Source organism: Lytechinus pictus, unplaced genomic scaffold, assembly GCF_037042905.1.
Source record: "Lytechinus pictus isolate F3 Inbred unplaced genomic scaffold, Lp3.0 scaffold_19, whole genome shotgun sequence".
NCBI lineage: Eukaryota > Metazoa > Echinodermata > Echinoidea > Temnopleuroida > Toxopneustidae > Lytechinus > Lytechinus pictus.
The window spans coordinates 5,750,605-6,003,211 of NW_026974140.1; the positions used below are offsets into that span (position 1 = coordinate 5,750,605).

Consider the following 252,607-nt stretch of genomic DNA (forward strand, 5'->3'; position numbering starts at 1 on the left):
TCCTTGCCCCTTGTCATAATTTACTTACCCAGTTGCCAATTTGAAATCTACATAGTATTAGTGATCTCAATTTTAAAACAGCTATAACTTTCATATTGCTTGTCCGATTTCTTTCAAACTTTCACCATTCTGTTTAATTTATTTTTCTCCTTCCCAACACAACATTTATGACAAAGACAGGATTCCCCTTTAAGTTTCCTGGAAATATTACATAGCTTATGATAGATTGACCTCTTGAGGTGAGGGGTCATGACATTGACTTTAAGATTGTCCCAAATCAAACTGTTATTAATACCCCTTTCATAAATCCAATTATGCGGATAATATCCGCATAATTTGTTCGTAAAATCATAGCGGGACCAGAGTTATCTGCATTATTTCGATGCTGCAATTATCCGCATAATAGCGGCATCGGGACCAGATTTTGACTTTATGAACGCATTTCCAAAGTAATGCGGATAATTGCCATGGTGCGGTCACAAGGTCACCCTTTTCCAACACAACCGCATCGGAGGGGGTGTGTGCAGTGCCATGACAATTATCCGCCTTTTTCAGGTCGGGCGCTCATAAAAAATCGGATGGGTTTATGAAAGGGGTATAAGAGGTCAAAATATATTGCCATCCAGACCCTGTTCACAGTGACGTCATGGACCTATCCACACCAGACTGATCTGACAAAGATAGCACCAATAATAATGTGAACGCAAAATGTATCTTTCATCATGGACCTATTACAAATTAAAATGTCATAACTTTCCTATTTTACATCCGATTTTGATGAAATTTTCAGTGTTATTCTTGTTGGATTTTTCTCTATTTGTTCAAATCAACTTTTTGTTGAGGTGGACTTGTCCTTTTAATGGTTATTGAACCAAATAGTTTTTAGACAAAAGGTTGATGGATGGAATGGCATTAGACTAAATGAAGGTAGACCATGTGATGAGTGGACGAGTTTGCGTTAGACGAATTGGCAATTTACCATAATAAGGATTGCACTATTTTGTGTAGTGAGAATGGGGTCGCTTTCTCTCTCTCTCTCTTTCTCTCCCTTTCTTTCACTGTGTAATTATTGTGTCATCTCTTTACTGCTATTCAAGTCACATTTCAACACAGGACGACTCATAGTACCAATAGTTGTGCTTTCCATTCCAAAGGGATGACTTACAATGACAATATGTTTGAAAAACTGATCTCTCCAGCTATGAGTCTTTTTTACCAGACAGTTTTTCAATGCTTATGATGCTTGGCAAAATATAACACACAGAGTTAAAGGTATTGTTTAACTTTGTGAGCAGCAGATTTTAAAAATCTCAAACCAAGATGAAACATGTGTATAAGTGCATGTATTAGAACTAATAAACCCTGAAAACAACCATTATTGAGAATGAAAAGCTAAAACTACAAGGCAAACCCCGATTTTATAGACGCCTAAATAGTACACATAAGTGTATGGGATGAAGTTAAGATGGTGTTTTCAGTCACTTTATATTTCAATTTTTGAAGCACTAAATAATTATTTTCGAACGCAATTTTTTCTGGGCTTCATTTTTGTAACATATCACAGACACAGGTGACAAGTGTGACCTTCTAGCTCAGATTTTTTTAAAGTCAAACCAATGTTAACCAATCACTTTAAGCAATTTTGTGCTTCACCAATATATTCTGATTTTTTCAACAGTCTGTAGTTACTGCATATATCTCTTTGTCGAATCAAATTAAACATGGAAATGCCATCAGCTGGAACTCCAAATAGTCAAAGTGACTAATTTTCTATGACTCTGAGGTGATTTTCATTTGATGAAATTGATGTCACCATTCTAGGCACTAATTTGAAAACCTGAGTCTTTTTTGACTCCCAGATGATGACATTCAAAGTCAAATTTGATTCCAGGGAGACAAAGATAGTATGATCTCTTAAATATTGAAGTAAGTATTCAGTTAAAGCATTAATTTAATGCGATATTTCCCCATTTGTTCTTGTCCTATATGTTGTTAGATTCATTAACATAATTATATTTTCAGTTGATTTATATATCTAAAAGATTCTAATCCTGTCTTTCATATTTCTTCATTTCTTCATTTTCTTTATTAATGGGGGTATCATTATCATTTGTGATCATGGCCAATTGCCAGGAAATCATCTTTAAATCTTAAATCTTGTTTGCTGTAAAAATACAAAAAAAGAAATAATAAAAAACATTAGTGAAGGTAACTTTGAGGAAAATCCATCAAAGATTAAAAAAGAAATTTTAATTTTTGATTTTGTGACATATACAAGCAACTGCCCTGTATGTTATGTAATATAACATATGCATATTTTTCAATGTTTGATGGTTGTTTTCTTTTTGGAGTGGATGTGAAATAATTTGGCTATTGATAAACTGAAGGTACAATTAAAATTCTTTTTAATTTTTGAAAAAATGACTTTTCATGGATTTTTTTGTTCTACACGATATGTGTGGAAGCTGCTCGCAATAATGATGTCACAAATGTTAAAAAAAATTGAATAGCTTTTATAATCATTAATAGATTTTCCTCAAGCCATCATTGATAATTTTGGTTATTTTTTTCCTGCTATTTTTACAATAAACTTTTTAAGCAGGGTAAAATTTCCCCTTTAAGTGATTTTTAGTAAAAAGTATGAACAGTACTCCGTGTTTTCAATGTACTCCCAATCCAAACACAAGAGGTAATTAGGGGTCTTCGTAAACACCTTCAAAAGTAAAATCCCTTTATCCTATTTTCTACTACTCACCCAGTATAGTCTCAGGTCTCCCAGCTCGTTTTCAGCCTCAAGGCCGGCAAATTGATACTTTCATTCAAACCAATTCAAACAATTATACCCAAATAATTGGGCCCATTTTGTGCTTTGGGGGTGGACCCCCTATATCTTGAGTGACTTTAATTGCCCCCTTAAAGGTATTATCAGATAATGTTTACAGTGCCAATCTGTTACTAGTATATATTTTCTACTCATATCCAATCTTATTAGAAACAAGAACATCGATCCGAAACTACATTAATACTTCTGAATTAGCTTACATGCCTCATTTATAAGGATATACATGTATATCTGATATTACAACTAATGATTCCTAGAGGATTAATATTTGTAACAAGTAGAATATGTGATGCTTATGACCTTTGTAAAGGCAATTGACCTCTTGTTTCTAGACAGTGCAATCCAAGTCAAATGATTTTGTATGCATGCAGTGTTCTGCAAATGAAAACATTAGTTTTACGTTTGCACATATGTGTGTAAAATCGCTCTCGGGTTTTGACAATTCGGCTAAAGTAAATAAAAAGGGTATGGCTAATAAACTTGTATCTGACCAGTCAAAATGCAACTGTTATCAGATATCACTACCACTTTAATGTGAGCTAGAATTTTCTGATTGGGGCAGTATAAGGATATTTTTAAAAAAAAGGAGAAAGGTAATGAAAATAAATACCAGTAAACAAATATTAAAGAGTAGTTAGGGAAATCCTACTGTGGTTTTTTATGTGTACAGCAATGACATCGAATACCCCTGCCCACCCCTTCAGATCAAATCTAAATACAAGACCAGTTAGACCTTTAATGACTCTTTAAACTACAATAACCTTTAATGAAAACAGGATTAAAACCCTTCCTGCACCCACTTGTTACCTGCTTTTATCCTCAAGTGACAAAAAGAATAACCGAAACCTGGGATGGAAGTAGAAATGGTCCAATGGGGAGAGTCTTAAGGCATGGGAACATCACCACATGATGGTATTAATTTCTACTTCTTCGCAGAGAGGGGTGAACAAAAAAGAACGATAAGGGGTGCTTGTTCACCTTTGGTAATTAGATGGGCCTATTAAAGGGGCAAGGGCTGGGGAAAGTGAATAGGGGTTCAAAAGATATTGATTAGCCATTTTGAGGCTTGTAGACCAGTTTCAAATCAATTAGTGGAGGGTCTTTTGGTAGATCCTCTTATATAGGATGGTGTTTACTTTTTAATCTTAAGGATCTGCTGATGATGAATGAGATTACATCCATGTAAGCAGCTGGAAAGGAGACATGTGTTCTAATTAAGATTTGATAGATTGGTGAACAGCTATAAACACAGATTATCTTCGAATGGTATGTACAATGTGAACCTGCATAGGACCTGGGGAGGGGGGGGGGGGAGTCAAATATATTGCTGTACGCACGCGTGACCCAAAAAACATGTTTAAAGGGGTGTTTTTTCAGTTTTGGACGTGGGCCGCACGTGCACTCGTTAAGGGTATCAAAAACACCTATTTTCCAAAAAGGGTAGTTTTGAAAGACTGGTCAATGGTCAGTCGCAGGGTCAAACGTGTTTAGGGCATGTTTTCCCCCCCCCCCAAGCTTTTTCCCCGGGTCATATTCTGGCGACAACTTGTTTAGGGGCCAAAATGTGTAAATAAAGCCCGCGAAAAACTTGTTTGTAGGGCGTTATTTTGCACACAGAGAAAAACTCATTTAGGGGGTGTTTGGAAATAATTTGGACACGCGTGTGTACAGCAATACATTTGACAGCCCCCCCCCCCTGGGGGCATAGGGCCATGCTAGAGAAATTTTGTGTTTACTTCTAGTTTTGTTCAATTTATTTTTCAATATTTTTCAGCGTTCGCCAATTGATATTATATACCAATAAATGATTTGCTAATGTTACTGTTCTTTCCACCATTTTGTTTTGTATAGCATTTTATGAATAACAAATGACTACTTAAGATTTTTCAACCAAAAGTTTCTAATGTAAAACCAGTATTCATAAAAGATAATTAGGACAATGATTTACACTATGAAAGTGAATCCAAAATAATGAGTTGGATGTTATACAAACTAGCACGGAAACACAATCTCTGTCCTATTTAGTATCCTAGCTTTCAATGAATAATATTGAAAAGTAAAACTGACAAGAAATGTACCGGAAAAAGATGTTTAGATGCACATCGCACCTTGCCTACTTTCATATGTGGTGTAAAGTTATGTCCGAGTAACACCACAGTTCGAATTTGTATGAATTTGTTCTTGAGAGGATTTATCATTTACAACTAGTGAGAAGTAAACATCAACCTTAATGTGTTTATTCCATTATACTGATGAGTATTGAATTGATCCCTATATGATAGACATTGTCTGGCAAATGTATTATCAGGCTAGCTTTTATGTGCAAGCCCTCGGGTTTTAAAAACATATTGAAGTGGTCTTGAAAGTGGCTTAGAAAACTTAGTTTGGCTAGACTTTTTTCATGAAAAGTGGGGCATATTTTATTGATTTATTATTTTAATGTTCATCCAATTTTATGGAAAATATATGAATTTGTAATCCCAAGAAAATCTCTCATACTAGTTTGATAATCATTTGGAAAAGGGAAAATGATTTACATTATTCAGAAGAGTAAACTGGAAGTCATTATCGACCAACACTTTATCTGTATCTCCACCCTTTAAGCCCACTTACGAATCCATCTGCTCTCAAAATGACCCACTCCTGCATCTTGTTATGAAGCCCCTTTCTTCAAATAACATTTTTGTTTTTGAGTATCCCCTCCGATTCTGCCCAGCCAGGGAAACACTGCCGCAGCCGCATCTTTCCCCAATTTGTTTCGTCACGGCTCCCCATCGAGTCTGAACTGGCGTAAATTCCATTCTCAAATTAGACTCAGCTGGTACCTGAGGGGCGCTTTTCAGGGTCATCATAAAGAACCCTCACCATGCAACGGAAAGTTGGTTAGAAATGGGCTGGAACGTGGTAATTTGAATTACCGGTCGCTTGTTCCATCCACGTACCAAAAACCATGTGCAGTAGTGTGATAAGGGAGATGGATTCTGAATTAATTCAATACCTTTAGAATCGGAATGGACAATAAATTATAATGACATGTATCTTTCAATATTGGGAACGAAATGGACCTCAGCTCATATAATCATGAACATGATATTTGATAATGATAACTGACAGGTTTAATTTGCCTGCTACAGTGCATACCAACAAAAAATGTGGTAGTGTACAATTATAATTTGCAGGAGATCTGACTACATAGGAACAAAGTTCTCTCCTCCCTAACACCATGCTCCACCCGTGACCCCCCCCAAAAAAAAAAAAAAATGAAAAGATTAATAAATTCATCTACCGAATAAATATATGAAAAAGTTATATAAAAGTTCATCAAAACAATGACACATTGTTGATAATGTTGATAATTGTTTTGATTGGATGAAGGATGTATATTCTTGGGCACAGCAAATTTGAGGTTCCAAAATGACCCCGAAATATCTCCAGCAGGTCCTCGATGCTTTAACTGCATGTGAGAAAAATGGTTTTGCATTATGTCATTGAGCTTATTTTCTGGGGTTGAATATGACTTGATAGGAATAGCCTTGTTATGCTGTTTTGAATGTCAGAAAGTGAAAGTCGATTGTGTCAGGGTGATCATTGTTGCCTTGGTAACTGAAACCAAAAGCAAATGAACTAGAGAAGGATAACAGCTCTTAAAAATAGTTGATGGGCAGAATAACAACTCAATTATGTCTTGTTCTTATAAACAGAACTGCTATGTTGTCACACATTTCTATATGAATAAGAATATCATGGTACTGTGGTGGTGGTCTCCATGGTATTGATGCTGTTCTTTATTCTGAAATTATAGAAAGTAGTTTGTATAAGCAGATGTATAATATGTGTATAATAATGATGAAAATATGATATAAGGAATATTAAGGTTGAATTATAGGATGAAAGTAAGATCTGAAGATTAGTGTGTAAAAAAAGTATGTAACTTAGTCCCAGAAGTGCACAACTCACAATGATTCTTGTGCCTCTCTGCCCCTTACCCCTAGATCTTTGAATGAAATAGAATATCAAAGATGATTTGTCAATCATGACTTTATGCAATAGTGTAATGAGTAAAAAGATAAGGGAGTTCAAGGTTTGGATACAGTGTGTGAAGTACCTGAAAATTAATGTTTGAGTGAAGAGAAATGTTCACATGAATAATTGATTCTTTTATAACATTAACAGGTAACTTGATTGATTGACCCTCTTCTTAAACAGTATAAATCAGTAAAATAGCAGAAAGGGGAGAGATCTAATAGACCATTTTTAAAACTTCAATACCAATGCAACTGGTTTGAAATGTATATTTTTCCTTTTTTGGGAGGGGGGTGGGGGCGGGGCGTGTAGCGCCTCACCATGATACCTATGACTATATATTTCTTGCTTTTCTTGCTTGGTACCCGGCCAATAATAGTTCCAAATAATTTGTTATCTGTGCCAAGTCAGCTTCAATCACAGGGTTTATTTTGATCATGAATAACATATGATCAAAATGTGATGGTGGGGTTTATCCGGTTTACCATGTTTTAATTTTTTTATTGTTTAGTTTTACATCCTTTCAATCATAAAATTTCATATTATCGCTTGAATTAGCATTTTATGATGTGTTGTAATTTCAATAGGACTTATTTGATATATAGGGTGATTGTCTTGAGGAACCATGGATGTTCTTATGACCACTTAGTTTCATGAAACTGTATCTTTGTATTACCACATGTATTTGTTTATTTCATCATTTTATCTTACATTATTTTGCATGCGCTATCATTGTTATATTTTTTATCACTCTGTTCTGTACTTTGTATTGTTTTGTTAATTGGAATTGAATAACACAATGAATTGAATTATTGAGCATAGATAATCTTCAACACATATTATGTCTTTAAAAAGTGAAATAATTCAGTGATGTTTGTGATGTTTTAAGTTGGTGCTAATTATATTTGAAAGTGTTTACACTGCCTTTTATGTATACTTTGACTGCATCTTTCTATTTCTCATCTGCCCCGTCTTCTTGTTACATGTTCATTATCTCTTGTTTTCTTGTTTTTTTCTCTTTTCTGAACTTTCTATATTCTATTTTTGCATATTTGTTGTTTTTCTATATATTTGTCATATTTATTATACCTTTCATCCTTTTGTTAATATTTTAAATTTGTTTTTTCTCTCCACTTGCCCTCTTTCTTTGTCTCTCCCCTCTCTCTCTGTTTCCTTCTATTCTCACTCTCAATTTTCCTGAATCTATTTTAGTCAGTTTGTTGTCTTTGCTCAGTGTAGTCTGACCTTGAACTTGCAAGCTTGGCTACCTCACCAAACCCGCATTCAAACATCAGACCGCACAAATTGATTTTGACTTAATTAGATTGGTAGGACTCTTTCCAGACTATGTCTTGTGCTAATTTCCCTAACATGAGGTAAGATAATAGAAATTAAAAAAAAAATGAAGTGTTATTATGAGTGAAAATACTGGAACTGGAAATTTGAAGAAAAATGTCCTGTCAGTTATGATAATGAAAATGTGCAATATGAATGATAATGATAAGTAGGAACCTTATAAAAGTGATTGGCCTGTATTTTTGCCATATCTGGTACATGATACAATGGTATTAGCATTTGCCCTATATTATGATATCTACCCCCCCCCCAGAAAAAAAGATAAAATTGTAGTTGTAACATTTTTTAATCAGAATTCTTTTTAAGGTGCCATATATAAGCTACCTTCATGATTTGAGATGAGATTACATCCCACCTCCATAATACATTGAGAGATTAGAGTACAATATTAGGATGTATATAGCTTGAAATCAACAAAAAAGTTCTAGAAATAAAAACATGCAGGGGTTACTCAGGGACAGCGGGAAGTGGGGGGCTGCCCCCCCCCCCTCTTTCCAAAACTGTGCACAAAAACTTAAAATGATCATCTGAATGAGATTTTTTGCATGGTTAGCTCCCTCCCCCGACTTTTGGCTCAACCCCCCCCCCCCCCCCCCGTTTCAAAACTATTCGATGGCCTCTGTTACCTATCAAGCTCTCCTGTGTTAAAAACTTTGGATAGGAGCTGCATTGAATATCTTTTTAATGTTCACCATTAAATCAATTTGGCATATGAACTGACATCGGTGTATGATCACACTTTAGATGTAAGTGATTAAAATATGTAGCTGGGTAGTGTCCTGATTAGCTAATGAGAGGTGATTCATGCTAGTATTAACCTGTATTATCAATTACCAGCCTTACCTGGGAAAGGGAATTATAAACTCGATCCCTCCGACCCTATAGCCTGGGATATTTTCTCTGTTGACGATTATTGCACAAAGCGAACATTGTATTTCAGCACAACACAATAACAAATGCTTTTGAAGAAATTAAGCAATTTTCAGTTTCCATTAGACTGGTCATGCTATTGTATTTCTTTGTACCTGAAGAGAAACTCAATTGCCCATAATAATCTGAAATGTTAAACAGCATCTTTTAGAATTGATACTCAATATTCAGCACTTTTGATACTCTCACAATTGATAATTGTCTGGGGAAATGATGGTTTTCTGCAACATTGAAACAGGTACTGGTACACAAGAAATGCAGTCAACATGAAGTACAATGTACAGTATAAATAATGCTTTGACACACTTGCCTTCTAATGAATTTAAGCACATACTCAGACTGCTTATATCATTACTTGTGTAGTAAAAGAAACTTTTTGATATTTCACGAATGTATTGGACACTTTTTTTTATTTATTGTAGTTATGTAGAGCTTGAATTCACTTATAATTACACATTTAGGAAGAACAAGGGAGGAAAGGTTGGGGTCTATTGAGAACAATAATCTCATCAAATTTTTCTATTGAATAAGCAATTCAAGCCCAAGCAATGAATTATGATCTTAATGACTTTTTTGTTGAATTCTATACTTAGTATTCATTTCATTTCTTAGTGTCATGATATACTGTATATGCTGTTTAAAAACACCTTTCATATACTGTTTCAATGTTTTATAAAATTTGCAATAGCAACACCCAGATATTGGAAATGAATAAATGTTTCACTATGAGGGGTAGCGCTCAGTTATTTCATTTGTCAGTGATACTTTTCACCAAGTTTCATGTCCTATGCTTTCTGCATACCCTGTATACAAAATGAAAAGTGAGTCACTCGATCGCGTAAAAGTGAGTAAATTTGTCCGTATAGTGCCACATTTTGAGCCAAATTTGTCATTATAGAGCTATATTGACTCACTTTTACACGAGTGACTCACTTTTTATGTTGTGTGTATAAACCAGTGTTTGACACATGCTCCTAATCAAGGGAATTAGTCAATTAAACAGAGTCAGCTCTGTAATTCCAAGTCAAAGTGACTAATTTTTCTGTGTTCTGTCAATTGACTCACAATTTAGTGATTTTCAGCTGATGTCACACTATATTCCGAGTCAAATTATTTTTAGAATCCAAGTCACCATCTTGCAGCATTTGGAGTCATACCGGTATTAACCCTACAGAAATAGAGTTTAGAGATGGTTAAAACGTTCTTTGTGATGTAAATACACTTAACTGTCTATTGTTATTGTATTATGGATCCAATAAAGCCTCTGAGTCACATTCATACTTATGCTGGTATTATTATTGTTTTAGGTTGTCATTGAAGTATTATATTACTGTACTTGTACACACTATGCAGTTATATTAAACAGATAAACCTTCAGGCAGTAATACATGCTATTATAGAGCATGAGGTGTAGAGCATCATGATTGTGTACACATCAAACGATGGATGTGTTGCAAATTCAAAGGAAACCAAACGTTAAGAGAAAATCAATATTGAAGAAAAAAAACATGATGGATTTGTACATCTTAATGGCAGAAAATGTCTGTTTCAATAAATTTGCACAACGTTTGTAGATTAATGTCGGACGTAACAAAACCTAGGAACAATCAAAAAGTCTGTATGAAGTGGGTTTTTTTTTTTTGGGGGGGGGGTTGGGTAGGGGGGTCTATATAGTTATGGTTTGGGTTTCTTTTTGCTTACAAAATCATAGTATGCATACATATTTTACTAGTTTGTATCAATTTTCTGAGGGTATGGGTTGTTATTTTACCTGCTATCCTGACATACTAGAAAAAAACAATGCATGATCAGTTTTGAGGAAGATGAATATTATTACCCTTTCGGATGATGCTCTTGGTGTTCATTATTGCCTGTGTTTATCTACTAGGAGATGAATATTAAATGAGATGTGGTGTATTTTGGGTATCGCATCTGTCATTATGATGAATGCATGATGCAGGGCTGGTGTGAAAAGGCTAGCCGAGCTCCAGAAAGAGAGAGAGAGAAAGGGAGAGTTGGGGGGGGGGGGGGTGGCACATTATATGATGATGCAGGGTAGATATGAAAGCATGGAGGTAGAAACGCCATGATGAAAGCGAGTCAAGCCGGAGTAAAGAGGTAGAGAGAAAGGGGATAGGCATATCTTTGTATATTGAAGCAGGATCAAGCTCCAGAAATGGAGAAAGAGGGGGGGGGGGGGAGAAAAGGAGGGAAGAATGAAAAGAAAAGATATGAGAGACTGACTATAAGAGTAGTGAAGAGAGAAGGAAGAAATGAATAAATATTCACCCTTTTAGGATTGAATTTACATAAGAGTGAATTTTGAGTGAATATTCCACCCATTTTGGTGTTGTCTTTCCTACAGTGAGGGACCACTCATCACAAAGAATAAAAATACAAATTGTTGCTCGTTGTCTGAAGAGTAGGCCTATGTGTGTGTATACCCTAGGTGCTTGTCTGTTTTACATAAGAGTGAATTTTGAGTGAATATTCCACCCATTTTAGTGTTGTCTTTCCTACAGTGAGGGACCACTCATCTCACTGAGTAAAAATACAATTAAATTGCTACTCATTTTCTGAAGAGTAGGCCTATGCGTATGTGTAAACCCTAGGTGCTTGTCTGTTGAGAACATGAGATAGAAGAAATGAGGGTGGGGGTGTTCCGGGTGCAGATCCGTGGGGAGGGGGGGGGGGTGCTGGTGCACCCCATAAAATTTGAAAAGAATTCCTGAGAAGTTTGTCAAATTATCCAGACAAATTTGCTCCACATAAAATTTTGACTCTGGATCCATGTCTGGGGTTAAATAAGGTGTGCTTTATCATACAATGTAAAAAGTAAAAAAATAATATAAAAGATGAAAGTATGAAGGGTAGCAAAATTACAGGCCTCCTTATTTAGAGAGGTGGTTGATTTGGTTGTGTATAGGGTGTCAAGGTGGGGGGGATAAAATGGCCTTTATATTCTATAATGGGGGGGGGGGCTTTTTGCCTTCTTCCTCTGTGTTGTCCAATTAGGATGTTTTTTATTGAGACCAAGGCATTTTCGGGGGGGGGGGGGGCAAAAATTTTAGCCCGTGTATATATATATTTACCCATGATAAATTAAAGGACAAGTCCACCCCGACAAAAAGTTGATTTGAATAAAAAGAGAAAAATCCAACAATCATAACACTGAAAATTTCATCAAAATCGGATGTAAAATAAGAAAGTTATGACATTTTAAAGTTTCGCTTAATTTCACACAACAGTAATTATATGCACATCCTGGCCAGTATGCAAATGAGGGAACTGATGACATCACACACTCACTATTTCTTTTGTATTTTATTATCTGAAATATTCTGATTTTCTCCCCCATGTCATTTGAAATCGATCTTTATTCCTCCCTGAACTTGTGGAAATAACATTGTTTAACATTATGTACTTCAGTCAAGTTTGGGGTAATAATATGTCTGTAAAGCGCTTAGAGACGTCGTTCCGATGTATTAAGCGCTATATAAATGCGGAATATTATTATTATTATTATTACATTATTGTAAATTCTGTAAAAATTGAAATATTGTATAATTCAAACAATAAAAAACAAAAGAAATAGTGAGTGATGGACATCACATACTCTCACATTTGCATATCACTGAGTTGTGCATATAACTGTTTTGAGAAAAATATGTGAAACTTTAAAATGTCATAACTTTCTTATTTTACATGCGATTTTGATGAAGTTTTCAGTGTTATGCTTGTTAGATTTTTCTTTATTTGTTCAAATCAACATTTTTCTGGGGTGGACTTGACCTTTAAGGCACAGGCTTTGAAAAAAAACTTAAACAGGCCAGTTGGGAAATCCTAATTTTGCCTTGTTTTTCATTGCTCATTACACCCCCACCTAGTGAATGATTATAGGCCCGAGTCATTACATAACATTACATAATCCAATCAGAGTATAATAAGTTATATGTCAACACTCTGACTGATTTGTTTTCACAAATTATAGTCAAATTCTTATTCACGCGTTTGAAAAACAGATTTGGAGGCACCTGTGAAAGTCACCATTGTTTAGGAAATTAATGGGTCCATGGGAAAATTAACCACCAGTTGGAAAAGAGAAAAAATATGTTATGATATAATTGGCATTATGCGGTTACATGAACTAGGTCACAGTACATCCCTATATGTAAGTCCTACTTCCCTGTATAGCAAGATATGGCAGTGACATCAAACGAATCCCTAGGCAATTTACCCCTTGCATTAATTGCCCAGGGTATAGCATTATCGAGAAACATGCAATCAATTATTCCTGACTGATCTGTGCGTACATAAAGAGAAAACAGCATGTTAACCCATCTGGGAGAGAGAGAGAGCCACTTGAAATGATTCTAAACTAGCACTTACTTTGAAAAATCTAAAGGGAAGAAAACTGGAACTGAGCCAGAGTGGACTATTCTTCCTTGAAGAAATGAGAGGGAAAAATCCATCCACCCATGTAACAATGCAAAAAAAGAAAAGAAGCTCAATTGAATGTTTTACCGCTGCATGCAAATCAAAACAAAACCCTTTCTACAATTTCCCTTGCCATGCATACTCACCCACCATACACTGTACTGAAGCACTGGACTGTGAAGAATGGTGTGCACACACAAAGAAGCCAGGGGTAAATTGAAAATTAGTCTACAAGCCATACCCATGTGAAATTCCTCACCTTTTCAAAGAGGGCCTCAATCAATGTATAAAAAAAGCAAAACAAAAACAAACAGAAAAGAAGAGCCATCCTTCTCTAAAGTAGGGGGGGGGGATACAATTTCAGTAAATTGACAGAACCTATATCACAGACTTTTTTTTAAGGGGGGGGGGGGGCACAGGCAGTACTGGTATCTCTTGACTAGCCCTTCTACATTGAATACAAGTGGAATGCCTCTGGCCGTCTCACCTGCATCACGCGATTCAATATAGCAGCAGTGCTGATTTTGAAAACTACTATAACTCGCACAAGATGTTCAGTGATACTTGGTTACTCTTATTTCCACGTTTTATGAACTAGACCAATACACTCATAGAGATATGATGGCAATTCAACAAATACCCCCAACGTGGCCAAAGTTCTTTGACCTTACATGACCTTTGACCTTGATCATGTGACCTGAAACTCGCACAGGATGTTTAGTGATACTCGATTACTATTATGTCCAAGTTTTATGAACTAGACCAACACACTTTCAAATTTATGGCTGTAATTCAACAAATACCCCAATTTGGCCAAAGTTCATTGACCCTAAATGACCTTTGACCTTGATCATGTGACCTGAAACTTGCACAGGATGTTCAGTAATACTTGATTACTATTATGTCCAAGTTTCATGAATCAGATCCATAAACTTTCAAAGTTATGATGGTAATTCAACAGATACCCCCAATTCGGCCAAAGTTCATTGACCCTAAATGACCTTTGACCTTGGTCATGTGATGTGAAACTCAAGCAGGATGTTCAGTGATACTTGATTAACCTTATGTATAAGTTTCATGAACTAGGTCCATATATTTTCTAAGTTATGATGACATTTCAAAAACTTAACCTTAGGTTAAGATTTTGATGTTGATTCCCCCAACATGGTCTAAGTTCATTGACCCTAAATGACCTTTGACCTTGGTCATGTGACATGAAACTCAGGCAGGATGTTCAGTAATACTTGATTAACCTTATGGCCAAGTTTCATGAACTAGGTCCATATACTTTCTAAGTTATGCTGTCATTTCAAAAACTTAACCTCAGGTTAAGATTTGGTGTTGACGCCGCCGTCGCCGTCGCCGCCGCCGTCGCCGCCACCGCCGCCGCCGCCGCCGCCGTCGCCGTCGCCGTCGGAAAAGCGGCGCCTATAGTCTCACTCTGCTATGCAGGTGAGACAAAAACCATAATTATATTTTAAAGCAAAGTTACTCTGAAATTAAAATGTGTAAGTTTTCAGTGTGGTGCTGGTGGACAACCCAAATAAGCTTTATGGAGGAAAAAAAAAAGATCAGTGCAAAGTTGCAAACAAACCTTAACCAAAATATGGTTAGTTATGCCTGTATGACTGCACAACATGTAGCCTCCATGTCTCTGTTAAATTACTGGGTGGCATTGTCTATGTGTAGAAATGACTTCAATATTTATCCATCAGTGGTGATTTATCCTTCAGAGCTATTTTGAGAGATGTCATTAAATCATTACACAAGCACAGCATCACAAGAAAGTTCAGGTACATTTCAATAACTAATTCTGCCCCATCAATGAATAATTTGACATGGAAAATTCAATGCCATGATTTTCTGCATTTGTTTACAAATGATTCTTGTGATGCTGTATATTGTAGAAAATTGGGGTCTGTGCATGCAAGACTATACCACAGCTTAGAGGCTTCTTGAATAATTGGTATTGATGATAGACAACACAGATGCATTGCACTAATTGCATCATGGGTCTTGTTATTGCTCAGTTATTGTTATTCTCCTTTGAAAAATTTCGGTTTTTCAATTGATGTGCATTCATATTTCACAGCTTATACAATCTGTTATTTTTTAATGATTGTTCTCATATATGTACATGACGACAAGCATTGGATGTATCACCCCCTCCCAAATAAAATGTACATGTAAATAAACAGAAATAAGAGAGAAATACTGAACATGACAGGTTTTTATAACCATCTTAAAGGAAAACAAGAAATTGATGTTTTGAAATCTATCTTTCATGCTGGTGAAACGCGGCTAGGGTCTGCAAATTGTGCATTTTATGTTGAAATCAATATATTTTAATTTCAATTCAATTCAATGGGTTGATGATAAGCAGTCTCATCTTAATATTTTTAAAGTCAAAGCTTCATCTTAAACCCTCAAGGGAGTGAAAAATCGATGTTGCAAGAACAAAGCCAATATGGTCACATAGTATTTGAATAACCCTGAACTATTGTGAGAAAAATAAAAACGCTTTAGATATTCTTTGTGCGACCCTGCAGTAGGCATTGCATTTCATATTTGCATTTGACCTAGCCTCTCATCTGAAGAGCACTCATTGCTCATGAAACCATTTGGAGTTTTCTTTTTCCTCCTCTTTTATTTCCCTTTATCCATATCTCTCTCTCTCTCTGCCTTTTCAATAACAATGTGCAAACATGTACCTGAATATACAGTACATTTTAAGGAGCACACAAGTTTGGGTTCTTTGTTCAATCCAACTGCCACAATATTGCTGCCAATTTAATAGGGAGCATTTATTCAGGGAGCGAGCGTGTGGCATGTGCTCTGGCCCCATGCACAGGGAACAAAGAGAGAGCGCTGGGCTTTGTTTGCCTGCCGAGCTAGAGAGATCAGGGCGAAAAGCAAGAAAAAGAAAAGAAGAGAGGGAGAGAGAAGGGATTTGGCGCTCTTTGTTCCCACCACATGGCCTGGTCCTCAAACAGTATTATTGCCTTCTCACTCTTCTGAGATTTTCACCTCTTCCTTCAAATTCTTTCTTTCTTTTTCCTTTTCATCCTCCACTCATCTTTTCTCCACACTCACCAACCCCTGTTCACAAGAATAAAGAGAACTCTCCCTCTTTGTTCCGCAGTATTGGAAAAGCTCAAAATAAGGCCAGAACAGCTCAAGGAAAGAAAGCATAGAAATAATAATAACCTCATGGTATGGAACAAACGATGCACATGGACAAAGAGAAAGATTTGCCAAATTGGGGTAGGAAACAGTTCAATGTGGGCCTCTCTTGGTTGGCATTTTCTTGTTCAAAATTTGAGTGTGGTAGTGCAACTCTATGCCTTATGGTGATCTAATTGAAATACACAGCATGGAGCTATACACAGTGCTAAATACGCAGTAAAGTACTTGCTTTTCGATACATAACTAAGCAATGCAGTGCAGCATTACAAAGTATACAATCGCTTTCAATATTCAACTAAAACATGTAACTGTTTGAACTTTGAAATTGTAATGCCAAGTTATTTTTTACCTTTTTTAAGTGTTAATTCAATATGCAATTTTTCAAGTTTTCAGAAGGAGAATTGACACAATACTTAAAAAAATACATTCTTTCAGGTTTCATAATTCATATTAAAAAACAAAGTTGCACTTGTTGCCTCTTAAATGCTTATTTGTGGGATTTTAATTTATATTGCTTTTAATGAATTACTGCAGGAACAACGCCTTCTGAATCTTAAAATTAGTAGAATGAGAAAAAAAAAGGGTTTTTTTTACAGGGACTTTCATGAGTTTATACTACGAAGCCCCAAACCGGACATTTTTGACATCCAAAAAAAAAAAAAATTATCACGTACGTACGCAGTATTATTACGTACGTACGTAATATTATTACGTACGTACGCAGTATTATTACGTACGTACGTGATAATTATTACGTACGTACGTGATAATTATTACGTACGTACGCAGTATTATTACGTACGTACGCAGTATTATTACGTACGTACGTGATAATTATTACGTACGTACGCAGTATTATCACGTACGTACGCAGTATTATTACGTACGTACGTGATAATTATTACGTACGTACGCAGTATTATTACGTACGTACGCAGTATTATTACGTACGTACGTGATAATTATTACGTACGTACGCAGTATTATCACGTACGTACGCAGTATTATTACGTACGTACGTGATAATTATTAAGTACGTACGCAGTATTATCACGTACGTACGCAGTATTTATTACGTACGTACGTAATGTTATCTCCCAAAAGGTCATACATGAAATCTGATCACGCGCGCTAGCGCGAAGCCCGCAGGCTTTAAATTTTTATGTGGGCCTACAATAGGCCTTCTGCTTTGATTGTTCCCGCATAGAATTTCCCTTTAAATACCAGCCTCTTCAAATAGTTTTTCTTTTTTTAAACACCTATACATCTTCACTTAATTTACATCAATTAATACCATATCATATTCAAATTTAAGGACGTTCCACAGTTATGTTTGTGCGCATTATGATCTGCGCATAGTTTACACTCTGCGCGCTGACGTCACAATGGATGAACAGGTGATTAATTAGCTGCGGGTATGAGCTGATTTTTCTCATCTTCTGCACTTTAACTGCAGATCCGATGCGTTATTTCATGAAGCTAAAAAATTGAATTATTCCATGGACCATTCAAAAAAAAATTCTACAATTTCAAAATACTTTACTCTGCATTGCTGCCAAGAATCACGAATATTACCCGGAGTTTGAATAAATGGTAGAGTGGTTTTGATTTTTTCTTCACATAGAGACAAAGCATTCGGCGCATTTTTGGTGTTTTAAAAAGCACATTTGCTCTAATAAAAATGCTGATAGTTTAAAAACAAGCACATGAACCCCTAATTTTTAATGTTTGCACCTCTTAGGTATACCTTCCTCTACAACTCTGCAAATTTTTGTGAAAATGACATGGATTTTGAATAAAGTGCAGCATTTATTGTACGTTTGTAGTTTGTCACTGAAATTTTACATTTTTTAGATTGGGATTTTGTTATCGTTTACGCCTTTTTTAAGAACTGACAGTGCTGTTAAACTTAAAATTGCAAACAAATAGCACAATAAATAGATTCTCAATTCTAACGATACAATTATTAACTCTCTTGCGAAATTTGATGACTTTTTCATGTATTTTGACTGAGTAATAGAGGTTTAAACCCATTGTAGTAATATTGGGCGGTCTAAAAATGCCAAATTCTTTTGAATGCGCAATTCTATAAGAACATCAATTTGGGTGAACTTTGAAGCTCTATAGCAAAAAATCAAGCACATGGACCTACGTTAATTTCTGCATATTTCGAATATTAAGGTTCTAAAGTATCTATGTGCAAAGTTTGGTGAAAATGACATGGATTTCACTTTAACTGTGGAACGTCCTTAAGCAGAGAACGAAGCAATTTCAAAAGGGTGGTAAAATAATAGGGGCTCATCCCAGTGTCGCGTGTGGGTACATTTTTGAAAAAAACTGTCTCGCCAAAACACTAACATAATAGGCCTTTAATTGTCCTTTCCCCAATGTGTTTCTAGCAGTTTCTGAAAGGAATGGTTTAATTGAAAACACAGCCTGATGACGAGAACAAATGAAATGGTTATCATATGAATATTGTGGGTTATATAGCAGGGACCTGGGAACTCGCGGGGGTGCTGGGGGTGCTGCGTGTATTATTTTCCATAGGCAGCACCCCCACGAAATCAGGTTCCCTTTGTATTTTTTATATATGTTATAATGTACATATTATCACATCCGACAATCGCAAATCATACAACGTCTTTCACATATTCCAATAACATCCCTCCTATAACATGTAACGCGACTCAATCAAGCTCCGGCACGCCGATACAGACGTAGTCGCGCGCGATACGTGATAACCATTATAGTTTACACACTACCATGACTACTCGATAGCAGGGAGGGACAAGGGTGTGGTTGCATGACTTGAAACTTAGAGGGTTTTATGTCGAATCAAGTGTGGGCGAGCCCGACCGCCCGTGTTTTGTATAAAGAATTACAATTCAGACAATAAAAATCAAATTTCAGTCTTTTTCGCCCTGCCCCATGGCCCTGGGAAGCGGGGGTGCTGGGGGTGAAGCACCCCAAAATGTGGGGGTGCTGCATGTGTTATTTTCCATAGGCAACACCTCCTGGAAATCTAGTGGTAAGTTGATGAATGACAGAAATGTAATGAAAATGAACGACGTTTTGTAGACCCCCACCCCCTTAAGAATTTTCCGACATAGTACTTAAAATAGTGTTTAAATTCACCCTTTTTCAAATCGGAATATCAAATATTTTCTGCTCGTGCTTCGCGCTCGCATTATTGATTTTTATAATAAAAACAAAGTATTTATATACAACGCCCAGATACTAAAGGGCTAACTCTAAACACGCGCACGCATGTTTATTCAGATACGCAGCTTGTTTTGGGGCTACTCCGGGCTGAAAATATTTATATCAAATACAATTTTATGAAAATCTGATAACAAATAGTTAAGTTATTTAATTCTAAAGTTTAGCAATAGTTTATGAAAATGGTGATATGCATGTCGTCATGAATATTAAATAGGTGGGTTGACATGTGCGGAAATCTCTTCCCAAAGGTAGAGGGACCAGGGCCTGCATGGAAAATTTGACAAGCATAAAAAAAAGAAAAAAAAGTTTTTCACCCAAAATGTAAGGTCATTTAGTCCAAAAGCTATTATTTCGATTGTGAAGTGATGTATTTTTCTCCATGAAAGACCAAAAATAGTAGGGGGGCATTTGATATTGTGTCCCCCTACTATTTTTGGTAGGGGGGACACGTCCCCCTGTCCCCTCTGGGATTTCCGCCCTTGCGGGTTGAAGATATCACATCCCCACTATCCTGTTTCTTGTGTTATTACATGGAATCAAAATTGTTTAATTTTTTCATACCAGTGTGAATGATATGTCTCCCTTATAATGAAATAAGTTGCAGCAAAGAATATCTAATAGACTAAATCAGTTGTCAATTCAACTGTTTTTTGGTTCTTGAAGGGAAAATATCAAATAAACCTAATTTTATATAATAAAATACAAAAGAACAATTGGGGATATGACATCATCAGTTTGCTCACTGAATATTAATGAAGACATGCTTAAAACTGTTTCACCGGAATAATGCTAATCTTTAAAATGCAATAACTTTGATATTCCTTGTCGGATTTTGATCAAATCTTTATTCTTATGTTCGCCTGATTTCTCTTTATCTGTTCAAACCATATTGCATTCAGTGTGGAGTTTCAGATCAGAATATCAAAAATTTTCTGCTCGCGCTTTGCGCTCACATTATTAATGTAAGAATATATCCAATTACCCATCATTTTCTTGATTTTCAAAACATGAATAGAATGTCCCAATTATCGGTCTGAAATCTCAATTTTGTTTCCGCTCGCGCTTCGCGCTCGCATCTTACCCTGTTCATGATTGCAAAAAGTGCTTAGAATGTCCAGTATTTAGATCGGAATGTCAATTTTTTCAGCTCGCGCTTCGCGCTCGCATTATTTGATTGGTGATATATGAATCGTCTTAATGAGTAACTGCAAACATTCCTTATAACACTTCCCTTTCGATCAGACCAGAGCGTATATAAAAAATATCTGCTCGCACTGATCACGTTCGCAGTTATTATTTGTTACATACGCATCTTGTTCAGGACCACAAACATTGCTCAAAATATTCAATTTTTCAGGACAAAATACGTGAATTTCCCCCCCAAAAAATAGCTCGCGTTTCGATCGCGCTCGACTTATCTCATTATATATCTATGTTCTTTTATAAGAAGAAAGCTAAGAAGTGACTGTCATATATATGTATATATATATATATATATGTGTGTGGGGGGGAGGATTGGTTGGTGTGTGTGTGGTGCCCTTAGAGGTGTGTGTGTGTGTGTAATTATGGAAAATTCAATTATTGTGTCCCCCCCCCACCTTTGAGGAGAGATTTCAGCACCCCCACTGAAAAAATCGTTCCCAGGTCCCTGTTATATAGGCCCTATAATCGATGAAAAGTCATGATCATCACCAGCATGACTATGGTCCAACCATGGTCCCAGCTAGCAAGCTGACGTTGGTTGGGCCGATGTCGGCCACATTCGGCGAATATCGGATTCCATAGACCAATGAAAATTAGAATACTACGTACGTACGTAATAATACTGCGTACGTACGTAATAATACTGCGTACGTACGTAATAATTATCACGTACGTACGTAATAATACTGCGTACGTACGTGATAATACTGCGTACGTACGTAATAATTATCACGTACGTACGTAATAATACTGCGTACGTACGTAATAATACTGCGTACGTACGTAATAATTATCACGTACGTACGTAATAATTATCACGTACGTACGCAATAATACTGCGTACGTACGTAATAATTATCACGTACGTACGTAATAATTATCACGTACGTACGCAATAATACTACGTACGTACGTGATACTTTTTTTTTTTGGTTGTCAAAAATGTCCGGTTTGGGGCTTCGTATTATACCCATACCCACAATTAAAAACAGACTGAAAAGTAAGGACACTGTATTTTTTTTTACTCCAAAATTGCTATTGACCGAGGTATGAACAATATTTTGATTCCGCATCTTATGAAACTGACGGAATTCAAACAAACATTGTTTAATTAATTCCGCTCTCCATTACTCACAAGAGCTGACGTCATAGCCTTCATCCAAGGTTTGTGGACTCAGTCCATCATTAATGGTCAAAGTCTCTCCTGCTATGCAAACATTACATTTTAATGTTTTGCTTGTAAAAATGCCAGTTGAAAGATAGTGTTGGAATTATCTCACCTTAAACAAAATAGCCACATCCTGAATTGATTAAGCGTATAATAAAGGAAACGGATTGATTTTGATTCGATAATGCCTGTCAGAAAATAGTCTTTTAGAGAGCAGGTCTTGAGTTTTGTATGGATCCAGCAAACATCCATGTATATTCCTTAAATTAAATGGAACAGTAAGAAGTCCTGTATTTATTGGACAGTTGATCAATGAAATGCACTGTATAACTAACAAAGGGATTTTTTTTAACTACATGTATTGCACTGGACTTTGGACTAATGACTTGATAGGTTGAGTACAAGCAAGCCGGATGGTCTATCATCGAGATCATTCAATTGGCAATGCTCACATTCTTGCGAGAAGGGGGGGGGGGGGGGCTGGCAAATCTGAGTTCAACATCAAAGTGGAAACAAAGACCTATAATCAGAATTAATGCATAAGTCATCCTTTCAAACTTTTTGGCAGTTGGCACATTTTATTATCAAACATGTACAAGAAACAATATTCCAAAGTGCAAAGGTACAGCTAGGGATTATGCCGTTAGCCAACTGAGAACTAGCTGCATTCGTGAATTTGATTTCACAGTTGCATTTGCCATTGGAACATTTACGACGCATGTATTGTACATATTTATCACAATATCTCAATCAGTCTCTTCTTCAGTCCTTCATCTCTTGAACATTAGCTATTCACTTTTTTCTGAATCTGATCATCTTCACTTTCACCAAAATTTTAGAAAAATGCTAGAAATTAAAATCATTGTCATATTGTGCACATGTACATGTTAACTCTCATTACTTCACTAGCACATACATTCAAAACACCTAGTCATTTCTGAGGGAATTTAGTAAAAACTGCCTCAAACTAGAGGCCAAGAAAAAAAGACACTTCCAAGGCCATGTTCAGGCTAATACATGTACAAGAGGGGCTTTTTGCATACATGTAGGCCTGACAACAATTGTATCATTTTATGGTTGACTGTATGTGGCAGTTCTCATATCTTTACATACACATGCAACTCTCGTACTAAACATCATTATTGGTATTGTAAATTTAGCAATTTTCAATTTGTTTTTTATAAAACTGATTCACAACATCAGACATCTACAAAACTTCTTTCTCTGTCACTAATATAACATTGTACAAGAGGTCTGGTGCAGAAAAAAATTTAATTTCACAATGGAAAATCCCAACTGGGATTCATGAATAAATTATTCCAATTTGAGATGATTTTATAGTTACTTTGAAATTCTTCAGCAGCAGACCTCAAGCCAACTTTCTCTCACTTAAGTTAAAAAACACTGTGGAACCAAATATACTGAAAATTGAAACATCATTTCTGAACAAATTTAAGCTTTTTATTGCTTCAACACAACTTTTAAATTCTTTCTCTGGAATTCTTTGCATGAACAGGTTAAAAAAGGTGATACAACACTGAAAAAACTTTTTTGAAGATATATCATTTCATAAAAAATGACATTTGTGCAAGAGTGATATTTTGTCGGATATGACCAAGAAATGTTTCATTTTTTCCCCCTGAAAAATTCACATGAACTTTTTTCAGGAGAGAAAAAAAACACCTCTTTTTGTCAGTGGGTTTGCTTGATATAAACTCGTAATGCACATGGTAACAGTCACGCTAAATGTTGCAAATTTTATGTAGTCTTTATAGTCATTCGTAAACAGTACTGGGTTAGTTTTCTTTCATAAATACTATATAATTTGATTACTAGTCATATTACTATAATTGAATAATTAGGCTAAATGATCATACTTTGAGTATCAAATGTTTACTATGAAAGTTTACTCTGTAATGATTATCACTTTGAAAAATACAATTAAAATATTCAGACAATATGCAAAACCTTGTTAAGAAAAACTGGCATTATTTGTTTGCATAGATTAACTAAACAGAAATGTTCAGCTCTACGAATTATTTAATTTTCCTCAATTATACGTAAGAAAAATGGAAAAGGATAATAAAAAAATACTGATTTCTGGTAGAAAGGAGGTACTAAAAACTAACGATTAAATTCTATTTCAAACAAAAATAGCACTTTAACTTGAGTGGTAGGCCTATATACGATATACGGGCAAGGACAATAGGGTCTAAATCTATGACATGAAACAGATTTGAAGTGATGTGTGCATAATACATGCATGGAAAGTACTGTATACTAGTATAGAGTAATGAAACAAACTTCTCGGATTATTTCACAATTTTGCACCTTTTTGAGATAATGGTATGAACGCATGAACAAAAACATACTCATGTCATCTGTCCAGATGTTTTGCTATTTCAAAGAAATTTCTCAGAAAAAAATATTTGTCTTTCATATTCTGTCCATTTCTTGTAACTACTACTGATTGCATTTTTCTGTATTTATAATAATATAACAAAAATAACATTTACAGTTATAATACACATAATAGACTTCACAGATTGGTCACAAATAATTATTTTCTTGTACAATAAATCTGTAGTTTTTGGACACATAACACATACACCACACAATTCGCACACAGACTTTTACAAGGTGACAAAAGAGTAGTTAATAAAACTTCAATATTAATCTTCTATTTTTTTCCTCTCCTTTTCACAAGACGAGAACTGGTACAAGTACAAAGTGAGTTTTTGTCCATGTATACGCGGCATAGGGCTATTAGCAAAAATAAAAATGTATAGAGGTTATTGATTGGTCATATAAGACACTGATGGGTTTGATATTACAGAGATGATGGTGTTGGTTAATCTCCATCTACTAACACAAAGGAGTTGGCTCATTAACAAATAAGACAGTGCATTACACATTCCTATAGTCATTACACTGTATTTCAATGTACAGGAAAGTCATTAAATCTTTACATTTGCAGCAATTTTTTCAGAGATCTCACCATAAGAGGAATCAACCCTAATTTGTCTTTTTTTAACTACAAAAATAGCAAAATTTCATCTCATAACTCTATATCTTAATATATAATTATATCATTTCTTTTTCATAATATCTGAAAACTTGGCAAAAAACTGGTCAACATTGAGACGAAAAAAAAATCATGCACTTTCTCCTCCAAACCAGTGGATGTGATTTTTTTCCTAACATAAAAAAAGCTCAAAGTACAAAAACCAGCACACAATCACTTCTCAGCAACATATCAATTATACATCAGACTTTTTGACAAAAAATAAAACTCTTTTACTTTTTATGTATTTTTCTATTTTTCATTTTGAAATACATGTTTTGGCTGAATGCAGGTTGGGTTTACATGGAAAATAAATTTGAGATATCTCTTTGTCATATTTTCAGTTAGACATCATACCATTGGAATATTTGGTCAAATATAGCAATGCTACATATACATGTATACATAACTGCTTTGAAATATATTAAAAATAAAAACACTAAAAATGAGGTGCAACATAAATTACAATATGACAGTATTTTTCACTTTTGTACAAATATAATAATAAAGAGTATGTATGATAAATGCTAGGCCTATTGGCACGGGCACCTAATAACGGGTTCCAGTCCCATTAATACAAATAGAATAAAAATAACCTCTATTGTCACAGCTATTTAAAATATCAACAGGGTAAAATATACTTGAAGTAATACTTAGATATATTTCATTATTTCCATGGTTCTCTCTTTCTCTTTTATAACTGAAAGTGTCATGGTTACTTGTCACATATGCGATAGAATGAAAACTCTTGTTTAATACTCTTCATTTGTATGAATAGGTATACTGTACAAGCCGAATGCTTTCTCTCTTTAAATAAAGCTCTTACAATGCACAACATCCAGCAGATAAATTCAAATTAAATAAGACCTTTATTCTGTAGACATATTGTATCAAATAGAATCTCTTTTTTATTGTATGATGAATAAAATACTTGATGTCCTTCATAATCTCTTCGACTACATATCACAATACACATGAAATAAAAAAACAAATATTTGCAATTTTTTATAAGAAACACTCTCTTTCACTCACAACTCAAATAGACAAAAATGTTGACCTCTAAAAATTAGAAATATAACAAAATTCATATGAAAAAATATCTCTTCATAAGGGGAGTACTTTATATAGATTTATGTTGAAAACTCAACAAGAATGTGTACATTTTGAGGGGGTTATAGCCAAAAGTGTCCAGGGGCGTATTCCTACGTGAACTGGATACGAATGGCTTGAGTGACGGGCTCATGGCACATAGGACAGGGAGAATTTTCCTTGTTGATCAACGAGTTGGCACATTCCATGCAGAAGAGATTGTGGCCACATGGCACAAGAGCAGCAACAATTTCATTGTCGCTACAGACCATACACTGCTTCTTACTCTGCGCTGACAGGGACCCAGATCCGATTGAATCCGTTGGGCTGCTGCACGTGCTACTTGATGATGTGACGGGGAAGGCTGAAGGCAGGGGCGTTGGAAGCACCGATAATCCACCGTTCAAGGGATCACTACGGATGCGTCTCGCTGGTGGATGCTCGTTGATTCCATTGACCGCCGGCTCGTTGCTCCCTGAGCTGATGCTGCTGCTGCGCCTGGAGATCTGAGGTATTCCAAAGGCAGCGTTGACCCCTGTCAAATCCTGCCACATCGAGAGCTGCTGCTGGGTTGGGATTCCAGTCGCTGGTAGAGGACCTTCATAAACATGAGGATCCACACCAAGCTCTGGCGTCGAACCGTTGAAAAGGTTGTATGCCGTCTTAGCTGTTGAGGTGAAGGAGTTGGCAAGAGGGTTGAACTCTGTGGTACCATTTGTTGTGGTTGTTGATGTCGACGTTGTTGTGATGTTGGTGGGGAAGAAGTAGTTGTCGCTGCTGCTTCTCTGGATCATGGGCTTAGCACCTCCGACCGGTTGAGCAAATGGACTCGGACCAGTCTTATACAGACTGATATCATCAACCATTCCCCTGTCGGTACCATTGTTGGCAAAATCATCCTCTGGACTTGTGGAATCGATCAAACCTCCAGTGCGCATTGCAATGTGGGCTTCGATCTCCTGCCTTGCTTGGTCAACGCTATCGGGCAGTCCAGTCACTTCAAACACGGGCTCATTATCTCTGCTTGGTGTGACGATGTATGTATTGGTTTGCTGCTGTATTCTCTTGATGGTGGCGCCCTTCGGCCCAACAACCAAACCAACCACTCTGTAGGGCACTCGTACTTGTATCGTTGTCTGGCCAGGGATGTTAGGAGGGGGTGGACCGGGAGGCACTCCAGAATGACCTTGGTTTCGCTTTGCTCTGATCTGGCTGAAGTGCTCTGCTGCCTGTAAGATCTCCCTCTTTGCGGCAGCAACATCCTCCTTCCTGCCTGTGACAACGAACACTGGCTCCTCGCCCCTAACTGGTGTCTTGATGTATGTGTTGGTTTTCGCTCTCAGAGCTTTGATCTTGCAACCTGCAGATGGGAATAAAATGCAAACAAAGAAAAAAATTTAAAGAATGACAAGAGAAACGTGGATCAATCAGACAAAAAGGGAACTAAACATGAAAAGTCTGACAAGAGAAACTATCACACACAAAGGGGGCTCCCCCATTAAAAAAAAAATCTTGATTTTTTTGTTCTCATTGAAGTGGAATCAAGAGTGGGTGAAAATTGTATTTACTTTTCATTCTGCAGTATTTGTCATCAATTCATGCATGCACTATTGCACACAAATCAGTGGAGCCGACCTATTGTACAAGTATAGTTGGGAGAGCAGGAAAACCCGTCATAATGGAAGGAAAAAATATCAGATGTAAATGGTGAAATGCATAGTAATTATTTTATGTTCTGTCATTGCAAGCCATCTCTCCACTCTACGTGGATCAGATGCACAATGTAAAATTGTGGAATGGAAATACATGTAAAATCTGGCAGAATTACTGTAGACGTGTAGTGATTGAAAGCAACATTCATCAACAAGAGTAGAATTGTGAATACCTAACATTGCCCATATCATGATACAATATAAATATATAACATATTGTTAGAATAGCTAACCAACGGAAAGCTTGCTGCCAACCCAAATAGGCCTTCTGTACCAAAATCTAACTTAAATTTCCTCCCAAAATGACAAACATTCTACAAGTTTAGTTTGTGGGGGGGGGGGGGGGGGGACTCGCAATATTTTAAGAAAATAGGATATAGCTTATAACTCATAAGCTTTCCCGCACTAACAAATTTTGATAAAGAAAACTGAAAATACATTGCCTTGCTTTCAATAATTTAGGCAATTCAACATACAACTGAATGAGCTCCATTTGGTTGCTTGGATCCAATAAACTGACACCATATACCGGTACTTGCTTTCCCAACATAATATTATCTTTATCCTAACTCATTAGTACACGACTGAGAATTACTGGTTTTCAAATTTCAAGCTTACATTGTTAAATCTATAACTGCACAATGAATCATTGTAAATAAATTGCATTTCAAATATTAGTGAATAGAAAGGAATGTCACAAGGCACTTTTCTTTCTTTGAATACGGTTTTGTGCCAACTGACCACAAGCAAATGCGTCTCCTTTTGAACACATTTCTAGATCTTTCTACATGCATATGCCTACAGTACCAATAGGGCGAGTCAATGGCAGCTTGCTAGAGACAGTTTAAATGTTTTACTATTTTAATGGTCACACTGACATTTTCCCACTTTCAAAGTAAATAATCCATGAGGGAATCGATGAGGTGCCAAAACTCCTAACAGGATATACATGTATGTATGATCAGAATAAAACGGGAATTAACATGTCCACCTGCTTGAAGGCAAGAACATCTTGTGAACAGTCGACCATCATGTACGATGCAATTGAAAAATATTTGGAATGGAATGGAAGTTTTTTAATTTTTATTTTATAAAAGACATCCTGTGATCAGAGGCACACACACTACCGATTTTTCAACTAAAAAAGAGTTGTTGAATATGCCCATTAGGCATTACTCTCCTTTCCAAGTAATATATTCCTCCAGCATGTTTCGAGATTATTTAAACAAATGATCACTAAATTATGGCATTTTTCTTTGAAAATTGATCAGTTAGAATTATAAATATCATTTTCAAAACAAAACTATGATTTAATGGGAAGTATATTTAGCAGTAATCCTAACCTCACAGGATGAATTTGAAGAGTTGCAAAGCAGAAGAGAAGAACTACAATTACAAGTATTTGATCATCCCAATCTCAAGTATAAACCACCCGTTTCTACAAATCTCAGTAAAAAGCACTTTGCTCTGTTCTGTTCACATTTCCTTATGAAATTTTCTACATCTCATTAGGCCTACAACTGAATTAGTTAACTACTAAATTATAATCTTCACACAAGTATTCTTAGGCATAACATACCAAATTTAGAAAAACATAAAAAAGTTTGAATGCTTATTCAATTATACTGGTCTGCAAAAGTTTGAATATTACTGTATTCAAAAGCCATTACATTTCAAATAGACCTGCCCAAAACAATTCTCAATATCAGAAAGGGATTTACTACTTTTTTACTTTATAAATATCAATTGCATTTTTTTTTAGTCTTAACGTGGTAGGCTAACATGAAAAAGTTCAAAATCAGGTAGGCCTAGACGCTAATCATTGTTTTTATGAAAAATTCAGACAAATAATTTTTTATAAACTCATAAACAAAACAAAAATTGCCGAACTTGGAATCAACAATTAGGTTTAGGCCCCTAATATAACGTTAAATGTTCAAATTTTCAGATTGCATTTTTGTAAATTCAGTGTATAATAGTGACATTACAAAAAATATCAAACTAGAAAAAATTTGTCAATTAGGGTCTATGCCTCACAGACTAGTAGTCTACCCAAATATCAAATATGATGTATGAATTTCAAATTCATGACAAGAGCACATGGAGTGTACATGCTACATAGGCCCCATTACATCCACACACATTCGATGACAAACTGCAGTGCAGCATGCAGTGCCAGTGCAGAAGCACGAGGCGGCCAAGCGCGCGAATGTAGCAAACAAAGGCCCGTGCACGTAAACCACGTTGTCCAATGCATTTAATACATGCACATTCCCGAGCCAACCAAATTTTCAAATCGGACGGATTCTAGAATGTGAACCAATTACATTACAGTACGAATACACATGTATTTCACTAAGACAAAAATTTAAGTGTCCTGGAGATCGTACCTTGTCGACCAACAATTTCTGCTACATGTTCCGAACTAGGTACAGGTACACATTCCGTCATATTACTGCTTTTCCTTCCCCTATCATCCATAGCTGACGGGCCATCATCTTCATTGCTGAGTCCGAGCATGGACAAATTAAAGGCTAACGACTGAAGGGCCCTTTGATGGTCCTCCAGCCCATCAGTATTATGATCCATTTCTGTAAAAAGTGTGCTTGGCATTCTAGAATAGTGCTATATCCAAATCACGAGGTAGAAATTATGAGAAACCATGGGAGTTGTACGGCGTATTTATCAGAAACTTAGGATCTCCACACGTATATGTCCGTAGTAATTGTCTCAGGCGCGGTCTTCAAATGACATGCACGTTGAAATTACATTGGGGGCTACGATATCGTACAGCGCCACTATTTGAGTGACGTACAAAAAACACGTTACTCTGCAGATAAGCCCCGCCTCTTCTCTCTAACGAAGCACCCGATTGGTCAATAACATCAGATAAGGGAGTGGTTCATTAGCATGCATCCACATTCCGATCTGATAACCAGCATGGAAGAACGAAACAAACAGCCTTCGCCAGTGAGTAAAGCGCGCCAATATTTTCTGGATTGTGCGCCATGTGCATTGGCTCTTTGTTCGTAGAATAGTAAAACCCACGCAGTTTATCTACGACTCATAGTCCACGTTTATGTTTTCCTCTTTGTTCATAACATTTGCCCAAACGTGTGATTCACGTTGAATCACTGCCAGAGTAATATTTCGATAGATGTGTCATTTCATAAGAATATTTCTGAAAGGTGTTTTCAAAATTCATTCCTTACTTGACACTAAGACCAGATCTAACTGTTAGTATTTTCAAACTCAAAGAATAATTTCAATTCAATTCATTTCAATTTCATTTTTTTCCACATGGAAATTCATTTTGCTCACATAATAAACATTTGAAATATAACATTACATATATCACAATTTACATAAGCCTAACCGTTATAAATGTCCACCTCTGTTTGGTTTCTTCACAATGTTTGTTTACCTATTGTTCTAGAACGACATCCATTCCGACAAAGATATTGGGTTTTTTTTTTATAGGTGCACATATCGGTTTCAACTTAGCCTTTAGGTTTATGGCTGCGTTCAACAACGTCAACCAAAGGCTAAATCAATAACATTTCTAATAATTTTGACGTGAGAAAACACATTCAAATCTGAGGATGATTGATGCAAAAAGGATGAGAAATGTTAATTCTCTCGAATTGATGCGTTTGCCTACTAGTACAGGGGCCACGGACCAGGGGGAAGGGGCTGGGGCTTCAGCCCCCATTTTTTTCTTCAAAACTCGTGTACAAAATTTTAAAATGACCATGATTTTTTGCATGGTTATAGCCCCCCCCCCCCTATCAAAACCGTTCCGCGGCCCCTGCACTCGTACTCGTGAGCTAAACTAGGATCTAGATTCTAGAACATTCTCGATCATAAACAGTTTCCATCTCTTTGAGTTGGTGGCTCCGGGATGGCTCTGTCTCCATTGCAGTACAAACCATGGAGGTCCATGATTGTACCAAAGGGTCTTTGCAAGAACCATCTTTCGTGTCGCCCATTTATTATGATGCACCATGTGAGACGCATATAAATAAATTACTAGCAAACATATTTAATTCGTTCGTTGAATTAAACAAACATGATATGATATCTCGTGAAATTGTACAAAAATTGATTTAAAAGCTAGAAAAAGATTTTTATTTGTTCTTGTGATAAATTTCAGAAATATCCCACAAACGGCGCACAAAAGAAAAGATGGGCGACACGAAATCCGTGTAATCGGTCCTGGCCTGGATATTTTTTTTTTTCTTGTTGGGGACCATTTATGGTATCTATCAATTTATATGTCAATATATCCTTCGATAAATTTATCTGCAAAAAAGACTGCAATTATATATAATTGAATAGTAAATAAAAAAAGAAAAACAATATGTGGTAGGGGGAAAAGATTTGTGCGTTGTAGGCTCTATATGTTGTCTGCACAAGGAGATATCACTCTAGAGTCTGCAGCATTCTTTGTCTGCATGAGTCATTCGAGCTCCTCGCTCACTGCTGTCTGTTGACATAAAATGAACGTTACTTTGACCCTGCTAGGTGTGCTAAAAATAGACACGCGCCGTTTTCATAATTTCGAGACCTGGAAACGGGGAATGTGCTCCAATAGCTCCATGCACATACAGAACACATGCATCGCAGGCCAGGGATTGCAGCCTGGTCAGGGATGTTGGCCATGTAACTAGCGTGGAACATGTAGACCCAATTGTACCCGTCTTATAAGTTTGGCACCACGATTTCAGCCTCGTATTTTCGTCTAATACAAAAAAACTGATATATTTCTGATAAATCCATACTCCAAGCAGATGTTTCTCTGGCTACTAGCACTGGCTCTTAGTTTTTTCAATCCGCAACATCTTCTCTTTCGAGTGATCAGTTTTTGCTCGGACTGAAACAAAGCTGGCAGCAGATAGCCACGTTCGAGGGCCGAGGCTTTCCTGCGCTGCTGCCGACAGGCACGTGCCAAAAACCATGAGACAAAGCTAAATTTGCGCGGGAAAAGTTTGTTTACAGCAAGCTTTGTGTAGCGCACGCGCCCTGACCTGACAAAAGTTTTTAATTTTGGCGCGACCGAAGGAAAGCGCGCGCCGATCATCTCACACCTGTCCATTCACCAATTTCCGGTCAGTTACATCCCTCAGAGGCTCAGATCCATTTATCTTGAATTACATAAAGAGGGATTCACAGCAATGAGCATATAAGAGGCTATTAGACCGGACAGTATACATTAACGTTGCATATATAAAGGGATAAATAATCATCATTATGTTAATGATAGGTTTTGGGAAAAAAAATATTTAAAAAAAAACACAATATTTCCGTTTATCCTTTCATCTCCTCTCTTTCATTTTCTGCTTTTCTGTTCTATTAATTTTTCTTCTTTTATAAATAGGTCTATATATTATATATATTTTTTTCTTTTTGCTTGATCGTGGACTGGGGTCGTGGAACTTGAAGGAAGCTTATTATGCCCAAAACACCGCATCTATTTTAATAAATAAATAAATAAATAGACAAAACACTCAGAGTGTTTAGAGCATTTTTGAATATTTAAACATTAATAAATGTATGATTAAAAAGGAATGCGCTGGTCAGCGCATGAAATTGTAGATAATTTACTACCTCTCCCTCCTGCTCTCTCTCCCTTCCTCTTTCACAAATTAATCGTCTGCAGACTCTGCGCTCTAGCTGTGCCCCCTCCCCCGGCTCAGGGGGGGGGGGGCAATTCCCTAGGCAGTAAAATTGGTCGGGTCGCTTCGTGGCGCGGCGCGCAGTCGGGGCTTCCCCATCTATCTAGGACATGAGGAAGCACGTGATTTGCGAACCTCACGATCACCAAACTATACCATGGTCCAAACTATACGTACATACTAACCGTACTATTACTAACTAACTTTTCGACACGCTGCCTGCTGATATGATGCAGTGCGACTGAAGAAATTTATAGATCTGATGTCATGAGCGATGCATCGAATTTCCAGCAAGGTCAAATCAAATTTCTAGTTACAGGTAAAATGTATTTTTGACATGTATGAGTCCTTTACAAGTAGGGAATTCGGTGAAAATGCCCCCAAATGCCACTTTCAGAATTTGTATCTCAATTCTCATGACCATGTATCTGCAAGCTCCGGCCCGCTTCGTGGGCCGGAGCTCCATGGGTTAGTGCAAATTGTTCGACTGTGCACCCATGTAAAACTAAAGTTAGTAGGTTGATCTAGGCATATGAAGCAATTAAATAGAGGAGGAAAAACCTTAACCTACACCATGAGAAACTTTGAAGTTTTATGAATAAAGTGATGTATAATTCAAGGGCATACCTTGCCTCACATATCAGCGCATTGCACTTAAAAAAAAGGATTACACAGTCCAATTCATGGACATGGTATTTTGTTTTAGTTATGTAGGCTAAATCTCCTTTTTTTGTAAAAAAATATGCACATTCTCCCTTTAAGCAGGAATATCTCTGTCAATATTTGACATCATGAGTTGATTTAGGCACCATTCTTTTTCTTATTTCACATTCTTTCTATTTGTTGGGATTCCTTCAAGATATAAAAAAAAAAGTCACTGTCTCCCCATCCCAGAGGGGGGGGGGGGGCACTTACATTGACGAGTGAACACCATGCGCAACCCCAAAAACACGTAAAAAGGATGTCTTTTTCAAGATAGGGCACGTTATATATGTAACATAATAAGGGTGTCAAAACACTAAAATAATGAAAAAAGGGTATCTATTTTCGCTAGGAAGCAACGTGTTTAGGGTCAAATTTGCGATGGTATAAAAAATTAGGACTAAATTGTTTTACAAAGGATGTACTTTTGCCCCAAGAGTCAACACTACGTGTATAGAGTACTATTTGCGCGAGATGTGGGAGGTGGGGCTGTACTAACTAAACCCAACTGTAGGTAAAGGTAAAACTGACGTCTGTGACATAACAATTAGAATGTTGCTGTACTTGTTTAGGGGTTCAATTCAGGGAATCCTTGCCAAGAGTATCGGTTTGTTTCCAATACTTGTTAAGGGTAGGGCTTCATCACACGCCAATACTTGTTAAGGGGTGCATTTTCAGAATATGGAAAATACGTGTTTAAGGTGCTTTTCGAGACCCTATGGTCGCGCATGGTATCCACTCGTCAATGGAAGTGCCCCCTCCCCCCTGGGCTTCCCACTCAAACGAGCCTTTAAAGTTCAATATTTTTTTGACAGAACAAAATCTGCATATTTTCCCCTGTAAATTGGAATATCTCTGTCAATATCAGACAATGAGTTGATTAAAGCACCGTTATTTTTCTTTCACAAGCTTTCCAATGGTATAAAATTTGTTGGGATTCCTTCAAGATTTAAAAAAGTCACCGAACTCTCTACCTTTTGTCAGTCAGCCATCGACGGGCAGGGCAAGGTGCCAAACCAGGTAAGCGCTTTATAAAGCTGTTGGTAAGATACGAATAACCTTAAAGGACAAGTCCACCCCAACAAAAACTTGATTCGAATAAAAAGAGAAAAATTTAACAAGCATAACACTGAAAATTTCATCAAAATCGGATGTAAAATAAGAAAGTTATGACATTTTAAAGTTTCGCTTCATTTCGCAAAAGGGTTATATGCTCATCCCAGTCGGTATGCAAATGAGGGAACTGATGACATCACTCACTCACTATTTCTTTTGTATTTTATTATATGAATTATAAAATATTTTGATTTTCTCGTCATTGTCATGTGAAATGAAGTTTCATTCCTCCCTAAATACGTGGAATTCCATTATTTTAACATTTTGTGGTTCAGGCAAGGAGGTCCTAATCGTCAAATTCATAAAAATTGAAATATTGTATAATTCAAACAATAAAAAACAAAAGAAATAGTGAGTGAGTGACATCATCGACTCTCTAATTTGGATGTAACTGGCTCGTTCATATAACCATTTTGTTAAAAATAAGCGAAACTTTGAAATGTCATAACTTTTTTATTTTACATCCGATTTTGATGAAATTTTCAGCATTGTGCTTGTCTGATTTTTCTCTATTGATTCAAATCAACATTTTGTTGGGGTGGACATGACCTTTAAGCACGACTGGTGAACCAATTTCTTGTGGTAAATGCCCGGGGGCCACTTACATTGACGAGTGGATGCCATGCGCGAACAAAAAAACCCGTAAAAAGGATATGCCTTTTCAAGGGGGCATGTGGATTATTGGAAAGACAATTCTACAGAATCACGTAATTTGAACTAGGTCGAATAAACGTATTTATTATATATTTGAATCATGATTGTATGCCGTCATTTGTCAGCCTATATACTTCCGTTATCATGCCATACTGCGCGCTGCCAGTGGTAGGTTTATTCTTCGCTTTCCCTTCACACTGTAACTGTGCAAGTGTATTGAAAATTGATGTTGTATATCCTTTGCGATTGATTTCACATTGACCCATATAATTCTTGGGTGGGTCAAACTGCGTACTCCGATGCTCATGTAAATTATTACATGTTACCTATGTGCCACACCAAAGTCAAAAATAGGGGGCTCTGAAACAAAATGTTGGTCTTAAAATGATGGTTGCCGAAATTACTCTAGTCAAGGATCAATGATGCTAAAAATGCTATGCTCTGGAACTGACAGGGTCTCCGGAACTAATACAGGCGGCAAGAGGCCCATGCATTTGACTGTGTAGCGGCGGTGTAAAGCACACTTCCATCATGCTAACATCAATTTTTTTTTATCAGGATAGCTAAGCGCTAGGATTGGAGCGCGGCACTGGAGGGTCTCCGGAACAGAAAAAATAGGAATTTTTATGGCTTTCTAAATTGGTGATACTCTTGAACAAAAAATTAGGTTCAAAATGGGGGTAGCGACTGCGGCACATATGTATCAGACATTTAAACTTAGTACCCCCCCTTTCCCCATAGGCCATCGGTGAGACAGTTGAAATCCATCTGTTTGGAGGAGTTTTTAAACTATTTTTACTTTTAAAAATATCTTCTACACAGCCATCCTGCATGTGGTGTTAGGGACTACTGTGCCATATGCCCAATGTATTTCCCCCCCCCCCCCCGACTCAGTCTGAATATGTTTGTCCCGGGGGCTAGGCCTTTGGTAGTCCAGATTAGACTTTGATGTATGCAAGCTAACTCCCACTCCCTAACCTAGGGCCAACCCACTCATGTCCCATCTTCTATAGTCCAGGTCCTACTCTAATCTGGTATAGAAATCAATAGACCCAAATAGTCCTTTCAAGTATGTGCTAAAACTTGACCCAAACTTTGAAGGATAATGTACACAATGAGCTATTCAATGATATTGTGTGAATGTTTTCAGAGCAAGAGAAAGGCCAAACACCTGTACATAATCCTATTTGAATAATCTTATTTTCCTTCTCATTCTTCTTTAAAAAGACAGTAACCAACTAAGCCCCCAAGCTCTTGAAAGAGCAGATAGCATGAAGACAAATATTTGGATGTAATGTAATTACAAGCAAGAACGCTGTGTATGAATGAAGATTGGTGAGGCCTTGTTTATCATTTAAGCAAATCAAACTTGTTTATGTTTACAACATGGGAACAATTTAACGATTGGTTATTGATTACTGTTCTCCCTACAGCAGTTGATTATAAGTGATAATAATTATGGTAGCTGGATTTATTGAAAGGTCAAGTCCGCCCTAGCAAAATGTTGATTTGAATAAATAGAGAAAAATCAAACTAGCATAACGCTGAAAATTTCATCAAAATCGGATGTAAAATAAGAAAGTTATGGCATTTTAAAGTTTTGCTTATTATTTCACAAATCAGTGATATGCACAACTCAGTGACATGCAAATGAGTCAGTCGATGATGTCTATCAATCACTATTTCTTTTGTTTTTTATTGTTTGAATTATACAACGTTTCATTTTTTACAGATTTGACCATAGGGACCGACTTGACTGAACCATATAGTATTAAACAATGCTTATTCCACATGTTCAGGGAGGAATTAGTCACTGTTTCACTTGACAATGAGGAGAAATTAGAATATTTCATATTTCATATAATAAAATACAAAAGAAATAGTGAGTGGATGACGTCATCAGTCTCCTCATTTGCATACTGACCAGGGTGTGCATATATTATAACTGTTTTGTGAAATTAAGCGAAACTTTAAAAAGTCATAACTTTCACATTTTACATCCGATTTTGATGAAATTTTCAGTGTTATGCTTGCTGGATATTTTTCTCTTTTTATTCAAATCAATTTTTTGTTGGGTGGACTTGTCCTTTAACACTTTTTGCTTGAGGGTGCAAAGTGCTGCTATCATTACCCTGGCTTTAGCTGTGCTGCCATATAGGCGCTGAAGCATTATTTCAAGGAATTTCTTCCTACCAGTACCCATTCACCTCACCTGGGTTGAGTGCAGCACAATGTGAGTAAATTTCTTGCTGAAGGAAAGCACGCCATGGCTGGGAATCGAACCTACGTCCCTCATATTGAAAGACGAGAGTCTTAACCACTAGACCACGACGCCCCCACAATGTTGCATTCCGATTTATCTTGCCACTTTTGTAAAGTAATATTGGGTTTTCATTAAGCCTGATTTAATATTTACCAGGAATAAGAAGACAATATTATTTTGATTCAACATTGCCAACACAGTTTGCATTTTTATATATTGAGTCCTGTATTTGTGAAAAATAGGCTAAAATTGAAAATACCCTCACTCTCTGTGACATGCTTCTTTTTACATCTCATTTCAATACATATTTTAGACACCGTTCTCACTACCTTCCTAAAACTAGTTTACTGGAAACTAGTTTAACGTGTAATGAGAATGGTCGAAGCGATCTTTTAAACCGGTTTAGAAAACCACCTGGCGATTTAGTTTTGAAGATTGCTTTGCCTAGTTAAACTGGTTTTTGCGTAAGCGAGAACACAACCGTTCTTCGGGAAGCGATCTTCGCACCATGGCCTGTGGAGAATGCCTATACGCTGTGGTTTCAAATTTCGCGTGAAACTGAGAACGTACCCATAGCAACAAGATCGCTTTCTGTGAAGTGGTTTCGATAAACCACTTTTGGGTGATCAAATAGGAACGCTAACAAAGCGATCTTTCAAACTGTTTTCCTGAATCGGTCTCCAGTAAACTAAATTTTAGGTTTGTAATAAGAATGGTGTCTTAGTGTTCTGCTTGTTCCATTTTCTCTAAATTGATTCTACTTAACCTTTTTTTTTTGGGGGGGGGGCAGTCAGTCCGCAGCCCGTCCGAAAGTGCTCTATTTTATTCAGCGGTATGCATAGCCGTCCGTGGTTATGCATACGTAATGAGCTGTGAAGACGAACTTTCCGATCGGTGTTTTTTGCTCTTAGAATCGTTTATTCCTCACATAATTGGTCTTATTTTATAGATAAAACTTTGAAATTTCTGATCAGCTAAATAAAATGCACATTTAATGTATTTTGAAGACCGATATTTAGCTTAGAAAAAATGATTTTTTTTCAAGAAATATATGTGAATAAACAGAGCGCATTTTTGCATCGAAATCACACTTGCGTCAAATTGATATTATAATCAATATAAAGCGTAGACATTCTTCTTTACGACTGAAAAAGAATTATGAAATTTCATGATGTAGCAAAGTCAGGAACCACAAAAAACCACGGCAACGTCCATCACGAAATGATTGGAATTGCAGTAGAATTGCCGACGCGTTCTGATTGGTCAACAGCGGCGCACAGACTTACAACATTTCATTAAGCTTAAAAAACCCGGAAGTTGTACGGAAGAGATCGATGGCGAATTGCGTAAGCGCTTTGTTTTGACGTGTGCAAGGACCCTGGTTCGAACCCGCCAGACTGTTTTTTTTTTTTTTTTTTTTTTTTTGGGGGGGGGGGGAGGGGGGGGGGGGGTTGATGGGGATATGTTTATGCTATTTCTTTAAATCATATTCCTTCATCGTTCCTACCCAGCTTTATTCTCTTTTTACTTTCATATGAAGTTCTATTTAGGCCTGTATTTATTAAATCATGGAGCTATTAATAGCTCTATGATTAATTCTTACTTCTTCTTAATCACTGCTTTTGATTTTCAAGTTCTTGATTACACTTATTTGGGCAGGGGTGGGAAGGGAAGTGAGTTAAAGGTCAAGTGCACATCAACAAAAAAGTATATGAATAAATTCAGAAATTTCCCTGTTTTAACACAAAACAGTTATATACACAAAACAATGGTATGCAAACAGAGTTGATTATGTCACTCACATCAAATTACTTTTTAAATTTTTGTTGCATTTTTATTATATAAAGTTTAGCAAATTTGATGTAAAAAATCTTTCTCGAATCACAATAGGTTACATTTATGGAAACTACGAATGTTAATGGAGGAATTAAAATCCCTCTCAAAATTTGTTAATGAAAATTAAAATAAAATATACATGTCATGTACATGTATCAAACAAAAAAATACACAAGAAATTAGAGTGCGTGTGACATAATCGGTTCTGTAATTTGCACATTGACCAAGATGAGCATATAATTGTTTTATAAAATTAGGCAAATTTCTCAATGTCAAAATAGTAATTTTTTGAATTTTGAATCATAGTTTTTATGAAATTCTCTGCAATACTTTATTTTTCTTTAAATTCAAATTAAATTTTTGGTGGGGTGGACTTCTCCTTTACTCTTTGCTTGGAATAGGGAATGCACATTAATATTTATCCACGAACAAAATTGTCTAAACATATGCAAATCAGTAATTGGACACATGCTCACTTTCCTTTCATCCAGGCCACTCCCTCACATCCACCAGGTTTACAGTCTTATAACAAAAATTATGAATTAATTATAATACCATCACACCATAGCTCTATGATCACACAACATTCATACAGTGCTTCACAACAAATAATTCACTTCTGTTCATATATGCAATAATTACTGTGGAAAACAAAAACAAGGCGTAACCACATTCAAATACCGTTTAAAAGGACAAATATATTATACCTTTCGAAAAAAAAAAATTGTGAACATACATGGCACTTAACCTTCAGCACATTAGATAACATATAACAGAGTTGCTTGAGAACAAAATATAATTATGGGGCATTGCAAGAAACTTATGTTCAATTGCAAATCAACTACATGTTTGTGTTTAATCAAAGGACTTACCCTTAATTTTGGAATGTGTGATTGAGTAGAAAGTTTCTTGCAATGCATTAAACATGTTCTTTGGTTTTGAAATGTGAATTTTTATTTTTGTCAAGCTGTATTCCTGTCCAAGTCAATATTCTTAGTCCTCCCCAAAACTGTGCTCTAATTTTTTTGTTTCCAATATCGATAAAGATCAATTTTCTGTTGTATCATTATTAGTCCAAAATTTGCAAACGAAAAAAGGGCTTTGTCCAAATCATGGTCTGACCATTATAGTACATGATGGAATCTCCCAGAATGAAGTAGCAAGCAGAGACCAGAGTCAGCAAGTATGCAGATCTGTGTGTAGAAGAGACAAAAAGAGAGAAATAGTCTAAATTATTCAAAGTATGAATTATGTTACATGTAAGTCAATTAAGAATAAGAGACTAACTAAGTACTGTCTGTGACAGCCACAATTTTTTTATTTGAACAAAATGGTTTATAAATACTGAGTACGGTAGTACCAGACTTTTTACTTTGACTTTAAACTGTTTATAGTCTCTAGAGTAGACTGAGCTAATCATCATTTAATTCTTAACCGCAGCCTGGGGTCTGGGGCAAAAATCATCATGGGGCTCAACTTCGACTAATTAAGAAAAAAGGTTAACAATATTCAACATAAATCAAGAAATATCTCAATCTATAAAAACTTGATGGAATTCGGAAACCTAATAATCATTTGAATAAAACTTTAGAAGGGATCTACTTATTAAGCTTCGTTTATATTAAGTCTTAATTAAAAAAAAAAACAAGTCCACCGTCCACAGTCACAAATATAATGCGAGCCATCTGCCATCATTACAGAAGTTTCAACGTATGGGACCAAAGGCGAAATTCTACCAACCCGCGACGAACGTAATTTTGGCATTATTTCGCGCCATCGTGGAGTGAACGAGAAGGTTACTTCCGGGTAAAACGTAAATTTCTTGATTTTTAGGGTATCATTTTCTCTAAAATAAAAATATAAGGTGAGTTTGCGTCAAGTTGGTTCTGACATATTTTGAACAGTGACTTTTCTTCTTTCTAAAAAACCCCGATCGAAACAATTTGGTTATGTAGCAAAGTCAGGAACCAAAAGTGAAATTCCGACTACAAAATCGCAGTTAAAATATTACTAAAATAAGCATCAATTAAAGAGGTAAAAATGGTAGGTTGAAAATGTCGAAATATGGAAAATTATATACCAAAATTTAGATGAAGGTTTTGAGAATAACTTACCACAATTCGTTTCGACGTAAACTGAAGTTAGCGACCAGTACAGAGCTATAACTTCAGCCCCTCCAATTCAGTGGGAAAATCAAGCCAAATTGATCGCACGTTTTCCTTCGGAGACCGCTAGAGGGCCGCTGAATAAATCTCCGTGAATATGCTCATTATCGCGCGAGCTGCGGTCTGACTGGGGGGGTGGAGTGGACTTGACCTTTATACTAAAATCATTAGATTGTTTTGTCTTTGACCATGCTTTAGTTTAATCAAATTTAAAATATAAAAGATTTTGCAGTATTCATTTGCAATAATGTGCACCGGAGCTGCGCTTAGATCACAGCAAATTTTATGGGAAAAGTGACCCTTTTGACTGCCTTGACATGGTTCTGATGAAAAAGCTGTAATCTTGTACATGTTTTAATTACTAAAGCAAACAATGGTAAATAAGCTAGATTGGCTTGTAATCCAAACAACAAACATTGATTGCTTTTAAGGTTGAACCAACTAACATGTGTTGACGATTTGTACTTGTTCTCTTGCTGACAATTGTATTTTTTGACTGGCATTTCATTGCTGGGCTATTAAAAACTAGTGTCTCAAAATGTGAGAAAAAAAAATCAGGACAGTTCAGAAAGAGTTTAGATTTTAGAGTTATGATATTGCGACCTTCTTTCTCCTAGAAAGAGTTCTCTAAAAATACAGGGACTTTTTCGGATAATGTGAGGTTACCAGAATTGCCATATTTCTAAAATATAACTTTTTCTTTTTTGAGCTGCCCATTAATTGCCTAAGATTATTTAATAAAAGTTCAAGCACACTGCTCGAAATTAAGCAACACCGATTTCTGAATAAATCACAAATTTTCATAAAGATAACAATTTCTTTGATTTCAGTAAAAAGATATTTTCCTTATACAGTAGACAGTACCCTGTAGGGAATATTTTTTTTGGGGGGGGGTTAACAACTGATTTCATCGATGATTAAGGGTAAACTGTTACAGCCTGATGGCATAAAGTTTGGTGCTATTTTGGTTGGAGCTAATAATTGCGATTGATTGCATTGCTTTTCTGTACGATCAATCATAAAATCCGTCTAATCAATTCAATCAGTTGATAAGCATTATATGATGGGGCCATGGTAATTGTTTTCTATATGAATTAAATCAACATCATGCAAAAGATCGAAATTAGATCTTATATTAAAATCAAACTTACAATGACATTTAATCATTGTAATTTATGAATAAAATGTTCACCTTAGGTCTAAAATTGTGAAACCTAACACAAACTTGTTTACAACGAAAGTGTCTTGATTGATAAGTTGATAAGATAAGCCATGAAGCAGCTTTCTACATAGACCCCTCATCATCCCTAAAAGATGAAAAAGAAATCCCAACACTTCACCTGAAATGGTTAATTTCCTGTGTTGAAGATGGTTTAGTTGGGAATACCCCTTTCTTGTTTTCCCTCCATTTTGGAAGCAGGGTAATTAGGCATTTTGGTACACAGCAGGGTCAAGATAGTGTGTGACCTTCAAAGGTGTTGATGACTTGAAGAGGGGAAACCAGCAGATCCAGGATTGACAGATGAGTAGGGGACACTTCCCCTACCCCCCCAAAAAAAAAACATGACAAGCAAAAGTAAGGTTATTTTTGTGTAAAAAACGATAAGCCACACACACAAAATAATAAGGGTTATCACCACTTAAATTTTTTTTCCTTAGGGCCCCCCCCCATCTTTGGTTGGATATATGAGGGTAGCAGGGTGACAGAAGCTTTAGATCATTTGTTTACTTAATAGTTTTTTTTTTAATTGGAAAGGCCTACAATGTTTCTGTAAATTATACATGTGTATCAATCTATTAGGAGATATATCAGTTATTTATTTAACTTCAACTGCATAACAAACTTGCTTGTACATACATTTAAATGTACCTTCTTTTCTTTGTTAATATAACAGGACTAGATGCAGACATCTGATCATGTGCATGGACATCAACCGCATAGCCAGCATGCCAACACTTACAGAGCGCGCAAAGCGCGCTCCCTAGGGGGGAGGGTCAGGGAGGGGGGTGTTTCCCCTTTAGATATCTCATTAAATTTCAGTCAAAAGAAGACTTCTCTTGCGTCTCTAATACCCTTATCACCACAAATTCAATTGACTTGCTAGGGCCGTCTGCACCATCCCGAGTTTTCAAATTAGCGCGCTATTTCTGATCCGGCAAATTATCCCGATCTGAAAAATCTCGAGATAGTTTGCAGTGGAGACGCAATTATCGCGCTAGTTCGTAGGATTAATCTCGAGATTGCAATCCCAAGTCAACTCGGGTTAATTTTCAAAATAGCGCGCTATTTTACGAATTATCCCGCTAATTCGTAGGTGCAGACGCACTCGAGATTGGACTTGGGGTAATTTATTCATGACGTCAGTCCATAATGCAATTCGCGTTCCACTTCCGCCTTGGTCAAAACATAAACACGTGCGAAAGTCAACTTTATACATGCGAATAGATATTATCGCGAATAGCATTCATCAATTGCCTCATCAGCAACGATGGTGTCCCACCAGTGAATGGATTTTGGGAGAGACAAGACCGAAGGGGGAGGCGCTCATCGACGATGGTCATATTAAATAACAACACTGACAGCAGTGTCGTCTTATTCCTTCGCAAAATGTGAGCAAATAGCATTTCTTTCCTCCTTCTCTCCCTCTCTCTCTCTCGCTGTGTCGTTGCCTCCTACTCCGCCATCATATTTAACGAAGAATACATCACTGCTTCACTCGCTGAGCTGAGAGGATTGTTGCATAACACCGGTCGAATTCGGCGAAAGTGCTAGTGAAAGAAGTACATTGCTTGCATATATCGCGGGAAGTTATTCAAAAGCGCGGGCCGTTGAAACTCCAAGATCCGAAAGTGCGCATGCTCGGAATATCGGGCTTGTTGCCTCGCTCGAGCAGGATTGCGATGGTGGAGACGGGGTTTCTTGAATCTCGAGATTAATCGCGAAGTAGGCCGATCGGGCTAAAATCTCGAGATTGAGCAAACTCGGGATGGTGCAGCACCGCCTGCTGTGATAAAAAACAAAACCAGTTTTCAAAAGAAAAGATGGGCGCCCACAAAATGGGAAAAAAGTTGTCTTCAAAATTCCTTCTACCACGCGAAGCGCAAAAGCTTAGACGTTTTATTTTAAAAAATGAGAACAGAAGTGATATAAAATGCCTACCTTTTTCACATCAAATTTGATTGTAAAAAGTTTAGACACTTATAAATTTCTTTAACTCGTAAAACAGCTTAGAAAGCTGGATATGGAGGAAATATTTCTTCCTGCGAATGGCAAGCTCTGAATTTTATACCTTTAACCTGCTCTAATGTTGATATTTCTTAGATAATATGAAGAAAAATTTAGCTCAAAATGTGAAAGGGATGACGAAAGCTAGAAGAGGGACTTTTCCTTTCCCATGCACGCGAAGCACGGAACCTTCTGTGACTTGTTTTAGAAGAAGAAAAATTGTGTAATTTTGCTCATAATATTAAACGCTTCCTTTTGTATGATTAAGAAACTTCAGTGATATTCAAAATTTTAAATCAATGGCGCAGAACCAAAACAGGACCGGAGATGAAGAATAAAGTTTCATCGTAGTACGTTTGCATACAGCAGGGCACAAATTTAATGCTTCCCCCTTTGAGCAGATATTTTGCCAACAAATTGCTTGCTGAAAAGTGGAAGAAATAGCATTTTGGGGACTCGGGGAGTGACGGTATAAAAGTTTACCCGTTATGAACAGAAGAGCCGAAATTTTGTGTCAGTGCAAGTTTTAAAAAGCACTTTTTATACTACCCATGTATACTTTATAATTTCTGGCAAGAATGCAATTCCCATGGCTGGGAGGGGGAAAAACGGAGTAGAAAAAAGTGTTGGAAACAAAAGGGAAAGGCAATTCTAAAATTTTGTATGAAGAGAGAAAAGTACATCTCATTTAGGTTTTTATTCTTTTGACATGTTTGACAAAAAAAACCCAGTAAAGCTATACCCTTCTTCCCTTTTCTCCCTTCGCTTTTCCTTTTTCTCCCTTTTCCCCTTCTTTTTTTTTCTTTTTGGGGGCGTTTGGGGGGGGGGGCAACTGCCCCCACCGCCCCCCTGGCTACGCGCCTGATGGACATATATTTTTAAGAGGTTTTGGTTCTACCCACCCCATGCATGTGCCCGGCCAGTCACCCTCTGTTCATTTCTCTGGTTATGCCCCCATTCACATGTTCAATCCAGCTTGAATGACCCAGAAAACTTAAGATGTAGGGCAAACATTTCTAGCACATTTCAAAGACTCTGGTTAAGCTTCTGAGAAAAGAATAGAAGGCCAAAAGAAAGAAAGAAAAAAAATCTTAATCATCCTTCCCCAGTAAGTTGTTTGCATCACCCATGTGTACTCTCTTAAAACTTGAACTTAATCCTCACCATAAACTTCCTTTCAAATTCAGGATCTAACACAGACTTGTAATCCCCAATTTTCTCCTAACACAATGAAGTGCTAATGGGCGCATTGTGGTCAGATCTTCTCTAACTATTATGGGAGGATACAAAGACCAAGTTCTTGGTTCTTTGCTTTGGGTCTTAAGAACTTCTTGTAAATTGGTTATTTTTACGACCAGTACTTTTGTATATTTCTATTCTTCATGGACATGGAAGAAAATTCAAAGGATAAGTCCATTCTGTTAAGCATTATAATAGGAACAGAATAATTACAATTACACCTATCCGAATACTGTTGTTGTTGGTTAGTTGCATGGCTATCAGTCCAGATTTGACATCACCAACTGTATTGTAAGCCAAGTAAGCTGAAAAAGAAAAAAGAATATTCTTGGACCTTTTGTACAAGAAGCTTAACACCTGCCAAGAACGTCAATCCTTCCCAGGATGCCATTCATGTTAAAACTTGTATGTATAGTACTCTGGCGGATCCAGGGGGGGGGGGGGGTACAGCCGGCCCGTGCCCCCCCCCCCCCCTTTTGAGAGGAACAATCTAAATTTGTAATGTAAAAGTGCAATTAAAACCGAAGCGTTGCCTCCCTTTCGAAAGTGAAGACCTTTATTTAATTTTTTTTTCTTGTCAAATTTTTCATGGACAAATCCATTTTAGGTTTGAACAAATGTAATTGGATGTCATATCATAAAGCTAGCAACACAACAAAGTGATAATAATAATAATAATAATACAGGTATATTTACCCAGGGAAGCCGCTTCAGTTCCGAAAACTGTTCTCCCAGCGGGCCCTGCTATTATTATTACCCCGGCTTTAGCTGGGCTGCCTAGGCGCTCAAAGCATTCAAGGAATTTCTTCCTACCGGGTACCCATTCATCTCACCTGGGTTGAGTGCAGCACAGTGTCGATAAATTTCTTGCTGAAGGAAATTACGCCATGGCTGGGATTCGAACCCACGACCCTCTGTTTCAAAGTCCGAAGACTAATCCACTGGGCCACAATTAACGCTCCACATAAGATAAGAATTAAACAAATAATTTTGAAAATTTACCTGGTATTTACATGTATGGTAAAAGAATTCCAAAACATTTTATCATTGCGATCCAACAGCCTTGATAAAACCGTTTCATGCTTACATGTACATCGCTTATACCATTGGTAAACTAAATTATTGTAATTTCTTCTTCCATTTTCCCCCTCTCTTGCACTATCTTTTCTGGCCACCACCCCCCCCCCCCCCCCATTCACTCCCAATGATCCATGTACAGAATAATACAATGTATTTTCAGTATTTCAGTGAAATTAAGATTTAAATCTATGATGGCAAATTAAATTTGATAAATATAAATGGCATGATATATTCCCTCAGTTGCCACTTCATCAATTGACAGAAACACTAATGTATTTTGTTTGCTTATAATTCAAATAAATTATTAACACAAAGTCACTGTGCATAGCAAACATGCAATTTATTGGTATGCATGAATAATGTTGTTATCATCATGAAAATGGAATGAAATGAAAATAAGGCTTGAGTACTCGACAAATTATGAATGAAAAATGACCTCGTTTGCCATGCCTTGTCTAGATAATTAGCAAAACAATATCCTTTCTTTGTGCATCCAATTTGAGTAGTCTCAATATATCAACATTCTGAAAGAAATTGAGCAAAACTTCTAAATCCATCTCTCATCAATCAAACAGATTAGTTCTACATATTTATGAATGTTGAACAACAAGGGAATTCTATCTACTGTAAAGAAGTGCTTTCATACCGATCTCATCACAGAAAATACCTGATAGTTTGTTACCGGGAATTCCAACCTGATCTGAAAATACCAGGATATAAATCTGAATGGATTTCAATCAAACTCAAATTGCAATGGACTTCCCATCTCTTGATTACATAATGTTATATTATTCACAGTTTGAGTTTCATTTGAATCTGTCGTAAGTCATATACCCCTTTCATAAACCCAATAAAACCTATCCTCCAATTAGCCGCCTAAGAGTAATGCGGATAATTCAATAAAAATTGCGTTCACAAACTCCGAAAACTATCCGCATTATTTTTACGAGCGCCCGTCCTGAAAAAGGCGGATAATCGTCATGACAACTGGACACTCCCCCTCCGATGCGGTTGTGTTGGAAAAGGGTGACCTTGTGACCGCACCATGGCAATTATCCGCATTATTTGGAAATACGTTCATAAACTCAAAATCTTGTCCCGATGCCGCTATTATGCGGATAATAGCAGCATCAGAATAATGCGGATAACTCTTGTCCTCCTCTGATTTTACGACCAATTATGCTGCTATTAGCCGCATAATTGGGTTTTATTGGGTTTATGAAAGGGGTAATAGAGCCGGGCATGAAAAGGGAGGGAAGAACAAGGAGTAGATTTGAAAGTAAAGGTGCATAGATGACATTTTTATAGATTTGGCTTTATCAATATACATGTGCAGCGATTGACTCTTGAATACAGGTGATATTCAGTATTTCGAGAAATTTTGCAGGAATTTCCCGAAGGTCACATGGATGTATGCATTATGAAAGCATGAGTAGAGACAAGGAAAATGCATCTTCTTTTTTAGTAGTTCAAGAGCTATATTGCCGGCTCTTAAATGCAGTATGTGTGAATGCGAAAATTAAATCATAAGTAATTTTGAGGTCTGAACAATTTATTGGTATTTTTATGATCACGTGGGTGTTAAAGCCCCTACTGATCACCACCAGTATGACTCAAAGTTGAATCAGAGTTCATCTGTATTGAGGAGAACTCAACCATGAAATTGAATAGTATTGAAATGGGGAAAATATATTTTCATATCTATAGAGTATGATAATTCCCATTCATGGAGGATGAATGGTTTGTTATTGAACAAGATGACAACATTTTTTTTCCCAAGTACTTCTGATGAAGATGAATTTTCTGCAAGGACTTCACACATGCTAAAAAAAGATTACCTTGGAATGCTCAGATAGACCTTGCTGTACACTGTCAAGTTTGCTTGTTGGTGGGGGGGGGGGGCACTCAGTATATAATGCATAGTGGGTATGTGCCGCAGAGGGGACCCCCATTTTTACACTCAAATTTCCGTTCCAAGGCATAGCATTTTTGTCTTATTGAGAAAAAGAACAAAGAAAGCCGCTCCAAAGCATAGCATTTTCTTCTTATTGAGAAAAAAGAAGAAAGAAATCCGCTCCAAAGCTTCGCATATTTTTCGTTACGCCGTTCCGGTCGCATTGATCTGCTACAATGAGCTGCAGTTTTGGTGAAAAGCGGCCGCAGAGCGCTGTCCGACCATCGCCTCTGCTCGAGCGCATCCGGCGGAGGCCGCGCTAGCTGCATCATGCACGCATGCCCGTTCCATAGGGATGCATACGCACTCACACGATCCGTTCCGAGGACCCTCCTTTTTACAATAAGCCCGCTCCAAGGCCCCCGTTTTTTGTCTCGCCCACGGCACACCCCTACCACTTTTCTGGTCGAGTGCCCCCCCCCCCCCCCCCCCCCCGGGTGGGAGCAAATTGAACACAAACAAACACTTTGTCAAGTATCACTTTACTGAATAGCAAAATAATACCACTGGCCTAAACTGTGCCTTACTTAAAATATAATAAACAGATAAGATTAGGATATGGAGGTCAAAGTTGCCAACATTATAAATTACTTAGCACCCCTGACTGGCCTAAATCTCATGATAATCATGCAATTTTTTTTTGAAATATCAAGAATTTTCAATGTTTTGAATGATGATTCTGATTTGAAAGTTAAGTGTTCCCATCATAGAGTTCATTCTCATCATCTAGTCAAATCCCAGCGATGGGATAATGATCATCATCTTTCAGTGAGAGTCTCATATGACAACACTGTGCATCCTGGCAGGGGGTCAGCCAGTGACCCTGGTTTGACCTGGTCAAGAGATGACCTGAGTCAACTCAGTTTGGCTCAGTCTTGTCCCATAGCTGTCATGTCCAAAGAAGATAAAGCATGGTCATTATATTTTCTTCAATGGTCAAGTTTGTTTACAACAAAGGCCTATGCCTTCGTAAACAATCAGTTCATTTTGATCTTGAAAGTTGACCCTATAGGAATATGGTTTTAGGACTATATATTCACAGCGATTAATTATTCTTTATGACTTGATTAGGTTTCAAACATCTGTTCAATTTGGCGCTTTGATAATAATTTTGTAGCATAATGAGTTATGCCTTTAAGATGTATTTCATAGTTAAATCGTAGAGGGCGATATTTTTATGTTGTGATATGCTTTGCGATTATTGGAGAAGTACGTCAGTTCACTGGGAGCTGCGATGGCGTGCGGTTGTAAGATGTAAGCTCCGAATAAATCAAGTTGAACTGTATACTGAATATCTCCCCAAGTTGCTTCATTTGCATGATTTAGGGTGAGTGAGCGGGTGATTTGGTGTATTTCAGAGGAGCGAGAGAGTGTATCACATTGCACAATAGACTTTTGTGAGCGAACCTGCCCAAAAAGAGATAAGCGAGGAGAAGCGTGGACCGGGTTCTGGAGACTGCACGACGGCAGAAAGCTACCCCGACAGGGCCCGGTTATGCCACAATTTCATATTTACTCTTCATCTCACTGAAGTTATCTTCATTAGTTTATTTCAAATTGATTTGGCACCTTACATCTGATTTATTACTAAATGCATATTGTTTTCAATTATAATAATTCAAGTTATTTCCGGCAGTCTGTAATTAAAGAACATAGATGTATGTGTATGATCTCATTTTTAGTTGTTTCCTGGTGTATATATCCAAGGACAAGAGGTGGTTATGCTATAGGAAACTGAAACCTGGGTGAAATCGATAACCTGGGAATAGATATTTATGCCAAGATGTGCCTGGAACCATTTGTCTGTCCGTCTGTCCATTTGACCAGCTCCCTGCTCTATTGTTTTTGCGTATGTCTTTATCTGTTTGTCTCTATCAGTATTAACATTGATCTCCCCCCTAAAAAAATAATTTTACAACTATAAGAGCCCTTCTCCTTGTAGCATTACTATAGATGGACAACATCCAACCAGTCTTTGCATTGGTCGGGGGGGGGGGAGGAGGGGGTATTTTTCAGGTAGGCCAATGCGAAAAGCAAAATGCTGGGGTTGAATTTGGGGCCTTATTGGACTGAATGGGATTGTGTACTGAAGCTTCTAAGTTTGGAACTTTTGCCTATTTTATTCTAGATCAGCTTTGTGTGCTGGTAAGCAGTTTTTTTTTTTTTTGGGGGGGGAGGGTTGGGGTGGGGTTACTGGTATAATTTACTAATTTACACAGGAGTGTGCTGCTGATATGAATTTGAAATCTATCTTGTTCATTGTTATTATTTTCCTATGTTGTGTTGCATACAGTAAGTGCTCTTTTCTTTTGTGAAAAAACAACTTACTTTTTGTGATGTCAGCTGGTTCCGAAAACTGAAGCCTTTTGCGCTTTTTAAAGGTCCTCCACTATTCTAATCTGTATGTTACTTTAATTGATGGAAATAAAGGAAAAGAAATATTGGGTACCCATTTTCATTCCAGGAGTTCACGCTGTACCTCCATCCCCATTTCCTATATTATCAGCCCTGTAGCCAGGGGTTTGATCCCTTCTCTTCTCCTTTCCCTCCCCTAATTTTCTTGCTTTTCAAAGTCTGAGGGGGTCGATCAAACCTGTGAACCCTCGGCAGGGGCGGCGATCCTGGGGGGGGGGGCACAGTGCCCCCCACTTTTGAAGCACTGAAAAAGTGCCCCTTTCATCGGAAGAGGATCCGTTTTAGGTGTTACCAAGTGCCCTTTCTCTTATATTTCCCCCCAAACAATCCGCTCTCATTGACGTGTTCTGTGCCCTTTTTCACCTGAAAGGACTTGTTTAATGTGTTATAGCAAGTGTTATATCTCATATCAGTGCCAAATTTTACCCCATAATTTCCCCTCACGAACGTGTTCTATGCCCTTTCACCTGAGAAGAACCAATTTTATGTCCGAGCAAGTGCTCCCTTGCCTTCTTGTAAGTGCCTTTTCTCAAATCAGTGGCCCTTTTTACTCAAGAAAAGTGCCCCTCACAAACACGTCATGTGCCCCTCTCACCTGAGAAGGATACGTTTTATGCCATGAGCAAGTACCCTTTTACCTTCTTAAAGATGCCCTTTCTCGTACCGGGGGCACTTTTCTTAGTGAGTGCCCCTTATTACCTAAGAAAAATGCCCTAAAGAATGTGTTCTGTGCCCCTTTCACCTGAGAAGGACCTGTTTTATGTGTTAAATGAGTGCCCCATTGCCATCTCTTACTGTAGGTGCCTGTTTTTCATATCAGATAAGTTGTCATGAAAAACCACTCTTTTCGTGCCCGATGAGCGCCCGGTTTCTTTATTTAGCGCTGTTCTGCTTCCTTCTGTAAGTGCATAATGAATGAAAAAAAATTTAAAAATAATCCTACGTGCCTAAGTTTCATGAGTCATGTGAGTGGGGTAGATAAGTTATTGTTTCTTTCTTTTAAGATCATGGCCATAAGCACTTTGCCCCCCCCCCCCCCACCTGAAAGTTTGAAAACTCAAATTTTTTTACTGCAGATTTTCACAAAGTTCACCAAAAGTATGCACAAAATCCATCAATTTCAGTTAACAAAATGCAAAATCTCCTCAATGATAAGCTTGGTCGCTTCGCCTCGCTTTCGATTTTCTTCAGAAAAGTTTATGCATGCAATTTCTGCATACGGCCATGTTAAAGATCGAAAGAAAATGTCCTTTTTTTCCCTGTGCCCCCCCCCCCCTCACTTTCAACTTCGCTCCGCTGCCCCTGACCCTCGGCTACTGGTTTGAATAAAAATGGGTCTTACATTGACCTCTGTATCTCTCCTAGTTCCCCGATAAATACTTGAGGAGTTAGACCTGTATTATTGTCTCCTTTTGGGGTCACTTTGGGCTGTAAATCAGAGGAGGATAAAGTTGACAAGATCACGACCAGAGAGGAAGCCATGATGACAGATCCAAACAAGATATCTAAACTTGATTTTGACAATCTGCATGGAATGATTTACATGTAGATCATTGCAGATAAGTTGTTCATTAGCATTTCCAAAAGCACATTTTGTAACATCTTTAGTTATTTTTTGGGGTGAAATAAATATAGTGGATATTTGAGAATATGATTATGTTATAGTATAATTGAATAAGTGTGACTTTTTAAAGTAACTTGCAGTCAAAACAAGCAAGTGGTCTGAATTTGAAGCCTTACCGATTTTTGTTGTGTGTAGGCCTGTACAAGTGTCATTCTGAATGATTCTCAGGTTGTTTATATTCAATTTAGCTTGCATTGCAATTACACAACTCTTTTTTAAATCTCATAGACCTGTTTGATTGTAACATTGATGCCTTTGTGTCCTATGCAGGCTGAATATACATGCACTTGAAAATGAGGGGAAGGGTATACAACTGGCAATCTTTCTAGGAAAAAAAATAGATGGGTCAATCTTCCAATTCTAGAAATTTGATACTGCTTTTCTGAACTAATGACTGTATTGTCTTGTTTACTCTGAATATTCTCCAGCTCATTATACTGGCTGATTGCATCAAATTGACCAAGAGCAAATGAGTTTAGTCTGGAATGAAATCAATCCTGTTTTTGACCTTCGTCTGTTAGTTCGTTCACGTCAGGGCTTTTACCTCCATAATGGTGTCTTTCATGATTGGTTGAAAGTGCAAGAGGGGAAATTCCAAGGGGATTTGGGTTCCACTTCTAGGATACAGTGGTTCCTTTGGTGACATATGAATGAGATGCATTGTTGTAAAATACTTTTCCTTCTTGGCTTTTTCAGTTTCCAGGGTCAAAGAGCAACAAGGGATCTATATTTTTCCAAGGGGTGGGGGAGGGGGAACTCTCCACTCTATCCCTAGGTGGTTTCAACCCGCCTCGATCACAAGAATCCCCGTTAAATTACGAGAACATTTACATGCTCAAAAATACCAGATAATTATTCTCGCATTCAGACCGCCCCGAAACACACTCTTTGGGGAAATTTCTCGAAGTTATGAGCATGCGCAGTACTGTCTGGTAGCAGACGAAGAAGCGCGCGCTTTTAACGGTATGATCGGGGGACGGCCAGGGCGGGAAATCCGCCTGCGGCCGGCGTAGCTCTAGCACGTACTAACTATACTCGATCATATGCGCAAATCATTTGTTCCCTTGATCATCTGCAATTGCACTAGATTTCTCTCCACATTGAAATTAAGGCCTTGGTGGCCTCCTCACTCCAGTGCGATGTCATCTGGTATGAAAATGTAGAATACCGGTAAATATCACCCTTAATTCGTAAAACTATTTTTTTTAAGAAGAAGAATCAACCGCCTAGTCAAAGTCGAACCCCGGGTCATGTCGCATGAAAAGTGTACGTATGTTTATCGCTGCATATGCACTGGCGCTGGCTTGCTGGTAGGCCTCGCATCAGCTAGCCTCGCATATCCATGCATATCGAACAGCGCGGGCTATGAACCAGAAATTCACTTATCGCGGTGATCGATGGGATACAAGTTCCCGTAGTTTGCTTTCAGATGGCCAAAATACCCACGACCTTGGAAAAATCCCCGCGAAAGTTCTCGTAATTTCGCCAAGTACCTACTATTTAGCGGGTATTTTCTTTCGGGGATATTACGCGTAGTTTGCTTTCACATTACCAAAATACCTGGTATTTTTTGATCGGGGTAAATTTCCCGATCAGAGAATACCTGGAACTGACGAATTTCAAGGCGGTCTGAAACCACCTATTCTATCTGTCAGTGTATACCAGCATTTTCAGAGTTTTGCCCCTTTTTTCACAGTGATAGTTTGTGTATAATCATCCTTAGTTTGTCAATGACAACAAAACTGTCCTCACAATGTTATGTGAGAACAGTTTCACAGTAATGGGCCCCGGGGGGGGGGGGGGGGGTGGGGGGGGGGGCCACTTACATTGATGAGTAGATACCATGCACACCAAAAAACACGTAAAAAGGGTGTCTTTTTCAAGATAGGGCACGTTACGTACGTCACGTGATATGGGTGTCAAAAACACAAAAATATTGAAAAAGGGTATCTATATCACTCAGAAAAATATACGTGTTTAGGATAAAATATGCGGGGATGATAAAACAAAATAAAAATGTTTCATAAAGGATGTCCTTTTTGTCCCAACACTACGTGTTTAGGGTCCGATTTGCACGAGGTGTGGAAGGTGGGGCCGTACTAAACCAAAATAATGGTGTGTAAAGGTAAAACCGACGACCGACGGACCCGTGACATAACAATAAAATATCGTTGTAGGCCTACTTGTTTAGGGGTTCATTTCAGGGAATACTTGCCAAGAGTATCGTTTTGTTTCCAATACTTGTTAAGGGGTGCATTTTCAGACTATGGAAAATACATCGCTGTACTTGTTTAGGGGCTCAATTCTGGGAATACTTGCCAATAGTATTTGTTTCCAATACTTGTTAAGGGTAGGGTTTCACACGCCAATACTTGTTAAGGGGTGCATATTCAGAATATGGAAAATACGTGTTTAGGGTGCTTTTCAAGACACCGTGGTCGCGCATGGTATCCACTCGTCAAAGTGGCTACTCCGGGGTAATGGGCCTACTGTAAATTTTAAATATAAGAAAAAAACATGGTTGTTTTTGTTCATTCTTAAGTCTGTTAATTCATTTGTAATACAAGGTTTAAATGCATCAGACCAGTTATCCTTGCATAAAATACTGGCACCATTTTGGATTTCAAAAACAATATAAAATTTGACTTTGGTCTGACATTACATGTTGACCTGGGTCTAAGCTGAGTGGTCCAAATTTTGAATTGTCAGACACAGCTCGTACATGACATGTCTAGCCCGATCTCTGTGGGGGAAATATCTGGTGTAGTATTCATACTTGACTTTAATTTCTTGTAGCATCACTATTGCAATGGTGAGAAACATCCCTTAGACAATTCTATCTTTATCATCTATAGGATGTATCTTGTCAAGGGGGTTATAGATGTGGCACCCCTTTCATATATTTTTGGCACTGCAACTTCTTGAAAAGCACTTATTACCATGGCAACCCATCACTCACTGACAAACAGTGGCGTACCTAGGATTTTCCACAGGGGGGGGGGGCAAAACCGTCCGCCAAAAAATTTGACAAGCAAAAAAAAAAAAACAGGTCTTCAATCACAAATGAAGGATTTCGTACCAGAAAAAATTTGACAAGCTCGTCAGGGGGGGGGGCAATAAAGGTCTTCAAGCTCGTCAGGGGAGGCATATAAGGTCTTTCAAGCTCGTCAGGGGGGGCAGGGATACGTCATTTGCATGGGTTGTGGCTCGTCAGGGGGGGCAGACTGCCCCCTCTGCCCCCCCTAGGTACGCTAGTGCTGACAAATGGCACCTGCTCAAATCTATCAGCAATAAGAGTGTAGGATACCTAATCTATGATGGCTTCCACAAGAAAAGTATGAATGAATATCTTTGTTTGAAATTTGATGGAGATCTAACTGTCCATGAACTCTAACCTAGTGCTGGAAAATGGAAGAATGTTCTTGAAAGTGACAAATGAGTTTTAGTTTGATTTATTTGGGTTTTTTTTTTACCTATGACCCCCCCCCCCTCCTTCATCTCTCTCTCTCTCTCTCTCTCTCTATGTACCTTCAGACTGACTCAAATAGCAAAATACCAATAGATTTACAAGAACTTGCAGTCAGGTCACAGGATAGCCGATGATTCTTTTCCACCATTTAATCAAGGCCCTTTCGGGGTAAAGTTCTAAAAGTTATGCGCAGTATGCTCTGAATAACAGATTATGCGCATGCTACAACTCCAGCGCCAAAAGTGTTCAGGATTCTTGTCATTTGCCTTCATACTGCAAGAAAAGGTCTATACCCGCAAACTTGGGAACACCATTGTGAAGCTTATCAGAATCATGAAAATTCCTACTAAATTGCAGGTATTTTCTTTCGGGGTAGATTGTCTTTGAATTTGCAAGAATGCTTGGGGCCCGTTTCATAGAACCTGTTGCAATAACAAATTTGGAATAACCATTAAAAGCTACTGAAATCTATCAATCTGATTGGCTGATAATAAATTTGTTACAGTGATTGTGTGTTTCATATTGTAACAAGTCTTTATGTAGCATGACCCAGGTGTTCTCTGATTGGAGTCAATCGGGGTAGATTAACCCTTAAAAAAATACCAGGGGGTGTTTCACAAAGATTTAAGTATGACTTAAGTCGCACTTAAATGCTGACGCGTACATGATATGCAACGTGCTTATCTTATTGATCAATGCGCAGTAGTGTCCGTCCTCATGACACGATCTGACCAGTGTGGTCAAGCCTTTTATACCGTATGCAACTCAGTATTTAAGTGCGACTCCAAGTCATTCTTAAATCTTTGTGAAACACCCCCAGGTATTATCAGTTTATGAGTAGGTCTAAAAGCACCTGTTTCTCTTATTTTTTGTAATAATTCTTTGTCAAAATGTGGATAATGTTCCTTTTCTTTTGGAATACAGGGTTCAAAGGTGACTTCTAATATGACACCACCCCAATGGGGAAGTTCCTGTCTCCTGGCTAGGAAAGGTGTGTTCATATGGACGTAAGTAGATGGGTTTTCACTTTAACTTTGCAAAAGAGTCATAGCATGGAACAACAATCAAAGGTTCAGTTGGGCAAAATTATTTATTGTGTCTCTGAAGATGTTAAATGTAAATCTCGCAAGGGCAGCTGTGGGACATCTATTGGAGAAAAAAAGATTGCAATCCTCTTCTTGATAAGAAAATTTATAAGTCAATGTAATTTTTAAAAATTTCTTTAGTTATTTGTAAAGGAGGGATGTTGATTGTTGAGTGATAGATCAGTTAAAAAATGAAATTCTATTTAGGGCCTAGTTGAACAGGTTTTGTATAAAGGAGAAAGAAGGAGGTAAAAACAGTTTGGAGAAATAGAGTGAGGGAGGAAAATTAAAGTGAGATAAGTATTTTTTAAAGAAATGTATGCAGAATTCCTGCTGACATCTATTTTGTAGGCCTATAGCCCTAAATGTCCTTGTGGTCTGGATATCATAAACTGATAAAATATGATATAGACTGTTATATATTGATAATGATGTCATACATGATGTCATACCATGACTCACAATTGTAGCTGCGCAGGCGCAATGCGGAATAAACTTGCTTTGGAATCATATACCAAGAGTATCAGACGTGTGCTTATTTATGTGCCTTAATTACTAATTACTGTAGATTAATTAGGAGTACATAACAACAAATCTGGCGACGAGGATTAACTTTTGTGTTTGTTCTTCACTTTGGGAAAGTTCGGGTACCTGAGGATGGCTACTTTTGGAACAATTGGTGAATTTCGGGAAGACGAAGGGAGTTGGTCCGAGTACATTGAGCGTATGGGACACTACTTCGACGCCAATAGCATCATTGATGAGGGGAGGAAAAGATCCATTTTACTTAGTGTTTGTGGAGCCTCAACCTACAAGTTAATGTCAAGTTTGGCGGCACCAAGGAAACCAGGTGAAGTTGAGTTCAAGGAACTTGTGAAATTAATGACTGATCATCGAGATCCAAAGCCATCGGTGATCGTCCAACGATTCAAGTTTAACAGCAGGTCGAGGAGACCAGATGAATCGTTGTCAACTTACATTGCTGAACTGCGACGATTGGCTAATGAATGTAAGTTTGGTACTATTTTAGAGGAGATGTTGAGAGATAGGATTGTGTGTGGAGTGGCGGATGATAGAATACAAAGGAGATTATTGGCTGAACCAACTCTAACTTTCGAAAAAGCTAAAGATATTGCATTAGCAATGGAATTAGCTGATAAAAATACAGCCGATCTCAGAGATCAGAACAAAGGCGAGATGGTGAACAAAATCGCTCATGGTGTTCGTCATCGTAAGTCGTCACAACGTCCTAATTCCAAGAAACATTCCTCATGCGGTCGCTGCGGAAAGGGACAGCATCAAGGAGAGGCTTGTCCAGCAAAAGACGGAGAGTGTTTCCACTGCGGGAAAAAGGGACATTTTGCCGTGGTATGCAGAGCCAAAGGAGAGAGGAAGGACCAGAGAAAAGTTTTCCAGCAGCAAGGGAAACGGACCGCCTCCAATAAATCTCGAACTCTGCAGATCGAAACAAGAGAGGATGATGAAAGCGAAAGCTACGGGTTGTATACACACTCGACGAAAGCTTCCAAACCTCCTCCGATTATGACTCAGCTAATAGTAAAAGGGAAACCTATAAACTTCCAAGTGGACACGGGCTCGGCAGTAACGCTCATCAATGAGAAAACGTGGCTCTCTCAGTGGAGTGACAAAGAGAGGCCTAAGCTGAGCGAACCGAAAACGCGGCTTCGTACATACACCGAACACTTAGTTGAAATTATCGGAGAATGTGAAGTCGCCGTATCCAAGGGCAACAAGGAGGAACGCTTGCCTTTGATAGTTGCGAGAGGCAGAGGGCCGAATCTCATGGGACGAGATTGGCTGCACGAAATAAAGTTGGACTGGAGGGAGATAAACTTGGTCAGGGTCAATGACGCAGTAGACAGAGTGTTTTCAGACTACGCGGGACTGTTCACACGAGAACTTGGAAAGTTGAAAGGTGTAGAAGTAGATCTGGATATTGACCCCAATGCATCACCAAAGTTTTTGAAGGCCCGTCCAGTTCCATTTTCTCTTCGAAGTCGTCTGGATCAAGAGCTGGATCGCCTTCAAGCAGATGACATAATTGAACCAGTTCAATATTCAAACTGGGCAGCTCCAGTGGTCCCAGTCGTCAAAGGAGATGGATCCATTCGCATTTGTGGGGATTATAAAACCACGATTAATACAGCAGCTCGATCGGATACCTATCCGATCCCGAGAGTAGAAGAGCTATTTGCCAGGCTTGCAAATGGAAAGAAATTCACAAAACTGGATCTGTCTCATGCCTATCAACAGCTAGTCCTGTCTGAGAAATCCAGGGAGTTCGTCACCATCAACACGCATAGAGGGTTATTTCGATACAAGAGACTGCCTTTTGGAGTTTCAACTGCGCCCTCTGTGTTTCAGCGGACGATGGAGTCATTGCTGGCCGGTATACCAGGTGTGGCTGTCTACCTAGATGATCTTCTCATCACAGGAGAGTCAACAGATGCCCACATGAAGAACCTAAGAGCAGTCCTGGATGTTCTTCTGAAAGCTGGACTAAGACTAAAGAAAGAAAAATGTGTGTTTCTCAAGGACGAGGTTGATTACCTCGGACACACAATCACTGCCAAAGGTCTTCGTCCCACGGGGGACAAGGTGCAAGCCATTACAAATGCACCGGAACCAAAAAGCGTAAAGGAACTCCGCTCGTTCCTGGGCTTGCTAAATTATTATGGTAAATTTCTACCCGACCTTGCATCAAATCTAGAACCTCTTCATCGGTTGTTGAGGAAAGACGCAAGATGGCAGTGGGGTAAAGAGCAAAAACAGGCTTTCGTAAGAGCCAAAAAATTTGCTTAATTCAACTCGAGTGCTAGCCCACTACAATCCGGCAGAGCAACTGATACTAGCTTGCGACGCTAGTCCGTACGGTATCGGAGCCGTACTCGCTCATAGATTTTCGGATGGGACCGAAAAACCCATCGGTTTCGCGTCGCGAACACTGAATGTTGCGGAACGCAGATATTCGCAATTAGATAAGGAAGGTTTAGCAATCGTATTTGGTGTAAAACGGTTTCACCAATATCTGTATGGCCGTAAATTCGAAATAATTACGGATCATAAACCGTTACTTGGTCTTTTTGGAGAGAGGAAAGCCATTCCACAGATGGCTTCTCCACGCGTCCAACGGTGGGCGATTACACTTGCGGCATACGAATATGAAATAAAGTATAAAGCGGGAGAGAGAAATTCAAATGCTGATGCACTCAGTAGATTGCCGCTAGAATCAACCATTTCGGATCCTCCGATCCCAGGGGATATCATACTTCTCATGGATACATTAGATAGGACACCGATAACGCCCTCGCGCGTCCGTTCTCTTACCGACAAAGATCCGATCTTGTCGCGGGTCCGTAACTTCATCTTACAAGGATGGCCTACAGCAGATGAAGTGCAAGATAAAGCATTCGGTCCGTATTTGAATAGAAAAGATGAATTGAGTGTCCATGAGGGAGTAATATTGTGGGGAGCTCGCGCGGTGCTTCCTCTGAAATGTCGAGAAGCAATGATGGAAGAATTGCATGATGCACATCCAGGGATAGTGCGTATGAAGGCAATGGCGAGAAGTTGCGTATGGTGGCCACAGATTGACAAAGATTTGGAGCGTAAAGTTAAATCTTGCGAAAAATGTCAATCACACCAGCGACAACCGTCGAAAGCTCCACCCCATCAGTGGGAATATCCAAGTAAACCATGGTCGCGAATTCATGTCGATTACGCAGGTCCAGTAGAAGGGAAAATGTTACTAGTAATAGTAGATGCGTATTCAAAGTGGATAGATGTTCACATTACGAATAAATCGACTAGCGAAGCGACAATCGACAAATTGAGGGAAGTCTTTTCGGCACAAGGTCTTCCTCAAACGCTGGTTTCGGATAATGGGCCCTGTTTCACGAGTGAGGAATTCGCTATGTTCATGAAAATGAACGCAATCAATCACATTCGAGGTGCACCATATCACCCAGCCACTAATGGTCTCGCGGAAAGAGCAGTGCAAACTGTGAAAGGAGCCCTCAGAAAAATGAGTGGACCCCTTCAGACGAGATTATCGAGGTTCTTGTTGAGTTACCGTACAACTCCACAAGCTACCACAAATCAGTCACCGGCAGAATTGCTCATGAACCGAAAGTTGCGTACTCGCATATCTTCTGTTCTGCCTGATGTGAACGCAACCGTTGAGAAGAAGCAATTCTCACAGACCGCTCACACTTCTCGCAAACTTCGCGAATTTAAGATAGGAGAAGAAGTCCTTGTGAGAAATTACGGGCGAGGTAACCAATGGCTACCCGGAAAAGTAGTCGAACGTAACGGTCAGGTATCCTATGTAGTAAATGTCAATGCCAATGGCTCGACACTGAGATGGAAACGTCATGTTGACCAACTGCGAAGTCGAATCTCGACTTCATCAACCTCGAACGACGACACCGTCCCGACACACGAAGATGACGTTATCATCCGTGATAACGAGAATGATGATCGCGATGTCGATGAAGATCAGATTGACATTCGCGCGGATCGTGAAGACAATCCTGAAGTCGAACACGATGACGGTATAAAGCATTATCCTAGACGAGAGCGGAGAAAACCAAACTATTTTGGATTTTCATAAATTTGGACGCAACTATAATTTTAATAAGATCTTGTCTTGGATTATTAACTCAAATATTTTTGGACCTTGTCAAAATTCCTGATTTAATTGTTTAGTTCAGTGAAACAGAAAGTATCATTGAATTTATTAGTTTTAATTATAACTTCAGTTACTGACTGACGTAAATTATCAAAACTTTCTCAAAGTTAAAATTTGAATCTGGGAACTGATATCAAATGAAATTGTTAAATTACAATACATAGTTTCATGACCAGTTGAATATTTACTGGTACAGTTATTGAGTTGCAAATTGAATTGGGATATTTAAAAGGTATGTTTAATCTAAAGGGGGAGAGATGTTATATATTGATAATGATGTCATACATGATGTCATACCATGACTCACAATTGTAGCTGCGCAGGCGCAATGCGGAATAAACTTGCTTTGGAATCATATACCAAGAGTATCAGACGTGTGCTTATTTATGTGCCTTAATTACTAATTACTGTAGATTAATTAGGAGTACATAACATAGACAACAAAATTATTGGTATTCCTTTGCCCTTTTTTACATGAGAAGCAATAAGTGTTTAATGAGGCTGTCTGCTACACTCCTACAGCATATGTATTTTTTACCTTTCTTCCCATTTTTATCTAGTCTGTCTCATTGAAGCATGGATAAACACAAACAGTTCCCTGGTCAGAGCATGCTTACTTTCAATAGACAAAGGAGATAAGGTGTCCTTATTTTGACCAGCCATTTATCCAATTGTTACCCCCACAGGACAAAGGAAATAAATTATAGACTGGGCTACAGAGTCCTTTGAAAGGGAGGCTGCGATTGGCCAGTTTGTTCCCAACAAGCCCCGCCTCCTGTCTGGGCTCTCTGAGTGTGTGTAACAATGGAAGTTTACAGCCAGAGATTTGTTTGTGTTTTTTTGTCTGCAGAGTGGGAGAACTATTGAAATAAAATGAGGAAAACAAAGACCAGAGAAGTTCTGATGAATGAGTTCTGTTTTCGTTGTGGCTGCACGTAAGCTTGAAAATCAATCTCAAAGTTCAGCTTAGTTGTGACAGATAAACTGATAATTCTGGCATGTTTATTTTGTATTGTCCTTTCTTCTTGTTTGGAAAGCTGTTAGTGTTTTCTTCTTTTGCCTTACATGTGACGGCAGGTGCAGTTAAACAAATCTCTTTCGTAAATCAAGTTACAGAAGTGATTTCTTTATCTTTTTTGCTCTTTGAGTTTATGTGTAGGTCTTCTGCTACACCTGGTCTTTTTAGCTAAAGGGGTGGTTAACAGGGAAATATCACATGAGAGTTCCAGGTGATTCTCACCCCTGAACTGCTCATAACAGCCCTGGAAAATAGAAAAGAAGCCCAGGAAAATCTCTCTTCAGAGAGCCAATTGGCGGTTTCAAACCGCCTCGATCACAAGAATCCCCGTTAAATTACGAGAACATTTTTAGGCTAAAAAATACCCATTAATTATTCCTGCATTCACACCGCCCCGAAACATATCCTTCGGGATAAATTCCTGAAGTTAGGAGCATGCGCAGTATGGTCTAATAAGCAGGCAAGGCGCGAGATTCAAAACCACTAGCCCAGCAGCCACCCACGGCGCCTGCGCCCAACGACACGCTTGGCTAAAAGTTCCCGTAAATTGCTTTCACATTGCCAAAATACCTGCGACCTTGGAAAAATCCCCGCGAAAGTTCTCGTAATTTCGCCAAGTACCCACTATTTAGCGAGTATTTTCTTTCGGGGAAATTACGCATAGTTTGCTTTCACATTACCAAAATACCTGGTATTTTCTGATCGGGGTAAATTTCCCGATCAGAGAATACCTGGAACTGACGAACTTCGAGGCGGTCTGAAACCACCTAATGTTACAGATTGACCATGGATCCTACTAGAACACAGAATGTTGGGAAAAATGGCGTGAAAATATAAAATGAATTTTTTTGCCTGGTTGTTAATATTCTCAAAATTTATGTTGTATTAAAATTAGAATATACATGTAGTTTTAACTCAAGGCTTTTTAAATCAGAGGCGGATAGTCTAGGAACTGATATTTCTATTTTACGCTAAAGGTATGCAGTGAATGTTAAAACAAAACTGAAAACAAAACTAAAAAAAATCTCATTAAAGTTGACATACTAATATCAATGTATACTAATCTGTAAACAAATGGAACTTTTTATTTTTATAGGCATCGACTGTGTTATTCATTCCATGCAATAATTTTGTCAAATATGAATGACAATATCAATGAAAATATACTATAGATGAAGTCTATGGCTTTTCATAATTTCAGAGAGATCAATTTGATCAGTCATAACACTTTGTAAGATGGGGCCCATATCAGTTAGTTGTCTGTATTTAAGGAAATGCTTCTCTGACCATTATCATTGTATATTGACCTTATATTGAGGTCATCTTTGTCTTAGGCTACCCTGGTCAGTTGGTTGCAGCTGGCATTATCTTGACCACAATAAATGTAATATTTAGGTCAGGATAGGCTTCTTCAAGCTGGGTTGACCCTGTTTATCACTGTTAGGGGTGTTCATGCTTGCCTTATCAAGGAAAATACCTGTAAATCACATGAACTGGTTTAAATACCCAATACTCAGTTTGAGCTTTCCCGGGGGGGGGGGGGGGGGGGGAGGGGGGCACTTCTATTGACGAGTGGATACCATGCGTGACCATGGGGTCTCGAAAAGCACCCTAAACACATATTTCCATATTCTGAAAGTGCACCCCTTACCAAGTATTGGCGTGTGAAACCCTACCCTTAACAAGTATTCCCAGAATTGAGCCCCTAAACAAGTACAGCGATGTATTTTCCATAGTCTGAAAATGTACCCCTTAACAAGTATTGGAAACAACAAAACGATACTATTGTCAAGTATTCCCTGAATTGAACCCCTAAACAAGTACAGCGATATTTCAATTGTTATGTTACGGACGTCGGTCGTCAGTTTTACCTTTACCTATATACGTCATTGGGTTAAGTACAGCCCCACCTACACCTCGCGCAAATCGTAATCTAAACACGTAGTGTTGACTCATGGGGCAAAAAGTACATCCTTTATAAAACATTTTAGTCTTAATTTTTTATACCCTCGCAAATTTGACCCTAAACACGTAGCTTTCCTAGCAAAAATAGATACCCTTTTTTCATTATTTTGACACCCTTATTACGTTACGTACGTAACGTGCCCTATCTTGAAAAAGACATCCTTTTAATTTTTTTTTTGGTCGCGCATGGTATCCACTCGTCAATGTAAGTGGCCCCCCCCCCCCCCCCCCCCCCGGTTGCTTTCGCACCTGCCTCAGCTAGATTTTCCTGTATTTCCAAAACTTATGCATTCCTATAGTTAGGTATTTGCTCCTTGACTCACCTCAAAAGCTCTTGTAATGAATTTTCACATCTCTAAAAATCAACGCGATCTTTCAGTTATACTGTCCTGAGACAATATAGAAATCACTATGAATATTGTTGCGATCTGTTTTGTATAGAAAAGTACCCACATGTACTAGTTTGCAAGTAGGCCTTTCCTTATTACAAGTCAATGCTTTTACAATGGAAATTAATCTTGCTGTTTTAGCAGACCTTTGTATACGCCTACTGTGTGTATACAGAAGATTGAAACAATTTTTTTTCTTCATTTGTAACTTTTAGAATATTATGCTAGTCAACCTCCAAAGACCCCTCTTTATAAAGATTTTTCTTGAATTCTATTAAACAAAATCACCCCTTTACACCAAAGAAACCCAAACTTTTTTTTCTTCTATTTCTCGAGGAACAAAGATAATATTACTGCACATCATGCCCTTTCAGCTTTTTGAAACAAAAAAAAAACTGTTACATTGTACTCTTTGTCCATTTTTATTTCGACCAAATCCCCCCCCTCTCTCTCTCTCTCTCTCTCTCTCCACTTATATCTGTTTGTACAATCTAGCTCTTTTCTAAATATCATCTTTCATAGATATGACCCTCTTTATCATTTCTTTGTTAGATTCTCTATTGTACAATACAGTTTTGTCACTTTCGTGTTTTCTATTCCTGGTATCACCTGCCCTTTTCTAGCCCCTTGCAATCCTTGAAATCATTTATTTTAAATTTGCTATTAAACATTCTGTTTATACAATAGATATTTTCTCTTCCCCACCTCTCTCTCTCTCTTTCTGTCCTCTTTCACCTGCTTCTCCTTTTATTTCTTTTACCCAGGTCCTTCTTTATCTTTTCTGTTGTATAGCCATTGTATAATATACTCTTTTATAGACCATTATAACTGGCCATTAGAACCTTTATCATTCAATCAACTGAGAAATTACGGTAATAAATGAAAGGCCAATTTGAGGATGTTTGGTTATAAATGAAGACATGAATTCTATCAGCACTCATCATGGCATAATGGCATAATTGTGCGATATACATGTAATGTGAAGATAAAGCTCTGAAATTTTTAGTGCTTTTTCTGAACATATAAGTTACAAAAAGTATATTATGTGAAAAACAAAACTCAATTTTTTAGATCATACAGCTAAAACAAGCCCAACACAATTGTGCGATATTTCGCAAAAGAAATCATAGGATGACTTGGCCTCACTGAGAGTCGTAATCTGGAGATTGAGCCCAAGAAATAAAGTTCTAATTGTGTCTTTATTAGGCTCATCTTATTTAGGTGCCTGTAAGCATTATATTTATATTTGTTCATATAATAACAAACTTGCAATAACAATACAGTATCAAGCTGTACGGAAATCATTCGATTTGATTGGCTAATAGTAAACTTGTTACAGAAATTGTTCAGTTGTTATTGTAGCAAGTGTTAATGAAACCGGGCCCAGAATTAGATCGTTCCCACAGGAATAGCAGCAAGCGTCTTTACATTCCTAATCCACGCAATTTAGTACAGACATGACAATAGGCGGTGCTGCACCATCCCGAGTTTGCCCAATCTCGAGATTTTAGACCGATCGGCCCTCTTCGCGATTAATCTCGAGATTCAAGAAACCCCGTCTCCACCATCGCAAGAAGAGCGATTCGTGCTTGAGCGAGGCATCGATGCATTATGGTCTGACGCCGTGAATAAATAATCCCGAGTGCGTCTGCAACCTACGAATTTTACGATAATTCGTAAAATAGCGCGCTATTTTGCAAATAATCCCAAGTTGATTGCAATCTCGAGATTAATCCTACGAACTAGCGCGATAATTGCGTCTCCATTGCAAATAATCTCTAGATTGTTCAGATCGGGATAATTTGCCGGATCAGAAATAGCGCGCTAATTTGAAAACTCGGGATGGTGCAGACGGCCCTAATGATCGGGGAAAGTGGGTGTGAAAGATGTTGTATAGAGGGATATCTGCTTGAAGATGCTGTATAGACTGTAGGTATTGTTCTCCCAAATATTCTTGAGATTGTTCTGATCGGGACAAACTCAAACTGATAGAGATGGACCTATTTAGACCTTTACCTCATTCTCGGACCTGGCAGACTTCATCTTAGTGGATTTGGACAGACCTGAATTGAGGTCAAGTGTTCGGGTTACCAGCAATCTCAACTGAAGGTGTCGAAGGGTTCACAATCCAATTGACTCTTCGCTGTATCACAATAATTGGATTTCAGGCGAAACAAGTCTGTGAAGAAAACCCAATCCCTTGAATTTCGTAGAAAAAAGTCCCTCTTGGATTTCCTAATTTGTGTAATGCCACATATTCGATTCAGTATGATTTTGTAATATAGCATGAAGCAACTACCTCTCTGTTTTCATTTAAATGATGAAAATAACTGTACTGGATACACCTACCATATACTCTATAGAATTGATTCAGTTTGGTCGAATAAGGCATAACTGGGTGCTAATGAAAATTTTGAGCCTCTTAAGTTTGATTTCCCCTATCTTGTTTTGGTAATTCAAGTTGTTGGTCAATATTCTAGTTGATTTATTACAGGTACGGAGGTACCACTGTGCATAATGTGGATGTGTCTACTGTCTATCCTTGTACTGTAAGGTCTGGGGCCAGTCTTACAAAGACTTGCGATTGATCCGATCAATCACACACAACTATGGAAAGCCAGCAACGTCAACATCTAAGATGCATGTTTGTTCAAAATACTTTCTAACTATGATGTATATTCATGCATTCAATTTTTTTTTATTCGCTGTGCTTCTCTTTGTTTACAAAAGACATTGTGCAAATTTCCTGTAGAAAAAATCATGACACTGATGGATTTCCATAGAGTTATGATTGATTGGATCAATCGTAACTCTGTGTAAGATGGGCCCCTGATTTTAATGAAGAATTTTGGTCGCTGCACTAATAAAAACTAACAGAAATAATGAACACAAGTTTTATTTGCCAGGTCTGCACGTTTCCGATGCGAACTATTTGAGGGTGACTTACATATTATGACAGGGTATCATGCAGCGTATGAAGAGCTGTTGAAGTATTTTCTTACTTTTTTGCTTCTCCTGTAAAACCTCTTTTAATTTTTTACTTTGACGATGACATAAAATTCATAAATTGCTGGAGATAAATGGTAGGGAGAGGGATCAATGGTGATAATATGATTTTTTTTTATTGCGACTTTTTGGTACATTTTTTTCGTAAAAAAAAAATGTTAGAACTCTCTTTGATCAAATAATCTAGAAAAAAAAAATCAGCATACCTCTATTCTAATAATAATAATAGATAGGATTTATAGTGCATCAAATTCACTCTGCAGAGTGCCCAAGGCACACAAAGAAGAAAGAGAGAGAGAGAGATTCTTACATGGAAAAAAGGAAAAAATATTTCAAGTCCAGTGTGTATTCCTATATGATTATGACCTCATACCCCCAAAATCTGTTTCTTTTTTAAAACAACTTAATTGAATTCTATTGATATTCTAAAAATAGGTATAATTGGATCCATTCAGTCATTATTTGAGGGGTCAGTCTGCCAACAAAAGTAGTAAACCTGGGGGTATTTCACTTATGTGACTTCCTTATTTATCATAATAAAACTATTTTCTTAACTCTACTTCCCAGTTGGAGAAAAATGTGCACTTTTCCAGGGTTGCATACACCATGGAGCTATTAACACAGCTCCATGCATAACAATGTACATGTAGTTGGCCAACATTTGTTGCAAGGATCACTTTTCACTCTGATTGCTATTCCCTAATTCGCTATACATGATAGGTTTAAGGCTCACTATTCATAAGGATCATTAAAATAAGCGTTACTATTCATAATAGGCCTACATGTAGAAGAAGAGGATAACTAGTCATCAATTTAGTCATAATACAGAAAAGAGAATGCTGATTAAAATTAAAATAAAAGTAAATCATATTTTTCCACCTTTTTGGTATATATAAAAAATATCTCCAGCATGGACCAAGTTGTAATTTTCAGAATTCAAATTTTGTTTGTAACATACTGACATGCTTTTACTAAATGTTTTTAAAAAGTTAATTAAATAACTTTTAACAAAGGAAATATCACAGGGATTGAATGAATCCAAGGACCTGTAGATGCCCTATTGCCCCTCAAATTGTTAAAGGCCTACATGTAAAAAATAGTCCGATAGAAAATTGGCCTTGCCCTAACCCTCCACCCCCTGCAATTTTAGGCCTGGTATCATTGAACATTCCAATATTTCTTCAGTTGATTGTTTTGGCAGTTTTTAATTTTACATTAAAGGATACTGTAGTACCCTTTCTCATTCAATTTTTTTTCTTTCTTTTCTTTTTTAAACAGGATTCAATTTTTCATATGATTTTATACTTAATGAATTTTTTGTGTGTTTATGGTTCCTTTTCGAAGACATACTCAGTGTTTTCAAACATTGATTTATAACGTTTAAATGAAGAAAAAAAAGCATGGACGCAACCGTTTTTTCGACTAATCTTGTATGAAAACGCTGATTCTGGCCTAAAATTGGAAGCATAAACATTCGAGACTCTCAGCCAGTACATCAAACCAAATTCTAGACATACTGATATCTTCTCAAAGTGTTTCTTGACATAGCAACAGTTGATTTTAATTGGCAGGCTTATTTTCACGAATATAGCTCTTTTTTTGAAATACATAATTTAATCATTTTCATTTTAAATTCCAAGGATTTAATATAAATCCAGATCAGCTGTGAATAGACCAGTGGAATAGATTTTGATTCAAAGCTTGTGGATTTGATTATGAAAGTAAAAGATTTTAATTGAAATATTTTGAGAGTTAGAAGTTAATCCTTCAGTTTAGAAATAAATCCAAAAGTAGGCCGGTCACTATTCATAGCCGAACTGGATTTATTTTAAATCCTTAGAATAAAGCGTGTATATAATATGTAATATGTCAAATGGCATCAAACTTTTGTCATCCTTGAGAGAGATTATTTTGATCTTTTATAGATTTCATACAGACATAGAACTACTTGACCAAGTATCTTTCTCTGACTGAACAACTTCCTTGGTGGCTTTCCTGCAGGAAAAGGGCTTCATAAGATTTTACCCACATTTCCGTCCTTAGTATTAACCCTCTACAAACCATTTGAACATGATATCATACCGTGTATTGTGGGGAGAGGGGTTAATATTGATTCCTGGTTATCTGACTTTTCATGGGGGTTGAGCTCTACACCCATTTTATTTGTACACTCTCAATAGGAATTGATGTATACTATACAAATGTATTTTGTTTTGCAAGTTATTCACACAAAATATAATATAGGGAGCCAGTTGGCTCGATTGGTTAAGCGTCTGCTGTTGATCCAAATATTGGGGGTTCAAGTCCATCCTGGGTGGATGACTGAAGCCTGTCGTGTGTTCTCGCATGCCGAGCATGTTTAGCCAGCACAGCACCACTGCATGGGATCAGTCCAGGGCCTGCTAAAAGTCCCCATTGTATGGGGTGATCACCCCCTCCCAAAGCTTTTAAATATGAGGCCTTTTCATTGGCTTAAAGTAAACTGCAACAGAATAAAATAAATACAATTTCAACACAATTAAAAATTGATGAATAGGAAACTGAAATTATTTATATATTTATTTATTTACATGTATTTTTGTATTTTTTTATTTATTTACTTACTTACTACTTACTTACTTTTACTTACGTACTTGCTTGCTTGCTTGTTTACTTACTAAACTTACTTATTTATCATAGTGGCTTACCTGCCCCACATTGCAATTCCTGATACATCACAAGTTGCCCATGTGCCTGTCATTGAGAACCCCTAATCTATAGAGGGTTAGCAGGTTAACTGCTCAATGTGAGTTTTTATAACATTATAGGTTACATTTTGGATTATAAACTAATATTATATTGGAGTCAAAACTTATTTTAACTTCCATCCATTAGTCATGAACAGGTTGAAAGATAATATCACAAAGATTGGTTAGGTTGCCAAAACATTTTTAAAAATCAACTTCCTTCCTTTCTCCCCTTGGCACTTCCACTACCTAATTATGATGTTATTCTCTCAACAACAAACTTTTATTTCAGCACATCAGATTTTGAGGTTTCCTTATTTTTTCGCCAGCTGAGAGCATGGATTTCCTTTGTAGCAAACCTTATGAGAAACTCTTGCACCCTGAGGAAAATATTTTTACTCTGTATTGTCTTTGAAAAGTTTGTGGTATTGAGCATCCGTAAACAAAATTTTGGTTGTGGTGAGGCCAGTGTTTTAATTATTTAGGGGCTGGGTATAGGGGCTGTTTGGTGTTGATCTGCTCTGAAAGTTATATACCAGAACGTTTGGTGAAAAAATGGTTGAGCTACAAATGAGTTAATACTCCAATTTCTTTTTTAAAATTTTGTATATATGATTTGTGGGAAAGGGTCATAAATTTATATCTTGCTGATTCCAAAGCTCCCAGTTTGTATACTACCCAGTAATGACCCCCCCCCCCCTACATACACATTGAAGCTGTTTTATATATCAGGGCCCGCAGAAAGAATTCAAATTGGGCGGCAGGGGGGGGGGCTGATAATAGTCATTTTCATGCACTGTACATGGTTACTGAAAGACCTAGAACAGTGGGGGAGGGGGCTTGAAGCACCACACCTCCCCCGTCCCCCCATTTTAGATCCTATACGCCATACCTTTAATCATGACTTCATTTAATAACACTTTTGTAAATGGTGTCATTGGTTTTCTCTACATGGCAGTTGATTTCAATGAGTGCTAATTATTCACCTGGTTTAAAGAGGAAGCTTTTGTCTTGTGTTTCTCGATCAAAGCTCAGAGGAAACAATATCTGCCTGATTTCATTTCTTCATCAGGACCTACTTGTGTGTGATTACAAACATCCGCTTTGAAAAGAATTTAAAGGGAAGCTTGGAACATTTCTATGTGTTTTCATTTTCAAGACATAGGATAATCAATCCTGTCAAAATTAATAGGGTAAGAAAATATCTACCCTTTTCTTGCCCATTCTATCAGCATTTTATACATAAAATTGATCAGTGATTCATTGTTTCAGAAATGATACCCTATTAGTTTTATTTATGATTTTTTTGGAGGGGGGTAAAGTATATTTCAAAACATCACATGAACTCAGTTTTGACATGACTTTTTTAATGTTTCAGTTAATGGAGTCTTTGAAATTACCCCCCCCCCCCAAAAAAAAAAAAAAAAAAAAATTATGACTTAGAAAAAAAAAGTTCTTTATATTCCGTGGCGTTATCCATTGATCAAAAATTAAAGAGGGGACACCCCCTAAAAAAGAGAAATTTGGTTTGCAAGGCAGGATATGTCTTGACAAATTTTTGCTATGCAAAGTGTCGTTTTCATCGAAAGGCCCATAAAATCTAATTATCATTAGTTCGTGAAGCCTTAAGTCGGCCCTAAACTCTTATTACACATCGATGAAATACATGTCAACCTCGTTATGCATAACGCTGTAATTATATAGATACATCCAATTAAGTCTATTATCATCACATGAGTCTATTCATGATTAATAGCCTTGAGTTTCAAAGTGAATGTCATTTTTGTTTACCTTCGCTACCAATAGAATGTGAGTCATGTAAAGTCACAGTTCATGTAGATGCAATTATGCTATATGATGCATTTGACTTCTGTATAGGCTTGCCCCCTTTTGGTGACTGTTTCTTCATGGTGATGACTCAATAACATTGTTGAGTCAAGGGGGTTCTCTGTCTGTTTTTAGTTGAATTGAGAGCTATACATGGGGGGGTATATGATATAAAACATTTGCATGCTTTGCAAAGTGCATTTTGGATGTAACAGTTTTGTTTGAATACCTTTATTTTCTTTAAGAATGAAAAAGAAATCTAAAACCCTGTGTGCAAAATTTTTTAATTCAAGGCATGTATCATCTTATTTTTTTTTTTTTTAAACATATTTTTTTAACTCAACTGCAAACAGGACTTGTGTCCTATTATGAGCAAACAATACATTTATAGTCAACCTGCCAACTGAGGAGAACATCACTGCTGTAGACACAGTAAAATAGATAGTAAATCCTAGTAAAATGTTGACTTGGTCTTTCCAAGATATATAAATTTGATATCAATAGACCAAGTTGCATTTGATCATGCTATAATTGAAATATTAAAAAAAGCACATTGTAATTAGTTACTTCAAATGAAATTAGAATTGACCATATCAGAGAACATTAAAACCTCATTGAACTTAAAATTCCTTAAAATTTTCTGACAGTGGCATACATGGATTTGAAGTAAATTCAGATGGGATTTAAATTTAATCTGAATGGACTGTTATATTAGGGACCAGTGATTTCTAGATATAATTTGAATCCTAAAGATTTATTTTCAATTCTCAGTAATTGGAGATGAAAAAAATGTCTTCCCAGACATGTACTTTATAAAACATGGAGGTAAAATGTCCATATGATGGTTTCAGCTTTTATTCAAGTTCAGTATACATGTCAGTCTCCTCTAATTCGACCTTGACCTTACATCATACAAGGTCAATATTTGGGTGCAATGCTAGCTGGGAAGCAAATGTATTATTGATTATAGTTCTTACTCAGTATGACAGAGTAAATGTTTTGTTATTTCATTATTGCTTTGTCAACTAGAGTAGATTGTTTGTTTATTTCGCCTCTGGAACAAAACCCTTGGGTGTCAAAGAATCAGATTCCTCAAAGCCAAAAATAGTTTTGCATGCAGGGGAAAAACGAAGCATCATGTAAAATTATGAATTGTGTTTCAAAGGTCTAATATAATCTTTTGTTTGGCTCCACCAACCCTCCCACTCTCTTCCTCTCACACTCTCCCTCTTATTTTCTCCTCTATATCATGATTTATCATCCCCTTTTTCTGTCAATTTTGCTAAAACATTTTCCTGAAATCGGTGAGTCAATCTGGAATTCTCAGTATAGCAGTATATAATTAATGTGAAATACTTTTAAATGTAGAAATATCCGAGCCATTATTGTTAATGATATCATTTTGTTTCGACTTGTAATTCTGTTAAAAACATCCAGTTTATCCTCTTATGTCATTAATAGCCATTTAGATTCCCTTATTAGATTGGCATGAGTATTTGAGTTATTCTTTATATGTCTGATGAGAACATATGATCTCAAAATCCCTGTTTGTGTCATTTAGTACAGTATCAGTAAAGTTACCAATGTAGGCCTACTTATTACATCTCAACTTTGATTCTTTTAAATATTTATTGTACATATGGTTTCCTTTACTGTCTTAAAAACTCCTATTGTATCTAAGTTTAAATGTTAGTTAATTCTGTCTTTGACATTGTAACAACACTCCTCCTGCAATATCTATAGTTTTGATTTTTGTCTTGGTTGTGGAACTCCTAGGTGATTATTTTGGGAGTGTAGCATCCTCAAGACAGTGAGTGTTTTCACCTCCAACCTACCAGCTAGATGAAAGCCGAGGACGGATGATGTTTTGTAAAGATGTAGCATGAATCAAGGATGAGTCATATAATATGTAGAGAGCTTGCTATGACTAATGAGATTCTCCTCTCTTTATACCAAGGTGATGATAGTCATCACTGGTAGCTTTCACACCGCCCTCATCACGATAGATTTAGATTAGATTTATTTATTTCCATTCAACAAAGTAAACAAAATATAATTGAAGTAATAGTACATATTCAAAACAATATAGACAGTTCAATGACATTTCATAACAAATAATTTAAGTAATACTACATAATTATTCAAAACAATATAGATAGTTCAATGATATTTCATAACAAATAATTGAAGTAATAGTACATATTCAAAACAATATAGACAGTTCAATGACGTTTCATAACAAATAGAAGATAAATTAACTGAACCAAGAAAAGGGAACCAAGACTTGCTAAGAAAAGCAATGCTTGTATAAATGGCAAGTCCCTAAACTTAGTTTCTATACTAATTAACAAAGCTATATACAATAATGGTGACGGAGACAAGCTAAAAACAAGTAATCTACAAGGCGATTTTATTGTAATACTTATTTCTCATCCATGTCTTGACAGATCTGGACAAGAAGGCGATTTCAATCATTTTTGCAAGCAATATTTCTTGCATTGTTTTTAACAGAAAAATTCAATGGAAGCTCTAGCAATTTTGCTCCCGTAATGCTCAAAAGAGCCGTGGAAAATCACCATTCTTTGCAATCTTAAAGCTTATCCAATTTTGCAAGTTACGCAGAAAAAAAATGGTTGTTAAGTAATGTTAGAAAATATTAAAAATAAGAAATAAAATGTTTGCAATTATCTCTGCTATTTGAAATGCAATGTTGTATGTACAAAGAACCTATGGGAAAAATATATTTTTGTGAATCTGGACAGCCATCCCACCTCCATTCCTATTTCCAGATTGATATTCTATCCTGATCAGATACTTTTGGCAGTATGAAGGTTAAGCTTAGGCCTACTTGTACATATAGGCCCGTATTCTGAAGTCGGGTTTAACTTAAACTCGGGTTTAAGTATGGATAGCAAATTGTTACATAAATCACTAATGGTAGAGGTATAATATTTCAGCTCATTTGGCTCTCAAATCATTCATGATTGTCTAGGAAGCATAAATAAATGATTGTCTTCACCATCGATGAATCAGGATAGAGCACAGTAAACATAAGAAACATACAACTTAATAAAAATTTTGACAACTTTGGCTTCCCATAATTTTAGCAGAGTTAGACCATGGTCTAAGTTAAACCTGACTTCAGAATATGGGCCATAGTCTTAATATCCAAACCTCAAAGAAAACCATTTAGAATTTACTTTTGCAAGAACATTTGTAGTTTTTGTCTTGCCTGCATAGCAGAGCGAGACTATAGGCGCCGCTTTTCCGACGGCGGCGGCGGCATCAACATCAAATCTTAACCTAAGGTTAAGTTTTTGAAATGACATCAAACTTAGAAAGTGTATGGACCTAGTTCATGAAACTTGGACATAAGGTTAATCAAGTATTACTTAACATCCTGCCTGAGTTTCAGGTCACATGACCAAGGTCAAAGGTCATTTAGGGTCAATGAACTTAGACCATGTTGGGAGAATTATTTTCAAAATCTTAACCAAAGGTTAAGTTTTTTAAATGACATCATAACTTAGATGGACCTAGTTCATGAAACTTGGGTATAAGGTCAATCAAGTATTAGTGAACATCCTTCTCGAGTTTCAGGTCACATGACCAAGGTCAAAGGTCATTTAGGGTCAATGAACTTAGACCATGTTGGGAGAATTATTTTCAAAATCTTAACTGAAGGTTAAGTTTTTAAAATGACATCATAACTTATAAAGTATATGGACCTAGTTCATGAAACTTGGGCATAAGGTTAATCAAGTATTAGTGAACATCCTGCTCGAGTTTCAGGTCACGTGACCAAGGTCAAAGGTCATTTAGGGTCAATGGACTTTGGTCAAGTTGGGGGTATTTGTTGAATTACTATCATAACTTTGTGAAAATTTATGGACCTAGTTCATGAAACTTGGACATAAGGTTAATCAAGTATTACTGAACATCCTGCCTGAGTTTCAGGTCACATGACCGAGGTTAAAGGTCATTTAGGGTCAATGAACTTAGACCACGTTGGGAGAATTATTTTCAAAATCTTAACCGAAGGTTATGTTTTTTAAATGACATCATAACTTAGAAAGTATGTGGACCTAGTTCATGAAACTTGGACATAAGGTTAATAAAGTATTAGTGAACATCCTGCCTGGGTTTCAGGTCATATTACCAAGGTCAAAGGTCATTTAAGGTCAATGAACTTTGGCCGTGTTGGGGGTATTTGTTGAATTACCATCCTAACTCTGAAAGTTTATGGATCTATTTCATAAAACTTGGGATATAAGAGTAATCAAGTATCACTGAACATCCCCTGTGAGATTCAGGTCACAAAATCAAGGTCAAAGGTCAGTTAAGGTCAATAAACTTAGGCCATGTTGGGGTAATTGTTGAATTGCCATCATAACTTTGAAAGTTTATGGATAGAGTGAATGAAATGTGGGCATGGGTGTAGTTGACAAGTCTTAAGTCACCGTTCAAATGTCATCTATGGTCATGAACGTGGTATTATGTCATTATATGAATGGTGTTTTTGTGAATGATTATTTTATAGTAGTTTTCAAAGTTAGCACTGCTGCTATATTAAATAGCGTAATGCAGGCGAGACTGCCAGAGGCGATCCACTTGTTTATTTATATGCACAGAATAATTTTTAGGGGCTTGAGCGTGATCTTATAAAATGAATAAACTAAGCTCTTGAAATCATATTTTAAACATTGCATTAGTTCCTCAAGCAAAGGCATGATGTAAAAACTCAATTATTAATATTTTTTTCTTAAATATAAGTATCTTTTTTTGATAAGGGAAGTGTGAAATCGCACAATGTGAGCGGATAGCATCACTGGTGTGGTGAGGCTTTGAGTGATAAGATGAATTTGTTTGAGGAATGCATGTTGTTGCTAGGCAATGAGGCAAGTTTAGGGGGGAGAGGGGATGATGATAAGAAAGAGAAGATGCTGATGCATAGGTGGTTAAAAGAAGATGACTGAGATGCACCAGAGCAATTACAGCCCCCACCCCGGGGGGAGGGGGGCCACTTCCATTGACGAGTGGATATCATGCTCGACCATGGGGTCTCGAAAAGCACCCTTAACACGTATTTTTTATATTCTGAAAATGCACCCCTTAACAAGTATTGGCGTCTGAAACCCTACCCTTATCAAGTATTGGAAACAAAACGATACTCTTAGCAAGTATTCCCTGAAAGGCGCCCCCTGAAATGAACCCCTAAACAAGTACAGCGATATTTTATTGTTATGTCACGGGTCAGTCGGTCGTCGGTTTTACCTTTACGCACCATTTGGCTTAGTAGGCCTACGGCTCCACCTTCCACACCTCGCGCAAATCGGACCCTAAACATGTAGTGTTGGGGCAAAAAGGACATCCTTTAAAACATTTTAATTTTGTTTTATCATCCCCGAAAATTTGACCCTAAACACGTACCTTTCATAGCGAAATAGATACCCTTTTTTTCATTATTTTTGTGTTTGTGACACCCTTATCACGTTACGTACATAACGTGCCCTATCTTGAAAAAGACATCCTTTTTACGTGTTTTTTTGGTCGCGCATGGTATCCACTCGTCAATGTAAGTGGCCCCCCTGGGGCCCCCAACCACCCCCCATAATGTAAAAAAAAGAAGAAGCTGCTATTGAAAAAGCATAGGGTTAGGATGGAAAAGGATACTTTAAAGGTCCTATGAAATACAGCAAAGATGCTGATTTATTCGTTAGCTTAGTGGTTACTAATAACGATTCCATCAAAATTTGACCTAAAAAACATCCCACATCAGGTTCAAAGGCAGTTTTATATTGAAAATTCAGCCCGATTTGGTTTCGTATATAACGTGACAATTATGACGTCAGGGGAAGAATCTGCTGAGTGTTGCTGACGTTTGGTGTGTGAAGTGCCTATTGTCGTTGCACATGTGGATTCACATGTGCAATAACTAGGGGTCCGGCTGCACAGCTGAGAAAGCTTTATTTCGATGAAGTTACGATGATTGACAGGTCGATCGGCCAACTTTTTCGAAAATTTTAGTGGGCGTTCCCGTTCAAGTTCATTTCCATGGAATAACTCAACAACGGTTCGTCGTACACAGAAACTGATGGCAAATTCGTATTTTTCAAGTAAAACTACCCAACAATAGATATATATCCAAAATAAGACAGTTTTTGTGTCATAGGACCTTTAAAGTGATTATTTTCCCTATTATGGCCCCTGGTAAATTTGAATGCTGTTATTTTGTTAGTAGTTTCTATCAAACCTATCCTCTCACAAAAATTCCTGTAGATTATTCCTGACAAGGTTGTGTGCATGTTATTTGCACTAAACTCTCCCAGCACCTATTAAAAAAAAGGTAGGTATAGGCTGATATTTTATGGCCCTGTCACATAGTTGTAATAATGATAATAACAAAGGTATTTTTACCCAGGGTAGCCACTTCAGTTCTGAACACTGTTCTCCCAGCATGCCCTGCTATTACTAGTATTATTACACTGGATAAGCTAGGCTACTAATTCAGGTGCACACAGCCTTTTGAGTAATAACTTCCTGCCGGCTGTGCAGCACACTGTTGATGAATTCCTTGCTGAAGGAAACTACGCCATGGCTGGCATTTGAACCCACGACCCTCTGTTTCAATGTCCAGAGACTAATCCACTGGGCCACAACGCTCCGTGCAAGCCTTGCTGGTATTACCATTTTTGCTACCCGCAGGTTTGCCCACGTTAGCATCTCGCATGCATCTCACACGAATTTGCCTGCAGAAGTGCACGCAATTAAGTCTGATTTGTACGCAGAAAAGTTTTGAACATGCTCAAAACTTTGTTGCGGGTGAATTGCGGGCAATGATTATTATACTTTCTAGAGTTGCAGAATATTGTAGCTGTGAAGCTTTAAAAAAAAGGAGCAACGGAGGCTATATATCCTCGGATGTATGAACAATCATTCTCCAACATTTAAAAATCTGTGATATATACATTATACTTTTTAGAGTTGCAGAAAAGATGTAGAAACATTAATTAAGGAGGGGGTTCAGAACACTAATTTCTTGCAGTCAGGATGCAGACCCTGTTTGTAAGTTATGAGCAACTTTACGAATGACTGCTGATCCTTTCTAAGGAATTAAATCAGCAATAATTAAATGGTTTGTATCATTTACCATTAGAAGGATTGCAAGTCGTTGGTAGGGTCGTTCGTAATTTATGATCGGTTTTATGAAACACCCACCAGGAAATTATTATCAGCTGATAGTAAACCTACCATAGACGTAGTCCAGACTAGAGACAGCTCATCAATCAGCTGTTCATTTCATTATGACATCAGTGTGTATGTGGAAGCCTACTTGACTAACGCTGGTACACTCACTACTGATAGCACACACACACAGCAATACATGTACCAGTAGTCAGTGTAGCTCTACACACAATTCTATGTTGGAGCCATGTGTGTGCAGGGGTTGTGTTTATTCCCAATATGCATGATGAATCACCTAGTGCGCTAGCGAGCTGTGTATACAATACAATTGTGCATAGTCAGTGTACTAGGCTAGTAAACTGTATTAGTCATTTGTAATAATGGAGGTGTTTCAAAGTGACTCTGAACTAACTGAGGCCTAAAATTCAATAGATTTTGCCTAATTCTCTCCTAAACATGATTGTTTGACTAATCGATATCATTGTTAATTTTTGGTTAACTTTGCAGACAAGTTGATGTTCACTTCAACAAGGTTACTTCAAATTATAAATATAAAGTTGAAGAAGAGACAGAGATAGTGGTGAGATCGAGCTAAATTGAGAGCTGTATGTATGACTGAACAACATGACTCATCTACTACGGTGAGTAAACTACCGTAGTTGCTTTTTACTCTATTACCCTTTTTACACACGCTTAAATTTCCTTAACCCCGTACTATAGGTGGGGCTAAATTGCCATTTAGCCCCACTTATAGTACGGGGTTAAATAAGCTTAGCCCACTTTCTTTTTACACAGCATTTTTGCAAAGTGGGCTAACCCCACCATTAGTACAGGATTATTTGGCCCTGCAAAAAAGCAGGGTTATCCCAGCAATTGCGGTGCTAAGAGCGATAGTACGGGGTTAAGATCGCTAGTGTGAAACGAAAGTGGGCTAAGCGCTCCCATTCATGCCCCGCAACAGAGCCGACCCTGTTGTCCAATCAGAGGTAAGCATAATCAATATTTATGAACAGCGAACACGGCGATGAGAATCAAGCAAATAACGTAATTAGGTCTATCGTATAGCCGGTAAACAATTCCGAGTGAAGTACTTGTACTACGAATGATCGACAAATGTATTTAAAGCGCGCGCGATTTTGGATATTACCCGAATGACCCCTCAGTGCGCTCGTGAATATTCATGAGCTACCACTAGTCCGGGGTTAGTGAGTTTCGTGTGTGAAAAGCAAGCATTCCTTATCCGGGGTTAGCAATAACAATTTGGCATGTGTGAAAAGGAAAAAAAAAAGTAATACGGGGTTTAGACCAAAAGCTTTCTTGCAAGTTGCCATCTTGAATGACGTCATTATCGTATTAACTTAATGTCTCGAATCGATATATCGCGATTATAACTATAGTACTAGTACTAGTATAACTAGTATCGTTTATCTTCGGTTTCGTTCGCATATGGAGCAGATCGTATAATATCGAAAGCAATATCGATATCACATTCGTGATTGTTGACGGCCTCTCCGTTCGTTTGTAAATATTTTATAGTTTGGCTGCCATTTTGACCATTTTTATCGTGTTCAACCCAATTAAACATCGGTAAAGTATAATTTTCATGCCTTTTTCATCTATATCGTTTAAAGTATTTAAATATTGGAATATCAAGTTTTAAAAGTTTGTTGTTTATACATCCTTAGATTGTAAATTCGATGTGTAAAATTACATCAAACTTTGGACTGTGAATTGACAAAAGGGAGGGAATAAGAACACATGCGAGCCCACACGTACACCCTACCGTCGGTAAATGGGGATTACAGTAAAATGTCAGAAATTGTTGAATAAATCCCCAGAAACGACTGTTATTCCTGTCTATACGGGGTTAAAGATAGTATGGGGTTAGCGATAGTCCGGGGCTAAGAAAATCCTGTGTAAAGGGTATATGTAACATACTGCATGAAGTGTTGTAATGGGAGTGTAGATTTAGTAGTTTTCCAGTGGCAGTTTATTGTAGTACATATGATTGCAATGACACATGTTATGAATATAATACTGATGTTGATTTGATGATAATTAAATATGACTCAGAATTAAGATAGATGATGTTAGGCCTATATGCTTAATTATATATGGTGATAATTGCAATGATCATGATTATGATGATAATGAATGATGAAATGATGATGATGCAGATGATGATGATGATGATGATGATGGTTGTGGTGGTAATGATGGTTATGATGGTGATGTTGGTGATGATGAGGATGATCATGGTGATGATGGTCTTGATGATGATGATAAGGATGTGATGGGTATTGGTTATACACTATATGAGAGCAGAGAGGGAGTGGTAGATATAAAGACAGTACAACATTATAGGCCTTAACCCCTCAAACAGGTTCTGCAACTATTTTAGAAATTGATATGATAAATATTTTTCTCTTGGGTACTAAGCAAAGAACCCATTGATATTTACTTGGAATTTAATTTAGGTTTATACACTACTTGTTGCTATACTGGCAAGCAACTGACAAGCTTACAAAGGATCATGTCAAAAATATTGTTTTAATAGTGTTAAAAATTATGTGTTGTAATTTTCTTGTTAATGTTTGAGAACTTGAGGTAATGTGATATATATCATTGATTTGTTCACTCTTTCTTTTCAGATATCTTTTGATATTTGGTGATCGGAAAAAGAAAGTTGAGCTCTCGGTGAGTGAGGAGCTAGAGAATGTGAAGGTAGAGACATTGAAACAAAAAGCCAGAGAACTATTCAATCTCCAGAATGTCATTCTTCAGATCTGGGACAAGGGGTTTGAAGACTGGGTTGACCTTGACGAGGGTGACCCAACACCCACCAACAGCAGGATCAAGGTGGAGGTCAACAAAGAAGCCAAAAGTGCGTCGTCCAATCAAGCAACCGTGATGGTTGCAAACTGTAAGGTAGGGCCACCAACAGTTCAAGTTCGGCCATCCTATCCAGCATTTGCATTGACGACTTTGGAAGTTCCTCAAGCAGTTACTTCACCCCCATCGTCTATCAAGTTGCAACAACTCTCACATCCTGTGTCCTCTCCGCAGTCCGTTGTGCTGCCTCAGAGGACGATGTCTGTTGGTCAAAGACAGTTTGGAACTGAACAACCTATAGAATCACAGACCACAGGAAGGACGTCATCTTTGACTCAGAGTGGGACTGTAGACGTGGGAAGAAGTAGCAATGACGGGAGGTAAGGATCTCATCTTAAATTTACAATTTGATTTGCATGCAAGTAGAGACTGGCAAGTGTGGTCGAGTAAAATGATAATGTTCAACTTCACTCTTGCAATGTGGATTGGCCACTGTAAGATTTGTGGATGATGTCGATGACCCCACCCAAAAACTCTACCTCTTATTTTGGAGTGTGTATATTGGTGTGCATTGCAGCTAAATAATTGCCTGGCAGGATTGCTTCAAGTGGGAAGAATAGTTTGTGTATGTCAGATATGTGGGTATTTCATCTGAGTGTTTTAAAATCTTGACAAGGCCTGCCTCTTGTACTCCACCTTACCCTTTTCCTCCTCAAATTCCAATGAGAGAGAAAGAAATTTAAATCTGTTAATTGTAAACTAATCACCAAATCCAGAAATAAAGTAGCGGAGAAATCCTTGTTACATTGTATTCATATTCAAAACATGGACGCACAGCCAACCTGGGACTCCGTTTATGGACCTATTTTCCTTTGCATAATTTTAGTAGTGTAGAAATCATCGATTTACAATTATACAGGGATACCAACAATGTCTTTTATAGTAGACTCAGTTGAATAGTAAAATTGCATATGATCTTTGTTGATCAGATTCCTACTGACCCAAAAGTCTTTGGTTATGTAGGAAAATACTTTTCGGAAAAAGTCCTTGATTTCCACCTTAATGTGTGTGTGTGTGTATGTGTGTATGTTTTGGGGAGTGAAAGTAAAAAGGGACATTGATTTAAGACTGAAGATTTCATCAAAACTTTGCTACTATCAGTATTTCAAATTCCTTCTTTCAGATACTTGGTTTTGTTGTGAAACAAATTTTCTGAGACTATGGGTGACATACCCCAAATTATTAATATTTTCTGGAAACTTTTATAGCCAAGTGCCACTAAGCCATTTTTATTGCATTATTTTATAACGTTCTGTATAACTTCGACCCAATTTTTTTTTTTGTGGCCAATAAAATTTGAAAAGTTTAATATTAATCCCAAATGAATACTTCTTTCTTGATGAATATTTTCAGCAATCACTAATGTTCCTTTTTATATTATTTCACTTCTCAATCTACAAGGACTGGGTTCTATCGTGGTGCTACTTGGAGCGTTGTCGAATGCAAGGCATTAATTGGTATTTGGTGCAGCAACGAGATACAGTCGGTGTTGAGTGACATAAATAACAAAAACCGTAACAAAGCCCTATACAAACGCATCGCTGTCAAACTCGCAGACTGCGGATTCCCCCCACGGCCCTGGGACCGCGTCCGGGACAAGATGAACCGTGTGAAAAACGAATACCGCAAGATCAGGAAGCAGCTTTCAAATGGAGTAGGAGAGGACCAGATTGCTTTTCCAATGTGGTATTCTGAAATACATGCATTATACGGACCCAAGCTATCTTATGAACTACCGGACCTAGTCGATGATAAAGGAGATGGAGATAGTTCAACGATGTTAGATGATCAAGATGATGATGATCGGGTCAGCGATGATGATAATTACAGTGCAGATTCAGTGTCCAGGGATGTCGACAAGCAAGGGAATGAAACCGAAATTGCTCTTCCCAAACACCATAGACAAGGTTTGTGTGAATATTTTTCCCTTGTGTTTATGTTATATACCGTACTCTTGTCCTAAGCTATTCATTTAAAAGAAATGCTGTAATTTTGGACTTTTCCAAACATCAGTAGTATTGTTATACAACTTGATTTTATCTGATTTATTGGTCTAACTTTACTCTATCAAATTGGTCTAGATCTAGGTCTACCGGGAAACATGTATATTAAACAGGTGTGTGTTAGAAACTATTAAATGCTGGATTAATGCAATAATAATTTATTTGAGAATATCAATTTAATATTAATCCTAGCTTTTTTTTACTTTATCATTCATTATTTGCTCACTTGACATTCATTATTATCTTGTATCTTCATCATTATGTTGTATGATTTTGTTTTTTGTTTTAAGTGATGCCTCGATGATAATGATAGGTGGTAATTTGTTGTAGATGATGTAACCGACATCTTTTGAATAAGAATCTTGCATTATTGTTATTTTTGTTAATTGCTCGTTCATATTTTACTTGATTTTGTACCTTTAGAAAACATTCCTTTAAACATGAATATTATGAATAATCATCCATTCTTGTACATTATTTTCATGGTAAACACAGAGCAAGGAGCTCAGCCAAAAGGAGACGACGATGACTGGATTCCCCAAGGTATGTTAAGCACCCCCTTCCCATTTTACAATTAAAAAAAATGAAAACAGGAAGAAAAACTATATAAAAAGTAATTGTATATTTTATTAAGAAATAAATTAAAATGAACCCAAGGAATAAAAAGTACATGTAATGCTGTACGGCTACATGTATAAATAGACATGGCTTTGACATTCAATCTTTGATATGGACAAAACGGACATGAACCACCCAACTTTGATCCATGATAGTAGTAGGAAAATAGGTCTGAATATAAATGTTTAGTTCGTAATTTGGAAATTAATAAAAACCTATAGAAACCTATGCATGTAGAGATTGTGTTTGTTTTTTCTAGAGCAGTGATAGAGAAAAGGCATGAGTCAAGACCAAAGTCAAGACCAGAATATGTCAGATATGGTCAAGCTCTGGTAAACTTGATCTTTGTAATACTGTTTTAAAAAATTGCACTTAAATACGGGTGGAAATAATTTTAATTGAAACATATGTACAAGTGTATATACACACTATAAGTGTATGTATCCTTCATCCTGGCTTCTGTATGAAGCTGTCATCACAAACCAATTTAAATACTTTTTGCCGATACCCATTATTTCCAAAATAAAAACCTGGAACTTCTCAAACCGCAGAGCTGGCATTAAAACACTGTGTACTGAGAAGCGCGCCCAACATGCACTCACTCTCAAAGATCGCATCCAAAAGAATGGCTGTGTCCTGAATAATGCTAAAACTAGTTTAACAAGGTAAAGCAGTCTTGAAAACTAAGAAAACTACATCGCAAGGTAGTTTTCCAAACTGGTTTAGAAGTCTACTTAAGATCGCTTCCAAAACTGCTTTGAGCTTCCCCACTTCATGTTAAACAGGTTTCCACTTAACTACTTTAAGGACATAGATGAGAATTGGGTATATGAAAGAGTGCACACAAAGTTTTTTTTTTAATCAATTTATGAGGACTGGCTGTTTTGAGAATTTTCTTTTCCATCATTCCTATCTGTTAAAGATCATACTTCAGAGAGGGGTGAAAAGCATGGGCATGGAAGCAACAGGAATAACAAGAGATCAAAAAGGGCGCGTGGGCTGACGGAGGAAGATGGAGCGGAAGAGAACTCAGCGGAAGGAGAGAATGAAGAGGAGAATGCTCCTGATAGGAGTGGATCACAGCGTTACAACTTGAGAGAAGTCCAAGTTAAGATTGAAGCTGAAGATTATGATGACTATTACGATGATGATTGAAAACTCATACATAGTAAAGAAAGGAAGAGAGAGAGAAGGAAGAAATGAATACTGATGGATATACAGGATTAAAGCATCTGTAAAGAGGAATCAATGTTGCGATTGAAGCTGACATTTCTGATGAATAGCATGATGATGATAGTTGGTAGTAAATTGAATGAAGAACTGATAAGATTAAATAGAAAGATGAGTGAAATATTGATGATGTAATAAATAGAGGCGCTGTTATGTTTAAGGGTATTTAATCTTTTACCTGAAATTTAGATCTTAATTTTGAATGTTTTAAGTACAAATGAACTGCCATCATGAAATCTGACCAATCTCCCTATTCAATGACTTCAAGTGATGAAATCACTTTGATTTTTGTCTCACCTGCATAGCAGAGTGAGATATAGGCGCCGCTTTTCTGACGGCCGCGGCGGCGTGAACACCAAATCTTAATAAAGGTTTTAGTTTTTGTCATGTGTACTTTATGTAGCAATTCCATGCTGAAAGGTATCAGCTTCCAATTATTGAAATACATAAAAATTAATTTATTTAATTACATGATTATTGATTTTTAATGAGAAACTCCTGATTTTAGCAATGAAATTGTTGATTTTTCAATTCCATTTTATTAAAAAAAATTGGCCGCCTGGTATTGATTTTTTTTTTTATGTATGCCTAATTTATTGTCTGATATACGTGTAACTTTTGTTAGGATACTTGCTGTCATCTGTGATTACCAATTTCATGTTAAAAGGTATCAGCTTCCAATTACTGAAATGTACATAAAGATTAGTTTATTGAATTACATGATTATTGATTTTTAATGTGTGCAGATTAAATATTGACAAAAATTATGAACATAAACAGGGTCAGGGGTCAACACAAGACAGTTATGTTGTACGATCCGAAGAAGACGGTAGTAAAATATATTAACCATATTTCTTTTGTTTAAACAAGTGATTTTGTAATTGGTACAAATCCCGGGGGGGGGGGGGCACTCGACCAAAAAAGTGGTAGGGGTGTGCCGTGGCGAGACAAAAAACGGGGGCCTTGGAGCGGGCTCATTGTAAAAAGGAGGGTCCTCGGAACTACAAATGTTTGTGAAAACGGGGGTCCTTGGAACGGGTCGCCTGCGTGCGAGTGCGTATGCATCCCTATGGAACGTACTTGCAGCTAGCCCGGCGGCACGACTGACGGGCGCGCTAGCGCAGAGGCGATGGTCGGACAGCGAGCTGCGGCCGCTTTTCACCAAAATTGCGACCGGAACGGCGTAACGGAAAATATGCGAAGCCCTGGAGCGGATTTTTTCTTTCTTTTTTCTCGAGAAGAAGAAAATGCTATGCTCTGGAGCGGCTTTTTTTTGTTCTTTTTCTCAATAAGACAAAAATGCTATGCCTCGGAACGGAAATTTGAGTGTAAAAATGGGGGTCCCCTCCGCAGCACATACCCACTATGCATTATATACTGAGTGCCCCCCCCCCCCCCCCCCCGGGGTACAAATTAATATTCAAGCACACTACAGATTTCACATTCAACATCCATTAGAGATTCATATAATGCATGTATATCTACATGTAGAGAATTATGCACAAACCTGCTCCTTTACTTCGTTGTTATATCATTGCCAATCTTAACCCTAAATCTCCCGGGGTATTTTTATTCTTGTCATTCCCTGGGGGGGGGGGGGGGCCATTATGGCCCCCCCTTAAGATCTCAGCCGCGGATTGCGCGATCACAACAAAAATTTGCATGATGGTAGAGAATGACGTAATCTACGCAGTTGCATTGGTAAATTTCACTGAATTCATACATTTTTATTTTATATGAATTAATTATGCTAATTTATTCATGAAATCATACTTTTTGCTCTGATTCACTAAATAATCTCCTAGAATGCTATTTTTTGGTGAAAATATTCTTTATAGCATTCCTAACAATTGTGAATGAAAAAAATTCTGGTACCAAGACGGATTTCTGATGTATTTTATTGTTTTTCTAATTACTTATGTATTTCTTTGTTTTTTTACTTTTTGTTTTTTATTGTTTTTTCAATGGAAATCATTCCAGACTTAATTCTGATCATTTACAAGGCAAAATTAATTAAGTTTAATCAGTAAAAGTAGAAATAATGATACATTTATGAATTTTGGCTAAATACACAATTTGCATTGGATTTGTACATGAAATTACGTTTATGAGCAATTTTGGGTCTGACATGCACTTACATAATGTTGGGTAATGTCGTAACCGCGTACCCGGGCATCGCAAATTTGGTCTCAAAATTTGTGCAAGACTTGAAAGTAAAAAGTCAGTGAGCGGCGAGGTCAAAAAATTTTGCGCAGCAGATATATCGCGAAAATTGTCGAGGGGGGGCCATTATGCCCCCCCCCCCCGGGAGAATTAGGGTTAAAGATGAATATATTGCAATTTGTCCTGGTAATGGATAATGACTTGGATTACTGCTTGTTTTTAAGCTAGTTCTTTGTCAAAATCTAAATTTATCTTGTTAGAACAGTCTGCTGAATGCTGATGGAAATGATATTGAAATTTTACACATACATTTAAGTCTTAGAAAGTATCGTCAGGGCTCTAATTAATCCAAGGTCACTCAAAGCCATGGCCTCCTATGTCCTTTCAAATATTTGTAGACTTAATGCCAAAATAGTCTAATCCAGTCTAACAACGATCTATTGGTATGGATGACAACCTAACTATGTTCCCAGGGAAAAAAATCCATTCAAGTTGTATCTATTATCAATCAAGTGGTTGTAATTGTATCTTATTTAAGTCTTCTTGCTTTTCTTAGAATATGATGAGAAATCTACATGAGAAATTTCTAACAGCAATGGAATTGTTGATTTTCAATTCCATTATATTTCAAAAATTGGCAGCTTGGTATCTTAACATATCCTTGATAATTTTCTTCTTCATTGTATTCAAATTTGATGCGTTGTCTCTGTTCAAATTATTTTTTTGATGTCTGTTATGTGTACAGTATATTTTCATGACAGTATTGCATACGAATTACGATGCATTATTTGTTTTCTTAATGCTCTCATTCGTGGTGAAAAATGTGTGCTGCATGGTGCATATCTGACTGAACGGAAAAAAAGAAGAAGAAATGATGGTGGCCTGGAATAAAATCTCCATATATCATTTTACTTTCAATGTACAAATTTGTTTTGTTTTTTTAATATTATTACATTCATTGTGTATTTTCAAAAGTGACATTTCTTTGGAAGACAATGCGTTGTGATTGATTTGTGAGTTGATTTGTATTATGAATTTCTTATAATGAACATAGTAATTTCGGAAGAACACAGCCCAACGAACATAGAGGGTAGCCTTGATATTGCTGCCCTCTACGTTTTTTGATGTAGCCCTAGGATCAAACTTTGTGCCAAAGGGCTCAAGTATATGAGTTCATAAACACATCAACTGACAAGAAGAATATGGATACTTCTTCAACATTAATCATTATTAAATATTATAAAGATATTTAGGAAATGTCTAAAAGAGATGATGGCAGGATTGACTAATGGAGAGATGGGATAGAAAAAGAGATGGAGAAAGAGGAGAGGAGGGTTTGAGGAATATTGAAGAGAAGAGGGGAAAAAAAGACGATGCGGTGGAGAACAAAATGAAATATGAGAGAAAAATATAAGTAAAAGAAAAACAATGCCAAGAATAGGAGTAAGAGGATAATGTCCTGAGACAGTGTATCTAGGACAATTAACAGTTTGCCATATTTCAAGCATCATTTGGAGAATTCATAAGGGATTTAATTCTCAATTCTTATATTGTTGATATATAACCCTATAAAATAAAGTAAAACCAGGCGTTTAAAGCAAAGGTAACTTGAGGTGTGTTCAGACCTCCAAAAACAATAATACTGGGTAGTTTTTCCTGCTTAAAAGCAAATTACTCACAATATCCCCAAAAGAAAATACTTGCTAATAAGAAGTTTTAAAATTACAGTTCTTTAGCATGGACTTTTTTAAGGTTGGATGGGTGTGAAGGAAAAAAAATGATTATCAGGGGAACATTTCACCAACCTTTCTTGTCTGATAAGTGAGATATAAAAACTGTCCACAATTTTGATTGGTCAGACTTTGGTCTTAAGCACTTTTACTATATATGTATTAAGTGTAAGATAAAACAGGACTTGTCGGATAAAATATCTGACAAGTCCTTTCATGAAACCCTTCCCTTCTGTGCCTTGAACAATTTCTTGTAGGCTTAGTCTATTGGTGATTGAGTTGGTCTGAAAGTTTAGAGGGTTTTTTTTCTCCTCAGTTTGTTTTTTAAAAGTTTCTTTGGTTTAGATCAACATTTTTATAATCCTATTTCATCTTCAATGACTTTATCATTTACTAGTATATGACCATTCAATAGTGGTTACTAAGCTCAGTTTATCTAATTTCCAGTAATCCTGTAATCTTCAAAAATGAACGAAGGAAAGCTAGTGTAATGGTATTAACTTGGATGAAGGAAAAAATCCTTATAAAATGTGAATGTTTTGTGTATATATTGAGTAATACCCAATATTCCAACACTTCTTATACATGGATCTAATGTAGGCCAATTGATAGGGGATCTAGGAATAAGATCTACTGCTGTTACGCCAAGGTTCTATGATAGCATAGAAACATAGTGAAGAATATTCGTAATTCATGTGTCAATTTATAGAGTTTGATTAAATCTTATTCCACTTTCGACAAGTTTGATTGGTCTTTGATGATCCAATTATGGTTGATGTTTTCTTTTCAGTAATATTGCCATGGGAGGCTGTCAACATTGTTCACCAGTCACTTCGCTTTCCCAAGATAGATCAGTCCTCGATCACATCCAGCAGTCCTTTTTTCCTTCAAGACTGCCTGAGGAAACTTCAACCCCGTCCCTAGAAGATACGGCCACCCAAACACCATCATTGCATCAGGAAGACCAGCCAGTTGAAGAAGCTCTGAATAAATCTGTACCAGGGCGATACCTGCAGGGTTTAGTAAGGACAGCTATCATTCCTTCACCTGACAATATGCCTCACCAAAACACTTCTGCAGAGCATGGCAACAGACTAGTTGCGGAGACAATACAGCAGTCTTCTCCTACACCATGTATGCATAACTTACCAACTCAAGAAATAACATTTCCTGCAACTCAAGATATTGTGACCAACCCACAAACAGCCATGTGCATGGCAGAAGATCAAGAGGATCATGTAGTCCAGAAGTCCCTGTCAGGCATAGGCATGTCACGTGAGACACCTGAAGACCAAGTTGTTCAGGAGTCATCTTCTATGCATTTGTCCAGAACTGCAAGGATCCGAGACGAAGTCTTGCAGTGCTCTCATAATCCACTTCATAAGACCACCCCAAGTTATGTTGAATACAAACCAAATTTGAATGTTTCCCAGGAGGCCCACTTTGCAAAGGATCCTGCAGGAAGTATTTCCTACTCTCAAGACCATGTCCGATCTCCTATTTTCCCTGAAGATGAGTTAACAAAAGCAGGACAACGAGGACAGGATGAGGAGCAGATGCCTGATGGTGATCAACCTCCATTACAGGATCATATTGATCTGTTTCTCACTGATTACAAACTGCCTTCGTTTCCTGCTGAGATCATCCAGAGACTTGACCGTGGTGTATGTCTGGAACCTAAGGAAAAGTCCATTATCCTGGATACAATCTTTGAGAGTGTCATTCCATTTACATAGTGAGTATTATGTTCCACATACTAAGAACCAAGTCGTGATCGGGTGAAAGTTCATCACGTGATTGAGTGTAGTATGGCCCGTCATTCACCAAGTGGTGTCACTGCCATTAAAATATGATTGACTTTTTCTTTTGATGAATCCATAATGATTCATTTATGGTTCTAGGCAGATTGATTCATTTAGGTTTCAGAGAACACCTTTTTTATGAATCAAACAGGTTCAGTTATTAAACTATGTTCAAACTTCGAGTATCAGAATGATTTTGCCTTTAATTTAACAGAAGATATGAATTTCAGTCAATCTCACACCAATGATGTAATTTGAAATTAGCCCCACCCCAATCACATACACAAAAAACAGACACATTTTTATCATCCATGAATGGATGGTAGCAGCCTTCATGTTACAAAAGAATTTATGTCTTTCAGTTTTTAGAAATGTTCAAAATCCTTTTCCTCCTTTACAGTTACCCATCCAGGTCAGAGTATACTTACTTGACAAAAAAGCTCTTGGAGCAGTATCCAAAGCTTCTACCTCAAGTTGGCGCCATCCAAGATTTTCATTATCAATGGGTAAGAAGTGTGGATATACATGTATAGTGGATATTTTATTTAATTATGGAACGACCATATATTTGTCAGAAAGTATATAAACACGATTTACATTATTGTTTTTTCCTTTCAAATCTATTCTACAGCCTCTTGCTTTGATTATATGGATGTTGCAATCATTATTACTAAATTTGATAATTTCAAGGGAAATCCAGGATATTGGTATTAATCACAGAAATCATAATCAAGTTTTCTGTACTCATGACAAATTGTGCTTCTTATCAAAGCAAACATTGTTTCCACATGTAAAATCTCTTTCTCCTTTACGTGTAGGAGGCATGGAGACAGAAATTGATGTACAAGTTCAAGAACAGGCGTAAACGCCAGGACAGAGATGCTCCCAGTGTACGGCACCATAAGCGCATGAAGGACGGGGAATTAGACCAGGACCTGACTGCTTACTCCAACACAGCTCATGAGGATATAAGTTGTCTTGATGGGGCTGATGATGAGGTCTCTGAAGCAATGGTTGATGAGGAACTTGCAGGAGTTTGCCAGAAAGACTCTTTAAAAACTTGCATGGACAAAGATATAAAGGCTAATCAATGTGACACACAAGATGTTGCTTCAGAATGTCCGAATCAACCGCTGAACCATCAGCCTGCGAGGATTCCAGACAGGAATGACCCTTCTTTAGACCCACCCCAACAATGTAAACCTGCCCAATCGCACAACGATCTTGTAATGGCCTGTGTCATGGACTCTGTGTCTTCTTGTGTAGACTTGGAGGATTCTGGGATTGCTGATAAAGGCATACCCTTGTCTCAGAAGGATGGCTCTCACCAGGAGCCCGCTTCACACCTCCAAATTAGATCTGTCATAGGTGCCTTCCAGGAGTCTAGTTCATCAATGTGTAATGAAGTTTCCAGGTTACCAAGAAGTAATTTGCAGATGTCTGAACACCACACTAAAGACAGTGTTCCTAGCCTTCAACCAACCATGCCATCTTCACAAAATAAACCAACCATGGAAGTTGAAATGCTGCCCGGTTGTTCATCATTGTATGGACAGATTATAAAGAGTTGTGGCAGTGCACTTCTCTCCTCCAGAGATTATTCCACTTCTGTCCATTCCCACAAGAATGTACCCTCCAGCACTGGACAAGAGCAGAGGTTGACGGAAGGTCCACGTGCCCAGAGCCCCACTTTCTACTTTCCCGAAAGACCATCACTCTTTGGTTACAAACTGCCAGAATTCACTTCTACTATCAATCGAAAAATCAAGAATTGCATACCTATAGAAAGCCATGATAGATCCATTATTTTGGATACGCTGTATGAAAGTGTCATTCCCTACACATTGTAAGTATTAAGCTAAACTAAAGAATAATTATATGTCAAAAGTTTTAAGTAGATAATCATCCATTTATAATAATGGGCTGTTAATTCCACTGTTGGCTGCAAACTTTCTTTAAGTAACTGAATTCTATGATATGAAATTGTTTGGTTTTCCCCCTTAAAAGAGACCTGAGAGAGCAACGAGATAAACAATTCATGTTACATATTATTAATTTGGAATTTATTCTGTTCTGTTGGAAGTTGTCAAGGTATATTGCCAGGCTATGTTGGAAAAAAAACCCTGTGCTTATGGACCAGTTAATGGAAGAATGATGAACAAGTATCATTAAATCACTCTCTAACTTTGTACTAACTTTGTACTAACATCTGTTACTTAGCTTGTGTAGAAAACAAAATTACCACCAAAAATGTAATTTTTGTTTCTCTCAGGAATGCAGACCTTCTAACTAATCTGAATGGAAAGTGAAGAATCTTAATTTATATCTTTCTAAACATGGAAATCTCTTTCAAATTATTTTTCTTTTTTTTTGTTTCGATGGTAGTTTTACAATACATTCCTATTGGAAATCTTGTCCCTTTGCCTTTTTTTGTTGCATATTTATCATTATTTTCCATAAGGAAGGTCAGTAGCTGTTGGATTTGTAATCAAGAAAGTCTTTTAATATCTCTTTTATTCAGTTATCCAACTGCTGCAGATTACATCTATTTGACAAGCATCTTTTTGAATCAGTATCCACAGCTTTTTAGCCAGGCCGGACCATCGCGTGCCGGAGAAGATCATTTTGTAAGAATTTATCTCTTTGTAATTGTTATAACCTTAAAATTCATTATTAAATTCAATTCAATTCAATTCATTTTATTCAATCATTTAAAAAATCAATGTACAAACCAAAATATATACAAAATCATATACATGAATGTACAGTATAGTTTAAATGATTAGGGTGCTCCTAAAAGCAAAAGCTTGATGAGTGGGACACCCAATACATATATATATATATATATAAGCGTACATAAAAGTGAAAAGGTAACAATAATAAACACAAAAAAGGGATGGTCCAGGCTGAAAATATTTATATCTTAATACATAGAGTAGAATTTACTGAACAAAATGCCGAAAATTTCATCAAAATCGGATAACAAATGATAAAGTTATTGAAGTTTAAAGTTTAGCAATATTTTGTGAAAACAGTTGTCATGAATATTCATTATTTAGGTTGGCTGATGATGTCACATCTCCACTTTCCGTTTTCTTATGTTATTACATAAAATCATAATTTTTCATTATTTCATACTTGTGTGAATAATATGTCTCCCTTCTAACGAAATAAGTAGCAGCAATAAATATCTAATGCACTAAATCAGTTGACAATCCAATTTTCTAGTTCTTGGAGGAAAAAATTTGAATAAACCTAATTTCATATAATAAAATACAAAAGAACAAGTGGGGATGTGAGATCATCAGCCCACCTAATGAATATTCATGACAACTGTTTTCACAAAATATTGCTTAACTTAAAAATTCAATAACAGTGAATTCTACTCTATTCATTAAGCTATAAATACTTTCAGCCTGGACCATCCCTTTAAGATCATAGTACAAACTTAAAGTCAGTGATACATCGTTATGACACTTTAGTGGTAGCCTGTCATGTGATGTTGCTGCATTTGTTTTTATTTCAGTAAAATAAAAGACAGATAAAAAAAATTCTGCATATGGATGTACTCTTCAATTTCTTTTGCTTTTACATTTCTGTCCATATAAAATATTGATTGATTATTCTTTCCATTGAATTGAAGTGTCAACAATTTTAAGTTGAAGGGCACCAAATATAATTGTTTCTTGTACTCCATAGGAGGCTTGGAGACAGAAACTGATGTACAAGTTCAAGAACAAGCGGAAACGCCAGGACCGGGATGCTGCAGCTGTACAAGAACGTACCCGTAAGAAAACTAGGAATCCTGAGAGTTTAGATGAAGGTAGCAGTGGACTTAACTCGGATGGCAGAGATCTGGTAACCAGTAATTTTTCTGACGATGCTGCTGATGATGATGATGTCCTGGAAGTGATGGATGATGATGAAGACATTGTGATCAAAGAAGAAGACACTACATACCATGTAATGGCTGCAGATACAACCAAGGATGATGACACACCAATGAATGAAGCAGTCCAAGAGTCGCTCTCTGTGCCTATGAACAGCACTAGGAATCCTGATAAAAACCTGCCCTGCTCACAGAATCAGCAGTCCAACCCACCAAACACTTTACTCTTACAAAACCATCCAGTCAAGGAAGTCACCCAAGAATCTATATCCATGCAGCGATCAGTCTATCCAAGACCTCCAGAAATGACCTTACCTTCCTCCCAAGAAGTTTCCCATATTCCAGGAGTCAAGGGGAGCGGCCTACCAACCAACTTGGGCAGGGGAGATAATCAAAAAGAAACTCACCAAAGACAGAGTTCTCCAACATTCAGACCAGAATCTTTGACACTCCATGATTATAAACTCCCAGAATTTCCTTTTCACATCATTCAAAAACTGAGTTGTGGTATGCAATTAGCTACCAAAGACATATCTACTCTGCTGAACATCCTCTACGACAGTATTGTGCCTTACACCTAGTAAGAAACGTCCATTCTTTTTTTGTGTGTTGTTACCTATTTAAAATCTGGGAATTCATAATACACAAGAGACTTTGCTGGTTCAAATATTGATGAGTACCATATGAGGAAGTACATCAATGTCTATTCAATTTTTCATTACATATAAAGTTTTTTTTTTTTAATCTTTACATCAGCCAGTGTGGATAGTTATTGAATGATTCAAGGTGGCACTACAAATGTATATGATTTATGACCACTATTTTTTCCTGTGAATCCATTGCGTTGAAACCATTGTTCTCATCTTCTTTAACCTCTACACATATTTTTCAGATTCTCAGAAAAATTGCCTTTTTCTTCTCTTTAGTTATCCATCTGCTTCAACTTACAACTATATTACAAAGATATTATTGGAACACTATCCACAACTTCTCTCCCAGACTGGCCCCATGAAAGATTGTCCGGACAGCTGGGTGAGTAGATATGACAATCTTAGCATCTGTATCTTTTCGAATTACAAGCATTATGTTTACTTATTCTTTGGTCACTACACCCTGGAGGGTGGTGGGAGGGGGACTCACATATAATGGCAATATGGGTATGTACTGCCCTTAAGACCCCCTTTTCACAGCTTGCCAGCAGTTCACAAGCATATCATTTTCATCCTTTGTCTCTGACCAGCCCATTCTACCCTGTTCCTGAGGTACGCAGTTTTAAATCTGTAATTTTATTGCTTGTTCTGTAGCCCTCCAAACTTTAAGATGTTCTTATTGTTTCTATTTCCAATACAACACCATACCCCTCATCAGTTCCCAAGCATCCCCCCCCTTTCATGTTAAATTCCAGTTCCCAAGCATCCCCATTTAAAACAGGTCTTTCCGTTCTTAAGTCCCTCATTTCATAAGCAACTTTCGTTCTTAACCCTAAGAAGACTGGGGGGGGGGGGGCTGATTCAGCCCAGTCTATTTAGGGTTAAGGGTATGGTTCTAGATTTTGGGGCCTTTCCAAATCTGAATGCAACCCCCCCCCCCCCCTCCGGGCACTACACACATCCTGTCTAATGATGAATACAGAATCTGGCTTTATGCTTTGTTAATGGTAAAAAGTCAAATCTCTTGGGCCCGCAGAAATCTGTTCGACTTGGAAGATGTTATCAAGACATCTTTTGCATATTCTGGTCTGCATTAATGCTTCAAGTCAGATGATTATGCGGCTTATGCAAAGTCTTAGTCTGTAGTTCATTGTCTAATCCAGACACAAGTAGTTCTCATCCCCATTATTATAGTCCAGTTTTTGCATGAGGTCCTCACATCCTTTTGTTCCAGTCTGTAGTTGATATAGACATGGCTAGATGGGCCATATTTTGCTAGGGTGACACAACATTTGCTCGTGCGACAACCGCTCCAGGCCTTGTTTCGTCTAAGATGTAGGATTATGGTTAGAGTTGCAATTGGGTTTTGTGTTAGGTTTAGAGTAAGGTTTAAGTTAGGGTGTGGTATTAAATCCAGAGTTGAAGTTAGTCATTTGATTAGTGTGTAGAATTTATAACAGAGCAATCGTCGCGAGAGCAAATGCCATGGAATTCTTTCAAGAACCAGGTTGGGCTGGTTGTTTCTTTGGCGTATAAGGAAGCTTGTGCATCTTTGACTGGAGATAAATAGAACATAGAAAACATAGAATAAATAGAACATAGAAAACTGGCAGTCTTCAAGGGTTTCATACAGTTACCGGTATGCAAATTTATATACATGAATTAAATACAATCTATCTTACAAATATAAGTTTGTCTGTGTGATAGGAGGATCTCTGCAGACTTATGTTGACTTTGCTTTTCAAGAAACAAGGTTTGCCATTCAAAATTTTCAGGAAGATTTGAGCTATAAACCTTAAGATTTAAAAACCTCTCCATCAGATGGATGATAATTAACGATTCATTTTTTTCCATAAAACAGGAGGCATGGAGACAGAAATTGATGCACAAGTTCAAGAACAGGCGCAAGCGCCAGGACAGAGATGCTCCCGCTGTACAACAACGATTCCATAAGAAGTATAGGAATATTGATGGACTTGATGAACTTCCAGGTGCAAGTGAACAAGACTTGAACGAAGGCAGAGATTCTGATTGGATTGAAAAGGATGATGATGAGGGTGATGTCTTTGAGGTGGATGATGATGATGAGGATGAGGAGGACATTGTAGTTAAAGAAGAAAACACCACTATGGCTGCAGACACGACCAACCTTGATAGTCCATCAGTCAAGAGAACAGTCCAAGAGTCTGTTTCTTTGCCTTCGTACATCCAGAGTTCAAGGAGCACTGGAAGAAACTTGCCTAGCTGCACTGAAGATGATCCAATTTACCAACCAAGCACTTCAATGTCACAAGGGAAACTAGTCAATGAAATCATCCTGGAGTCTTGCTTCCCACGACCATCAATACAAGTGTCTAGACACCCTCAGACTACCTTGCCTTCCTACCAAGAAGGTCTTCAGAGCACCGAGGAGACCTTCTCATCAAGCTCAATGCAAAGAGAGATGCAGATAGAAATAGAACAAAGGAAGCATGCTCCAACTGTACGACTAGAAAGCTTGAAACTCCATGATTATAGATTACCGGAGTTTCCTTTCAGCGTCCTTCATAAACTGGAGCGCGGCGTTCCATTAGCTACCAAAGACGTATCTATCCTCCTCAATACCATGTATGAGAGTATCATTCCATACACCTAGTAAGAAACCATTCTTTCACTCTTCTTTTGGTTGAGTCTTTAAAATCAAGGCCATTTAGAATTAATTTCATTGTTCACATTTTGGTTATGACTGCGATAAGGTACAATAAAGCCTTTCCAATTTGAATAGAATAGGTTTTCATCTCCAGTCTTTAAGTCAAACCATGCAGAACTAAAAGGAAAATAATGAAATAAGCAAGTATCCACACTTCATTATAATCACTGCTCTTCTTATACCCTGGTCACATTTGCTCTATGGCGGCCGTACGGCGAGTCGAAAACAGCCGTTTTAACATTTTATGTACGAGCTACATATAGGTGGTTTGTATAAAAATGAATAAAACGGCTGTTTTCGACTCGCCGTACGGCCGCCGTAGAGCAAATGTGACCAAGGTATTAAGTCTCTATTGATTTGATTTTAAGCAATTTGACGAAATTGTTAATCATCGTCTCAAACAATCAGATATCTACTCTCAACAAGAAAAATAAATTTTCAAACTTTCAGGATGTAACGATATACAGAGATGAATGTGTCTATGTAAAAGTGTGATATTTTTTCTTTTTATGAAAAAATACAATATTACACAGAAATGGTATTATGGAGAGTATATAATCTATTCAGTTGTGTTTTCAGATGAACTTTTCTTGTATCCCATCCCTAGTTACCCAACCAAATCAGACTACAACTACTTTACCAAGATGTTATTGGAACAGCATCCAGAACTTCTCCAAAATTGTGGCCCCATACAAGGCAATTGTCCAGATAACTGGGTAAGACCTATGTCAATTAATATTCTTATTTATCATAGACCTATTTGTTTAAAAAAAACAAGATTTAAGGCTCAATTCAGTACAGGTGAGTCTGCTAATCTCTTGACATCACAGAAATCTTAGACACAATTAATTACCGAGAAGTGATTAACACATGTTTTGTATGTTTTGGTCTGAAAAGTCACCAGGACTTATTTAGGACTGTCTTATACAGACTTAATTGTACTTCACATATGTGTGTGAATAGAGGCTGGGTAATACCAGTCACCTTTTTTTTTGCACACAATTTTTTTCCCATTACAAAATAAAGGCCATAGGGGTAGAAAGGGCTGTTATGGTTTGTACTCTTACCCAGAGATATCTTAAAGAAAAAAAACAACCTTTGTGAGAAATACATGTCTTCAAACTTTGGTGCAGTAATACAAAATGCAACTTGACTTACCCTTAGTGTTGGCGTTTTGAAGAGCATCTTATTTAAAGAAATCATTGTTTTCTCTTCTGTAGGAGGCATGGAGACAGAAATTGATGCACAAGTTCAAGAATAAGCGGAAGCGCCAGGACAGAGATGCTCCTGCTGTACAACAAAGAGCACATAGGAAATTTGATGAACTAGAAGAATTCCAAGGTTTCAGAGAAGACACCTTGAATGAAAGCAGAGAGTGGATTGGTGGTGATAATCTTGAACAGGATGATGAAGATGAGGTCTTTGATTTGATGGATGATGATGAGGATGTTGTAATTGAAGAGCAAGACACCACATACCATGTCATGGCTGCAGACACAACAGATCTTAGTTTTCCACCAGTCTCTAGAACAATTCCAGAAGCTAGTTCTTTGTCTGTGTACATCCAAGGCTCAGGGAACCCTGAGAGAAACCTACCTGTTTCGCAAGATGATCAGATTCACCGACCAAGTGCTTCATTTTCACAAACCAGACCCATCAAGGATGTAACCCAAGAGTCTAGCTTATCACAGGCACCATTGCAAGATACAAGACTCCCAGAGACAGCCTTGCCTTCCTTCCAAGGAGTTCCTCACTCGGCTACAATTGATGAGGACTTGCCACAAAGGAAGAGTCCTGCAACTTTAAGACAGGAAAGATTGTTTATGTACGATTATAAACTCCCAGAGTTCCCTTCTCACATCATTCAGAAACTCGAGTGTGGTATGCAATTAGCTACCAAGGACATTTCTACTCTGCTGAACATCGTCTATGACAGTATTGTGCCATACACCTTGTAAGAAACTTTGTCATTATTTTTTTAGTGGACAAGAGTGTTTCCAATTTTAAAGTTAAAGAGATGCCTCACCTTTGAAGCAAAGCAAGAATATAGTAATCTTCATGTGCCATTCCCCATGTGATCATCAACATTTATTTTTTTAATGGATTTTAAGAAGAATCATGTGTGCTCACATGATGATCTAAAGAAATTATGGAAATTTCAGAAGCTAAGGGTGCAATTTTTTTTTTTTTGTATATTCAAAGTAGAATAGAGTAAAAAAAATCACATAAACTTGTGAAAATTGTCTTATTCTTTTTTTTTGTAGTTACCCCACTACATCAGATTACACCTTCTTTACCAAGATATTATTGGATCGTCACCCAAAGCTTCTCACACAGGCTGGACCCAAGGGAGGCAATCATCCTGATAACTGGGTAAGAATAAGAAACAACTGTCTTACTAGAAAACACTATGATACACATTTAAAAAAAATAACATAAATAGCATTTCTTTATGTTCACAAGTGTTCTACATATCAAAACTATTATTTTTTTGGTTGTGACAAAAGAGAGAAAATGAAGGATACAATTACTTTAGTTTCTCCAAAACCATGATTAAAAAACAATTAAGAATTGCCCTCATTTACTCCTTATAATCATAGTTGGCTCTTACATGTAGGTTGAGTTATGTAGTAGTAATTAAGATCAAGAATGAAACATTTGAGAATAAATCATTTGTTGTAATGTGATCGGATGGTGTCTTCATAAGCATTTAACATCTGCTCTTATCATTCTGCAGGAGGTGTGGAGACAGAAACTGATGCACAAGTTCAAGAACAAGCGTAAGCGGCAGGACAGAGATGCTCTAGCTGTACAACAGCGAGCCCACAGGAAGTTTGGGACTTACGACGGACTTGAAGAACTGCCAGGTTCCAGTGGACTACACCTGAGTGGAGGTGACTGGATAACCAGCAGTTGTCCTGAGGAGGAGGATGAAGATGTTGGTGATGTCTCAGAGCGGATGGTTGAGGTCAAGGACATCGTTATCAAGGAAGAAGACACAGAGTACCATGTCATGGCTGCAGACACAACCAATGTTGGTGACACTTGAAAGCTGTGACCATTCAGTTAGACGAGGAGTGGGTCAACTGGTTCGAGTGGCTGTTGATGTCATCTAGATGACCCCTGAGGCCAATGGTGCTGCCCTTTTAACTTTGAGGATGATGAATGATAGTCACAGAACAATGTTCCATATCTGCTGCTACTAATAGCACTTGAGATCAAGGCATCATGATCATGGGGCCTGTTTCATTAAACTTGCAATAACATTTAAAAGCTACTGAAATCATTCAATATGGTTGGCTGACAGTGATTGTTAATTTCTGAAACAGGACCCAGAGTATGAATAAAACATTAAGTTGATCCGTCAGCAAGACGTCACAATCCTGGACCTATTTATCTTGAGGACAGCAATGGGTGACCTTTGACCACTCTTATTTTTAGCACTAAAGGTCTGCAAAGATACTCAATATTCGTATTTCCTTTGGTCACCTCATCATTAAGAAGACAAGTCAGGATGATGACCCTTGACCCCACTCAAATTAATAACACCAGAGATCTGCCAACTTCCATCCATTTTCCTAATGCACCAGGTTGAAGGTCATCACAATGACTCTTCTCTCATATGGGAAGGCTTAGCCTTATCTAGGCGGGGAGGGGGATGCTCTAAGACAACGTATGAATTTTGACAAAAGTGTCATGCTCATGCGTACCGATATTCAAGGCAATGGGCGGAAATCCCAGGGGGGACGTGTCCCCCCTACTCAAAATAGGAGGGGGGACACAATATCAAATGTCCCCCCTACTATTTGTGGTCTTTTATGATGGTAAGAAATACATCATCCAAAATCGAAATAAAACATGTATGTTAGGACGAGATGACCATACTTTTGGGATGATAACCTTTTCTTCTTTTTTTTGCTTGTCAAATTTATTTTCGTAGAAATGACCTTAAATTTTGGGTGATAACCTTTTTTTTGCTTGTCAAATTTTCCAGACCCTTGTCCCCCCCCCCCCTACCTTTTGGGAGAGATTTCCGCCCCTGTTCAAGGCTAATATTCTAGGAGCCCTCCCCCCCCCATTCCCCTGTATTATTTAAAAACCAAGATAGCCCAGCCTAGTCTGGGTTAAAGATATGGGGGTGGTGGTTGATTTTATGCTTACCACATATGTAGTTGTTTTTTAGATGAAAAAATGCGTTCATATATGTGGGCATAATTATACTTTTACATTTTGCATGAATGTTAGATAGACTTTCATATTTTTGCCATATTACCAGTAAGGGCAAAGTGAAGAATAGAATACCACTGTTTAATGATAATGATTTATTATCATTGTATCGTTCTTAATGTGACAGTTTTGAATCATTATTGTGCATCAAATCATAAGCTCAGAATTGAAGTAAAAAGAAACAAAAAATCATTTCAGAATTCATGTTTATTCCAAAAGATCAAGAGAAGTTATAATCCAAAAGTATATTGTTGATGTTGATTTTGAGTCTACTGCCTTCTTTAAAAGTTCTAGTTAATGTTTGTTTTTGTATTTTTTAATTCTTACTATTTTTTTTTTTTGGGGGGGGGGGGTGAGTCTTAACATTTGTTCAGGTTAAAACTATTCTGACTTCAAATATTTTTGTTCCTGTATCTGTATAATTTCCATTTTTTTGGTGAATTATATTATAATAGAATTCTATTTAAATTTAAAATATTACTCCTTTTTTCCATTCCTCAATAAACTTGAGGTTTATTTATCAAGGTTATCTAATGAAGATGTGAATATATCTTATTTGCTTTTCTTATATATATATATATATTATTTTCCAGAGTGTCTTTAATTAAAGGAGCAGGATTTTCTATGTTCACATTATTGCCCTGAATATAGAATATACGAAAAGGACAAAAAATATATTGGGGCCCTTTGGGGGAGGGGGGTAATTTGAATGTTTTTTATAACTGATGATCGAGTGATCCTATCTTTTAATTAATCACCCAAAAGCTATTGTGTGCCTGAATTTGAATTATTGTTTGGATAACACTGCCCCCCCCCCCTTGTCAGTGCAATCAATTAGACATGAAATATTTTTATATTTTAATATTCTCTTTATAGTTATAGGAGAAGACAAATTGTGTTTTCTTGAATAATGTTGTGTACATTGATACAAACATAGTGTTGATTATATTTACTAATTTGTTATTAAAATTGTTAAAGAATGATAAACAACAAAGAAATTACTGCAAACATGACTGTGTAAGTTATTTGAAGGGTTCTCAGGGATTATAAGAGGGAAAAAAGATGGAAGAAGGTGATAAAGGGGGTAGATGGTAAGAGAGACAGTAGAGGATGCATGGCCGTACGCAATTTTTTTCAGCGGGGGCCAAGATGCAAAATAATTTTCTAAGAAACGTGAGAGCGATGGAGCAAAAGGACCAAGCTTGTCATGGTTTTCCTAATGTGAACTTGAAGAATTTCGTGCACAATTTTGGTGAGTTTTGTTAAAGTTTTTCAGTAAAAAGTGTAAGTTTTCCAAATTTATGGGGGGTCAACCGCCCCCCCCCCCCCTTCGCTGCATACGTCCATGAAAGGATGGCAAGAAGGTGATAGAGGGGAAACAAGAATATGAAAGGGATTTGGATGTCGATAGAAGGGGGAAAGAGTAAGAGGGGAGGAATAAAGAAGTGGATGAAGATAGAGGGATGGGACAGAGAAACGGAGGGATGAATATGAAGAAGAAGAGAGAGAGATAGGGAGTTTAGGATAGAAGAAGGTTTGCGAGAATGAAGCAAAACAAAGCTCACTGAAATGTTCATTATAATGGTTGAAAGGGGGTTGAGCGGGGGGAAATGTTTCATAACGAAATGTTTAAAAAGAACTTGATGATAAATTTATTGAAAGATCACATGTGGTTAGTTCGATCATCAATACACTGAGCATCATCAAGAATGTGTTGCCTATAATAAGATAAACATCAATTTGATTATTCAAAGTATTTCGACCTCGAGCCTATGATGTTCTCGAGGGAGAGCCTTGTTTTGCGCTCAATGGTATATTGATGCGAGGAGGAATAAGGAGAGGACATTAGTCATGTTGATAGAGTGATGAACGACAGAATAGCATTGGAAGAGTTAAAAGAGAGACTGGTTGGCACTGGCTTACAGATGGGGGGGGGGCATGGACCCTCAAAAATTTACACGACCAAGAAAAAAAGGGAAATAACGGAAAGAGAAAAGGGTTGAATATGATATTGTTTATGTCAAGATCTTTCACAAAATTTTAAATTTGTAAAAAAAAAATGTTGATTTTTTTTCTCGCGTGCAAATTTGTATAAATTTTGCAAGATGCGCCATATCTGGCCTCCAAAATGTTTGGCTCATTACGCCACTACTGATAAGAACAATGAGGACGGAGTAGTTGTGGGGGCACATATAGGTAGAGAGTAGCAGGCAATGGTATATAGGGAGGGGGTGAGTGTGTGGATGAGATAGATAGCGCAATGTGCCCCCTCCCCCCCCCCCCCCCCCCAAAAAAAAAAGGAACAAAGAATTAATGAAATAGGCCTATCGCCAGTGACCTTGGCTTAAGTATGTCAAGTTGTCAACCAGTTACATCCAGTTCAGTATACAAAGCAATTAAAATTCAAAATCAATCTATAAATCTGATGAGAGTGACATTAAACTCTCAAAGAGAAAGAGAGAGCGCGCAAACCACTTCTATGACATCTTCAGACAGCTGATAATCTGAAGGATTCTTATGACGGGAGGGTGTACTTCGTTGAATTCCTTCCGGGTAATATTAATTCTTTTTCTGAAGATTGAAAGGTTACATGGAGCCATTTTCAGCAAGGATTTTCACCTTCTTTATTCCTTAATCAGTATTTTCCCCTTTGCCTTATCGTTATAACGTGTGCTCCCCTTTCTCGTAGAAGTTAAAACATGCACGGAAAAGGAGAGAAGAATATCAATACAAAAATCACTACGATTATATTACCTCCTTCCCCTCACCTTACCTCTCTCGTCTATACTCTCAATATTCGATTTTGCAATGTCAAACTAACGGCTTGTTGTTGTGTGTTGTTTCTTTTTTTTTCATTAATTACACTGAACCGAAATGATTTATCATATTTTTTTCTTAATCTTTATTAGTTCAATCTTATATTCATGAAATACACACGAAAAACCAACTCGGAATGTATCACTGACAGATACTGCCGCAAGCAAAATTGTCGATGTCTATTTCGCACCATTGCGTGTTTCGAATTAATTAGCACCTTCCCCCTTTCTACCTATTACAAGAAAACGTCCCCCCTTTCATCCAGCTTTGTCAAGTCGCCTATTTGAATCTGTTTTCTCCGTTCCAAATCTTCCGTTGAACCCCTCGAGTATTTTAAGAGAATTTACGAGTTTGCTATCTACTGCTGATGACACAAGAATGACTGGCGGCGGATGACTCACGCGCTAGAGAGATTCCGACGAAAGTCCTGCTGTTCTTGAATGCTAGTCTAAACATACAGACCCAAGTGTGTCACCAATGCTATATAATAATCGTTGCAAAATTATTTTCGCCCCTGCAGCTCTGACTTCTAAGTATAAAGCAGTAGTAGGTGTTAAACGTCGCATGTGTTTGACGAGATAGGCCAGTTTAAAAACATGCTTTCACATAATTGCAGGGACCTCCTTGGCAGGAGTCAAGTCGACAAGCAAGAGCTTTTGGAGAGGAGTAATTAAAGAAGAATATCGTTACTATTTTTTAATCAAAAATATGTTGTTTTTTTTCTGCAAAAAGCCGATTGACAATGAAATGTGATTATATATAACATCATAACAATTTGACTGGACCTTGAATTATAGCAATCGTCGCTTGGGATAATACTACATACCGCGAAGTTTCGAGTGATGATCATTGAAATAAAAGTACCTGAATAAAATACTTTGAAAATCGACGAGTGAGGTCCGATGGTGAATCATCATGATCACTGGTGACGATGCTATTGGTGATGATGGACGGTTGTGGTGTGGTGGTGATTGTGACAATGATTGTGGTCATGGTGATGATGGTGGTGAGGTTATCACTCATGTGGTGGTGGTAGTGGATGTGATTGTGGTGGTGTGATTATAATGGTGATGATGATAATGGTGATGATGATGATGATGTGATGATGATGATGATGATGGTGGTGGTGATGATGATGATGATGGTGATGATGATGATGATGATGATGGTGATGATGATGATGATGATGATGATGTGATGATGATGATGATGATGATTGTGATGATGATGATGATATGATGATGATGATGATGGTGGTGGTGGTGGTGGTGGTGGTGGTGATGATTGTGGTGATCATAGTGGTGATGGTGGTGGTGATAGTGATGATGATGATGGTGGTGGTGATGATGATGGTGCGATGATGGTGGTGTTGATGATGGTGGTGGTGATAATGATGAATTGATGGAAAAGTAGAGCGTTGATAAGCCATGTCAATAACGAACATGATGATGATGGTGGCGGTGGCGATGGTGATGATGATGGTGCGATGATGATGGTGGTGGTGGTGATGATGGTGATGGTGGTGGTGATGATGATGATGATGATGATGATGATGATGATGATGATGATGATGATGGGGTGATGGTGATGATGATGATTGTGGTGGTAGTGGTGATGATGGTGGTGGTGGTGATGATGGTGGTGGTGATGATGGTGGCGATGATGATGGTGGCGATGATGGTGGTGGTGTTGATGATGGTGGTGATGATGAAAAAGTAGAGCGTTGATAAGTCATGTCAATAACGAACATCATACCACTGACAAAGACTTAAAATATTAATAGCATCGTTTCGAATCCAACCACCTCATATCAAAATTGACTCATGTAGTAGCAGTGTCTGGAATCCGAGGCTGTCAGGTTCATCCATGAACCGACTGACTGTACATTCTATAAATAGAGCGAATTCCCTTGTCCTTATGACAAACACTCAACTCTCTTGCCACTAATTAAACCATAAGTGATGATTCACCTGAACAATCCACCAATCCACCGACTCGCAAATTTATGGCTCTTAGGATTCCCTTACAATAAAACGCAATGAATGATGATTTAAATGTTTAATTTCAATTTCCATGACAAAGAAAGGAGAACTGAATCATATATCATTCTTGGGTTTCCATTCTTTTCCGACAAAGATATAGGGCTTGGCGAAGCTTCGCCTTCAGGGAATGATACAAAGAAATTATACATCACATCCCATGCCATTAATACTAACCGTGGACCTAGTAGTAGGTCCATAAACAAAGCAATCGTATTAAGCAAATTGGATGTACGCGCAAATGGAAAAATCAATCTTGTCTGACACAAACGAATACACTCCCAGACAATTAAAACGAACAGACGATGGGGTTTGGAAATGCAAACAATCATATTTGCAAATTTCGCGGTATTTAATGGATTATGTAGAGGATCGTCTGATATTATTGATGATGTTACGCCTCTCGGCATCACAGACAATGATCTAATCCTGTGACTCATGTTCAAGTCTCCTTGAAAATTACGATAATCTGTGCGAATTGAGTGGGGCATATCCTTTGGAATACAGGTATAAACTTGACACGTTCATGTTTTCTTTCCCTTTTCTAAGATTATTCTTAAGTCAGAATGAAGTCATTGTTCATCTCCCTGCAACCAGGTGTACTAAACACGTGAGTCATACGAAGGAGAGGATCCTAATTGCTGATGTACCCCTGGTAATGTATGACTCCTGCATATTTCAAGCGTATTACAAACAAAATAATCTAGGACTCACTCCCTTCGGTTCGTCATCATCAATCGACTGTTTACATCGGAAGTTAGATGTACTTTTGACCTTCATAAATAAAGTCTCTGAATACAACCGGCGTGCATTAATGTTTGTTCGGTAGCATATTTTTATTTTGGGTATCCGAGTTGCATTATCGATAATTGAATATCTCAGTTCATACATGTATCAATAATGAAATGTATATGTTTGCACTTCTTGAAATTATATATTTTACAAGCGAATTATTGGAAGATGTGTGATTGGATTTTTACATTTGCAACTAAACTCTTCATAATTATGGCTCATTTTCAAGATGATATGACTTGCATCTAAGTGGGGGGGGGGGGGGGGGGTCCTCCAAAGATTTTGTTTAGTATAATTCAATATTATTATGTGACTGTTAACTACACTTTGTTTATCCTATTTCTTAATGAATATATTTCAAAATTGCAACTAAATTTTCACACTTTAATTAACTTTTAATCATGAATATCTTAAATCATTATTTTTTGTTTTTGTTTAGTATAGTTAGATTCAGTATAACCGTGACCAGGGGCCCGTAACACAAAGCTTAGCAATGATCGTATAAAATTTTTCTACGATTGATTGCATTTACTACAATGTACAATCAATCGTGAAAATCAAGTGTACGATTAATCGCTAACCTTTGTGTAACGGGACCCCGGTCTCTGTACTTCAGCTGAACCACCCCCCCCCCCCCCGTCCTCCATCTCATTATGTTTCAAGACTTTCTTTTCCTGTTAACCAATTTCTGTAACTATTCCCCAGGTTCTTGTGTTCTTTCGTTACTGTTTACCCACACCAGGTTGAATGAAACTAAATACCATTGAATAAACATTGCTATGGCATTTGTGTTCAAGCTTATTTTACGCATTTTCAGTTGGCTGTCTTCTTGACATGATTTTGAGCGGTACTTTTCACGGATAGTTTCCCACCTTTTTTTATAAATAAAAAAATAATTTGAAATGAACGTTTTCATTGAAGGTATTATGCTTCGTCAAACAACGTCAATCATGGTTAGGATTTGGTCAAGGGTATAAGTGAAGGTCGATGGAAGTTGTATCATGACGAAAAATTTGACAAATAAGGTTCGATGTGAGAGGAGTGGCACAGTCGAACTACTCTTCAATTTCATGGGCTGTAATAAATCCTAATAAAGAATATGCTACGAAACACACAAAATAGTACATGAATTGCTCAAGTACTCCCCTCTCCTATCCCACCGTCGATCCCCTACATCTCCCCCTCTCTCCTCCTTTGGCTGCCCCCCCCCCTTCTCTCTCTTTTCTCCAATCTCCCTCTCTCTCCTTCTCCCCTTCCGACCCCTCCTCCACTTTCCCCACTCTTCACTTCACCAAATATACAACACCCATCCCTCCCCTTAACCCATTTCTCCTCTTCGTTCCCTTGGATGGCTCGACGCCATGGAATCTAAACATTGTTTCGAGGCATCGAAACCTCGGTGATCGCTCCCAGACATCCTAAGAATTCCAAAAGGCAATGAATGGTCGGTCAGAGGAAGCTAGCACTTGTATCTCTCTCAGCATCCCAGCAAGGGGAGTAGGGGCGCCTGAAGGGATCCCGAAGGGGGTCCTGTGGCACCCCATACCATGCATGGGCTGCAGACAGACAGGAAGTCAAATGGAACATAAAGAAGGAAATGAAGTACTTGTAGAAAGAAAGGATGAAAGAGGGGGGGGGTGAATAAAAAATAGAACGAATGGGGGGGGGGGTAAGACCTTCAAATCAAAGAATTACTTACATATGTTACTTTATATGTTGCATGCTTTTATATGTGAATATATCCCTTTGTAAAGTAAATGCAATTCAGCCTTTATGCTGCTATTTTCACTTTATAGCAGTGGCGTAGCTAGGATTTTTTTTCCTGCGGGGGCACTGGGGGTCCTTGCTTTTTCAGGGGGGCACCATTTTTTCCGTTGTGTGTGTATGTGTCACAAGGGCGGATCCGACTTTCGCCAATAGGGGACGAGGCCCGAAATTATCTTCACCTATATTTCCCCCGATCAGTCACTTCTTAGTTTTATTCTTATAAAACAACATAAACATGAAATAATCTCATAAATCTTATAAAAAGTGCGAGCGCGAAGCGTGAGTGATTTTTTTGGGGTTACTTTCATGTATTTTGTCCTGAAAATTTAATAATCTGTGCAATGTTATGTGTGATCCTGAACAAGATTCGTATGTAACTAGATGGTTACTGCGAACGCCAAGCGCGAGCAGAAATTTTTTATTAACTGTTCTAGCATTATCGAAAACGGACCTGTTAAGGACTGCTTACAGTTACCCACGAAGACGGTATATATTTCAATAATGCAAGTGCGAAGCGCGAGCAATTTTTTTTTGACATTCCGACCTAAAAATTGTTATTCTAAGCACTTTTTGTATTAATAAATGGGATAGGTATGTAACTAAACAATTGATGCGAGCGCGAAGCGCGAGAGGAAGAAAATTGAGATTTTAGACCTAAAAGCGGGACACTCTATTCATATTTTGTAAATCATAAATAGGATATAGTTAATTGGGTATCATTAATAATGCGATCGTGAAGCGTGAGCAGACAATTATTGATATTCTGATGTGAAACTGGATAATCTAAGTTTTATATTAAATTTTAATATAAAGAACATGCAGGCTATCGTGCATGTTTTAGATTTAGACCTAGAATCTGGGCAGTCTGAATACATTTGTTTAATGGAACATTATGAAATACACGTAGACAATATAGGAACTTGGCAAATCAAACAATTTGACCACGCAGCGTGAGCTTAAAAATGCTGATATGTAGACTATAAAAGGTACATTTTACAGCTAGAGCACTTAAATTTGTTGATGAAAAAAAATTGATGAAAGCTCGATGTCCGAGCTAAAATATATTTTGTATATTGACTTCAAAACTTGCTCCATATCAGCCTATTGAGCAAGATAAGAATCTCATCGAACAGGCAATTCTGGCGCGAAGCGCAAGCAAAAGTTTTATATAGTAACATGAAAGATTTGTTTTTTTTTGCAAGTCTTCCCTTCACATTATTTCATTCACTCGTCTTCCTCCTCTTATTTTCCTTTTCTTTTTTTCTTCTGTCTTCTTCTTTTCCTTTTTTTTCTTCTTTCTGCTTTTTTTTTTTTGCTCTGCCAATTTTTTTCAGGGGGGCACCTGGGGGGGGGGCACACCAAATCTCAGGGGGGCACGTGCCCCCCCCCCCGTAGCTACGCCACTGCTATATAGCCATTAAATAAATGAACCATTCAATACAAAAAATAATATCTAAAAACTATATATATATATATATATATATATATATATATATATATATATATAACGGTAAATGTTTATGAAAAGGCAAAGTCAGTTAAATCTTGACATAGATAAAATTGTACTTTTTTAGGTTTCCGTGCTAATGATATACGGTTTGGTTGTAAGATGAGAATTGGGTTAACAGTAAAAATATATTTTCTAAACATAGGGTAAAGGGTTTAGGTTGAAGAAATGTCATGAATTAACATATATATAGTCCAACATCTGCCCCTTAATTATCCAACCCTTTTGCTACGCCACATGCATTAAAATGAAAAATAATATTTCTCAATGGGTGGCGGGAAAGGGAGAGGAAGGTTAATGGTCATTCCTAAAGGCCGACACTGTTTAGAATAAAGTCATAAAAGATATTTGTGTGTCGTCTGAACAGCTGCGACTCATCTCCCATCGTCTTGTATCATATCCATTGATGTCATCCCCTTGAACCGATAGAAGAGTCAGGCTTCTCATGAACCCCGTCATTTAATGGCCAAATCATGTCTCCCGCTAAATATTTGTTTGAATATTAAAAGTTTATACTATAGAGTTAAAAAAAATTAAACAGATGAAAAAAATCAGGATGTATTAAAATATTTGTTTAAAAATCTATTTTGGGGACTGACAATACCCTGATGTTTAGATGGGATGATTATGGTCTGTGTATAGTAAGTTGTCGGCTCATTTTCTCTTTCTTCTGCAACTACTCATTTTGCATTAATATAATTATAGACCCTATTGGTAAGCCACCGTAACCTATAATAAATGAGAAATATTATTAAGCCGACATGATCAATATATCCAACGTCTCCATTTCAATATACCAATGGATTGGTAGCAGGACTTCAATACATCACAATTCTAGCAAGACCTTCGAAACTTGGACTACAGGCAACCTTAATCGGGTCGGCAAGAAAGGAACCAATAATTTCTTATATGTTTATTATAATTTGAAAGAAGTGACCCCTATACTTAATCCATTCTCCCTGACCTCTCTCTGTTGACATTTCTCAGTTCAAACTTGACCTAGGATATTGACCCGAGTCCCATTGTGCCGTCAAAAATGTATGTCAACAAACAAAGATGTCAGGCAAATATTGCCTTCTCATTTATCAAACGGCCACCCTTAATTAAAAAAAAAAGGTTAAAGAGATGAACGGTGTATGGATTGGGTTTGCCGAAGTCCCAAAGAGAATTGGAATAAATTAGATTGGAAGCTTCCATCCTCCTCTTGTGATAAATCATTATGTTGTCGAATATAACCGTTTTGATTTGCACCCCTTTCCATTTTATTTTTATTTTTTTCGCTTCCACTTCCGTCATGCGATTACGAGAAATTTGAATTATAATTATGTACCCTATAATAGAGATTCAAATCATTCCAGTTCAATTCTCCATTTCATTTCCATTCAATGATACAAAGTACTAAATCAGACGCATAAGGAATTGACATTTTAAAGAAAAGCACCATGAGGTAAAGCATGTGGAAAGGCATGATATTGATAAGACTATTTCAAATATTCAAATAGCTATTTCAAAAAGTTGAGTACTAGAAGTAGCTATAAACTTCTCTATAATTTAGTCTTCTCTCGTTCAAAACATTAATCTAACCGATTGCAGTATTTATCTTCACCATTACGGATTCACATCAAACCTCCAATATGTCCCTTTGTTGACAAACGTCTATTACAGAAACGCTTGACCAGTAAAGAAATCATTCATCAAATATTGACATGGTCAACAAACGAACCGTCTTTGTTGCCGATATTCAGGGCTATTATCGGTTGTCACTCTATTTTAGCCAAAAAAAAATTCGCGTTTCAGGCCCAAATTAGTCGAATATTATCTTGTATCATGGACCTACAACAAATTCCATGCTTGAATGCACATTGTCATACAGAAATATCAAACAAGCTCATGCTAAGTACTCAAGATTTTTTTGTAAAATAACAGGCTACACCTCTGGGTAAATCCGCCTGTTCAAGGGTTTCTGGAAACATCTTTAGTTTTCTTGTATCCTTCATCAAAAAGTGAGTGAAAAATAGGATGGAAATGGGGAAAACGAAACGTATTCTTGAGTTTGTATTTGTTTTTTGGGGTTAAATTTCTGTCTCTGTCTCACTGCACATGGATTATAGGAGTATTATAGGCAAAGTTTGAAAATATTGCAGATATGCAATGCGTTTTGATTTAAGAATTTATTAATATCACCGTGGGTCCATGATATCAAACTATGACTAAAATAAAATAATAATATCTGGATTTTATATGTATTGTCAAATTAATGTCTCTTTATTATGTAGGCCTAACATTTTTAAAAGTCCTTACAAAAGTGTATATCAGAAGTGGAGCTATAGGAGTGATTTGTTTTAGGGTGTGGCGTATCTATTATTAAGAACCTCTAGCTTCCTTGTTTGCCCATCTTTAAAAAACCTCTTTTCTTTCTCGCCAATATTTGCGTGATTTCTAAACTTTATGATACAATAACAAACACGGTAGTGACCCCAGAAATGTTTGTCTAAGTCGTTTTAATGTTTGCTGATAGAAAATGAGTCAGTGTCAATTAAGAGAATGGCCCTCGAAGGTCGTATCCTTCAAGTGTATATGTTTTCTTTAAAGATAATAGATTGAGAAAGGCTGATGAAAATGAAAAAGAGGGAGAGAGAGAGAGAGAGAGAGTGAGAGAGAGTGGGGGTGGAGGGAGGGGGAGGGGGGGGGGGGAGAGAGGGAGAGAGAGAGAGGTCAAGTTGAATATGAATTGAATAGCACAGCGCTGAAAATTTTACCATAATCTGATGTAGAATCTAATATTTTGCAGTTAGTTATTTTTTTAATAAGTTTAGTTCATTGTCGGTATATGCAGTATACGATGGTTATATCAATGTCATGTCTAGGTCTACTTGCTTATTATACACCCCTTAAATATTGAGAAAAAAGGAGACCCTTAATGAACAAGATTGGAAACAAAAAAGAAAAGACCTAGACCTATTTTAACAGTCATTTCATGCAAATTTTTTTTGCACAACGTACGTTTCTGTCCTGTTTATACTGCATTCTGAAAAATTGAATATTTCGCTGCATCCTTTGATGATTTTTCAAGGGCTAGTCAATGGATATTTCTTTTGAGAGGATGACCCCTGTCTCCTATAAATTCTATTTTAAGAGCCTCATCAACATTTATGATCCCATGATGGTATATCAAGAGTGAAGAATGATCTATGGGTCAGACGGATGCAGCGAGGAATCTATGATTCCCCGATGATATCAATCGTTGGAGGTTGCTACAAACGTTTGTAGGACGATTGCGAAAAAGTCGAGATGGCAATATTAAAAAATAGATGGAAATAGAGCGCTATACAAATGGAATTTTTATCTTGAAAATAGGAAAGTTTTTGCCAGACTTGGTTTAGTACGATGGGAAATGTTTAACGTTTAAATCCAGCGAGTATTGATTACTAGTATAGGGCCGACTTATCAATTTATTTATTCATTTATTTTCTTTCTTGTGTGAACCTTTTTGTTCTATTTGATTTGCTTTTTTAAAATAAAAGTGTCTTTATGAAGACTCAATAACTCCTGCATGAAGTTGTACTTTAAATTTGAAGGAATAATGGGCCATATGACTTTAAACTGGATGGAAAAATGTATAGGCCTGTGCCGTGGGTAGGCAATGGAGCATGTAATTACTGTCCAGGGATCAGGGCCCCAGTTTCACAAAGAAACACGATCATGGAAATTATTGTTGTCCTTGATTTTGATTGGCTGCTGAGCACATAAGCATCAATGGTAGTTATAGTGGCAAAGTTGCTCCAAAAAAGTCTTAAGTTCTCTATGAAAATAGCCCAAGGAGCACAGGTATTAGTATTTTTGTATTGAATTCAGCCAGCCAAGTTCCAGTAAAGAATTGACCCCGATTGTTTAAAGGAAATTAAATTTATGTTTTAATGATCACTTGTGAATATTATCGTTTTGAGAGACTTCATTAAAATTGAACCCTGATAAAACCACAAGAAGCGTGTTTGCTATGAACGCTGACCCCTTCTCCAATTATCGTGTTCACGCTATTTTAAGGACGCACAGCACAGGCCGCAGGATCTCACTTTTCGTTAAAAAGCAAATTTGAGCAGCAAATATTGATCTGCGAGTCGGGTCAAACCACCCAGTCTGCCCTCAAACCGACGGTGTCCAAACAAAATAGTACCCAAGTCCACGGATCAAGAGATTTGCTAGTAAAAACCTCTAGCCATAATTTGACCTGACGAGGTCATGACCCGACGCTAACCTTTCACAACAAACCCCCCTCTCATTGTTGATGAGATCCAGGTCCTCTTATAACGTCCAGGGGCTATTTGGTCTAGCTGTCCAGGCCAATTAGTCCAGGCCTGAGAGCGTGAGTACCAGTGACCCTGATACTTCATGCAACCGTTCCCCTCTCTCTCTGATCCCTCAAGGAAGGAAGGGGGGTGGGGTGGAATCGGCCATGGGAAACACCATGCGCATGTACAGTATCTTTCATATTTTTGAAGAAATTAGGGGAAGGGAGATGGATATTGTTTTATCATGGATGTAGTGCACAGGCCAGCAACTAATATGATCGTTTTCATTTATACAATTGAAGAGGATATGAATTTGTATCAGCTTACCATCAAAATGCCAACACAAACCACCATCCACCTTCTCATATTCTTCACCATCTTTCCATCATCACCTTGATCATCAGTTATCCGTATCCTCATCAATCATCAACCATAATCATTCTCTGCAGCATCATCATAATCACCTACATGAAAAATATGACCATCACCAGCCCACCACCACCAAAACTACCACCACCACCAGACCACCATCATCACCAACACCATCACAACCACACAGCCATTACCCTCATTAACATTAACATAACCACCACTACCACCACCACAGTCAGCGACAGTGCAATACCATTATCTTCATCGTTATTATCACGAACTTTGCTTCCGATATACTTTTCCTTCTTTTAATCATGACACAACAATAAACCATATTGGAGAAGTTGCCTTTCTGCTCTAAATTTGTTTGATATTATTTCAAAATATATGCTTTATTTCATTTTCAAAGAAAATTTCACATACATTGATTATTGTATGCATTCCTTTGAAGCACAAATATACCACATGCTTGCAGTAAATCGCGAAACTAACTAAAAAATATTATGTTTTTAGAAGAAATTCAAAAGAAGTCAATACTAATTTTCCTGTATGGAAATGTCTACAGATAAATAAAAAAGAATTAATCTAGGAGGAAATTTTTTGAGATAAAACAAACATGATAACAATAAAAATCTACCATAGAAATTTACAGCAAATTACTCATGCAAGTACCTCATCTCGACATCATCAAGGCTACCCAATATTGTTGCCATGACGTATTTGTAATCAGAATTCATTGCTAGAATAAAAGACCGTTTTGGAACAGTCATAAAACACGAGCAATAACCACAAATGTAGTATACATACATAATACAATCATCATAAAATTTCTGTCTGTATATATTTTTTCATTGCAAATCACCTCAATACAAATGAAAATCTTGAATTAGAGACTAAACTTTCCTACACACAGGCACTTTAAAAAAATAAATGTATGTATTTTGTAATCAATTATTTTTTATATAAATTTCAAGCATATGTTCAGAAGTCTTCTTACTAATGTAAATCCTAAATTGCAAAGAACAATGGAAAATAAAAATTATGATCTGAAAATGCACAGTGCAAAAACTTTCTTAGAATATCAAGATAAGCAAATATAAATACCAAAGGAAATGTACATATACAAAGACAGAGAGAATAAAACTCAAATCTATATCCTGATCGAAATATTGTTTGGATTTTGAAAAAAAACAAAACATTTGACTATAAATAATTCCAGTCTCTTAACTGGAATGAGCAGTCAAAAACCGCCACTGGTTCATCAAATATGAAATGTTTTCAAAGTATGGTGGAATGGTAAACAGAACAATGAAATACAGGTTGCTAGAACTTGGTTGCTACAATATAATCAAAACTTATTTTCAGCAAAACTGGCTTGTGTTTACATATCACTTGAATGAATGCAAGAGTTCCATGACAAATGTTTCCTCAGCATATTAAAATTGTACCCTTTCAGTAGCTTGTAACTTGCAATTAAAAATAAGCTACAAGAAATAAGAGTCTTGGACACCAAGTTGGGTAATATTCCCACACAAATCCCTTATTTTTCAAAAATGAAATATTCAAAATTTCTGATTTATATGCACTTCATGTTGGAATATTCACGTTTCAAAAGATGAATTGCCTGATATTTTTGTGCCTATGTTTCAAAGGAATAATCTAGTCCACACAAATCCCACCCGGCAAAGTGACTCTTATTCCCTTCCACGTACTCTCCTCGCTCAGAGAATAGCTTTTGAAGGATCCAGGTTTTGGAACGGTCTTCCCCATGATGTAGAACATAGTACCTCTCTCAATATTTTCAAACTTAAAATGATACTGATGTTGATTAATTATTACAATTTTCCTGTGTAGATTATACATGTATAGTAACTTTACAAATATTGTTAGTATGCTCTGGCTGAGTAATAGTGGCAAATGCAATTTTCATTTTAATGTTCACTCTTTAAATACTGACAGTTGTAATATTTTGGCATTTCTTTATGTAATCAAATCATTTTATTGGCCTTTCCTACATTCAAGACTTCATATTTTGGGGGGATCCTGCAGACTGAACAAGCGTTGCCTTTTTCATGCAGATTCCCTCATATTTCACCATATTTTAATGTCTTTGATTTCAAATCGCTGTATTATTAAATTCAGATGAATGAGGCAATGTCTAATTCGTACACCATGTAGATTCTTCTGTTATATTGTTTTTGTATTATGTTCATAATTATGTGAAATATGTAAAATAAAGTCAAATATCAAATATTTCACGATAGTTATCAGCACTACTAGCAACGAGCCATCGTCTGACTGTTACTACGATATCTGTCAGAGACTAGTGTAAATTAGCCAATCAAAACCAAGGATTTTACTGAAATTATCAGCGCTGACAATTTAGTCAATGCTGACAACTTGTTCAGGATTGCTTCAATTGGGGATGACCTCTCCTACAGGAGTCATCTTCAATTCAAGACTGTCCTCCTAGGTTAGAGAGCCAACCAGATTTCAGACTTGAGCTGAGAAGAGAAAGATGCAGGAGAGGAACGTGACTTGTGAAGAATTGCTTCCATTGGAGATGACCTCTCCTACAGGAGTCATCTTCAATTCAAGACTGTCCTCCTAGGTTAGAGAGCCAACCAGATTTCAGACTTGAGCTGAGAAGAGAGAGATGCAGGAGAGGAACGTGACTTGTTAAGGATTGCTTCCATTGGAGATGACCTCTCCTACAGGAGTCATCTTCAATTCAAGACTGTCCTCCTAGGTTAGAGAGCCAACCAGATTTCAGACTTGAGCTGAGACGAGATGAGAGAGATGCAGGAGAGGAACGTGACTTGTGAAGAATTGCTTCCATTGGAGATGACCTCTCCATTGAGGGTTTCTAGGGAATGAGAAAAAGAACAAAAGAAGAAACTAATTTCCTGCTACATAACCTCTTGAGATTAAGTAGACAAAGATAGGTGAAAATTATATGCCAGATTTTAGAATCAGTAAAATGATTCCTCATTTATGTTGATGACATCAATATTTGTATCCACCCCCCCCCCCCCAAAAAAAAAAAAAAAAATTGAGGCCCAATACATGTGTATACGACCACATGAATCAATGAAATCAGAGTGAATTTGCCTGGTTCCACACTTATGAGTTATTACACTATATACATAGGTAGTCTTACCTTTAATAGGCCAGTGTGAACTGTTTCATGCCAAATTTAATGTGCAGAGGTTTCTTATTATGCACTCTCAGGTCATGAAAATGCTTAAATGCTAAAGTGTTTTTTTTCTTTTGAACAAAATACACACTTTAGGATTCCATTTAGATATGATCTTTTTATCACTATTCACCAGGAGACTAGACTGTTTAATAGAGAGTTTAGTTGAGGTTAAAAAAGTTTGAACTTTTTAAATAAAATAAACTCAAGAAATGCATTTCAATCCAACAATAAGAATATCATCAATTTTAACGTTGGTGCAGATACAAAGCATAAAAATGTCTGATGTTAAATGAAATCGATGCTCAAACTCAGGGCTCCATTGTTTTCATCATATTACTTATGCGGTATTCAATCTTCTTTCCAGGTAATGTTTTCACCATATCACTCGTGCAGTATCAATCTTCTTTCCAGGTAAGCTTGCCTGCCAACCTGAATACCAATATCGGCTTGGATTATAGTATTAGACCATCATAACTGATTACAAATGTAATCTTGTGTCACTGACCTGTGGTTGTTTTTGTCTGTTTACAGCAGAATGTAGCGTGATCTTGCTACACGGTGTAGTAGTGGTGCTGAGAGGCAGGAGGCTGAATCGGACCTGTTTGGTGGTCAGCGGTAGGACGTTATGCTGTTCCTGATAGCCGGCACTGGACGACCGATGACCAGAGAACATATGACGGTCAGGACTGGTCAAGAATCCCAAAAGAAGCTGTGGAGTTGGGGTCAATGAAAAATGAGATGAATAGTCCAAGTCTAATCCTGAAATATTCAGCTTTACAGTTCAATTCATGTGAACATTCATTTTCCTTCCACAGTATTTTATTTCATTCTGTCTTGCTTCCCTTAATGATAATTCAAGCAATTTGCATAACATCTCCTATACTTCATTTCCTTAACTTATTTTCATATTTTGAATTAAAAATATTTATAGACATTTATTTTGCCAAACTCACAAGAAAGAACAAATGGGATGGCACAAATATCAGTTCCAACTGACAATATTGAAAAAAAAAAAAAACCAGGATCATACTTGTTAATCTTCCTCTCTTTTATTTATTTATTTATTTATTATTATCATTTTTTTATCATTCATTCATTTTTTTGCACTTTGACGTAAAAAGGACTTACTGAACTTCTGTGGACATGTCTGTTGAGGTTTGAGGTCATATGAGGGGTGAATACATCCAGGTCAAAGGGGTCAATGAACCCTTCTAATAGGTCTATCAGTCTCTGAAGCTGGCCAGTAAATTGAGAATTCTCCTAAAACAAAACAATGCAAAAATTACAATGAATTGAATGACGTAAAGCCATATTCCAACCATGCTTGAGGGAAATTGAAGTGGTCAATTACAACTCTGATTTCCAATGCTGTTCCATAATAGTTGTGCTCTTTACAAATTTGACCAAATCTATCCTGGAATATTCAATCATATCACAGATGAAAATTGTCTTCAGTATATTCACTCGAAAATAAAGTGATCGTTTCTTTCCAAACAAAACTGAACATTTATCAACCTAATAGTAATTGAATGACATTCAACAGAAGGAAAATCTAAAAATATAACTTGAAATCAAGGGAGAATTTCATGAAGCAAATAGTTAGTGATTTTATCTGGCAAACGTTATAAGCTACTAAATCCCTGCATCTGATTGGTTCAGAGCAAGTTCAACAATTAGAATCACTGACAAGTTACTACATGAAACAATCCCCTCAAAGATATAAGTTCAGCAGGAACTCACTGAAAATATAAGCTTCCACTTCATGTTAATATCACATTCTTCCTTGTTTACAAATCCAGTCCGAAAAATACCCAAATTGTGGATATCTTGTAAATTACTTGTAGATTGCAATCAATAAATTTCAAAGCTTGTCAATTACACACCTGTGTGTGTAAATTTCATATTGGCATTTCCTGAGTAATGTACACCATGTCAATCCAAATCACTTGGAATTGAATTATCCTTTTTTTTTCTTCACAGAGTGCGCAACAGCTCATTCGTGAAAATATCTGAAATAATTTTGATTTTGTTAACCAATTTCTAGAATAGAATGAATGCATATAATGAATTGTAGGATGTAGAGGTTACTAGGGAGGATCGTGCATAATGGGGATATGCAACATTTAATTTTTGGTTGTTTTTGTTGTAAATCATAACTATGGGAGTGTCAGAGTGACTAAAGTATAAGCAGTACATGTATATGTCAAGACAGAAGTTACTTTTCTTGAGGGGGAAGGGTGGAATGGTTTATTTGATCGAAATGCTCAATATGACTTAAATTGACCATCAAAATTAAACAAAAATAAATACTGAAAATGAAATTTTCTTGTGAGCTTCAAATGTGAAGTTCTTGAACTTAAAAATAAAGAGGGAAATCTTAGATGCTGAATTTAAAAAAATGTGGTAAGCTAGAAGCCCCCCCCAAAAAAAAATTATTAATCAATTAATTAATTAAAAACAGAATAATAAAACAAAATAAAAAATACAATGCACATATTTAGATAATATATGTTTGTAATAAACAACAATCCAAAAATAAAGTAGAAATACCTTCTTATCCTCGCCTCTACCAGACATGACGCTACCGATAAACCTCACATCAAACAGGAGCTGAAGGGCCTGGGGTTGGGTCAGTTTGGAATGACCATCACCTTTGACCTTTGCCCTTTCATCAAGCATAGTCTGGTATGCATTGAGAAGTCCAGTGCTGGTTGTATTCACAAGCTGGGATATGATACTCCTGAGTAACAAAATACATAATCTGATAATTGTCACTGTCAATATTGTGTGTAATGTATATTTGCATTGGATGTGAGCATGACATTTTTTTTTTTTTATACAGGACACTGTATGAGGTTTGGCATACATAACAGTATTTATCTAAAAAATAATTTCACGGATGGTTGGGAACTGGCTATATAAACTATACAGAAAAAACACTTTCTGTCTCTTAAAAGGTTACATACATAGTTAACATACCACCTTCATCACATTTACACAGTACATTTATGTAATGTTTGATGCTTGTGTTATATTGTACTCCTCTTGATGCTACTGACTGGCATTTATTCTAAAATTTGTATTCGAATCCAAACTCATGGTTACAACAAAGTATCTCCATTCATACATGTAGGCAAAACAAACAAACAAACAAATGAACCATAACACAAAACAAAAGTACCGTCTTGAACATCTCCACTCTCATTTGAAAAATTAATGTTTGATTATGTTTGTGATTGTAAAACCAATAAAACTCATAAATAAATGATAATAATAATAAAATTTAAAAAAAAATCAATTTTTGATATTGATACTGCAAGTTATATGCAACTATTTTTTTTGGTATACATCCTTGCTCACCTGGATAGTGCATGACCTCCTATTCTGTTGATTTCTTCACACAATCCATACAGTAATGATTGCACATACCAAGAAGACTAGAGAGAAAGAATGAAAGAGAGAAAGATAGTAAACAAGGGGAAAAATTAAAACATTTCATTTGAAAAATATCTTAAAAGGGGAATCCAACCTGGGTCATAAAATGTGTGAAAGAGGAGAAAAATAGGTAAAAGAGAATTGTAAAAGCTTAAAAGAAACCAGACAAGCAATACAAATGTTATAGCTGTTTCAAAATTTAGATCCCTAAGACTATTTAAACTTCAAATTAGCAACTGGGTAAGTAAATTATGACAAGAGGTAGGGACAACATTCCCTTAGGCCATGTACTTAATGTATTAGGGATTTGTGGTTTTCTCTTGAGTACCTATTCTGCTGGAGCAATAATCATAATCAAACATAGGTGGCATATTATTTAATTTCCTCATAAAAGAACTTTTAATTTGGGTTGGATTCCCCTTTGAAAATTAAAACAAAATCATTGGTACGTCTACTCGGCATTTCAAATAAAGATATAGACTCACATGAATGAAATCATACTTATCAGAGAAATGACAAATGATGGCAGATATTTTAAATTAGCAAGACATAGAATTAGTGTGAAGAAGAGAGGAAGCTTACTTGAACTGGAAGACGGATTTTAGATGAAACTTTCTTTCCTTCTTCCGTCTCTTCCTCAATGTCAATGGAATCCCATGCCTAGAGATAGACACAAAGAAAGATAAGGAAAGCTGTCTAATTAAAACTAATCAAGATATTAAAAGCAGATATGAATCAGCAGCCATCTCGTGCCTTATCTACACAAATATGGCCAGGGGCCGTATTCTGAAAATTATCTTAAGAGAAATATTCTTGTATCTTTAGAGGTACAATAAAATCCGTATTCTGAAAACTCTTGTATCTTTTCTTGTAAATTTTCTTGTAACTTTCACTAAGCGCTTACGACTTCAGAAATACAATGATGCGTTAAGTTAAAAAACGGCGCATATATCTCTGTGTGCAAGATAACATATCGAGATAAAAGGTATTCTGAAAATTCTCTTATCTTTGCATTCTGTTTACTTCCTTGCAAAATACAAGAAAATTTACAAGAGGTAGGGGGCTATTGTAACTTAATGTTGAATGCGATATTTGTCCGTCTGCAATAATTATTTCTTGCTGCAGCCCGCAAGAACATCATGTTTTACAAAAGGAGACATTCCAAAGACGTTATAACGGATTGGTAGACTTTTCAGCAATTGAAAATTGGTATTCGAGATGATGAATTATTTTCAGAGAAAATATGACTCTGAGAAAAGCCACATGTATTTTAGCACATCAGCGTACAAGCATAAGCTTCGGTGGCGCAAAAGATATTCCGCCGCATGTCAACATTGCGCTTGATTATTTTTTAGAAGGGACGCTTCTATTGGTTGACCGAAACATATAAAAAGTTTATTGGTTGATGATAAAATATTAGGCGTGTCACAGATAAAACAGGGGACGTCCTTACAGAGATAAGACAATTTTCAGAATACCGATTTAAGAGAATTTTAGCCAGCTGTTATCTTTCTGAGTTACAAGAAAAGTTAAGACAATTTTCAGAATACCACCCCAGGTTGGGAACCCACAATGCAACATTCTTAGCAGTGCAGTCTTGAAATTCAGACCCATTGGAATGATAATACACTAATTCACTCCACTAACTCAATACATTTATACCACAATAATTACATTAGTTTTTGTTACCAAGTAGCAAGGAGGTAAACAACTACTTTTCCTCTCAAAACAATTAAGTTTCTCTATACAAGCAAAATTGCAGGCTAATTTATTCTTTGCATTATTGATAGTTATCTCAAAAGGTATATTTTAAGACTAGCTATTCATAACACACAATGAATGAGAGACCACACACAGTATGCAAACTGAAATGACTGAAAGATGCGACTTACAGTGGCATTCTTGAGCATAGCTGAAGGTGATGTGTCCCTTAGATTGACATTGAATTCCTCTAATAGCTCTGAACTTGTGAATTCACTCCAAATTCTTTGAAAAAAGAATAAACATGAAGAGAAATATTTCTTCAAAATATGTGGAAGATGTGCATTAAACATAAAACATTAATCTCAGGAAAGATATTGCATTTAATTCTTAATTTCGTTTTATTATTCACTGTAATAATCATGAGTTTGATTGCATGAAATGTTGGGAATTCATTTATCTGAATTCCAATAAAGATATTTGTAATTGTCATGAATATCAAATAGGATGATGGAATCATGCATTACAAAAGTGTGAATTAAAATTGTTTTTAGTCTAGATTTATCATAAAAAGAATCTACGAAAAATGTCCACCCCTTAAATTCTGTTTACCTGTACGATTCCTGGCATTGTTCTTGGAATTTTGATTTGAGTTTACTCCATTCATCCTCAGAGGCCTATTGACAAAAAAATGAAAAGTATTTTACAACATTGTTGTGTGGAGTGAGACATGGTGCAATTAATCATCACAAGTTCAGGATCCTAAATTCCTTCATATGTTGTTGTTTTCTTTGTCTGGATATGTGAAATAGACAGGACAATATGAGCTGATATCAAACTATCATCAAGCTGATCACAATAATTGTTAAAAAAAAAAGCAGATTTGTATCAATTTGAAATCAAGGAATATATCTTCAAGCAGCCTAAGGCTTCAGTTACTGAATTGCTTATTTGGTCCCTTCTAATGGTTTCCATTGTGAAGAAGAAGAATGTAGTGGTTTCATGGTACACCATGTATTCTTTCATGGGCATATGTACATGTCTCTGATTGGCTAGGAACCTTGCATACGGCAAGGCACCGTGCAAACAGCACCTTGACAGAGTATATATAGCCTGCTTTCACAACTTTTGCTCAGTCTCCTGAAGACGATAAGAGCACACTTGTCGAAATGTTGAATTTGGGTGGTCTTTTTCAGGACCAGCATATGCCCACTGGTGTACTGTAAAAACCACTACACTTTTATTTGGTCCCACTTGTCGAAAAATTTGTATTGCTAACTTCCAACATCACTGCCTATTGTGAATGATGGTGATGGAAAATGTTGCTTAGTTTGAATAATATCATTTAAGGCAGAAAGATTATTACATTTATACTGTTGCAGCATGTGAGATCTGAATGAAAGTAAAATCTTTATCAACCATTGGCATAAATGGGACGCTCTCCAGAAGCTAATAAAATTCTGAAATACTTCTTCTCACTTGGCAAACTTTATGGTATGGCACCAAAATATTTACACGACCTTGTCATGCCTTATACACCAGCTTGTAGCCTGAATTCATCACACGAGCTTCTTCTAAAGACCCCCAAAACTGGAGTGGCCAATGGTGAGCGAGCTTTCTCTGCCGCAGCACCTTCTCTTTAGAACAGTTTATCATTAGATTTAAGAATCATATCATCATTAGAGATTTTCAAATCTAAACTGAAGTTTTATCTTTTCTAGCAGCATCAATTCTTGGCACTAAGACACTCATCCAAACTATCTTATTCTTTCTTTTTTCGCTTGTGCCTCGGAATAGAATATTTCTAGATAGATGGTGCTATACAAATGACTAGTATTATAATATTATCATTATTAATCTGCTTCAGGGGTCATGGGTATGTCAGCTTCCCTGTCTTTCTCTTATTTAATCACTGGACACTAATCAAAGAATATGGACGGGCATGTTCCCACAATGTCACCCAAAAGGTATGCCAGTCTCAAGAAGAATGCATGCAAATATTGTTTCTGAGCAATGTCTATTGCTTCCACTTTATTTCACAATATATATTGTTACAAAGTTTGTGGTACTTACAGTGTTCTTGCTTTCTCGTTTCCCTGTGACCTTTGACCTCAGCCTGAAATAAGAAATAAACAATTTCAGTCACAGAACACTAATCAATACTTTTACTCTGGACATCAAAGATGCATGAATGCTTAATTTGAAGGAAGAAAAAGAATACAAACAACCATATAACTACATGATTGTAAAAGTATAACTGCCGATGCCTTACACTTGGATAGCGATATTTTAATAAGAAAAGAAAATACCAGGAGTCTACGCAGGATAAACCTGGCAACGTATAAACCTTAGATTGAGTACAATGGACAAATATTGGTTATGCTCAATCATTTATTTTTATGCAATGGTTATCCAAAGTTGTTACTTGGCATGTCCAATGTAATTTATGATAAAATTAAAATGCCTATTGGATATGGTACAGGTATTAGCATTTTCAGTTGCATATAGGTTTTGTGGTGACACAATTGCTCCTGTAACCATTTCTTCAGGCATTATTTCATCTAAGATGTAGGGCTACAATTATGGTTGCAAGAGGGTTTTATGCTAGGTTAAGGATAGAGTATGGTATTAAATCCTGGTTTGAAGTTTGTCATTCGATTAGAGCATGACATTTATAACAGAGTAATTGTCGCCGAAGCAAACGTCATGGAATCAGGTTTTGTACATTGTATAAACATTCGTTGGAAGTCATATCACCAACTTTATGACACTTAATAATCTAAAGGCCCCATACTGCTTCACCAGGGTATAGAGAGTCGATTCAAATAAGAAGCATGATGACCTCACCTCATTGCATCGACCTTACTGTCCTTCCTCTCTGTGATTAGGACAGCCTGCTGTAGGTGTGGTGATAGTTCAGTCAAAGCCGAACAAAGACGACCTAGAAACACAACTCTGTGTCAAACAAAATGATGAACAAGAATGAGAAGTGTTTTTTTTATCATACCTCAGAAAAACATGAATTCAAATGGTCAAAATAGAGAAAGAAGCAAGAAAATACATGTATTTTAACTTTACATTATAATAATAATAATAATATAGGTATATTTACCCAGGGTAGCCACTTCAGTTTCGAAAACTGTTCTACCAGTGGGCCCTGCTATTATTATTACCCCGGCTTTAGCTGAGCTGCCTAGGCGCTCAAGCATTCAAGGAATTTCTTCCTACCGGGTACCCATTCACCTCACCTGGGTTGAGTGCAGCACAATGTGGATGATTTTCTTGCTGAAGGAAATTACGCCATGGCTGGGATTCAAACCCACAACCCTGTTTCAAAGTCAGAAGACTAATCCACTGGGCCACAACGCTTCACATTGTAAGGCATATGACAAATTTCACAAAATCATCAACCTTTTTGTACCCCTGACCCGTTATTTCCATTTTTACTTCATTTCATGAACTGTGAAGATTTGAGAACATTAAAACTTTTCATTTGAACTAGAAAAAAGCGACAAATAATTTCATCAGGTGCCACATACAGGGGATGCAATGTACATATTTTATGGAATTTCTCAGCCTTCACAACAACCCACATGTATTTAAATCATTAGTGCTCTGAAATAATTTTTCACAACCCATACGATTCGCAAGGTGCACCATTATTGCAAAATGGTAGAATAACTTAGTAGACACATAGCAATCACACAAATGGGCAAATCTTATCTTGTAGTGTTTGAAATCAAGAGGTCTTGCAGGAATTTACACTTCATGAGTTATTGCTCATATCTATCTCGCCTCGCACAAGGGAGGCTGCCAATCCTGCCATATCATGATCTATTTGTTGCTACAATGGGCGCTTTGCTACCAAAAACGTACAATAAACGGCATACATCAAATACAGGTGCCCTACATTCACAGAAGACACTGATGAACTTGGACAAAGAAAACAAAGTAAAGCAACATACCAATTCTACTGCTATAATTTAACTTTTTTTTAACCTAATGCTTGAATGTCAATATTGTGAGAAATCTGAAATAAAATGAATACCAAATGCCTTTATACTCCAAGATAGAATTTATTAGCATAAATTGTGTTTAAGTCACTTGTTTTGTTGGGATGCTGGAAGGGGTAATACATTTCTAAAATCCATTTTATGGAACACATTCAAGTGTTCTGGAATTTTTGACTCAGACCTAATTTCCAGGGCACAAACCTTATACATTGTTCAATAACTTTTCTGCTCATAATTTCATTCCCTTATCTGATTTCTCCTTTTTGTAAGCATGCACTGGAAAGAGTCAAATAGTCTTGATTGACTACAGTTATTCAGTTTAACTTTATTTGATCCTGGCAGTTCAGTGGTTTCACAATGTATATTATGTTCATTATTGCCTTGTGTGACATAGAATCAATTTCTTTGATGCATTTTTTCACTGCTTAAATAAAATTCAAATTTTGACATATTACCTATTAATAATAACAGATGATTGGTCATGTAGCTTCTCTTCTTGGGCTGTTTTTAGCTTAAGTTTACAATCAGAAAGTTCTTCCTTTATATGGTCAGCCAATCTGAAAGAAATAACACAATAATAAAAATAAAAGAATGAGAGAAATATGAAATCTGTAAAAAACAACAGTCAGTTATTGTCAGTTCATACTACAAAATGTCTAAATTCTAAACGAGTCTGTGTATCATGACCCTGTCTACAGCTTTGGCAACCATATCCAAAACTCATTCGCATTCAATAAACAAATCTAACCAGGTACCACCTACCACTATACCTGGGTCAAGTATGGCAAATGTAAATCAATGCCTTGGAAAATAACAATGATGCAGTAATGAAATAGTAATAAAAAATGAGGAACATTTTTACCTGTACTGGAAAAATACATATTCAATTAATTATTTGAATGTTATTCCAGTGAATGACCCCCCCCCCCCCAAAAAAAAAAAAAAAACAGGAGAAACATTTTTATCTGTACTGGAAGTTAGAAGTAATATGCAAAAATAAATAAAATTTTGGGTGGAAAGAGAGGACAATTAATGGACCAAATCTTATCTAATCGTAAAGGATTTTTTTTTTTCCAACCAACATCACTTATCATACCATGACAACATCTGAATTTGTATGTACAATAATTTGGACTGGGCAAAGCTGAACCTGTGGATCAAGAAGCGAGTAAAAGTGAGCTTTGTGCGCAAATGGTTAAACCCCATTGCTGATTGTTTTTACTACAAAAGTGAGATAAAAGAGATGATTTTCAAAATGTTGACACAGGTTTATCTAAATATGATTTATTTGTACTTTTATTTCCGATCCAATTAATTTCTAAAATATGGAGTACCACAGAGATGTTTAAAGACAGCTTTCAGCTCTGAAAATTTCAGTGAAATCCTTTGTTTTGATTAGCTGAAAAGCACTGTTCTCTGTCTGTCACTATGGTAAGTTACCATTGGTAACTACCACAAAAATGCCAATTTCCATGAAATGTTGGCAAGTGCCTTGTAATATAAAGTTTAGAGATTGATAATTCTACAACTGATGGCATTGATTATTGTTTATGATCAATCGTTAGAATTTGGCCCATATCAGTTGCCAAGCTTTATATTACACGGCCCAGGAGTGTCACACCTAAAACACACGAGTATTATATGTCAACCAACTATTATTCTTAATACCACTGTTAAAAGCTACCGACATTCAACATGTCACACATAAATGAGATAACAGACTTTCCTCACCTGGTAACACACTTGGTACCGGCTATCTGAAGGAAGCTATGGAGGTTGACAGTGTCTGCAAACTTATCAAACGGCTCTTGACTTGGCTTTGAGGATACAGGCTTCTGTTTGTCACTTGGTTGTTTGTCTGTCAGTCTGTCTGTATAGGATGAAAGGTCCTCTAGTAGACTCTTGAGTCTCACATCGATGAAAGAGCAGATGCTGGGGAAAGAAAGATAAAAAAAAAATTGAACACCCACTCACTGCAGAATTTTCACCACAAAATATTAGTATTAAATTAAAATTGGTAAAAAAAAATTTTTTTTGAATGGAATAAAATTCACATGGATAACATGTAAAAATATTTCCTACCCCTCCCCCCCTAAAGAGAAAAACAACAAGTGGAGCGCCTCTGGCAGTTTTGCCTTCATTACGCGATTCAATACAGCAGCAGTGCTGAATTTGAAAACGACTATAGAATTGTTATTCACAAATAAACACCTTTCATATGACATAAAAAAATTATATTCATTGACCCTAAAATTACATTTGACCTTGATCATGTGACCGAAGTCTTGTGCAAGACGATCAGTGATACTTGATTGCCCTAATTAGGTCCATTAACTTTCAAAGTTATGATAGCAGTTCAACAAATACCCCCAACACGGCCAAAGTTAATTGACCTTGGTAATGTGACCTAAACTAACGTAGGATGTTCAATAATACTTGATTACTCCTATGTCGAAGTTTCATGAACTAGATTCATATACTTCCAAATTCATGACATTTCAAAAACTTAACCTTGGTTAAGATTTCATTTTGATTCCCCCATCATAATCTAAGTTCATTGACCCTAAAAATGACCTTTGACCTTGGTCATGTGACTTGAAACTCACACAGGATATTAGGTAATACTTGTTTACCCTTATGTTCAATATCATGAATTAGGTCGATATACTTTTTAAGTTATGATGACATTTCAAAACTTAACCTTAGGATAAGATTTCAATGTTGACACTGCCGCCGTCGGAAAAGCGGCGCCTATAGTCTAGCTCTGCTATGCATAATTTATCATTTGACTAAAAATGACTAAAAACCCTACCTCTGTGTCTTGGGAGTAAAAGCCCTTGCCTTCATATAAAGGCTACCAGCATCAAGCACATCCCTGCTGCCAGCCCCGCCCCTCCAGGCCATCGGGCTTGGTAGGTCTGAAGATATCTCCTTCCAAGTATGGGCAGCAACGTCCAGATCGGCTGGAGAACTCTCCATGTCATGGGAGGCCTGGATGACTAAATGATGGCTATTGGTCAGTGTCTGGTCAAGAGCATCTTGGAGAATGGCCTGAGAGGGAGAAAAGATTGGTATATCACAGGATTACATAATATGGGCATGTTTTACAGACACTAAGCTTGCCTGGCTGTACACTGAACAACCAACAGCAATAAGTTCTAAAAAAATTGCATTAACTGAACTTTTGTCAAACTAACTGATTTGATAATGAATTTTTCTTTAGCTAGCTTTACATAAATGCCAAATTTGCATTATACCAAAGCCAATTATCAAAATACTGGCTTTTTTATAGTGGGATGCCCGAAATATTCTACTTATTAGTGGAACATTCGTGGAATATTAGTGGATTTATTAACACATGGAATATTTCTGACATCCCTCTCTTAGAAAACATCCAATATAATATATTTTACCTGCATTCTTGTGAGAAACAGAGGTCTGACAAATTCTCCCCACAGACAAAGACTTCTTCCAAGGACTCTCTTGGTGATATTTCTTAGTGCTGGCACATTATCATCCTACATGAAAACAAGAAAATCAGACCACAATAGCACGGTGCTTTAAAAATGAAAGGGATTCTATGAAACTACAGGATTAATATCAGAATTACTGATATGGTCATAATAATGATCCTTAAATTAGCAGTATAAAGAACTTTGGTGAGAGCGCAATCGAACTGGAATGTTTAGAAAGCTGTGAAATATGTTTTTAAAGAAATATGAAAATCCATTGTGCTGACTAAGAAAGTAATAAAAGATGGCACTCATTTGTCACTCCGTCAAAAACATTAGATATTCATTTAAACCACTTTATACAATAAAACACATCACATAGATATGAGGTAGTACTTCTTGAGTAAAATGAAATAAGAGAGGCTGACAAGTATAGTGATTGTATTACTGACCGGCCTTGCAATACCGAATGTGCCCATTTACGCATCAGAAAATAATTTCATTATTCAATAATTCTCCAAACTTGACAACATCCCTCTACAGGGAATTTGAAAAGAAAGATGGTGAAAAAGGTCCAAAACACATCAGTGATTAGTGATTTGTGAATTTTCCATCTTTTCCTACAGAAAACACACGTTCCGTATCATACGACACCGTTTCCAAATGACTAAAATATTTCACATGCGAAGAGGGGGTGCAATTGGAAGCTGATATTGTAAAAAGAAGAAAACTTATCTCGACCAAATTCTTACATCTTTATTTGCTGAGGGTATTTGTGTATTCATGGTAGACGTTGAATGAATTTTAAGAAAATATTGCGTTTAATAGGATTGGATTCATGAAAACGTTTGGTAATACGATCCACTGATGTACCTCTTGTAGGAGATCCCAGACAGCATCCCTGATGCTAGTCAAGCCTCGGATAGAGGTCACGTAGTTCAATAGTTTGCTGATCCCATCATGAACATCACTGATACATGTCTCCACCCATTGAGAGACACATTCTTGAAGGTAGGTAGCAGCGATAGGATCCGTGGAGGAGCGCAGGGTCGGGTGAAAATCTGATGAAAAATGGTGAATAGATGAGGAACAGGAGAACAGGTGAATGTTAGACTTACACCAAGGCTGACAGACTTGTAAAAAAAACACGAAAATGCAGCATGATTGGCGCATCCATTCATTTTGGGTACAAGAAACAATTTGTCTTTTCTGCTACAGAAGTGAATATACAATAGAGCCGTGGTGTAGTGGTTCTGACTCTCGCCTTGTAAACAGAGGGTCGTGTGTTCGAATCCCACCGCGGTCTAGCGTCCTTTGGCAAGGCGTTATTCCACACTTTGCCACTCTCGACCCAGGTGCTAAATGGGTACCTGGTAGGATGCGAAAGATATTGTATGTTTGATTTTGCCAGCGCCATAATGAGGCTGCGATGAATGCAAGGAATGCTCCCCAGGGAGTGGAAATTGTGCACTTTTCGTGCGGGATTGAAATGAATCCAATGACCGGGGTAATAATATGCTGTAACGCGCTTTGGGCCATTCTGGGAAAAGCGCTTTATAAAAATTGGCTATTATTATTATAGGGGGGTTAAACATTTTCCATGAAATCTGCAGTATTCTTTCCATTTCATTTTGGTCCCTTTCAATTACATATATTAACATTATTTCTTTTGAGGATGGTGGGACGGTTTTACAAAATACTGCTTACCGAAAACAGACCTCGAACATGTGGAAAAAAAAGCTTTCGGCATGTTTCAAAGTTGCCTGTATGAAAGATTTCCATGAAAATTGTATGTAAAACTTCCAGTTTGGGGCAAGAGCATGTGATTATGTTCTCTCCTACAGTTACTTGTGTCTGCGTTAGCATTTGCAACAATATAACATCTTTTCAAATAGGGCAAGGTTGTTTCACAAAGACAAGATGAAGGACACTATTGCACGTTACTATAATTCTAATACTGAAATCCTTGAATTTGATAGGCTGATTGTCATTACCTGTGATGTTAGCTGGTAGATGCTTACTGAATGTTCCTACGGCTAACTCATCAGCAAGAACACTCTTACCATCTGGGTGATGAAAAACAACAGTACAATGGTAACATCAAAAAGCTACATATAAAAATCACATACAATTACAGCAAAAGTAAATAATAAGGTATTCACAAAGTAAACATAACATTTATAAATAGCACATATAAAAAAAACCTGGGATGGACAGCGAGGGAAGATTACAAAAAGGTGTCTGGCACAATGAAATAAGTAGATGAAGCCCTAGGAGACTGAGTCTACATATATGAGGGCTGGAGTCTATGAAAATCATGTGTTATAGCACAATCATTCAGACTCCAATTGGTTAAAGATATATACTTCACACATATATCATTAGAGTCTCTACCTTGCAGTCAAGCTTGAGTGGTCACAGTGCGCAATAATTTACACAAAAGCTTTAAATCAAAGTAAATTGTTATTGTATCATCATAGATCAAAATATGGTATACATATTTTAAGCAATCTAAATAATAATTAGTATATGCAACATTTATTCAGCACAAATGTTACTTAGCGCTGTATACTATCACCCAGCTTCAGCATAACTGCCAATAAGGCGCTTTTTAGCATTCTGAAAACTAGCCCCAAAATGTAAATGAGATGAAAATCGCAAACAAATGAAGCGCAAGTGAGCATGTGACATTCTCTTAGCATTGTATAGAAAGAGAATTGCTATCTCATTTGAGGGGGAATGTAGATTAGCATGTGATTACGCAATATGTTATTGTTGCTATGTTAGGTGGAAGGGAGATTTCGGGTTAGCTTTCATTCGATGTCATCACACCATACAGGGCAGTAGCATATTTTCTTTTCTTTTCTTTTTTTCGCATTATTTGTTTTTGAGGTGTCGGTGACCGCACTCTCCCAAGCGTAAAACAATTATTAAACAAATTGATTAAAAATATAACAATTAATTTTGTTTGCTTTTGTTTGTGTGAAGAAAGGAGACTGAAATGAGATTGTGTATTAATGACAGTCCTCCCTACTGAGAGAAGAATAACTGGGCAAATAAAAGTCTTTTGAATATTCTTTATTATAGTTCACATCCTTTTTGGAATTATTTTGTTTATAATATACATGTATTTTCATTTGTACATTTAATAATTCATGATGAGTTTTACGAATTACCTGATGTCGAAGTGGTTTCTGTTAGGACTCTCTGAAGTAAATTCCCTTCTTCATCTAGGCATAAATAAAGAATGAAATTTATTGTACATAAACATCCACTGATTGTATGAATTCCAAAGTCAACTCAAATAAAGACACTAATTATTCAATTCTGTATTCTCTATATATTTGAAATGCCAAATAAATAATAATAAATGCATAGTTAAAAATTATGATAATCCTTGAATATGGACTTTTCACCAATAGGCATTCTCTTTTTAAAATTTTTCAAAGTGACAGTGCATCTCCTATTTGCTGAATTATACCATTGCTCTCTTTCTATATATCCATTTAGATAATAATTCATCGCAAGAACCCAGAGGTGTAACTTCTAAAATTAATTTTAAGAAGATGAAGACCATCCACATCTCATGAAATTAATTTTAGCATACTTTGAATTGAATATAGCTGTTTGTGAAATGCCCCTCAGATGCTCCAATTCTCTTTTGAAGAAACTAGACTAAACATCCAGGTGACTTTCTAACCGGATCAGACCAAACACTTCCAACAGGTCCAATCAATGTGCACAAGAATATGACCCTTAAAATGGTATTTTATCTAACCAAGATATGCCAACCTTCTTCTAAAAAAGTTTTCTTAGAAGAAATGGTATAATTTGACAAAAAAGGGATTTTTTTTAAAATTAAATTTCTCTCACTGAAATGATCGGCGGCCTGTAGCTGTATAAAAAAGACAAGGTACGGAGCCAGAGCAATCTGTGCATCTGGTCAATATAAATGATCATACAGGCCAAGGCTAAGCATAAGCACTGTGGCTCTGCCTATGGAAAGCAGATCTATCGTGCATATGACATAAGTATGACATAAATACTCCATGCTTAGAAATTACAAAAATATATAACAAAGCACACAAACACATTTTACTGTATTCATAGCAAAACAAAAAGAAGGTTCGCAAACAACAAGTCTCACCTGATTTTGCGATCAATAACGTATGCAATATGATCTTTTGACCCCTAGATGACCTTTGACCTTATCCTCATGAATACACATGGTATTACCCAAGGGTCACTTGAACCCAGTGTGATCAAAATTGATAAAGAAATAAAGAAATGAGGGCAAGTTGAAACAAAACTTAAACAAATTATGGACATGACATGACCTCATATCATTTGATCTCTTGACCCCATCATCCTCATGGACATACACATGGTATTACCCAAGAATATGTACCAAGAATGAACTTAATTGATGCAGAAATAAAGAAGTGAGAGCAAGTTGAACAAAAACTTTAACAATTTTTAACAGACTAACAGGAAAAGTGATTACTAGAACTCTGAGACAAGAAAAAAAGATTGAATATGCCAAAAATAAGTGGAATATTCATAGTCACAAAAAGAAAAAAAAACAGGAACAAATATGCCTGAAATGGGAAGGTTGCATGGCCCTGGGAAGCAGGGGTGCTGTGTGTATTATTCTCCATAGGCAGCACCCCAAGGAATTCTGTTAGGTGAGGCAAATTGGAGAAATGTAAGGAAACGCCCTTCATTTTGTAGTGAAACCATTTTCTTTTTTTTTTGCTTGTTAAATTTCTTGGGAGCAAAACGCCCTTCATTTTGTAGTGAAACCATTTTCTTTTTTTTTTGCTTGTCAAATATACTTCAACAACCCCAGCCAAAAAATTATTCCCAAGGCCCTGGATGGTAGGCATCTGCTAACCCAGCTGAATACATCACTGCTTACCGTTATTTTCATCACCTTCTTGATGATAGAAGACAGCATGGATCTGCCTCAATGTGAGATTGATCAGATTGGTCACACCACACACTTGCTTTTTAACACTTGCATCTGTAATTTGGGAAACAAGAGCAGAGTGAATATAAAATATATTAGAAATTCATTTGCAACATAAAAAAAAAATTGCTTGAAGTCTTTGGGGATCCATAACTATACCCTAGAATATTGTAGCTATTGGGATTTCATTACCCATATAAGAATGAAAAAAATGTTCAGATTTCCTGTCAACGATAAAAGTAATTTGAATTCAATCAACTAGACAATGTCTGCATTGGAATAAGTGTTCATCACAATAAAACCAGACGGACATTATTGGACATGACTGCAAATCCGTCGGACTCAAGCTTTTTTTTCACACTAAAAATTACCTATCAATCTAAGAGGGTTTCAGATGAATTGCACCGCTGAATTGTAATGAATTATCTTCCACTCACACGGCTGAGGAGGCTTCGTGAATTCTGCAGTTTTACGTTTCACATCGATAAGTGGAGGTGTGGCTTCTTTTGGGTACCCCATCAATCACTCCAGCAAAGCGAATATTGGCCAAATGAGCAGAAAATAACATGTTTTTCTGTGGGAATGGTTGAAAGGTCCTGTAAGCTCCACCCCCAGAACTACATTTTGGAGGTCAAAGCATTCACACATTGCTGTTTTTCTCTAATAATCGTCACCTTGATACCATCATTTGAATTGCTCATTTCAAATTATGCTTTTTTGCATTAACAGGCTCAAACCTCGTCATTCGAATGGTGCAATATAGCGTGTGGAACCCCTCTAATAAACCCCAAAATAATTATTCCTACTTGAATACCAGCTTAACAACTAACTAGGAAGTTATCACTTATAAAGCTTCTTCAATGCTCTGCTGGGTTTGGGCAATATATGATTTAAGGCATGAGAAGGTTTAGACTATCTTTATCATCTCTAATTCCCATCCTATACAATTTAAAACTCTTACAAATTGAACACATTAGTCATATTTTCATGAGATACTTTCCTTTAAATGTACATAATAGTTTAATGCACAGAAGAAAAGTTTCACCATGAGGTAGCATGAAGGGAGTTTGTTGTGGAGTAATTAGAGACGTTTTATACTTATTAAAGTGATAAGGCTGTCTAGGATCAAACTGATATACTTACCATACTGTGAAGAACTGAATGCTTGGTGCACAGCATTCTGTATAAGAATGGAAAATAGCAAAGACATCACTTTTAGTTCTCTACCTACCTACTCAAGATAAATATAAATATTTTCTTACAAACTATATATTCCTTAGATATTCCATGTTTTTTTGTACAATCAGTATTACATAGTAAATAGGGCAGATAATGTGCTCCTAGACTAGCCTCTCATGAATATTTTCCTCACACATTAATCTGCTTGGTGGAACAGATGTGACATTCTTTTTTAATCACTCCCCTCAACAAACCCTAGATCCTATTAACAGGGCAATGCATACATGAACATACATGTATAGAGGACCGAATTAATGATGTCACAAAAACCCTTTTTTTGCATTTCAGCATATTTTGGTAGAGCATAATGAAAAACAACTACATGTACAGCCCAAATTTGGTGGGAAATCGTCCATAGGGGTCTAAGTTATGAACTCATGAATACATAATTGGCCATATTGAAGTCAAGTGTATCATTGGCCTGGTTCATAATCCCAATGGACGGATTCCCATCAAATTTAGGTTGTGGTGGAGGTGCTGTGGCTGAGGCGCTTAATTGACAATGCTCTTTTATCCTGCATTCAAATAAAATAAAATGCTACACATGTTCTTGGTAACACTTGTCTTTTTTTCTTTTTTAAAATTTGGGTAGTAGTTGTTTTTCATCATGATATGCAAAAATCAAAATTTTATGACCCGAATTTACAAAGGTGGTTTTGAAAACCCACGGTTGAGTCCGTGATTTATACAGATTTCCTGTATAAATTACGCTTAAAGGTAAATTCCAGTTTTGGGAACGATCTCAAAATGACTTTTTACAGAATTTAATATAATGATCACCAAAGTGTCTGTTTGTATGAATAAAAAATATGTGCCAAAGGATTCTGGAAGAAATTGTGTAATTGCTGAGAAATAAGCAAAATAAGCGCGGATTCGGTCACTTCCGTCGGGTCTTTATTCCAGCAATAATAATACACTGTCCCACATGTGCCTATCTGTGTTGGCGATCTTCAGTGTGATCGTTTTTTAGCTAGATATTATGATTTCACAAAGTTCAGTTTATGTAACTGTACCAGATCTAGATCCACGATGATATATCAATACTTTACCTTGGTTTTACAGACTTTCTCACGAAATCAGTGTTTTACTGCAACTACGTTCATTTAGCTTTAATTTAGCGGATGTATAGAAAATGTCCAATGCTGATGTCACAGTGTGCCAAATTGACGCCTGTTACCATGGTTAGATACGCTATTTTATTCATGAGTCCACTCTTCAAACAGTGGATTAAAAATGAATAAAAACAGTGGATTCATGAATTAAATAGCGTATCTAACCATAGTAAGAGGCGTCAATTTTGCGCACTGTGACAAAAGTGCGCATCAGCATTGGAATTTTTTATACATGCGCCCGATACGCGCTAAATTAAGCGTAATTTATACAGGAAATCTGCTTCAACTATGGATTCAACCGTGGGTTTTCAAAACCACCTTTTGTGAATTCGGGCCTATGATGTCACACTATGATACTATATTTAGCACACATTATGAAAAAACTATGCCCTAGCCACACTACACGAAACCAACTCTAACTAACCGATATGCCATTCAAAATAATATCATAGGTTTCATTGGTCTGGGATTAGTTTCAATGGTGTGACTGTAGTATAAACCTCTTTAGGATCTCGCAATAGTCTGCAGGCACAGACCTTTGGTTTTCATAATCTCATAGAGCGCAGGGTGCGACATAAGCGCTTGCCCGATTGCCCGGGGCAAGTAAAAGTTAGAGTCAGGCAAGTGTTTTGAAGCAAAGACAAAAACTGATTGCCAGAATGGGGCAAGCAAAATTCTCCTATGGAAATTATATTTTAGAAAGATTCCCCATATTTCACCATCAAAATATAGAAAAGAAAAAGAGACAAAAAAGCAATATCATTAATTTCTTCTTTCAAAAAAGTTTATAAGTCATGATTCGAATTGCAAAATGTGCGCCATTTTCTGCAATAAACACACAGCTCAGAGACGTACACACACACACAGAATCAATGGCAGTCTAGCATACCTAGCTAGCTAGCGCCTACCTGGTCCACACAACCAATGCTTGTAGTTAAGTTGTACGGAGTACGGTGCTGCACGAACGAAGTTTTCTCTGGAAGAAATCTCCCACAGAACTGACAAAATTCACATTTCTTACCAATGAAAATTCTTGTAATGTCCATATTTGCTAAAATTTGGGGTATCTCTATCATTTGTAAGCAGTAAAAGGAGAAATTTTCACCTCTGTTATGCTTAAAAAAGATTGGGTTTCGAATGATCATCTGTATTGCACACACTGTAATACATTGTTTGACAGTCCCACATATATGCATTTGTGTGTATGTTGATAAACGTGGTTTCTTTCGTAACTATTTTTTTTTAGCCAAGGAAATTTATAAATTTTCTTCTTTATTTATGACTGGATAGTTTGAGCTTTCTTTATTTTCTTTCTTTCTGCCTATCTTTCATTCTTTCCTTCTTTTGAATCTCTCTTTATTTCTTTAAATTTCCTTCTTTTGTTCATTTTTTCTGTTACTATAGCTGTCTTTCTTTTTTTCATTCTTTTCTTTCTATCTTTTTTCTTTCTTCCTTCCATCCAACCTTTGTTTACCTCTTTCTTTAATCCTTCCTTCTTTTCCCCTTCCTTTCATTCTTTCTTACTGTATTCCTTCCGTCCATCCATTCTTTACTTTTTCTTCCTGTCTTTTTTTCTTCCTTTCTTCATCTTTCTTTTCTTTCCTTCATTCCTTCCTCTCTTTTTGTCTTTCATTCTTTCTTTCTCCTTCCTTCCTTTCTTTCTTTCTGATTTTCTTTATTTCTGTCTTTCTTTTTTCCATCCATCCTTTCTTTTCTTCCTTATTTTTTCTTTCTGCCTTCCTTCATCTTTCCTTCCTTCATTTCTTTCTGTCTTTCATTCTATCTTTCTTTTCTTTCTTTCTTTTTTTCCTTCCTTCCATCTATCATTATACCTATTCTTTCTTCCTTTTCTTTCTCTCGTTTTCTTTCTTTCCCTTTTCCTTCCTTCCGTCAATCCTTTACCTTTTCTTTCTTTCTTTTTACCTTTATTCTTTCTTTTTCTTTTTTTATTCGTTCCTTTCTTTCCTTCCTTTCTCTTCCCCTCAGTTTTTTTTCTCTCTATTTTTTCTTTTTTTTCTTCCTTCTTTCTTCCTTTCTTTCTTTCCATCTTTCTCTTCCCCGCAGCCACTCTCTTTCTTTCTTTATTTTCTTTTTTTTCTTTCTTCCTTCCTTTATTTCTTTGTCCTTTCTGTCTTCTTATTGTTTTTTCTTTCATTCTCTCCCCCTCTCTTAATTTCTTTTTTTTTTTTCTGGTTATTTTCAGTGATTCCCCCTTTTTTTATTGTGTGTCCTAGTCCCCTCCAAAATATATGGAAAATATATGAGATTAGGAAATTAATTAAAGAGCATATTGACCATATATTTTGTCATGATGTTCAAGATAAAAATCATTAAAAAAAAGAAATTTAACTACAAGGTACATCAGTAGTCATGTTGAAAAATGTATTTTTAAAGCCGTCAATGGTATGGTATGTACCATAAGGCTATAACTTGTTTTGAAGGATTTTTTCGGGCAAGTGAAATCTATATTCGGGCAAGTATTTTCCAACTATTTGAAAATTTACTTGCCCGACTGGGCAAGTGCTTCAAAAAAGTTATGTAGCACCCTGGAGCGTAATGCAGAGTCTGAAGTAGTGAGACTAGATTCACTATGTGCTATGGCTGCCTCTCTTATTTGACATTGACAGTGAGTTTGGAATATAGTCTTCACTCAAGACATGGTGTGATTGGTTAAAGTGTTGAATTTGTGTCTGTGCTTGCAGACTAGTCTGGTATTATCTAATGAAACAAAGAAAGGAAATTGAAACAAATTGAATCAGCAATATAAAAAAAAAGGTTTCAAGATCATTATCATTCAGTGAAATGTTTAATCCTAAGTTTTCACTGTATACCACATTTCTTGTGTTTGCTCCTGAAAGGGACCACCAAAACACGCAGTACAAAAACTTTATTAGTGTTATCAATGATCTGATGTTTTATAAACTTATTTCAACCATTTCTGCTGTGCTTGACTAACCTTTCTTGCCAGTAAAAATTCTGTAAAGACTTGTCTTGGAGATGTATCCTCTAGAAGCATGATAGAACACAGGGCTTTGGTGATCACCTTTGACCCAGAGGAAAAAAACAAGAGAGTAAAACATTTCAATATTACAGGACAAGGTGACTTTAACATCATTCTTACATTAAGGAAAAAAACGGGTCAAAGGGCACTGAGTTTATCCAGTGCAGGAGGAAGAACAAGAAAGAAAGATTTGTTTTCATAATAAGACAAGCCCATTTTCTTCTGGGTACATTCCTAAACAAATGGGCAAAATGAGAAAGGGCACTGAGTTTTATCCAGTACCAATGTGAGAAACCTGACAAGAGGGAGTCCAATCAGTAATGATGACAAAAGACACTACAAGGGAAAGACTGGACAGTTAATAGAGCGTGCAATGAAATGCGTGGGAAAAGCGCCCTACAGCGTCAAGTAGACAGTCACATATCACCGTTTTGGGCTGTGTATAACACATATGAGGGAAATGTGGAGGGGTGAAGGAAGAGTCGATTTTGACATTATAAGATTTTTTTTTCATCAATTTTTTTCTTCTAAAATTAAAGATGAACATATCTTAGAGGTTTCTGGGAAAGAAAAGGTAGAATTATCTCCATACACTGCCCTTGTGCCACCTCTCAATTTCCCCATATGTTTCATACACAGCTGCTTGCGCTGTGCGAAGGTTTACTTACTCAACACTAGTGGGCCGCTTCCCAATGAACGAAATAGAGCGTTTCAAAAAATTGCCAAAATGTCCAGTCTTCCCCTTGAATTGTCTTTGTGATAACCTTCATGAGAAGGGGCCAATTTCATAAAATGTGATATCGAAAACATGATGTCATCAAATTCTTGCTATCAACAGTTACCAGAAATTCCTGGATGTAGCTCACGCTGTGTACTTGAGCAACAAAGAAACATCTGGTAGATTGAAGGTAAGAATAGCATACAGCAAGAGAGGTAATACAAGTAGCAAGTTTTTATGACGATTCCTCCTCGAAATGTAAGAAGAGAATGAGTACACAGTGTGAAAGTGAATGCGACTAGACTAGCACTAGCTATGGTACAACTAGACAAGAAGTTGTGACGTCAAACCTCACTGAAGGAGAACGACTAGTTCAGTGCAAAAGTGAATGTCAAATTCACTCTGGGAGCTACATGCGGGAACATTTGGTTATTGTTGAAAGCGAGTACTACACAAAGATTTAAAATGTTCACCTCTTACTTGGCAAAGTCACCCTGCATATACATGTATAAAAGAGAAATAGAATATGGTCTTTTTCATCACATTTGATGTTAGTCAAAAAGTGATAGGCAAATCAGTTATAAATTCATGAACTCTCTTGTAAAATTCTGCTTACCATATCTGATGCACTGGCATTCTTCAGCACATTCCTGCAACTCTGAAAATAAATATCAAAAAATTAAACTAACAAGTGGAACGCCTCTGGCAGTCTCGCCTGCATTACGCAATTTAATATAGCAGCAGTGCTAACTTTGAAAACTACTATAAAATAATCATTCACAAAAACATCATTCATATGACATAATACCACGTTCATTGACCATAAATGACATTTGAACGGAGACTTAAGACTGTCAACTACACCCATGTCCACATTTCATTCACTCTATCCATAAACTTTCAAAGTTATGATGGCACTTCAACAATTACCCCAACATGGCCAAAGTTCATTGACCTTTAATGACCTTTGACCATGGTCATGTGACCTGAAACTCGTACAGGATGTTCAGTGATACTTGATTACTCTTATGTCCAAGTTTTATGAACTAGATCCATAAACTTTCAGAGCTAGGATGGATTTTTTAACATATACCCCCAACACGGCCAAAGTTCATTGACCTTAAATGACCATTGACCATGGTCATGTGACCTGAAACTCGCACAGGATATTCAGTGGTACTTGATTAATCTAATGTCCAAGTTTCATGAACTAAATCCATACATTTTCAAAGTTATGATGGTAATTCAACAAATACCCCCAACTTGGCCAAAGTTCATTGACCCTAAATGACCTTTGACCTTGGTCATGTGACCTGAAACTCAGGCAGGATGTTCACTAATACTTGATTAACCTTATGTCCAAGTTTCATGGACTAGATCCATAGAGTTTCAAAGTTATGATAGTAATTCAACAAATACCCCCAACTTGACCAAAGTTCATTGACCCTAAATTACCTTTGACCTTGGTCACGTGACCTGAAACTCGAGCAGGATGTTCACTAATACTTGATTAACCTTATGTCCAAGTTTCATGAACTAGGTCCATATACTTTCTAAGTTATGATGTCATTTCAAAAACTTAACCTTCGGTTAAGATTTTGAAAATAATTTTCCCAACATGGTCTAAGTTCATTGACCCTAAATGACCTTTGACCTTGGTCATGTGACCTGAAACTCAGGCAGGATGTTCAGTAATACTTGATTAACCTTATGTCCAAGTTTCATGAACTAGGTCCATAGACTTTCTAAGTTATGATGTCATTTCAAAAACTTAACCTTAGGTTAAGATTTGATGTTGACGCCGCCGCCGCAGCCGCCGCCGTCGGAAAAGCGGCGCCTATAGTCTTGCTCTGCTATGCAGGCGAGACAAAAATCATAATTCAACCATCAAAATTATTATAATTCTGGGTGTTGTACAAAGGTGAATATTTATTGAGATATGACCTAATACATGACAATCCAGCAATATTTATATAATATTGACTGGCCTTGAGGGGAACGTTAAAATATGTTGCCTGCAACAGAATCATATTGGACTGAGTCTTTAGACGAGGGCAATATGGTTCTTTTAAGGGCAATATATTTGATGTTTCCAGAAAGAAGAGCAAGTCGATATTATTACTATTACCTACAGCTGTATAATGTGTAATTCTAGCAATTATTTGGAACAATTTCATATGCCTGTTTGCTTATCAATGTCAGGTTCTTCACTAACTTGGCAAAGTAATCCTAGGCAATTGTGACAAAATTGTTACAGCGCAGTCGCGCATCATGCATGGCGCACTCATACACTTAACACATAAAAATCTTGTGCTTGATCAACTGGGAATGTACTGGCCGCACAACGCATTATCTACAATGTGTTGGTTCACAAACTGATTCCAATCAGATTTCGCAAATACTGAAATTAGCGATCGAAATCGGCACCAACTGCACAAGCGCACTGGCAGAAATATGGCAAACGTTGTCCTCAATTTTTGTACAGTATTCCAAAGGGCAAAACCCAGAAGAGGGCTACATGGAAAATGTTTACCACTTTGGTCTCTGTTTGAAATAAGCTTGCAAATATGACTTTTATTAAATTGCTAAAATGCCTTGTATAGGTTATAATACGGAATATTCCCAGTATTTCTCATAATTGCCATGTAAAAGGAGGTAAACCACTCATTAAAAAATTACTGAAATATATGCTTCTTTTCTCATTCGTTTTGACAAACCAAAAAAGAAAGATTATATTCCTTAAGAGACAGATAATGAAAAAAATAAGCTTGAATAAATTACCTACATGTTATATTTATTTTGCCTCATGTTGTGTGTAAACTTAATGACAGATATATGTAATACTGACCTGTAATATACTTGGTTTGAAGTGGCATATTGCAGCCCACTGCCTTGATAGTACAGGGAACCATTTGAGAAGTTGAGTGGACTGGTGCGTTGTTGTATCTAGTTGTAGGCTGCTCACGATATGACATGCAAGCAGGTAGAGCTGAGTGGCGTGTAAATGGTCACCACTCTCTATGTCACTCCAAATCTGCAAGGACAAACATGTGTATTGTGAGAAGTTGAGAACGATTAGGTTTCAAATTCATATCTTGTATTGTGATAACACAATAAATTGAGAAATTCAAAATTTCTGAATAATGTGATAATGTAAGATCAGTGATTATCATTTGCATAGTAGATATTTCAGCATCTGATAATGAGTTGAGCTGTCTGGAGGTATACAATTCACAAATTTCAATTTCTGATAGTTCTTTCACTACAATGAAACTTTAATTTTATGTTAAAATATCAACAGTACAACTAGAAAATAAAAAATTCTATGGCCCTATAGGTATGTGTTATGCATTCACAGAGGCAAGTTACATATTACTAGCATAACAGGTAGATAATCTAATCACTGACATAAATACCATTGTGCTATCTACAAGGCATACACACGTACATGTACGGGTTTCCATCAAACTCAATTTGAGCTTGCATGATAATTTACCTTCTCTGGAATATCTAGAAGAAGCTTGGTCTGCGAGGCGATGGCATAAAAACCTGATGATTGAGACCTGAAAGAATTATATATTTAATACAAAGTAGGATGTTTATTATACCATATTATCTTGAAGGATATTATGTAATTCAGATTTTCTGCATAATATCATATTGTCAGCAACTATATATTTTGCTTTTGTCATGTTATATCATACAAGGCCTTCTAAAATTAAGTTCTTTAAGAAGCACAATTTATAAAGGCTTACCAAAATTGAATTGAGATTTAAATAACAGATTAGCATTTATTGAAAATCCATTATACTGCCTTGTTGTACATGATACCATGGACCTACAAAGAGATGGACGATTAACATGAGCCGTCCTTTGATGCACTGATTATGGGCATCTTAATGACAACACAACAGTTTTTTAACAATAGTGACTACCATGACTACCATGGAGTATCAGATCATTTACAAAGGAACAATTTCCTGGGGAGCATTTCATAAAAGGACTTGTCAGACGTTTTATCAGACAAATCCTGTTTTATCTGACAGTTACCATAGTAAAAATCAAGCAAAGTTGTCAGATCTGACAACTTGTCGGATGAAAATGTTGATGCAACACTCCTCTGGTCTTGAATTTTGTTGGCTGATGTCCCGTTTCAGAATATGCTTTCAATATCTAATGTGCTTCGGATTTGGAGTCATTTATTATCTTCTGCGCATACAATTTGCGCAATATCAATGTCTACGGTAATCATGAACTGCTCCAGGCCTAATTTACGGTGACCATCAATAGGAAGAGAATGTTATTCAGATGACAATGACAGTCGCCTGTTAATAGTGAATTCATATCTAATTGATAAATGTCAAAATCTCTCCGTAGATCCATGACACTCACCCTGAATTAACTGCTTTCTTTGGGGATAAACCAATGCCTTTAGTAAGGTGAGTCTTCTGTAGATTGACACAATGCTTCTGCATATCTTGAATAGACTGAACAATCTTCAAACAAAAACAAAAAGACAAACAAATTCAAACTGACTTCATAAAGATATCTCCTTTTTACTTAGATTTCCAGAAAATACATCCACAAATTTTTAAAACCCTGATCATATACATTTTTTTTTTACAGGAATGCATATAACTTTATGTACATGGAATGGGTTACAGTGAAAGGGCCACAACCATTTTTATTGATATTAGTTCAAGTCCTAAACTGCTTATATCTGTTTCATTACCCATGATGCAACATTGTTTTTCATGTTTAGTATGCCCAAATTTCACAACACTGTATATTGTTTTGTGAAAAGGTATACATATGAATACTGTCGTTAAAGCACATGTGCCAATGGCATACTACTTATTGTGTGTGATTGATCTTGGGGGACAGTCAAAACATCATTAAATCTATAATACTACTGCTTCATATTCATATAAGAAATATTTGTTCATGTACCAGCTAATAGCTAGAGCTCTTATAATGGGTGTTTTTAGTTTTCTTTCTATGATGCACTAAGCAGTGGCTATTCCAGGACCGATTAAGAATTCATATCTCTTTCTATACATGCTATTTTTTCTATCATAGCTATTTTACCTTTTCGGAGCAATTCTTCATTTCAGTGATTGTGTCAGCAGCTTCAATAAGGTCTCTATACCGCTCTCTGAAAGTAAATAAGGAAATCCATATTTTAATTTGCTTTTTTTTTACTTCAAAGCTTTCAATTCATATTATGTTTAAAAATAAAATAAAAAACTTAACTCCCAATAATGATGCACACATGAAACATGATCAGACCCACTGGAATATTATGATTAAAAAAAAATGAATGCTATATTTGTTGGAAATATAATTTCCGAAAAAATTACATCATAAATACTTTTCACTCCTCTTCACTTACATAACAATAATACACTTATGTTGCTTCAAGAAAGTCCTGCAAAGCCATACCCCCTGGAAATTTTCAGATAGATATATAAACCTGGATAAAGGGAGGCAAATATGTATCGATTGCTTATAGAAGAATAATAGTACGGCTAACAGATTTGCGTTGAACCCAGAACTACATAATTTCATATCAAAATTCATTGAGAAGACAGCAAATGATAAGATTAGATCAGTAACACAAAAATGACACCTTGCTTGAACTCTAAAAATAAATTTTTGAAAAAGAAAAACAACTTACCCAACCATCTGCCGCAGGTCCTCTTTCTTTGTTTCAATTTCATCTCTGAAAGAAAATATTGAATAAGCTCATGATGTGACTGGGAAACAATTACTGGACCAGATGTTACTTTTTATATGGAATGATATGGGGAAAATGCAGACATAAACTTTCTGTCAAATACGCTGGTCATTACAACCCTAGTCATGATCATATCACTACTTAATCAAAATCCTTTATTTCTAATTATCATCGTCATCACCTTGAATTCCTTGAATGCTTGAGCGCCTAGGCAGCCCAGCTAAAGCCGGGGTAATAATAGCAGGGCCCGCTGGGAGAACAGTTTTCGGAACTGAAGCGGCTACCCTGGGTAAATATACCGCTATTATTATTATTATTATTATTATTATCACCATCATCATCACTGTGATCCTATTCATCATCGTCATTATCACCATCATCATCCTCATCATCATCACCACCACCATCATCATCATAATCACCACCATCATCACCACCATCATCATCATCATCATCATCATCATCATCATCACCACCATCATCATCATCATCACCATCATCACCATCACCACCATCATCATCATCACCATTAGCAGATTATCACTTTCAATGTTCATATTGCCCAATAACCTCATAAATGTAGTCATACTAAAAAATGTCTGTTACATTACTCATTTTTCAGAATTTTCAAAATAATTCCAGAAAATCAGATAATTCATGTTTAGATCCCCTACAGCATAGATATTCCAAAGCTCTACCTTTTCCATATTTTATTGGTAATAGTATAATTTGCATTTATTCCGAGACATAATCAACAACTTACCTTGTTTCTTTCTCTAACTTTCTAATCTCTTCTATAGTATACTTTTCAAACAACTGGTTGGTGCTTAGGTCGACAATTGACATCTTGTTCCTGCATCAAAGAAATGACAATAATAATTCTGCTTTTAATTGTATACCTGTCTCAAGACCACAAACATGTACCATTAAAGGGGAAGTTCACCCTGAGGAAAAGTTCGTTGTAACAAAAAATATTGGTGAAGGTTTGAGGGAAATCCATCAAAGATTAAGGAAGTTATTAAGTTTTAATCTGTGACATCATATACAAGCAGCTTTAACCCTTGTTAAACCGGGGGGGGGGGGGGGGGGGGGGGAGGGGGTCAATTTGACCCCCCCCTCCTCAACGTTCGCCGCTGTGCAATTTTTTTTACCGCACCGCTCTCTGACTTTTTACTTTCAAGTCTTGCGCATCTTTTTATAGTGGAATATTTTCCCAAACTCTTGGAATATTTCTGGTATTTTATTCTGAGCCATTCAATATAATAATTAAATATTCATGTTGTTTGACCTGCGACCCTCGCATGCAATGTTTTTAAATAGGCCGTGAATAATACGAGTGAGGAATTAGATACTGGCTCAAAATCACCAATTTTGAGGATAACCGGCGGATGGAAGAGGAGTGCAATAAGGGTGTAGAGTAAGAAATTAAACTTTTATTCATTGTTGATGTCTTTTTTTGGATAATTTTTAGAATAAATACGCATATTTTCCCACCTTCGCCACTCGGAGTATCCGAACAAGTTCACCGACTTGAGGTTCGGGTAGGTGGAGTGTAGTGTAGCGGTAGTGAAGTGGAGCCTGCACGAACATCACTTGAGGCACTTGTTCACTGCAACCATCCTGCCTGTGGGGAATCTACAGGTAGGACTTTGGTATGCCAATGCTGTACTCAGCACACACTTTAAAAAATCATTAAAATGTCACTTTTGTGACCAAAATTACTAATTTCCATACAGTTGCAATTTATTTTTCATTAGTAACCAGGGAATAATTTTTTTATTTACCAGAGCGCTCAAAAACTTAAATTTTGGGCATATTTTTGTGTACGCCCTCTATTGGTGGAAAGTAATATGGTAAGAAAATTTACATTTTTTAATTCAGAAAAAATTATTTAAAGAATCAAATTTACTTAAGAGCCAAGTTATATGGTGAATAGCTGTGATGGAAACAGACAGTGTCCAAAGAAAAAGAGAAAATAAGCCAAACATTGCTACCCTTATTTTGCAACACATGGAGATGTAACTGAGAACAAGGTGCGATAGCTCAGTCGGTAGAGCGGGGGTTTCGGATTCCGGTGACCCGGGTTCGAATCCCAAGTGGTGCGCTAGTGCCCTTTGGTAAGGCATTTATCCTCATTACCAGGTCCCTCGGAGAGGACCTTAAGCCGTTGGTCCCCTGGTTGCTTGTTCACAGGCATTCGTGCTTATTTAGCAGTCAGGTAAAAAACCTCGATATAAGATACAAGATAAGATATAAGATATATCATAACCTTGTTCATTGAATGAGTGACTTGAGGTATTGTTGATGTAGTGTATGGTAGGGGGTCCTAAAGCTACGCACCACTCATCGCGCATACAGCTCTTATGGCAAATGCGCACTCTGTGTGTGGAACTGTGACTGCAGAGTGACGAACGATTCCTATTCAATTTTTTCTACAGAGGCTGCAGTAAATATCTAAATGCAGAGAAAATCAACAACTGTTTGGAATTTTAGAGTTATATTTGCTTAAATTTCATTTTATCCTATAATAATATGAATATATTTTAGAAATTGAGGCACAGGAAATACTATTTTTTTGCATGATAAATCGAGTGCGTAGCTTTAGGACCCCTTCTACATCGGGTGGCGAAATCAAGAGGTGTTCGGAAAACACGGCGGGATTTTCGTATTTGTGAGTTTTGCGATATTTTCTTCTTGGTTAATGATCTTTAGAATGTTTGCCACAAATTAGTGAAAGATATTTGTTGAAATATCAAAATTGGGATAGTTTTTATTGTTTGAAAACAAAGTGCGTAGCTTTAGGTCCCCCCATCATAGAAACTAACACAGTCAATGCCATGGGAATTGGGAGTTGAAAGAATTAGTCACCAGCACTGACGAAATAAACGGCAGTGAATGGACTCCGACTGGTGACTTAAACCAGAATAATGCTGACTTAATCTAGACTGATAGAGTCTACAATCCACGTCCGTCCGGGCGCTAGTGTAGTTTCGCACCTCCCCGTTTAATGGTTTTCAAACATGTACAATCTCACCCTAAATAATTCACAACCTAAAATACTTGCATCTGAGCCTCCAAAGTCCAGTAGAAGTTGAATATTTGCCGTTTTGACACTTTTTTTACAAAGTTTTTCACCTATTTCGGAATCACTCGGTCGCTTGATCAAGCTCAGCGCTGCACATAAGCAGTCGGTACGCGTACAGTACGTACCACCTAGTGAAGTGCAAGAAGAGCATAGAGATGCGTTATTAGTATATATCTCTATGAAGAAGAGCGAGTTTTTCTATGGTATCTTTAAAAAGATTTTTTCCCCTCTTTCAGCTTGCACCAAGTATTACGGTAGTGGTTGTGCAGAGTGGTTGATGTTTGTTGTGTAAATCTACGTGTATTCACATTTTTCACATTTCTTATTTCATTCAAACAAGCACACACACGCACACCCCACACACACCTTCACACAACAAACATCAACCACTCTGCACAACCACTACCGTAATACTTGGTGCAAGCTGAAAGAGGGGAAAAAAATCTTTTTGAAGATACCATAGAAAAACTCGCTCTTCTTGCACTTCTCTCGTACTGTACGCGTACCGACTGCTTATGTGCAGCGCTGAGCTTCAAGCGACCGAGTGATTCCGAAATAGGTGTAAAACTTTGTAAAAAAAAGTGTCAAAACGGCAAATATTCAACTTCTACCACTCATTCAATGAACAAGGTTATGATATAACCTTGTTCTCAGTTATATCTCCATGTGTGGCAAAATAAGGGTGGCAATGTTTGGCTTATTTTCTCTTTTTTCTTTGGGACAAATGCTTGATTTTTTTACACTGACAGTTTCCATTACACCTATTCGTCATACAACTTGGCCCTTAAGTAAATTTGATTCTTTAAATTATTTTTTTCTTAATTAAAAATAGAGATAAAAAAATGTCTTACCATATTACTTTCCACCAATAGAGGGCGTACACAAAAATATGCCCAAAATTCAAGTTTTTGAGCGCCCTAGTGAATAGAAAAATTATTCCCAAGTTACTAATGAAAAATAAATTGCAACTGTATGGAAATTAGTAATTTTGGTCACAAAAGTGATATTTTAATGATTTTTTTAAAGTGTGTGCTCTGTACAGCATTGGCATGCCATAGTCCTACCTGTAGATTTCCCACAGGCAGGATGGTTGCAGTGAACAAGTGACTTCTACCACTCTAGGCGACACCCCAATACTTACCCGTGTTAATAAACTGGGACTCCACTCACGCGCATTTGGGCCGCCCTAGCTTACAACTGAGCTTTGTTTTACGAAAAAATAAATATTCTTATAATTCAATATATGTTACTAAATAAATTTGTACTGTTAAATCGGTACTCACCGGTTCTTTTCTTGAATTTGCTGGCAATTTCCCACGCTTCTGGCTACAATTCTGCAACTAGCCCTGTCGCGGTAGACAGCTACATATGCAACTTTATTTATAAATGGAGCGCCCCTTACGAGAGTTGTTAATGCCGCGGAGAAATCGTTAGGCATTTTTGCCTGTGTTCAAGGCGTAGCTGTTCAATTTTTTTTTTATAGGTATGAGATCGAAATCACAGGCGAACTCGTATTTACACTCTTCCATGATGATTCGGAAAGAGAGGCGCATCATCCCCACCCACATGGTCCCAGGGGGACATGGTCCCAGGGGGACATGTCCCCCTCACCCAAAATAGTCGGGGGCACATTATGAAATGCCCCTCTACTATTTGTGGTCTTTTAATTCAAAATCGAAATAAAACATGTATTTTGGAAGAGACGATCTTACTTTTGGGGTGCCCTTTTTTTTTGGGGGGGGGGGCTTGTTTGCTTGTCAAATTTCTTTTGGTCAAGATGACCTTTTAATTGGGGTGATAAACCTTTTTTTTTTTTTTTTTTTGCTTGTCAAATTTTCCAGCCCCTAGTCCCCCTACCTTTGGGGAGAGATTTCCGCCCTTGCCTAACACTACTCTTGATATTGTTTGCGAATCTGCACGGGCGTCGGGGGCTGGGGGATGAGGAAAAGCGGTGAGACGAGAAAAAAATAAAAGGGAAAAGAGGACAGAAATAAAGTGAACGAAAGATAAATTAATGGAAAATAAAAGGGAGGAGAAAATAGTGAGAAAAGAGATTTTATGTGCCCGTGCAAAAAGAAATGAGCAGAGGTTGAGATGTTGTCCGTTTGGGCAAATGTTTGTCTGTTTGTTGGACTGGCGCCTGTTGCAAAAATTATTAAGCTGATTGAATCAGGAAATGTTCCAACTGCTTCATGAGGATTTAGCGGTTGTAGGTATAAATCCGTATAAATCGCGCTCTAACGCTCTAAAACTGTGTTCCGGGCTGTGTTCTTAAAAGTTGTCCTTCATATTCATTTTCGCAAAAGAATATCAAGTTTTCAATCAATTGTCTATATAGATATCCTGTTTATATGATTAAAAAAATACTTAGAAATTGGGTTAGGTTAGGGTTAAAAATTATCAGGGCACAAAATATATTTTTTTCAGCTCGAGCGTCGAGCTGGCATTATTTGATCTGTGAGATTATGTTTTTAATGACATTCATTCTATTCACAGCAATATATTATTAAACATTGCCGCACGCGCTGCGTGCCGCATGAATTATAGATAGGTCTATACTTATCAGGTGAATGCTTTACCGCTTCACACTGATCATGCTGATACTGTTTTGTAAATTATAAAAAAGGGGAATTTCACCTTGATAAAAAGATTAATTGTGATAATAAGAAAAATAATTTCAAAATATTAGTGAAGGTGTTATTATATTTTTTTAATTGGAGTTAATAGAATTTTGAATGCTTGATTTGTGACGCCATAAACAACAGAAGCGGATCTAGAGGGGGGGTTGGGGGGGTTGCAACCCCCCCCCCAAAAAAAAAAATCCGGGGACCATTTTTTTAAATCTTATCTTTTTTTTTTAACTTGTAATTTTATTTTATTCTATTTCTATGTATTTATTTCATTTATTATTATTATTATTATGGCAACGACCTCTATACCACTGTGGGAGGGGGGACACCCCCCTCCCACACCCTCCCCCTCGCTCGCTCCGCTCGCTTGGACTCGGTCGCTACGCTCCCTCGCATACCACCCCAACCCCCCCTTTATAAAAAGCTGGATCCGCCCCTGAACAAGCAGTTGCTCTATATTCTATGTAATATAAAATGCAAAAATTTCCCATTTTTAATGGTCCGTAATGACCCACTTTTTTCTTTTTGGAACGAGTAGGGGTATGAAGTTATCTATTGAAATACTGAATGTCATAAAAGTCATTATCATGTATTTCTTGACATTTCATTTACTTTTTTTACCATAATTATATCCTAAAGCTGCTCGCATAGGCCTACGCCGTCACAAATAATTTTTTTTTAAATCTCACCTTTAATTTTTTTTTTGGGTGGGGGATGGATTTTCCTCGAACGCATACCAATTTTTCAAATTATTTTTTTCTGCTATTTTCATAATAAACTTTAAATGAATTCACCTTTGCACTACTTAATTTTTTCAAAGACAAAATTACATCTAGTCATCATCATCATCACCAACTTCATTCTCATCTTCATCACCACTACCACCATCATCATCATCACCGCCACCATCACCACCACCATCATCTTCACCAAGATAATTTTCATCATCATAATCATTGCCATCATCGTCTTTCTTTTTTTCTTATTTTTTCCCCTTCCAGTTCTTTTTTTCCCTTCATATTTTCCTCCTTTTTCAGAGGGGCACACCACCACGCCCCCTCACTGGATATCCGCCTCTAAATGTGTTTGATGTTGTATATAAGTTGGCGGATGCCTCATGAATTGAAATAACAGAGAAAATAAGGAAATGGAAAAAAGTAAGAAGAAAAAGAAGGATGAGGAGAAGAAAAAAAGAAAGCCAAACAAACAAGAAAAAACAATATCAAAATTTCGTAATAAAGTCTTCTACGTCAGTTTAATAATTATGTTTTCAATGAAATGAGAACATAAAAGAATTGAAACAAGTAAAAAGGGCTACATCATAGTTAAAAGAAAGAGGGAAGCTCCGAGACAATAAAAAGGGTAAAAAAATAAGAAAAGACTTTGAAACACTCACAACACGAGCATAATAAAAAAATTGGGAATAAGCGAGGACAAGTAGCTGAGGGACCCCCCCCCTCTCTCTCTCTAGTTATTTATCTATCAAACTCGCATTTACAAGAACTTCTTACTAATCAAAATATTGCGAGCAAAAAGCACGAGCTGGCATTTTTTTTAATATTCAAAACTGATACAGAGACACCTTTTAAACAATTCATGAAACATAATAATCATTCATTAGCTTAATCGAATCATTCGATTGCGAAAGGATCTGAGAATTTAGTGTTTTTAGGAATTCATTAGAAGCATAAAATTGTATCTCAACATTAAAATAAGATGGGCGCAACGCATGAGCTAAAGCTTTATATACCAATACAAAATTTGGACATTTAAAATATTTTCGTAGTTATGAAAAAGATTGATATTTCATGAAAGCTCGAATCCCGAGGAGGAATATTTTTTATTAATTGACTTTTAAAAAGGCTGTTCTAAGCCCCATTTAATATTTGATTATAAGTCGAATAAAACAGGAAAAGCTGAAAAAATAAATTATTTTTTATTCCATCATTATTCTCTTTCTCTTTAACCCTGGTTCCTTTTTTTCTGGGGGGGGGAGGAGTATTTTGGTTTTAAAAAAGAGAGAAAAAAGATAATTGCTGGCTTGTGGACGGTAGTGGTAGGGACACCCCTCCCCCCCGTAGTTACGCGTTACGCCATTATTGGACGAAATGATCCTACATGTCCGAGGCGAAACTTGTGCAATCAATTAAACGTTATTTAAAAAAAAAATTAAAGCTTGCGCTGTTTAACTTCAATCTCTTTCACCCAAATTTACGATGAATGCGAGCGTTATGAAATATATAACTATCAACGTCTGGCGAAAAGAATAACCAACCGATCACCTGACGAGAACGCGTATCACGTGATCTGCATATCAGCTCCGATCGAGAGTCAGAAGTGAAGAGCAACTGCCAAGAAAATCAAGAAAAGGTCGTCAAAATGTAAGTTTCCCTTAATTTCTTTCATTTTTTGTTGTTGCTAACAATGCATTTACACACTAAAATTTAAATTTAAATAAAAGAAACGAATTATAGCTTCTACTTGTGATATAATAGAGAAATGTCCTGTTCTCAAAGATTTCTAACCCAAAATACTACTGATGTCGCCTATGAGGTCCATACATGTAATGTTTGGACCTCATTGGTACTAGGAGTGACTTCTACTGGACTTTGCCTTTGGAGGCTCAGATGCAAGTATTTTAGATTTAGGTTGTGAATTATTTAGGGTGAGATTGTACATGTTTGAAAACCATTAAACGGGGAGGTGCGAAACTACACTAGCGCCGTCCGTCCGTGACCACGATTGATCCACCATAATAGTAATAATAGCTGGATCATTTTGGCAAGAACACACATAAGACAGGAATAACCGTCGTTTCTGGGGATTTATTCAACAATTTCTGACATTTTACTGTAATCCCCATTTACCGACGGTAGGGTGTACGTGTGGGCTCGCATGTGTTCTCATTCCCTCCCTTTTGTCAATTCACAGTCCAAAGTTTGATGTAATTTTACACATCAAATTTACAATCTAAGGATGTATAAACAAACTTTTAAAATTTGATATTTAAATGTTTAAATACTTTAAACGATATAGATGAAAAAGGCATGAAAAATATACTTTACCGATGTTTAATTGGGTTGAACACGATAAAAATGGTCAAAATGGCAGCCAAACTATAAAATATTTACAAACGAACGTCAACAATCACGAATGTGATATCGATATTGCTTTCGATATTATACGATCTGCTCCATATGCGAACGAAACCGAAGATAAACGATACTAGTTATACTAGTACTAGTACTAGTTATAATCGCGATATATCGATTCGAGACATTAAGTTAATAACGATAATGACGTCATTCAAGATGGCAACTTGCAAGAAAAACCGTCAGGTCCGGTGAAAATGTCTTAGATGACAGATTTCTCAATCATCCAGAGGATTTTTTTCAATAACTCCGGCCCAAGGTATGCAATTACTTAAGTTATTTATATTTCCCTGATAATGGAAACCATGAAACTTTCAATTTTGCTTAAAAATCAGTTTTAAATCGCGATCTATAAAACGCTAGTTCACTATACGTTGGCTGTAGGTACGGGGCCCCATCCCCTTCAGTCTATGTATGGTGAGTGGAGCCAACGTAGTTCAGCGGAACAACCAAAATACAGAGACTGAAGCTTTTGGTCTAGAACACACATTGCACAACACAACAGTCAAGGCTAGCCTTCGGCCCCTACACAGAAATGAGCATGTGGGACAAGCCAATATGACTTTTTCTATTTTTTAAGCCCGCGCCCGCGCGTCAATTCATAAAACTAACATTACCTAAAGGATCAAGTAGGCCTACTACTAGACTTTTACCTACTAGTGTTATCGTCTTAATACAGATCTATTGGAATTGAACCTCTGCGAAAAGCCGGCATTCGAAAAAAATTGTCCTCTGTACTGTCTCTGACTGTGATGTGGCTTGCAGCTGTGTTCTGTTTGTGAATTGTGAGGGCGCATTATTATTTACCGTAATTATAGGGGGGGCCGGGGCGGGGGGGGGGGGGGGACCACTGAACTAGAGATACGTATCTCTAGTTCAGTGGGGGGGACACGCAATATCAAATGTCCCTCACTGTTTGTTGAAGGAACAAGAAAAGGAAAAAAAGGGGGGAGATAGAAAAAAAGAAGGGAAAAGAGAGGAGAAAAAGAAAAAAAAAAAAACAAGACGAGTGAATAAAAAAAATAGGTGACTGAGGAGAAGACATCTTTCATGTCACTACACGTATAGAGAAATTTTCGCTCATGCTTCGTGCTCGCATTGCCTTACAGGCTGAAATGGAGCTTAACTTTTTTTGAAGTTTTGAAGTCAATATACAAAACATATTTCAACATATTTTGACATCGAGCTTTCAATATTTTGTTTGATTCTTTAAAAAGTGTTTTCTAAAATGTCCGTTTTATGGTCTGGATATCAGCGAGCTAGCATTATTTTGTCAAGTACTTAATATTCTCTTCGTGTATTCCATAAAGTTCTCCAAATATCCCTTTTCAGGTCTGATTTCAGCACTTGCTGCGCGCTCGCATTTTAATTTGTGAGTTATGTATACCTATTTTAATTCTCACAAACTACTTAATCTCCCTTTAGGACAGTTTCGGCTTGCGATTTGCGATCGCATTATTTTTGTTAAAATATATTACCCAATGCATCCTATTCATAATGACAAAAGTACTTAAAATGTCTAGGTTTCTGGCCTTAATATAAAAAATGCGCTCTTATTAGGCTTATTAGATTAGTAAGTAAAATGATAACATTTTCATGAATTTCTAACAATCAAATTGTCCAGTTTCAGAATGGAATACGGGGGCCTATCGACAAGATATATATAGTTACATATATATATATATATATATATATATATATATTATAATATATATATATAGTGCGTATCAAAAAACCGGGACAGATTTGAAAAGTCTATAAAATTTTTGTTTAAAATTATGAACTCTCTATTTTGGTGCCAATGGGTGCTCTGAAGTCTTATCCTTCAAATGCCATTAAAATGATTCAGTTTCGTTCATGCTTGAACGAACACGGAATGTTTTTGTCTGGGGTTAAAAAGAGACTTGCGCCAAAATGGCATAAAATGATATATACTGATGATCAGACTTCTTGCTAATCAGCAGACTTTCTTCCCATTCATTCTATGGGGAGAGGTAATTTTGTTACGCTGCCTCTAAACTTTGGAATACGATCCCAGCTTCCACAAGCTTTATACTCAAAAGTCGTCTCAAAACTTATTTGTTTAATTAAGCAGTTATAATTTATGCAGTCTACATAACAGCTTCAATCCAATCTTCTTTTTTTGGTCTATTTTCCTAAACGCACAGAGAGTTCTACGGGTAGTGATATGCGCTATGTAAGCATGGTTGTATTATCATTCAGGAAAAAAAATTCTGGGCCCTTTTGCATAAAAGTTATTATTATTCTATAACTTTGTCATCCGATGGTTTCTTCAAAGGAATTCTTGAATTTGATTGGCTGCTGAGCAATAATGCCATGGTAGATAGTATTAAAGGGATGGTCCGGTCTGAAAGTATTTATAGCTTAATACATAGAGTAGAATTCACTGAGCAAACTGCCGAAAATTTCATCAAAATCGGATATCAAATAAAAAAGTTATTGAATTTTAAAATTTAGCAATATTTTGTGAAAACATGCACTCGTCATGAATATTCATTAGGTGGGCTGATGATGTCACATCCCCACTTGATATGAAATTAGGTTTATTCAACTTTTTTCCTCCAAGAACTAGAAAAAATTGGATTGACAACTGATTTAGTGCATTAGATTTTTATTGCTGCAACTTATTTCATTATAAGGGAGACATATTATTCACACAAGTATGAAATAATGAATAAATTATGATTTTATTTAATAACATAAGAAAACGGAAAGTGGAGATGTGACATCATCAGTCCACCTAATAAAAATTCATGATTACTGTTTTCACAAAATATTTCTGAACTTTAAGATTCAATAACTTTATTAATTGTTATCCGATTTTGATGACATTTTTGGCATTTTGCTTAGTGAATTCTACTTTATGTATTAAGATATAAATATTTTCAGCACGGACCATCCCATCTCAATGGGCTCAAGAAATATCATCGTCCAAATTTAGAAATTATGAAAATAGAAGAGATTGTTTTCCGACCCCCTGCAAAAAACTTGACGAACATTTTCCAGGATTTTCTCGATTCAAAATAATTCGCCCTTATGATGGTAGTCAAAGTATAAATAGCTGAATAAAAAAAGTATATGGACGTGTGTAATTTACTTCGTAATTTTCTATAGACTGATAGTTGTAATTAATTCAACATTGTTTTATCGCGCATGTAATTACGAGTATAAGTTCTCATAATATAAAGACAACCGTTTCCTGTTGCAGGACTGCATGGCCGTTCTTCTCTTGGTTTCGGTTGCAAGTGAGTTGCCAAGAGACTGTCAGATTAGTTTCGAGAGGAATTGTATATAAGTCATATCGTTAGCTATATTCTTTTTGTAATCGTGTCGTTGTACTTAGAACACTTGAAGCAAGGGTGTTATTTACTTCATACTTGAATACTGAACAGAAGTTTGGGTAGTACTTATTTATATTTGCACTGTGATCTAGCGATATATGAGGGATACCACGGGGAGATCATTGGTCTTTATATAACCTGAGAAACGACCTGCCACGGTCAGGACGGTCGAATTATTCGGGGGGAAAACTATATGTCGGACTATATGCCATGGATCTGGACGAGGCGCTCAAATCCTTGGGCGATTTCGGGCGATATCAGACCATCATTTACGTGCTCATATGCCTGGTCGGGCAACTCACACAGTCATGGCATATGCTAGCCATCACCTTCTTGGGGGCGGTTCCCGAGCATCGTTGTCGCATTCCTCCAGGGGATGATCCAGCGGGTGAAGATGTCGTCATGGACCCTTGGAATCATTACTATCCGGTCGAGCAGGGCAAGTCAGAAGGCGAAGGTCCAGTAAATTCCAGCTGTTTGAGATTTGTGAACTTCACCGCTGGCAATGCAACGGAGGGGTGCATCGATGGATGGGTTTATGATGAAGATCTCTATGGGAAAACGATTGCAACAGAGGTAAGATCATTCACGGATGATGAAATATTAACTCATTAAACGCATTAAAATTAAGAAGGGGAGAGGGAGGGGGGGGGGGTTAAAGTGTATGAGAGAGAAGGGGGAAGGGGTGTAGTTGGATATAGGAAGTGGCAAAGATATTAATGTAATATTTTGTCTTGGAAGTGCTTATTACCATTTGTATTAAGCATACACACCGTAGGGTAATTTCTATAATTTGCGGGTGATGCTCATATTTTTTGTTTCATACAGATCTATTGATTATTATTAATGGAAGTAAGTGAATAGTAGTTCTAAACAAATGAAACTAAAAATTAAACCTAACGTTAAGAATCAAACTAGAAAAACATAAATGTATAATGTCCTGGTTGGGTAAATAAATCTTTCTATTATGTTTGTCAAAGAGTCCTTAAAATAAAAATGAAATACAGGTCACATTTGATCGTTGTGAATCAATGATTGACCTCTCAGTCATGACCTCCATTTATGCATCTTGATCCGTTGTCATAGAAACAAGGTCACAAGTTTATGACTTTCAATGAAATTAGATCCAACCCACGCATATATATTTTCCCCTCTCTCTCTCTCTCTCCTATAGTGTTCTTTCACCCACGATCAACTCGACTTCTATTCTAACTGTTTTCCAGCCCCTCTCTCTTTCATTATCACTCTCCTCTCCGAGATCCCCCTCTCCATCTCTCCCCCTCTCTCTACCCCCTCTTTCTCTTTATTATATTCTCAATTGTTGTGACTACAATCAAAGGAGTGGGTGCGATGGTCTATCAGAGTGTGCTACCAAAATTATATATCAGTTTGTAAATGGCAAATCGTAATAGCTCTAAATTTCTCTTACATCTGTGGGTCTACTATGATATAGTAAAGATGATGGATTATAAACGTTATCTAACATCTTATATAATTCGGTTGATATTTTGGTCAATGTACGGCAAATCTCAAATTGTAATTTGATTACAGAGCAATTCCACTATAGATCCAATAGACGTCATTCTAATGTACATAAAATCAAAGGTCGATAAAGAGCAGTTACTCTTGAGTGCAAAGTCCCAAAGTGCATTCTTTTTAAATCAGTAGGCCTAATAGTGTGAATAGTAAACAATGTGTTTGCAGGTTTAAATATTCTATGGTATTCTAAAAATAGAAACATAATTGTGAAACAATAAGATTAGCTGTTTTCTGCAAGTTAAAGCCCCTCTCATATTTTCTGACCATTGAATATCGTTAAATGAAAACATTATGTTTTGAACTTTAGATGCAACATAACAGCTTTAAAAGTTCTCTGGATTTTCTTACACGCATTTTTCCGTATTTCCCTATCTCGACCTCTTACACGTTGTAAGGTTTTTTTCGGTTTTGATTCCATACAAACAGGAGCGGGGGTAATAACCAGGCGCGTATACAATATGCCTACATCGCCCCTAAAAATCTTTATAAAAAAAAAAAGCGGGGGGGGGGGAGAGAAATTGAAATATACGATTGAAGCATAATTACAAGAAAATTATATCATTGATATCATTAATATCATGATGAAATATAAATGCCCTTTTCACACTTTTCAAGCTCTTTCCCACGTCTTTGGAACGCTCTTTCATCTTCCTTTCGTTGTATCCCAAATATCACATTGTTCAGATCCAATTTAAAGACTTATCTTAAGAAGAAAGCACATTCAACATTAGCCCCATTTAGAGTGTCCTCAATATTTTTAATTTTTGGTTATATAATTTCTAACTCACTTTTGTTTGTATATTTCATATGTTCTACATTGTAAAGCGCTTTGATATGGATTTCATGAAAAGTGCTTTATAAGACTAGGTTATTATTATTTTTATCATCAATTTCTAGTATGTAAATCTCACTGCGCCTAATTCCTGCACACATACTCCATCATGCACGTCATGTTTAATAAAGAACTTCGTTAATGTTAAATTTGCCTATTCTCATTTGAAGTCCATAGTTGCTTTTTTTTTGAATAGAACAATCCAATATAATTATATGGGATATAAGTAACGTTTATCCGTCCCTCAGTAAAATATGTGTTTAAGTTGAAGAAATTTCATTTTCGTCGTATTGCAACAAGTTATATCCTAAAAGTCGGATCCATTTTCCCGCCTTGTCTAATCACGGTATTTCAATTGAAAGGAGAATCGAAGAAAAGAATGGAATTCTTATTGCAAATTTGATTGAAACAAATATTAGTTGTTCTTGTCGATTAGTCCCACCATCCCTATTATTATTTGTTGATTTTTAATGTTTTTTTAGTGGGATCTGGTTTGCAATGACAAAGACAAGGTGGATCTTTCTACTTCGATCTTCATGGGTGGGGTTATGGTCGGATCATTAATGTTTGGACAGCTTTCTGATCGTTTTGGAAGGAAGCCGATATGGTTTATTTCCATCTGGGCCCAACTCGCTTTCGGTGTCGCCGTCGCTTTCTCCCCAAACTACTGGACGTTTGTCGCCCTCCGATTCTTCGTCGGTGTTTTCGAACAGGTTTGGCACCGTTCATTTATTCTCAAATTAAATGGACTGAGGAAATTGGAGGATTGCTCTATGTAAAATACCTGTTCTTCTTTAATTGTGTAATGTTAAGTTAATGCCAATGGAGGCCGATTTTTCTTATATATATATACATACATACATACACACACACACACACACACACATACACACACACACACATATATATATATAAATAAATAAATAAATGTATATATATATATATATATATATATATGATATATGATATGATATATGATATGATATATGATATGATATATGATATATATGATTACGATGATAATAATGTTAATGATAATAATACTAATAGTATTAATAATAACAATGATAATGATTATTAATAATAATAATAATAAAATAATAAAATAATAATGATGATGAAAATGATGATAATAATAATATCAATGATGATAATAATGATAATAATAATAATAACAATAATAATAGAAATACCATCATTATCATCATTATAATTTCCGTTATTTCTCAGGGTATCGACCTAACATCTTACGTGATGGTAACTGAGATGTTTACACCGAGTAAGCGTGGACCAGCGGGTATTCTTCTAACTATATTTTGGGCATCAGGGATTATGTCACTACCAGGTTTGGCCTTCCTCCTCAAGGATTGGGTCTATCTTCAACTCACCATCTCCTTGCCCAACGTATTAACCATCTTCATCATAGTGTAAGTGCTTCAGTGATAGACATGGAAATAGACAACTGCTTATATTTCAGACCATGTAAATTAATTATATTCTGATCAGAAGAGTATTTCCATTCGATAATTACTTTGTTAGTGTGTAAGTGTGTATCCGGGATTGAATGATGCGATCAATTTAGACTCAAATGGTAGTGTAGCTTAGGTCAGCTTTAGTAACAAACCCTCACACAGAATATATGATAGCGGATCTACAGCCTCGATTATATTCTCTCAATTTTTTTTAATGTTTGTGGTATTTACATTTTGACTGCATTAACTCAGGAAACGCTCGTTTTAAGGCAATAAGAGCTATGACGATCCTTTCATTATAATTATTCATTGAATGATTACTACTTGATGATCTTCGAACTACTCTTGTTTTATGAATAGAATAATCCCAGAATCGACTAGATGGCTATTGTCCCGCGGGAAAGTTGAACAAGCCGAAGCAAACCTCCAGAGGATCGCCAGATTTAATGGCAAGGAGATGCCCTCACCCATCCTCTCCCAGTACCAGACCAACACCTGGACCAAAGACTCGAGCAACTACGATATCTGGACCTTGTCTAGACGGACTAAAGTCAATGCAAAGCTCAGACAGGTTTCCGTATCATCGGATCCTGATCTCTATGACCTCACCAATGGTGATACAAAGACACTTACTCTGGTGGAGGGGTACAGTATGAGTAGCATGGACGCGCTTCCAGATGGTGGCGTCCTATTTGGTGAGGAGAAGAGATTCACAGTCATTGATTTGGTCCGGACGCGAAACCTGAGGAAGCTGACTATCATCATGGTGTTTGTATGGTAAGCATGCGCAGTTACAAAGTGTTAGAGCTGCAAACTAAATGCACAGTCCAAAGAATTAGATGAGGTTGCTCAGAAGCAGCTTGTCCTGCGTATTTTTCATATTTCAGGTGATGTGATTTAGATACATAATAATATTTAGGACAAAGATTAAGGCAGGTCCCTCCAATCATTTAACTTTCCGTCGCCCCTATAGATGTCCATGCAGAATCTATTTGAATAGATCATCAAATCATCACTTTTAGTTTACAGCTCCAACATTTTTTAATAAACTGCCCTATATGAAAAACGTTTCATCACTTGCCCTAAAAATCTTTGTCTTTGTCAAAGACGTATTCTTTTCCACTTAATCTAAATTAGTTATCCCTGGCCATGTGCGTCGGTACTGCAAAATAAATGATGTTTGGAGATGTGTGACATCATATTTTTGTAGAGAATAACAGATTGATAATTTCCTGTTCTTCATATAAGATAAGTTGTCCCTAAAAACACATTTTTCGTGCCTGATGACCTCCCGGTTTCTTTATTTAGAGTTCTCCTTCCTTCTGCTGCTCTGCAAGTGCTTCCTATAATCGCATAATCCTTTTCAAAATGCGATTTGCCTCTTTCGGTTATTTTCTTTTAAAAATGAAATTCACCAACAATCGTATACATTCTCAGGTGAAAGGGACACAGAACACGTTCGTGAGGGGCACTTTTATTGGGTAAAAAGGGGCAGTGATAGGAGAAAAAGAACATGTAAGAAGGTTATGTGATACGTACCTATAAGTTTCATGAGCCATGTGAGTGGTGTAGATAAGTCACTTTTTTCTTTGTTTTAAGATAGTGCCCTTTTCGAAAGAAAAGGTGACCCTTTTCCCTGTGCCCCCACTTTCAATTTCGCTCCTCCGCCCCTGTATGATATCATAAATAAGATTTTTTTTTACTCTATTAACCCATTTTCTGGATATTCGACCTTCAAAAAGGATAAACAAATTAAGTTCATCCAGGCTTGAGTAAAGTTACGACGGTCAACATATACGTGATTTACTTAAAGTTGGAAATAAAATATAGCGGGTGAATTATGAGAAAAGATAAAAATACATTTTGTTTTAGTCAACGATTTAGTCAAAGCTTGAAATAGCAAATAACACGATCAGCTTTATTTTGAGTTCTCATAATGCCCTCAACGATATTGGAGTGTGGTGTCAATTATGTTGGGATTTTTCTTCAGGGAGTAAGACAGTTTCGTCCGTAAAGAAGCTTAGTTTAAATGCACATTATGTGACCTACGGAAAAAAAAATCACGATCAATATTGCTTTCATATTATATTATTCAGGTTTGTAAATAGTGTTATCTACTATGGACTGTCACTAAACACAGATAGTCTAGCAGGCGATCCATATCTTAATTTCTTCATTAGTGGAGCTGTCGAGGTTCCCGCCTATTTCGTTGCAGCTGGTCTTGTCAAATGGTACGTAGTTTGATAGGAATATCGGTTTAAACACATTTCTGACAGCTTTTGGATAAGATTTAAAATTAAGTATGAAAAATTCAACGGAGCTCGGCACTCATTTATATTCGACAATTTCGATCATATATTTTTTACCAGATATCAAACTCTAATATATACTCCTTTTACCACCTTGTTTTTAATGTTCTAATTGCTCAGACAACTAACTGTCCATGTTAACTGTACGGTACACTAAAACGTAACAAAACATTACAATTTTGCTATTGTAATGTCAATTTATTGAATGAGAAATAATTTATCATGTTTATTGAATTTGTTCATTAAAAATATCAGATTATTTTTTTTTAAATTTTCTCTTATTCCCTATCCACTTATAAGCTCCATCTACCATGTCGCTCGTTCTATTTATTGTCAATTCTTTCTATTCCATTTTGTTTTTATCTTGCATTATTTTATTCCTTTCTTGCTATAATTTTTCTGCTTTACTTTTTTAGATTAAATTCCCCGTCTCTTCGTTTATTTCTTGTATCATCTCTTTCATTCTTCATTCATCTCTCTTTTTATTTCCTTGTTCATTACTTATATTATTATTTTTGTATCTTTCCTGAATATTTTTTTTCTTCTTTCTTCCTTCCCCATTAACTTTCTTATCAGTTTTCTTTTTTCCTTTTCTTTCTTTTTGATATTGTTGTCTCTCTAATTCCAATCTGTTTTTCTCTCTTTCTTTCTTTCTTTCTTATTTTTAACCCTTATTTCATTTGTTAGTAAAATCATTTTGAAGTTGTTCGTCTAATCCTGAAGATTACAATGTTGTTATACCTTTCAGGATTGGCAGACGTGCTTCTTTGTGTGCTTGTCATATAATCGGTGGAATAGCCTGTATAACAACAGAGTTTATTCCTACTCAAACAGGTATTGACAGAAAAAAACTTTCCATTAATTTAATTTGCCTTATATCAAAGATGTAGAATATGCAGAAACTAAATGGCAACCAAATGTTATAAAGAAGTTTTTAAATAGCATATTAATGACCAAACAGTTTTGATTAAGGATTTGGCTTATTTCATGGTGAATTAATGTTGTAAAAACGAGACCTGTCTTTCAAGAAGAAAAAGTAACATATTTATTATGAAAAAAAAATGGATAATACAACCATGGACCTACTATAAGTAGGTCCATGATACAACTGATTGAATATTGTCGTCGAAATTATTGTCGATATTTATGCAATCATGATTGCATGAAAATTGATACTATGAGAAAAAAAGTTTGCCAGTCTGATAACTAAGGGCATAAGATGACATTTGGGTAAATCCTGAAGATTACATTGCAAAGAAGAAAGGGTGTCGTGGTTTCACGGTACACCATCTGACCAATATTTTGTGGGCGTATGTCGGTCCTGTAAAGCGTGTTATTTATACCTCAGTCACATTTACTCTAATACGGCGGCCGTATGGCGAGTCGAAAACATCCGTTTCATTCTAATTCAAACCAATTATGTAGCTATTACCAAAAAAAAAAAATGGCTGTTTTCGACTCGCCGTACGGTCGCCGTAGAGCACATGTTACTAAGCTATAAAGCAACAACAAAATATAAACAAAACAAACAAAAAGGGGGAAAAACAGAATTCCGGATCATTTTCCCCCCAAACGGGATATGACAACATCACGTTTTTATTTATAATTTTTATTGACATTTTTAGAATATCTAAGTTCAATCATTTGTTGTAAAGCCTTTTGTAAGACAAAAACATTGTGAATTTTATTACATTTTTATCATATTAATTCGCAGTTTGAGTTAATACAATAATTGCAAATCGTACTACATTATGTTTCATGAGAGGACGGAATAAAAGTGATATAAAAAATGTCACAAGGGCATCAGGGAAGCGTTTCATCATGTTCATGACATGAAAGGAGTTGTTGAACCTTTTATCCGACAAGTCCGGTTTTATTCGACAGTTGCCATAGGAACTGTGCCCCTCAGCCAATCAAGGAAAGTTGTCAGATCTGACAACTTGTCGGACAAAAATGTTGATGAAACGCTCCCCGGATGCCCATGTACAGAAAAAGTTGGAAATTAAATTATCATACGGAATATTTTCAGTCTGTTAGCATTTGAGTGCTTCTTGAACTGACCCGAGAAGTACAAATTAGAAATAAATCCTCTCTGATCTCGCTGCATCGTTTCATCACTCTGCTATTTAATTCTTTATTATGTTTTTCAGAGGGCGGTACAGATCTGTCGCCTGTTACTGTGACCGTAGCGATGGTTGGCAAATTTTGTATATCAGCCTCGTACGCCATTGTATTCCTTTATGCATCAGAGTTATTTCCTACAGTTATCAGGTAATGAAGGAGTGGAAAAGGGCACCTGCGATAAAAATGAATAAATTCCTAGATAATGAATTAATTCAAAGAAAATACCTAATGTTTTGCAGTGCTCCCTTGAAACCGTTGTATTCTTTGCCGCCAATTAAGAAGTTGCAATGAATAAGCTGATGATTTTACATCACCACTTCTTAATTCTCTTATCATGCTTACTAATTCCTTTTATCTAGACAGTATCCATCTTCACTCTTTTCTGTCAGAAGTTGAATTTACCTCTGATTTTTTTTGTATCTCATAGGAATCTTGGATTGGGTGTTTCGTCATTTTCATCTCGAGTTGGCGGCATCGTTGCTCCTTTATTGTTAGCGCTCGTAAGTCTCGTTGTGTTAAAGAATATAAAAAAAAGCATTGGATTTTTACAGGGTATTATCATCGGAGTAATGAGCCAAACATTTTTAGGGTTATAGGGGAAAAAATAAAATCGCGAACGAGAAATATTTTGACCATTTCAAAATGCAAAATCTAATGCATTTCCTGATACCATCATAGATTTTGGCATGACATTCGGAAAATATCACACCTTTTCCTTCTATTTTTATTTCTTTGTCCTCCCTTTTTGTATTTATCAAAATAAAGAAAAAAATGAGGGCATAATGACATGTAACAATTTTCTGTATGAATGAAACCCTCTTTGATTACGACTCACTCGCTTTCTTCATTATGAATATCCACCCTGTTAATAGTTCTGAAAGCAACCCTCTTTGTGTATTATGAATATTCCTTGTGATTAGTTACCTTTGATGTAAACAATAGTAGCGGCCATTGCAGGGCATTAGGGACGATTTTTTTAAAGGAGGTGCTGATGTAAATTTGACAAGCAAAAAAAGAAAGAAAGAAAAGGTTTTCATTACAAAATAAAGGTCATGTTGATTCTGATGAATTTGACAAGCGAAAAAAAAAGAAGAATGTAGGTCATTTTGGTTACATTTATCTTTATCTTTTTGATAAAACACACAACACCCCCAAGGAAAATCTTGGGGATGCTTCACCCCCACTTCCCAGGGCCATGGGCCCTTGTCAGATTCTGGTTATGATTGTATAATGCAACCGTTTCTGTTTTATGGGTATAGTGCGTCCCAGAAAAAACGAAACCGAGATTTAGCGATGATTGATCATAACTTAATCATAAATAAAATAGACAAATGACCTACTAATGTAAAGCTTAGAATCTCCTCTTTCATCTGGTATTACTTAGATTATTCCTCATTCACGCATGATTGAGCAAAAACAATTCGAATAAAGGATGCCAAAAACTCATTTGGCGGGGGGTATCTGAATTTCAAAAAGAAAATCACATGACTAAAAAGTACAATATCTTCTCTTTTCTTTGATACCTAAATCACAGAAAATTGTCAAGTAGTAAAAAAGTTATGATCCCTCGAAACAATGCTTGTATTTCCATAATTTCATTAAATAAACGTGTTTTCACCGGTTTCCCACAGAAGCTATCGCACGGTAACAAAAGACTTAATGCATGGCTGATCGTCAACAAAACGGAGTGTCGAGTGAGTTTGAACGCTAGCCTGTAAAACCTCTTAATTTTATGAAATTATTGAAATTGAAGCCTTATTTCAAATAACCAGAACTTTGTTATTTCTTGACCATTTTCTGTAATTGAGGTATCAGATTAAAGAGCAGATATTGAACTTTTTAAAAATGTGGTTTTCTTTTTAAAACCCAGATACGGCCCGCCAAGTGACTTTTTGGTATCCCCTTTTCAAATTCTTTTTACTCACTCATGCGTGAATGAGAAATAATCTAAGTAATTTCAGATAAAAGAGTAGATTCTAAGCTTTAAATTGGTAGGTCATTTGTCTATTGTATTTGCGATTAAGTTATGATAAATCATCGATAAATCTCGGTTTCGTTTTTTGTGGGACGCACTGTATAGGGAGCGTTTTGTTATAGGAACTTACATACGATAACTACCGAACCTTGTCAAGGGGAGGTGCAGGTAGTGAGGGGACGACAGATTTCTTTTACGCCCAATTTTATGTTCACATGGTAGGGTAGTTTATCACGACAATTTAGTTTCGCATAAGACAATTGCAATATGGGAGAATAAAAAACCATGATTTTTCTCGGAATGGTCTGAAGTGGATTTAACCACTTTTGCAAACAAACTCTTCATAGGTGTTCTTCCAATTATATCGATGTTGATCGTCACATTCTCTTGCCTTTCTTTCACCTGTTTCATCCTAGGGAGACTACCAGTATTGGTTACCAATGACTATCTTTGGTTCTCTCTCGATCCTGGCTGGGGTAAGCGTATTACCCCTCCCCGAGACACTGGGTCGTACCCAACCACAGACCATACAGGATGGTGAAGATCTACATCGCAAGGTGGGGACCAAGCATGCTACTGATAAGCTACCATTCGCAGGACACATCAATTTAGAAGATAATGACACAAAGTTATGATTTCTAACATAAGTTGAGACACCAACCAGGGAGATCTGCTTGGCCATAAACTCTAAATAAACAGATGCGAGTTATACACACAAAAAGTTTTCAACATGGACCTAAAAACCTCCAGAAAATCGCTCTATAAAGGGTTCTTTGTTTCAAAGAACTTTTAACATGTTTAATGATTCGAAGATGTACCAAAATGGTCCCAAAGAATCAGTTCGAACCGTATTTTGGTCATTTTTGTTATAATTATAAGGTTACGGAATCGTATAGGTAACATCCTTGATCGACTATAATCTCTAAAACCTTAAGCAGGTTTTGGAAGATACCTCGGTGTACTAATTCTCACCCATGAAGAGAACTTTAAGTTTAAATTGTTATTCGTGTTTATGGTGAGAAGGGTAAGAATACAAAGATACAGATCCTTGATAATCATCATTGAATATACTGATGATGACAATATTAACTTGACTGTTTTCTTTGAGTTTTACAATTATGAATAAACAATATATAAATGTAGATATATATAGCAGAAACCACCATTATTTTTTTATGCACCTTACTAAGAGTCAGTGCTGCGTCTTCTACATGTTATACAGAAGAATCCCGCAAGTGCATTTTGATCGCCATTCCTCAGGTCATGTAAAAAAACCTTTATGATGATGTTAATGATTTCAGTCAGTGGCGTAACAGGCGGGGGGCAGGGGGGGGCAAGCTGCCCCCTGGCGGATTTCACCGGGAAAATAAAAAAAAAACGGGGAAAAAGGAAAAGGGAGGGAGGGAGAAAGAAAGGGAAAAGGAAAGGAGGAAAAGGGGAAAGTGAAAAGAAAACGAAGATTTTTTTTTTATGGAAAAGGAATGAAAGAAGAATATTTGAGAAAGAACAAATCATACCGAAATAGGCCTATGTAATGCAATAGCATGATGGGAAATAAATTAAAAAGATGACAAAATGGCAAACATTAGCGGGAAATGAAGGTAGAATGAAATTAGTCAAAAGCTAAACTGGAAAACAAAGAAATAGGGACAAGAAAAAAATAATAACACGACCGGGCTGCCGAGGATTGAAAATAAAGAGCGGGAAGAAAGATGGACTGCATACAACATTGTGCTATAAGCTTGCTAAAAAATATGCAAATAAGCTACCGGGGCTTTGCCGCAGCTAGACCCCACACAATAGGGGCTCTTCATCTATAACCTTCAAATGGCTCTATATAAGCCCCCCTTTAGGGACCCTTCCTACATTAAGCTTTACGTTCATGGCGTACAGGCGGGGGGGGGGGGTCTTGGTTCCACACCCAAGAGAAAATAAAATAAATTATAGGTTTGCTCGCTGGCGACTTTTTACAAATTTTCCCACATTGCTATGTTTTGCCCCCTCAAAATATTTGGTTTAACTGGGTTGAATAAATGTGTTGTGTAAAAGCTATATTCTGTATATACCCGCGATTTGATTAAAAATAGCGGCAATCTGCGAGGTTTAAATGGCTTAATTTGATATCAAGAAGTTCCGGGGGCTCCGCCCCGGACCCCAACCGCATAGCACTGCCGTATATTAGTATGGAAGGATTGGGCCATGGTCCCCAAAAGTTCTACAACCAAGAAAAAGAAAGGAGGGAAGAAAAGCAAAGGAATGAAGTGTAGGATATGATTTTATTTACTGAATATAATATGTCAAAAATATCTCTAAGTTAGATTCTCATGAAAAGGTGATTCTTTTTTTTCTCGCTCGCTTCGCTCGCTCGAGACTTATATTAAGCAGCTTTTTAGCACATTCGCCATACTGCGCCCCTTGTTTGTTTTTTACTCTTCACGCTACTGCCGCAAAGAATCCTGTTCACAGTGTTATACAGACCACAAGAAAAAGGAATGAAAGAGTGAAACATATTATTCTCTGGATATCATGTCAAAATCTATCACAAAATTTGATTTTTGTATTAAAAATGTCAAAATTTTTGCTCACTTCGCTCGCTCGTAACTTTTTGTAAAAGATAAATTCTGCCTGATACGCAATGTCTGGCCCTTTCAATATCGTCGCCTCATTACACCATTACACCCGTTCATACCATGATATGACCGGGAAATTTTTGGATCTTGCCCCCCCTGGCCACCGACCCCTGTTACGCCGCTGATTTCAGTGTTGTGTCTTGTTCGATGATCATAACTGTCTTGATCATTCAAACATTTGATAAATGAAGTGGTATACTTTCATTTGAATCGCGATTTTGATATTTAATTTAATTTTATTCACTTAAACAGGAACTGATTGTTGTAGACAAATGTTGATGGAGGAAATGTTCACTTGAATTTTGTAAGAACACGTTCCAAAATTAGTAACGTCGATTGAAATCCAATGAATCGCATGTTATATAAATATGTCCTCAATCAAAATCCTGAATAAATAAACTAGAATGTCTATTGAAGCACAAATGTGGCATGCTGTATGATTAAAGAACTGTATATATGAAAATGACATCTGTTCATGAATAAACACGATTCATAAAAATGCTAATTAAATTAAATAAGGCTTTTGTTTTGTGTTTAATTTGATACGTAATCTTGTAGATGTTATACAATTATAGGTGTGTTTTATTTCACAAAGTATCAAACCTTGAAATTTTCCCAAAATACCGGTTGAAATGATTTGAAGGCCCTCAGGAACCGTTAAAAAATGAAATTCATACATTTCATATTACATAACATTTGGAACAGATGCTCGTAATGACATCACAAAATGAAAAACAAAAAAACCCTTAATTTTTTTCTGGTATTTTTACATCAAACTGTTCTTCAGGGTGAACTTCCCCTGCAAAGTCAGACCTAATATTACACATACACCGACCCCCGCTCGCTTGTATGGATCTCCATTCAGTGCATGCATAGGCCTACTGATATGCGAATAAGATCAAGTGAGCGGATCGAAATAAAAATATTATCGCTAATTTTACTAGTTATGTTTTAAAAAGTTTTATTTGTTATAGTCCTAGTATCACTTGTTATAAATCATAATGCAACGTGTTACATGACTATTCACAATTCCATAAATTCTGTCAAAATAAACCATGAAATATATTCACCAATTAAAGAAGCATAATTTTCATCACTTCTCATCATCACCAAAAGTAATAGATGGACAGTACTACGCGACCCAGTAGGCCTTGATATGAGTGGGGGTGCCCCGAAAAGGTGAATTTGCAGTTCATTAATTATAATGATATATCACCCCTTGCCCGGATCAGATTTACGCCAATTAATAAACCAAGGAGTTGCAAAGAGGAGACTGTAAGGAGCAAGGTGACGGATGCGATTACATTTTTTTTTGTTCTAAAAGAAAAAAAATAATGATTAGGCCTAATGTAGAAAAGGTTTAATAAATACACTTCTTCATATGTTATTGTATTTTTATATTTCTATGCTGAATGAAATAATATTAATGATGATAATGGTAATAATAATAATAATAATGATAATGATATTGATATTGATAATGATAATAATAACAATGGTAATGATTTTAACAAGAATCATAATAACAACAACAATAATAATAATGAATATGATAATAATAATACATTTATATTGCGCAATTCTGTATGGATATATTCAAATGTGCATTAAAATATGCTGCAGGTGCGACATTACTTTCTTCATTCTTCATTCATCTTATTCCCTTTCTTTCAATGATTTTCCCGGGTGATTTTCAGGGACCTATCCACGGAGGATTAGTCTATTGTTACTGGGGGTGCTGAGCATTGTCACAGCACCCCCAGTAACAGTAGATAAACCTCCGGGGGGGGGGGGGGCAGTCAAATATATTGCTGTACACACGCGTGACCAAGGAATTTCCAAACACCCCCTAAACATGCTAAACGAGTTTTTCTCTGTGTGCAAAATAACCCCATAAACAAGTTTTTCGCGGGGTTAATTATTTACACATTTTGGCCCCTAAACAAGTTGTCGCCAAAATATGACCTCGGGGAAAAAGCTTGGGAAAAAAAACATACCCTAAACACGTTTGGCTAGTCTTAAAAAAAAAGCTTTGGGGAAAAAAAACATACCCTTGATACGTTTGACCACGCGATTGACCATTGACCAGTCTTTCAAAACCACCCTTCCACGCGCGGACCGCGTCCAAAACTGAAAAAAACACCCTTAAAAGTTTTAAGGCCACCGCACACCTTACGACTGTTCGCGATCCGATTTTGGAACAAATCGCATTTTGCTCATTTTCTGAAAATGTGAATGGAACATATCATTTTATTTGAGGTTAAAATTGATTGAAAGAATACTACTAAATATCAACATTTTGAAAGATTGCACGCCTTTATTTCGGAGTATAGGCCAAATTAGCTTCAAATCGTAGCCAATCGTACGACTGCTATGACGTCATTGCGACTAGATATTAAATTCGCTTTTATTCTAAGAAGGATGATAGCATTATCACAGATTTGAACATACATGTAGGTATTCGTACAATGATTTAGAACATTACACAGTAAGATATTCTAAGTCTCAATGTTAGCATCAAATTCTACTACATTTTATTCTGAAATCGGGTTGCAGACCAATCGTAAGGTGTGTGGTCGCGATTTTTTGGTCACGCGTGTGTACAGCAATATATTTGACTGCCCCCCCCCGGGTAATTCTCCGTGGCCAGGTCCATGGTGATTTTCCCATTTTGTACACATTACTTGCCCCCCCCCCCCCATCTTTGATAGTAGACTTGTTAACTGCAGAAAAAGGGGTAAACGCTGCATTTTTTAGTACAAATGTGCCTCTTGGCATGTTTATTCCTTGAACCCATTGGACATTTTTTATCCAAAGAGACACTCTGTATCTATGGAAATTAGCCCTAATTAGCATAAATTATGTAAATTAGCCTTTGAAATTAGTAATTTACTAAAAACACTTGTAAAAATGTAAAGCTACTTCATACCAATGTCAAATTTGATGCAAAGCGTTTGTGGAAGTAGCAAAAGAAAACTAATGAAAAAAAAATGCAGTAACCATACATTTCTTTACCTTATTTGCAAAAATTTTACACATTTTCAATAAAAAGTGCCCCTTTTTCAAATGATTCTGGATAATCTGAATTGGATAAAAGTATCAATAAATGTGGTATGTAAATAATGAATGGTAGAAATGTGTCTTAGAGTCTGGGAAAGACATTGGGCAAATGAACTTTTTTTAAATATGCAAATAATCCCTAATTATCACAATTTATGCATAAAACTGCAAAATGCTCTAAACATTAGAAAAACCGCTTTAATAGTAAAACATGTCTTACTCGTGACAATCTAATGATGATGAAAGGAAAAGAAACTATATATGAGAAAACTATATTTTTGTAATTTTTTAATATTTGCGCTAAATTCATTTGTTTGTGATATTCAGTGCATAATGCAAATGACCACTTATTACCATAAATACATATTAATGAGTTTACCTATATACTAATTCCATGAGTAGTGTATAAAACTTCAATCAACAAAACTGAGGCATTAATTTAATCAGTACTAACGTTCTGGATGTAGGAAAAGAAAACATTTACCAACGAGCCGTTTATCAGTCCACATTGTCGTCTAATTTGCATAAATTATGTATAGATTATTCATCAATTATCATACATTATGCAAATTCGAACATAAAATGGCTAATTTTCGCAGTTTATACCTGATTCCCAATTAAAATTGTGGCACAATTAAAACTAAAGTTTAATATGACATGAAGAGACAAGTAAATACAGATAGAATAGTTTGTTTGGTGTAGAACTACACAACTTTTCATATCATGCTAATTACAATTGGTATAATTATATAGTTCCAGACAGTGTTATTTAATTGCTTGTATCAACTAAATTGATTCTCTTCTAACATATACATGGGGTTATATTTACAAAAATTGGTCCCACAGTTAAAGAAAATTTTAGAGTTTTAGAGTTCATAGTCTGAAACTTTTATATTTTCATAAACAACTGTAAACGCTGCGATGCCACAATCAGCAAAACAACTTTTATATTTATGAAACCTCCTCTGTTCTTGGTAAAATTAGACACAGACGGAAAAGGGTATTATGGTAGTTTTAGTATTGAATTAATTTTTGTTTTGGTTTCTTTGAATGCGTATTTTGAGCCATGTTTAGTCAAATGAATTACTTACATACGATGTTATTTAAGGAACTCTGCACTTCAAACATTTTCTTGTTTATGCTTTCATAGTTCCTACTTTGTATTATATGTAGCATTATATTCAATCAATTTATTTCTTGTTATGCATGGAGAAAAAAAAATTGCTATGGATTTTACATGCAATAACGTTCTGGTAACGAAAGCCTAACCCCATTGGGAGCCTCTCGAAGGTACTTCCCACCCCTTTCTCAATATCAAGAGTTATATAATTTTTATTCGAAATTATCGCTATCATTTCCACTGATCTTTTGAAAAAAGACAGAGGACACATTGTTCTAAAGGTTGCATTAAAAGACGTCCTGGTACATTGAAGCCTATACCCTTTACTATTTTACGTTGCTTGTCAAAGTAGCCCCATCACTTTCCTTAGACTATATTATTCTATTTAAAATATCCTATTGATAACGCCCCTTCTGTAAAAGGGGCGCTTTTGCTGAAAATTAAATCAGCTTCTATTTTCATTAATGTCCTAAGATAAAACAGAGGTTCCATAAAAGTAAACTTTGCTTTACTAGGTGTTAAAGACGCCTTTTTTTGCCACCGTTGGGGCTATAAACTTATGAAATATTTCAATATAGTCAAAATATGGAAAGGGATGGGGAAATAGCTCCCTTAGAAGTAGGCTTTAATTTGCCTGAATTTCTTATTTATATAGCCTGTGCACTAGAACAATGCCTCCTCCTGTGAATGATTTTACAGGGGTTGCTGATGTAAATTTGAAAAGCAAAAAGGTTCAATATAAAATGAAGGTCATTTTGGTAACTTTTTGTTTTCGTTTTGTCACATCTGCCGGAATTCCAGGGGGTGCTGTCACGCAGCACCCCCCCCCCCGAACATCTTGCGGGTGCTTCAGCCCACGCTTCCCAGTGCCAGGGCCTCCTCTATATAATGTAGATGCTGCTGTTAATAAGTGCCCTTTTCCAGATGAGGGCTTCATTTGGACGATATTTTCAATATAAATTGTCAAAACAAATAAAAGGTGGGGCAACTTCGACAGGTCCCGTCATGTACAGGGACTTATTTTCATGCGATATAAAATGATGCCTTCTCTGTTTTTTTTACCAAGAGGAGAATGTAAAGCGGCTTTACTGTGTAGTAGAAATGCATCTTTCTTCCGATGGGGCACTAAAAATATTCTATTTCAACATATAGAGTGGAACCAATAAAGAGGTTTGGGTAGTTTAGAGCGTACGTGTGGCTGTTCTTCAATGTACCACAGCTCCTCTACATGTCACTTGTAAAGTATTTTCTCCTCAATCTATTCCAAGATATCAATACAAACAAAATAAATCTTTTTGGAGTTCTAAAGACAATAAATTATATTTGAATACATAAAACCAAAAGGGGAAAGGGTACCCTATGCATGCTCCTGTTGGGTTATAGCCTCTACTGTGCTAGAGCTGCAGAACAATATCCCCTCTAAATAAAAGAGGTTCCCTAAATATAAAAGTTTTTTTTTTTTTTTTTTTTTTTTTTAAACCCTTCCACAGGGGTCCTTTATTGAAATCACTATAATACATATTTTTTGACAATACATGATTAAATAATTAACACAGTATATGACACACAAGTTGAATATGTACAATACAATATTCCATGAAATTGTCGTAACATTTGTATACAAAAAGCAAAATCAAAGTGCAAAGGAAAGAAAAAATCCATACAAAATATATATATATATATATATATATATATATATATGTGTGTGTATTTTAGAATGATATCTGATATACTTAATGTAATAAAGTAAAAGATGACCACCTTTTTATGAATTTCTTCTCTTTCAGATTTGTTTTATATATATACTTTTCCATACCATAATAAGATTTTATTTCAGACAAAATATGGTCAAAACTGGAAGACAGTGTTTGCATTTTGCTGCAAAAATTTCTTTTCTAACGATTATAAAAATATAATTAAGAGCACCATTGTTGTTTCCGTAAAAACCGAATAGTTTATTCTGGTTTGAAATTTTGATATTCAAATTGTTACGAGAAAACCAAATTTCGAGTTGAGACCATATTTCGTTTGTGTGGGCACAAGAACAAAAAATATGCGTAATAGTTTCTTCATAATTATAACAAAAGGTACATAAGTTATCTGTAACAAATTTAAATCGTAACAAAGCATCTTTCATATAAATAATTCTATTCACTATTTTGAACTGAAACCATCTCATGTTGACATCTGCAGTTGAATAAAATGGTATTTGATAGTAGAACCTCCATATCGTGTTGTCAAAGTCAAACGTCTGTTTCCATTTGATGAGACTTTTACAATCTTTCAACTTATACTTCAAAAAAATATTGTAAATGTGAGCACAACCTTTTTTTACTTTAATTATCAAAAATAATGCTTCTGGAATAATAGGTTCCATAGCTTTTGGTATTACATGTTTATTGAAACCATATCGAATGGCGCTGCACAGGCCATGATATTGAAGAAAATTGACGTGTACATTGTATTTGCGTTGAAAATCAAAATATGAGAGAAATTTTCCATCTGTTCCCAAAATATCATTAACAAAACGCACCCCATTAGCACACCAAGACCTGAAAAATATTACATTATTATTCATTTTAATTTTTGGATTATTCCAAAGGGCTTGACATGCAACGTCATCAACAATAAGGCGGGAAAGATCTGAAAAGGCCAACAATACCTGTGCCCAAAATGGGTTATTCATTGATATAGCAAGTGATTTATAATGCTCAGCCCCCATGAATAATTGAAAAGATGTATATGCTGCAGGCAAAAATGATTGAAACATGTGAAAAGTAAAATTTTCAGAACAAGAAAGGAACCTTCTTATCCATGAAATTTTTAATGATTTGGAATGGATAAAAATATCAGTCATCCTAACACCACCCTCACTATACGGTTGACACATTTGTTTCCTACTTATTTTATCAGGTTTGCCTTCCCATATAAAGTCGTAAAAACATCGGTGAATATCATTCATAATTTCTAATTTTGGTTCTGGAAAAGATAAAAACAAGTAATTCAATTTCGGTATAAATATAGATTTAACAATGGTTACCCTCCCTAAGGGAGTCAAAGATCTTTTTCGCCATACCGCCATCTGACGTTTTATTTCTTTAAACTTTTCTTGATAATTGTAATCGACCATTTTTGATAGTTCAACTGAAAAGTCTATACCTAGGTACCTAAAATATCCTTCCGAAATCCAGTTCAGTTTGTACTCGTGTAAAATCTCTTTTTTGAAAGTTCTATTCTTCCCAATCCATATCACCTGGGTTTTAGTTATGTTAATTTTGAGGTTGGATATTTTTTCAAATTCATCAAGTGTATCAAGAGCACATTTTATATGCAAATATAAAAGTTGCTTTATATACCAAAAACGCCATTTGCCTTGCCGGTGGCTTTAAAACACGATATTTTTATATGGTGTCGAAATACGGAGAGGGGTGGGGGTAAATTCGGAGGACTCCCGTGGGCGTAGGCTTAAATAAACCAAAAACTTTCTTCAGGAAACATGTTGACTGATGTCTCAAACATCTGTCTTTTCCAAGTCGATAATACATCTCAAACTGACTTTGTAAAGTAGCGGGAATGCAGATTTGCCACTTCAGGGTCTCCAAAAGATAGATATTTTAATAAAGTTAAAATATGGATTGAGGTGGGGTACATTCGTCATGATTCATGTGTTTATATTTTTGATGTGCCAGAGCTTCATTAAAGTAACCTGCAAAGTAATGTCTCCTCTAAATTTTCCAAGAGAAACAAATTAGAAACAAATAAAACAAATCGTGTAGATACCAAAATGCATTTTGCCCGTATATACCATATAATAATTACGTTGTGGCAGACACACCAACAAAAGCGATACAAGAAGCCGATGGAAGCTATTGTGTTGGGATTGTGTTATCTCGAATGACATACCATTGATCGCTTTATAGCGGATTCGTGAGTGTGACTGTGACATAGAGGTTTGTTTTGGTCTCGGTTTAGCGCAATATCACGTAATACACTTTGACATATTTTCCCTCTTTCTAAGCAAATTAAGACATTGTGTATATACTAGCGTACCTACGGGGGGGGGGGCACTCTGCCCCCCCCCCCTGACGAGTCAAAACCCAAACGTATCTTTGCCCCCCTGACTGGCTAGAAAAACCTTTTTTGCCCCCCCCCCCCCCTGACGAGCTTTAAGACCTTCAATGCCCCCCTGACGAACTTGAAGACCTTTTTTTTTTTTTTTTTTTTTTTTTTTGCTTGTCAATTTTTTCTGGTACGTAATCCTTTATTTGTGATCGAAGACCTTTTTTTTTTTTTTTTGCTTGTCAATTTTTTTTATGGTACGAAATCCTATATTTGTGATCGAAGACCTTTTTTTTTTTTTTTTTTTTTTTTTTTTGCTTGTCAATTTTTTTCTGGTACGAAATCCTTTATTTGTGATCGAAGACCTTTTTTTTTTTTTTTTTTGCTTGTCAATTTTTTTGGCGGACGGTTTTGCCCCCCCCCCTGTGGAAAATCCTAGGTACGCCACTGCCAGTACGACAATACACCAGACGGTGGACTGTACTGTTTCCAGAAGAAGAAGAAGAAGAAGACACTAATAAAGTCATGAAGCATATCAATGTTTTCGCTAATATATTTTTTCATGTAGAATGTTGACATTGTGCATTAATTGCTGTTATTCATAAAACATTTCAGGATTCATGAAACAAATTAATACTCTGTATTAAATTATAATTGGCATAATTCATGTAAATTAGGTAATAGTAAACAAGGATATCCCAATTCTTTTATGACAATTTTCTTCCCTTTCTTACCCTAAGTCTTTGTTTCCAATTTTGGAGCAGTTCTGGTTAAATATATACTCTTAAATACTTGTTTTCGCTGTATCGACATAATATGCAAATTTATGCAAATTACCTGCTTATTTGCATAGAGACAGCGTGTCTCTTTGGATGAATCTTTTTCTTTTGACTCAAGGAACATTTGTGCCAAGTGGGACATTTGTACTAAAAAATGCAGCGTTCAACCTCTTAACAAGTCTACTAAAACCTCGAATAGAATATGTAATAATTCAATAATTCACATCGGTCGACGGTAAAACCAATTTCACAACATATCTCACGAATTCTATTCTACCTAATCAAGAGGGTTAAGATAAGAGAAGAGAAGAAGGGGATAAGATGAAAAAGATAAATATGGGATAATGAAAGGAGAATGCAGCAGATGGGTATATGAGTGTTAAGGAGAAGAGGAGAAAAATAACAGGCAACAGAGTGTGAGAGAAGTAAACATGCAACAACTGGGCAGTGAATTGTCCTGGGGAATTATCATGATAAAAAAACGGATAAGAAAATTATTTGACCCCATTATCTTTCTCAACTTATGGAAATAGGAATTTCCTGGCTAAGAGTTTTAATTGTTCTGACAATAGATGAAATCTCTCTTAAGAGTTTGCAATTCTGGGACATCTGCAGAAAACCCAAGTTTGAATCCTTGTTTAGGATGCTTTTGCTCGGCCGATTTTCGCGCATGTTGTCCTCTCTTCAAGGGGGGGGGGGGGTGTTTAACCCACGGGTTGAAAGGGTTGCAAGGACATTCAGTGGTCCATAATGTACGAAAATCCAAGAAGGCTTCCAAAATTGGAGTCTTAAATGGCTGTTGTTACCACAAAACTGACATACTTTGTTTGCTCATGGATCTATATACCTCCATGATTTGTTTAATATCCGCCTGGGGTATAATGATGATGTTGTCTAACCCTTCAATTTGGTCAAGAATATAAGTTAAGATAAGGTACAAGGAAAATCAATGGATTTCTGAAAATCATAGATAGCTTCAACTAAAGGAGTCTAAAATGGCTGCTGCTATTTAAATGGACATAGTTAATTTACATTCCACGAGGCAGATATGATTTTGGTGTTCACACTATGGTTTCAAGTGTTAAAATAATACTTTTGAATTGGTTAAAATGTTATGAAGTTGCCCATTTTGCGTAAAAACTCAAGGAGATATACCTAACTTACCAATCAAAATGCGAGCGTGCAGCGCTAGCTGTTACGTTTTGACAATCAGACCTGAATATGGATATTTCGAGAACTTTTTGGAATACACAAAAATAATAGGTACCTGACAAATCAAAGTTTAATATTCAGACCATAAAACGGACATCTTTCAGAGCATGCACTTTAAAAAAAAAATTAGTTTTGTAAATAAAACAAAATAATGAAAGTTAGATTTCCGAGTTCAAATATGTTTTGCATATTGACTTCCAAACTTGATATTTTAAGCTTCATATTGAGCAAGATATGTAAATCACCTAACAGGCAGTTCATATTTGGTAAGATGTATTCTGAAATATGAAGAAGGCAAGAGTTGGTTAAGTAAAAAGGCCGGTGTAATAGCCGAATTGGCCCGGGCAGTCGATGATTTGTACCGGCGGAACTAATCGGCGGCTCCTTTACCCGCCGATTTGTTCCAGATTTTACTGGGTGGTGCGATCGATTTGTTCCTCCCAGGCGATTTGTTCCGATCTGCCGTTAGCAAAATGTGATATTCTAGTCGCCATTTTCAACCAATTGGCTCCTTCACATCAACTACACCACATAACAGACACAGTTGCCGAATTAAGAATCTTAACGGGAATTTACGAATTATTGTAACAAGTGATTAAATAATAGAGGACAGCTGTGTGGAACGAATTCACAGTGCTCCCTTTGTACGCCTGTCGCTATTGGGGGAAGCGATGTGGGTTTAAACTTTGATATATCCAACGTGGCTGACTTGTAGGCCTCCCTACACATGTAGGTCTTCATTGAGTCATGCAAGGAATAGGATGGGATTGGTGATGGGGGCAAAAACACTTCCCTGTACTCAGGGGCGGATCCAGGATTTTCTAAAAGGGGGGGGGGGCAAATTTTTTGGAGGAAAATATTGACAAGCAAAAAAAAAAGGTTTTCAACCACAAATTAAAGATATTTCGTACCCGAAATTTTTTTACAAGCAAAAGAAAAAGGTCTTCAATTTGAAAGGGGGGGGGGGGGCACACATCGGTTTTTCTTCTCAAAAGGGGGGGGGGGCACATGCCCCTTGTGCCCCCCCCCCCTGGATCCGCGCCTGTCTGTGCTCATCAAAATCCCAAAAATAGAAATAAGAATAAATGAATGAATAAATAAATAAATAAATAAATAAATAAATAAAGGAATTAATGAATAAATAAATAAATAAATATATAAATAAATAAATAAACAAAAAGGTCTTTTACCTCCTTGGGCTGATAATCCATGTACGGATATGTTTAAAGAAATTGCAACACACACACAAAAGCAAGAATAATGAAAAGTGTATCTAATATATACATGCAGCCCCCTAAAATAATGATGTAATAGTAGCCTAATAATAACAATATGAATAATAGTAATATTAATAGAAGCATGATAATGATAATAACGATAGTAATAACAATAATATATAAAATAATAATGATTATAATATGTAACAGGCGCCTATCCAGTATTTTGCAACCCGGGGGGCGACCTGATTTGGTGCCCCTATGTACTTTTTCGAAAAATGGCACCTCCTCCCCTAGGCCCTCCCTCCGGCCCGCCAGGCAAATATAGTGCCCATGTTTTTTTTACACTACCGTCACACCACGTTCAACTTTTGCAAGTACGTACGAGGCTGAATAGGTACCTAATTTCTAAAACATTTTCATGAAACAAATACTCTGTTTTAAATCATACGTTGCATAATTCATGTAAATTAGGTAATAGTAAACAAGGATATCCCAATTCTTTTATGACAATTTTCTTCCCTTTCTTACCCTAAGTCTTTGTTTCCAATTTTGGAGCAGTTCTGGTTAAATATATACTCTTAAATACTTGTTTTCGCTATATCGACATAATATGCAAATTTATGCAAATTACCTGCTTATTTGCATAGAGACAGCGTGTCTCTTTGGATGAATCTTTTTCTTTTGACTCAAGGAACATTTGTGCCAAGTGGGACATTTGTACTAAAAAATGCAGCGTTCAACCTCTTAACAAGTCTACTAAAACCTCGAAGAGAATATGTATTAATTCACATCGGTCGACGGTAAAACCAATTTCACAGCATATCTCACGAATTCTATTCTACCTAGTCAAGAGGGTTAAGATAAGAGAAGAGAAGAAGGGGATAAGATGAAAAAGATAAATATGGGATAATGAAAGGAGAATGCAGCAGATGGGTATATGAGTGTTAAGGAGAAGAGGAGAAAAATAACAGGCAACAGAGTGTGAGAGAAGTAAACATGCAACAACTGGGCAGTGAATTGTCCTGGGGAATTATCATGATAAAAAAACGGATAAGAAAATTATTTGACCCCATTATCTTTCTCAACTTATGGAAATAGGAATTTCCTGGCTAAGAGTTTTAATTATTCTGACAATAGATGAAATCTCTCTTAAGAGTTTGCAATTCTGGGACATCTGCAGAAAACCCAAGTTTAGAGTGTACAAGCGGCCTGCCCTTGAATCCTTGTTTAGGATGCTTTTGCTCGGCCGATTTTCGCGCATGTTGTCCTCTCTTCAAGGGGGGGGGGGGGGGGTGCGTGTTTAACCCATGGTTGAAAGGGTTGCAAGGACATTCAGTGGTCCAGTATGTACGAAAATCCAAAGGCTTCAAAAATTGGAGTCTTAAATGGCTGTTGTTACCACAAAACTGACATACTTTGTTTGCTCATGGATCTACCTCCATGATTTGTTTAATATCAGCCTGGGGTATAATGATGATGTTGTCTAACCCTTCAATTTGGTCAAGAAATACATTAGGATAAGGTACAAAGAAACTCAATGGATTTCTGAAAATCATAGATAGCTTCAACTAAAGGAGTCTAAAATGGCTGCTGCGATTTAAATGGACATAGTTCATTTACATTCCACGAGGCAGATATGATTTTGGTGTTTACACTATGGTTTCAAGTGTTAAAATAATACTTTTGAATTGGTTAAAATGTTATGAAGTTGCCCATTTTGCGTAAAAACTCAAGGATATATACCTAACTTACCAATCAAAATGCGAGCGTGCAGCGCTAGCTGTTACGTTTTGACAATCAGACCTGAATATGGATATTTTGAGAACTTTTTGGAATACACAAAAATAATAGGTACCTGACAAATCAAAGTTTAATATTCAGACCATAAAACGGACATCTTTCAGAGCATGCACTTTAAAAACATTAATTTTGTAAATAAAACAAAATAATGAAAGTTAGATTTCCGAGTTGAAATATGTTTTGCATATTGACTTCCAAGTTCCAAACTTGATATTTTAAGCTTCATATTGAGCAAGATATGTAAATCACCTAACAGGCAGTTCATATTTGGTAAGATGGATTCTGAAATATGAAGAAGGCAAGAGTTGGTTTAGTAAAAAGGCCGGTGTGATAGCCGAATTGGCCCGGGCAGTCGATGATTTGTACCGGCGGAACTAATCGGCGGCTCCTTTACCCGCCGATTTGTTCCATATTTTATTGGGTGGTGCGATCGATTTGTTCCGATCCGCCGTTAGCAAAATGTGATATTCTAGTCGCCATTTTCAACCAATTGGCTCCTTCACATCAATTACACCACATAACAGACACAGTTGCCGAATTGAGAATCTAAACGGGAATTTACGAATTATTGTAACAAGTGATTAAATGATAGAGGACAGCTGTGTGGAGCGAATTCACAGAGCTCCCTTTGTACGCCTGTCGTATGGGTTTAAAATTTGATATATCCAACGTGGCTGACTTGTAGGCCTATATACATGTAGGTCTTCATTGAGTCATGCAAGGAATAGGATGGGATTGGTGATGAGGGCAAAAACACTTCCCTGTACTCAGGGCGGATCCAGGATTTTCTAAAAGGGGGGGGGGGGCAAATTTTTTGGAGGAAAATATTGACAAGCAAAAAAAAAGGTTTTCAACCACAAATTAAAAATATATCGTACCCGAAAAATGTTTACAAGCAAAAAAAAAAAAGGGGGTGGGGGGCACACATCGGTTTTTCTTCTCAAAGGGGGGGGGGCACATGCCCCTTGTGCCCCCCCCCCCTGGATCCGCGCCTGCCTGTGCTCATCAAAATCACAAAAGTAGAAATAAGAATAAATGAATGAATAAATAAATAAATAAGTAAATAAAGGAATAAATGAATTAATGAATAAATAAATAAATAAATATATAAATGAATAAATAAACAAAAAGGTCTTTTACCTCCTTGGGCTGATAATACATGTACGGATATGTTTAAAGAAATTGCAACACACCAAAAAAAGCAAGAATAATGAAAAGTGTATCTAATATATACATGCAACCCCCTAAAATAATGATGTAATAGTAGCCTAATAATAACAATATGAATAACAGTAATATTAATAGAAGCATGATAATGATAATAACGATAGTAATAACAATAACAATTAAAATAATAATGATTATAATATTTAACAGGCGCCTATCCAGTATTTTGCAGCCCGGGGGGCGACCTGATTTGGTGCCCCTATGTACTTTTCGAAAAATGGCACCTCCTCCCCTAGGCCCTCCCTCCGGCCCGCCAGGCAAATATAGTGCCCATGTTTTTTTAACACTACCGTCACACCACGTTCAACTTTTGCAAGTACGTACGAGGCTGAATAGGTACCTAATTTCTAAAACATTTTCAAACAGAATTATAGAATTCATAAGTTCGATGATTGAAATTACATTAAACATTACACCAAGATATATATTTTGAAACATTCATCAAAGTAAATAATTATACCTCCTACCTTCGAAAATATTGACAAATGTGGAACCAAACGGCTGCCTTCCTTTCGTAAGCGTATCGGCCAAAATTCAAACCAGTTATTTGGATCTGAAAAAGCTGGCCTTCTTCGCATAGACTTGAGGTCGCAACAACTTATACTTCACCATGTTCATAAAATTTTCTATTCAAACGAATATCATTACATATCAAAAAATTTTACACGGTCTTCTAATATTCACGGGCATGAAACAAGAAATAGTCTGTTTAACTTTGTTGTACCTATGAGAAAAGGTCAAATTGGTAACACATTTTATTATAAAGGTATACATTTTTGGAATTCCCTCCCTAATCATGTTAAATCGGTTAAGACTTTTTCACAATTTAAAAGAGTATTGAAACAACACTTAAAAAATGTCCCCACTCTGTAATGTTAAATATTGTAGTCTTAATATAACTATTTAGATATGATTTTTTTTAACCAACTTGTTTTACATTGTTTCATCATCTTTTGTTGTTTGCGTGAAAGTTTGATGTCAAACTTATTTGTACTTTTTCATATCTTAGGTTTTACGATTCATGAATCTTGTATTAGTTACGATGCATTTACCGCTACCTAAAAATTGATTAATTCTCATATGTAACTTAGAAGTAATGATCGTTTACTCAACCTGTTTTACAATTATTTTAATCATATTTTGTTGACTGCGTGTTTTTCATGACGAACTTATTTGCTTTTGTCTTTTTATATATTAAGTTTTATAATTCATCGTGTTAATTTAGTGGTCTAGACTTAATTGATGTAGTTTGTAGATTTCTATAGGTGTTTTTTCATAGATGTACATTGTCTTCAATTACTGATGTAAGGACCCCATTGGAAATAAGCCATCTCGGCTTTCATGGGTTATCCTGTCAAGGTATACACTTCTGTTCATATTTTCTTGTACTTGTTCATAGTTACCTGACAAATAAAATCAATCAATCAATCAATCAGGGCAGGCCCGATCGACTGCTAGTAGCCGGTACGCGTACTGGCGGGAATAATCGGCTAGCCGTTTTGGACCGCCAGGCCTCGCGGTCCCTTTCGAATTTCGGCGCACACACCGGTTATTAACTTACTCTGCAATCATGGCGAGCAAAGTGTGGTCGAGTTTGGTAAGGAATTTATTTCTCTGATATTTGATCAAATTCTTACCTGATGTCATTATCGATATTTTGAAAATGTACATATTATCTCTCTGACGGTACATATTTAGTATTTGTGATCCATACTTGACAAATATCAATGATTTTTGTTAGTTTAAACGGGAATAAAAAGAAATTACAAAAATCTCAGTCCCATTCGCGCAAGTTTGTGTAGGCCGAGTAAGTTAGAGTCTACACTACACCTGGCTGGACTGGGCAGTGGAGTCTCCACTCACACGTATTGCGAGGTTAGTAGTATACTAACCTCGCACCCACTCACACAAGCATGCGAGGTTAGTTGTACTTACCTCGCACAACGCATGTCATTTCACACTCACACTAATACGAGGTTCGTATATAGGCCTATATACGAACCTCGTACACCGGACCGTGTTTGAACTTTGACCGTAGATTTCGAACTCAATCGAAGTAGTCGGCAAACATTGCTTCATTGCTGAAGTAATATTTGCCGAAACTCCTTCTCGCTACGCACCGGGGCTCTTTCCGGTAAGTAGCAATACATAACAAAATTATACATATGATATTTAACTCATTTCATTTAAAAAGAGCAAATTTCGCTCACCTCGGCCTAGCAAGTGACTTCGTTTGTCTCTTCTACGGAAATACAAGGAAGCCCGTTGGTGGCGCAAATAAATTTCACAACCTTGATTCAGCTCCTCTGTAATTTTATAACTGTGTCTAAATTCTTTGAATGCGCAATTCTTATGATTAATTTACTAATTATGGGCACCAATAAATAAAACACCTTCAAAAACATAATTCAGGATTACTATTGGCGATGATAACACTTTTGTTGCAATTAATTTAAAACGATGACTAATATAATTTTTTTTTTTTAAATACACATGCCTGGAACGAAACAAGCAGTATTGACGAACGTCATGGTATACCAAAGTCTATACAATGAAAAGATTGGACACTTCACGTACTTCGCGTCATGCCTTGCGTCGATTTGCGTGTAAAATAGTGTAGGTTCCTAATCTTTCCCTTGTCGTGTCTTTGATATGAATATAAATCGCGCGCCCTCTTTAGGCGAAAATTGATATCTACGCTGACCAAATTTTATCTCCGTGAAATCTTCACTAAAGATCAAGAAAATATACATATTTTAAGATGTTGTCACTGCTTTATTTCACAAGACACTTTAAAGGTCAAGTCCACCCCAGAAAAATGTTGATTTGAATATTTAGAGAAAAATCAAACAAGCATAATGCTGAAAATTTCATCAAAATTAGATGTAATCATGTAAAATAAGAAAGATATGGCATTTTAAAGTTTCGCTTATTTTTCACCAAACACAGGGGTGTGAGAGTTCAGATTTTTATCTGATTTCAGATTTTATTATTTTTTAAAGCTTAATACAGCTTATTTTTGGCCTTTGTACAAAAAGTAGAGCTCTTTCTATTTCAGACTTTTTCAACACTCTTCAGCTTTTTTCAGATCTTTTTATTTGTGACCACTCACACCCCTGTAAACAGTGATAGGCCTATGCACAACTCGGTGACATGCAAATGAGTCAGTCGATGATGTCCATCACTCACGATTTCTTTTGTTTTCTATTGTTTGAATTATACAATATTTCAATTTTTACAGGTTTGACAATATGGACCAACTTGACTGAAGCATATAGTATTGAACAATGCTAATTCCACATGTTCAGGGAGGAATTAATTGTTGTTTCACTTGACAATGAGGAGAAAATTAGAATATTTCATATAATAAAATACAAAGAAATAGTGAGTGGATGACATCAGTTTCCTCATTTGCATACTGATCAGGATGTGCATATAACTGTTTTGTGAAATCAAGCAAAACTTTTAAAATGTCATAACTTTCTTATTTTACATCCGATTTTGATGAAATTTTCAGTGTTGTGCTTGTTGGATATTTCTCTTTTTATTCTAATCAAATTTTTGCTGGGGTGGACTTGTCCTTTAATAAATATGTATAGCAAGAAGAGATGAAAACTTTTGGCAAATCGCAAGTTGCTTTGATATCATTCAATCAAATCAAATCATTTTTGCATGTAATTCAATAAAACTATTTTTTAATTTTTATTTAGAAAATTTTTTATAGATCTAGGGCATACTTTTCAATTTTTTAAATTTCATTTATATCTTTATTTTGCTTATTGCTATAATTTTGTGGTATTTTTTTTTTTTTGCTTTTTTTATTTTGTCATGTGTTTATTAATTATCTCTCCTTTTCATTATTATGCATTGTTTATCGGGGGGGGGGGGGGGGGGGTGAGTGAGTGAAGCGTGGCTGAGTGTATTTTTAGTTGTGTGTGTGTGTTTTATTTATCATTAGATTATAAGTATGTTTGTGTAATATAATTTAGAGATTTCTAGAACATGTAGAAGATTTTATTTTGAATCACTGTTCCCTTTGTGATTATAATTTATTAAAGAAATATGTACAGATTGATTCTAAGTTTACATTTTGAATAATGAATTTAATTTTTTTATGTGAATTCCGATTCAGTTATGTTTAATGATTTCATGTTATTCATTATTTACACGTTATATTATAATGAAGAAGAAATGAATATGATTTTGATACCCCCAAAATACTGAAAATTAACATTGCTTGCATTAAAAAAGAAATATCAAGATAATCGATATGCTCTTATGATTATCACTGTTTGTTGTTTAAATCACCACAGGGTATATAGTGCACCATTAAATTAAAAAAATGGTGGGAATAGGATCCAGTGCAGAGTCGATGCCTAAATGTTATGCTAACAGGTCTGTTTACGTTAGCCTAATTATTTTTCACGCTTGAAATGATTATTTCTCTATGAAGTATGTCGCAAAAAAATAATAAAAATCATGTGTCGCAATGATGACAAAATACCTCTCTACTGGCGTGAAATCAAGTGTAAAAAATCCCCTCATCAAAGTAAACATGTTTTTGTAAATTACAAAAAAAAAATGAAAGCTTTCAATCCTGACAGATTAAAAAATGTACTCATGTCTTTTCACGATGTCGAGTACAGATGTTGTTGCAAATTTTTTTTCAATTAGAATTATAGATATTCACCATTGTGTGTCTGTCTGTTCTCTTAGAAAATACTAAAAGGCATTTTCAGATGAGTTCTTTATATATCAACTTTAATTCATTGTGGAGGGGCGGTACTTAAGGCCACCGCACACCTTACGACCCGACTGGTCGGCGACTGGCTTGCGACTGAGTGAGGGGAGATGTGACGTCACGGCTCTTGTCAGCTTGCGCGTCGCAGACCGGTCAGAGACAAGTCGCAAGGAAAATCGGAAGGATTTGACATGTCGAATCCTTATGACTGGATCGCAAGCTCAATCCAACTTCCAGCCAATCAGACAGTAGAGTTGCACGACGCGTATATGATAAACAACGCGCATACGCAGTAGTAAGCGCACTTTCTCAGTTGCTATGCCAAAAAGCAAAAAGCGCATGCATGAGTCGCAGATCGGATCGCAAGGTGTGCGGTGTCGAGGCTTATGACTACCTTGCGATTCATTTCCCCTCACTCAGTCGCAAGCCAGTCGCCGACCAGTCGGGTCGTAAGGTGTGCGGTGGCCTTTAGACTTAATACCTGAAGATCTTGCCCGAGTTTCAAGTCACGTGATTAAGGTCAAAGATCACTTAGGGTCAACAAACTTTGGCCATGTTTGGGTTTTTTGAGGCATTGTCATCATAACTTTAAAAGTTTATGGATCTAGTTCATTAAACTTGGACATAAGAGCAACCATGTATCCTTGAATACCATGTGCCAGTTTCAGGTCACACGACTTAGGTTAAAGGTCACTTAGGGTCAACAAACTTTAGCCATGTTGGGGGTATTTGAGGAATTGTCATTATAACTTTGACATTTTATGGATCTAGTTTATGAAATTGGACATAAGAGCAATCAAGTACTAGTATCCTTGAACATCCTGTGCGAGTTTCAGGTCACATGACCAAGGTCAAAGGTCATTTAGGGTCAACAAACTTTAGCCATGTTGGGGTATTTGAGGAATTGTCATAACTTTGGAAGTGTATGGATCTAGGTCATGAAACTTGGACATATGAGCAGAAATGTATCTCTGAATACCCTGTGCACATTTCAGGAACATGGCCAAGATCAAAGGTCATTTAAAGGTTAATGACCTCTAGCCGTGTTGGGAGTATGTGTTGAATTGGCATCATTACTTAGAAAGTTTATGGATCTAGCTCATGAAACATCGACATAAGGGTAATCAAGTATGAATGATTGTTTTGCACATGTCTTCGGTCACATGATCATGGTCAAAGGTCATTTTGGGTCAATGGACATATTTTATCATATTAGTGTTTTTTCTGGGAATAATTATTCATTAGCTCTTTTCAAAGACAGCACTGCTGCTATATCGCATTGCGTAATGCAGACAAGACTGCCAGAGGCGTTCCACTTGTTTCTCTCTAGGAGCCTCCTGGCTAGCGCTAGGCATGCCCGGTGAGTAGCTTATGGGCAAGTCCAAGAAAAGATCACCCTAGAACACCCAGGTCATGGGAACATTACATACACTATGCACATGAAAATCACAGGGACAACGCAGGCAACACTTCATGGGATCGTGCAATATTCCAAACTGTTAAAACTTTTTAAATCAATTAAAATCATTAGGCCTATCTGAAAGATACACTACCTTGGAGTGTGAAATTAGAAATATTTTTTCTTGATGTTGACAAGGGACCTGTTGCAGTCGGGGTAAAAAAATTTTGTCTAAAGATGGCGTGTGATTTATATTCATATCAAAGACACTTCAAGGAAAAGACTAGGCACCAAATCTATTTTACACGCAAATCGATGTAAAGTGTTACACAAAGTCAGCAAAGTCTCTTCATTGTATAGCCTGTGGTGGACTGTTTGTTGACAAACGAACAAAGGCTTGTACTGCTGGTTTCGTTCAAGACCCGTAGAATTTTTCTATATTTTTTTATTTGTCGTTGCCCAAATGATTTCGAAAAAGTGTTATTCTCAGCAATAATAATCTAAAAGTAAATTTTAGAAGTTATTGCATTTATAGGTGCCCATATTTTATATAAAAAAATCATAGGAATTTCAAGTACAATGAATTTAGTGTCAAGTAAAAGCATAAAGCTTAATGTTTTCATTATTTCATTGGATTGCCTGCAAAATTAAATACAGAAATTCCAACAGTACCACAGTCTTTTCATGAATATCTAAAGCCAAACATTGATAATTCTTCTCTGTTTCTTAGACCAACTTCTGTCTCTGAAATCATTAATTTTGTTTCATCACTTAAGTCATCAAAGTCAAGTGATTCTTTTGATATTGCCCCTAGGGTTGTTAAGGAATGTGCATGTATTCATTATTTTGTTGAACCATTATGTTATTTTTGAATAAATCTTTGTCTCATGGAATAGTTTCATCGAAGTTAAAGGTAGCCAAGGTCGTTCCTGTTTTCAAAGAAAGATGACAAAAGGAATATTGTTAATTACAGACCTATAGCTCTTTTGCCAATACTTTCTAAGATCTTGGAGAAAATAATTTACAAGCCACTGCAATAAGAAAGTGGGGAGTGTATTTGAGCTATATTGAGGTATTTGAAGTACTAAAATGATGCATTTTAATAATTCTTGTGTTTTTTTTCAGAGATCTGGTCTGAGCAGGAGCCTCAACAAGAGATTTTATTCTCAAAATGTAAGTATTTTGATAAAATATCCACCAACCCATGTATTGTTTTGTCTCACCTGCATAGCAGAGTGAGACTACAGGCGCCGCTTTTCCGGCGGCGGCGGCGTCAACACCAAATCTTAACCGAAGGTTAAGTTTTTGAAATGACAGCATAACTTAGAAAGCATATGGACCTAGTTCATGAAACTTGGCCATAAGGTTAATCAGGTATTACTGAACATCTTGCCTGAGTTTCACATCACATGACCAAGGTCAAAGGTCATTTAGGGCCAATGAACTTAGACTATGTTGGGGGAATCAACATCAAAATCTTAACCTAAGGTTAAGTTTTTGAAATGTCATCATAACTTGGAAAATATATGTATATGGACCTAGTTCATGAAACTTGGACATCAGCTTAATCAAGTATTACTGAACATCCTGCTTGAGTTTCACGTCACATGACCAAGGTCAAAGGTCATTTAGGGTCAATGAACTTTGGCCAAATAATGAAGGGGGGATACAGTCTAATATATTAAAATATATTTCTTTGACAGTCAAGGACAAAATTTATATGCATGATACAATTTAAAAGCTATTAGTCTTTGACATGCATGTACTTGTACATTTCTCATATAAGCATTCAATCACACATTTTACTTTTGTGTGTTTATAGCAGGGTTGTGTGTTCTACTGACAGGAAAAATATGTTTGTTCATAAAGAATTTGTTTTAATGTCTATTTTTGTTTATCCAGGTGAGGAAAGTCACATTAATTCCAGGAGATGGGATAGGGCCTGAAATTTCTGCCTCGGTGCAACAGATTTTCAGAGCTGCTGATGTAAGTCTTTGGCTCATGTCATGAAATAATTACCCCTGATCTCAAAAGACTTTACTTCCATTTTATCCAGAGGTCCAATTGTTACAGAAACATACATGTAATTGTATGCACTGATGAATGTCTACACTTTTCAGATACAATTTACCTTGCCAATTAAATTATTGTTTGTGCTTGTGATATTACAGTTTGCTTTAATTTCTTTATGTAGAACTTCATTATGGAACCAAGTCTGCTGGACCGATGATTTTCTTTTTAATTTGATGAAGAAAAGTATTTGCAGTCTTATTTTTAAAAATCCAATGCTTACAAATATTTATTGAAAAACTAATCATTGTTTTTACCTTCAGAGTAGAGAGTCGTGTGTTTGAATCCCACCGAAGTCTAGCGTCCTTTGGCAAGGCGTCAATCCACACTTTGCCACTCTTGACCCAGGTGCTAAATGGGTACCTGGTAGGATGTGAAAGCCTATGTAGTATGCCTAGCAATTGAGTGTTGGAACTCTTGTTGGAATGATCCCCAGGGAGTGGAGAAGGTGCATACATTGTATGCGGGCATGCAAGGATCTGATGACCGGGGTAATAATATGCTGTAAAGTGCTTTGGGCCATTATGGGCAAAGCGCTATATAAAAAATAGCTATTATTATTATCTCCTGTAAAGATTACCGGATGTAGGTTTTCATTTTGCTCTCTCAGGAGTCATCCTCCAGTGTCCATGACCACACACCTTGCAGCTTTCAGGGACATTTTCAGAATCAATGTAAAATTTTCATTTTGCAAAGGAAGTTGAATCATATGGATTAATTTTGTCATAACTTGCTGTTATTGGTTGTGGTTAGTATCAAACTATTATTCTGTGGTGTAATTAAAGAAAAATAATCAGACGCTGCTTAGAGCTTGGTTTGGCATTCTGATCCAAATGCTCAACACCAATACTGTATTTTCAATTATCACCTGTTATAACACTCCTATCTAGGTGCCTGTTGAGTGGGAGGCTGTTGATGTAACCCCAGAAAAGGGTCCAGATGGGCGGACCCGTATCCCTCCTGCTGCAGTGCACTCCATGAATCAGAACAAAATTGGACTGAAAGGACCCCTAGCCACGCCCATCGGTAAAGGACACATGAGCCTCAATCTTGCCCTCCGAAAGTAAGTTGCATTGGAATCCAGGAATTATCTTCCAGATATGAACAAACAAGATGTTAACAAAGGTCAATGATATATTATTCATTGAGTTTCAGATGCACAACTTGCACAACTAAATCTGAAGGTGGCATCTGAAGTGATATGTGGCTGATTTGGTTATGAAATAACATCACATAATGATTAAAGTACTCATATTTTAACAAGGAATGATGAATTGTTTTCTTCTAAGTTTGAAATAAGAAAGAAAAAGCCATTCATAACCATATAGTTGATTGTATTTAATTAATTTCATTTATCCTTATTTTTGTGAAGGGAATTCAATCTCTATGCTAATGTCCGACCCTGCATGTCACTAGAAGGCTACAAGACTGCTTACGATGATGTAGATCTGGTCACAATCAGAGAAAACACGGAAGGAGAGTACAGTGGAATCGAACATACAGTAAGTAATCATTGTAGATCTATCATGATGGGGTTCCGGTACCTCAATAAGCTTGAATAATTTATGAATGTAGCTTTTATAATAACCAACATTTATTAAATGAAATTGAATTTCATTGAATTGAAATACATGTAGCTGAAAGATAAATCTCTCCTCCAAAATTTCATGCCATCCATAATATATTGATTAACAATCAAATATGAATCTTGTCTGTAGCCATGCAAGAATTCATTAAACTTAACATTTAGTCTAATCAACATTTAGCGCATTTATCATTTGTCTCTTTTTTCCCCTTCGAATTAGACTGAACCGTTTTCGTATATTAAATACCCTTTTGGTCTAATACCACTTGGATTCATGTACTGCAATTCGGTCCACCCCGGACCCTTTGAATTTCTACAGCACACAATGGGAGAGGTTCTTGACTTTTCGTTTGACAAACTGAAAAATGATTAGTATAATGAAGTGGAAATTATCCCGTCTGGGCATTATATAAAATGAGAATTACATGTATATTAAGGTAAGAGTGGTGTAGATCAAATGGATATCAGCCCAAATTGAAAGTAGACCAAATGGTTTTAGCCCCTATTATGGTGTCACACTATGTGAGATGTAGAACAAATAAATTTCTATTCAGGGGCCCGTGACAAAAAGCTTTATAGCAATGATTGTTGAACATTTTTCGACGATTGATTGCATTGACTACAATGTACAATCAATCGTCAAAATCAAGTGTACGATTAATCACTAACCTTAATGTTACGGGAACTGGTGATTGTATACCCAGAGAGAAAAGAGGATCTTGGTATCAACATGCAATGATACTGTTCTTCTGGCTTTCTTGTGTGTGTGTGTGTGTATTTGAGTTTTGTCAGACGTGTATCAATCAGATATGATTATTTACGTCTGGGACCGACCTTTAACGTCACCTTCCGAAAGACGTGACCAGGGCTTGAACCTCTGCATCAATTTGTAACTTCCCCACATAGCTTGGATTACAGGCGCACGCCACAACGCCAAGTTGTTTCATGTGGCTTAGAGAAGTCTTTATAAACGTTGGGGTATAGTAAATCGTACTTTCCAAATTTAATGTCTTCCAAGAATTTATTGAAGTCGTGTATTAAAGATAATATTTAAACAAAAAGTTGCACCGAGGCCGTCACTGCTTGCATGGTACTCAGAGTGTATTTCTAAATCTGTAAAAAAAAAGTTTGTTATATTTTCTATTTCTATGACTGCTACTGCTGCTGATGATTATGGCAGTGATGTTGATGATGGTGGTGGTGGTGGTGCTGCTGATGATGATGATGGTGATGATGGTGTTGGTGATGATGATTATGATGGTGGTGGTGGTGATGTTGATGATGATGATCTTTATGATGTTGCTTTTGCTGTTGCTACTACTGTAGTTGTTGCTACTGCTTCAACTACATGTTTTACTACTTCCTAATCTATTCTTTGTTATTACAGATTGTTGATGGTGTGGTACAGAGTATCAAATTGATCACAAAGGAGGCTTCTATGAGAGTAGCTGAATTTGCATTTGAGTATGCCAAGGCCAACAACAGACACACAGTCACAGCTGTTCACAAAGCTAACATTATGTAAGAGACAAATGTTTCATACTCATAGATTTGCTCAAGCATATGCATTTTCTGATAATTTTCATATTAAAATTAAAAAGAAAATACCAATTACCTAGAAAGGGTAAAGAGATATCTTAAAAGTAAGTCCAGTATTAATAGTGTTGTTTTGTTTTAAAGTAAGATGTCTTATAACAACTTGGAAACTTACATTATATTTACATACATGTAGACAAGAATGTCAATTGTGAGACATGGGGAAAAAGAAATTGACTCACTTCCCACAAAACAAATAGGATATACCGCACACAAAGATGAATTACAGTCCAGACTTTGAGGTATATATTATCCTCTTTCTAATATCGAGTCATTTTGAGAGCAACTCTTCATGATGGGCGCTTTTTACTATAATATTCTTCCTAAATGAAAAGATTGTTAAAGCTCACCAATTATTTGTCATCTTCAACAGAACACAAAATTGCATGTAATTGAATAAGTTTGTTGTACCATGTGTAAACAATCCTTTGTTGTTCCTTCCTGTGTACAGGAGAATGTCTGATGGCCTGTTCCTGAGCTGTTGTAGAGAGGTAGCAGAGAAACACAGGGGTGTCAGATTCAATGAGGTCTATCTAGATACAGTCTGTCTCAATGTAAGTAAGCCCTGTACTCACAAAGATATATCTGTATCTGGAGGGGTTGTGTTGGTATACTCAGGATTCCTGTTTGCCACCAAAGTTGACTTGCAAGGTCATTAGTAAAACATGCTCCACTTCTTAAGTCTGTTTTTTGAAGACTTCAGTGGAAATGGCACCCACCACTCCCTCCATTAGAAGGTTCCATTCAACTGCAGGCATGCCAACTACTCCTTTTCAAAAGGAGCTACTCTCTCCTTTTTTTGGAAATTTTTAATATATACTTAACACCAAGGAGCTTTTAGAACATAGTGAATCATCTGCCATAGGATCATGTGTATTGGAACTGTATTCAATATGCAGACCTTTTCACAAAACAATCAGAAATATTTTGGTTGAAATCTATATTAATCGAAAACTAGGGAACAGGGCATGGTGGTTCAGTGGTAGAGTGCCTACCACATGAACAGGAGGACAAGCTCATACCAAAGACTTGAAAAATGGAACCTTCTGCCTTCTTGACAAGGGCTTGACTTCTGAGAATGGAGATGGGTAATGACAATGTTATGCGGGCCTGCTTGAAAATCAGCTTATAGTTAAAGTAGCTGCCCTGGGTTACAAAAAAAGGGTTGTTATTGCTATGAAGGAATGATTGGAACTATATAAAAATATTTGATTTTTTGGCAAAAATGAATGACAGAAAGTTCTGTAGTAGTGGAAAATGTTTTATCATCTTGGTAGTTATGTATGTATTATAAGGCTAGACACAGAATATTGCACCCTGATTCATGAACCCTCTGTGAGTAGTTTGTGTCTCAAGCTGGTGTTTTTTTTTTTTAAATGGCTGTGGAATACTGCCTTTATAGTTCAGTGTTTTAATCATGGGTTGCTAAAGTGACAATAATTTCAAACAGGAAATGTTAAATTTTACTCAGCATTTTGGCATTGAAGCTATGAAAACTGTCTGGGAATGAATAACTTTTCTTGACTACTTGGCCATTAATTATTTTTGTTTTTATTGTTTTTGTAGATGGTACAAGATCCCTCCCAGTATGACGTGTTGGTCATGCCTAACTTATACGGTGACATCCTCAGGTATGTTTGCTTCAATGTCTTCTGCCTCATATGAACAGTAGATTTCCTTGCCCATGTCTTATGCACCCATGTAGATAAGGATGACACAAACACTATTTCTGTTGAGGTGAGGAAAGACATGGAGCTCACCTAGGAAGTTATAATTTGTCTTTTTGCCTGAAATTGAGAGTTGATTGTTTGCTTTATATTCCGCATCTAAATCCATTCAACTACATTGGGCAAAAGCAATATGGCAGGGGAAGAATTGGGGTAGAACAATTAAGATCTTCTTTAATAAAAGAATGTAATTGAGTCAATGCTTGTTTTGCCCTCATATGGAAATTACATGCATACATCTAGATCTTACTTAAGCAAGGTAATTGTGACATCACTATAGAATTTACTGTCACTGCATGTGATGCAATAAGTGGGTAAAATAGGAAGAAATCAAGGGGCATTGTACTTAATTTTTTGTTAATTTGTATGTAAACTGCATGCACGCATCTCTAGATAGTGCTTGAGCTAGTTGGACATGACGTCATTGCATGTGATGGAAAGAAATCATGGGGCAATGTTGATTGATGGGGAAACTACACTTTATCACACAATTAATTCTCTACAAATCTCATGCAAGATTCTTTGAAACATGAAATTAGAGATAAGAAAAAAAAACAGCATTCCTTTCATTCACATGATAAAGCTCTAAATGTACCAGAGAGATTGAATTTCATCTTTTTTTCTTTTTTTTTTGGTAGTGATCTTTGTGCTGGTCTTGTAGGGGGTCTTGGTGTAACACCTAGTGGTAACATTGGAGCAGGAGGTGTTGCAATCTTTGAATCAGTAAGTATTACTAGGTATTTATGATGCATTTCGTGATTCTTAATTTCTTGGTCAACCCCCAGGAAGTGTAAACTAAATGAAATAAGAACACAAAGTTCACTCGATTGCAAAATCACTCACTTTCACCACTCAACATTTTTGCTGATTTTTCGTCTGGTGAATGCTGATCATTCCCTGGATAAGGATTTTGGCTAATATATTGGGAATTTGTGTTCTCATTTTATGAATTGTAAATTATATTTTGGAAAACACAGTATGGTAATCAGAGATGCCTGGGTTACGCTGTTAGGGTAGGGTACTCTGTACGCTATTCAAGAATGAAATTTGTGATGTTATGGTTGTACGATTCTTTTGCATATATGTTGGTATATCGAGAGGTGGCAAATTTGACAGTTGACAATTTGGAAGAATTTCGGGGAATTTAAGTGATTATTATCATATTACTTTCATTGTTGTTGCGAAATATCTTTAGAGCAAATAACGCCTCCATTAATTCAGGAATTCAGAGTAGTATTTTGTAGAAAAAATAGGCTGGCAATGTTATTTGTCCTTTTTGTTTCCATAAAAGGTTCATGGTACAGCTCCTGACATAGCAGGTGAAGACAAGGCAAATCCTACAGCTCTCCTCCTTAGTGCTGTAATGATGCTAAGGCATATGGAACTAATGGGACATGCTGGTCGGATTGAGAAGGCATGTTTAGAGGTCATAGGGGAAAGAAAGGTGAGTACCTCAACAGCTTTTTATGCCCCCGCAGACGAAGTCCGGTGGGGGCATAAAACGTTGCCCTTGTCCGTCCGTCCGTCCGTCCCCCCACTTGGTTTCCTCCCAATAACTCGAAAAATATTTTAATGGATTAAAAAAAAATTTGGTGTGTAGGTAGATGACACCAACATACAGGCTAAAATCGAATTCGGAGTCCGCAGGTCAAAGGTCACAGCTTATTAAATACCTGAGTTGGTTTCCACATGATAACTTATGAAATGTTCAACGGATTTAAAACATTTTCGTGTCTGGGTAGATGACACCAAAATACAGTCAGCTCACATCAAATGACCTGACTGTCATATCTTCTGTCAGAGATTATTATGGAAAGGGTGAGTCTTTAGGTCAAAGGTCTAAATTTGTTCATTATATATATGCATATTTGTTTCTGCACGATATTAAGTTCAATCATATTGAATGAATTTCTGATCGCGTTAAGCGGGGGCATTAGTGTCCTTTGGACACGTCAAATTTCTAGTTTTTAAGGAGTCGGATTTTAAAGCCTGTCAAAAGCTTCTGTAAAAGTTCTATAATGTGAATTGCATTGGAGTGTCCATCATTTCAATCTTACAAATGTTTCGTGTCACTCCTTCATCCAATCAATCAATCTTTTTCATTGATTCATTTTGAAAATGTGAATTTTACTTTTAAGGTCAGGATAGTAGGCCCCCTTTCTCAATATATTTTTTTTCTTTCTCGTAAAAAGGTATTTTGGACACTTTCAAATTTAGTGATAGCGTGTCATAAAGACTTTGGCCCGTATTCTGAACTCTTGTTTGAATTAAACCCTGGTTTTAAGTTGTGGTGTAACTATGGATTTCCATTTGGGGCACAAATACCCAACAGTACAAATCCACTTTATTAACTAATTTGACATTCAAGTTGTTCATAATTGTCTGGGAATTCAATTCAATTCAATTCAATTCAATTTATTTACACTCTCAATAAAAACATGAAAAACATACATAAGGTACATAAGTAAAACATTGTGACAACATACAAAAAACATATTTATGAGAATGAGGGGCCAACAAAAAAGAGCAGATAGCCTTATTGAGCGTTGACCCAACAACTATAAGACAAAATCAATAAATATTACAAAAAAGATAACATAAATGAAAACATATATTAACACATACATTCAAAATATATAGCGTAGTTATACAAGCAAATTAAGAATACAAACTTAAAAGATGTAATTTGTAATGATAACTGAAGTAATTTTCTTCATTATGAAAGCAAAGGGAAACAAAATAGTAAACATCAGATATATACAATATTAACAGGATTTTGAAATTTTGGCTCCCCATAATTTTAGCACACAGTTAGACCGTGATCCATGTTTAACCTGACTTCAGAATACGGGCCTTAAAGTTAATGGTAACTACCATGGAAATCTTGATTTTTAAGTGGCTGTTTTGACATGTCTTTAGTCTGTAGAGTACAAATAATCACTTCTTAATTTGTAAATGTACATGTATGTCCAGCCTAAAAAATGCACATTCAAAATGATTTTCTGTGTATTTTGTTTCATTGCTGTAGCATCTTACTGGTGATTTAGGTGGGACGTCAACTTGCTCGGAGTTTACACAAGCCATATGTGAAAGAGTTCAGGAGTTAGAATAGAAACTAAGCCTGCTTTCAACTCATCAACAGTTCATCTCTGAATATTCATCACATGTTCTATCTATTCTCCAATGTATCTTCACTCAGTGTTTATGAATGTATGCAACTGACTACTCAAATAACTGTGACAATGTCTGTTTTATCTACATGTATACTAACTATACAGAATCAATTTGATGCAGAAACAATCAATTTAATTATCATTTGATCCAAAATATCATACAATTGTCATTTATTAGATTGATTTGAAATATCCTGTGAGCACCGTTGCATTGGCAGTACGAATGTCAACTCAACCTAGTTCTATTTTGAGTACTGAATATTAAATGCAATCAACAAGTTCTGGGTGTTTATTAAATGTGTATTTTAACAATTGTTCCTTCAAATGTTTGGAATGAGTTTTGGCTTAAGGTCAACATTACATTTTTCCAATTTTAATGAGATAAATATAGATTTATATTGATTTTCTTGTCTTGCATGAAACTATTTATTGAGTATTTATCATTTTCATCCCAATGGTACCTTGATATTATGACTTTATTTTTTCCCAGGCTGTGTTTAGGTATGTACAATGTAAAATCAAAATTTGCGTCAATATAATTGTACATATCATTATTTTTATTCAATTCATGCGTGCACCCCAACAAACATTATTTATTAATTTCTTAAAAAAAATTTTTTTTAATGGATTTGCTTGAAAGTAATGTCCTAATTGTTTGTTGATAATCCTTGAACATAGACATTATTTAAATTTGATTCATATTCAATGTATTTACCTTCAGAAAGTGTATTTCATTGTCTCTTCCTTTCTTAAATGACACACTTTTGTTTTCGTTTTACTTGTAGGTATTGGTTCCACTCTATGTACATAGATTCCTCCTATTAAATAATTCCACTGCTTTGATCAATACTCTTGTATGCAAGAAAGGTAGCATTCCCACCCCCTCTCATTACTAGCATGTTTCGCACAAATTTGCATTATCCTTTTTTTTACTTTGTACAATTTTGTATGGCAGACTTGCATTTTCTCCAACTATGTACAAATTACACAGTGTTAAAATAATGAATTAATGTTAAAAGAGCTGTACTGTGATTGGGGAGAGTGATATGGAGTACAAATATGTGTGTGAATCTATTTGAATTTTTTCTTTGTTTTTAAACCCCAACATATTTATTATTTGAATTGCATGAACTATATCTTTACAAATTACCTTTTATATGCATTGGGTCATTTATTGGGATGTAGTGTGATATGTGCAATTAGAGAAAGAAGGATTTTTTTAAAGTAAATTTGTAGCATTAATTTTCAATTGATGATTTTAGGTTGTGAATATCACTAATAGTTGCCTCAGTCTGCCAATTTTGGCTCCAGACTAAACCAACTATAGTAATACCACATACAGCTATATTTGTTGGTTTTGAGTTTATTGGGGTTGGTCTTGCTGTATGAAATAAAGGGATTGTTGAATTTATGGCATGTACAGTATATATGTGTGGTATATAATATGTTCATGAACAGTAATATAAAATGGACAATGTTTGACTTTGCTGAAGCAGAATTTTAAAGTGCTCAAGGAAGATGTGTTTGGTTTGCCTTCCTTGCATCTTTAATGTCATAGTTTATTTGAAAGACAAAGTCAGGGATTTATTGTATGTTGAAATTAAAATGTAGTATATTGTTGCTGCCAGAGTTGAAATATCAATTTGAGAATTGTTGCAAGTGGTCCTGTTTTGATGTTATCAAAGAAGCATGTGAACTGGAGGGAGGGAAGAGAGAAGGTGAGAGAAAGTGAGGGAGAGAGAGATAGTGAGAGAGGATGAATGGGAGTAATATGTTTAAGAGAAAAATAGAGAAGATAATGAGCATGAAAATATGCACAAAAAAAGAGGAAAGGGAATGAGGAGATATAGAGAGGGGAGGTAGGAAGGTGAGAGGGGGATCAAAGGGAGTGGTACACAAGAGACAAAATGACAGTGGTGAGAGACAGAAATGGAATTGAGATATAGAAGAGAGGAGAGATTGAGATATAGAAGAGAGGAGAGGAGAGATGTGGGAATGGAGGGGAGTGAGATACAGGAGGGAAACAGGCAGAGAAAGCGAGGGAAGATGATAAAGAGAAAAAATTGAATTGGGAGTGGGATATAAGTAGAAAGAGACTCAGAGCGAGATCGATATTAAGGATAGGGAGAGAGAGACGGAGATGGGGGTGAAAGAGACTGAAACAGACAGAGCGAGGGGGCTACAAAGATAGAAATCGGCATTACTTGGAATGAGACATAGGCTGGGAGGATAGTGAGAGACTCAAGAGCAATAGATAGAAAAAGGTATAGAAAGGGAGATGGAAGTAGAATAATTAAATGGAATGCGACAGGGTGAGGGGAGGGATCGATGTAGCAACATAATCATAGAAAGAATGAATAATATATTCTTTAAAACAATTTTAATGGGGATGAGAGAAACTGAAAAAGAGAGGGGATTGAATAATATGGGTAGTATTCGGTGACCCCCAAACCTCTATATTTTTATCTAAACACTTTCATTCTCTTCTCTTCATCTTTAATCAATTTCCTTCACTTTGTTTTTTCTTACTTTTTACAACATGACAAGTGATAGGGGCAGTCATGCCCTGTCCCCTTCCACTGTGGCGCCGCCTTTTCTTGTGTATTCTTTTCGACGATCATGATTGTGGACAAATTTTACTTTCTTTTTAAAATGTACACATCCCCGAATGTGTAGAAAGAATCGGACGTCCAAGGCAAACATCACACTCTGGAAATGGGCATGATGAGCTGCTTGAATTTGCTGCCATTTGCGACACCAGAATATCTTGATATTTCGATCCTGCAACGTTGACGCGCCGTTGTCTGGTATATCGTGCAGAATGAGACCTCATCGATCGCTGCCAACCACAAAGCTGAAGAACTGTTACAATGGTCTGGTAACGAGTTCAGCCTGCCACGAGATCCAGACTGACATCGGATAATCCAAAATTCAGTTTTGCTTAAAAATAACTTTATCTGAGGATCAATATGGTTTCACGTAAGTTTAAATACTCCTTTATATTTCCTAAATATTGCCTTTAAGTTGAGGGTACCAATTATTATCTTCACTGTTTCAAGTTCGTCATGGCGCCACTGATGTCTTGCGATGTGGTATTAAATTTTGCAAATCAACTTATTTCATTATATTATACCTTACATTAGAGATAAATGAGAGATTTCATTCATGTCATTCGGTGATTGATCATAACTGTTTTTTGACCAGTAATGATATAGATGAGAAAAATATGGTGCCGTTTCGTTGATTAAAATTGTGTTGCTCTTGTATCATTGCGCTATGAGATACGTGTTAAGATATTCACAATGACCTTATTTGATAAAACGCATCTTCACTCCCGTGTAATTTGTATGTTCGTTATATTCTATTTATTTGAAAGAATGTAAATGTTAATGGCTAAGTTCCTTATCCTTTTCAATATGGACAAAGCGATAGGTGTTTGACATTCACAAGCTATTTGGACACAAAGTGAACGATCATTGGCTTGCTTTGTTGTAAGAAACTAACCATGCATGTTTACATTCTTGATTCAATGAATCTTTTTGTCTGCTGTAGATAGGAAATTACTAGACGTTCCCAGATAAACGCTCTCAGTCGCCATGAGAGAGATTTCCATTTGGGAATCTCGATGAATATTCTGCAAATTTGTTGTATCGTGGACAGAAAATGCCAATTATAAGAAGAGTAGTAGGAGGAGAAGGAATTAAAGAGGAGGGGGGGAGGGTGATTAAAAGAAGGTGAAAGGGAAGACTAAGAAAAGATAGACTAAGAAGAATAAGAAAATTTAGAAGAGGAAAACAAGGGGATGAAAAAAGAGAAGAAGAATTCTAAAGAAGGATGATCACTATTGGGGATTTTGATTTAATTATTTCATCTTAAGCATTAATATCGTATAACATTGCATTGTTTTATTCCACTTCATACCAAGTGGAGTTTTTTTATAACAAAAGATCCAAAATATGATCTAGACCTTAGTTTCAGAACAATTGAAAAATTACATGATTCTCCACTCCTCCCCTTTATCACAAATTATCGAATCCACTCATTCACCATTTTGTGCCATTTCATTTGAACTCATTGTTTATCTACTTCAGACAATTTGAAGAGGATTGGGATGCGTGAAAGCAATTGAAAGCACGCAAGGTTTGAAGTACCATAAATCATAATTACTTTTAGGTGAATTTTTTTCAGGCATTTATTAAAACTGTTTAAAGACTTCAAGACTCCGTGACAATAAATATGGGTAAAAATGCACATAACAATTGCTTGAAGTATTATTTTGTAATTATCACTTCCTGCAAATGTAAAAAGATTCATTGGATTAATTAATAGCCGTTCGTGAAGTTATGATTTTGTGACGACTGCCATTTCTCCCACGTGGATTCTTTCATTATTCAAAGCCCCCAGCTTTATCAATTTATGCAATACTATCGGAATTTTTGAATGGTTGAATAATGCAATTAAATTAAAATTTTATAAAGCCGGGGATATTTTTTTCTTGGTTGTGACTCCTTGCCTATACATATATCATGCCAAGTCATTACGTGTATTAAACAAATATTATTATCTGCTATGTTTGGTAATCACAGGTGGTTATGTTCCCATTATAAGATCGCTTGGTACTGGTAGTAGTGGGTGCATAGAGGGGTTGTTTATTTAAAGCCATTTATAGAACCTTTGAATTTTCCTTATTTTGATAGATTTGACCAAGGGATGTAAGGGGAAAGAAACACACTTTATTTATAATGCATAAACCATTCAAATTCTCTAACAAGAATATTGACCCTTGTACTGCTACTGCATGTTTTTATTGACGTATTAATAGATTTCTAATTAACTGATAGGCATGGCCGTGGGAACCAGGGGTGCTGGGGTGATGAAGCACCCCCTAAATTGCCGTAAGGGTGGTGCGTGTATTATTCTCCATAGGCAGCACCCCCAGGAATTCTGCAAGATGTGTAAAAATGTAAAAATATGACTAAAAGTCCTTTATTTCGTAGTGAATTCCTTTTTTTTTATTTTGCTTTTCAAGCTTCTCGATCGGGACAAATTTGATCTCCATTTTTGTTTATGTTGTTGTTGCTTTTTTTTTTTTCAAATTTACTTCAGCACCCCCCACTCAAAAATCGTTCCAAGGGCCTTGCTGATTAAATTGATTTTCTTTTGAATTTGAAATAACTAAAGAAGGATTGTTTTTTTAGGCTCAGCACCTATTTTGGAAGATATCACGCACGGGTTATGTCAGAGTGTGTTGTCGACGAGGGCATTGCCGCGGGTGGGGTGGGGTTAATTGTCAGTCCTAAACGCTAAATGATTTGCGTTTTAGATTAAAAAAATTGGAGTCAGTCATAGTTTCATGACTAATCATAAACTCTTTCCCACAAGAGTTATGTACAAAATCAATTTCAGTAGGCCTATCAATTTAATCTGTTTCAGCTCAATCGCTTCACTCTCTCACAAATTCTTCATATATCCAGCAAGAACGCATCATAGTAAAATCTATGTTGATTTTAACAGTTGAAGGGTTGATCAATCAACCTAATTTTTGAAGATGAGGATGCATACCCTTTGTTCCCCTCTCCTCTCCTTTTAAAGAATCTGCTCTCCCGTTTTGTCAAGGCTTGAAAATTATCGGGGAATACTATAGTAGCGCAGGTGCGGTGCGGCACCAGGATGTTTTGTTTGCGGGGGGGGGGGGGCAAGATGTCTTATATGTGACGTCATATCTTATTTTTTTCTCACTTGAATCCTTTTTTTTTAATGCTTTCGAAATCATAAGGGCAGCCAACTTCACCAGGATGTGGCATCGCCCCTGTTGAGTGACCCTCATTCTGATCGATTTGAAATGTAATCAGCATGTACAGTATGTCATCCTTGTGGACGTTCCATTTCATTGTCAATAATATATAGTTTCTAAAATGCCATTCTAATTATTTTGATGTTGATTTATGGAAACACACATGAGTGGGGGCGCTTAAAAACAATACATTCATGATATTTCCAAACGTTGGTGGACAACTATTCATTTTATTTGGGATATATTGTCTCCTTAAAATCAAAGATCCTGTTCTATTATGAGAGTTCATGATTTCTACTGAAAACTTAATATTTACATTATCATGTTGCCATAGGCAACGTCAGTTTGACGTCATGCACAGTTTGCCGACCCTTTTCACCTTTGTTCAGATTATAAAAACAAAACAATTATAATTTAACAAAAGAGAATGAGGGTTATTATCATTGCAGGGTGACGAAACAATGAATAATTGGCGTCTGACGTTCTGGCCTACCTAGTAGTGGTGGTGGTATAGTGATGATGATGATGATGATGGTGGTGGTGGTATAGTGATGATGATGATGGTGGTGGTGGTATAGTGATGATGATGATTATGATGATGATCATGATGATGATTATGGTGGTGGTGGGGTGATGATGGTGGTGGTGATGATGATGATGATAATGATGTTGGTGGTGATTTTATATGATCGTGATTACGATCTTCACTTATTTACCATTTTGACCATACATTGATGATGTATGGTGTCATCATCATCATTATCATCAATATACCACCACCACCATCATCATCACCAGCATCATCAATGTATAATGATATCTTGTCTATATTCACATGTTTCTCCATCTCCTAATTAAAAAATGTAAACAAACCAAACGAACATTAATTTTGTTTGAATAAGGACTTTCGCTTGGCTCTATCGATAGAATGTAAAATGATTTCATGCAAGGGTTTATAATTTCTGTGTTGAAATCTTAGTCAATATCAAATAACAAAAAACATCAAAATGAAACACCTTTTTTGTGAAACTGAAAATATAATTATCTTTGCTTTTCTTTTATTCACAGTAACGTTGCTGTTTGCCATTTCTACCGCGATAGCAGTTGCCATTTCAGTCAGTCTTCTCATCTTTATTTGTTGCTGCATGCGAGCTCGGAGGACACAGCGACGACAGAAACGGCGAGAAAAACTAGAGCGTGCTCTAGCCGTCACACCCTTGAAATCGGACTTCTTCAAGAAAGGAGACGAAGATTACCCGAAGACAATCCAAGTGCCCCGACAGGATCCGGTCGATGATAACCCTTTCAGTGATGTACCGACCGATGATCAGGGGATTGAAGCGACTGACCAGACTAATTGTGATAACTACGGACGCTCCCAGTCATGGGCGCCGATGACCTCAACGAACTTGATTGCAGTAGATCCTCAAAGAAGACAGACTTTGGCCGTGCTTTCACTCTCCCCTTCTTCTTCTGATTCATCACTGGCTTCGTGCAGCTCAGAGAATGACCTGGAACAGCTCGGGCGTGATTCCGAGTGGACAGTTTACCAAGGAGGCAACGAAAAGCCGGTTGTAAACTTTTCTCTATATCACTCGACACAGGACTCTACTCTCTTCGTCTGCCTCAAGTCTGTTTCTGGATTGGCGAGGAAATACTACCCAGGATGCACTTCTTTTCTCAAGGTCAGCCTCCTGCCAAAGTACAGAGATGGATTTCGCACAGAGATGGTCCGTAAATCGCTGAATCCTCATTTCAATGAATCCTTCCAATTCTGTAAGTTGACTCCTGCAGATGTCCAAGGCAGCTTCCTAAAGATCAAACTGTATGTGAGGGAGAAGTGGAACCGGAAGGATCGCTTTAGTGGAGAGGTCTTTGCGGAGTGTCATCAACTTCTAACGAAGAGCGACAGCCTTCTAGAATTTCAGAGGACATTCAGTGTGAAGAGAACCAAGCTTCCGAAGAAAAATCTTAAAAGGGTAAGTTTAACATGACCCAAGGGGATGGTTGAAGCATATGGGTCGAAATAACAATGGTCTTGGAGAATGTGTTGGTGAGGAAGTTAGTACCCCCTCCAAACTCTTTAGCTCCGATGTCTCGTATTGAAATGTAATTGTCCATAAACGTGTTTATTTGTAATATTGAGAATGATCCAATATGTCTGGATTTTAATCAATATTAAATTTTGAAACACATTAACCGTTGCCTTTGTGGGGGGGGGGGGTGCAATACATATTATATAATTGGGAACAGATATGTACAGGGGCTGTGGTGGTTATAATATACATATTTTATTTGTCGATATAGTGATTTCCACTTCTTATCCAAGTTCGTAAATCAGTCAAGGAAAACGTAAACATATACTACTAACCATCAATATTATGTTCTGCCAAATATTATCACTTCGAAACTGATGTCCAGCTTCATTTTCCCAAGACTGATTCACTTCATACTATACCAGCCCTCACTTCCATGCATGAAACAGATGAGATCTACATCCACATCAGAAGCTACTTCCAATCGGCCATACCTTGGAGATCTTTTTGTAGCCTTACAATATCAACCTCTAGCAGATCGACTGAAGGTGATGGTGAGGAAGGCTGAGAATCTTTTGGTTGACAGCGTCCTTCCTGGTTCTGGAGGTGAGTTTAGGATTTGGGGCGGATGTGCAGGCGTGTAGCCAGGGGCAGTGGGATGGTGCCCCCAAACGCCCCTCTCAAAAAGGAGGGAGAGGAGAAGCGAAGGGAGAAAAGGTGCTTTTCATCAATTTTTTTCAACAGAACAAAATCATACACGAAATACCGTATCTATCAAATTTGATACATCAATTTTGTCTCTGTGAAAGGAACAACTTTTCATATTCCTTTTTTTTCGCAGGAGGGGAACTGTCATTCTTCTCCTTGCCTGCACATCTACCATCTTCTCCGTTTTTGCGCTGTTTATTTCGATGTCAATTATATTTCTGCATAACACTTAATAAGTTCAAGAAATAACGGGTCTCCCTTTTTCCTAAATTCGATAAATCGCAAAAGTATCTGCACTCTGCCCAAGAAAGGGGAATATTTTCTTAATTTTCGCACTCAGAATGACTCCTCATAACTCACTTTTTAAATCTTAAGAAAGTAAATTCAATATATCTGCATCCTGTTTAAAAAGAAATGAAACAACCGAATATATCTTCATTTTCAAATGAAATCAAATTTAAATTTCAGATATCTACGTCACTGTGCGCCTCTTGAAGCATGGTGAGATAGTAGATGAATACAGCACACAACGTCGTTCTGGAACCAGTCCTATCTGGAACCAACCATTCCTCTTCCATCCTATACAAGATGAGATCGAACAACATTCCATCCTCCTTGCTATTAACCGTGGTCGACGACTAGCAACCGACGTTATGGTTGGGAAGGTCGAAGTCGGCAGCCAGGTCGGAGAGACGGGCGTGGCGCATTGGACAGAGATGCTGCAACCACGGGGATTGGAGGTCGCTAAGTGGCATCGAATCAAGCCACCTTTCAGTTAAGAGTAATCAGGATTTCAAATCTAGTTTGGTAGTTGTAACAAATTGCCCTCTTGAAGGATAAATTATTCTGATTCGGTTCAGAGGAACATTGAGACCTGCAAGACAACGTTGTGATAGAATGACGCCATTCGTTACTTGCTTCAATTATTATGGAGTCTGATAGCAAAGAAAACCCTTTGTTGGTTATTGAAACGCATTATTTGGACATTGAATATGTTAATGCTGTTTTTTTGTACGACGATACAGTGGTACAAATATCTCATCAGTATTTGACGCCATGCGTGAGAGCTGGTGTACAAAACTGTAACAGTTTTCTATAATCTCGTAAATTACTTTAATTACATGATGTATTATGATATAATACGGTGTATACAGAAATACAGGTTCATTATAATGTGGATTGTAAAATAACATTAAAGCAAGTTATGAGTAACCATAACTGAGAAGTACTAGAATATCATAACATTATTTTCACCTCATTTTCTCTCATTCATAACTTTATAATGATCAATAGACTGTATTGCATATAAGAACGTCTACAGTGAGGTAAAGTATTTATACCGTATTGCACATGTTTAGCGGACCTCATGAAATTTACAATTATTCGCGTGATAACGGATTACACCCCCTCCCTCCCCGCATCAAAAAGATGGGAAGAAGAGCAAAAGGGGTGAAGACAACTAGTGAATGAATGGAAAGGAGGGCGACAAATATATATATTTCTAAGAAAGATCTACTTTGCTTGGACGGATATGGCCCTGTGAGACGGGGGTGTTGATTTTCCTTGTGAGTGCTACGTGTGTTATTTTCCTCAGGCAGCACCCCCTGGAAGTCTGGTAGTTGTGACAAAACCTTCATTTGGTAATAAGACCCCTTTTTTTTTGCTTGTCAAAGTTCTCTGGACCAAAATAACCTTCATTTAGTAGTGACACTTTTTTCTTCCTTGTCCAATTTCTCGGGACCAAATTAATCTTCTTTTTCGCTTGTCAAATCAGCACCCCCTGTAAAAAGAAAAAAAAATCGTTCTCAGGGCCATGTTGACGATTCTCTTTTCCTGTACCTCTACATCATAACCGACACCTCATAATGGCAAACAATATTCTCACAAGAATTTTATCATATTATATCAACTCGTTTCAACCAATATATGACAACAGGTCAGTTCTCCCTATCTCCAATGTCTTACCATTTATAGTGAGTTATTATCTTTTTCTTTACGCTTGAACCCCCCCCCCCCCACATTTCAGAAAAAGGGGCGTAAGTACCATTGTCTCAGAGGGAAGAGCCATGAATGATTTGATACTTATTCCAGAAATGCTTATTTTGTACTGTCAATTTTGCCTTTGCAGGTATATTCAATAGAGAACATCGTATAAATGATTCTACATCTACTGTAGATATCTCATTATTAATACACATATACATACACGGGCGCGTCGTGGTCTAGTGGTTCTGACTCTTGCCTTTCAAACAGAGGGTCGTGGGTTGGAATCCTAGCCGTGGCGTGTTTTTCTTCAGCAAAAAAAATTATCCACACTGTGCTGCACTCAACCCAGGTGAGGTAATCAAAAAGCTGTGTGCACCTGAATCGGTAGCCTAGCTTAGCTGGGTAATAATGATAGCAGGGCCCGCTGGGAGAACAGTTTCTGGAACTGAAGTGGCTACACTGGGTAGATATACCGTTATCATTATTATTATAATCATTCTTATTATCATTATTATTATTATTATTATCATTATTATTATTATTATTATTATTACACACACACGCACACACATATGCACTCATCAAGTAGTAGGCAAGATTTGCAAAATAATTATATCATAGTAGATGAGGTACCAGGACGAAGTATTATGTTTCGAAATAAATTATATATATGTATAGATCATAAATTATGTATATGTATAGATCATACTTTAAGGGATCATTTCTATAGTATGTATCGTTCTCTTACGACACACTAGTGTTCCCACTCTACGTGGAGCCTTGTAAGCCCAGTGGATTAATCTTCTGACTTTGAAGCAAAGGGTCGTGGGTTCGAATCCCAGCCATGGGGTAATGTCCTTCGGCAAGAAATGTATCCACATTTTGCTGCACTCAACCCAGGTGAGGTAAATGGGTACCTGGCAGGAATTTATTCCTTGAAATGCCACCGCGCCGTAAAAGGCTGCAGGGCTAAAACCAGGGTAATAATATCACATTGAGCGCATAGGGACGCATTTGGCAGTGATATGAGCTTGATGGTATTATTATTATTTGTATATCTAAGCTGGTTGTAATCACTTTTATATTGTTTAATGTAACCAAAAAGTATATTACCTTCAAGGACAAGTCAACTCCAGAAAAATGTTGATTTGAATGAATAGAGACAAAATCAAAGTAGCATAACGCTGAAAATTTCATCAAAATCGGATGTAAATTAAGAAAGTTATGACATTTTAAAGTTTCACTTATTTTTCACAAAACAGTGATATGCACAACTTACTATGTGACATGCAAATGAGACGGTCAATGATGTCCGTCACTCACTATTTCTTTTGTTTTTTATTGTTTGAATTATACAATATTTCATTTTTTACAGATTTGACAATAGGGACCAACTTGACTTTATCATATAGTTTTAAGCAATGCTAATTCCACATGTTCATGGAGGAATCACGCGTTGTTTCACTTGCCAATGAGGAGAAAATTATAATATTTCATATTTCATGTAATAGAATACAAAAGAAATAGTGAGTGGATGACGTCACCAGTCTCCTCATTTGCATACCGACCAGGATGTGCGTATAACTGTTTTGTGAAATTAAGCAAACCTTTAAAACGTCATAACTTTCATATTTTACATCCGATTTTGATGAAGTTTTCAGTGTTTTGCTTGTTGGATTTTCTCCCTTTTATTCAAATCAACTTTTTGTTGGGGTGGAGTTGTCCTTTAATGCCTTCGACAAACTCAGCATTTTTCTCGTTCGTAATATCTTAAAAGTGAATCTCGGAAAATTGTGTTTAATCAAATCTATGATAACTAGAATTTTAGATATTCTATCAATATTGGACGGCGATGTGGTATATCAGGGACAATACTAGATCACATACACATATGGGTAATACCCCCAAGTCTGCATCCATGCATAACCTGTTGTGAGTACTATCAGTCAAAAGTTAGAAATTTCAAATATGTTGTTTTGTAGTATGCATAGAATTAGAATCGTGTTGTAAAACGATCTGATTTACCTTTCATATATTCCCACAAAATAAATCTCTATAGTAGAGCGGATTAGCTCATTCCAAAAATCACAACAATTGTGCAAACTTTGACTAAAGCATAAAACTTTCACAAGTATTAGTATATGCCATAAGATTTATTTTAAAGATGGGAGGTAAATTTATAAATGCTATTTTCGGCCGTTGCCATGGCAACGGATTAATTTCTCCAAAATAACATGCCTTCCCATGTAAATGGTAAATAAACATGATATAGATGACCACAATGATAATTTTCAGGCTCCCAATTGAATACATATGAAATTTAGAAATATTCAAGATCATCAAGATAGTTCCAATTGGTCCGTTGCCATGGCAACGGCTTGTTTTTCCCCAGAAAAATAAACATTTGATTAAAAAAACGTTGTAGAATATGATATATCTTTAATTTCCCCTAATTTTACAGTGCTTAACAAAGATATTTTGGTTGCTAAATGTGTAAATTACATCTCAAGTCATTGCCATGGCAACCAAATAACATCTAATTTACAAAAATAACATGGTTGTCAAGACAATGGATAGGTGGAAAATACAATTGGAATTGACTTAATCTGTATGCTTAAGTTTTGATCCCCTCATTTGAACAAAAAATACAAAATTGTTCTGCAGGAGTTCTTTATAAAGATAAAATATTATGTTGCTTTGGAAATGCTTGAATTGAATTTAAAAAGGAACAATTTTACAAAGGGCCCGTTGCCATGACAACAGCTAATTTCCCTCTAGAAAGGTAAAAATATTAATAAAAATGTAGAATACATGTACGGTATGATCATCATTCCATTTTCCCTAATTTCAAGGTACTAATCGAGATATGTTTGTGACTAAATTTATAAATATAACATCTTAAGCCATTGCCATGGCAACCAAATAACATCTAATTTTTTTTTAAAGTGGATGATAAGGTTAAAAACAGGTGAAAGATACAATGAATATTAACTTAATGTGCATTCGTAAGGTCTGACCTACTCAATTAATTTAGGGGAAAATAATACAGTCAGTGTTCTGCATGAACTAATTAAAATAATAAACAATGATGTTGCCTTGAATTCAACGATAAATATCAATGTTCCAAATGGTCTGTTGCCATAGCAACGGATCATTTACCCAAGAACAGTAGCAGTTTTGATTTTTAAAAAGGACTGTATAATCTGATTTTTCTTTCATTTCCCTTAACTTTAGGGTAAGAATAGATATGTTTGCTGTTAACATGCAAATAACATATAAATCCATTGTCATGGCAACCAAGTAACATCTAATTTGAAAAAAAAATATAACATGGTTGACATGATAATGGACAGGTGGAAAATGCAATTTATAACAATTAACTCAAGGTTTGACCCAGTCATTTAATTTTGAACAAAGATTACAATGTTTCGCATTAGTTCATTAGAATGATGAAATTTGAGGTTGCCTTGGTAATGCTTGAAGTTAATGATAAATATCAATGTTGCAAATGGGCCGTTGCCATGGCAACGACTCTTTTTTCCCAAGAAAAGCACCAAATTTGATCGAAAAACAGTTTAAAATCTGCATTTTGTCATAAATTTCCCCTAATTTTAGGATGCAAAGCATAGATATGTTTGCTGTTGATGTACAAATAACTTCAGCCATTGCCATGACAACCAAATAACATCTAATTTCAGTGGCTTAATTTGGTTTCTATGTTTTAAGGGTGAAGTAGTACATTGGGACTAGTTACAAGGACAGCCATTGGTCTGACGTGTCCAAAACCCTAAGACGGCTTCCAAAATTTGGAGTTTGAAATGGCTGTTGATATATAAATGGACATATAGGTAATTTCCTATCAATCTGAGATATATGATTTTGGTGTCTAGACCATGGTTTCAATGGTCAAATAATACAATATCACAAGTTGAATGGACAGTCAGTTGTCCATTATATAAAAAAATCCAAGATGGCTTCCAAAAATGGAGGCTAAAATTGCTGTTGCTGCATTAAAAAAGTAGTTTGTTTGATATCCTGGAATATGTTTATGTCATGGTTAAATGGGTCAAATAATACATTAGGACAAGTAACAAGGACAGTCAGTGGTCAAGTTTGTCCAAAAATCCACGGTGGCTTCCAAAAATGGAATAGCTCCTATTACTAACAAATGGACATATTTCGTGTAATATATGTCAGTAAATACATCATGTACATTTGAACAAGTTACAAGGACAGTCAGTAATCCAGTATGTCTAAACATCCAAGATGGCTTCCTACAATTGGAGTCTAATCGCAGTCTGTTACTTAAAAATTGACATAGTTTATTTAAAATCCACCAAGGAAAAATTATTTTGGTTTTCACACTTTGGTTTCAAGGTTTTAAAAATATGTTTAGACTGGTTACAATGATATCCAGTTGTCCATTTTTTCCTAAAAATCCAAGAGGATTTTCAAAATGGCATCTAAAATGACTTATATCACTCAGAAATTATCTGAGTTCATACAACATCAACATGTGAGAAACATTTTTGGTGTCTACACTGTGGTATGAAGGGTCCACTATTACATTAGGACAAGTAACAAGGATGGTTAGTTATCAATTTTGTCCAAAATCCAAGGTAGATTCTAAAATTACATCAATGGGTGCTGTTGCCAACTCTTACCTGCTTGCATTTTGAATGCAGGCACCAATATTATTTCTCACAAGCGGATATTACATCAACTTTAAAGTAACAGTTGTCATTTTAGAACCCATTTATGGAAGCCATCTTGGATTTTCAGGCAAAATGGACAATTGTAACCAGTCCCAAAGTATAATTTGATCCTTGAAACCCTAGTGTAGACACCAAAATAATATCACCAGGTGTATTTTTGATGTACTATGTCCATTTTTTAGTAACATTATAACCCCCATTTTTCAAGCCATCTTTGAATTTTATGACACAATAATGACACCTGACTGTCCTTTCAACTTGACCAAATGTACAGTATTACTTGACCCTTTAAATACTAGTGTAGACACCAAAAATTATATCCCCATAGTATATTATTAATGAACTATATTATGTCCATATTGAAGTACCAACAGTCAATTTAGACCCCATTTTGGAGGCCATCTTGGATTTTTTAACATACCAGTCCACTGACTGTCCTCGTAACTTGTAACTCGTAACATTTTGCATCAAACATATCGATGTTTAGCACACAAAGATTAGGGGAAATGCAAGAAAAATCAGATTCTACAGTCCCTTTTTTAATCAAAACTGATACTAAATGATCTGTTGCTATGGCAACAGGCCATTTTGAATATTGATATTTATTGTTGAATTCAAGTATTACCAAGGCAACATCAATGTTTATCATTCTAATTTAGTTCATGCAGAACACTGACTGTATTATTTTCCCCTAAATTAATTGAGTAGGTCAGACCTTACGAATGCACATTAAGTTAATATTCATTGTATCTTTCACCTGTTTTTAACCTTATCATCCACTTTTTAAAAAAATTAGATGTTATTTGGTTGCCATGGCAATGGCTTAAGATGTTATATTTATAAAATTTAGTCACAAACATATCTCGATTAGTACCTTGAAATTAGGGAAAATGGAATGATGATCTTACTGTACATGTATTTTACATTTTTATCAATATTTTTACTTTTCTAGAGGGAAATAAGATGTTGCCATGGCAACGGGTCCTTTGCAAAATTGTTTATTTTTAAATTTAATTCAAGCTTTACCAAGGCAACATTAATTTTTATCTTTATAAAGAACTCCTGCAGAACACTTTCTGTATTTTTTGTTCAAATGAGGGGGTCAAATCTTAAGCATACAGATTAAGTCAATTCCACTTGTATTTTCCACCTGCCCATTGTCTTGTCAAACATGTTATTTTTGTAAATTAGATGTTATTTGGTTGCCATGGCAATGGTTTGAGATGTAATTTACACATTTAGCAACCAAAATATCTTCGATAAGCACTGTAAAGTTAGGGGAAATTAAAGATAAATCATATTCTACAACGTTTTTTTAATCAAAATTTTTACTTTTCTGGGGAAAAACAAGCCGTTGCTATGGCAACGGACCAATTGGAACTTTCTTGATGATCTTGAATATTTCTAAATTTCATATGTATTCAATTGGGAGCCTGAAAATTATCATTGTGGTCATCTATATCATGTTTATTTACCATTTACATGGGAATGCATGTTATTTTGGAGAAATTAATCCGTTGCCATGGCAACGGCCGAAAATGGCATTTATAAATTTACCTCCCATCTTTAAAATAAATCTTACGGCATATACTAACACTTGTGAAAGTTTCATGCTTTAGTCATAATTTGCACAATTGTTCGGCTAATCCGCTCTACTACTAAGAGTATTCAGTATTTGTTGCATTCTGTTTCAAAATTTGGAGGCCAATGAGGGAAGGGGGGTGAGCTAGATTTGGTTCTGACACGGTTGTCACCGCCGTATAGCAACATAAACTTGAATTTTAAAGTATGCAAGGTACCCATCTTTAGGATTCTACAGTCAAATAAATATGTACGGTGTATTTTGACATAATTTATTCTTGAAATATTTTAAGCTACAAAACACAATACTGAAAGTTTTCTCTCTCCTCCCCACTCCTTCCCCTTCTCTCACCTCATTCCTTCACCCTGCCCTCCCTCTCTCTTTCCCTATCTTTCTACCTCTCTCTCTCTCTCCTATCTACTACTACATGTATACCCCCCTCCCCCTTCCATACATATCTTACTGCTCTCTTTGATTTTTCATCATTTGCATATTCAGTTCCAAAACACACTAAAAACATAAACACATCAAATGAGATCATTAAAAGTACACGCATTTGTCTTGGAAAGAGAAAGGTTGATCATTGTGGCAAGAATTAATAAAAGAGCGAGTAACCAGATGTAACGCTATATGCAGCAAATGATGCCATAACATTGTTTGCTGGATTGTTATGTTGTATCACATCTGATTTCTTACACTTCTCTTGCTGCCACAATGTATATTTTATGACAAGATACAGTACTTAAATAATGTCACTTGAATTAACCAGAGGGAAGATCTATGGCAGTATCTACTGTACATATAAAAAAATTCTAAGAGTCGGCAATAAAAATCATGTAACTCTAACGATAATTGTGATACTATGACTTTCGTCATAATTTGACTCAATGTCAAATTTATTTTCATCATTTCATCAATCATATCAATAAATAGACAAAGTATAAAAAGCACACTTGAAAAACAAACTCCCTTAATATGTGACTTACAGAACCCCATGATTGCTGTTGAAATGCATCAACTTCCATCCAATTTTATCATTTCCTCTAGTAACTTGAATATGTAATATTATAGAAAACTTACCATTAATTCAATTTCTTGATATGTTAAAGCTCAATAGCATTGCATGGTTAATAATAATAACAATAAACTGGATTCATTTACTGCTTTTTGCCACATGGTACAAAATGCATCATAGAGAAGCCTGGAGGTTTGTCCATGAGGCTGAGCAAGACCTGTGATCAACAAAATGTCTAGAAATTAAAAAATATGCTCTCATTATTACACTCCTAGCAGATTCATCTCAAACCATTTCATTTGTTACAATACATTTATCAAGAAAACTGATAAAAATAGCCTTTTAGAAAACCATGGACTGAAATCCTTATTTAGACTGGATTTAGAATTGGCAGAACTTGTGAGGACAGTACTGAATATATTAATGGAATAATAATTGCATGCTGATAATCTGATAATGATGATCTTATGATTTTAGTTGGATTTAAAAGCTGCTTCTTTGACCAACAATAGTACAGTACTAAGGTTGTTGTAGTAAGAATCTGCTGCAAAAAAATGTATTTTAGTCAGTCTCTCACATATTATTTGTTATACAGTGCCTCATGGAATATCAACTTTTGTTGAATGAGCTAACCTGGTGAAATATAAATGAATGAATAAATAAATTAATAAATAAATTAATGGAATTCACCATTATTTTTTGACATCTATGTGTGCAAACTCAATGGCAAAGATGAATATCTCTTAATCATTTGTCTTTGTCAAAGCGTATACATGATACTAGTCATTTTGTCTGTTCACTATTCAACTTAAGAAGGAAACAGTATTTTATTGCTTTCATCTTCTTACGGACTCCATAAAAAATCACTCTTCCATAACATTTCAGAGGGCCTACCAAAACTCTAATACTTTCTCAATGCCGTGAATCATAATCAAAGAACTGCAGCCTCTCATAAATAGTATCACAAACCAAGCAGTTTGAGTCTATCTCTTAATTTCATTGATAAAAACGATTGGAGTAATCACATTTGAAATTGTCTATAAATAAAGAAACAACCTTCACACAGCAAGAACCTAGACCTGGTAACATAACACTAAACATAAAATTTGTTTTTGGCCAATCACATTCAATGATTTTAGAAGCTTATACCATGTTATTGCAGAGTTTTTTAATGAAACATGGCCCTCATTGTCGCTGAATCCACAATGTGGCACAAAGTCCCAAAATCATGTGAAAAGTCAATTTTAAGTTTCTTTCAGTTTTAGTATTCTCTAGCTATGGTCTATCATTTCACCGAAATTTAGAACCCAACTTTCTCTAATTAATGAGAAAATTAAAGTGAAAAAGCGACACTAGCCTCAAAATCCTTGTAAAAAAAATCCACTAAGTGGCACACAGGTGCGCCCCATTTCCACGCACAAAACAACACTTGTGTTTCAATCACTGCTATGTCAAGATTTGATGTTCATTTGATAAATTTTTATCATGGAATGCAGCAGTAGATACCTGGCTCTTGATTTGGGCATTCTTCATTCTGTTAAACTTCACAATCATATAGCAACGGGTAGTTGAATATGTAAAAATCTTTATTCGCTTTTATCTTGAAAAGTGATTTCGCGCATCAACGGTCGCGTGTGCCACTTCGTGGAATCAGCCATTTAGCATTTACTTTGATTATCATAATCATAATTCATCCTCCATAAATCTTTTTCTTTTTGTCTCTCTAATCATAGTCTTATTATGATGAGATGATATGACTTGAGTATGTTCTTCCAGGGGTGAGGGGTTCATACAATTGATCCTAAATGTGAGTGAGTGACTTTAATATGACAAGCCAGATGTGATTTCTTATGATTTTAACAAGATGCTCCAGGCTTAAAATATTTATAGCTATATAAATAGAGTAAAATTCACAGAGCAAAATGCTGAAAATTTCATCAAAATTGGACAACAAATAAAAAATTTATTGAATTTTTAAGATTTGTATTATTCCGGTGAAACTGTTCTAGGCATGTATGTCTTCATGAATATTCATTACGTGGGCTGATGATGTCACATCCCCACTTTCCTCTTTCTTATGTTACATGAAATCATAACTGCTTCATTTTTTCACAAATGTGTATGTGATGTGTCTCCATTATTATGAAATAAGTTGCAGCAAGAAATAACTAATGCACTTAATCAGTTGTCCATCCAATTGTTTTAGTTCTTGGTAGGAAAATTTTGAACAAACCTAATTTCATATAATAAAATACAAAAGAACAAGTAGGGATATGACATCATCAGCCCACCTAATGAATATTTCACCAGAATAATGTAAATCTTTGAAATTCAATAACTCTGTTATTTGTTATCTGATTTTGATGAAATTTTCAGCATTTTGCTCTGTGAATTCTACTCTAATTATTGAGATATAAATATCTCCAGCCCAGAGTATATCTTTAAATTCCATCAGCTTTAAGCTTCATCGAGTCAAAATGTGATCTATAAAGATTCTTATCATAGATGTACTTTTATGCCCTTACTAATACTCAACTGAAATTATGGGGAATACCATAACACTTTTCACAAATCAATGGGGAAAAGGGAATTTTGGGCATTTCATTTGGCACTTCATTGTCAGCTGCTCAAAATGTTAAAAGTAACTTTACAAACAGCCACTCTGCATTCATTTGCCATGGATCCATTTTCTAAACCCACCAATTTATGAGCTACTCATAATGGAAATTGTCATAATTTTTAGATACAGCAACCAATTTTGCAAAAAACAATGCAGCATGAATAACCTGGGCTTTGAAGAGTAGCTGTAATGAACTCTTCATTTCAAGGAATAAATTTCTTCCAGTTTTCCATTCATCCCACCCGAGTGGAGTGCAGCACAGTATGAATGAAATTCTTGAGATGGAAATGGAGTGAGATTTGCACACAATTTCCTCTGATGGAAAATGAATAATGAAAACGGCACCGCTTTGTATTTCAGTTATGAATAACAGAACAATGTCTAATATTCTTTATAATCACATCCTTTTCTAATTATTCATCAAGGGGTAGGATCATAGCATGGTGTGATCAAAGTCTTTTTTATTTTGTCCGTTATAACTCTTTCAGACACATATATCTTTATTGATACTCTTCATCTTTTCTATAACTCCTGTCATATATGAACAATAGAGCTTGATAGTCTATCAAGCTCTCAACAAATAATTATCCAAATTAAATGGATTCTGGCATGCCTGTTAAGTTTGTACATTCTCCAACTTATCGGACATATTGAAATATGTAAACTACGTCAACTTTAGTGTAGTAGGAACACCATGTATCTTACATCACGTATTCATTCTCCTGAAGACAAGAACACACTTGTCGAAACGTTGAGTTTGTGTTGTCCTTTCCAGGACCAACATTTTCCCAAGAAAGATACATGGTGTTCGATGAAACCTATATACTACACTACTTTTCTTCGCCATGGCAACCTTCAGAAGTTACAGCAACTTTCAAACCATTACAGACACCAATTTATAACCTGGGTGGAGAGGGGCATATGTAGATAAAGTCTGTATCCCAGTCTACTGATCATGCCAATATTGTCCAGTGGTCTGTTTGACTACACATGAAAAACCTTATAGATCACACTGGGCACATAGGGCAAGGAAAGTCAGCTTTTGATGACATAACCTATGTGAAAAACAAATGGACATATGCAAATGCATGACATCCCAGATCTGACATGGTAATCACAGTTTTCACATTCTTGATGAGAAAGAGCGTGACACATATGCAGTGCCTTGGAATGGCATTACTATTATGTCAACGTAAAGTCTTAACTCCCTTTCATCTTGCCAAAGGGTACTGTGGTGGAATTCAAACCCTAACTTTATGGCGCGTAATCAGGGCACTCATCGACTGACAACAGCACCTCTACTATCACAAATCCCTTTATACCAACTTCAATTAAAAACATGACAAACATTGCCACAAGCCTCCCTATAATCAATAATTGTGAAGGAGTTTGGCAAGATTTGTCCACGTTGTGACATACTTGTCAGTTTCAGCTCAGTCATCTTCATCATCATCGTCATCATCATTGACTTCCTTTTCTAATTCAGTCAAGTAGCATGGTATAAGTTGCTCCAAGTCATTCAGATGTTCCTTATACTCATCCTCCTCTAAGCCTTCCTCCAGATACCCATGGAATTTATGAATGTCCAGTTTACGTGCTTCAGTGAGTAGGCAACTGAGAAGATTTTTGACGGCAGGACTGGACTGTAGACTAGTCATCAATGGGATACTCTCAACACCTAGAAAACAATAAAATCAGATGTTTAGCCTTTGCTTCATTGTTTTTATGTTCATTCATGAATTAGTTTCATTCGTTCAATTGATTTATTCCTTTCTTCGATACTTCCCACTCACTCCTTCACGCACTCACTCAGTATTCATTCATTCTTTTCATTCGTTCATTTTATCCTTCATTCATGAATTTGTTTCATTCACTTTCTTTCTTTCTCCTCCCTCCCTATAGAAAACAAAGACTACTGTAGGTAGGAATATAGGCAGAAAGGAACATTAGAAAAGGTAAAACAAGGACTTGCCATAAGAATAAAGGAAAAATGATCATACCTTGTTCCTTCTTTCTCTCTTCATCAAAAAGAAATCCATCTCTATTCACCTCGGCATTGAAAAGGTGTGGAAATGGTGCTGTGGTTTTACATGGCTGTTGGACACATCGACCAGAACTAGCAGGAATTAAAAAAAACTATGTTAACATTTCAAAGTTTGGGAGCACATTATCACTTGAATTCAGATGTACATATAGGACATACAACAAAAAAATACAGGATTATAGCAAATAAAAACACAATTTACCAAATGCACAATGGTTGAATTTGTTTTGAGATTATCTTGACAATCTTCAACTGATCCACTATTACACACTGCTCTCAGTGAAATTGAAAAAAAAAATAGAAAGGCATGGAATGAGCACTCTTCTTAATTTTTATTTCATAGGAAGAAAAATTACTGGGAGCATACAGCTATGAACAGACGCAAATGATCGGTCAGACTTTGAAGCATAGCACTGAAAACACAGGACATGTAGTAAACCATGAAATAATAGAAAAAGAATATAAATGACATCTCTTTTCATTCCCAGGCAATCAAGTGAAGTTAACAAGTGATTTTCCTGTAAACCGGGTCATTTTTATACGTATACAATACATACACCCATACTCACACCCCGTTCATTTCACATACCTTAGTGTTCTTGGATAGTTTGATAATAAATAATTCCTGAGCATTTCTTCCTCATCGTAACACTGGTGATACAAGTTCAAGTCTGGCTGTGGTGGCCTTAATAAAAAAATAAGAAAATTAATCCTACTAATAATGGGCATTTACATAGCGCAATCTATCTAGAATTAATCTTTTCCGAGGGGCATTTTTGTTATTTCCCTGGCTTCAGCTCGAGCTGCCTTCAAGTGCTCAGAGCATTCAAGGAATTATTTCTGTCTGGTATTCATTCATCGTACCTGGGTTGAGTACAGCACAATGTGGTTCAATATCTTGCTGAAGGAAAACATGCCATGGTTGGGATTTGAACACATGTCTTCCTGATTGAAAGATGAGAGTCATAACCACTAGACCATGACTATTGTTGAAAATAATTATTGTTTATCAGGATTTCTTTAGAATTATAGAAAGTTTACTCCCATTATGTTAAAACAGCAATGGTCACTTGTAAAGTCATGCGTCGAAACTGCCCTAGGTCTTTGTTACAAAGCTCTAAAAAGTTTGAATTACCTCTTGACCCTGTCAAGTGGTGTCCCCCGGAGGACCACAGACTGGGAGAACGGGGCAATGATCTCTTGCCCAAAGTGAGGCATTAATGGTTGGCATGGCAACATCGATCCACCAAGTGTATCGGCAAGCGTTGATGAAGAATGGAAGGAAAGGGGGTAGTTGGTGTGAAGACTTCCAATCTGAAAATTGTGAAAGTGTGTAGTTTAATTGATAAATGAATTTGTTTTTTGCAAACTGTTACTTCAATTACAGTACAAAATGAGTTTTGTGATTTATTATCAACATTATACATACTTGCTTTTAGTATCATACAACAGATCACTTAATATGCCTAGAAAACTACACTCTGTGATGAAATAAGGATTTTCAGTTAAACACACAAGAATTGACTGAAGAAAATAATAAATTTATAGAATCAATGACACACACAAAAAAAAAATTGGAATACAATGACTTTTCAATTCTTTATAAACAAGGGATTATCAAATAAATAAAAAGAAATTATTAAAAAATACTTTGTTATATAAGTCTGAACGAGTTCAATGAATATATTCAATGAAGTCATTTAAAAGCATGTAAAAATTATTTTTAGTGTTACCTTTCGTCCTCTGGCCCCTAATGCATCCGTCATCATGGAGAGAGTTACCGAACTATCTACTGTTCTTAGAGGCAGGGTAGCTGTGTCCAAAATACTAGCAAGGATAGCTGATGTATGATAGGACATGGATGGCTATCAAGAGAGAGAGAGAGAGAAGAGGGTAAAATGAAGGAAGAATCTTGGATTGTAAAATGATTATAAATTATGGTATCACCTATTCATCTATGTGAAACTTTGCAATGATTGAGTGCCAAGGGATAACACTACATACTATCAACACAAATACAGGTAAATAACACCACAATATTCATATTAGTAGTAAAAGATCATAGAATTTCATGTTTCAAATAATTAAATGCTTTTTTCTATAATCTTTGTTTATATCAACATTGATTTCCAAACCATAATCAAAGAAATCGAAAGCTGGGTTAGCATGTCGCACCCCTTCAATTTCCCATTAAAAAATTGCCAATATCTCTCAAAATGAAGGTCATTTCTCATGAACAATATGTCACCGCAGAGGGTGCTTGGAAATCTCAAATTTATGTCATGATAAACTTGCTGTTCTGTACAGAGAAATCTCACTGTGCAGTTGATCCACTGCTCTGCCAACGCCCTTGTGAAATCACCATCAAGGGAAGAAATAAAAAATCCAGACAAATATATGAAGACATTCCATTCCTACTTTCATTGTATCATTTAAATTATATAAACTCAAAATTATCGTGAAAAAGCTAAAATTATAAGAAAACCAAATGTTTTATAGAATTTATAAGCATGAAGTGTCACTTGTTTCATTTGGACACCGGAATAGGAAAAAGTTAGCAGAAATGTATTTCAGTGGATGGATTCAGGTGTTACAGAATGAGTAGCTGCTACAGGGAAATAATGATTCCCATTTCATTATTTTTTTTTTACCAATCACAGTACTGAAATCTAAAATAGAAGAGCATACCTTGTAGATAAGATGAGGAAAAGAGAGTGGTGGCCCTACTTTCCTCCATAGAGTAGATGCAAGTGATAGAGGTACAAAGAATGAACTGTGAGTAACCAGTCTGCTGAATGACAAGACAGAATTCAGGATCCTATAGGAATCTAATAATGGATTCTGTGAAATGGGTCAAAAAGAAAAAGAGAGAATTAGATCAGTCAAATTCTGTGATTTCAATATATTTTATACACTGCAATTACTCTTCTTACAACTTTATTGACAACGGTAAATAATTACTAATGATTTCATCACCAAGTTACTGTTAAAAAATAATCATCATCATTGACTTGATATCCAATTAAATGGAAAGTAAATGAAAAAAAAATGTGCCAGGTACTGCATTCTGTATTTTATTAACTGTTACAGATTCTAGGATTGGAGCCTGAAAAGTGGCTTCTTTATTTCTTATCACACAGGCCAGATACTTAAATGGACCTTGTCTTACAAGAAAAAAAAACAATATTCAGCAAATATTTGTATTGTAACTCACCTCATCATCAAAGACAGCTGGGGCAACTCCAGCAGCAAAGATCCCTTTCCCATGATACTCATCACCTAACCCTTGTAAGATGCCACAACCAAGACCAGAGAAGCCATCACAAAAATCTAAGTAGACTTGAAATCCCTAAACAAAGAGGAAATATCACTATTGATTTTTTTTCCAATAGCTTCAAATGCAGAAAAGATAGAAACCAAAAACTATTTTTGAAGCTAAATTTTACTTCATTTGTTTTGATCACTTCTCCCTAATCTTCTCTAATCTACAGACCAAGTTAGCTTGTCCTTTCATAGACCCGAAGTAAAGCTTGTAATTGCACATTTAGTGTATAACATTCAATGAATGGAACAACATCGCCTATCCTCCACTGTATTTCATTAAAGAAGCAAAGGATACAGAATAATTTAAACAACATTTTAGGGCATAATTCTTTCATCTACAGTTAACTACAGAAAAAGACTGCACTATCGTAGCACAAAGAGAAATATTGTTTTATTCTTTATTCTAAGTTTATCATTCTGAGCACTCTGAGAAAGGATTCAAATTTGATATAAAAAGGCTTAATATTTTTGAAAAAAAGGGTGCTCAACAATTCTGAAATTTTCAGAGTTTCCATAAAAGGAAAGCTCTGGACAATGGGCTTTCTATGAGCCTGAATCTAGTCAAAGCAATTTTGGAAACGTTAACAGTGAGAAATGTTGAATAATCCTAAACCATGACAATATCTCCTGCGACATTTTTTCTTACTGAAAATCCATACATTAGGCCAAACAGAAACCCAAACTTCAATAATGTCTTAAAACTTAACCTTAATTGTTACTTCATTCTGAACCAAAAACTCTTAACACTATCTTAAACTTCCTATCAATTTTATTTTCAGAGAAATCAGAAGAGCTATTTTTGCAGGAGCAAATGTCTTGTTACCGAAAAATCTTACCTGAAGGTGATCACACTCTTCTACAAAAAAGTGGATCCTGTCCTCGATTTCATCTGAAACATCCTTTCTACTGAAGACATTCTGCCCTTGTGTAAACAAGTCAAATCCACCAACACTACTGCTTAACAGAAGAGAGAGGAAAAAGATCTAGTGTCAAAATCTACCTGTGATTATGAATGATTATTCTGTATGAAGAGGAACCATTATTTCATTTGTAATGTTTGGTTTCCATCATCAATTTCCATTTATAACTATCCACTACATCAAAATAAAAATTCAATTTGTCATTAAGAAATATGTAGTTTGAAAATCTGCTCGAAAAGTAAATGGTGCATGTATGAAATTAATAATTTCTGCTATCAGTAAAGAAATATCTAAGAAAATTGCACTTTGAATTTGAAAAGGTATTTATCAGAAATTACATGGCAGCCCAAGGCTGGATTGGGTGAAATTTACATTGTATAATGAAAAACAACAAATGAATCAACATACATAAAAGAATCATAACATATTCAAATCATGACCAAAGATTGATCTGCTTGTGATTCATGTGTATGAAGTGGTGCAAATTTTCATCTTTCGTATGTCAGAGAGTTGATTGAGGAATGAACTGATGCCAACAGGAGACAACACTTGTTAAGAATCAAGGCCATCACTGATTGTACCTGTCATGTGAATACTCTTTAATGATGGATACGCTTTTGGGATGAAGATGGCTACGTAGATAATCAGACCACACATGAACATCGTCATCAAGATGATAGTGCTTCAACGATGGAGGGTCATCATCCTTTGGGTCATCTGCATTGACCTCTGAGGTATCCATGTCAGGAGTTGAAAGGTTATCTTCATCATCTTCGACTCTTGGCTCTCCCTGAAGGTAATACTCCTGACAGGATTGAAATAAATTTATTCACCCTAAATTAGAGTGCTACTTCTTCACTATCTGCACTTATTCCAAACTGAGATGGGATGATCGCATTGTAAACACTAATTGTTAATATTTTTTCTAACACCTGGATTTCAGAGAGTAAAGTATAAAGCTACACTTCAGAAGGACAAGTACACAGCTTGCAGAATATTCACTTAGTTTTTATGCTTAGATTTATGTTCATATGAAATTTATACCAATATCTTATTGTCAAGAGAACAATTATTTCACTATGGTCAACAGTCATGGAATGGTCTTGCTTTCCTGCGTATCTATATTTCAGAAATTAGTCTTTTCTCTCATTCATAGCTTGAAGCCTTCTATTATAATAGTGAATACTTGTAGCGCGTGTCATGTACATGTGCGATTCTTGTCAGCGCATGAGGGCGCCTTCGCGTAATAAAAGAAGTGTCAAGGTAATTTTATGAATTATTGTCTCTATTTCTGTTCTTTTCTGTTTTATATTGTTGATGGAGTTGTTGTGATAGTCATACCAGGAAGGGTATTTTCTTAAGCTTCCCTCCCTGATATGACACGTGCCATACCTTTAAAACAACACTCTTGCAAAATTATAAGAAAGAAAAGGGGGGGGGGTATGTGTGATTGTGGGCATACATGAACAAAAATCAGGAAAGTGAGCAAATAAAAAAAATATTTATAAGATTTTCATATTGCTGATTCATAAGCTACACCCAATAAACTGGTGACTGTTTCTTGCGTGTAATAATAGTGATAGTTTGCATTTAGAACTTTAATCCACAAAAAATAAAAACATGAAGCTGACGTTAAACTGGTATCCAAGAACAGGTCACCAGTTGCATAACTTATGAACAGCTTTATGAAGTATTACACAAGAACCCTCTGACAATAAGAACCAAACATACTTACATCTTGAGCCTCAAGATCAGCCAGAAACTGATTTTTGTGTGCTGGACTACTCTTATGAAGAGTGATATCACCACCCCTATATACATCAGTGATAGAAAGGAGAAAGAAAGCATGAATTCTAATCATGTCATATTACCATGTCATTATCAATATTCATTAAACAATATAAACAAAATACAAAAAATAATGTCATCACCATGGCACAGGCTACAATAAATAATTGATAGCTTTGTCATCCATCATATTCTATCATTAAATCCTACAAATACACTGTACTGTAATGAGATTGTAAATTGACCCTTTCAGCTCTGCTGTTGGCCAATATTTAAATGTATATTTATATGTGTATATACCAATAAATAAATAAAATGTACTTCTTAGGTATCAAACTAATTATTAATTCTTTTGTAGTGCATTAGTTACTTTGAGGTCAATAAATATCACTTCAGTTTTATTTTTACATACCAATGCACATCCTCTTCAGCTTTTAAGTCATACAAGATTCCTTCAGCTCGCAGTGTGTTCAGACTGCCCTTCAGATCAAGACATACCAGTCTTGGAGTATATGTCTCTTCACCCTGTTTGTGAGGAAGTAGGAACAGAGCATTTAATGTATTCTTTGTACTGTGTCATGAAGAATACATACCCAAGACAGTCAGTATAGGCTGGTAAAGAGCCATTCTTTCATGACAATCTTTTTCTTGCAATCTTGTCAATGATACACAATACTCTTAATGATTCTACTAATTGACATTGAATAAAAACTTCTGCATTGTTGCTTTAAGAAATGTTCTCATGTACATGTTGATCTACCAATCTCACATATACTCTTATTATAGTTATACCTAGAAATATTAATCTGGGAATTTATATTCATTAGAATAGATTAACATAATCTAATACAGACCTGCAATGTTCGCCCCTCTCTGAAAAGAACATCGTTGTTTATTTCTTTTGGTATAATCTGTGCAGGGCACTTTTCATAAGAGAATGTTGATTCCTGAAACAAAAAATGAAATAAAACAAATTTAAAATATTTCTTTCCTCCCTTCATTTCTTCTCTGCACCGACTGACTGTAGCTCTGTGCTGTCCCTTTCCATTCTTTTGATTTTTCCCACCGTTTCCACTCAAGAGTCTTAGATCTACTTTTTCTTCTCTCGTTCCTCTCCCTTTCTTTTTTTTCTTCCCCTGTCAGTCTGGGCCTGGCCTCTCCCTTTTCCTTGTTTGGTTTCTTTTTTTCTCGACTTGACTCTTGTCCGAGTCTTGACTTGATTTTTACCATTTCTTTCGTCTTTCAATTTCCCTTGCCCTCAGCCTCATTTTCCCCTTTATATTCTACTCTCCCCTTTCCTTCATTTTCCCCTCCTTTTAATCCCCTCTCTCTCTCTTCCTTTTCTTCCGCACTCGGCCTGGGTCCGCACCGCGCCTGAGCTCCCCCGCTCCACGCCCGCCGCACCTCCCTCGGCCCTCTTCGCCTTATTCTGAGCAACACTCAAATTCAAGTACATGGGACTGGCATATACATTACGACTCTACGAGACTGCACTTTTCCAGAGTTTATTTCTTACCTGTATATTCCATAAATGTGTTCCAACAAAATTAGCATAGTGACCGCATTGAAGAGTAATTATCTCTCTAGTCCTTCCATCCATGATTTATTTGGCTATTTTTACCATGAAATCTTGATGGAAAAAAATAAAATGGAACTGACCTCAGGCACAAGCACTGAACTAGAAATACGTGGAAGTCGTTTTCACCCAAGCAAAACATCGCCGGCGAACTCGATAAGTCACGTGACCGCCGCCATTTTGCTAGGTCAATTGTTCGAGAACGCGCCGTAGAGGGCAATTGAAAGTATGTGCAAGATGCAATATGTTTTCTCTATAAATATAAAATTAATACTGATGTACTTAGTGTGGCAAAGTGTATTTTAATGTCAGTAAGCCAATCATGTACAAACATATTTCTATATGCACAATGTACTGGGACCTGGTAATTCATGTAGTTTAAATAAAGGGCTTAAATCAGGGTGACCAGATTTCAAAAAATGAAATACGGGACAATCGATAAAAAAAGATCATCAAAGAAGGCTACACAGTATTATACTTGTGAAAAAATATAAAGAATTGGAAGGGAGGGTGAACGAAAGAATGAAGGAGAGAAAGAAAAGAAATTAAATAAGAAAGAAGAAAGAAAAAAAACGAAGGGGAAAATGAAGGGGGAAAATGAAAGAAAGTAAGAATAATTTAAAAGACGATGAAAGAAAGAATAAAAGAGAAAAAAAGGTTTCCGTCATTCTTTGAATTCATCGAATATAGAAAGAAAGAAAAAGAAAGAAAGGGAAGATGTGTGACAAACAAAATAAAGGTGAGAAAGAAAAAGTAAGAAAAAGAAGGGAAACAAAGAATGAAGGAAAGAAAAATGTTTTCATTCTCTGAAAGAAAGAAACGAAGAAAGAAGAAAACAGGAAGGGGGAAGGAAGGAAGGGAGGGAGGGAAAGAAAGAATTAGAAGGAAAAATAGAATAAAGAATGAAAGAAAGAATGAAAGAGAGGGAGGAAAGATTTGAGGGAGGAGAGAATGAGAAAAAAATAATGGAAGGAGAGAAAAAACGAAAAGAAATTAAAGGTGAGGAAGGGAGAAGGAAGTAAATAAAAAGGGCAGATAAGAGAAAGAAGGAAAGAAAGAAAATTAACACACAGACTGGATCAGGAAAGAAAGGTAGGAAATATTAAAAGATAGATGGAACAAAAAAAGCAAGCAGGAAGGATAGAAGGATGAAGAATAAAAATGAAAGAGGAAAAAGTTCAAACTTCAAACAAAAGCAATCCAATCATCTAACAGAAATGATAATGATATATTTGGTGTTTTTTAGATATATATCTTTAAAATTTTGAAAAACTAAGTGGTTTAGAAATGAATAAAATTTCAAAGTGAAACATTGTCAACTTACAAATTAGAGGAAACAGCGCCGGCATCCTACACAACAAGACTCAAAACGAAAGCTTAAACAACTACATGTAGATCCAGTTATGAAAACTAAAAAAACTTGTTCCTCCTATTAAATCAGTAATCTGAGAATCTATAATATATGATCATAACAACTTCCCGCCAAAAAGAATCTGCTCCGATCCTACATGCATAGAGCCTGCCACACACAGGCAGGAAGCCAGCTCGTTTGCAATATAGGCCTATTGGGTTAGGATAAAAATCACCCGCAAAACTTTGCAAAAGTTTAGTTATCGATTTATTGTTGTCTCTGCTTCGTCATCTGTTATTTGATGAAAATTCGTCACTTTTAAATGTATCAACTACATTTTGTTCAATATTCTAAAAATACGGGACAGATAGGTGTCCCGGGAAGGGTTTGTCGGGACGCCGGGACAACGGGAGCAAAATACGGGACGATCCCGGGAAATACGGGACGTCTGGTCACAATATTTGACAAGAGGTAGTGGTCTTTTTGTGCAATTTTTGACATGTGGAATATTTCATATATACTGACCAGGATATGCATATAATTATCTGGTATGTGAAAGTAAGCGAAATTTAGTGCCACAACTTTTTAAATGGAATTACCATTGCTATGCTTTTCTGATCTGTGCTCTAATTAGTAAACTTGTTAGAGTTGAATTTGTTTATCCATCACCCCTTCCTTTATGTAAAGGTGTATTGATGTATAAGCACATGTCGTGCAACATCCATGCTCTTCCAAATTAAATTTCATAAGAATTCAAATTATATTGTGCTCATTTTTATATACACTGTACTTAGTAGATATTTCATGGCTCAGCACACGAAGGTCCAACTTTGAAGGCTCATTAAAAGTAACAACCTTCTTGTCCTCAAACTTCTATCCAATTTTTCACCCTGAATGTGTGATTGAACAGTATGAGAGGGAGGGAAGGGAATATTTACAAAAAATTTATATAGAGAAAGTTGAAATGAGAAAGGCAAAATGGTAAAGATGCAGCCGGAGAGAAAACAAGAAACAGACGATCAACGAGAAGAGATGGAAAGAAGAGGAAGATCAAAGAGAGAGAGAGAGAGAAAGAGAAAGGGGGAAATGACGAGGAATGAGAAAAAGGTGAGGAGAGAAAGGCGAGACGAGAGGGAGATAAGAGGGCTTGATATAAGGGAGATGGGGAAATAAAAGAGAGATATAAGGGGATATATAGAAAGGGAAGGTAAGAGAGAGAGAGATGAGAAAGAAGAGGAAAATCAGAGAGAAAGAAGCCAAAGAGAAAGGAAAAATAATAAAGAGGGAGATCGAGATGATATAAAGGGGAGAAATAAGAGAGAGAGGGGCATGAAAGTAGAAATGGAAGAAATAGAAGGGGATGGAGAAAAGGGAGGATAAGAGAGATGGACAGAAGAGGAAAATCAGAGAAAATGAGATGAGATGAATAGTTGAATGAGAAGGGAGGTTTTAAAAAAAAGCTAGAGAAAAGGGACATGATTTCTAATCGTTAAAAGATTTTTTTTTAAATGCAACCAGCTTGTAGGCCTTTATTGTTCAGACAAATTGTAGGCCTACTCAGAGAGCAAATTTGTTGTTGGGCCTTTCTTTGTCATATAGTGTGCGCGTGAAAAAGGTCGAGTTTTTATGATTTCATGTCTGAATGTTTATTCCCCTTTAATACAAAAATGTGACTTAATCAACATTTTCAGTTATGAAAGTATTCAATAACATATAGTTCATGATGTAACAAAGCAAACTAAAACTTTAAACAGCACAAGGAACACTTTCTTTGCGTTCCTTTCTCCCATCTGCCTTCACGCAGCATTTGTCGACTAGCCAGTATTGACCTAGCAAAATGGCGGCGCGCTCAGTCGAGCGTGAAGTCCGATGCTCTCCGTTGCCGCACTGCTTTGTGTACGTTGGGAATAGGGACACGTATTCCATGTATCTCTAGTTCAGTGGGCACAAGCTGTCTCTGATCTCCTGATATGGTAGCTCCAAATAGAAAATAGTACCGGTAGTTCATAGAGAGATATGATGTATATACTATCCCAGGTAAAAAAACCAGTTGAAACCAGTTGAAATTTTAACTGGTTTCAACTGGAGTCAACTGGTACCAGTTGAAACCAATTGGCACAACTGGTAAACTCCCACCATGCCAGTATATTCCAGTTGAAACCCATTGTCTCAACTGGACATGCTGAAAACATACAAGTTTATTCCAGTTGAAACCAATTAACTATACTGGTATAAATTAGTACACCAGTTAATACCAGTTAAAACCAATAGGCCTTTCTGGTTTATCTACCAATAGATTCCAGTTTAAAACCCATTAGCCAAACTGGACCATTTGATGCCAGTTGGAACCCATAGAAACCCAATGGGTGTATATACCAGTTAATGCCACCTTAAACCCATAAACCATACTGGTATATCATTAAACCAATTGATACCAGTTAGAACCAACATGCATTACTGGTATACCTACCAGTTGATTCCAGTTAAAACCCATAAACCAAACTGGATCAGAGTGTTCCAGTTGGAACCCATAGACCTCCCATAACCCCACTTGAAACCCATTAACCATACTGGAATATCAAACAAATGGATACCAGTTAGAACCAATATAGGCATTACTGGCATATCTACCAGCTGATTCCAGTTAAAAGCCATAAACCATACTGGAGCAGATTATACCAGTTGGAACCCATAGACCTCCCATAACCCACTTGAAACCCATTAACCATACTGGAATTTCAAACCAATTGATACCAGTTAAACCAGCATACATTACTGGTATACTACCAGTTGATTCCAGTTAAAACCCATAAACCAAACTGGAACATATTTTACCAGTTGGAACCCATAGACCTCCCATAACCCACTTGAAACCCATTAACCATGCATACTGGAATATCAAACCAATTGATACCAGTTAAAATTCAACATACATTACTGGTATACTACCAGTTGATTCCAGTTAAAACCCATAAATCAATTAAACTGGGACATATTTTACCAGTTGGAACCCATAGACCTCCCATAACCCACTTGAAACCCATTTACCATACTGGAATATCAAACCAATTGATACCAGTTAGAACCAATAGGCATTACCAGTATATATCTACCAGCTGATTTCAGTTAAAACCCATAAACCAAACTGGAACAGATTATACCAGTTGGAACCCATAGGCCACCCATAACCCACTTGAAACCCATTAACCATACTGGAATATCAAACCAAATGATACCAGTTAGAACCAATAGGACTTACCAGTTGATTCTAGTAAGAACCCGTATATACATATATAATATATACATATATATATATGTATATTAGAGGCATAGTGGTAATGCATTGTACTTATTTCCAACAGAGTTTATATATATATATATATATATATATATATATTATATAAGAACTATGTTTTCATACCTTTGTTGTTTTATTTGTCGCTTCTCTTAAACTGACTTTTGAAATATTTTTGTAATTGTTGATATCTGCAGTAATCATTCAAATTTCTTATCCGACAAGTCACTGGCTCAATATAGCTGTAACCCACTTTACATTAATATTTATATTTTTTGTACAGATCATATTACTTCAAAGTCCTCTTATCTTTGTTTTTAATTCCTTTTGAGATAATTCTTTATGATTATCATTCATGAATGTGTTTCCTATAACTATTATTATTGTTACCATCAACAAAGCGTTACTTTTCTTAAAAAAAAGCAAGTATTATTTCATACAATCCACTCTTTAATCTACATGTATTGTTATTCATTCAACATTGGTTAAATATATATTTATGTGAAAATGTTCATTATGTTAAAGGTATATACATTTAGCCTACTCCCAACCTTTGCCCGTTCCTGCTTTTGACATTACTTCCCCCCCCCCCCTGTATACTTTTCTTTTTGTATCCCCTTTCCAATATTATACATTAGTATACTTTGTTATTTTTTTGTTGCTTATTTGTTTACTGAAATTTTGCTCTGTACAAATTCATGTAATTCAGCCTTTTACCACAATAAATGCCATGCATTTATCCATCCTATACACAGCTCGATTGAGGATAAGAGGAAAAAAATATCTACATAATAACTAACTTAATTATTCTTTATGTTAATTTTAATATTTCCACCTTGAAAAGTTTCATTAAAGTATGTGGTTCGATATTACCATATAACTTAAATCGAAACATGTTATTCTCAGTGAAATTTTCTAGTTTACATTAAAAAAATTGTTATCCTAGATATTTGTTGCGAGAAAAAAAGTTCTTCCTATTTAATCCCTTTTTTCTAATTTAAGTTAAAGAGGACTATTTTACACTATTTTTACAAATCACATAAAAATTAATGTATTTTTCTTTTTTTAACTCACTGATATTTTAAAAATATTTTTGAAGGTGAATATAATAGCTATTTTTTTTCTATTTATAACGCGCATATTTATTGCTAGTTTACAACCTTGCCATGTTAAGCAAGGCTATCTTTATCTTTCAAATAAAAAGAAAATAAATAAAATAGAAATAAAGAACAAATATTAAGCTAATTCATTCTTAAACTTTCAAAGAAAAAAAAAAGCTCCAAAAGCAGAGGCAAAAATCGTCATTTCTTGACTGGTTGCCAACCAAAACCAAACAAGAAGAAATTTGTATGTTAAGAAGTTCGTATTTCTATTTTAAAACTTCTTTCTTGCTTTAGACCCCCCCCCCCCCCCCCTTCGTTATTCCTGACTCAGCAGATCTTCCTTCAATCACCGGGCGCGGGCGGGCCTGCGCATGCGCACTGAGTGCCACTGATTGCTATCGTCCGTATAATTATGCAAATTAACCAGCGCCGCCAAACGCAAACCGCCAATCTAATTTGAATTTGAAAGAGCCATCTTCGCCGCGCCGTTAATTTGCACCGCACTTTTATCGAGTGCTAGTGCGATAAAGAAGGGTAAAGAAGGCCGTTTTAATAATAATTCAACCACTGAAATCACACGGACCAGATTTGGACAATGACTTGAAAGCTAAGACATTCGCAGTAGGCTCTACAGGTAAGTTTCAATTTTCTATGATTTTCTTTTCGTAGTTTGTTAAATGGCGCGGCTCGCAGCTAGCTGCGGGGCTAGCTGTAACGTTAGAGTTCGTCAGGACATCCTGTTACTGCCCCTCAGCGCTGCCTGCCGGCCGCGACTAGCCGGGCGTGGATGTGTGGCTGCCATGCCGGTGCAAGTCTGCGCACATACATCATAATCATATTGACCTTACGATTTGTGTTAAGATTTAACATGAATTTCTTTTTATTTCACAAAATCTTTCAGTTGATATTGTTCCATATATTGTTATAAGTAAATGAGAGAGATATGTGATCGAATGTGAAACTGATTTTCTTGGTCTTGGAAAAAATCTGAGACTCAGCCAGTTATGATTTTCAATTTCAGATTTAACATTATGATAGTGGCCAGCGCCTCGTGTCTGCGCACCAATCACTTTACACACGATTTGAGGATTTTGATGAGATTTTGAAATGCCGAAAATCGAAATTCATTATTTTTTCCACCATTTTAAGAGTCTGATTTTTTCATGAATAGCTGTTTATCACTTTTTGACTGTGTATTTCAGGAGAGAGGGAGACCCAAAACCACCTGGAGTCATACTGAGCCTCGAGGAGGAGATGAAGTCAGTGAACATGACCTGGGGTACCGGTAGTTTCCAGAAGAAGGCCCAGCTCAGAACCGCCAGGACTCAGGAGTGGAGATCCGAATACTTCGTTGCTGCCCTCCATATGAGGAGGCTGTAAGTTAGGTAATTCAGATGTCAAGTTTTCTTTTGGGGTCTTTGTGTATCTTCTATTATGAGAATTATGGAAAAGAGATGGTGATTTAATGGTTTTAAAGATGTAAAATATGAAATTCTAGCACTTTTTTTAGGCCTAATAATGAGTTCGGACACCCTACTTATAATTTTTTTTTGAGGAGCGCGATATTTTTGTACATGACCCAAGCCTAGTTTCACCACAGATTAATTAATAGCTACACAGCTGTTGCATTTGCAATTTTAATAACAATCTACAACAATTGAGCATTTTATACAATTGAGTGTGTCTAGGAAAGCAAATTCGGAGGCATAAGGAGAGCCATTTATTGAGCTCCATGGAATTATAAACATGAAGGACTGATCTCTGCGACATCGATTTCAGAAGTATTCCCAAGACCAAGTGAACTTACTCATTTTTTTAATAAATATGATGATGTGCTGTTTATCATTATAGTTGAATCATTGATTCACAATCCCATGTATTTTTCTTAATGTGCAAATGGAATTTTACAACACTCTGTAGTAACCCTTGCCCGCCTTAGGTGTAGACATGTATTGCTATTCACTGTAATATAGACGTATTTTTATTCACTGTTCACTGTACTGATTATTTTTCTCTCCATTGTTTAAAAAAAAATTATTCAGATACATCGCATCTACCAGCAAAGAACGTGTGCCAGTACAGGGAAGGAATGTACCTGTCGCACGTGAACTCTTCAGAGGCAGTGAGGACAACAAGATCTGCAAGCAAGTGATCCTTTTTGTAAGAAAATTTCCAATTTGTACATTTCACAATTAATTTTTTTTAAAGCCTTTGTACACATTTAGAGTATCAAGGCTTACAAAATGTAAAAATTAAATGTTTGCCCAAAAATCATTATGGGAAAGGTGGATTTCCGAGGAAAAATCAAATCTATCTTTGTTTACACAGTTGTACGAGCAACCTTATAGGAGGCTTGTCTAGGCTCCGTGATGAAAATACAATGTAAAAATTGATTCACAATCCCATGTATTTTTCTTAAAGTGCAAATGGAATTTTACAACACTCTGTAGTAACCCTTGCCCGCCTTAGGTGTAGACATGTATTGCTATTCACTGTAATATATACGTATTTGTTATTCGCTGTTGTTCACTGTACTGATTATTTTTCTCTCCATTGTTTTTGAAAAAAATTCTTCAGATACATCGCATCTACCAGCAAAGAATGTGTGCCAGTAGAGGAAAGGAATGTACCTGTCGCACGTGAACTCTTCAGAGGCAGTGAGGACAAGATCTGCAAGCAAGTGATCCTTTTTGTAAGAAAATTTCCAATTTGTACATTTTACAATTAATTTTTTTTAAGCCTTTGTACACATTTAGAGTATCAAGGCTTACAAAATGTAAAAATTTAATGTTTGCCCAAAAATCATTATGGGAAAGGTGGATTTCCGAGGGAAATCTATCTTTGTTTACACAGTTGTACGAGCAACCTTATAGGATGTAAAATGATAAAATTATCTTCATGGAGTCCTCTAGGCTAGCCAGTGACATGGGCCCATGCCCATCAATTTTAATTCATGCTTTTGCATAACCAAATGGCGTGAATTTGGAACTGGAAGTATAATTTCAGATTGACCTCCGAAATGAAACGTGCACAATTAGTCTGAACTAAAATAACATTTCCTGAATTTTTTCTTAAATCTGGAGGCTGAAGTATTTTTTTATCTTTGAAATTAAATTGGTTCTCGTTGTTTTTTACCTCTGACTTACCAGTATGTGTGGGGGTACCGTAGATGTAGAATTAAAGGGATGGTCCAGGCTGGAAACATATCTCAATAAATAGAGTAAAATTCACAGAGCAAAATGCTGAAAACTTGATCAAAATTTGATAACTAATTAAGGTTTTGAATTTTAAAGATTTGCATTATTCCGGTGAAATAGTTCTAGGCATGTCTTTATGAATATTCATTAGGTTGGCTGATGATGTCATATCCCAATTGCCCTTTTGTATTTTATTATATGAGATTAGGTTTATTAAGATATTTTTAACCAAGAACTATTGACAATTGGATTGACAACTGATTAGGTGCATTAGTTATTGACGCAACTTATTTCATTACAATGGAGACGCATCATTTACACATGTATGAAAAAATCAAACATTTATGATTTCATCTAGTAACATAAAAAAAGGAAAGTGGAGATGTGACATCAGCCCACCTAATGAATATTCATGACGAAGTGCATACAACTGTTTTCACAAAATATTGATAAACTTTAAAATTCAATAACTTCTTGTTATCCTATTTTGATAAAATTTTCATCATTTTGCTCTGTGAATTTTACTCAAGTATTATTTAGATGTAAATATTTTCGGCCCGGACCATCCCTTTAATCCTCGGATAAAATTTAGTATTTCATTTTTTTTTTTTTTTTGCTTTGTCTTGCGTTTTTAAACATGTTCTGGGAACTGCTTTTTGAAAGTTGTCAGCATTAACAAGTTGTCTTTTTCCGACAGTTACCATAGTAACAGTCAGAGGCCAGTGCTTCTCAGCCAATCAAAAGCAATGATTTCAGTGAAATAGTCGGCACTGACAATCATGAAATACCCATCAGATGTTAGCAGATAATGTGCAACATAGACTCCTAGATACATATATGCAAACATACATAGTCTAAGTCTTTATTATTAAAATAAATGTATAGGTATAAGGTCGAGGCAATTTCATCTCTGCGATGTCAATTTCAGAAGTATTCCCAAGACCATGTGAACTTACTATACATGTTGTAATAAAAATGATGATGTGCTGTCTATCATTTATAATTGAATCATTGAAATATGGAACTTAGAGAAGTTTCACTATCCCATGTATTTTCTTTATGTGCAGATATAATTTTACACCACTGAAATTTTGTATTACGGTATTCACTGTACTTATTATTTTTCATTCCATTGGTTTTTTTTTCTAATCTTCAGATACATCGCATCTACCAGCAAAGATCAAGTGCCACTACAAGAAAGGAAGGTACCTGTTTCACGTTTCCTCTTCAGAGCCAGTGAGGGCCCCAAGATCTCAATAAATAATAATTAAAAAAAGACTCCTTTATCATTCCTTTAAAAATAGTACATATTATTTATTGAAGGTAAATGCTTAGATGCATTATATTCAAATTTTGTCTCCAAGCTAGCATGTAAAAATTGGATTGACTACATATTTACTGTGTAAGTTAATGATCTTTGTTGACACATAATACAAGAATTATACACAGCATGTTACAGTTTGTCACATAATTTTCTTTCATTAAATTCCTAGTTTAAATACCATATAGATGTTTTTTGTGACTTTTGTCATTCTCTGATGTTTTTTGGTACAGATTTCAAGAGACTGAGGGATTGATTTACCAGAGCAAGTTTACAGTCCAATCCTGTTATATTGTGCATGTGGAAATTAACAAGGTTTCAATACAATGCTACAAATTTACCTTGATTCATTTCATCAGTCCTATGTGCAAGGATAATTATTTCACTTGTCCATGCACATTGTTATAACAGGAGTGGACATTCAATGTAAAGATAATTGAAGATAATTTATAATTGAAATAACCGCCTGAGAGGGGGGGGGGGTGTTGGTACGAATATTCTAATGTGTGTGTGCGCAAGGAAAACGAAGGAGTGATTATATGAGAAGAGTAAAAGATCGGGAATGTACATATCCACATGATTCATTTTTGTTTATGCTATACATTGCAGGGTGTTTCTAACTGGTACCACTTGACAATTTATGTTTCCAACTGGTGCTTCCAACTTGTTCTAACTGGCACCAGTTGACAACTGGTGTTTCCAACTGGTTTTAACTGGCACCAGTTGACAACTCATGTTTCCAACTGGTCCTAACTGGCACCAGTTGACAATTGGTGTTTCCAACTGGTTTTAACTGGCACCAGTTGACACCTCATGTTTCCAACTGGTCCTAACTGGCACCAGTTGACAATTTGTGTTTCCAACTGGTTTTAACTGGCACCAGTTGACAACTCATGTTTCCAACTGGTCCTAACTGGCACCAGTTTACAATTGGTGTTTCCAACTGGTTTTAACTGGCACCAGTTGACAACTCATGTTTCCAACTGGTACCAGTTAGGACCAGTTGTCAACTGGTACCAGTTGCTAACTGGTACCAGTTAGGACCAGTTGCCAACTGGTATTTCCAACTGGTACCAGTTACAATTTGTCAACTGGATTCCAGTTGATTCCAGTATTGGAATCAACTGGAATCCAGTTGATTCCAGTATTCCAATTTCCATATTGAATCCAGTTCGCTAACTGGAATCAACTGGTACCAGTACCAGTTGGATGAACTGGTCCTTAACTGGTTTTTTGACCTGGGATAATAACGAGCTTGACTATCATTAAGATATCACGACTTTGGAGTTAGTTGAAAAGAGCCCCTCTTATGTTTGCTATTGTCTACAAAAATGTGACAATTTTATCAATAAGATGAGTACCTTTTCATGGCTTAAAAAAAAATCATGTGATGCCCCTCCCATATAGCTTTCTCCCAATTCCCTTGAAATTTTGATAACTATGAGCAGTTTCATACAGATAAAATGCCCCTTTTTAAAATTCATTCGTTTTTTGTTCAGTTATGTAGACGGGAACGATTTTTAACAGGAGGTGCTGATTTGAATTTGACAAAAAAATAAGTTTTCACTACAAAATGAAGAAGTTGAAAATTATACAGAATAAAATGGTTAGATTCATTAGCTGTTCTGGTCCCAGAACCCATGTTGGCTACACCGAACTCTCTGGAGCAGGTTTTCTTGAAGTCAACAAAAGATCAAAACAGCTTATTTTGCACCACGTGCATAAAATCTATCACAATAGATCGAATCATTACATTGGATCAAACTTTACTCTAGTTACCGAAATACATAACTATAATACAAGAAACAGCCATTTCAATTTTTGCTTACCAGAAAGGATAGGTAGTATTGGTAACTCATTTTATTACAATGCTATAAAACATTGGAATTCCCTTCCCAATGATATAAAGGAAATAGAAAACTTTTTGCATTTTAAGAGGAAATTGAAAGAATATCTTTCACTTGAGAGCAGGGGCGGAAATCTCTCCCAAAAGGTAGGGGGGACACAGGGGCGGATCCAGTCTTCGCCAATAGGGGGGGGGGAATTTGTTTCAGCCATATTTCCCCCGATCGGCAGCTCGAAGATGATTTGTGTTTGTTTCTTTGAAGTGGTAGTCCTCATTAGTCACTTCTTAGCTTTATATTCTTATAAATTCATATATAATATCATAATCCTTATTTATATGATGCGAGCGCGAAGCGCGAGCTAATTTATTGGAAATTTTATGTATTTTTCCCTAAAATTTGAACATTCTGGGCAATGTTTGTTATCCTGAAAAAAATATGTATGCAACTTAATAATTACTACAAACGCAAAGCGCGAGCAGAAATGAACTGATGGAAAAGATACCTGTTAAAGACTGCGTGCAGTTAGCATTTAACAATCAAATAATGCGAGCGCGAAGCGCAATTAGCTAAAAAAAATTTGACATTTTCACCTAAAGAATGGAAATTCTAAGCACTTTATGTAACTCAAGCAGAATATAGGTATATAAGTAGACAATTGATGCGAGCGCGAAGCGCGAGCGGAAAATTTCGAGATTTAGTCCTATAATATTTACTGAACGAGACACTCTATTCATGTTTTGTAAATCATGAGTATTAATCATGCGAGCGCATAGCGCGAGCAGAAAATTTTTATATACGTACCTGTTGAAAAGGTACCTGTTGAGGACTGCTTGCACTTAGCCATGAAGGCGTTACTTATTTCAACAATCAAAAAATGCGAGCGTGAAGCGCGAGCTGAAAAATTTTGAAAATTTCTAAAGAAAGTGGAAAATTTTAATCAATTTTTGTAATCGTGAACAGGATAGCTATATAATTCAACAATTGATGCGAGCGCGAAGTGCGAGCAGAAAAAAAAATCGAGATTTAGACCTAAAAATGGGCCACTCTGTTCATGTTTTGTAAACAGCCATAGGCTGATCGTGGGCTTTTTACCGTGTTTAAATAAAATAAATCAATCAAAATCAATGTTTTGTAAATCATGAAAAGGATGAGTAATAGGGGGTCTTCCTACATTAATAATGCGAGCACAAAGCGCGAGCAGAAAAAATTTGATATTGTGATCTGAAACTGGATAATGATTTAAATAGAGAACAAGTTGAGTATTTGAATAAACATGCGCGCGTGTGTTTCATATTTAGACCTAGAATCTAGGCATTATAAATACATCTTTAATCATGAAACTTTGATATTCCGATCTGAAAAAAGAGTCAATTACAGCTTTATATTTCAAGCACTTTGTAGGAAAATTGTAAGGTGGATATGGATTGCACTTTTAAAAAAAGAGCTAAAATTTTCATTATTATTACTTTGAGTTTTGACATAGGACCGGGACATCCTTACGACATGTCATGAAAGTGATGACTATCTTCCTATTCCTCTTGCTAAGCGCGAGATGAAACAAAAGGGACAATTTAATTATTAAATTAATATTATATTTATTAATGCCTAATGAGGGCGCGAAATCTGATGATATTATGGCATAAAAACTGGACATTTCACTTTTGTAATTATGAATAGGATGCATCAGTTAATATGTTTTTAACCATTAATGCGAGCACAAATCGCGAGCTAAAATTTTTGATAAACCGTCATGGAAAGGGGATTTTAAGTAGTTTTGTTGTATAATCAATATTGAAACATATACATAACTCGCCAATCAAAATGCCAGCGTGCAGCGCTAGCTGATACGTTTTGACAATCAGACCTGAAAAGGGATAATTTGACAACTTTATGGAATACACAAAAGTAATAGGTACCTGATAAATCAAAATTTGCGAGCGCGCAGCGCAAGCAGCAAATGTTGATAAAATTATTCAGACCATAAAACTGACATTTGTACAGAGCACTTTTTAAAAATCAATTTGTAAATCACACAAAATAATGAAAGTTCGATCTCCGAGGTGAAATATGTTTTGCATATTGACTTCTAAACTTGATATTTTAGCTCCATATTGAACAAGATATGTTAATCACCTAACAGGCAATGCGAGCGCGAAGCGCGAGGGAAAATTTTATTTTATGGCACGAAAGATTCTTTTTATTTTCCGAGTCTTTCCCTCATCTTATTTCATGCACTCGTCGTCCTCTTCCTTTTCTCCTCTCTTTTCCCTCCTGTTTTCCTTTTTCCTTCTTTCTTTCCCTTTTTTTTCTTTTTTTTTTGCTCTGCCAATAGGGGGGGGGCCCTCGGCCCCCCTGGATCCGCCTATGGGGACAAGGGGCGGGAAAATTTGACAAGCAAAAAAAAGGTTATCATCCCAAATACGGTCGTCTCATCCCAACTCGTCCCAAAATACATGTTTTATTTCGATTTAGAATGATGTATTTCTTACCATCATAAAAGACAAAAAATAGTAGGGGGGACATTTGATATTGTGTCCCCCCTACTATTTTGAGTAGGGGGGACACGTCCCCCCTGTCCCCCCTGGGATTTCCGCCCATGCTTGAGAGTCAAAAAGAAGATGCAAATGATATGTTGTACGGTTGATTTAGCCTGAATACTGACCTAGTTCTTTTCTCTTCTCTACTAGGTATTATTATGTATTTTACATAGTTTGATTGAAGCTTCGATATGTCCTTTCTTCTATTCTTTCTATTTCTTTTATTTCTTCCTATTCTCCTCTTCTTGTTGTTATTGTCGTCACGTTTATGATGTTGTTCTTCTCCTTATTTATTTCCCTTCGTTATCAGTTTCTTCCGTCTCCTTCTACTCCTCGTCCCCTCTCTTCTTCTGTTC

At 36.4% G+C, this 252,607-nt stretch overlaps 7 protein-coding genes, 2 long non-coding RNA genes and 1 pseudogene across 15 annotated transcripts; 7 read left to right on the forward strand and 3 right to left on the reverse strand.

Annotated features, from left to right (window-relative positions):
* Window positions 1-23,806: 23,806 nt before the first annotated feature.
* On the reverse strand, window positions 23,807-33,087 carry LOC129260984 (RNA-binding protein MEX3B-like). Its single transcript, XM_054899006.2, has 3 exons — window positions 33,014-33,087; window positions 30,623-31,194; window positions 23,807-27,880 (listed from the first exon to the last, which is right to left on the reverse strand). Exons 2-3 carry the CDS (start codon window positions 30,843-30,845, stop codon window positions 26,634-26,636), a joined length of 1,470 nt encoding a protein of 489 aa, XP_054754981.1. The 5' UTR covers window positions 30,846-31,194; window positions 33,014-33,087; the 3' UTR covers window positions 23,807-26,633.
* Window positions 33,088-34,076: 989 nt separating this feature from the next.
* LOC135157741 (uncharacterized) lies at window positions 34,077-46,931 on the forward strand. Its single transcript, XR_010296727.1, has 3 exons — window positions 34,077-34,226; window positions 35,519-35,629; window positions 44,539-46,931. It is a non-coding gene; the product is annotated as an uncharacterized LOC135157741 (long non-coding RNA).
* Window positions 46,932-81,826: 34,895 nt separating this feature from the next.
* Window positions 81,827-106,439, forward strand: LOC129260983 (uncharacterized). Its single transcript, XM_054899004.2, has 13 exons — window positions 81,827-82,203; window positions 84,214-84,774; window positions 92,989-93,933; window positions 94,401-94,506; window positions 94,819-95,846; window positions 96,522-96,627; window positions 97,700-98,469; window positions 98,816-98,921; window positions 100,401-101,173; window positions 101,836-101,944; window positions 102,449-103,182; window positions 103,493-103,601; window positions 103,966-106,439. The coding sequence occupies exons 1-13, from the start codon at window positions 82,187-82,189 to the stop codon at window positions 104,275-104,277; spliced, it is 5,676 nt and encodes a 1,891-aa protein (XP_054754979.2). The 5' UTR covers window positions 81,827-82,186; the 3' UTR covers window positions 104,278-106,439.
* Window positions 106,440-119,387: 12,948 nt separating this feature from the next.
* Window positions 119,388-161,274, reverse strand: LOC129260982 (conserved oligomeric Golgi complex subunit 1-like). 4 transcript variants are annotated; one of them, XM_064114643.1, is made up of 28 exons: window positions 161,139-161,274; window positions 152,378-152,467; window positions 151,555-151,599; window positions 150,966-151,032; window positions 150,270-150,373; window positions 149,374-149,440; window positions 148,726-148,911; window positions 146,494-146,535; window positions 145,115-145,201; window positions 140,951-140,987; window positions 139,757-139,861; window positions 138,015-138,068; window positions 136,833-136,904; window positions 135,712-135,899; window positions 134,800-134,904; window positions 134,199-134,437; window positions 133,118-133,318; window positions 131,842-131,943; window positions 130,221-130,328; window positions 129,447-129,489; window positions 127,986-128,050; window positions 127,565-127,658; window positions 126,255-126,332; window positions 125,598-125,674; window positions 124,788-124,977; window positions 123,366-123,497; window positions 122,743-122,946; window positions 119,388-121,904 (listed from the first exon to the last, which is right to left on the reverse strand). In XM_064114643.1, exons 2-28 carry the CDS (start codon window positions 152,458-152,460, stop codon window positions 121,770-121,772), a joined length of 2,910 nt encoding a protein of 969 aa, XP_063970713.1. In that variant the 5' UTR covers window positions 152,461-152,467; window positions 161,139-161,274; the 3' UTR covers window positions 119,388-121,769. The 4 variants fall into 4 exon arrangements, with proteins under 4 accessions (XP_063970713.1, XP_063970712.1, XP_063970714.1 ...); XM_064114642.1 differs by having other exon boundaries at window positions 161,135-161,274; XM_064114644.1 differs by having other exon boundaries at window positions 161,099-161,237.
* Window positions 161,275-163,659: 2,385 nt separating this feature from the next.
* On the forward strand, window positions 163,660-177,140 carry LOC129260013 (solute carrier family 22 member 21-like). The gene is made up of 9 exons (XM_054898111.2): window positions 163,660-164,419; window positions 166,697-166,927; window positions 167,445-167,641; window positions 168,047-168,463; window positions 169,783-169,917; window positions 170,744-170,829; window positions 172,146-172,266; window positions 172,547-172,619; window positions 174,511-177,140. Exons 1-9 carry the CDS (start codon window positions 164,054-164,056, stop codon window positions 174,727-174,729), a joined length of 1,845 nt encoding a protein of 614 aa, XP_054754086.1. The 5' UTR covers window positions 163,660-164,053; the 3' UTR covers window positions 174,730-177,140.
* A 15,469-nt stretch (window positions 177,141-192,609) lies between these two features.
* LOC129260981 (probable isocitrate dehydrogenase [NAD] subunit alpha, mitochondrial) lies at window positions 192,610-209,134 on the forward strand. The gene is made up of 11 exons (XM_064114332.1): window positions 192,610-192,798; window positions 198,467-198,514; window positions 199,244-199,327; window positions 200,302-200,474; window positions 200,784-200,913; window positions 202,384-202,517; window positions 203,044-203,146; window positions 204,159-204,223; window positions 204,958-205,042; window positions 205,611-205,763; window positions 207,348-209,134. Exons 1-11 carry the CDS (start codon window positions 192,772-192,774, stop codon window positions 207,429-207,431), a joined length of 1,086 nt encoding a protein of 361 aa, XP_063970402.1. The 5' UTR covers window positions 192,610-192,771; the 3' UTR covers window positions 207,432-209,134.
* Window positions 209,135-210,028: 894 nt separating this feature from the next.
* On the forward strand, window positions 210,029-217,814 carry LOC129260980 (synaptotagmin-5-like). Of its 2 annotated transcripts, none has more exons than XM_054899001.2 (4): window positions 210,029-210,471; window positions 214,355-215,265; window positions 215,772-215,928; window positions 216,499-217,814. In XM_054899001.2, exons 1-4 carry the CDS (start codon window positions 210,462-210,464, stop codon window positions 216,807-216,809), a joined length of 1,389 nt encoding a protein of 462 aa, XP_054754976.2. In that variant the 5' UTR covers window positions 210,029-210,461; the 3' UTR covers window positions 216,810-217,814. The 2 variants fall into 2 exon arrangements, with proteins under 2 accessions (XP_054754976.2, XP_054754975.2); XM_054899000.2 differs by having other exon boundaries at window positions 210,063-210,471; window positions 215,748-215,928.
* Window positions 217,815-218,715: 901 nt separating this feature from the next.
* On the forward strand, window positions 218,716-218,812 carry LOC129262626 (small nucleolar RNA U3; annotated as a pseudogene).
* A 6,353-nt stretch (window positions 218,813-225,165) lies between these two features.
* LOC129260979 (protein misato homolog 1-like) lies at window positions 225,166-237,718 on the reverse strand. Of its 3 annotated transcripts, none has more exons than XR_010296652.1 (14): window positions 237,541-237,718; window positions 236,879-236,971; window positions 236,437-236,549; window positions 235,972-236,047; window positions 234,818-235,041; window positions 234,153-234,270; window positions 233,207-233,341; window positions 232,681-232,833; window positions 231,726-231,857; window positions 231,128-231,306; window positions 230,582-230,677; window positions 229,949-230,064; window positions 227,636-229,626; window positions 225,166-227,371 (listed from the first exon to the last, which is right to left on the reverse strand). XR_010296652.1 is itself a non-coding variant. In XM_064114252.1 (13 exons), exons 1-13 carry the CDS (start codon window positions 237,622-237,624, stop codon window positions 229,382-229,384), a joined length of 1,764 nt encoding a protein of 587 aa, XP_063970322.1. In that variant the 5' UTR covers window positions 237,625-237,715; the 3' UTR covers window positions 225,166-229,381. The 3 variants fall into 3 exon arrangements, 1 of the variants encoding a protein (XP_063970322.1); XR_010296651.1 differs by having other exon boundaries at window positions 227,620-229,626; window positions 237,541-237,711; XM_064114252.1 differs by having other exon boundaries at window positions 225,166-229,626; window positions 237,541-237,715.
* Window positions 237,719-243,822: 6,104 nt separating this feature from the next.
* Window positions 243,823-248,050, forward strand: LOC129258261 (uncharacterized). The gene is made up of 5 exons (XR_010296686.1): window positions 243,823-243,983; window positions 244,552-244,734; window positions 245,392-245,509; window positions 245,927-246,041; window positions 247,703-248,050. It is a non-coding gene; the product is annotated as an uncharacterized LOC129258261 (long non-coding RNA).
* Window positions 248,051-252,607: the final 4,557 nt, after the last annotated feature.

Excerpts from the sequence above, each read along its gene's own strand:
- LOC129260984 (XM_054899006.2), bottom strand. The coding sequence starts at position 30,845 with ATGCCAAGCACACTTTTTACAGAAATGGATCATAATACTGATGGGCTG. Across the intron at positions 27,881-30,622 it reads AGAAATTGTTGGTCGACAAG|GTTGCAAGATCAAAGCTCTG; the intron begins GTACGATCTCCA and ends TCCCATCTGCAG.
- LOC129260983 (XM_054899004.2), top strand. Across the intron at positions 103,183-103,492 it reads AGTATTGTGCCATACACCTT|TTACCCCACTACATCAGATT; the intron begins GTAAGAAACTTT and ends TTTTTTTTGTAG. Across the intron at positions 103,602-103,965 it reads GCAATCATCCTGATAACTGG|GAGGTGTGGAGACAGAAACT; the intron begins GTAAGAATAAGA and ends ATCATTCTGCAG.
- LOC129260982 (XM_064114643.1), bottom strand. The coding sequence starts at position 152,460 with ATGTCAATTGTCGACCTAAGCACCAACCAGTTGTTTGAAAAGTATACT. Across the intron at positions 150,374-150,965 it reads TGAAGAATTGCTCCGAAAAG|ATTGTTCAGTCTATTCAAGA; the intron begins GTAAAATAGCTA and ends TTTTGTTTGAAG. Across the intron at positions 130,329-131,841 it reads TCATCTGTTATTATTAATAG|AGTTGTGTTTCTAGGTCGTC; the intron begins GTAATATGTCAA and ends TGTTTGACACAG.
- LOC129260013 (XM_054898111.2), top strand. The coding sequence starts at position 164,054 with ATGGATCTGGACGAGGCGCTCAAATCCTTGGGCGATTTCGGGCGATAT. Across the intron at positions 169,918-170,743 it reads GCAGCTGGTCTTGTCAAATG|GATTGGCAGACGTGCTTCTT; the intron begins GTACGTAGTTTG and ends TATACCTTTCAG. Across the intron at positions 172,620-174,510 it reads CTCCTTTATTGTTAGCGCTC|GGAGACTACCAGTATTGGTT; the intron begins GTAAGTCTCGTT and ends GTTTCATCCTAG.
- LOC129260981 (XM_064114332.1), top strand. The coding sequence starts at position 192,772 with ATGGCGAGCAAAGTGTGGTCGAGTTTG. Across the intron at positions 199,328-200,301 it reads AGATTTTCAGAGCTGCTGAT|GTGCCTGTTGAGTGGGAGGC; the intron begins GTAAGTCTTTGG and ends ACTCCTATCTAG. Across the intron at positions 202,518-203,043 it reads GTTCACAAAGCTAACATTAT|GAGAATGTCTGATGGCCTGT; the intron begins GTAAGAGACAAA and ends TCCTGTGTACAG.
- LOC129260980 (XM_054899000.2), top strand. Across the intron at positions 215,266-215,747 it reads CGAAGAAAAATCTTAAAAGG|CCCTCACTTCCATGCATGAA; the intron begins GTAAGTTTAACA and ends ATACTATACCAG. Across the intron at positions 215,929-216,498 it reads CGTCCTTCCTGGTTCTGGAG|ATATCTACGTCACTGTGCGC; the intron begins GTGAGTTTAGGA and ends TTTAAATTTCAG.
- LOC129260979 (XM_064114252.1), bottom strand. The coding sequence starts at position 237,624 with ATGGATGGAAGGACTAGAGAGATAATTACTCTTCAATGCGGTCACTAT. Across the intron at positions 236,550-236,878 it reads GAGAGGGGCGAACATTGCAG|GGTGAAGAGACATATACTCC; the intron begins GTCTGTATTAGA and ends CCTCACAAACAG. Across the intron at positions 235,042-235,971 it reads CTGATCTTGAGGCTCAAGAT|GAGTATTACCTTCAGGGAGA; the intron begins GTAAGTATGTTT and ends CAATCCTGTCAG.